Genomic DNA, 288,358 nt, shown 5'->3' with positions numbered 1-288,358 from the left:
CTGTGTGACATCACTGGACCATGAGGGGTTAATACTGTGTGACATCAGTGGACAACGAGGGGTTAATACTGTGTGACATCAGTGGACAATGAGGGGTTAATATTGTGTACTTTTACAGGGACATGCGGGGGTAACGTGTGACAGAGACTTGCGAGGTCCCTGAGATGTCTCAGGGACAGGAAGGGTTAATATTTGTGATACAACACCTGGGAAGGAAAGGGTTAAAATCCTGAGTATTGGTTTATGACCTTACTGAGGTGCTGGGAGGTAATATTGTTTGTCATCACTGTGACAGCAAGGGTTAATTATTATTTTTTTTCAATTGTTTGCACACGAGACATTGATACCTTTTTGTTACTTTACTGGGACATGAGGGGTTAATATTCTGTGTTACATTGCCGGAGTCCAAGTGATTATTATTGTGTGATATCACTGGGGCACAAAGGGTTAATTTTTTTTTGGTTATGAGGAGATAAAATATTTGAGTGAGATCACTGGGGGACGAGGGGTTAACATTGTGTGACATCACTGGAGGACGAGGGATTAACATTGTGTGACATCACTGGAGGACGAGGGGTTAACATTGTGTGACATCACTGGAGGAAGAGGGGTTAACATTGTGACATCACTGGAGGACGAGGGGTTAACATTGTGACATCACTGGAGGACGAGGGGTTAAAATTGTGTGACATCACTGGGGAATGAGGGGTTAACATTGTGTGACATCACTGGGGAACGAGGGGTTAAAATTGTGTGACATCACTGGAGGACGAGGGGTTAACATTGTGTGACATCACTGGGGAATGAGGGGTTAAAATTGTGTGACATTACTGGGGGATGTGGGGTTAACATAGTGTGAAATCACTGGAGGAGGAGGGGTTACGATTGTGTGACATCACTGGAGGAGGAGGGGTTAACATTGTGACATCACTGGAGCAGGAGGGGTTAACATAGTGAGACATCACTGGGGGATGAGGGGTTAACATTGTGTGACCTCACTGGAGCACGAGTGGTTAACATTGTGTTTAGAAAGTTTAGAAAGTTTGAAAAGTTTGAAAATGTGAAAAGTTTAAAAAGTTTAAAAAGATTTAAAATTTTAAGAAGTTTAAAACATATTGCTAGCATTACAAGCAAGTGACTACCATCATTAGTATGATTAGCAAAGTTGCTAGCATGTTGCTAGCATGATTAGCAAGTGACTAGCATGTACTTAGCATGATTAGCAAGGTATCTAGCATGTCACTAGCATAATTAGCAAGTGACTAGCCATGTCGCTAGCATGATTAGCAAGTTACTAGCATTTCTCTAGCATGTTTCTAACATGATTATCATGCGGCTAACATGTTGCTAGCATGATTAGCATGTGACTAGCATGTTTCTAGCATGATTAGTATGTTGCTAGCATGTCGCTAGCATAATTAGCAAGTGACTAGCCATGTCGCTAGCATGATTATCAAAGTTACTAGCATGTTGATTGAGTCTAATGGGATTTGGAGCTTGGGTCATCTGAACATCCTATCAATGAAAGTCTATGGGCATTTTTATGATTTTTAATATTAATTTTTAAGAAAACCGTAACTCAAACCAGTCTGAAAAGATATAGCACACCGAGTCAGAACAGTATGAAGGTCTGTGCCGAGTTTGGAGTATGTAGCTTGAACGGTCTAGGAGGAGTTAGTGTCCAAAAATTTTGCGGCCAGAAAAATAAGAAGAAGAAGAAGAAGAAGAAGAAGTTTAAATAGGATTTCAGTAAGTTGGCTTTCTCAAGCCAACTTAATTAAAAAAGCTTATAATCAAGCTCTTCACTGTCCCCAGAATTCATTGTTGTTTAAGACCAAAATTAAGGAACAATCTACAACTGTCAAATTGTGTACTAAATATTCTACACAGCATTCAGATGTGTGTACTATATTAGATAGACATTGGCATTTATTAGTATTAAAGATTCACCTGAAATATATTCCAGTGGGCAACATCATTACATGAGAAAAAAACACAACTGGGTAGGAGTTAGGAGACTCAAAGTATCAACAATTATTAAAACATAGCCCACTTACATGTTAAAAACCACTTAGTCCAGTCAAGGATGGATCATCAAACAGCATGAATGCATAAGAACAGGGCCGATCATGCAACAGCCAGGGATGAATCATCACATAACATTGGTGTATGAGAACTGGGCCAGTCATGCAGCAATAATATATACAGCAGTGCCGATAGAAGAGCAGAAGTGCAGGCAGACCGGCACCATCTATACCTGCAAGTAGGAGCGGCTAGCTATCAGAATAGCAAGGTGATGTTGGATGTGAGTTGAAACCCATGGTATGTATGTGAGCCTGCTCAAGCTGCTAGGATGTATAGTCCTGTGCCTGCTGCTGTGAGTGCTGGCTTGGAAGAAGCCTGCCCATGCTCCAGACAATAACTGATAAGAGCTGAAGATCCCAGAAGCTGCACATCAGAACAAGACCTGCTGTGTGTAGACAAGTGGCAGTCTCAGCCTGGACCCCCACCAGGCCACGCTCCCAACGCATTTCACTCTGCCCAGTGGAGCTTTTTCATGGGGATGGACAGTGTGAACCTGGCCTAGACATAATTGTGAGATGGAAAATGGATAAAAGATGTAGAGATGAAAACAAAGAGCCATAAGTATTGAGACAGGATAGTATATTTGTAATCAAATTTAAAATCGGAAAATTCTGAGGAGGAACACAGGATGAGGCTTGAGTGAATCCAGGGAGATTGAGTAGAAGAAGAAGGATACACAATAAAAGGTAAGTGGCATGGAAATGCAAATGGCCTATGTCGGGGTGATATCAATGTTGCAAAAAAGGCTCTCTTCACAAGAAGAAAGAAGGGAGGAGTTTAAGGCTACAAAGAATTGGCTCATAATGAAGAAGATGGAAACTATTCATAATAATGTGTGAGATCTCATTCATAATTTAGGCCTCTGGAAATGCAAGTGTTATGTTTAAATATCCAGTATACCTCCCTCCTACATAGGAGGGAGAAAAGGTCACCCCCACGGGGAAGGCAATCAAAACTTTCTACAATCTGTACCTTGAAGGACTGTGTATTTTGATAGTGAATTTGATAGAAACATCTGGCTACGTTGGTGTTTTTATTAGTTATGATATCTGAAAAATGATAGTTTATTCTATTGCTCAATCTTTTAGTTGTCTTTCCCACATACTGGATATTGCACTTTGTGCAAGTAATCAAATATATGACAAATCTGGTGTGGCAATTCACTAATTGTGCAATGGTTAACATGAACATCTTGGTGCTCCACATCTATACATGCCTCTGGTAGTGTGCGTGATGGTGGGTTGGAAACATAAATGCTAGGGGACACCATGTTGCCTATTGTACGTGCTCTTCTGGCCAAATACATTACTGTATATTGAATGTGGATGGGCCGCTACGGGTTTCAGGGGTTCTTTTGTCAAGCCTTTTTTTTTAACAGAAACGTTTTTATTAATTTCAAAAGCAAGTTACAAACATTTTGTCAAGCCTTTTTAAACATTTTTTGAATGAGGGATTGTTTATTTTTATGGCTGTGTACATGATTTGACTTTCTCTTGTAGACTGGATCCTTTTTTGAAGATAGACTATCTGCATTCTGGTTCTGAAATTGTTTGCATCAGTAGTTACTAATTGCCGCTTGTAGTATAACCTCACGGCTAACATCTTTACTATAATCTCTGGGTGAGAAAATAATTTGGAAGATCTATGTGTATGGCTGGACCTATGCAACTTGTAGTTCCAATTATCCGTGGCATTTTTGTCATTTTAGGATTGTTCTTTCTTTTCCCCCCTTCTTTGCACTGCCACCCTCACCCTGGGAATGGTGTTATACCAATGACAACGCACTTGTAACTGCTATAGATGCTCTTAGTAAGTTGTAAAATTCTGTTTGAAATTGTTTCATATTTCTGTAAACATATGTATTCTTTAACCATCTGTATTTATATTTAGATAATTTTTTTCTCATCAATTCCTCCTCAAGAAGCGGGTTGCCACCAAACATGTAGGCAAAAGCAAGGATGGTGAAGCTCCCTAACTAAGTTTACATTGGTATCTGTGATTTAGGGTCAGCTGTGTGCATAATTTATACAAAGAGTCCTCCCCTCCAACTAATGTTAGGACAGTATGCTTATTGTTTAATGTTGTTTTTTTATAACTGGAATTTAGTAAAGATATTATATTTTTAATTTGTTGTGATCCTTGGGGCACCTACAAAGTCCATATTCAGATTCAAATTATTTCTGTTGTTCAGTTGGATTTGGTGCCCCGTATGTTATACATTTGGGCCTTTAGGTTCCCCTTTAGAGACTCTGTACTTTTATATTGTTCCCTAATATTTGTACACAAATGTCCTTATACCTGGACATACAGTTACACAACTATTTATACAATTCTTCAATATGCATATGTTACTTATGCATAAAAAAATATTTGGATAAAGAACCTTTTTAAAATGGCTTATTAGGATTTGAAGTTGTAAGGGTCTACCCTCACTGCACTTCACTTCTTTTCCTTCTCTTTGCTTTGGGATGTTCATTACTCAGGTGATGACAGCATTTAGATAAACATTTCTGCAATAGGCAAGCATATCTGAGACATTCCCTGTGTGTATTTGCTTCCTGCTTGCATGGTCTACTAATCGACTCCCTCTCTCTCTGACCAATTCCCTTCTTTCCTGTCCTCAGCTTTACTTCCAGTGAATAATTAAGGAGAAATGTGTCACACTACTAATAAGGAACAGCAAAAAAAAAAAAAAAACTATTTATAGCCCATTGTTAGGGAGTTTAATGTGTTCTATTTTTTTCCAGCCCTTCTAGACTAAATAGAAAATGAAAACTTCCTAGGTAAACTTTTATAGCATCTCATTTCACTTTTACTTACTATAAAGAAATAAAAGAAAATATAAATATAAAAAAAAAAAAAAATGCTCTGAACCAGTGACCTACAAACAGTTAATATTTAAAACCAATGCCCATCTGAAACTTTTTTGCTGTTGCTGGAGTGGGAAAGGAATCCACTGTCATTTTTTTTAAAAATTGTATTCAGGAGAGAGCAGAGACACAAACAGCTATTAACCACTTCTGGACTGGAAGTTTTTAATCCCTTAATGACCAGGCCATTTTTTGCGATACGGCACTATGTTATTTTAACTGACAAATGCATGTTCTTGCGATGCTGTACCCAAATAAAATGAATGTCCTTTTTTGTCCTTAATAGAGCTTTCTTTTGGTGGTCAAGCAGAAGGACAGCCAGCAGCTCTGTATAACTTCAATTTCTTTATTTTCACATCCCAGTGAGTAAACAATAGTGGCTTTCTTTTGTGGTATTTGTTTACCTCTGCGGTTTTTATTTTTTGCGCTATAAACAACAAAAGAGCAACCATTTTGAAATAAAAAAAAAAATATATATATATATATATATTTTTTTTTTTTTTTTTTTTTACTTTCTGCTATATAACACGGGTAATAAAAAAATCAAAAAGAAAATCAATTTTTGGTAAAAAAAAAAATCTCAATAAGCATATATTGATTGGTTTGCATATACGTTATAGCATCTAAAAACTATGAAATATTTTTATGGAATTTTTCATTTTATTTATTTTTTACTAGTAATGGTGGTGATTAGAGTTGAGCGGACACCTGGATGTCCGTGTTCGGCGGGTTCGGCCGAACTTGAAAAAAATGTCCGGGTCCGTGTCCCGGACTTTTTCCGAACTTTACCCGGACACCGAACCCCATAGAAGTCAATGGGGACCCGAACTTTCAGGCACTAAAATGGCTCTAAAAAACCAATGGAAAGGACTAGAGTGCTGCAAATGGCAGCAAAATGTAGTTAAGAGCATGGCAAGTGCTCTGCAAACAAATGTGGATAGGGAAATAACTTAAAACAACAAAAAAAAAACAGAAAAATAAAACAATTTTCTTCATCTGTGAAGGACGAGGCTCTTATGGAGTAGGAGGGAGGTTGAGGTGGCGGTGGATGTGGCGGTGGAGGGGGACGAGGTAGCCAACACTGCTTTTTTTTCAGTCATTTTAAATTAGGGTACACCCCAAAAGAGTGAGAAAGATCACAAATATAACAATGGCTGGGTAAGGTCGGTATCCATCTCTATTCTGCACAAGGTACAGAAAAGTCCTGTGGGATCCATGCCTGGTTCATTTTAACGAACGTGAGCTTGTCCACATTGTCTCTGGACAGGCGGCTGCGCTTGTCTGTGATAACGCCCCCAGCCGTGCTAAATACACGTTCAGATAATACACTGGCTGCAGGGCACGCCAGCACCACCAAGGTGTAAAGGGCAAGCTCAGGCCATGTGCCCAATTTGGAGACCCAGAAGTTGAAGGGGGCAGACCCGTCATTCACTACATGTAGGTGTGTGCACACATACTGCTCCACCATGTTGGTGAAATGCTGCCTCCTGCTAAGATGTTCCATATGAGCTGCTGGTGCTGCTGTTTGTTGTGGCATGCTGACAAAGCTTTTCCACATTTCGGCCATGCTAACCCTGCCTTCTGAGGTGCTTGCGGTGCCCTGGTTGCGTTGGCGACCTCTTCCTCCTCCTCCTCTGCCTTGGCCTTGTGCTTCCACTGTGGCCCCGCTGTCAGGTGGGAATGCCAGCAGCATTGCGTCTACCAGCGTGCGCTTGTACTCGCGCATCTTGCGATCATGCTCCAGTGAGTGAATTAAGGACGGTACGTTGTCCTTGTAATGGGGATCCAGCAGCGTGGCCACCCAGTAATCAGCACAAGTTAGAATGTGGGCAAATCAGAGGTAGTTGTGGAGACACTGCAGCATGTAATCGCTCATGTGTGCCAGGCTGCCCAGAGGCAACGAAAGGCTGTCCTCTGTGGGAGGTGTATCGTCTGTGTCCTCTGTATCCCCCCAGCCACGCACCAGTGATGGCCATGAGCTGGCCTGGGTGCCACCCTGCTGTGAACATGGTTCCATCTCCTCCTCCATCTCCTCATCCTCCAGAACTGTGCCCCTGCTGGACAATTGTGTCCCTGGTGTTTGTGTGTGCAGGAACCCACCCTCGGAGCCACTTGCGAATGACTGCCCTGAAAGCCTTGGAAATGTTACCTCTTCATCCTCCTCCTCCTCCTCCTCATCCTGTGCCACATCCTCTTCCATCATCGCCCAAATCGTTTTTTGAAGGAGGCATAGAAGTGGGATAGTTAAGCTGACAACGGTGTCATCGGCACTGGCCATGTTGGTGGAGTACTCAAAACAGCGCAACAAGGCACACAGGTCTCGCATGGAGGCCCAGTTATTGGTGGTGAAGTGGTGCTGTTCCGCAGAGCGACTCACGCGTGCGTGCTGCAGCTGAAACTCCACTATGGCCTGCTGCTGCTCGCACAGTCTTTCCAGCATGTGCAAGGTGGAGTTCCACCTTGTGGGCACGTCACATATGAGGCGGTGAGCGGGAAGGCCGAAGTTACGCTGCAGGGCTGACAGGCGAGCAGCAGCAGGGTGAGAACGCCGAAAGTGCGCACAGACGGCCCGCACTTTCTGCAGCAGCTCTGACATATCGGGGTAATTTTTAAGGAACCTCTGCACCACCAAATTCAGCACATGTGCCAGGCAAGGGATGTGCGTCAAACCGCTAGGCCCAGAGCTGCTATGAGATTTCGCCCGTTATCGCACACCACCAGGCCGGGCTTGAGGCTCACTGGCAGCAACCACTCATTTGTCTGCTGTGTGTGGTTTTTCCCCCAAACAGGCAAGGTTTAAAACTGCCTGCTGTCGTTTACCCCTGGCTGTGCTGAAGTTGGTGGTGAAGGTGTTACGCTGACCGGATGAGGAGGCGGTAGAGGATGAGGAAGCGGAGTAGGAGGAGTTAGGAACAGGAGGCAAACTGAAGCGCCCTGCAATCCTCGGTGGTGGAAGGACATGCGCCAAATTGCTATCCGCCTCAGGCCCATCCGCCACTGCATTTACCCAGTGTGCCGTTAGGGAGATATAATGCCCCTGACCGTGCTTACTGGTCCACGTATCGGTAGTTAGGTGGACCTTGCCACAGATGGCATTGCGCAGTGCACACTTGATTTTTTCCCCCACTTGGTTGTGCAGGGAAGGGATGGCTTGCCTGGAAAAGTAGTGGCAGCTGGGCATGATGTACTGTGGGACAGCCACTGACATAAGGCTTTTAAAACTGTGCGTCTCCACCAGACGGAATGACAGCATTTCAAAGGCCAAGAATTTTGAAATGCTGGCATTCAGGGCCAGGGATTGCGGGTGGGTAGGGGGGTACTTCCTCTTCCTCTGAAGTGTTTGGGAGATGGAAATCTGAACGCTTCCACGGGACATTGTGGAGATGGTTGGTGACCCAGGTGGTGGTGTTGCTGATAGATCGTCTGTTTGCGGGGTGGCAGGTGCCGGTATCACTACAGAGGTGGATGAAGAGGCCGGGACTGCAGCAGAAGAGGAAGCAGGAGGAGCCAGAGACCTTTCTTGGTTTTGAAGGTGTCTACTCCACTGCAGCTCGTGCTTTGCACTTAGATGCCTGATCATGCAGGTTGTGCTCAGGTTGAGAAGGTTTATGCCTCGCTTCAGGCTCTGTTTGCACAGGGTGCAAACCACTCGTGTCCTGTCATCAGCACATTGTCTGAAGAACTTCCACGCTAGAGAACTCCTTTGAGCTGGCTTTGGTGCGCTCGGTCCCTTGCTGCGTTGGGCAGTAGCAGGCGTAGTGTCTAGGGCACGGCCGCTCCGCTTCTGCACCCTGCTCCCACTTCTGCTGCGCTGGTGGCTCTGTGCGACCACCGCCTCTTCCTCCAAACTACTCAGGTAACCTGCATGACCTTCATTCCATGTGGGGTCGAGGACCTCATTGTCCTCCACATCATCTTCCACCCAGTCTTCACCCCTGCCCTCCTTGTCGGTCTCCACAATTCTGAGTGCCGCAGCAGTTGGCACCTGCGTTTCGTCATCATCGGAGACGTGCTGCGATGGTCCTTCCATGTACTCATCTTGAGAAATAAGTGGTTGGGCATCGCTGCACTCAATCTCTTCCACTTCTGGGGCAGGGCTAGGTGGATGGCCCTGGGAAACCCTGCTGACATAGTCATCAAAAAGAAGAAGAGACTGCTGCATGACTTGGGGCTCAGACTGCTTGCCTGATTTGCAAGGGGGTGAGGTGAAAGACGGTTGGACATAGGCTGCAGGTGCCAACTCTGACCTTTCTGCAGTAGACTGGGTGAGAGACAATGTGAAGGAACTGGAGGCACTGTCAGCAACCCAATCTACTATCGCCTCTACTTGTTCTTGCCTCAACACTTGTAGAGGCGCATGATGCCCTACCAAATACTGCTGCAGGTTCTGTCGCCTACTCACACTTGAGGAAGGTGTTTCACTTGTGCGTGTAGCTGGCACAGATCGACCACGTCCTCTCCTTGCAACAGGAGCTCTACCAGCAGCACCACGACCCAGGCCACGGCCCCTATTTGACGTTCTCCTCATATTTTTGTAATTTATGATCTTGCCCTAGAAAGGTGCTTATTGAATAGCGGAACAAAACAACAACAGTATCGCATGGGTGTATCTCACAGTCAAATATGCAAAGTATGCCGCAATTAAATTTTTGTTCACCCCAAAAGGGTGTATATTGAATAGCGGAATAGAAAAAAGTATATAAAACGGTGTATCTCACACGTACAAACACAGACTAGGCCCCGATTACAATTTTTTGTACCCTAAAGGGAGGATGAGGATGAGGAAGAGGAGTAGGAGGAGTTCGGAACAGGAGGCAAACTGAAGTGCCCTGCAATCCTCGGCGGTGGAAGACATGCGCCAAACAAATTTAAAAGGTGTATCTCACACGTACCGATATAGACTATGCCGTAATTTAATTTTTTTCACCCCAAAAGGGTGTATATTGAATAGCGGAATAGAAAAAAGTATATAAAACGCTGTATCTCACACGCACAAACACAGACTATGCCCCGATTACAATTTTTTGTACCCTAAAGGCAGGATGAGGAAGAGGTGTAGGATGAGTTCGGAACAGGAGGCAAACTGAAGCGCCCTGCAATCCTCGGCGGTGGAAGGAGATGCGCCAAACAAATTTAAAAGGTGTATCTCACACGTACCGATACAGACTATGCCGTAATTTAATTTTTTTCACCCCAAAAGGGTGTATATTGAATAGCGGAATAGAAAAAAGTATATAAAACGGTGTATCTCACACGTACAAACACAGACTAGGCCCCGATTACAATTTTTTGTACCCTAAAGGGAGGATGAGGAAGAGGAGTAGGAGGAGTTCGGAACAGGAGGCAAACTGAAGCACCCTGCAATCCTCGGCGGTGGAAGATGCGTCCCAAAAATTTGAAAGGTGTATCTCACACGAACCGATACAGACTATGCCGCAATTTAATTTTTTTTACCCCAAAAGGGTGTAGATTGAATAGCGGAATAGAAAATATGATATAAAAAGGTGTATCTCACACGTACAAACCCAGACTAGGCCCCGATTACAATTTTTTGTAAACTAAAGGCAGGATGAGGATGAGGAGTAGGAGGAGTTCGGAACAGGAGGCAAACTGAAGCGCCCTGCAATCCTCGGCGGTGGAAGATGCGTCCCAAAAATTTGAAAGGTGTATCTCACACGAACCGATACAGACTATGCCGCAATTTAATTTTTTTTACCCCAAAAGGGTGTAGATTGAATAGCGGAATAGAAAATATGATATAAAAAGGTGTATCTCAGACGTACAAACAGACTATGCCGCAATTTAATTTTTTTACCCCAAAAAGGGTGTAGATTGAATAGCGGAATAGAAAATATGATATAAAAAGGTGTATCTCACACGTACAAACCCAGACTAGGCCCTAATTACAATTTTTTGTACCCTAAAGGCAGGATGAGGATGAGGAGTAGGAGGAGTTCGGAACAGGAGGCAAACTGAAGCACCCTGCAATCCTCGGCGGTGGAAGATGCGCCCCAAAAATTTGGAAGGTGTATCTCACACGTACCGATACAGACTATGCCGCAATTTAATTTTTTATACCCCAAAAGGGTGTAGATTGAGTAGCGGAATAGAAAATATGATATAAAAAGGTGTATCTCACACGTACAAACCCAGACTAGGCCCCGATTACAATTTTTTGTACCCTAAAGACAGGATGTGGAGTAGGAGGAGTTCGGAACAGGAGAGTTCCATCGAAAAAAAATGCCCGAAAAAAACGCCTGCTGCAAAAACACACCTGGGCGTTTTTGTAGCTGCCGTTTTTTTGGGCATTTTTTTGGGGTCTTTGGAGGCAGGCAAAACATATAAACTTCTGTATAGGGGTATATATACACACACACGCTTATATGTATTTATACACATACACACATATAGGTGTTATAGCAGAGAAGCCATATGGGTGTTAATTATTTCATTAGCAAAAGCATAGGTTTCTGCTACTTTCACACCTATATATGTGTATGTGTATATATACATATATATGTGTGTGTGTGTATATACCCCTACACAGAAGTTCTGATGTTATGCCTGCCTCCAAAGCCCCCCAAAAAATGCCCAAATAAAGCTTCCTACAAAACCGGCAAGGTGTGAAAATAGCGGAGCCATATCCCTGTTCTATATTAATTATAATGCAAACAAACTTTTTTTTCTGGTTCTGGACATGCTACAGAGCTGAAACTTCACAGGTACACTTTTTAGACCCCCCAGACACGAAATCCAAAGAAATCTCAATTTTTTTTTTTCAATAATTTTTTTCAATAATTAGCTCTCTATCAAAAATGACAACAGAACTTTTTTTTGTGTGATTAATAGTCCCTGAGGCATGACCCAGAACCCTAGGCACTTTTTAGGGGCATTTATTGGGTTTTAGGGCTTCAAAATTGTGTTTTTTGATTGCCGAAGTTCGGGTCCCATTGATTTCAATGGGGTTCTGAAATCCAGGTCGAACTTTCGGGAAGTTCGGGTGTTCTGGTCGAATCGAACTTTTGAAAAGTTCGATCATCCCTAATCATCAGTTTCCTATGCATATACACAGTTGTGAAGCACTTTTATCCACTTTTGGACTGGAAGGTTTTTACCTCCTTAACCACTTTAGAACCGCTCACAGTAATACTACTGCGGCAGAGTGGTTCGTTATCGTCCAGCGACGTAGTATTAACGTCGTTGGACACTCCCCCTTCTGGGCGGCGCTTGTGCGCCGCCGGAGGCTCGCTCCCGCTGTTTTCATTCACAGCGGGAGTCGGGCCAGGGGAGGAGCAGCGGCGATCGCCGCTGCTCTTACCCGATCGTCAGGGATCGAGTCTGGAGATCCGCCCGCTGTGTGTAAACACAGCAGGCGGATCTCCATAGTGACAGGGAGTGACAGATCGGACTGTTCAGCATAGCTGGACATCCGATCTGTCCATGACTCACACAGTCACCTCCCCCCCCTACACGTCAGTAAGCACCAGGCATACATTAACCCCTCCCTCTCCAATAAAATTAACCCCTTCCCTGCCAGTGTCATTTTTACAGTAACAGTGCATATATATAGCACTGATTACTGCAGTAATGTCACTGGTACCCCCAAAAGTGTCAAAAATGTCAGTCAAGGGTCCGATCTGTCCGCCGCAATGTCGCAGTCCCGCAAAAAAAATCGCAGATCGCCGCCATTACGCGTTAAAAAAAAAAACACCAAAAATGACAGAAATCTTTCCCTTTGTTAGTAAACGCAATAACTTTTGCGCAAACCAATCAAAATACGCTTATTGCGATTTTTTTTACCAAGCATAAAACAAATTGGCCAAAAATTTTTTAAAAAATTGGTTTTTACATCTTTTTTGGGGGGAATTTCATATAAAAAAATGTTAAAAATATTGTTATTTTTTCAAAATAAACGCTCTTTTTTTGTTTATAGCGCAAAAAGTAAAAATCGCACAGGTGATCAAATACCACCAAAAGAAAGCTCTGTTTGTGGGAAAAAAAGGACGTAAATTTCGTTTGGGTACGGCGTCGCACGACCGCGCAATTGTCAGTTGAAGTCGCACAGCGCCGAATCGCAAAAAGTGGCCTGGACGGAAGATAGCAAAATCCTCCGGTGGTAAAGTGGTTAAAGACCAGGCCATTTTTTGAAATTTGGCACTGCGTGACTTTAACTGGTAATTGCACAGTCATGCAATGCTGTACCCAAACAAAATTAATGTCCTTTTTTCCCCCCACAAATAGAGATTTCTTTTGGTGGTATTTGATCGCCTCTATGGTTTTTATTTTTTGCGATATAAACAAAATAAACTGAACATTTTGAGAAAGAAATAAAATTTCCTACTTTTCTAATAAACTAAATTTTTGTCATAACACCCCCCCCCCCCCTAAATGACCCCTTTTCGGAAAGTAGACACCCTAAGCTATTTGCTGAGAGGCATTTTGAGTGTTTTACATATCTCGATTTTTGTCACAATGTTTTTCTTTTTCTTTCTTCATTTTCCAAAACAAATGAGAGCTGCAAAATGCAGCTGGTTCACTGCATCTGGATTGTGAATGGGGCCAATGCACCTTCTGGATACACAAAGGCTGTGATGATCTCTTCCTGGAATTTTAGGAAGGATCCCTTTCTTCCTGACGCTTTGTATAGCACATAGGCGTTCAGCAGAGCCAATTGGAAAAAGTTTACCGACACTTTTTTGTACCAGCGTCTGGCCTTACGGGCAATTAGGTACAGCGCCTTTATCTGGTAGTTGAAGTCCACCCCTCCCATGTTAAGATTGTATTCGAGGACACAGAGGGGCCTCTCAACAACACCAGTCGCCGTTGCAATTTGGACTGTCGTATCTGCGTGAATGGAGGACAGAATGAAAACATTCCGTATGTCCCTGCACTTCACTGCAAGCAATTTATTACACTTCAAGCAGGCTCTCTCCCCCCGCCCAAGTCGGGAATCTACAAGCCGTTGGGGAAAGCCCCGGGGATTAGGTCGCATGGGGCCACATGCGCCAATTACAAAATTAAAAAGGTGACTAAAAAGTGTCAAATATTTGTCCAGGTATAAATGGTACCCCTTTCCGAAAAGGGTGACACCAAGTCCCAAACAATCTTGCTACTGCTCCCCATGTAGTCTGGGCAGTTGGGGGGCTCCACATTGCTAGCTTTTCCCTCATAATTCCAGAAACTACATGTATAGCCTATTGCCCTGTCACAGAGCTTATACATCCTGACCCCATATCTGGCACGCTTGCTGGGGAGAAACTGTTTGAAAGCAAAGCGGACAGAAAATGTAATCAGGGACTCATCAATGCAGACAGCTTGTTGGGCGTATACAAGGCTGCAAACTTAAGGTTGAAGTGATTTACGAGGGGCCAAATTTTGTGGAGTCGATCATATCCAGGATCACCCCGAGGATGACAGAGTTCATTGTACCTGAAGTGCATGAATCGCAAGATTTGCTTGTATCTAGTCCTGGCCATGGCAGCAGAGAACACGGGCATATGATAAATCGGGTCAGTGGACCAATATAACCGCAACTCACTATTTTTAGTAATGCCCATGAGGAGGGATAGGCCCAGAAAGGTTTTAAATTCGGAAACAATGATACGTTTCCATGAAAATTCTCTGGCAAGGGTCATATTTGTATTTGCGGCGATGAATTGATCGGCATATAAATTGCTGCGGTCCACAATAAATCTGTAAAGATTTTCTGTGAAAAACAGCTCATAAAAAACCAAGGTTAGTAAAATCATCTGTTTCCACCTGAATTCTGGGTTGGTCAGTGACTGGGGGAAGTACGGATGCTGCAGAAGTGGTGGGCTCCCAATCAGGATTTGCAAGCACATCAAGAAAGACTCTATGGGTTCTACGGGCCTGTGTTGGAATTACTGGTGGCTGCGGAACACTACTTATGCTAGCCAATGCACCAGCTTGAACTGCACTTATGGGACTTGCCATGTCACCAAGTGTTACTGCAGTGCTGGTTTGACTATGACCAGGATGCACTAGGCCGCTGGTGCTTGCCAGTTCACCAAAAGGTTGAGCGGCACTAGTACCGACACTCTGCTGCAAACGAAAACCCTGCAATTGTTGTGCCTCAGCAACAGAAGAACAGGGTCGGGTATGCCTGACCTGAACACTGCTCCATTGTCAGAGCTATCTGTCAGGGTGTCACTGCTCTCTACAGGTTTGAATACTGAGCCTGATTCTGACAGTGAGGCTTCCCCATCTCTCTCATCTGTCATGCTCAGCATCGTGTAGGCCTTTCCACTAGTGTACCTCTGTTTTGACATTTTGGCCAAAACAATTATAGGTACCTAGCGTGACTCACAGGTAAAAAAGCTGTGCTAGATCAGGCCTGACCCTGCTAACACTGTGGTTTAGTGTGCTGTGTATTGGGAGTGACAGTAATCTGCTGATTCTGCACTTCTTTGGGGGGGGGGGGGCAGAGGGGCTAAACGCAGGTGCTGGCAGGTGTCCTGGCCTGCATTTTGGGAACACTATATTAAACTATTGGGGAAGCTAGTATAGTTCTGATCAGATCAAAGATATTTATCTGTTCAGACACTATACTAGTAACGCTGACGCTATCTAAAGTTATCTAAAGCTATCTAAAGTTAATGCTAAGTGATGTCGCCTGTGACACTAATTCAGTGATCAGAAATAAGATCTGTACACTATAATAGTGACACTGTGACAGGGCAATAAAGGGGTTAACTGGGGGTGATCAGGGGGTTAAATCTTTATTAGAGGATATATGGTGGGTACCCTAAACCTATCTGGGACTACCTCTAACTATCACTAACTGTCTCTCAAACTAACTGAAGTCACAAGTGACACTAATACAGTGATCAGTAATTTATCTGTATACTGTATATAATGTAAACTGTGACAGGGAGTGATAGGGTTAACTGGGGGTGATCAGTGGGGTTAAAGGGGTGCCTATGTGTACTGGTGCCAGTGTAGTGCTTGTGTACTCAGAGTTGATGTTCTCTCTTCTCACGCTGGAACAGAAAAGGGCTCCAGGAGAGAAGATTGCATAATTTCCTGTGCCTGTGTTTACATTACACAGGCATAGGACATTCTGTAATTGGTCAGAACCGATCACCAGATCCAGGCCAAAAATCATTGGCCTGGACCTGATGACTGATTGGTTCTAAACCGAATCAGAACATTGTGGGGACAGTGAGGGCTCGCGCCCCCTAGGCCCGTCGACGTACAATTATGTCAGTTCACACAGTCGAGCCACCTTGCCGCAATAAAACTGCGGTGGGCGGTCGAAAACTGGTTAAAGAGCACCAGTCACTTTTTTGTCATGGAAGTAATTTTTACAAGCACCATTCACCTGTTATGTATTTTCAGTGAATTCCTTATCACTAGCACACACATATATTTGAGCACTTCGAACTTTATGGTACAGTATACAGTGGGTACGGAAAGTATTCAGACCCCTTAAATTTTTCACTCTTTGTTATATTGCAGCCATTTGCTAAAATCATTTAAGTTCATTCTTCTTCCTCATGAATGTACACATAGCACCCCATACTGACAGAAAAACACAGAATTGTTGACATTGTTGCAGATTTATTAAAAAAGAAAAACTGAAATATCACATGGTCCTAAGTATTCAGACCCTTTGCTCAGTATTTAGTAGAAGCCCCCTTTTGATCTAATACAGCCAGGAGTCTTTTTGGGAAAGATGCAACAAGTCTTTCACACCTGGATTTGGGGATCCTCTGCCATTCCTCCTTGCAGATCCTCTCCAGTTCTGTCAGGTTGGATGGTAAACGTTGGTGGACAGCCATATTTAGGTCTCTCCAGAGATGCTCAATTGGGTTTAAGTCAGGGCTCTGGCTGGGCCATTCAAGAACAGTCACGGAGTTGTTGTGAAGCCACTCCTTCGTTATTTTAGCTGTGTGCTTAGGGTCATTGTCTTGTTGGAAGGTAAACCTTCGGCCCAGTCTGAGGTCCAGAGCACTCTGGAGAAGGTTTTTGTCCAGGATATCCCTGTACTTGGCCGCATTCATCTTTCCCTCGATTGCAACCAGTCGTCCTGTCCCTGCAGCTGAAAAACACCCCCACAGCATGATGCTGCCACCACCATGCTTCACTGTTGGGACTGTATTGGACAGGTGATGAGCAGTGCCTGGTTTTCTCCACACATACCGCTTAGAATTAAGGCCAAAAAGTTCTATTTTGGTCTCATCAGACCAGAGAATCTTATTTCTCACCATCTTGGAGTCCTTCAGGTGTTTTTTAGCAAACTTAATGCGGACTTTCATGTGTCTTACACTGAGGAGAGGCTTCCGTCGGGCCACTCTGCCATAAAGCCCCGACTGGTGGAGGGCTGCAGTGATGGTTGACTTTCTACAACTTTCTCCCATCTCCTGACTGCATCTCTGGAGCTCAGCCACAGTGATCTTTGGGTTCTTCTTTACCTCTCTCACCAAGGCTCTTCTCCCCCGATAGCTCAGTTTGGCCGGACGGCCAGCTCTAGGAAGGGTTCTGGTCGTCCCAAATGTCTTCCATTTGAGGATTATGGAGGCCACTGTGCTCTTAGGAACCTTAAGTGCAGCAGAAATCTTTTTGTAACCTTGGCCAGATCTGTGCCTTGCCACAATTCTGTCTCTGAGCTCTTCAGGCAGTTCCTTTGACCTCATGATTCTCATTTGCTCTGACATGCATTGTGATCTGGAAGGTCTTATATAGACAGGTGTGTGGCTTTCCTAATCAAGTCCAATCAGTATAATCAAACACAGCTGGACTCAAATGAAGGTGTAGAAACATCTCAAGGATGATCAGAAGAAACGGAAAGCACCTGAGTTAAATATATGAGTGTCACAGCAAAGAGTCTGAATACTTAGGACCATGTGATATTTCAGTTTTTCTTTTTTAATAAATCTGCAACAATGTCAACAATTCTGTGTTTTTCTGTCAGTATGGGGAGCTGTGTGTACATTCATGAGGAAGAAGAATGAACTTAAATGATTTTAGCAAATGGCTGCAATATAACAAAGAGTGAAAAATTTAAGGGGGTCTGAATACTTTCCGTACCCACTGTATGTACATCCTCTTCATAAGAATAGTTCATATGTAGATTAGGCTTTCCCTAATTTATCCATAATAATTTATAGTATGACTACTATATAATTAGTACAACGTGACATATCTATCTGAAAGGATACATATGTACACATTATGCACAGTTTAATTATATTAGGTGTGATTGATATAAATGTAGCAGGTTTTCCAGGCATTGGGCCTGATGTGGGTCTGCCATTGTTACTGGTGACACCTTCTGCCCATTTAAGCTGAATACTCAAGTGTGAGAATTGAGACAATGACCATTCTGGCATCTTTTGTTTGTTTTGTTTATTTGAAAATGGGGATGGGAGAAGGGAATGAGTGGGACACTCCTCTGGCTCAACTAGGTACAACTGGGACACTTTGCAGAAAAATGCAGAAAAATGCCTGTTAGTGCTGTCTTGATGCCAGCTGGATGCCGACCAACGCTTACTGATGCTTGAAAAATGCTTTATTACTGAACTTGACTTGTAACCCTCTGGTTAACTCAAAAGATCCTGGACTGTAATGAGACTTGACTCTTGACCAGTGGCGGCTGGTCAATAGGGGGCGCAGGGGCACCCCCCCCCCCCCAAGGCTAGTCACTGTGTAAAATCAGCATAAAAAAGGACCATGAAATGCTGCATCCAAGTAGTGTGTAGCCTGCAGGTAGGTTCACAATCAGCAGATAGTGAGGCTTACCAGAGCCGCTCAATGTGTGTGACACTGTCATGTAATGTAACTGCTTGCAGGTAGAAGGACCAGCTGTCAAAACTCAGCGGTGATGTCGGAGGTGGGCGGGACCGAACAGCTATCAAACACCAGCCAAAGGGATGGGGTCTGGGCGGCCGCTTCGTTTATGTGGCTCTGCCCCTTTCTTAAGCAGCCCAATCATTGGCTGGTGTTTAACAGCTGCTCGATCCCGCCCACCCCCAACATCACCGCTGAGTTTTGACAGCTGGTCTTTCTCCCTGCAAGCAGTTACAGTACATGACAGTGTCACAAACACTGAGCGGCTCTTGCAAGCCTCACTATCTTCTGAATGTGAAACTCCCCCTCTCCCCTGTTAGTGTCCATAAGTGGTGCCTATCAGTCCCGCCTATCAGTGCCCACCAGTGCCACCTCATCAGTGCCCATCAGTACCACCTATCAGTGCCCACCAGTGCCGCCGCATCAGTGGCCATCAGTACCACCTATCAGTGCCCACCAGTGCCACCTCATCAGGGCCCATCAGTACCACCTATCAGTGCCCACCAGTGCCGCCTCATCAATGCCCATCAGTACAAACCTATCAGTGCCCACCAGTGCCACCTCATCAGTGCCCATCAGTACCACCTATCAGTGCCCACCTGTGCTGCCTATCAGTGCCCACCAGTGCTGTCTCATCAGTGCTCATCAGTGACACCTATTAGTGCCAATCAGTGCTGCCTATCGGTGCCGCCTATCAGTACTCATCAGTGCTGCCAATCAGTGCTGCCAACCAGTGCCCATCAGTGCTGCCTATCAGTCCCTATCAGTGCTGCCTATCTGTCCCTATCAGTGCTACCACTCAGTGCCCAACAGTGCTGCCAGTGCCTATCAATGCCCATGAGTGTAGGGATGAGGAGATGAACTCAGTAACCAGGCACATTGTCCATGGGGGGGCTGGCCTGGTTGGGCACAACTGAAATCTGTTAATGTTTATTAATGCCACATGCCAATCTTTAGTATAATAGGTAATCACCACACTACTACTTACAATAAACTACTCGTAAAATAAAAAGTGTCAGTAAAAAGCTTTATGCTAAGCACTGTTAGGTGTTCCCACACCACAAAAAAAATGTGCAGCGCTAACTCACTAATGGTGGAACCCTCTAATGCAGGGGGCCTCAATAGGCGGACTCTGGGCCGCGTCCGGACCCACACGCACTTAAATCTGGACCGCCGAAGCGGTCTCCTTCCTTCTGTCATCAGCAGGGGCCAGAATGGAGAGGATCGGAGTGGCTGCGTCTTACACTGGCAGCGCCGCATGATTACAAAAAGTCAAGTTCTTCTGCTTACCCTTCGGAGAGGCTGTCATACAAAGTCCCGCTTCCTGGACCGGCTCCTACATAAGATAGAACACTGGTGACGTCTATCATAGGAGCTGGTCCAGGAGGCGGGACTTTGTATGACAGCCTCTCCGCCGGGTAAGCAGAAGAACTTGACTTTTTGTAATCATGCAGCGCTGCCAGTGTAAGACACAGCCACTCCGATCCTCTCCATTCTGCCCCCACTGCTGACTTTACTTTTTGTAATCATGCGGCGCTCTTATCCGCACTGGTCACTCTGCATTAATGGGGGCACACACACTGGTCACTCTGCATTAATGGAGGCACACACACTGGTCACTCTGCATTAATGGGGGCACACTGGTCACTCTGCATTGGATGGGGGCAAGTTTTGGGGAATGCCTTTTTTTTTGTTGTTGGCGTTCTGTATTTGGAATTTGTCGGTCACTTTTCCGGACCTCGGACCAAATGGAAAATTGGTAAGTGAACCTTTCAAGTTTACATTTCAGTACCCCTGCTCTAATGTATGGAAATCTTAATAAAGTTAAATATTACCGCAATATCTGTCTCTGTAATATGTAACTGCACATAAAACACACATCAAACTGAAAACAAGACATAAACATGAAAGTAGAAACTCCTCTTACAGATATTTGCCATACAGATTAACTTCAAGTGCAATAATTCCAGAGGGATGCGATTTCACATGTAATACACATCAAAAGGAAAATAAGGCATATATCTTTTTCAAAACTTAGCAGAGATGGTGGAACCCCTCTACAGATATTTGTCATACAATTTAAGTGCAAAAACTTTTTAGTTGGAAGGTTCACACCAGTAGAGAACTTTAGAATTTTAATTTTTTAGATTGTTACACTTATTTTTATATGTTTTAGTTACTATTATAATGTAAATTATTGCACTTGAAGTTAATTTTCCACCACCCATGCTAAGTCCATGTCTTTATGGACCTTGCTTTATGCACTGGTGCGCAGCCATGTTAGAACAGGAAGGGGCCATCCCCAAACTTTTCCCACAAAGTTGGGAGCATGAAATTGTCGAAAATATCTTGGTATGCTGACGCCCTTAGGCTAGGTTTCCACTAGTGCGGCTACGAAGTCGTGCTACTTCTAGCACGACTTCGTAGCGAAAGTAAACTGCGGCTTCAGTGAGACTTGTCCCTCATATATAGAGGGAAGTCGCACTGAAGACGGCTCAAAAGTAGTGCATGAACTACTTCTGAAGTCGCCGCAACTGAAGCCGCGGCAGTGGAAACGGGCCCCATTGAAAACAATGGCTTTTGATTTGCTGTGCAACTTGACATGTGTCAAGTCGCACCGCAAGTCGCACTAGTGGAAACCGAGCCTAAGAGTTCCCTTCACTGGAACTAAGGGGCCAAGCCCAACCCCTGAAAAACAACCCCACACCATAATCCCCCCTCCACCAAATGATTTGGACCAGTGCCCAAAGCAAGGACCATAAAGACATGAATGAGCGAGTTTGGGGTGGAGCAACTTGACTGGCCTGCACAGAGTCCTGACCTCAATCTAATAGAACCCCTTTGGGATGAATTAGAGCGAAGACTGCGAGCCAGGCCTTCTCGTCCAACATCAGTGCCTGACCTCACTAATACGCTTCTGGAAGAATGGTCAAACATTCCCATAGACACACTCCTAAACCTTGTGAACAGCCTTCCCAGAAGAGTTGAAGCTGTTATAGCTGCAAAGGGTGGGCCACTCAATATTGAACCCTACGAACTAAGGGTCCTTTCACACGGGCTATGTCTGTTTTTCATCCCATTTTTTTGCGGATGAAAAACGGACATAATGCATGTCAATGGGATTACAGATGTCAGCGGATGAACATCCGCTGACATCCGATTTGCGTCCTTTCCTATCAGTTTCGTTTTTTGGCACGGAAGAGAACCCTATTTTTCTTCTGTTGAAAATGGAACGGACGCAAAAACGGATGTCAGAGGTTTCATCCGCTGACATCCGCAATCCCATTGACATATATTATCTCCGTTTATCACCCGCAAACGGATAGGATGATAAACAGATATACGGACTGGATGACACAAGTGTCCGTAAAAAAAAAAAAAAAAAAGTGCCGGAGCGGATCAAAAAACGGTCCGCCCCATGTGAAAGGACCCTAAGACTGGGATGCCATTAAAGTTCATGTGCGTGTAAAGGCAGGCGTCCCAATACTTTTGACAATATTGTGTGTGTGTGTATATACAGTACAAGTATGTGTGTTTGAGCTTTGGGGTGTACACCCTAATGCAATAGGCTGCGCACGCCTATGATGTTAACCCAATACTGCACCCCCCCCCCTCTATGCATTAACCCATTACTCACACCCCATATCCATGAATTACCACATATTGCACCGCCTCCATCTGTGTACAACATTAACCCTTTGCTGCACCTCTCTATACATTAACCCCTTACTCGCCTCCATCTCCATGAATTACCACATATTGCACCACCCCCCATCTGTGTACACCATTAATATCTTTGCTGCACCTCTCTATACATTAACCCCTTACTCACCTCCATCTCCATGAATTACCACTTATTGCACCACCCCCTTATGTGTACATCATTAACCTCCAATCTCCATACTTCCCTTACTGCACTCCCTTACAGTGGCGGTTCTACATTAAATTGCTCCCCGGGCAAGACTCCCTCCCGGCGCCCCCCCCCCCCCAAAAAAAAAAAAAAACAACATGACAACATAATAATAAATGCAGAGTGCCACAGCATTGCCCCCAATAAATGCAGAGTGTCACAGCAATGCCCCCAATAAAAGCAGAGTGCCACAGCAATGCCCCCAATAAATGCAGAGTGCCACAGCATTGTTGCCCCCAATAAATGCAGAGTGCCACAACAATGCCCCCAATAAAAGCAGAGTGCCACAGCAATGCCCCCAATAAATGCTGAGTGCCACAGCAATGCCCCCAATAAAAGCAGAGTGCCAAGCATTGCCCCCAATAAATGCAGAGTGCCACAGCATTGTTGCCCCCAATAAATGCAGAGTGCCACAGCAATGCCCCCAATAAAAGCAGAGTGCCACAGCAATGCCCCCAATAAATGCAGAGTGCCACAGCAATGCCCCCAATAAATGCAGAGTGCCACAGCATTGCCCCCAAAAAATGCAGAGTGCCACAGCATTGTTGCCCCCAATAAATGCAGAGTGCCACAGCATTGCCCCCAATAAATGCAGAGTGCCACAGCAATGCCCCCAATAAATGCAGAGTGCCACAGCATTGCCCCCAATAAATGCAGAGTGCCACAGCATTGCCCCCAATAAATGCAGAGTGGCACAGCAATGCCCCCAATAAATGCAGAGTGCCACAGCATTGCCCCCAATAAATGCAGAGTGCCACAGCAATGCCCCCAATAAAAGCAGAGTGCCACAGCATTGTTGCCCTCAATAAATGCAGAGTGCCACAGCATTGTTGCCCCCAATAAATGCAGAGTGCCACAGCATTGTTGCCCCCAATAAATGCATTGCCCCTTTTCAATGCAGAGCGCCACAGCACTGCCCCCTTTAATGCAGAGTGCCACAGCAATGCCCCTTTTAATGCAGAGCGCCACAGAAATGCCCCTTTTCAACGCAGAGCGCCACAGCACTGCCCCCTTTAATGCAGAGCGCCACAGCAATGCCCCTTTAATGCAGAGCGCCACAGCAATGCCCCCTTTAATGCAGAGCGCCACAGCAATGCCCCCTTTAATGCAGAGCGCCACAGCAATGCCCCCTTTAATGCAGAGTGCCACAGCAATGCCCCCTTTCAATGTAGAGGTGTCACAGCATTGCCCCCTTAAATGCAGAGCGCCACAGCATTGCCCCCTTTCAATGTGGAGATGCCACAGCATTGCCCCCTTTCAATGTGGAGATGCCACAGCATTGCCCCCTTTCAATGTTAGGATGCCACAGCATTGCCCCCTTACAATGTGGAGATGCCATGCCAGAGTGCCAATTTTCAATGCAGAGCGCCAGCGTCCGTGCACAGCACTTACCTCCCTTCTCTTCACGTCTCTTCAGTCCTCCCGCGGCGCCTCCTCCTCGACCAATGGCGTGGGGTTTGCCTTTCGGCCAATCAGGAAGTGGGAGGACCCGCTCCCCGATTGGCCAGGAGGAGGATCAGTGAGACAATAGCGAATTTTCATTCGCTATTGTCACACAATGGGCGGGCTCGGGGGGGGGAGCAATGCTCTGCTCCTCGGCTCGGAGTCGGCTGCAGCGGTTTTAGGCATGGGCGAACGGGGCTCGGGCGGTCCGGTACCATTTGATCCACGGACCGGTACCGGTCCGCGGCCCGGGCATGCCGCCCCCCACGTGTTATGTAAAAATGCCGCCCCGGGCGGCTTCCCCTTTCGCCCGTGCCTAAAACCACCACTGCTCCCTTATCTTTATATAAATCACAACCCCCCCCCCCCCATATCTATACATCCCTCATCTCCATATGTATTATCTCCCTTACTACTGTACCCTCAATGGGGGGGGTACACTGGGAACTGACCAGGATCAGTATGGGGGGGGGGGGGGGCACTGGCCAGAATCAGCCAATTATCATTTTCCTTCCACTTCACAATTATGTGCCGGTCTATCACATAAAATACATTTACGTTTTTGGTTGTAAGTTAACATGACGAAATGTGGATTATTTCAAGGGGTGACTAGGAATACTTTTTAAATCACTGTACCTTGATTACTTAAGGCCCCTTTCACACTTGTGTGACCTCAAAGTCACGCAATTTTTTACAGCGTTTTTTGCCGCGAAGCAATGCCTATTACATTTTTCTATTTGCGCCCCCCAAAAATTTTGAGCAGCAGCCGCCACTGCTCTTGACACTCTGTTAAGCTCAAAAGTCCTGTGAACAGCTCCCTCCAGCCCTTCACTGACTGAAGTAGCTCCTTGTAACTGCTTGTGCTGCTGCAACTTTCAACACTGTACACTGCACACTGCATGCTGTACACATTAACTCTTCAGGGCCCAACCGCTGGCACCCCTTTTTACACTTTCAGGGTCCTCTTCTAGGCACCCCCTCTGACACTTCAGGGTCCTCTCACTAGGCACTCCCTCTGACACTTCAGGGTCCTCTCACTAGGCACTCCCTCTGACACTTCAGGGTCCTCTCACTAGGCATCCCCTCTGATACTTCAGGGTCCTCTCACTAGGTACCCCCTCTGAAACTTCAGGATCCTCTGGCACCCCCCTTACCGCTAGCTAGCTCCTGGATCCCTTGGACCTTCACCAGAGTGGTCCCCTCTCAGCTAGGCAGATACCCAGGGGCAGTTACCAGTACTCACGAACTTGGAATGCTTTCCTGAAACTGTGCTCCCTCAACTCTGCTGGTCCTCGGCACACCGGATCCTCTCTGCAGCTCAGCTCAGCTCTCTCTGTACCCTCAGGCAAGCCGCCCTGGGACACCTGATCCTGCTGACAGGAGGAGAGACAGCCACACTCTCCCTCCAGGGACTCTGCTTCCCTCCAAAGACGCTGCATCATGTGCTCCCCTTAAACTTATACCCATTCTCAGAACGCTGTGCGGCAGAATCCGTCTTCCTGGGGTAGATACAAGCCTGAATGTGCCCCTGATTGGGTTTCCTCCACTGCCCAATGAGAACCCTCTCATGGAGCCAGTGGGGAGAATCCCTTTTCAATGGCAACACCTGGGAGACATGACAGCCCAGCTGAAAATCAGGGCCCTGCTGTTAGGCAGCAAAAGCCCTATATACTTTTGCCTAGCACATACCTTGTAGGGTGCTACATAAATATATGGAAACACACTACATATGTAATGATTCCTTCGTTTATACTGTGGGGTATTACCCTGGTTTCAAGTTTTGGATTTAGTTTTGGAAGAAGATATCTTATTTGTATTGTAATTAAAAAAGGTAATTTCAGAGCAGTGCACTGATTATATCTGTTTCAAGAGGGAAGTGCCTAAGAAATTGGCATGGGTATTGCCCACTCCTTTATTTAAATATAAATACATAGTGGGCATTTCCTGTTTTTTTTAGTAGCTATTGTGGTTGTCACCCCTGTTCTGCAGAAGTGTTATTGGGGTAGTCTTGTGCTGAGTGTAACAGTGGTCATGCCTTAGCAGTAAAATGTGTTAGACATTGGTTGGCAGTGTTGGTAGTAACATTTTGGCTATAATGATGGTTATACTTTTGTTGCAGTCACGTCTGAATGGGCGACTTACTGCCTCACTTCCTGGCTTGAATAGTGGTTGTTTGTAGTCAGTTTGTATGTCTAGGAGCCAGCTGATGCACTGACCACAGTTTGTGTTTATTGGTGGTTACTTCATCTGTCTAAAAGTGTCACTTCCAGTGTTTAGTGCTGGATTGGTGTGTTCCTGTGACCAGTGGTGGTCTCTTCCTTTGGCCTGTGTAGTAATCACTCCCTTTTTCCAATGCTGTGATCACTATCTACATGTGTGAAGTGTTGGTAATTCTCTGCGTTCAGTGTGATAATCTATTCCTGTCCTGTGTGGTAATCTATGTCCAAGGTGGTGGCCACACTTTGTGTTTTGTGTGGTGGATCTACTAACCAAAGGTTTGCCCCATGTCCACTGTGTCAAGTGATGATCACTACATCTGAGACCAGTGGAGTAACCTGTCCTCTGTTTACGGTGGTCCAATGGTGATCATTCCCATTGTCTAATGGCCCCCTAACTGGTCATGTACTCAACCACATGCCATTTCCTTCCTTTTCCTCTTTTGCTTTGCTGAACGTAGTTCATGGTCCACATGCCTCCACCATTGATTGGGTTGGCTAGGACTGTCAATCCTTAAAATTCCAGAGCATAATTATGTAATCTGAGCTCCACAGCAAGCAGCCATGAAATAATATAGTACTCAAATTTCCCGAAAAGCCAGTGTTTCCTCTCTATGCTGCCCACATTTAAGGATTTTTAAGTCATTTGCAAATAGTTATCATGTCCATTCTGTTTTTCAGACATTTTCTTGGAGACTATATGAGCACTCCACCAGCTACAGACACTAACCCTAAGTCTGCACTAAAAGCAGAGTATAAACTTTTCTGCAATCTTCTTCACAGGCACTATATTGTTCAGTTTTTTTTATTTCCAATGTATTTCCAAATACTCCTACAGAACAGTCACAAATGTATGCCAGATAAACACTTTCTTATATGTATAGGGTTCCCCTTTGGAGCACAAATTAGTATTACTGATTTCAAAGCTATTGCTTGGTTATGCAAAATGATTAGTGTGTGATTCTCTGCATAAAGAGTGGCATACATATATACAGTGGTGTTGATCTACCAGACATCCCGACCTGCAAAAATTCATTTCAGGGAGGTGGCAAACTCATTTCAGGAAAGTGGCAATACGCTCCCCCCCCCCCCCCCCCAATTTAACACAACTAGAGGATGATCAAATGAAATGCAATCAGTATATAGAGGTTTTCTTCTTCTGAGAGATATTAAAGGAACACTCTAACCACCATGACCACTTCAGTGATTTGAAGTGGTCATGGTGGTAGGAGTCAGAAACACTGCACATGCTGGGATATTTACAATGATGTGCTTGGGGCTAGTTGCACCTCTAGCACATGTGACTTACTGCTGGCGGCTACTGCTGGTGGGTACTGCTGGCTGGTACTGCTGGTGGTTACTGCTGGCTGGTACTGTGTGGTGGTAACTGCTGGCTGGTACTGCTGGTGGTTACTGCTGGTTGTTACTGCTGGCTGTTACTGCTGGGGGTTACTGCTGATGGGTACTGCTAGTGGTTACTGCTGGCTGGTACTGCTGGTGGTTACAGCTGGCTAGTACTGTTGGTGGATGCTGCTAGTGGGTACTGCTGGTGGGTACTGCTGGTGGTTACTGCTGGCTGGTACTGCTGGTGGGTACTGCTGGCGGTACTGCTGGTGGTTACTGCTGGCTGGTACTGCTGGTGGTTACTGCTAAAATTATAGAGAGAAAAATCTAGTGCTGCTCTGCATAGAAACCAATCAGCTTCCACTTTTTTTGGCAAAGCATAATTTAAACAAGCTAAAGTTAAAAGCTGATTAGCTACCATGCAGAGCTGCACCAGATTTTGCACTCTCCGGTTTTATTAAACTAACTCCTGTATGTCAACTGAAGTAGTTACACTGCCAAAATAAATACTACGGTCCTGCTGTAACCAGAAAATACCTCTACAGTGTGACTTGTATTAATCATTTCACTTCTATATCTTTCGAGTTTTACAGATTCATTATAATTCAGCCAACAAAAGATTTATATACCCCCTTCAGCTGGCATTGTATAGAAAATGTTTGTTAAAATTTTTCATCTCTCTAAATATCTATGTGAGGAAAAATTAAATTATGAAGAATGTAACAGTGTGTTGAAACAATATATTTTATGGGTTCATAATGAAACAAAAAAAAAACGCTTTTTTGGCAGAAAAACTCTCAAAACGCAATCCAGAAGAGTTTCTTTCTGCCTCTAAACGCTAAGCTTAAAATATGCCCCTAAACGCCCTAATGTGTATGGACACATAGGATAACATTGAGTTGCTTCTACAGTCAAACCACAAAACTCCTGTAGAAGCAGCATTTTTTAAAGGCCAGTGTGCATATACCCTAATGCTTGGTACATATGGTAATTTTTTTTTTTTTATTCAACTCAGTGGGCTGAATCTGGTAATGATTGGCAGCTGATTTTCCATCATGCCCCTTTGACAGAAGCAGGGCGTTTGGCCAGCTTCTGTCAGACAGGCTGCTGTACACACAGTGTCTGTTGAAGCTGCCGGTACTGGCTGATATTCGCTATTCGGCCCATGTGTACCAGGCTTTTAAGCAGCCATTTTGAGGACAAAAAAAAATTTAATTTTTATTTGTTTTTCAAATATGATGCCATCCCATGTAATATGCAGAGCAAATATTTGATCCTGGCACACAAAAATGTTTTAGTCAGCCCAGTGCAAGGATGGCATTAGAGGTCCTCACCATCAGGGATTTATAACATTAGCATTTTAGCATTTTCATTTTGAGTGGGACCTAATGGTAGGACAGTGCATACATTGGTCACACCATCCTTGCATCTTTAGACTGCTGTTTTCCCTTTTATGTAACTTTATTAAAGCAACCTACCATCCAAGACTCCATCTGTCTTTTATTTTCTATGTAGGTTGATTTGCTAAATTTCCTTTTTATAACATATTACATTATCAATTAAGATTCACCATATTTTTTGTGGAGTGCTACGTGGAGCAGCATTGTGATACTGAGAGGAAAAGGGGTGGAGCAGTAAGCATACAGTATAGGATGCCACTTTGTTTAATCTCCGTGGTGGTCAAGCACAAAGAACTATGTTTGCTTGCCTAATATTTTGATTCAGAAGCACATGGCTGAAGAATTACACTCTGTTAGTACAGTATTAAATATCTTTATATAGTAAAATCTTCCTAAAGGCTATATTCACATGAAATCTCTTTACAAGAAGAAGCTGTGCTTAGGCATCTCCTAGAAAATGTGGAGTTTTATAATCCCATAATTTCAATGACTGGATCATTAATGGCAGCCTTCCAAAGAACTCTGGCAAGCCCCAAACGAGTGCCTGTTTATTTTCTGCAACAAACTACAATCACTGTATTTGTTTTCAGTTGCAAACCCTCCAGTTTCTCTTCATTCCGTATTTTATATTCCTTAGCTTTATGCAATTTAGCAATTTGTCACAGGAAGTCCACTGTCATGGGTTATGATAGCTAAGTGCCTTTAACCGCACAATCCACAGCATTATTAACCATGACATATGCTTCCAAATGCCTAATTGTGATCGTAACATCTCCCTAAGCTAAATATCAAGAAGTTACAGGCCAAATGTTTTCCCATTCTCAACGTATTCATAAACTTTTCACCAACAAGGGCTGAGCACAGTGAATAAGCCAAGCCAGTCATGACATGTTTGATGGCTTCACAAACAAGGAGTGATGTGTGTTTAGCTATATTAACTTAGACATATATCATTCCTGGTATATGGAATTTAGGAGCCCGCATGGACATTTCTGTTCTGGAAACCGAAAATGCTCTAAAGAGAGCAGTAGCTGTGTTTTTGAGTTTGTTGAAGCCAGGGGAAGTTTTCAATATTTGCATGTAATAGACTTTTTTCGTTTATGTTTTATGCATTTAACCATGTAATTACCAATGTTTTGTGTGCTCCTTATATTAATGGTGACCTTACGAAAGATAAATTGTTGTCTATTTTGTATAAGATAACCTTAAGGACCTGTTCACACTAGAGCAGTGACTGACATGTTTCCGCACTGGAGGAATGACAGTCACTGCTTGGGTACATAGTAAACAGTTGTTTTCTGTGTGCCTCATTCTCACTACAATGCAGCGCAGAAGTGCTGGTGAGGTGCAATAAAATGAAGACATGCTGCAAAATATCACATGACCAATGTAGAATAGATGTCACCCCCAAACTCTTAGGCTGCTTAAAGCCAAAGGCTCCACCCCCATGCCATAAACCTTTCCCTTTACCTAAATAATTGAGACCACACCGTGCTTGGAGTTAATTGGCCACAGCAGCCATTTTATTAACCCTTTTACCTTAAAATTAACATAAGGAGAAAAAACATTCCTTACAAACATAAAACAATCAGTCATTAGGCCTGTTGGTCTTTGAGGCTCCTCCAAATAATTCCAAATCCTGCACTGCGGGACCTGTGCCCTGATAGGCCTCCAGCCGCGTCACCGGCTCGGAGACAAACCACTCCCCGCAGTGCCACCATTTTGAATTCCATTTAAACTGACATTAAATGGAATGCACCATAGGGACCCATACCAACGATGAGTCCCAACCATACCCTTATCCTAAACTGTTCACCTCCCCCGCCAGCAAAGACCAACAAAACGCCCAGCTGCCATGACAATATAAAATTCCCCCAGAAAGGACAGAAAGCACAAAAGACATGAATCAAAATCAACCATAACAGTCCCAGAAATTAGGGAGGGCGGGTGGGAAGCTTCTTCTTCCTTCGTCCGTTGAACTTCCACTGACCTCCAATCTGAGGGGCCACCCCTCCTAACTGTACCTCAACCCCTCCCAAACCTGATACACCAATCCCTGAATACCCCCCAACTCAAAACAATTTAATTTAACTCACACCTGCCCTGTCTCCCCTCTTCACATGGTCATGTCTGCCCTGCGCTATTTTTTTTTTTTTTTTTTTTTTTTCGCTTCGGGCCTTGCTTGACCAATGTAGAATAGATGTCACCCCCAAACTCTTAGGCTGCTTAAAGCCAAAGGCTCCACCCCCATGCCATAAACCTTTCCCTTTACCTAAATAATTGAGACCACACCGTGCTTGGAGTTAATTGGCCACAGCAGCCATTTTATTAACCCTTTTACCTTAAAATTAACATAAGGAGAAAAAACATTCCTTACAAACATAAAACAATCAGTCATTAGGCCTGTTGGTCTTTGAGGCTCCTCCAAATAATTCCAAATCCTGCACTGCGGGACCTGTGCCCTGATAGGCCTCCAGCCGCGTCACCGGCTCGGAGACAAACCACTCCCCGCAGTGCCACCATTTTGAATTCCATTTAAACTGACATTAAATGGAATGCACCATAGGGACCCATACCAACGATGAGTCCCAACCATACCCTTATCCTAAACTGTTCACCTCCCCCGCCAGCAAAGACCAACAAAACGCCACCAGCACCCAAGGGTGACACCTTACCCTTGCGTGCCCCTCCAAACCCTCAAGGCTCGCTGGATCCCATCCTGTAATCCCAGGGCCCATAAATCTATACCCACCGCATTGAGGTGGACTCCATCATCCCGCAGATACCGCCATGTGTCCACTTCCAACTCCAGGTGGCGAACCACCAACCCCCCATTCCGACACACAAAGCGCCCCACTTCCTTGTTCAACTTAATCCGAGCCTTATTAAGGCGCGCGACCGACCTGGCCATGCGCCAGGACGTGCGGGCCACCATATCCGACCAAACTACAAGCAGCGCCGGAAAAGCCGTGCGCAGCCGAAGGAAATCCAACTTGATGTCCCTGATCAAGGCCCGCGCGGACCTGGCCCCCAAATCGTTGCCCCCGGCATGCAGCACCAAAACATCTGGCTGCCTGTCCAACCGGGCGAAACGATGCACTTCGGGAAGGACCCTGCCCCAAGTAAGCCCCGGCACCCCCAGCCACCTGACACAAGCCTCGTGCCGAGAAAAACCAAGTTGTCTACCATTAGGACGCACATCAGCTCTCCGGGCCCCCCAGAAAACATACGAGTGTCCCACGATCCAAACAAGGCAGGGTTCCAAACCTACAAGAAAAGGGGACAAAAGGAAAAGAAAACCAACCAATAATCAGATAACCAGCCGGGCCCACACCCCCCCAGCGACAAAACCACCCCCCGCACATACCCTACACCAACAGCTGTGGACGAACGTACAACAAGAACCTCCTAGACTCCCAGCGCCCAATGCGTTTGACCGCATCGTCGTTCAATCCCCAGCGTGCAGCCTCAGTGGCCGCCCCGATCCGAAAGGAATGAGATGCAAACCTACTGGCATCCAAACCCAAAGAGCCCACACACCTTCTGAACACCGATACAAATTGAAAACGAGATAACGACGACCCGTCCGCATGCATCAAAAATGAACCGGGCCGCGAAGGGCGGATTGCCCAGTAATCCCGAACCGCCCCTACCGGGCACAGCGGCGAAGACGGCACCGCGAACAACCGGACACGGACCCCCTTGCCACTCTGGTCTGTTTTGGACCGTCGAAGGAGGATAGTAACCCCCTCCCGACCGACAGAGACATCCTGACCCAATAGGCCCCCCGGCACCGTCCGGGAGGAGCTGACCAATTCCCCAATCCGGAAAGCCCCGAAAAAAGCGAGAGAAAAGGCCGCCTTAAACAACACCACCTCGTAACTCGAGGCGCAGTGCTCCCCCAATTGCCGGCAGACGTCCTGCAAAAGAGCGAAGGACACCGGGCGCCTAGTGTCCCTCCTCCGATAAGCCCTGGAATAGCCCCGTAACGCTTGTCTCACCACAAAGTCCTTTGTGTAATCCTGACAACCCAGAAATTTAAACAGAAAGGCCAAGCCGGACAACTTGCGAGCCACAGCGGAAGCCGACGCGCCCCTCTCAAAATGATCAGAGACAAAAGAAAGTAACACCCACCTGACCTCCGGACCCAGAGGATCCACCGATGCCACCCGCAACACCTCCAGCCACTCCAACCATACCTTGCAATAAGCCGACCACGTGGACTCGCTCACCGACTTCCTGATCCATCCAGCGAGGACCCCAAGGCAATCCCCCATAGCCACTCCGGACACGTGACTCCGCGTTGCTCCGCTGCCGGTGCCAACTCCCGGAACCTGTCCCACTGAAAACGAGACAGCGCGTCAGCAATATCATTCTTAACCCCCGGAATGTGCACAGCGTACAGGAAAACATTCAACCGTAGACACCGCAAAACCAAATACCTGAGGAGGCGCACCACCGGCTGAGACGAAGCCGACGCGCGGTTGATCACCTGAACCACCCCGAGATTGTCGCAATGGAGGCGAACCTTCAGGTTCCTGAACTCCGCCCCCCAAATCTCCAGGGCCACCACCACCGGGAACAGTTCTAGCAACACCAAGTTGCTGACCAGCCCCGCTACCTGCCATGCCCCCGGCCAAGGGGCGGCGCTCCACGCCCCCCGGTGAAAAGCCCCGTACCCCGCCGAACCAGCAGCATCGGTAAACAGTTCCAAATCAAAGTTGCTGATCGGCCCGGCCATCCACAAGGATCTACCATTGTACGTGGCCAAAAAACCGTGCCACAGACGCAAGTCATCCCTGTGTTCCCTGTTGAGCCTGACGAAGTGAGTGGGCAACTTCACCCCCGAAGTCGCCGCCGACAGCCGTCTGCAGAAAACCCGGCCCATGGGCATAATGCGGCAGGCAAAATTCAATTTACCCAGCAACGACTGCAAGCTGCGCAACTGAATCTTGCGCAAACCCAGCACCCCTTCAATTTCAGCTCTCAAAGCCCCCAATTTATCCTCCGGTAGGCGACACTCCATGGCCTCCGAATCCACGACAATGCCCAGGAAGCTGAGCACCGTGGTCGGGCCTTCCGTCTTGTCTGGGGCCAACGGAATGCCGAAGCTCCCGGCCACATGCTGCAACGTGGCAAGCAGGATCGCGCACCCGTTGGAAGAGGGCGGGCCCACACACAGAAAGTCGTCCAAATAGTGGATCACCGAATTCACACCGGAAACCTCCCGAACCACCCACTCCACAAAGGAACTGAAGGTCTCAAACAGCGCGCACGATATGGAGCAGCCCATAGGAAGGCAGCGATCCACATAATACGCCCCTTGCCACCGGCAGCCCAGCAATCGAAAACTGTCCGGGTGAACCGGGAGCAACCTGAACGCCGCCTCAATGTCCGATTTGGCCATCAAGGCCCCCCGCCCATAATGTCGCACCCAGGCCACCGCGGCGTCAAAGGAAATGTAAGACACCGTACAGGCATCCGGGTCGATGGCGTCATTCACAGACCCACCCCTTGGGAAGGAGAGGTGGTGAATGAGGCGAAACTTGTTGGGTTCCTTCTTGGGAACCACCCCCAACGGCGAAACCACCAAGTCACGCACCGGCACCTCCGAGAACGGGCCCGCCATGCGACCGAGAGCCACTTCCTTGTGCAACTTATCCGACACCACCAAAGGGTGGCGCAATGCCGAACGCAAATTCCTCGCCACCGGCGGCACCGAGGCCAAAGAGCAAGGGATACGAAAACCCACCGCAAAACCCTCCCCCAGAAGTCGGGCAGCCGCCCTATCGGGGTACCTATCTAGAAAAGGCCGCAGCCTTTCCACCCTCACCGGCGTCGTCCCCTTTGCGCGAAGGCTCTCCGGACCGCCCTTTTCCGGACTTAAAACACCGAGCCAAGGAATGGGAACCTCCGCAACCGGAGCATTCATGTTTGAAGCGACATGTGCCACCGAACTTACAGGAACCCTCATTAAATTGCCAGCAGAAACCCCTCCTCTTTGCGGCCGGCTGTCCCGGGGTCGCAGAACCACCGGCCCCCCCTGGAAAAAACTGATTCGGAGCCTTCGCAGACGACATGAGCCGCATCCACAGGCTGATGTCCTTGTGGTCCCACCGCAAGGACGGCCTAACCGCCTTCCGCTGCCGGAACTGTTCGTCGTACCGCAGCCAGGCCGACCCCCCGCAAACCCGATAGGCTTCCCCTACAGCGTCCATGTAGCAGAACAGGGCCGAGCAGTTTTCCGGCGCCTTTTCCCCTATGACGCCCGCCAGAATTCCCATAAAAAAAAGGAAGCCATGTGATGTGGTAAAATATGCATCACGCAGGGCGGGATCTAGGGGGGCTATGCGCAGCATGTAGCATGGCTAACGCAGTATATTTCTGTGCTTTACTACATGTTTAATGCAATATATGTATCTGTGTGTTACTGCACGTTTAGCGCAGTATATTTCTGTGCATTATGTGCCGTTTCAGGCAGTAAATTTCAGTGCGTTAGTTCACGTTTAACGCAGTATATATCTGTGCATTACGTGCCATTTACCACAGTACATTTTAATGTGTTAGTGCATGTTTACCATAGTATATTTCAGTGTGTTAGTGCAAGTTTAACACCGTATATCTTAGTGGGTTACTGAACGTTTGATGTAGTATATTTCTGTGCATTACTGCCTGTTTAAAGCAGTATATTTCAGTGTGGTATGTGCCGTTTAACACAGTATATTTCAGTGTGTCACTGCACATTTAACGCAGCATATTTTAGTGCATTAGTGCACGTCTAATGCAGTATATTCCAGTGCGTTACTGCACGTTTAACACAGTATATTTCAGTGTGTAAAGTGCCGTTTAATGCAGTACATTTCAGTGTGTTAGTGCACATTTAACGCAGTATATTTTAGTGCTTTACTATACACTTTATTGCAGGTTTACTAGAGTATATTGAAGTGTGAAAGTGCACGTTTAGCGCAAGTGCGTTAGTTCACATGTAATGCAGCATATTTTGGTGCATTACTGCACGTTTAATGCAGTAGGTTTCTTTGCGTTACTGCATGTTTAACACAGTGTATGTCAGTGTGTTACGTGTCGTTTAATGCAATATATTTCAGTACCTTACTAAACGTTTAATGCAGTAGTTTTAGTGCGCTAGTGCACGTTTACTGCAGTATTTTTCAGAGTGTTACTGAACTTTAATGCAGTATATTTTTGTGTGCTAGTGCACATTTAAAGCAGTATTTTTCAGTGCATTACTGGACATATATTGCAGTATATTTCAGTGCTTTAGTGCACAATTAACACAGTACATTTTAGTGCGTTAGTGCATGTTTAACACAGTATATTTCAGTGCGTTACTGCACCTTTAACACAGTATATTTCAGTGTGTTACTGCACGTTTAACACAGTATATTTCTTTGCCTTACGTGCTGTTTACCACAGTATATTTCCATGCATTAGTGTGCGTTTAACGCAGTATATTTCTGTGCTTTACTGCATGTTTAATGCAATATACAGTCAGGTCCATAAATATTGGGACATCGACACAATTCTAATCTTTTTGGCTCTATAATGAATTTGAAATAAAACAAACTAGATGTGTTTTAACTGTAGATTTTCAGCTTTAATTTGAGGATATTTACATCCAAATCAGGTGAAAGGTGTAGGAATTACAAAAGTTTGTATACAGTCAGGTCCATAAATATTGGGACATAGACGCATTTCTAATCTTTTTGGCTCTATACACCACCGCAATGGATTTGAAATGAAACAAACAAGATGTGCTTTAGCTGCAGACTTTCAGCTTTAATTTGAGGGTATTTACATCAAAATCAAGTGAAAGGTGTAGGAATTACAACAGTTTGTATATGAGCTTCCCACTTTTTAAGGGACCAAAAGTAATGGGATAATTGGCTGCTCAGCTGTTCCATGGCCAGGTGTGTGTTATTCCCTCATTATCCCATTTACAAGGAGCAGATAAAAGGTCAAGTGTGCTATTTGCATTTGGAATCTGTTGCTGTCAACTCTCAATATGAGATCCAAAGAGCTGTCACTATCAGTGAAGCAAGCCATCATTAGGCTGAAAAAACAAAACAAACCCATCAGAGAGATAGCAAAAACATTAGGTGTGGCCAAATCAACTGTTTGGAACATCCTTAAAAAGAAAGAACGCACTGGTGAGCTCAGCAACATCAAAAGCCCCGGAAGACCATGGAAAACAAGTGTGGTAAATGACCAAAGAATTCTTTCCCTGGTGAAGAAAACACCCTTCACAACAGTTGGCCAGATCAAGAACACTCTCCAGGAGGAATGTGTATGTGTGAAAGTCAACAATCAAGAGAAGACTTCACCAGAGTGAATACAGAGGGTTCAACACAAGATGTAAACCATTGGTGAGCCTCAAAAACAGGAAGGCCAGATTAGAGTTTGCCAAACAACATCTAAAAAAGCCTTCACAGTTCTGGAACAACATCCTATGGACAGATGAGACCAAGATCAACTTGTACCAGAGTGATGGGAAGAGAAGAGTATGGAGAAGGAAAGGAACTGCCAGGGCCGGTGCTTCCACGAGGCAAACTAGGCAGCTGCCTAGGGCGCATTGCCACCTAGGGGCACAGCCACGAGTCGGCACTCTCCTTTATTAATGATCCCTGTGAGCTGAGGGGAGAGGCAGCAGTGGGGGAGGAAGAAGGGACAGAGGAAGATTCTAGGTGTCTGGGGCAGTGGCGAAACTACCAAGCCTTGGCTTTCCACCAATGTTGGGGGGGCCCCAAGACGCGGGAAGGGAGCCCACCAGAGTGCTGCCTGCATGATCATCCTCTTCGGCTGGAGCTGTGGTGAGCACTGTGGTCCAGGAGAGGAATGTCCTAGGAAAAGGAATCACAGTGAAGGAGGACAGAGTGCGGGCCACTCTTTTCATACCGCTCAGTGAGCGTCCCCAGAACAGGGGATCAGGGTCCCTGGGTGTGACATGGAGGATCCCTGGTGTGAAAGGGAATCGGGGTCACCAGGTGTGTCATGGGGAATCGGAGTCAGCAGGTGTGACATGGGGGATAGGGGTCACCGGGTGTAACAGGGATTCGGGGTCACCAGGTGTGCCATGAGGAATTGGGGTTCCTGGGTGTGACATGGGGGATTGAGGTCCCCAGGTGTGACATGGAAGAACATCAGGGTCCCCAGGTGTGACATGGAGGAACATCAGGGTCCCCAGGTGTGACATGAAAAAACATCAGGGTCTCTCTGGGTATGACATGGAGGAACATCAGGGACCCCTGGTGTGACATATAGGAACATTGGGGTAACTGAGTATGACAGCATGACATGGAGGAACACGGGGTTCCCTGGTTGTGACATGGAGGAACATCGGGGTCAGTGGGTACGACAGCAAGACATGAAGGAATATTGGGGTCCCAGAATGTGACATGGAAAAACATCAGGGTCCCTGGGTGTGACATTAGGGTCCCCAGGTGTGACATGGAGGAATATGGGGGTCACTGGGTACGACAGCATAACATGGAGGAACCATCAGATCAGGGTCACTGGGTATGACATAGAGAAGTTTTTAACCCCTACCCTTTTTATTTTTTTTTGGGAGGGGGCGCAAGTAGCTGGTCTTGCCTAGGGCGTAAAATAGTCTAGAACCGGCCCTGGGAACTGCTCATGATCAAAAGCATACCGCCTCATCAGTTAAGCATGGTTGTGGTAGTGTCATGGCGTGGGCATGTATGGCTGCCAATGGAACTGGTTCTCTTGTATTTATTGATGATGTGACTGCTGACAAAAGCAGCAGGATGAATTCTGAAGTGTTTCGGGCAATATTATCTGCTCATATTCAGCCAAATGCTTCAGAACTCATTGGACGGCGCTTCACGGTGCAGATGGACAATGACCCGAAGCATACTGCGAAAGCAACCAAAGAGTTTTTTAAGAGAAAGAAGTGGAATGTTATGCAATGGCCAAGTCGATCACCTGACCTGAATCCGATTGAGCATGCATTTCACTTGCTGAAGACAAAACTGAAGGGAAAATGCCCCAAGAACAAGCAGGAACTGAAGACAGTTGCAGTAGAGGCCTGGCAGAGCATCACCAGGGATGAAACCCAGTGTCTGGTGATGTCTATGTGTTCCAGACTTCAGGCTGTAATTGACTGCAAAGGATTTGCAAACAAGTATTAAAAAGTGAACGTTTGATTTATGATTGTTAATCTGTCCCATTACTGTTGGTCCCTTAAAAAGTGGGAGGCACATATACACTGTTATATAACTGTTGTAATTCCTACACTGTTCGCCTGATTTGGATGTAAATACCCTCAAATTAAAGCTGAAAGTCTTCAGTTAAAGCACATCTTCTTTGTTTCTTTTCAAATCCATTGTGGTGGTGTATAGAGCCAAAAAGATTAGAATTGTGTTGATGTCCCAATATTTATGGACCGGACTGTATTTCTGTGTGTTACTGCAGGTTTAACTCAGTATATTTCTGTGGGTTACGTGCTGTTTCACGCAGTACATTTCAGTACATTAGTGCGCTTTTAGCGCAGTACATTTCCATGCATTATGTGTCGTTTAACGCAGTACAATTTAGTGTATTAGTGCACGTTTAATGCAGCATATTTTAGTGAGTTACTGCACGTTTCATGCAGTATATTTCTGTACATTACTGCATGTTTAAAGCAGTACATATCAGTGCATTACGTGCCATTTAACGCAGAATATTTCAGTGCATTAGTGCACATTTAACGCAGTATATTTTAGTGCATTACTGCACATTTAACGCAGTATATTGCAGTGCGTTAGTGCACGTTTACCACAGTATATTGCAGTGCATTACTGCACTTTAAAGCAGTATATTTCAGTGCGGTATTACAGGTTTACTAGAGTATATTGAAGCATGATAGTGCACATTTAATGCAGTATATTTCAGTGCGTTAGTGGACGTGTAATGCAGTATATTTCAGTGCGGTCCTACGTTTAACGCAGTAGATTTCAGTGCGTTAGTGCACGGTTAATGCAGTAGATTTCTGTGTGTTACTGAACATTTAACACAGTATATTTCCATGCTTTACTGCATGCTTAATGTAATATATTTTAGTGCATTACTGCACATTTAATGCAGTATATTTCTGTGCATTATGTGCCGTTTCACGCAGTATTTCAGTGTGTTAGTGCACATTTAACACAATACATTGCAGTGCATTTCTGCACGTTTAACACCGTATATTTTAGTGCGTTACTGAACGTTTTATGCAGTATATTTCTGTGTGTTACTGCACGTTATAAGGCAGTATATTTTAGTGTGTTACTGCACGTTTAACGCAGTATATTTCAGTGTGTGTTACTGCATGTTTAATGCAGAAGATTTCTGTGTGTTTCTGCACATTTAACACAGTGCATTTCAGTGTGGTATGTGCCGTTTAATGCAGGACTGTTAGGTTGCTGGTGGTAACCTGATGGCAGAGGTAAGCCCTGATGTTCCCTAGAGGGCGGAGCTTGGAAGGGAACCCCCAAGGTAAGTGACACAGGCTAGCCTGAGGTGCCGAATCTAAGTATCCACCAGTTTTCGCCAGAGCCTCTGGTGGTGAGGATGGACTTCGCTGCGTGTGGATACCAGGTCACAGTCCTCAGGGTCGCCCCACCAAGGGAGAACCGGTCAAGGTCCGAAGGCAGATAAACAGATAAGGAAGATCCGAGAGAATGGTCAAACAAGCCAGGGTCAGGACGGGCAGCAGACAAGCGGAGTCAGGGACGAGCCAAAAGGTCAACAGGAAATCAGCAGGAAACAGGTCACAGGTTCAGGAACAAGGCAAGAGTTGTAGACAAGACAGCATAGTGCAAATGCACCAGCTGCCTTTAAATAGGCCTTCTTTGGCGCCAAAACGTCTGGGTCAATGCGTGCAAATGCGAGAATGCATAACGTGCGTATTGGCTAATTCGCACATGCGCGTTAGCCAATTAGCGTTTCCTAACAGGAGCTAATTCGCACATGCGTATTAGCCAATTAGCGGTTTCTAACAAGCAGTTTCTAACAAGCGGTTTCAGTGCGTTAGTGCAAGTTTAACGCAGTATATTTTAGTGCGTTACTGCACACTTAACGCAGTATATTTCTGTGCGTTAGTGCATTTTAAACCAGTATATTTCAATGCATTGTTGCAGGTTTACCAGAGTATATTGAAGTGTGAATGTGCACGTTTAATGCAGTATATGTCAGTGCATTAGTGCACGTGTAATGCAGTATATTTCAATGCAGTACTGCACGTTTAATGCAGTAGATTTCAGTGCGTTAGTGCACATTTAACGCAGTACATTTCAGTGCATTACTGTACGTTTAATGCAGTATATTTTAGTGCGTTACTGCACACTTAACGAAGTATATTTCTGTACATTACTGAACATTTAACGCAGTATATTTCTGTGCATTACTGCACCTTAACGCAGTGTATGTACATGCGTTATTGCACGTTTAACGCAGTATTTTTCTGTGCCTTATGTGCCATTTCACGCAGTATATTTCAGTGCGTTAGTGCACGTTTAACACAGTATATTTCTATGCATTACGTGTCATTTAACGCAGTGGGTTAGTGCACGTCTAACGCAGTATATTTCAGTGCGTTACTGCATGTTTAACGCAGTACATTTTAGTGTGTTAGTGCATAGTTAACACCGTATATTTTAGTGTGTTACTGAACGTTTCATGCAGTATATTTCAGTGTGTTACGTGCCATTTAATGCAGTACATTTCAGTGTGTTACTTCATGTTTAATGCAGTAGATTTCAGTACGTTAGTGCACGTTTAACGCAATATTTTCAGTACGTTACTGCACGTTTATTGCAGTATATTTCTGTGCATTAGTGCACATGTAACGCAGTACATTTCTTTGCCTTATGTGCCATTTAACGCAGTATATTTTCGTGTGTTAGCGCACATTTAATGCAGGATACTTCTGTGCTTTACTGCATGTTTACCACAATATATTTCAGTGCGTTAGAGCACGTTTACCGCAGTATATTTCTGTTCATTACGTGCCATTTAACGCAGTACATTTTAGTGGGTTAGTGCACATCTAACGCAGTATATTTCAGTGCGTTAGTGCACGATTATTGCAGTACATTTTAATGCATTAGTGCACGTTTAACACAGTATATTTCAGTGCATTAGTGCACTTGTAATGCAGTATATTTCTTTGCCATACATGCCATTTAACACAGTATATTTTCCTGCGTTAGCACACGTTTAATGCAGGATACTTCTATTCTTTACTGCATGTGTGTTACTGCACATTTAACGCAGTGTATTTACGTGCGTTAGTGCATGTTTAACGCAGTATTTTTCTGTGCCTTAGGTGTCGTTTCACGCAGTATATTGCAATGCGTTAGTGCATGTTTAACGCAGTATATTTCTGTGCATTACGTGCCGTTTGACGCAGTACATTTTAGTGTGTTAGTGCACATTTAACGCAGTATGAAAATGGGGTGGGGGGATAAGTGAGACCTCAAACTCCCCAATAGTAGAGGTATTCACTGGGAAAAGGGAAATGGAAAAACAGGGTTGTTTGGATTTTTGGGTACCGATATCTTTGCAATTAATATAACTAGAGTAGCATTTATTTAAAAATAATTCTATTAAATATAAAGCAATAACAAATACTGTATTTTCCGGCGTATAAGAAGACTGGGTGTATAAGACGACCCCTAATTTTCATCTACAGGTAATACTTATACTTAGGTTACCTTGGAGATATTATACTCGGCGTATAAGACGACCCCCCATTTTTGGGCGATTTTTTTGAGGTTCAAAAGTAGTCTTATATGCCAGAAAATACAGTATTGAATTTACATCAATTGATATAAATAACACACAGTTGACATCCTAAGTGTCTGCTTAAATTGACTTGGAGTGTGAAGAGTAGTCGGAATATCTCCACAGTTTACATGTTTCGCGGGCTAAGCCGATTCTTCAGGAAATGTAATATACGAGTTGCTACTAGAGTCTACAAGTGAAATGAAAAATAAATCAAAAACAAGAAACATATATGACCAAAACATGGACGGTTTTTATACTGTGTATGGGGAGAGGTATCTACCTTACCTGTGGTCACTATAGGGCATAAACACACCAGAAGGAGGAGCCGAATCACCAATACTCTCACCGGCGGGTATGGGAGACCTTAATCACAATGTGTTATAAGATATATATGTTAAAAATAACAAGTGGGTATGTCAAAGTATGTATATATATGTGGAGAAACCTCCTAAAGAAAAAATGATAGGAAAAAGGGGGGAAAACGCAGTATATTTCAGTGTGTTAGTGCACGTTTAACACCATATATTTCAGTGCGTTACTGCATGTTTAATGCAATAGATTTCTGTGCATTGCTGCACATTTAACACAGTGTATTTCAGTGTGTTACATGCCGTTTAATGCAGTATATTTCAGTGCGTTAGTGCACGTTTAATTCAGTATGTTTTAGTGCGTTACTGCACACTTAACGCAGTATATTTCTGTGCGTTAGTGCATTTTAAACCACATTTAACGCAGTTTATTTATATTTCATTGCATTATTGCATGTTTAACGCAGTATATTTCAGTGCGTTAGTGCACATTTAATACTGTATATTTCAGTGCGTTACTGCATGTTTAATGCAGTAGATTTCAGTACCTTAGTGCACGTTTAACGCAGTATTTTTCAGTGAGTTACTGCACGTATAATGCAGTATATTTCTGTGTGTTAGTGCACATTTAACGCAGTATATTTGAAAGCATTACTGCATGTTTAACACAGTATATTTGAGTGCGTTAATACACGATTAATGCAGTACATTTTAGTGCGTTAGTGCATGTTTAACGCAGTATATTTCAGTGTATTACTGCACATTTAAGGCAGTATATTTCAGTGTAGTGATGGATGAACATCGGCCGGGGGCGGAATTTTCTCAAAAGTCCACGATCCGCAAGTTCGCGGAAGGCCCCATTGACTTTGATAGGAGGCGAACTTTAAAAACCTTTCGGTCATATTTGCAGCCACAATAGACTTACTAGCTGTGCACAAATAGTCCCACCACACGGACAATGTCATAACAGAAGTAGTGCAATTGGAAAAGTTGCCCTTTTTTTTCATAAATCAGCCAGAACTGACAGCAGCCGGTAAATACATGTCAAATACATATTGGGTCCATTCACACATCTGTAAAATGGGTCCGCATCCATTCCACAATTTGGCGGATCCTTTACAGACCCATTGATTTTCAATTCCAGTCTGAAAAATTAGGCATTCACAGGATAACGAAGTAAGTGTCGGCCAGTATTGGCCCCAAAAATTAGCCCTCATGTGTTTACCTGACAGCTAAGAACATTGTATTCTGTGGCTGAAGGTACATTAGGCATTCACAGGATACAGAAGTAAGTGTTGGCCATGAAAAGCCCCAAAAATTAGCTCACATGGGTTTACCTGACTGCTAAGAATGTAGTATTTGGTGGCTGGAGGTACATTAGGCATTCACAAGATACAGAAGTAAGTGTCTGTAACGGATCAGGGCACCCCAGACCGGGTACCTCTGTTGACAGATGCTCCTAGTGCTTTCCAAGGGCTCCAAGCACTCCACCAGACACTGTAACCACTTCAGACCCCACGAACCGCCGCAGCTTGGTTAGGGTCTCGCAATCTCCTACCCACCCTGGACCTACGACAAGGCTCCAGGTTCCTGTGGGTGAACCTCTCTTTCCCCAGAGAGTGCAGCAGAACAAACTCTTACACAAGCTCTTACAAGAGCTTAGTGATTCTCTAAGGGAGTATGGAAGACCATAGCAACCCCTTGGAGCAGATTCCCCCAATAAGATACAAGACTCTAGATTGAGGGTGAACTAGCTCTAGAACAACTTTATTGAACAGACTTATATACAGTTTTCACCCACAAGGTACCACCCAGGTGGACCTTGTTGAAGACTGTACTCAACATTCACCATCCAATCGGAACAGAGTTTTACACTCTCATACAGTGTACACAAAAATATACAATGTGGGACAATCCCCCCTTAGCATCCAATCCACATATCTTTATACATCCCATAATACGTTTCTCTTAAGGCAGACAGACAGAACAATGGGAGGTCATTAGCACTTAACAATGAGACAGGGCAATCCACATTCCCTCCCAATACACAACAAAAGGAACCTGTCTGACATTGAAAGATATGTAATATACACAGCATTTAGTAATTACAGATTTCATGGCAAATGGGAATAAATCTTTATATTCCTATATGGATATATGGCTGGCAAATATGACCGTCCCATCTGAAGCAAGTTAAACCATTAATTATCTGTTTTTACTCATAGTGACGGTGAATACCGTCACATATCTTCCCCCCAAAGGTAGACGAACCAGGTACCAGACCCCCAACTGGCCTGTGCCTGAGTTCGTCGGGTAACAAGTCCCAAAGAGTCAATCCATCATGGCAGCTTCTTTGACAAAGTTCCACCTAGTTTGTAAGTTTGTCTTGGCAAGGCGCATGGAGTTCTCATAGCCGATCAGTCTGTGGAAGTCTGGGTTGGGCAGGCCAGACTGGGCTTCTTGGGCACCCTGTGTCCCTAAGAGACACAGGGTGAGTTAGACATAAGAGGAGCCTAGTAGGCTGAGAGAAGAACTTTCCAACCTCTCTAAGGTAGGCTGTGTTCCACAGGCCCTCCCAATGTCTGCACCCACCCAGTACCCCAAACAAATTGTCAGGAAAAAAGTGTTACTCACCCAGCCAACCTCTGCCTCTCTCGCAGAACATACCCGCTGCTGGGGATAAGTGTGGACTGGCCCTTCTCCTGGGAGTCCTTTCAGCCGCTGGAGAGAAGACAGGGTGGTGGGGCTTACTTCGTCAGGCTGTTGGGGATCTGGGCTGACTGTCCAGCATCCCTGGGGTGTACAAATGAAGACTGTAGCTTTTGCGGGTGCTGGGCAGGGATCGGTAACACTCTGCCCTGTTGCCAGCTCTTCTGCTTGGTTGGGGTTGACGAATACTACCCCCAGGACCGGGTTGGGGGTCTGCTGTAGAGAGGAGGGATCGCCTACCTCCTCCTCCTGGTATTCCTGCGGGGCACGTTGGGGATCTGGACCGGCCGTCCAGCATCCCTGTAGGTCTGGTGCAGAGACCGCGGTCCCATCTGTACCATTGGGGTCAGGGCTGTTGTCTCCCTGTGGTTGGGGAGAAGGATTAGTTGTCTCCTCTCCCTGCAAGTTACACTGCTGCTTGGAAGGAAGGACGACACCATCGGCTCCCTGTAACTCCTGCTGTAGCTGGGGACCTGGGCCGGCTGCCCAGCCTCCCTGTAGGGCCAGTAGAGAGACCTCGGTCCCATCTCCACCTGCCATCGGTGGGTCTTCACAGTACACCCAGTCTGTACTGTCTCTCCAACTGAAGGATTGTGGGTCTGGATCTGCCACCCAGGACCCTGCTTGCAGGGTAGATTGGGGTGGAACGGAGCAGAGCAGGTGTAGGTAGTCCTGCTCCAGTTCTCACTCCATTGTGACCAGATAAATCAGGTCTGACCCCAGGTCATCTGCTTTGGGGCGACCCAGTAGCGCTTCCCTGGTGTCCTGGATTTCCCAGCGCCGAAACTCTGCTGGAAATCCAAAGTCGCTCTCCTCAAAGGCCTCCCACAGCAAGCCCGGGCCACTATAGTCCTCACCTTCCGGCATATTGTAATCAGCCATCCAGTGCCGGGTGGCATACCACTTTAGTGCCCGGTAAGCTTTATCCAGCCACAACTCCTTCCAAATCAGGTTCCACAGCTCCGTCACCCACTCATCCAGGGGTTGCTCTCCTAGGAAAGGTAACCGAAGGGCAACGTATACTTGGAACCGCTGTTCTTCGCTGGGAAGGTTCTCTCTCCACCTCCACTGCACATCCTCTAAGGCCTCATGCCACATTTCCTTTTGAGTGGCATCTTTCCAGTCCAGTATGGCTTCCTCTGATACAGGCCCATCCTGTTGGACCAAGTGTTGCTGCAACCTCCAGAGAAACTCCTCCTCATATGGGGACGCTGCACGGGTGTTATCTCGCTCCATAACGTTACCGAAGTCTCTGAGCTGCTTCTCCTCACACTAGGACACCATCCCACCGCTTGCCACCAATGTAACGGATCAGGGCACCCCAGACCGGGTACCTCCATTGACAGATGCTCCTAGTGCTTTCCAAGGGCTCCAAGCACTCCACCAGACCCCGTAACCACTTCAGACCCCACGAACCGCCGCAGCTTGGTTAGGGTCTCGCAATCTCCTACCCACCCTGGACCTACGACAAGGCTCCAGGTTCCTGTGGGTGAACCTCTCTTTCCCCAGAGAGTGCAGCAGAACAAGCTCTTACACAAGCTCTTACAAGAGCTCAGTGATTCTCTAAGGGAGTATGGAAGACCATAGCAATCCCTTGCAGCAGATTCCCCCAATAAGATTCAAGACTCTAGATTGAGGGTGAACTAACTCTAGAACAACTTTATTGAACAGACTTATATACAGTTTTCACCCACAAGGTACCACCCAGGTGGACCTTGTTGAAGACTGTACTCAACATTCACCATCCAATCGGAACAGAGTTTTACACTCTCCTACAATGTACACAAAAATATACAATGTGGGACAATCCCCCCTCCCCCTTAGCATCCAATCCACATATCTTTTACATCCCATAATACGTTTCTCTTAAGGCAGACAGACAGAACAATGGGAGGTCATTAGCACTTAACAATGAGACAGGGGCAATCCACATTCCCTCCCAATACACAACAAAAGGAACCTGTCTGACATTGAAAGATATGTAATATACACAGCATTTAGTAATTACAAATTTCATGGCAAATGGGAATAAATCTTTATATTCCTATAAGGAGATATGGCTGGCAAATATGACCGTCCCATCTGAACCAAGTTAAACCATTAATTATCTTTTTTTACTCATAGTGACGGTGAATACTGTCACAGTGTCGGCCAGTATAGGCCCCAAAAATTAGACCACATGAGTTTACCTGACAGCTAAGAACATAGTATTTGGTGGCTGGAGGTACATTAGGCATTCACAGGATACAGAAGTGTCGGCCAGTATAGGCCCCAAAAATTAGACCACATGGGTTTACCTAACAGCTAAGAATGTAGTATTTGGTGGCTGAAGGTACATTAGGCATTCACAGGATACAGAAGTAAGTGTCGGCCAGTATTAGCCCCAAAAATTAGCCCACATGGGTTTACCTGACAGCTAAGAACGTAGTATTTGGGGGCTTGAGGTACATTAGGCATTCACAGGATAAAGAAGTAAGTGTCAGTCAGTATTGACCCCAAAAATTAGCCCACATGGGTTTACCTGACAGCTAAGAACGTAGTATTCTGTGGCTGAAGGTACATTAGGCATTCACAGTTTACAGAAGTAAGTGTCGGCCAGTACTGGCCCCAAAAATTAGCCCACATGCGTTTACCTGACAGCTAAGAACGTAGTATTTGGTGGCTGGAGGTACATTAGGCATTCACAGGATAAAGAAGTAAGTGTCGGCCAGTATTGGCCCCAGAAATTAGCCCACATGGGTTTACCTGACAGCTAAGAACGTAGTATTCTGTGGCTGAAGGTACATTAGGCATTCAAGGATACAGAAGTAAGTGTCGGCCAGTATAGGCACCAAAAATTAGCCCACATGGGTTTAACTGACAGCTAAGAACGTAGTGTTTGGTGGCTGGAGGTACATTAGGCATTCACAGGATACAGAAGTAAGTGTCGGCCAGTATTGGCCCCAAAAATTAGCCCACATGGGTTTACCTGACAGCTAAGAACGTAGTGTTTGGTGGCTGGAGGTTCATTAGGCATTCACAGGATAAAGAAGTAAGTGTCGGCCAGTAAAGGCCCCAAAAATTAGCCATTCAATGGACATGAAATGCTTTTTATGCCGCTGTATTTAAAGAAGCCAAGGACCAGGATTTGTTTTGGGTGGATGGCGGTCTGGCGGATATTTGTGGCCTGGCAAGATGAATTTCAATGAAACATGGTCTACTGGTCACATGTGTTGAATTCCTCAGAGATCCATGCCTCATTCATTTTTATAAATGTGAGGTAGTCTACACTGTCATGAGCTAGGCGAGTGTGCTTATCGGTCACGATCCCCCCTGCTGCGCTGAACGTCCTTTCGGACAGGAAACTGGACGGGGGCAAGCCAACATTTCCATTGCAAATTGTGCAAGCTCTGGCAAGAGGTCAAGCCTGCCCACCCAGTAGTCCAGGGGTTCATCCCTCCTCTAACTCCTGCTCAGACTCCTGCTGTTGACTTGTCTCAGATGGAGTAGCACCTACTGGGAATTCATCCAACATTGCAACTTCCTCATTTTCCTGCTCCAGCTCCTCGATGGCTTGATCAATGACACGATGCAATGCATGCTCCAGAAAGAAGGCGTAAGGTACGATGTCACTGATGGCGCCCTGGCCGTGACTGACCAGTTTGGTGATCTCATCGAATGGCCGCAGAAGTCTGCATGCATCCCGCATGAGCAGCCACTGGCGAGGTGATTAAAACCCAAGCTCCCCAGAACCTGTCCTGCCGCAGAGTTCGTACAGGTAGTCGTTAACTGCACGTTTCTGCTGGAGCAGCCTATCAAGCATATGCAACATTGAGTTCCATTGCGATGGGCAGGTTGTGTCGCCGCTGAATGTCAGCAAGGCGAGCCATGGTTGTGTAAGATCTTCTGAAATGGCCCGAGATTTTCCTGGCCTGCCGCAAGACGTCCTGGACCCCAGGGTATTTGGCAATGAATCGCTGCACCACCAAGCTCAGGACGTGTGCCATGCATGGCACGTGTGTTATGTTGCCCTGTTTCAGCGCGCTCAGCAGATTGGCACCGTTGTCGCACACCACTTTACCAACTGTCAAATTCAGCGGTGTCAACCACACCAGGAGTGCAGGACCAGTGTGGCTCTTGGCTTCCAGGCACAACAGACGCAGCACAGCATGACAATGTCTCACCTGGCATGTGGAATAGGTTCTGGGGATCTTGGGCGGCGCAGCGGAAGAGACGGTAGCAGCGGAAAAGGAGGCGTCACCTGAGGAGGAGAGGGATAATGGAGGAAGAGGAGGAGAAGAAGAGGCAGGCCTGCATGCAATCCGTGGCGGTACAACCAAATCGACATAAGTGCCACGGGTTACATGCTTAACGGCCATCAGAAGGTTCAGCCAGTGGGCAGTAAAAGTGGTATACCTTCCCTGCCCGTGTTTGCTAGACCATATGTCTGTGGTCAGATGTATCTTGGCACCAAGACTGTGTGCCAGAGATATATTCACTTCCGCTGAACATGGCCATACAGCTCTGGAATGCCCTTCTGCAAGAAATATTTCCTGCCAGGGACCTTCCATTGGTGTTCCAATGGCCACAAATTTACGAAAGGCCTCCGAGTCCACCAGTTGACATGGTAGTAGTTGGCGGGCTATCAGTTCCGACAAGCCAGCAGTCAAACGTTGGGCAAGAGGGTTATCTGGCATCATCATTTTTTTACGCTCCAACATTTGGGCCACAGAAGCCTGCCTTTTTCTAGAACAACGTGATGATGGCATCATGGAAGGTGGAGTGGAGGACAAATGTGAGGAGAGAGGAGAAGGAGAAGAGGCTGGACGGTGAGAGCCTGGAATGAGACTTTGTGGGTTCTGACAGTGTTGCTTCCACTGGGCTCGGTGATGGAAGTTCAAGTGCCTTCATAAGGCGGTTGTCCCTAGGTGAGCGTTGGGCTTACCGCGACTTATGCGTTGACTGCAAAGGCTGCAGATGGCAACACTGTTGTCAGCAATGGACACATTAAAAAAAGCCCACACTGCGGAGCCATGTGCCGGCGTCCTGGTAGCACCAGATGTGACTGTACATGGTTGATGGCTCGCTCCTGATACATTTGCAGTCTGCTTTGTACCTCTTGTGCAATGCAAGTTCTGCCTGCCTCTCCTCCCTATCTGCTGGTCCGTCTCTCCCTCTGAACTCCCCTCCTCTTCCTCTCTTGTGGGCACCCACGTGACGTCCATAGACACGTCATCATCCACGTCCCCTTCCCCACCACTAACAATCGAGATCTCAGAGTAGGCAGCAACAGCGGGGACCAACCTCCTTGGGCTGATCTGGGTACTGTCGTCAGACTGCTGAGTGGAGGCTGTTGCTACCTCCTCTTCCTGATCCGATGCCAACAATGGCTGCGCATCGCAAATGTCTTGTGATGGATCGGAAAATACTTCTAGTGACTCAAGAGGAGGGTATGTGGTGGTGGTGAAGGTGGTTGTGGTGGTGTTTGTGGTGGTGTCTTTCGGGGTGCACACAGCAGAGATTGAAGAGGGTGCAGATAGAGAGGATGAGGAGGGTGCAGAAGAGGAAGGCTGAGTGAGCCACTCAACCAAGTCTGATGCGTCCTTTCACGTAATTGAACGCGCCTTCTGAAACTTCACACTTTGGCTCCGGCCGACTGCTCCTGCCCTACCACCCCTGCATAAGTGTCTGCCTCTTCCTCTGCCTGTCATGTTTTTAAATTACCCTGTGACAAAAGTCTCTAGAGAATCACAATATATCTGGAAAAAGGTATATAACACCCCGCTTCAATCTGTGGTATTGGGGGGCCACAGGTTTATCACACCAGTTCTACAAATAATTGGCCAGTAACTGTTGTCACTGTGTGTAGCACAGTTAACACAGCAAAAGAGGTCACATTTTTGCAGGACTAAAATACAAGCTTGGAAAAGTATACTGTTAAATAACACCCCACTTCAATATGTGATATTGGGGGGCCACAGTTTTATCACACCAGTTCTACAAATAATTGGCTAGTAACTGTTATCACTGTGTGTAGCACAGTTAACACACCAAAAGAGGCCAAATTTTTGCAGGACTAAAATCCACTCTTATAAAAGTAAAATGTTAAATAACACCCCACTTCAATATGTGGTATTGGGGGGCAACTGGTCTATCACACCAGTTGTTCAAAAAACTGGCCAGGGAGTTTGGCACTGTGTGTATCAGAGATAATGCAGCAAAAGAGGCAATATTGTTGCAGGACACAAATACACTTATGAAAGTATACTCAGATAACACCCCACTTCGATATGTGGTAGTGGGCGGCCACTGGTTTATCACACCAGTTGTTCAAAAAATTGGCCAGGGAGTTTGGCACTGTGTGTATCAGAGTTAACCCAGCAAAAGAGGCAATATTGTTGCAGGACACAAATACACTTATGAAAGCATACTCAGATAACACCCCATTTCAATATGTGGTATTGGGGGCCACTGGTTTATCACACCAGTTGTTCAAAAAATTGGCCAGTGAGTTTTGCACTGTGTGTATCAGAATTAACACAGCAAAAGAGGCAATATTGTTGCAGGACACAAATACACTCATAAAAGTATACTCAGATAAAACCTCACTTCAATATGTGGTATTGGGCGGCCACTGGTTTATCACACCAGTTGTTCAAAAAATTGGCCAATGAGTTTGGCACTGTGTGTATCAGAATTAACACAGCAAAAGAGGCAATATTGTTGCAGGACACAAATACACTTATGAAAGCATACTCAGATAACACCCCACTTCAATATGTGGTATTGGGGGGCCACTGGTTTATCACACCTGTTGTTCAAAAAATTGGCCAGTGAGTTTGGCGCTGTGTGTATCAGAATTAACACAGCAAAAGAGGCAATATTGTTGCAGGACACAAATCCACTTATGAAAGTATATTCAGATAACACCCCACTTCAATATGTGGCATTGGGGGGCCACTGGTTTATCACACCAGTTGTTCAAAAAATTGTCCAGTGAGTTTGACACTTTGTGTATCAGAATTAACACAGCAAAAGAGGCAATATAGTTGCAGGACACAAATACACTCATGAAAGTATACTCAGATAAAACCCCACTTCAATATGTGGTATTGGGGGGCCACTGGTTTATCACACCAGTTGTTCAAAAATTGGCCAGTGAGTTTGGCACTGTGTGTATCAGAATTAACACAGCAAAAGAGGCAATATTGTTGCAGGATACAAATACACTTATAAAAGCATACTCAGATAACACCCCACTTCAATATGTGGTATTGGGGGCCACTGGTTTATCACACCAGTTGTTCAAAAAATTGGCCAGTGAGTTTTGCACTGTGTGTATCAGAATTAACACAGCAAAAGAGGCAATATTGTTGCAGGACACAAATACACTTATGAAAGCATAATCAGATTACACCCCACTTCAATATGTGGTATTGGGGGGCCACTGGTTTATCACACCAGTTGTTCAAAAAATTGGCCAGTGAGATTGGCACTGTGTGTATCAGAATTAACACAGCAAAAGAAGCAATGTTGTTGCAGGACACAAATACACTTATGAAACCATACTCAGATAACACCCCACTTCGATATGTGCTATTGGGGGCCACTGGTTTATCACACCAGTTGTTCAAAAAATTGGCCAGTGAGTTTGGCACTGTGTGTATCAGAGTTAACACAGCAAAAGAGGCAATATTGTTTCAGGACACAAATACACTTATGAAAGCATACTCAAAAAACACCCCACTTCAGTATGTGGTATTGGGGGGCCACTGGTTTATCACACCAGTTGTTCAAAAATTGGCCAGTGAGTTTGGCACTGTGTGTATCAGAGATAACGCATCAAAAGAGGCAATATTGTTGCAGGACACAAATACACTTATGAAAGTATACTCAGATAACAGCCCACTTCAATATGTGGTATTGGGGGGCCACTGGTTTATCACACCTGTTGTTCAAAAAATTGGCCAGTGAGTTTGGCACTGTGTGTATCAGAATTAACACAGCAAAAGAGGCAATATTGTTGCAGGACACAAATACACTCATGAAAGTATACTCAGATAAAACCCCACTTCAATATGTGGTATTGGGGGGCCACTGGTTTATCACACCAGTTGTTCAAAAAATTGGCCAATGAGTTTGGCACTGTGTGTATCAGAGTTAACACAGCAAAAGAGGCAATATTGTTGCAGGACACAAATACACTTATTAAAGCTTACTCAGATAACACCCCACTTCAATATGTGGTATTGGGAGCCACTGGTTTATCACACCAGTTGTTCAAAAAATTGGCCAGTGAGTTTGGCACTGTGTGTATCAGAGTTAACACAGCAAAAGAGGCAATATTGTTTCAGGACACAAATACACTTATGAAAGTATACTCAGATAACACCCCACTTCAATATGTGGTATTGGGAGCCACTGGTTTATCACACCAGTTGTTCAAAAAATTGACCAAGGAGTTTGGCACTGTGTGTATCAGAGTTAACGCAGCAAAAGAGGCAATATTGTTGCAGGACATAAATACACTTAGGAAAGTATACTCAGATAACACCCCACTTCAATCTGTTGTACTGGATGGCCACAGGTTTATTACACCAGTTTTACAAATAATTGGCTAGTAACTGTTGTCACTGTTTGTAGCAGAGTTAACACAGCAAAAGAGGCCACATTTTTGCAGGACTAAAATACACTCTCAGAAAAGTATACTGTTAAATAACACCCCACTTCAATATGTGGTATTGGGGGGGGCACTGATCTATCACACCAGTTGTTCAAAAGATTGTCCAATGAGTTTGGCACTGTGTGTATCAGACTTAACACAGCAAAAGAGGCAATATTGTTGCAGGACACAAATACACTCTTAAAAGTATACTCAGATAACACCCCACTTCAATATGTGGTATTGGGGGGCCACTGGTCTTTCACACCAGTTGTTCAAAAAATTGGCCAGTGAGTTTGGCACTGTGTGTAGCAGACTTAACACAGAAAAAGAGGCAATATTGTTGCAGGACACAAATACACTTGTAAAAGTATACTCAGATTACACCCCACTTCAATATGTGGTATTGGGGGGGGGGGGGCACTGGTCTATCACACCAGTTATAATACATTAAAAGTGCTTTTGTCACTGTTTGTAGTATTGCTGCAGCAACGCTCAGTCACCACACCAGTCACAATGTTGCACAGTGCACAATACAAATCCACTATAATTGGCTTTCTACAAAGTATATTATACTTTGTATTATATACACCCCTATATAGTGCACTGCACACCAATACAAAAAAAATTGCAGCCCTTTAAATGACTTTTGTGGATATTAACAGAGCGACTTGTGTCACTGCCGATCTCTAACTGCCCCTAAAGCACAGACTGGATACCTGTCCCTAAACTGAAAAGAGACTGTAGTAGACCTATACCGAAATACCAGCCCTTTAAATGACTTCTCTGGACATTAACAGAGCAATTTGTGTCACTGCAGTGCCGATCTCTAACTGCCCCTAAAGCACAGACTGGATACCTGTCCCTAAACTGAAAGAGACTTTAGTAGACCTATACCGAAATACCAACCCTCAAAAGGACTTTTGTGGATCTTAACAGAGCTATTTGTGTCTGGCAATCTCTCCCTCATGAACACAGCAGAGCTTTCCCTATGCTGACAAAAAGCAGAATGTGAAATGGCTGCCTGCTCTGGTCTATTTATAGGGTAGGGGGCATGTCCATGTGCTGAAATGTTTCAATTGGCTGTCCCGTGCCACCTGATGGCTGTGTCATGGGTCAAAGTTCTCCCCAATGTAAACTAATATGGCCGCCATGAACAACGCCATGTGTTCGCAAAATTGGTGGGCAGGGAACAAGCAAAATTTGCCGCGAACTGACCGCCGGGCGAACCGCAAGGCTATCCCTATTTCAGTGCATTAGTGCACGTGTAACGCAGTATATTTCTTTGCTTTACTTGCCGTTTAACGCAGTATATTTCCGTGCGTTTGTGCTCATTTAATACAGGATACTTCTGTGCTTGACTGCATGTTTAACGTAATATATTTCTGTGTGTTAGTGCACGATTAACGCAGTATATCTCTGTGTATTACGTGCCTTTTAAAGCAGTACATTTTAGTGTGTTAGTACTCATTTAACGCAGTATATTTTAGTTCTTTACTGCTCGCTCGTTTAACACAGTATATTTCAGTGCGCTAGTGCATGTTTAACACCGTATATTTTAGTGTGTTACTGCACGTTTAATGCTGTATATTTCAGTGCGTTACTGCATGTTTAACCCAGTATATTGCAGTGCGTTAGTGCACATTTAGCGCAGTATATTTCAGTGCATTAGTGTACCTTTTAATGCAGTATATTTGAGTGTGTTACTGCACGTTTAACGCAGTATATTTCAGTGCATTACTGCACGTTTAATGCGGTATATTTCAGGGTGTTACGTGCCATTTAACACAATATATTTCAGTGCGTTAGTGCAGGTTTAACGCAGTATATTTCTGTGCGTTACTGCACATTTAACACAATATATTGCAGTGCGGTAGTGCACATTTAACACAGCATATTTCAGTGCATTCGTGCATGTTTACCACAGTATATTGCAGTGCGTTAGTGCACTTTAAAGCAGCATAATTCAGTGCGTTATTGCAGGTTTAGGACAGTATATTGCAGTGTGTTAGTGCACGTTTAATGCAGTACTGTATATTTCAGTGCATTGGTGCACGCTTACTGCAGTATATCGCAGTGTGTTAATGCGCATTTAACGCAGTATTTCTCAGTGTGTTATTGCACGTTTACAACAGTATATTGCAGTGCATTATTGCACGTTTACTGCAGAGTATTGCAGTGCATTTGTGCTTGTTTAACGCAGTATATTTCAGTGCATTGTTGCATGTTTACCGCAGTATATGCAGTGAAATAGTGCATGTTTAATGCAGTATATTTCAGTGCACTATATTTTAGTGCAGTATATTTCAGTAAGTTAATGCACATTTAATGCAGTACATTGAGGTGCGTCAGTGCAGTTTTACTGCAGTATATTGTTTATATTGTAGTGTGTCTGTGTAGTAAAGTACACCAAACACCTCTTTTTATTGATTAACCAATTCCCGTGGTTGTACCAGGGTGATGCCTGCAGCTAGAGGCATCTCCCCGATACCATTTTTTAGAGCCAGCGGTTGTCTTTCACGTGATAATGACGGATGCGGCTAGGGAGCCACTCGGACATTACCCCAGCAAGCGGTAGAGGATGCCCCCCCTCCCGCCGCCTTCCGCAGCTCTGTGCGGGTGTCCCAGCGGGAGACCCAAACAAGCAACCAACCAAAATGTCCGCTGGCTGGTTGGAGTCCCGATCAAAGTCAAATTTGGCTCTGATTGGGTCTCTGATGTAGTAACCCGGAAGCGGCGTGAGGCTGTCGCGTCCGGGTGACTCGGCAGCTAAAGGCGCCAAATTTAAAAAACTGTCAGTATTCAAAAATGCAGAATTCATAATTTTGAATACATTGAAGTGCAGTGGAGGGGTCTGGGGTCTTTTAGACCGCTGATCCCTCCATAAAGAATACCTGTCACTGCCTATTACTGTCACAAGGGATGTTTATATTGCTTGTGACAGCAATAAAAGTGATCATTTTTTTGATCATGTTTTTTGTTTTTTTTAACTGCGCTAAAATAAAAAATTAAATAAAATAAATAGGAATAAAAATGTTAAAGCGCCCCCGTCACCGTGAGCTCGCGGACGAAAGAAAATGCATTTGGAAGTCACGCCCACAAATTAAAGCGCTGTCCAAACCATACATGTGAGGTATCACCGAGATCGCCAGAGCGAGAGCAATAATTTAAAAAAAAGAGCTACTCTGTAACTCTAAGCTGGTACAGTTACAAAATTTTAAAGCATCGCCTATAGAGATTTTTATGTACCGTAGTTTTTGTTGCCATTTCGCATGTGTGCGCAATTATAAACCGTAACATGTAAAGTATGTATTTACTCAACGTGACATCATCTTTCACAACATACAAAAAAATAGGTTAATTTTACTGTTTAGTTTTTTTTAAATGCAGTAAAATGTATTTTTTCCAACAAAATGGCGTTTGAAAGACCACTGCGCAAATACCGCTGACAAAAAATATTGCAACGAGCGCCATTTTATTCTCCAGAGTCTTTACTAAAAAATATATATAATGTTTGGGGGTTCTAAGTAATTTTCTAGCTAAAAATATAGATTTTAATTTGTAGACATGTTTCAGAAATGGGCTCGGTCCAGAAGTGGTTAAAGTGCATCCACGTACACATTTCCCCATCTTTGTTACATTTTGTTAATAAGCCCCCCCATCATGTCTGGAAGGCCAACAAGGAGAGATAAACGCTCAATTCTCACAGTATATTGATCAATTCCTCCAACCCCTAGCGCAAAACCTCCCCTCATACATCAGAGATGGTGTCTACCTGCTTGATCTTCTGAGCCATTACTCCTGGGTACCCACATGTGGGCTTCCCTGGATGTCAATATATATATATGCACACACACACACACATATATATATATATATATATATATATATATATATATATATACATATACCTATATACACACGTATATATATATATATATATATATATAAAATTATATTATTGATTCGATTTTAATTATATATTTTATATATTTATATATATATATATATATGTGTGTGTGTATATATATATATATATATATATATATATACACACACACACACATATATATATATATATAATATATAAAGCATGAATTATAATCTAATCAATAATATAATTTTATTATATATATTATATATTATATATTAAAATTATATTATTGATTCGATTATAATTCATGCGTTTGTGTTTCAAATTTATCACATCTGGGATGTCTACTAGAGTCTTGTTTTGGTCAGGTTTAAGTCAGTAATTACTAAGAATTGTAGGCCTATAATACATAACGCCAAATTTCCATGAAAAAAATTGTACCGCTTTTGGTATATAATTCCTGACATAATCATACCACCAGGGAGGTTAACCCTTAAACAAGCCCAATTTATCCTAGAAGCAGCCAAATTTTGCCACACCAGGAACTATTTCGAGTTTAATGGAGACTTCTATCTCCAGATCACTGGCACAGCTATGGGAGCAAATTTTGCCCCCAGCTATGCGAATCTCACTATGGGCCTGTGGAAAGCTAATCACATCTGGCGTAACAATCCCTTCACTCCCAACATCATAATTTATGCTCGCTACATAGATGACATTATTGTCATCTGGGACGGCCCCGAATCTACCTTTACCCAGTTCGTTCAGTATTGCAACCAGAATTCCTTGAATTTGTCATTTACTTCCGTGTGCCACTCTGCAGGCTTGGCGTTCCTGGACCTCACATTGTACCATCAGGACAGTCAAATTTTTGCCTAAAACTAGACGAAACCCACCGCTGGCAATTCCTTTTTGCATTACCAGAGCTGTCATCACCCTAGATGGATATCCAATATCCCCAAAAGCCAGTTTTGCCGCTTAAGATGCAACTGCACCAAACAGCAAGATTACCTGGAACAATATGCCCTCCTGATCCAACAGTACCATTCTGACATACCCCATGCCTCCCACCACTCACCCAGGCCACCATCCCAACCCCTACGGTTCACCACGCAATTTCATACAAAACATAGAAAAATGGAACAAATTCTGAACAAACATTGGTCTATCTTGTTAGAAGACCCACACCTCAAATCCACAATCCCCCCTAAAACCAAGGTCTCCTATAGAAGATCCACCAACATCAAAAATTTGGTTGCTCCAAACAAACTTAAAACCATCCCTACCACTCTTACCAAACTTCCATGCCTTATTCCGCTCATAGGGATGTTCCAATGCCGGAAAACATTGTGTCTCACCTGCTCCCACATTCAACATGGCCAAAAGGAATTCACCATCAAAGGTAAAACCTATACGATCAAGCAATTTTACAATTGCTCATCTGAGTATGTCATCTACTGCCTCACGTGCCCCTGCGGCCTGTTCTATGTGGGCCGTACCATCAGGACTCTCAGAAAGCACTTTGGGGAACACCGCCGCCTTGTGGAGAGCTGCAAAGATAAACACAGTGTCCCCAGACACTTTGTTGAATCCCACAACAAATCCTCCTTGGGCCTCAGGGTATGGGTGATCGAGTCCACTCCTTGTTACCCAAAGCCCAAATCTTCCACCATATAATTTCAATTTTTGACAGCAAGGCCAATTCTTGCTTTCATCAAGAGTACCTCTTTAGGCTTACAGTGTGAAGGCACCACAAACACCCAAAGCCCAATTTTTCCACACCTGTTACTTCTATCCAAAGTCTGTGAAAGAGACACCAGAATTTATCCAAAAAATCTCAAATCTTGTTCCGAGTGCACTAAATTGTGGCCTGTTCATACAGACTGGCTCTCCAAACTGTTATAAAAAAAAAAAAAGAAATGTTGGCTTTTTTTGGCTTTGTCATTATTGTTGCAGCAGGTTCTATACACAGTACAGATGTGCCACTTTACGGCAGACTAAGGGGACCCCCCAGGCACTATATTTAAATAATTTTTCATTTTTGTTGTTATTTCTCATTTTTATGGTTTCACTTTAAGCATCAGTAAATCACTGCTCATTTATGAATTATGTTTTTTACAAACTTTTTTTAAATTGATATATATCCCCTAGGGCAAGACCGGGACCCCATAACCATTGTATGCCCAATTACTTGCATATAAGCCTTCAAAATGGGCACTTTTGATTTTTCCAGTTCGGGTCCTATAGACTTTAATAGGGTTCGTTGTTCTGTTACGAACTTTTGGGATGTTTAAAAGTTCTACCGCAATCCAAACCGGGGGGTTGTTCAGCCCATGTCTCTTTGCCACAGTGTTTTGACTTCTTCATTGTAAAGCCAAGCAGATTACTTGTTCTGGTCATTGTTAATCATTGCATATTTATATTTTTTAAATACAAATCCCTTTAGTTTATAATAGAAGTTTCTGTCATATTTCAGATTGTCAGTAAAAAAACACAAAAAACACAAAAAAATGTGGGGGGGTTGGAATCCCTGTCTGAAAGGAGCTGAGTGGGAGCCAAAGGGATGCACAAGGCAAGTAACCACTGAGCATCTTTACTTTACTATATAACCAACGGGAGCTACCTAAAGCTACAGAGAACCACATTACCTCTAGCAGGAGGGCCAAGTTATGATCTTGCACAAAGGTCCACTGCTTTCGAAAACACCGCCGGCCAAGGTGGCATGGGCAAAGTGCCATTGTCCTATCCACCGCACCACATCATTTGTTTCCATGGTGCACAGGGTGGAACAGGATCCATAGCATCATTTGTTGCTATTTGTGAAGGGGGACTATGTTGTGAAGAGGGGGGACACTGTTGTGTTGATAGGGGCTCCAATGGGAAGGGATGATTCTGATAGGATGGGGATGACTCTGATTTGAAGAAGCAATGTAATTGAGGGACTGTGATGTCAAGGTGGCTGATTCTGAAAAGATGTGTAGAATCTGCTGTGAATGGGAAACTGCAGCCACATGGAGATGTAGGGAGCTAAGAGAGGAGAGGATAAAATAATAGCGTGTTGACATTATGCCCCCTGACTTTTTACCCCCAGATTACCCCACCAACTGCCCAGTTTAGTGTGTAGGCAAGTGTGAATAGGCCCTTAAAAGGCTTCTAAACACAAAGTAATGTTTTGCTTCTGTATAATAGTTTTAATAATTATCTTGACATTTCATGGTCATTTGGTTACTTTTAAAAAATGTTTCATGGTAACCCTAACCTGTAACCAAATGTCTTCAACAAATCCTGCAATTTTGAGGGTGCTGAGCATAATGTTACTGGCAATACATTTGTTGGTGTATGGACACCACTGAAAGTGGTTCTAAAGTCAAAACATTTTTTACCTTATGGACCCCCTGCATTAACCTCTTGCGGACCGCCCACCTTACATTTACTGTGGCAGGGCGGCCGCTCTGCGCCAGATCACGTGATCTGACACTTACGGGTCGTCGGAATGTACCACGGACTCAATGTCCGCAGACGCCCGCTGATTATACAGTAAAGAGGCAGAACGACAATCTGCCTATGTTAACAAGGCAGGCTGTTGTTTTGTCAGAGGGAAAGGTACTGATACTGTGTTTCTGCTAAGGAAGAACATGGGTCTTTGCCTCCCCCTAGTGAAAGCACCTCCCCCACAGTGAGTAAGCACAACTGGATGTTAACTCCTTCCCTGTGTCATTAGTACATTAGTGTCATTAGTACAGTGACAGTGCATATTTTTTAGCACCGATCACTGCATTAGTGTCAAAATTGTCAGTTAGGTGTCCAAATTTTCAGCCGCAATATTGCAGTCCCACTATAAGTCGCTGATCGGCACCATTACTATTAGAAAAAAAAATATCCCATAGTTTGTAGATGCTATAACTTGACGCAAGCCAATCAATATACACTTGGGATTTTGTTACCAAAAACTTGTAGCAGAATACATATTGGCCTAAATTGATGAAGAAATTAGATTTTTTACATCTTTTATTGGGTATATTTTATAGCAGAAAGTTAAAAATGTTGTTTTATTTATTTTTTTTTCAAAATGGTCTGATTTTTTTTGTTTATATCGAAAAAAAAAAACCCACAGAGGTGATCAAATACAGCCTAAAGAGCTCTATTTTATGGGGAAATTTTTTTATTTGGGTACAGTGTCGCACGACCACGCATAAAATAAAAATAATGCAGTGCCGTATCGCAAATAATGGTTTAAGTGGTTAAAGTTAAAAATAAAAGTACCACTACTTGTTGTGCCTTCAAGCCCTAAGCACTAATAACCAGACTCCTCCACTGATGCAGTGCTGTCTCGACTCCAGCGCCACTCCTCTCTTCCAGATCTCACAAGAGACAGTGAGCAGCCTGAGTCATAGGTTCCTCCTGCTGTCAGTCAAATCTGTGAGGAGGAAACCAGGGAATGGCCAAGCCATGCTGTGTGTCCAAAGGCAGGTGTCTGCTGAGGGGTACTTGTAGGAAAAAGGTGTGGAGAGCCCCCCGGTGGGGGCTCCAGAACAGAGGGTAAGGGACTGCTCTGTGCAACACTACTGCACAGAGCAGATAAGTATAATGTCTTTTTTATTTTAAACAGAAAAAAAATTAACCTTTAGACAAGGTTCACACTAGTTCTGCTGTAATTTCATCCGATTTTCAGTGCAATTAGGTAGAGCGACCTTGTGGAGTTTTGACAAGTTTATGATGCATTTTTGAAACTACTGCATTTTTGGTAGGGGGGGGACTGGATGCTGGTTGTTATGTTGCTGGATCCCGTCGGTGTTCTAAAAACCAGTGACTCATCACTGCTGTGAGCCAGGAATTCCCAGATTGTAAACAAAGGAGACTGTCAGAGGAAATACAAAAAAATAAAAAAAACAGTGTGGGGGTCTTTCTATAATCTATACAGGGCCCTTCAGGTCTGGTATGGATTTTAATGGGGAACCCGCACCAAACAGAAAAAATGGCATTGGCCCCCCCAAAATATGTTCCAGGCCCTTATACAAGCATGCAGTCTGGCAGGCAGTGCCAGGACAAGGTCATCCAGCGCCCAGGGCAAGGATGCCAAACTGCGCCCCCCCCCTTCCCTTAGGGTTAGGGTCAAAGCGCCCCCCCCATCCCTACAATAAACTATTGCGCTCAGGGCAACCGTCCCTCCTGCCCACCCCTTGTCCCAGCCCTGCTGTCAGGCTATGATGTAATTCTAAACACAGAACTGCATTCATTTGTATTTTTTTCTATCTACCTTAACCTTAATTTAATAAAAATGTAGTGCTGTAGACGTCAGCACTTTCCATATTTTTATTCCTTTTTTTCTTTTAAGCCTGTGCTTGCTTTCAATTTCTCCTCTGAAGTTTCTCTCTTCCCTGGTTGCTGTTTAAGGGTGGCTCAATCATCTTACATGATCCTATGGAGCCAACCCTGCATGCGCGCTCCTGGCTTGCACTACACTGGAGTCACCTTACATTCACAGAAACAGATAGCAGTAAGTCACTCCCCCCTCTTCCAAGTGAGTGACTGACACCAGCTGGAGCCTGCGCTGTCCCTTTGCACTGTGCATGTGAAGTACTCAGGACACCCCAAAAATGTACTGGGGAATGTTTACCAGCTTGCTTGGAATGCATCCAGGTAACAAAGATTCAGTATGTTTTCATACTACACTAAAATTATTGCTCAATTATTAATTGTGAAGTTGTCTTTTCTCTTCTCTTGGTGTGTCTCTCCTTTGTTGTTTCAGTGCCTGGCCAAGAATCCTAATAGCAAGATTAACAAAAAGCATTTAAAATAAACTTTCAGATTTAAAAAGCTTGAGAACAAGTGTTGAAATTACATTACCATGCTCATATGAGACTTTGGTGATTGGGTTTAGGTCGACTTTAAAGGGCCATGTTGCTATCCCATCTGACACTACCTGTGCAAAGGTTGGCTGCTCTAGGCTCCTAATGGCTCTCTTTCCTCTTTGAGAGCTCTCTAGCATTTTGTAGCTGGGAAAACTCAGAATAAAACTTGATCTATGTCTGATGTCAACGTCATGACATTGTTCTTTTTTTTTCTGATTTGCTAGATTGTTTTTGTTCTAGGCCAAGGGAAGCCAATCGAAAAAATAATTATTCAACCCAAAGTAGAAAAATAGGATCAAGGAAGGTAAGGTGAAACTGAAACAAAGGAAAGACTATTTTTACATAGCTGCTATCTTGGGATTGCTTGGGAGTAATACAAGCTTACAGCAGCCCTTATGCACAGGCACTGTTAGATGGGATAGCAAAAGACATTGCATAAGTCGCTTTGGCACTCTTGCCTGCCATGTCATTTTCCTGTCTCCCTAATTTTGCTGCCACTTACCATGAGTAATCATGGTAAGAAATAAAACTGGTAAACTGTATAAGTCGTACAATTTGTATTAAATGGTTCTAAAAGTTGTATTTTTCTTTGTTTACCTTAATGCAGGGATTCCCAAACTATAGCCCTCCAGTTGTTCAGAAACTACAATTCCCATCATGCCTAGTCATGTATGTGAATGTCAGAGTTTTACAATGGCTCATGGGATGTGTAGTCCTGCAACAGCTGCAGGGCCGTAGTTTGGGAATCCCTGCCTTAATGCATTCCCTATATTAAGTTTAAAAAAGGTTTTACACTTTGCTGTGATCCCCCATCGCCCTAAATACTTACCTCAATCGATCCAGCGCTGTGCACGGCTGTATCTCTTCTCTCCCCTCTCCCTCTACTCACCGCTGCTGTCAATCATAATCCTGTGAGGTGGGAGGAGGATGGTGGAAGTGGGGGGTGAGTCCATATATATGCCCTGATAGCAAGTGGTTTGCTATGGTGGCAAACATAGAAGAGGAGGAGCCCAGAGCAGCATCAAGGGACTCCAGAAAATGACATTAAGGGCAGCTCCTGGCAATACCATTGTACAGAGGAGGTAAGTATAGCATGTTCATTATTTACATTTTTTTTCAAATGTGCTTTTGGAATGCTTTAATATTTAGTGGCCCTTTAAAGGAGTGTTTTATTTTACTCCTGTGTTTGCCCTACTGTAGTTTCATATAGTTACCTAAACTACAACATGGTAGCTTTGGAACTTTTTTATCAGCTGTAAATATCACAATATAATAAAAATTCAGTTTTATTACAATATACCAAAGCAGCGAAAAGTTATAGCTGCCACGGAATTTGTTTGAACCCTTTAAATTGATGGGAATTGAAACGAATATCCCCCTGGCACCTTATATTTGTCTCCTGGCCTGAATTGACTAAATTGACTGAATGGATTGAATTATAGTGATTTGGCCATCCTTACATATTAGAGACTCATCATATATACAATAAATGGATCAAAAAGTATCCGATACTTTCTTAGCTTAACTAAAATAAATAGACAACAATCAGCTGGGGGTCACTACCAAAACTGCAAATGTGTTATCTTTTTTTAGTGTTTAAAAAATATTGTTTTCCACCATTATAATTTGATTACAGTAATTGAGGTATGGCGTATTATTCTTTAATAGGCATTTTAACTTCAATGAATTACTTTTCTGTCACAGTTACAGGAACAAGACCATGTGTAGTGAATTTGGTCAGTAATCCTTACTGTGGCTGCATCTTATCAGATTGGGAGCTTTTAGTATAAATTTACAAATAAATAGCACCTAGGCCAATTGTGTGTGGATTTGGATGGTGTCTGAGCATATTTTCAAAGCATTATAAATGCTGGCTTCAAGTAACTTTGAAAATTGTATAATGAGCAAAAATCCTCTCTAAAAAAAAATGAAAAATGTCACTACCTATGCGCTTCTTGCAACCCACGGGACCCCTCACTAGAAGTACATGCTCTGGCTGGTGTCTCTCCTGATGATTTTCCCTTGAGCATGCTCAATTCTTTGCTCTATTCATTCAGAATGGAGAATGGGATTTAGGGTAGCTGAGCAGAGGAGATTAGTAAACTTCCATTCTCCAGTCTCCTTTGCAGTGATTACCCCATTCACAAATCAGATTTCTGAAACCAAAATCCAGGTGCAGATGATACTGGGGACCATGTGTGCCAAATATCCATCTGCAAAAAAAGAAAGGAGACATAAAGAGTCGTCATGCACCTTCTGATGCCTCCGTAAAGTGGACCTATACCAAACACCCAGCAGATTAAGGGAAACCACGTTGCTGTACAAGGGGGGGGAGGGGTGAGGGGGGGGTAATTTACCCTCTTAGATGTGAATTAATGATCTGGAAGCCATCAGACCACTTTAGGTTAAAAAAGTAAAGTGTAAAAGATTCAAAGGCAATAACAATTTTAAAGATGCCAACAAAACACTCAAATAGAAGTAAAAACAACAACCTAGAGAATAAAAAAATAGTACACCCCTACACAGCTATTCATTCACCTGGCTGTGTATGAATGAATGTACATAAATCTCCTGTTAAACTGTACAACTTAGTTGCCCTCACTCACATAGGATTTAGGTGTTTAGTAAAATAATTTCAATTTAACAACAAACAGGTGAGGAAGTAAAAATTTATTGCAAGTCATTCATTTACAGTTTGGTTTATCATCATTTTTGTATTGTTTTTGAAATGTGTATGATTTTAGGTCTAAGGGGGATAATCATAAAGCAGTGAATGTTACATTTACTAAACATTCACTGCAAGAGTGCACTACACATGTGCACTAGTAGAATACACCTGTAGTCAATGTTTGGTGAATGTCACAATTACTGCCTTATAAATATATTTACTAACTCAGCAGATTTACATGTTACATTTAATAGTAAGTTAGAGAATAATACTGTGCTTGTGCGTATTACTAGAAATTTAGCAGTATTTTTTGTTAAAAATATAGGTTTAGTAAACCTATAAGCCAGTATGATAGAACATACTAATTCAAGAATACTATGATAGTTTTCTGTTTTAAGAAAATACAAGCAGGGGATACTCTTTAGAATTCCCATGTGGCAGATTCTTAGCCAATAGAAAGGCTGCTATTGGCTTTACAATCTACCTACTGTCAAATACAAGGAGAAAGTGACCCTGATGGGGAACTGTTTTTTTAGCCTCCCCACCAGGCTCTGTCACTGCAGCATCACTGGTTGCTATGAAGTCGACAGCTTCCTTAAGAATCAGTGACAGAGAGGGAATTAGGGCAGCAAACATGCCTCTCTGTTAAACTGCATATAGTGACAGACACTCTGCCTGTCTCTCTATGTCAACTTAAGCCTGGTACACACCACTAATTTTTTTTGTTCAACACAGCTCAGATCGGAGCCGCTGCACTAACAATCCAATGGGCGCTGATCAGAAGCCTGCTTCTGTTGGACTGGCTGCCATACACATGGGTGGAATGTTCACTAAAAACCAACCAACATTCGGCCCGTGTGTACTAGACTTGAGAGTAGGTCTTGATTAGGCCCAGTCATGTTAGCTACAAACTGGAGGTAAGTTTTTTTTTTTATTTTGGTGTATTAATAGCACCACTTTGTAAAAGTAGCACTGTTAAAGCGGGTTGTAACCCTAACAAAAAAAAAAAGATCCTCTTCCTTTAAAGCAAAATATACTACACAGTGCTTCAGCAATGTAAGTTGTCCAATTCTGTGCTTTAAAATACCTGGTTGATCCTGCTTGTTCCTGTGTCCCCTAAGTGTGCTGACCACAGTAATCATGGCTACTGATCCATGATACCGTGGTCAGTTTACATGCCTCCATTATCCCGCAGTCTCTCCCTCTCCCCCTCCCCCTCACTCTCTGCCTGTCAGATCACTAATCGGTACTCATTGATGTGAGAGCCTATCTCAAGAGTTCCCAAACTGTGGGTCGGGACCCACTGGTGGGTCGCGAGCTGTGTTTGAGTGGGTCCCACTGAGCTGGAAATCACTGAGAGCGGGCCCCCTTAAATTGTGCCATGTGAGCCCGCGCAAATTACAGAGAGCCAAAGCAGTCAAATCGTGATGGATTCAGGACCCTGCCCACGCAGATTACAGAGGCTGGTCTGCATATCGCACGAGGAGGATACTTGCATCAGTGAGTAAATATGTGGGTTGTTATGTAGGATATGTTCATAGGGTGCAGAGCCAGCTCCTTGGTCCTGCTGGTGGCAGCGATGGTGGCTAGACTGGCGGCAGGATTCTCTCAGCTATAGCGGGCAGAGATGGCAGCCTCTGTGTCATAGGAGGACCAGGTGGTCTGGCGGTGTCAGGAGTTCATGGGAGCTTCTGTGACCCCAGTAGAGGATCTGAAGGAGAAGAGCCAGGACACCAAGACCAGCAGAGAGCTCCGCATTATGGAGACTCTGGGTGAGGTGTGCTGGGCCCTGGAGAGGGCAAACAGGGGCTTCACCTTTACTGTGGACCGCTGGGAGAGGAAGGAGGGTGAGTGCCATATAGCCTGCCAACAAATTCTGTAGCGCTTTACAATATTCAATTACAAGCAAGTGGGTCCTGAAAAATAACTGTATTCAGAAGTGGGTCTTGGCCTAATAAAGTTTGGGAAGCCCTGGCCTATCTGCTTCCCGCCCCTCCTGCTGCTATATCGTGTGGCTGTAAAGTCACTGTGCCTAATTACTGGAATCCCCTCTGCTATAGCAAGCTATGTTGCACAGTGTATGTGTTTAAAATTATGCAGCTAATTACCTTATTTCAGAGCGCTGCTGTGCAGTCACATGATCTCCTGCTCCTCTCCTCCTCTCCTCCAGGCTGACATCAGAGTGGGATCTCAACCCCTTCTGCTGTAGTCATCAGATCAGGGAAGGAGATAGGCAAGAGGTCACGTGACTGCACAGCAGCACTCTGAAATAAGGTATTTAGCTGCATAATTGTAAATAAACACATATACTGTGCAACATAGCTTGCTATAACAGAGGGGGTTCCAGTAATTATACACAGTGACTTTACAACCAAAAGAGCAAGAGTATGTGTGGAGGGGACACTGCATCTAATAAATATCGACCGTTACATCTTAGAACTGAGGGATCCACAACCCGATAATTGATGTATAAGGAATGAAGTGAAGAGAAATGAGTGTTCAAGGATGACCCTTTAGTACATTCATATCCACAGACAACATATATATTATGAAAGTGTCAAAGCTTTTTACATAACATGGAATATTAAAAATTATACAAATAGTAAAAATAGGTTTCAATTGAATAATAGCACAAGAGAAACAATCAGACAATTATCAGAGACTAATAAGATCTTCCCTACGCGTTTTTGCGGTCGCAGCTGCTTTTTCAAAGTTAGAAAATTATTCGTCTGATATAATGCCTGGTATCACAAATCGAAATCTACAAATACAATGTACAAATACATATAAGATGCATAAAAATGAACATAGTAGTTACACCTCCTCTCCCACAGGCCATAGAGGAAGTCATGTGAAAAAAAAAAAAACACCACATACTGTAAATCTCTAATTCATTCCCCTCTGGGTGATCTATGTGTGCCTCTGTGCTGAGTGGGTCTTTTAAAGAAATCAACTATCAAGACTTAAGTAAATAGTGAGAAAACTTAGAAAAACATAGTAAAATAAACGTCACTGTAAAAATATAAGCTTAGCCTACCATAAAAGTGAACAGTCAGTAGAGCAGTGGATAGTGTAAGTAGGGCAGTGGACGGTGACAATTCTCCATTGCAGCTGGCAGGAGAGGAGAGGAAGCCATCAGCACTGTGGGGTTGGGGGGGGGGGTGGACCATCAGTAGAGCACACGGGGGGGTTGAATAACAGAAGGATGCAGAACCTGCAAGGAGGGGTGACAGGGTGGCATTTAGTGGCTCAGATCCCCTGTAGTTCCCCCCTGCAACAAGTGAAAGACAGTAGGATGGAGAGATGGAGAGAAGAAGCTGGCTTTCGGCTGCGGCAATAGGGAACTGCAGAGGATCACTCAAAGTAAATGCTGAGCCTCTGCCAGGCCTCCTGTCCAGGTTCCCCTTTATTCTGATTATCAACAAAGCAGCCTAATGTTGTTCCTTCCCTGTGCCTCTCTGCTTATGTGGAAGGTGCAGTCTGGGGTTAGCAAGCAAGGGAGGCTATCTACCCATCACCTGCCTGTGATTGACGGATAGATCGTGATCAACGAGTTGCTGCCCCCCTTATTAGGCCAAAACTTGCACATGATGAGACATGTGATGGAAAGTGCTCTGTTCATCACATTGCCCAAAACATTTAGAAGATGCTTCCCTCATAAATTTGGCTATGCAAGATAAAATGAGATACAATCTTGAAAGTAACATATAGTTTGTCTGTAACATGCCGAAATTACTAGAACATGAGTTAGTAGTTTGCCAAATTTTGTTCCAATTCTCTGTTCACAAGGTTACTCCCGCTAATACTGTCCATTTTGTGACATAAGTGGGTGGCAGGAAAGAGGCTGTATTGAGAAATATGGAAGTGTTGTCAGGCCACAGGAATGTGGGTCTTTTAGACATTTGGATTCAAAATATTTTAGAAGTATTTTAAGAATAAGAGTGTCCCTGAATCTCCCGGTCAGAGAGATACAGGGAAATGGGGAATTTTTTGCATGCCTGACAATGTAAATGATCATACTAGATTTTAATATTCATAATATTTTTAACTTGGAGTGTTAGGTGGGAGAGCTTGTGCAAGAAGGAAGAGGCACAATCCCTAAAAACCAATAAGTTTAGAAAAAGAGTGTCTCCGACTCTCCCTGTGAGAGAAATATGGGGATTTTTTTGCGTGCCTAACAATATAATCACAAAAAAAAAAAACAATGTAAATAAAACCAATAATATTTATTTTACACAATTAAATTCTAGTGGCACAATATAAAATCATATAGTGAACACTACCAGGCTTGTCATGTAAACAACGGAGCACTAGGAGTTAACGAAGAAGGGTGGGATTGACGCGTTTCACCCAAAACTGGCATCCTGAGGATCCACTTCGTATTTACAGCTTCTTGACTGGAAAGTAATACAAACAATACATTATTCTAACACATTATTACTACAAATTATACATTCCAAAAGCAAAACTGTAAACAAAATATAATACAACACTAACAAAAGAACACCCACAAGGCGAAGAAAGAAAAAAGGAAAAAAAACACCACACATGTAACCGACTCTCAAGAGAGCATACAGGATCAGCAGACTGGGGGGACAGTGACAAAAGAAAACAGAGCTCACACCCTCCTGGGATACTTACCCCAAAGTAAGAGATAACAAAGGAAACTGATGAGAAGACTGCCCAGCAAGTGACAGTATCTATTTAAATATAAATGAAAACAGCAAATGTATGATAGATCAGCCCTCTAAAAGGACGATCTAAAAGGTACGAGTAAACCAACTTACCAAGAATGGTAGTGGTCCTCCTTACAAGGTAGGGTAGCCCAATTTAGGCCCAATAACCTGGGTAAAGGGAATGGAGAAGTTGATGGCCAATCAAAAATCCTCCCACTGTATTAAAAAAGCAACATATAACCCAAAATAAGAAAATATGGTAAGTAGTTCGATTTTTTTAACTACTCAGTATCGATCCCACCATTCTTCCTTACCTCCTAATGCTCTGTTGTTTGTATGAGAAGCCTGGTAGCGTTCACTATATGATGATAGATTGTATCCCTAGATTTCAATTGTGTAAAATAAATATCTACATTATTTTTTTGTGATTAAATTGTCAGGCACGCAAAAAAAAAAAAAAACATTTTCCTGTATCTCTCTGACAGGGAGATACTGGGACATTCTTTTTGTAAAATTATTGATTTTTTGAGAATTGTGCCTCTTCCTTCTTGCACAAGCTCTCCCACCTAACACTGTTAAAAGTATTATTAATATTCAAATCTGGTATATATATATATATATATAATATAATATAATATCATATAATATAATATATATATAATATTTATTGATGGGGCAGTGCATATTATAGATTGTAAGCTCTAATAAGCAGGAGCCTCTAATTCCTCCTCTATTAAATTGTATTGTAACTGTGTTGTCTTCCCTCATATTGTAAAGCGCTGCGCAAACTCTTGGGCGCTATATAAATCCTGTATAAAAATAATAATAATATTCTTCCCAAAAAGTATACCAAAGGATTTCAACACCCATATTACTGTATCATTTCTAGATACAATATATTTATAGATGAGACCAATTGTGGAAAGCACGCAGGACCATAAAACCTGGGATGAAAGAAGTATTATGTAGGAAAGTTTGATGAGACAACATTGTCGGAGTACAATACTTTACCACAGGTGTAATAAATGAGCAGTAACTCAGTTACATAAATTAGAAAAAGCATGTGGTAGAAGCCACAGTAAATGATTCATTCTAAATGGGTCGATATCAAAGTTTTCAAGGCCAACCCAAAGTAGTGTGTGAGATTTAGTTGTGCCAATTGGAAGGCCAAGTAGTATTTAAGTATGTTTGGGCTCCTAAAGCTTCTGAGAGCTTATAAAGGCAGTCTAGGTTTTCGGTTATCCGAAAAACAAAATTTTCCTGTACTTTGCAAGATTAGGGAGGGGACATGGACCAGGAAGACCCGTAAAAGGTATACTAACTTGGAGAGTAACGTGATCTTTACAGCTTCAACAATTCCAAACCAGGAGAAATGAAAAGTATTGCAAGTTGAGAGCAGTATTTTCAATTTCTGAAGATGAGAAAAAGTATAATAGGGATTAGTGAGATGTACATCCACATTGGGAAGATTTGAGTTTTCTAACGGAAAATCAAAAAATTGTTTTAGGAGAGGTGGTATATAATTGTATAATTATCCCCTTTATGACAGCATAATACATATACAGTATCCAGGAAGTGGGCTTTAAACCTGGGTGCATACATATACTGTATGTGTTCTTGTGTTTGTGCTGGGAGAATCCTCGACCCCGCGCTCCCAGCAGTGAGACAGGGCTGTCAGTGACAGTCCTGAATCTCTATTAATGATCAGGACCCAGGGGAACCAGATCCAAATCACATGATTGCAGTGATAGCCTCTGATTGTCTATCACAGTGATCATTCAATCTGCAGCCAGTGCCTGTGTTTTCCTTTTTTTGTGAAGAGGAGAGACAACAGACTTTTCTGCTATCCAGGAGGAAAAGATACAATTTATCTATTCCTTCTTGCTGGAGAAGTCTGTACAAAAAAAAGTTCTGTGGAAGAAAAGATAATTACATAAACATATATTAACTAATTCAATTCTTTATGAAGCTTAGTGAGTGTAGGTGTTAGTGGCAGTGTAATTGTCAGTAAGTTGCAGTTAGCGTCCGTTTCAGTTAGTGGCAGTGCAAAGGTGAATTAGTGGCAGTGCAAGTGACAGTTAGTGGAAGTGTAAATGTCAGTTAGTGGAAATGAATGTCCATTCAGTTAATGGCAATGCAAGTGGCAGTTAGTGGCAGGGTTAGTGTCAGTGTGTTTTAGATAAGTTTTATATTTAGTGTCTTTGCGAGTGTTAGCGTTAATATCAGTGTGTTCAGATAGGTCAATAAAAAGTGAAAAAGTCCAAATTGGGCCCAAAGTGTCAATATTTTGTGTGGCCACCATTATTTTCCGGCACTGCCTTAACCCTCTTGGGCATGGAGTTCACCAGAGCTTCACAGGTTGCCACTGGTGTCCTCTTCCACTCCTCCATGACGAGATCAAGGAGCTGATGGATGTAAGAGACCTTGCTCTCCTCCACCTTCCATTTGAGGATGCCGCACAGATGCTCAATAGGATTTAGGTCTGGAGACATGCTTGGCCAGTCGATCACCTTTACCCTCTGCTTCTTTAGCAAGACAGTGGTCGTCTTAGAGGTGTGTTTGGGGGTCCTTATCATAATGGGATACTGCCTTGCGGCCCAGTCTCTGAAGGGAGGGGATCATGCTCTGCTTCAGTATGTCACAGTACATGTTGGAATTCATGGTTCCCTCAATGAACTGTAGCTCCCCAGTGCCGGCAGCACTCATGCAGCCCCAAACCATGACACTCCCACCACCATGCTTGACTGTAGGCAAGACACACTTGTCTTTGTACTCCTCACCTGGTTGCCGCCACACACGCTTGACACCATCTGATATCCATCATATGATTTTTTTTTTTAATATTTCCCTTAATTCGTAAAGATGATGTCAAATGATTTTCTGTTTAAGAAGAGGGTTCCCCTAGAGGTGGGACTTTATAGGCACTAATATATCGACAAGTTTATAAATACAAAAGCATTTTTAGAAAACAATTGTGTTTTATTGAAATAACAAATTACATATATATAGTTTAAAATATAATGGCAAGTTGTGTACAATGTATTGGATCACATAGCAAGTGGCTGCCGCTCTAATATAAGGTGTAAACCCAACGCGTTTCAGAGGCATAGGTAAAAAGCTCCTTCTTCAGGGGGCAACCTTTTAAAGGCGGTCTGTAAGTGATCAATTGCAAGTAAGTGATCAATTGCAGCCACTTGCCATTATATTTTAAACTATATATATGTAATTTGTTATTTCAATAAAACACAATTGTTTTCTAAAAATGCTTTTGTATTTATAAACTTGTCGATATATTAGTGCCTATAAAGTCCCACCTCTAGGGGAACCCTCTTCTTAGATTCTATTTTTTGGGATGTGGCACACTATTGTGGGTTCCACATGAGCATACTATATGAATGATTTTCTGTTGTGCAATCCTTCCCCTCATACTTGGGGTGTGAGCAAGAAAGGGCAGTGCTAGAAACATTGTTCTAATTGCCCTGAATCATTACAGGTCAACTGTGGTCCACTGCAGAAGATGAGTGCTGGGACAAAAAAGGGTATACTCAGCACCTGGGCCTTGTCCCCTTATTAAGTTTTAATACATTTAGGCTCGGTTCACACTGCCGCAACTTGTCATGCAACTCAAGAGATAAAAGTCACATGACAAGTTACACCCTATAAACTGCAATGGAGCTGTTCTAATCGGTGCAATTCAAGTGGCAGCAAATTAGAAAAAGGTTCCTGCTCTTCTTTGGGGTGACTTCATCACAATTTGCATTGACTTCTGTTAAACAAGTCTCAAGCACGCCCCAATGAAGTTGCGTGGCAAAGTTGCCCCTTGAGTCACGCAACTTTCCTGTCACAGCAGTGTGAACCAAGCCTTATGTTTGAATATTGTGAGGGGGATTTACTAAAACTGGAGCACTCAGAATCTGGTGCAGCTGTGCATAGTAACCAATTAGCTTCTAACCTTAGCTTGTTCAGTTACGCTCTGACAATAAAACCTGGAAGCTGATTGGTTTCTAGTCAGAGCTGCACCAGATTTTGCACTCTCCAGTTTTAGTAAATCCCATACAGTGTACAGTATGTGTAACACAACAGAACACAGGGGTCAGAAATGCTTCCTATTCTACTGACTTACTTTTTCTACCAATTTTAAATTGACCCTTGAAAATTATAGATTGTAATTTCCCCCAATCTTTTGACAGGTGCGTTATTTCTGGGTATATTTTACCTTGTCGTAAGGAACTGGTTAATGAGATGTGCTGCTGCCATGGATTTTTTTCAGATCACAGCCAAGATCTCCTTTTATAATTCCCTGTTAACACACTGTTCTGCTTTATAATTTATGATAAAAATGGTTTGAGCCTATGGGACATTTTATCCAACTAATGTGCCTACGTGAAGGTTCTGTAGGAGAAATATGCATCATTAGGTTCAATCAATACTTAACAGAAAGAGAAGGAGTGAAGTTTTGTGGAAGAAAACTACATCTGCACCAGGATTGTGTTGTTTAGAATTTACTGCCGATCCATGTTTTCTGGAGTACTGGATAGAACCACAGATGATGACTTCAGTAAATGGAACCCTTTTCAGATGTTTGTACTTTGCTTTATGGTTGTGTATAGAACAGGGGTGTCAAACTCAACTTCATCAAGGACCACATCAGCATTATGATTGCCCCCAAAGGGCCAGTTGTATCTGTAATACTATATGTCCAGAGTATCCCAACATCAGATGTCAAGAGTCCCCCCCTACCCTCCCTAAAATCAAAGTGCACCCCCTTACCTTGTGTTGCTGCTGGGAAAAAGCTAGGGTCGGAGCTGGGAAGCAGAAAGTTCAGGGTCTGGAGGAGGCCCAAAGGAGAGCTGTAGCTCTACTGCAGCTCTAGGAAAAATGTGAGGGCCACATAAAATGGCCTGGAAGGCCAGATTTGGCCCGCGGGCCTTGTGTTTGACACATGTGGTATAGAACATGAACTGTTACTTAGGTTTAAGGACCAGTTGCATCTAGTTTTCCTAGGTGGCCAAAGAAGGCCATGATCAGAGAGGTTATTAAAGTGGAACTTCACTCTCTCAATCAACATTGATTTTTTTTTTTTAATTCATATGTTGCTAGCATTAGTAAATAGATAGGAAGGTATATTGTATTTACTTTTTTCAAACTTTTTTTTTAATTAATTCTTCCGTTACTTCCTGCTTTTTATGCCTAGGTAAATGATGTCATACATCCCATGAGTCTTCAGGAGGGGCATTCCCAGCTAAGTACACCCTCCTGTGTGCATGAATGAGATAAGGGCAGATGGATTCCAGGAAGTAAATGATACATGAATCAGCTGCCCCTACTCAAGATGACCATGGCCTGAAATGATGGGGAATGTTTTTCAAAGTGATTTCTCTGCAAAATAAAGCACGGAGACATGGATGGGTGTAGAGTGTACCAGAACACCAGTTTGATACATTCAAATTGTACTGATGGGAAAGCCAAACACTGCTGGATATATGTATCCATACCTATGACATACAGTAACCAACTACATTGTTGCTTCAACAGCTTTGATTGTGCAGATTATTATTAGCTGCTAGAGGTGCTGAGCTCCCTCTAAAAATACTACTACAAGCTTGCAGTTCAAGGAAGTCAGTGTGAAGGTTTCAGGCCAAAAACCTATTACGTATTGAAAATATGGGATCGGCCTGACAGCCAGGGAACTTTTATTTTTGAAAGATAGCTTCTATATAATGGCAGCCTCCATACCGCCTGCTACACATTTCCTTTAATACTAATCTGAGTGGCTACCATGAGTTTTTGTATACTATTGCTCTTTTACTTATTAGCCTAGTATGCAATAAATGCATTCATAAATTCTATAAACATGGACAGCAAGAGAAAATAAAATGTTGGCAAGCTGGAAGTAGTAGACCAGCAATAGCCTGACTGCTACAGGTGACCTTGTTTTTTTAACCCCTAACCCTAAGGCTGCTGAAGAAGAAGCGGAGCTGCTGCTCACAACAATCAGGTTTCACTTTTTTAAAATGAAACAAGGAGTCTTGTTGCTATGGTCAACAGTCTTGTTTTTGTAGTTTCACAGTTTTGTACAAATAGCATAAATCAGTCCCATTTCCATTTAAGCTAGCGTCCAAGCCATCCTACCTTTCTGTGCTCCATTCCAGCTGGGACTTTATTTTTGTGGACCTCCTGATGTGAGTTAAACATTTTCATGAATGTGTCTAGGACAAGATAGATTGCGTTGGCTGTGCACGTTTAACAGCCTACAAGGTCAGCTATAGATCAGACCAGCTGTAGTAATCCAGCCAGGACTGCAGGAGCTAAGCCCAGTCTTTCATTATTACAGCATGCTTTAAAACAGCAGTGTTTGAAATTTTAGGAAATATGTCTGGTCTTGGCTATGAATTGATTACCATTTATTTAAAGGGGGGAATGCTTACTGCAGCAATAGAAAGGTTAAAGGGGTTTGTGACTTTTTATCCCGGTGACATAAAGTCATTAGGTAAATGACAAACCTTACACAGGAAATCCTGTGGGGTCAGCCTCATTGGATGCAGCAAGGATGAGACACATACCAATCCCTGGAGCCCCAAATCATGTAGATTCATTACACGACAGCTTACATCCCCTGAGCTGCTGCATGCACACCATGCAATAATATGTAACCTTAGAGGTGGTTCTTCCACTGGGTTTAAAGGAATATAGTACTGAGATTCATACAGGGGCTGCCATTACTGACCTTCTGATGAAAATTCTACTTTGTGAGATGCTGATTAGATGCTGACTCTGTAGCTAAAATAAAAAAGTAAAAAGAGATAATAATTACCTCTCCTACTGTCAGTTTCAGCTATGTTGGAGAGAAATTGTCACATAAAGACTCTTCAGAATCCAACACTTCTGGGTGTGCCTAATTCCTGGTCCCCTGCTGGGCTCAATAATTTCTATCATCAACTCTACTCCATTACATGAAATTCAAAAGTCCATGCTGCACACATCTCCAAGGCCATATATAACTGGTAGTAGGTGCATGGTGATGGTGACATTGCAGGCGCAATAACTAGATGCCAGCACAACACAGATCAGTGGCAGGTGGTTTAAACTTTATTTACACTGTGTAACACCAATGGCATTTTGGGCTAATGGGGTACTGCAAGGCTATGGAGCACCATTGGCCTTATGCTGTACAAGTAAAGTTTCCATCACTTATCACTGATCTTTGGTGTGCTGGCATCTAATTACTTCCTCAATACAGGATATAGTAGTGCTATAAGGATTGGTGGATTAAACTATCGAGTACAGCAAGGGACTTGCAAATCAACAGTCTCAGAAGTGTCACAGAGTGACTCTAATGAATCTTTAGGTGATTTCTTTTTAACCACTTGCTTACTGGGCACTTAAACCCCCTTCATGCCCAGGCCAATTCTCAGCTTTCAGAGCTGTCGCACTTTGAATGACAATTGCGCGGTCATGCAACACTGTACCCAAATTAAATTTTTTATCATTTTTTTTCCAAACAAATAGAGCTTTCTTTTGGTGGTATTTAATCACTACTGTGGTTTTTATTTTTTGCTGAACAAACAAAAAAAAAAGAAAATTTTGAAAAAAAAAAAACAGTTTTTAGAGTTTGTTATAAAATTTTGCAAACAGGTAATTTTTCTCCTTCATTCATGTGCGCTGATGAGGCAGCACTGATGGGCCCTGATAGGCACTGATAGGCTGCACTAATGTGCACTGATAGGCAACACTGATGGGCACTGATAAGGCGGCACTGATGGGCACTGATAGGTGGCACTGATGTGTGGCACCGATGGGCACTGATGGATGGCACTGAAGGGCACTGGTAGGTGGCACTGATAGATGGCATTCGTGGGCACTGATGGGAACTAATAGGTGGCACTGATGGGCACTGATGGGTGGCACTGATGGGCAATGATAGGCACTGGTAGGTGACACCGATAGGCAGCACTGATAATGGGGCTCTGATTGACATTGATAGGTGGCACTGGTGGGCATTGATAGGTGTCACTGGTGGGCACTGATAGGTGGCATTGGTGGACACTGGTAGGTGTCACTGGTGTGCACTGGTAGATGGCTCTGGCGGGCACTGGTAGGTGGCACTGGTGGGCACTGGTAGGTGGCACTGGTGGTCACAGATACTCCTCTCCTCTTCGGGACCGATGTCCCTCTGACAGCAGCGGCGATCAGCTTTTTTTTCTCCAAAAATAGCTGATCGCCGGCTGCTGTTTACATCAAATGATCAGCTGTCATTGGCTGACAGCTGATAGCATGGTAAGGGGCCGGGACCGGCCCCTTACTCCAATCTGTCCTGGCAATTTGGGTCTGTGCTTTAGCCATCTTTGGCTATAGCTCGGACGGGAAGAGGTTAATACAACAGAGCTTAGATTGTAAGCTCTAACGAGCAGGGCCCTCTCATTCCTACTGTATTAAAGTGTATTGTATTTGTACTGTCTACCCTCAAGTTGTAAAGCGCTGTGTAAACTGTCGACGCTATATAAATCATATATGATAATAATGTTAATTTTCAGGGTAGCAGGGAAAATGTATTAAAGAGGAGCTCCAGGTTCCCCCCAAAAAATTTAAGCCAACAGCTACAAATACTGTAGATGCTGACTTTTAATATTAGGACACTTACCTGTCCAGAAATACAGCAGTGTCCACATTGGAGCCAATTTTTCAATTGGCTGTTGGGTGCTGGCGCCGCCATCTTGCGGGGGAAGAAGAGGCGGGGTGGCGAATATCCGGCTCCGTTTGTCGTGGCAAACTTAGCTGGAAGTAGGAGCAGTTTCCTGTCAAACCAGGAACCCCCTCCCCCCCAAAATGTGCCAAATGTGGCAGAGGAGGGGGGGGGGCAGACAAGTGGGTTGGGTGGAGCTCCCGTTTAACTACCTTCTTTGCAGAGGACACGTTTTTTTTCTTTTCCTGTTTTAGCTACAGAATGGCTTTTTATACTTTGACCCATTGACACCAATAAGTGTGCAAACCAGAAAAGTCAGAGGGAAGTCTGATATTTGTGCTTATTCTGGGTCAGTGACTTAGAAATGTTTAACACCATGAATTCGGCATTACAGCCAGGCAAATATCAGAGGGATTGGCAATGGCAGCCTCCGTACTCCCACAATATAGAGTTCACTTTCTGGTACCACAATGGCTTAAAACACCACCTAAAAAAGTAATAAAATGTGTTACAAACACAAATTAGACAGGTAAGAGCTGCCACTTTATGGGAAACCTATGAAGACATAAATATGAAGGCTGAAATTGCTGGGTTGATTCTTAAAACATACATTAAACATAAAAAGTGAGAATACAGAGAGAGATTTACTAAAACTGGAGAATGCAAAATCTGGTGCAGCTGTGAATACAAACCAATCAGCTTCTAACTTCAGCTTATTCTATTAAGCTTTGACAATAAAACCTGGAGGCTGATTGGTTTCCATGCAGAGCTGCGCCAGATTTTGCACTCTCCAGTTGTATGCCTCGTACACACGATCAGATAATCGGACAACCTATTGTTCGCATTTTGTTGCATGATACTAGTATCGAATTCAACAATGCGTACTAAACTTATGATTTTTTATGTACAATTCTGGAAAAGCTTCCAGGTTGCATAGCTACATATCAGATAGTGCAAAACAAAAACAATGGCAGCCAGGCTTTTTCAGGGTTATTTTAGTGTTTCCGATCATGCGTGGTGTCTTTGTCTATCGATTCTAAGCGGACGCATACTGTACTGATTAAACGATTGTCGTTCGCTAGGCTATCGTACGACAAAAGTTTTCGTGATCAGCTGTCCAAAGCTGTGTACTAACGATCAGATTATCGTACGATCAATTCAAAAGCAATTTTTTTCATACGATTATCTGATCGTGTGTACGAGGCATTAGTATGTCAATCCCACAGACTTTTGATTGTCCCAAGTCAGCCATGATCAGGATGGGTAGAGCCTCCTTCCAAACCAAGCCTTCACTGGCAGCTTCTATTCATCCACCTTCACAGATTCAATGGAAAGGTGAAGCTGGAGTCTTGTTCCTATAGGCAGAAGATCCATTTTTCTTTTTCTCCATTTGTTACAAATCTGGATACAAACAGACTTCTTAACTGAAGTAGAGAGAAAGGTGAACATTGCAAAAACTTTTAGGGAGAGATCAGAAGTCGTTTTCACTGAAGTGGTTTATATATACTCACATCTATGCTTTACACACCTCAATCCTATTTCCATCATTTCATTAAACGAACCTAAATTTGGATTGTGTGTGTGTGGGGGGGGGGGGGGGGTGAATATAACAAGAAATCAGCAAACATCTTACTTGGAGGAGTACAGGTTCCAGGATATCCTTCAGATCATAGCTGTAGCATCTAGCCCACCTACCTGTAGCATAGCACCATATTTTTATGGCATAGTAGAGTGCCTTATTACCCTGGAAGGGTAGCTGTCAGTTGTAGTCCCTCACCAGCTGCTTCTACTTTATTAGGGGAATCCATCTTCTTTTCATCGCCCTTAGAATAGCTGTACAGGTTATTTGTATTCAGGGCTGTGAAACAGTACATAGAAGCAGGGGAATTGTACTTTTCGTTAATTATGTATACAGAGAATTAAGTGTTTGGCTTGTTAAGTGTAAAATGAATTACAAACGGTAAATGTATGGCACAAATAAATGTCTGCGGGCTGATTTACTTATTTAAGGCATTGGACCGATCAGATCCTTATAGAACATCCATAGTGCTGTATGAGCAATGCGTTCCTGTTTATTAATAGATCACACCTTTACCTACAATGCTCCGCCTTAACTCTTACCGTGCCGGTGCGCTGCACATCTGCTCCCTATCTGCTGTACTTAATAATGTGACTGATTAATGGCAGTGTAATCTCGTGCCTGGAGTAATTAATTATATAATTATCGAGATAGGCAGAAATTGGGGCTGAGATATATCAGTTTTATTCACTAAAGATGCTTAACTATGGCAGTGATGAATGCATACTGGGGGTGATTTACTAAAGAAATTATTTTCCTTCTGGGTAAAGCGAGCCTGTGTTCCTTTCATACAGCCAGGGGAATGAAATAATGAAAACGATTGGATGTTAGAAACAAGCACAGGTTCGCTTTACCTTGGAGGTTATATCTGGAAATACAACACGTATGTCCGGCTCTGCAAAGTCACAGGGCAGGTATAATGACTTGGCTGAGATCTAGCTTTTCCGCCTTATTTAGCACACTTTCTGTATCTGTAATGTGTACAAATAATCTGTGTGTCCATGTGTGTCATTGCGATAAATAAACACATTACAGGGAACCGGAGAGCCAGGTAGACACTATTTACTTACCCGGGAGGAATGAATGCACGGCAATCTGATAACAGGAACATGTGTAGACAAACACTTACGGTGCTGGGGACACTCTGTGGGGATGTCATCGGTGCTGGGCTCTCCAATAAGACAGTATATATAGGTGTGTGTGTGTGAGTGTATATATACATATAAACAGACAGTATATATAAGTAGACACTGCTGGGGACACTTTATGGAAATGTTTGTTGAGATGTCATCGGTGCTGGGCTCTCCAATAAGACAGTATATATAATGCTGGGAACACTTTATGGAGATGTCATCGTCCTGGGCTCTCCAATAAGACATGTGTATATATATATATATATATATATATATATATATATATATATATATATATATATATATATGTGGTGTGTGTGTGTGTGTGTGTGTGTGTGTGAGTATATATATATATATATATATATATATAGACAGACAGTATATATAGGCAGAGACAATGCTGGGGATACTTTATGGAAAAGTCTGTGGAGCTGTCATCGGTGCTGGGCTCGATAGGTAGATAGATAGATAGATAGATAGATAGATAGATAGATAGATAGATAGATAGATAGATAGATAGATAGATAGATAGATAGATAGATAGATAGATAGATAGATAGATAGATAGATAGACAGACAGACAGACAGACAGACAGACAGACAGACAGACAGACAGACAGACAGACAGTAACGGTGCTGTGGACACTCTGTTTAGATCTGTGCAGGACTCTCTAATAAGGGACACGCTGATGTCATTTCTCTAATAGAGCCAGATAATAATAATAATAAAATTGATATTACTAATAATAATACCCATAATATTAATGATAATAATATTGATGATAATATTAATGATGATGATAATAATACCAATAATGATAATAATAATAACAATAATGATAACAATAATATTGATGATGATGATGATGATGATAATAATGATATTAATGATGATGATAATATTAATACCAATAATGATGATGATGATAATAATACCAATAAGGATGATGATAATATTGATGAAGATGATGATAATAATAATTATATTAATATTAATGATGATGATAATTATAATACCAATAATGATGATGATAATAATAATACCAATAAGGATGATGATAATATTGATGAAGACGATGATAATAATAATTATATTAATATTAATGATGATGATATTAATAATACCAATAATGATAATGTGATAATACTAATCCCCTGACTTGTAGAGGGTCGCCTCGGTACAGAGGTGTCGTCTCTCTGGACACACTAGAAGACAATATACGGCTCTTTATTGTGGGAATCGATCTTATTATATTGATACAACATGTGTACATTTAATACAATTACATTTCATACACAACAGGCTCATGTACAGGGCTAACGCACCAGGACAAGGACCCTCATTTACAACAAAAAAAAAGCTGATATTTATTTCAGGTGAGTTGAATAAGATTTGAAGTTATATTCACATGGGTGAAAATGGAGATCTTTCTCCTTTATGAGCCTACTGAATACACAGAATGGAATATAGAATATGTCCACGAAGTTTTTGCTGACTTCCTGATAAGACACAATTGTAACAGATGAAATGAGTTTATTTATTTCCCATTGATTTCAGCAGCAGACTTATTGCTGGGTAATAATCTGGGTGTATAATATATAATACACTACTCCTGATCTGATTCCTGTTCTAAGCAGTTCAGTGATAGAGGGAAGAGAGGAAACTATTGTACTGCTGGACAGACTTTAGGACTGGTCAGTGTTCATCCTTCTCTGTTCCATCCATCTATCCATCCATCCATCCATCCTTGTACCCTGGCATTCCCTCTCCAATACTCTCTGTACTGTAGCAGAGAAGCTGTCCTGAGATTCAGTAATTCGATCGACCAGGTAGAGTCCTATAATCTTAATTAAACGTGTCCTTTGCACTTTTCTTCAGATCCAGAATATTGTAGCCGGGATTAGCTGCGTCCAATAATAAAATCCAGAACACGAATGCTCTTCATTAGCGATCTGTTCGGTGGAAATGCAGAGCGATTGAGAAGACAGCCACCAGGGGGCGAAAGAGCGCTGCGGATAGGCTGGAAGCAGCACTGTGTGGCTAGGCTGGAGAAGGAAGGACACCAGGGCACAGAAAATGGGTCTGAATGAAATGTGCAGACCCACACACCCCAAATCTACCAAGGTCACACAGAGGTCACACTGACTTTGGAGTGGGAGAGGGAAATAAAACACTCGGAAAAAAAAATAAACCAAACTGACACTGTTTGGAGAGGTTCAGAGTGAGGAGGGGGCAGGGAACTGGGTCTGATCCCCATACTGAGCTACGAATATACATACACACTGACCAGCCCACCTAATGTATACATTTTACATGTCATCTGATGACCAGGCCAAATAAACATTTCTATGGAGCAGGGGAAAAAAAGGAAAGAAATCTTAATTATGTTCCCTGATCACTGATATTTACTTCTAAAGAAAAAAAAAAAAAGATAAAAGCACAGTGAAATAATAAAGGAGGATTGTGAGTCGTGCATGTCTAGTACAGGACACAGGGATAGATCTATGCAGAAAAAAACAAATTTGTCCTATTGCTAGAGCTGATCTTATATCACATGAAAAATAATAAAATAAAAACTTCTGCAAAGTGACAAACACGATTACTATTGGAATTATCAGTCTCTGCACACCAAGGACAATTGTTCCCCAAGAGAATTCATATATATATATTTTTTTATATATATATATATATATATTTCTTGACCTCTGCCAATAATCCAGCATGACAATGGCCAATGCAATGAGGGGAGAGGCTCTGGCTATTTGTTTTACCTGCCCATCGCCACAGGGTAAGGGAAGCCCGGATCAGATCCATTTTCTTCTCTTTTTCTTAGTTTAATGGAAAGTGTCCTGTTAAAGTCTGAGTGGCTCTTTCATTTGTCCCTGTGTTAGAGACCTAATGCCCAGCTGCTGTTGTCACAAGGTGCTTTTAAGTGGCCCGCTGCAATTGTCCCCGGCTCTTGTGAAGAAGATCTAAGCTCCGGGGCTGTTTGCATTGTTTTAGTGTTCTGCTAATGAATCCACACACAGCTGGAGCTCTCACTCCGGGGCAATGAGAGCTGTCACCCCACCACTGACCCCCATCTAACCCCCAGAGCTGACACTTCACCGGCTGTTAAAGCCATTTGCAGCCAGACCAACTGAGCACCGCTCTTGCTTTTATTTTACATAATAAAAATAAACATATATATATATTTGTGCTTTATATTTTAACACTTTGCAGATCATCCCCTTTTTATAAAATGGAAACACATTTATTCGATTTTACAGGCTACATCAGATTAATAAAAATCATTTTCTTATAAGAAAAACAGCATTCACATTTCTCGTCTATTGTTATTTGAGTTTAATTCGCAGCACCTGACCTGCCAGTCCGAGACTTTATTACTAAAAATGATGGTAAAATAGTTTAATTTAAAAGAAAAACTCTTTATTAACATCTTTACCGGCGATAGCACTAAACCCTAGACAGTAACAGTACATCCGATTTTCTGTGAATTCAGGACTACATAAAAGTGCCGACATTATTCTTACTATTTACAAAAATCCTCTATTTATTCTTTTTTTTTTTTTTTTTTTTTTTTTGGGCACTGGAAATATATTTTAATATCCAGAACAAGTTGCAAAGCTTTTTAGTAGCGCTAATTTGCAATGTGCAATTAAAGTGAGTATGGGACAATGGTACAAACCCTCATTGCTGCTATTACAATTGTTTGCTTACACACCGGTTTGGGAAAAAAAATATATACATTCACTTATTTACAGATATACATTTTAAGCGTGTCCATTGGCCTCTATTCAGGTGATACAATCATTAAAAAAGCAACACTGTTGCTTATCACGAGATAAATGTGGTTGTCAGATATTTATTTAAATTAGTACTAAAATGAACATCCAGTATGTACGGTAGCATCTATATATATATATATATGTATATATATATATATGTGTGTGTATATATATATGTATTTTTTTCAGGCTCTTTTTATCTTCTATAAAACCCAACAATTAATTACAAAGGCTATATATATATATATATATATATATATATATATATATATATATATATATATATATATATAATCTGTGTTATATTCCTGTATTATATAGCTACATATATATTCATATATATTAGTTTATAAACATATATGTTGTGTTTTTGTATATCTAGGTGTTTTTGTTCACTGATGTGGGTATATAGGTAACTAGTGTGTATATTTCTATATTTGATGGTGTATTACAAACATGTGAATTGTGAAGATTATTCTATGAATGTTAGAAATGTGAATATGTGTATATGGACAGTCAGTGTCGGTATTAGTAATGCACTCACCTTGCATTAGAAACCCACTCTTCAAGTTATTGTTTCCACTTTTTTTTTGTTTGTAAGCCTGCTGTAGAATAAGTGTCCATTCCCCCAGCCTTGTGTTGAGCCCAGCGATGCTATAGCAATGCTTGCCTGACTCACCCCCAGCGCCTGCAGTAGCCGTGGCGTCCCTGTCCCAGGCGCCCGGTGCTCTCCCTCTCCATCCCTGGCATTGCTTGTCACACATCTATGTTTAGGGTGGATTCAGCCCGAGCAGTCTAACCCTTTCCCTGCTGGAAGCAGCAGCCAGGTCACTTTAAATCACGTCTGCACCTAATGAGAGGCCGGTGTCAGTGGTGTCGGAGGATCCCCACCCTGGACTGTGCAGGAGGAAAGTGACCCCCATCAGCTGGAAGAATGCTGCCATTTTCCTGCCACCCCCATGGCATCCAACATGTTAAACTCACTCATTAACTAAGATTCCTAATTCTTTTGTACTTTAGAAAATAGCAACTGCTGTGATGATTACTGAGATGGGGCATTAGAGGGGCCATCAGTGTACAATGTGAAGGCAGAGCCAGCCCCCCGCCCCCTGCAAACTTCAGGCCCCGGCCATGATTGATGGGCTCCAGGACTTGTGGTAATTGACTGTTCTGAGGTCTAAAGCAGGTTTCACTTCCAGCAAACGGATTGGGCAACAAGACAAAACCGAGAGAGGCATCCCCCCCCCCTCCCCCTCCCCCTGAGAACCTCTGGGTGTTTCTGCTTCTCCTGGAAACGATGGCTGGCTGCTCGGGGTGCAGCATTTTACTTCATTTAGTAAATAGCCCGGCTGTCATTAGCACTGCCATTAGCAAGTATTACTTCACTAATACCTGTGCACACATCACACTACAAAGGATCACACTCACCTCTGGGCTCATGGAATGTCAGTAAATAGGGGGAAGTTCAACACCCAATCATGTGCTAGAACAAAATCCTGTTTGTGTTTTATTCCCCCTGCACATGGCCAATGCAGACTCCTCTTATTTACTAATATATACTTTGCACTGTAAACATGCACTTTATTACACTTTGCTGGGTGCATATCCTCTACACCAGCCTCTCTAAACCTTTTCAACACAGAGGAACCCTTGAAATACATTTCTGGTCTGGGGAACCCTTTCTAAAATTTAAAAATCTACAACTCATGACACATTAGTGTGACAGTTTTTTGGAAGAATGCTTCTTACTCTTGTCATCATTGGGAAGAATTACCCCCTTACAGATAGCTAAAATAAACAATGGTGTCATTGGGAACTTATGTGAGAGGCAGGCATTGCCCATTGCTCAAGGAACCCCTAGCAACATCAGGGGGAACCCCTAGCAACCTCAAGAAGAACCCCTAGCAACCTCAGAAGTAACCCCTAGCAGCCTCAGGAGGAACCCCTAGCAACCTCAGGAGGAAACCCTAGCAACCTCAGGAGTAACCCCTAACAACCTCAGGAGGAACCCCTAGCAACCTCAGGAGGAACCCCTAGCAACCTCAGGAGGAACCCCTAACAACCTCAGGAGGAACTCCTAGCAACCTCAGGAGTAACCCCTAGCAACCTCAGGAGGAACCCCTAGCAACCTCAGGAGTAACCCCTAACAACCTCAGGAGGAACCCCTAGCAACCTCAGGAGGAACCCCTAGCAACCTCAGGAGGAACCCCTAACAACCTCAGGAGAAACCCCTAGTAACCTCAGGAGGAACCCCTAACAACCTCAGGAGGAACCCCTAGCAACCTCAGGAGGAACCCCTAGTAACCTCAGGAGGAACCCCTAACAACCTCAGGAGGAACCCCTAGTAACCTCAGGAGGAACCCCTAACAACCTCAGGAGGAACCCCTAGCACCCTCAGGAGGAACCCCTAGCAACCTTAGGAGGAACCCCTAGCAACCTCAGGAGGAACCCTTAGCAACCTCAGGAGGAACCACTAGTAGCCTCAGGAGGAACCCCTAACAACCTCAGGAGGAACCCCTAGTAACCTCAGGAGGAACCCTTAGCAACCTCAGGAGGAACCCCTAGCAACCTCAGGAGTAACCCCTAACAACCTCAGGAGGAACCCCTAGCAACCTCAGGAGGAACCCCTAGCAACCTCAGGAGGAACCCCTAACAACCTCAGGAGAAACCCCTAGTAACCTCAGGAGGAACCCCTAACAACCTCAGGAGGAACCCCTAGCAACCTCAGGAGGAACCCCTAGTAACCTCAGGAGGAACCCCTAACAACCTCAGGAGGAACCCCTAGTAACCTCAGGAGGAACCCCTAACAACCTCAGGAGGAACCCCTAGCACCCTCAGGAGGAACCCCTAGCAACCTTAGGAGGAACCCCTAGCAACCTCAGGAGGAACCCTTAGCAACCTCAGGAGGAACCACTAGTAGCCTCAGGAGGAACCCCTAACAACCTCAGGAGGAACCCCTAGTAACCTCAGGAGGAACCCTTAGCAACCTCAGGAGGAACCCCTAACAACCTCAGGAGGAACCCCTAGTAACCTCAGGAGGAACCCCTAACAACCTCAGGAGGAACCCCTAACAACCTCAGGAGGAACCCTAACCTCAGGAGGAACCCCTAGCAACCTCAGGAGGAACCCCTGGGGCTCCACAGAACCCTGGTTGAGATATTCAGATCTACACCTTAATATAATAACTCAGCCTCACTGCTGTCTTCTAGAGATCTGACTCAGCACTGATAGATCTTGGCTAAACATTGATTATTGATAGATACACATAGGGATGGATTTACTAAAGGCAAATAGGCTGGGGGAGATTTGCTAAAACTAGTACACACAGAATGTGATTAGGCTGTGCATAGTAACCAATCAGCTGCCATGTTTCATTCCCATTGTCCATGGACATTTTCACTAGAGTTTAGTGCATGAGGTGCAAGTACCTAATAACATGCAATAAAAAAAATTGCTTCCATTTGATTGGATGATGGTGGTGAGAGCCTCATCACACCTCATTTACTAAGCTCTTCAAAATTCCCTCACAAAGTGCAACTTCCCATATAAAGTTAAGATTCTATTTAGGGTTGATTTGCTCAAGGCAGTCTGGGAGAAATGTACTAAAACTAGTGCACACAGAATTTGGTGAGGCTGTGCATAGTAACCAGTCAGCTTCCATGTTTTTTTTGTTTTTGCCAAAGCTTAATTGAACAAGCTGAAGTTAGAAGCTGATTAGTTACCATGCACAGCTGCACTAGATTCAGTTCTAGTAAATCTTCCCCTCTGTTCACTTTGCCAGGACATTTTCCCTAGAGCTTAGTGAATGCAGTGCAATTTCACCTTGATAAAAAAAACACCCAATCACTAAGCTCTGGGAGTAATTGCATTGCAAAGTGCATCTTCACTTATAAAATTATACATTGCAATCAAATTGACGCAAAAGGTCTTTTTATTTTCCTTGCCTGTGATTGGTAATTTTCTAGCAAAGTGAAATTGCACCTCATTCACTAAGCTCTGGGGGTAATTCCCTTGCAAAGTGCATTTTCCCTTATAAAGTTCTATATTACAATCAAATATAAGCACAATGCTGTCTTTCCATTTTCCTTGCCCGTTACTGAAGTTTTTGTTTTGTTTTTTTTGCAAAGGGAAATTGCACCTCATTCACTAAGTTTTAGTCAAATTATATTAAAAAGTGAATCTTCCCTTATAAAGTTCTATATTCCAACCAAATGGAAGCACAATGCTGTTTTTTTTTTTCATTTTCCTTGCCTGTGACTGAGTTTTATGTTATTAGCAAAGTGAAATTGCACCTCATTCACTAAGCTCTGGCAATTATTCCCTTGCAAAGTGCATCTTTCCTTACTAAGTACTTTATTCCAATCAAATAGAAGCACAATGCTGTCTTTTCATTTCCCTTGCCTGTAACTGAGTTTTTATTTTTACTTTTTTTAATTAGCAAAGTGAAATTTCACCTCATTCACTAAGCTCTGGGGATTATTCCCCTTGCAAAGTGCATCTTCCCTTATAAAGTTCTTTATTCAAATCAAATGGTAGCACAATGCTGTCTTTTCATTTTCCTTGTCTGTGACTGAGTTTTTTTTTTTTTTTTTTTTGGAGGGGGTGGGGGGGGGGTTCACATCATCCACTAAGCTCTGGCATGTTTCCCCTTGCAAAGTGCATCTTTCATTACTAAGTTCTTTATTCCAATCATATGGAAGTACAATGCTGTCTTTTCATTTTCTTTGTCTGTGACTGAGTTTTTTTTTTTTTTTGGGGGGGGGTGCACCTCATTCACTAAGCTCTGGAGATGTTTCCCCTTGCAAAGTGCATCTTTCCTTACAAAATCCTTTAGTCCAATCAAATGGAAGCACAATGCTGTCTTTTCATTTTCCTTGACTGTGGCTGAGTTTTTTTTTTGTTTTTTGTTTTTTTTTTGGGGGGGGGTGGGGTTGCAGCTCATTCACTAAGCTCTGGGGATGTTTCCCTTTGCAAAGTGCATCTTTCCTTACTAAGTTCTTTCAATCAAATGGAAGCACAATGCTATCTTTTCATTTTCCTTGACTGTGACTGAGTTTTTTTTGTTTGTTTGTTTTTGGGGGGGTTGCACCTCATTCACTAAGCTTTGGGGATGTTTCCCCTTGCAAAGTGCATCTTTCCTTACTAAGTTCTTCCAATCAAATGGAAGCACAATGCTGTCTTTTAATTTTCCTTGCCTGTGACTGAGTTTTTTTTTTTTTTGGATGTTGGAGGGGGTGGGGGGTTCACCCCATCCACTAAGCTCTGGCATGTTTCCCCTTGCAAAGTGCATCTTTCCTTACTAAGTTATTTATTCCAATCAAATGGAAGTACAATGCTGTCTTTTCATTTTCTTTGTCTGTGACTGTTTTGTTTTTGTTTTTTTTTTTTGGGGGGGGGGGGTTGCACCTCATTCACAAAGCTCTGGGGATGTTTCCCCTTGCAAAGTGCATCTTTTCTTACTAAGTTCTTTCAATTACTAAGCACAATGCTGTCTTTTCATTTTCCTTGTCTGAGACTTTTTTTGTGTGTTTTTTTGCACCTCGTTTACTAAGCTCTGGGGATAATTCCCTTACAAAGTGTAACTTCCCTTAAGTCTACTTGACTTTAGTAAATCCACCCCATGGTGTGTCATCCATTCCACATGGTGTCACCTTCACTTCCTCCACCTTCCTGTGACCTCCCCAGGCCAGTAGGGCACTGTGCAGAGGAAGATCGCAGACGATGCGATGATGAGAGTTTCCTCGGTTTTGTGTTGTCTGGTGGCACTGATCGGGTTAATGGGTCAGCAGTGTGCAGTGGCATGCAATGCAGGGGATGGATGTGGAGTGGAATAAGCCTGGCTGTGACTGGGATAATGAGGGTTCAGGCTTGGCTGCTGGAAGGATGGCCTGTAGATGTGGCCTCCCTCCCCCTTCCCTGCCTCCTTCCACTCCTGATTGCACGGCGCCCATCCTAGTCTCTGCCTCCTCCATGTGTCTGTGCGGTAGGACTGGCTCTGGCTCCCTCTACTTCCGGGTTCCGTCATTTTCATTCTCCCGCCGATCAGCTCCACAAACTGAGCCTCTTGTATAAGCCAGCAGCAGCCAACCTGCCAGCAGTCACTCATCTGCCAGAGACAGGCTGCAAAATCCCCTCCACCCAGCTCCTCACTCCCTGCACACCCAAGCACTTTGGACTTTTTTTATTGCTTTTACTTTGTTACTAAAAGAGATTTTTGTATTTATTTGATTTTTTTTTCTTGGTGTTTTTTTTTTAGTCATTTTGGATCCTGATTTTTTTTTTCACGTGTCATTGGGGGAAAAAAAAATAAAAGAGACAGAGATCTGTAGGGAGCTGTCAAGAGGAGTTACAGAAAGATAGAAGCATCAGAGAGAGAGAGAGAAGGGGCTGGAAGATTCGCTGCTCATCTTCATCACGATCACCACCATCATCTTCCTCCTCCTCTCTCTCCTGCCACCATCCCTCATTCAGCACCTTGACATGCTCTGCCTCTGATTGACATCTGAAGTGGCGGAGCGCCATGAGAGTCCCCAGCCTGGGTACATGTGGCTCTGCCCTGAACTCCTAAACTTGGGACACTTCGCCACTCATCGCTGCGGACCACAAAGAAGACCTTTGTAGCCGATCTCATTAGACAAGGAGAGTTTGGCCTTCCCGTGCAGCATGCTTGTATGATTGTCGGGCTCTCGTGTTGCCGGAGCCGGGGAGAGGAAGAAGAAGAAGAAGGAGATTTTCTGGATCGCAGAAAGAAACAAGAGAAACAATTTGTCCGTTTTCCCCCCTCACCCCCCCACCCCTGGCCCCCTTTTCCCTTCCCAGCAGCCCGGGACACGGAGACAGCACTATAGGGCGCACACACAGGCGTTTATTGATGGCGCAAAGGGTAGGTTTAAATGCCCTGACATACAGCAGCGCAAGGCTTGCATGGGGGGTACGCTGAGCCAGGGGTGGGGGTGACATTTAGGATTCAGGATGTATATATGTGTGTGTTAATAAAGGATGGATATGAGTGATCAGTGCTTTGTGTGTCTCCTGCACGCCTCTCTCCTCTCTGTCTCTGACACATACACACCTCTCTCTCTCTCTCTCTCTCTCTCTCTCTCTCTCTCCCTCTCTCTCTCTCTCCCTCTCTCTTCTCTCTCTCTTCTTTCTCTCTCAGTAGTCAGTGTTTTCTCTTCCTGCTGCCCTGCTTCCTCATGTCAGTCCTATCCTCCAGCTTGATTTTTGCAGCTTTTCCTCGCAGTCACCGTCCTTCCATCTGCCCATGTTCTAGTTCCTCGGCGAAGAGCTTGCACTTCTTTTTTGTTCTTTTGTATATTTTTGGATGAGCAGTAAAGAGCACGCACACGCCTCAATGTTCCTGGTAACTCTTCAGCCTCTTCCAGTCTGGACACCTATTTATTTATTTATTTATTTATTGCCCTGGACTTTTCCCAATCAACACTTTTTCTTTTTTTGTGCTCACCTTTTTATCTCTTCATCGCATTGTTATTTTTTTTTTCTATTTTTTATTTATTTATTTATTGCCCTGGACTTTTCCCAGTCAACACTTTTTTTCTTGTGCTCACCTTTTTATCTCTTTATCGCATTGTTATTTTTTTTTCTATTTTTTATTTATTTATTTTTTATTTTTTTTTATGCTTATTTCTCTTCATTGACAGGCCTCTCACAATCAATGCTTTTAGTTTGTCTCTTTATCTCACACTATTTTTTTTTTTTTTTTATTATTATTATTATTAATATTATTCCTGGCCAGGCCTCTCACGCTCGTAGCTTTTAGATTGCCTTTCACAATTTTCTTCCTTTTTTTTTTTTTTTGTTTCTGTTTTTGTATTTTCTGTCTTTTCTTTCTAATTCTTTGTCTTTCTTTTCTCTGGCAGTACGATGAGTTACCGCACTATGCCATGGACGGAGTGGGGGTGCCAACCTCCATGTATGGTGACCCACATGCCCCCCGACCTATCCCACCGGTACACCACTTAAACCACGGACCCCCTTTACATGCCAGCCAGCACTATGGGACTCATGCCCCCCACCCCAATGTTATGCCCACCAGCATGGGGTCTGCTGTCAACGATGCCCTTAAACGGGACAAAGATGCCATTTATGGGTAGGTACTTGCTGAAATCGGGCGGCATGTTGGCAAGAGCATAGTCAGATCGATGCTTCTATATACACATATCAGATAAGTGCATACAGATCAGATCGGTGCCCACTATACATACACATAGCAGATAGGTATAGCCATCACAGGTCGGTGTCCTTTATACACACAAATGACCGATAAATATAGTCATCCCGGTGCCCCCTAAACACATGTCAGATAAGTATAGTCAGATCAGATCGGTGCCCCCCATATACATATATGTCAGATATGTATAATCAGATTAATGCCCACTATATACACACATGTCAGATAAGTATAATCAGATCGGTGCCCCCCATATACACATATATCAGATAGGTATAATCAGATTGGTGCCCACTATATACACACATGTCAGATAAATATAATCAGATCGATGCCCCCCATATACACATGTGTCAGATAGGTATAATCAGATTGGTGCCCACTATAGACACACATGTCAGATAAGTTTAGTCAGATCAGTTCAGTGCCCCAAATATACACACATGTCAGATAAGTAGTCAGATCAGATCGGTGCCCCTTATATGCACACATGTCGGATAAATATAGACACCCAAGTGCCCCTAAACACGTCAGATAAGTATAGTCAGATAAGTGCCTCCTATATATACACATGTCAGTTAAGTATACTCAGATTAGATCGGTGTCTCTATATACACATACATGCCAGATTAGATCGGTGCCCCCTATATACAAACTTGTCAAAATGGTATAATCAGATCGGTGCCCCTATATACAAACTTGTCAAAATGATATATAATCAGATCGGTGCCCCCTATATACACACATGTCAGATAGGTATAATCAAATCGGTGCCCCCTATATACACACATGTCAGATAGGTATAATCAGATCGGTGCCCCCTATATACACACATGTCAGATAAACATCTCCCCCATGGAATGATCAGGACTGATAAGGGACAGGGAAGGCAGCAATTCAGCTTCCCAGCCATGAGCCGGGCCTGATAATTCCCTGCAAAACATTGCAACTTCATTAGAGCCACTCAGGATTCCTAATACCGACCAATTAAGGATTAAAGGAGCAAATAAAGAGAGGATTAAAAATCAGCTTGTTGCTATGCACAGCAAAACTGCAAATCCTTTATTCAGCAGACACAAATTGTCATATGATCATTAAGATTTCACATGTGCCGTTCTGCTGGAGCGGGGATTATGTCCAGGACCCCTATTTATTTCTACATTCTGATAATTCCCGGATTCTCACACTCTCTCCCTAAACTTACAATGACAGTAAAAATAATCAACGCCAATTTACCAAAATGTATTGTGATTTTTTTTAGTTTTTTACATAATGTAGTTGTATCATAAAATGTCTGTTGTGATGTTGGTTTATTGATGGTGGTTTGTTATGGGGTCCGCACAGACACCCCCTCTTCCCTCTTCTAGCTCTGGTCTTTGAGAAATGTGAACTGGCGACGTGTACCCCGCGGGAGCCGGGAGTAGCAGGAGGGGATGTGTGCTCGTCCGATTCCTTTAATGAAGACATCGCTGTATTCGCCAAACAGGTCAATCACCTAGCCAACTATTCACCCCGGCCCGCTGGATGCTTGTCTTATATCCCCTTTATTTATGGATGCTTGTATTTTATCCCTTGTATTACATGGTGATTCTATTATATACCCCTACATTACTGGGTGCTTGTAAAATATTCCCATATTACTGGGTGCTTGTATTATATTCCCCCCTATTACTAGGTGCTTATATTATATACCCCCATTACCGGGTGCTTGTATTATATTCCCCCTATTACTAGGTGCTTGTATTATATACCCCCATTATTAGGTGCTTGTATTATATACCCCCCTATTACTAGGTGCTTGTATTATATACCCCCATTATTAGGTGCTTGTATTATATACCCCCCTATTACTAGGTGCTTGTATTATATACCCCCATTATTAGGTGCTTGTATTATATACCCCCCTATTACTAGGTGCTTGTATTATATTCCCCCTATTACTAGGTGCTTGTATTATATACCCCCATTATTAGGTGCTTGTATTATATACCCCCATTATTAGGTGCTTGTATTATATTCACCCATTACTGGGTGATTGCAATTATATTCCCCCATTACTGGGTGCTTGTATTATATTCCTCCCCTATTACTAGGTGCTTGTATTATATTCCCCCCTATTACTAGGTGCTTGTATTATATACCCCCATTACTGGGTGCTTGTATTATATACCCCCATTATTAGGTGCTTGTATTATATTCACCCATTACTGGGTGCTTGCAATTATATTCCCCCATTACTGGGTGCTTGTATTATATTCCTCCCCTATTAGGTGCTTTTATTATATCCCCCCATATTACTAGGTCCTTGTATTATATTCCCCCCTATTACTAGGTCCTTGTATTATATACCCCCATTACTGGGTGCTTGTATTATACTCCCCCATTACTGGGTACTTGTATTATATTCCCCTATTGCTGGGTGCTTGCAGTGTGTCCCTTCTATTACTGTATGATTGTATGATATCCCCTTTATTGCTGGATGCTCCTAATATAATCCCTTCTATTAATGAATGCTTGTATTATATCCCTCCTAATACTGGGTGCTTGTATTATATCTCCCCTATTACTGGGAATGGGTGCCTGTATTAAATCCCTTCTATTAAAGGATGCTTGTATTATATCCCCCCTATTACTTGGTGGCTGTATTAAATCCCTCCTTTTAACTTATGCTTGTATTTTATTCCATCGTTTATTGGGTGCTTTCACTGTATCCCCTTTATTACTGGGTGATTGTATTATATCCCCTTTATTATTGGGGTCTTGTATTATAGCCCCTTTATTACTGGGTTCTTGTATTATATTTCTTCTAATAATGGATAATTGTATCATATCCCCTTTTAACTGCTTGCTTGTATTATAACCCTATCTATTAATGCATGCCTGTATTAGATCCCCATTATTACCAGATTCTTGCATTATATTATTTATATTCATGGATGCTTATTTTACTTTTCTTAATGCACGCTTTTCTCATATTCCCAGTATTCCTGATGTATTATACCCTTTTTATTATCGGTTGTTTTTACTACAGTATATTCTCTATATTACGGGATACTTGTATTATACCCCCTTTATTGCATTGTTGAAATATCCCTTTTTTTCGGTGGATTCTTAAATGTTATCCCTTCTAATACTGGATGCGTGTGTTATATCTTTTCTAGAAGTATTATACCCCTTCTATCACTGGATATTTGCATTATATCCATTATTACTGATTGCTTTATTATATCCCTTTATTGCTGAATGCTTGTATTATCCCTTCTATAGTATCGCCACTAACTGGATACAAGTAATATATGCCAATAATTACTCCATCACTCGGTCTTTCCATCATATAAGCCGCGCATATTTACTACAAATGTAAGCGTTACATTATTTCAAATGTAACTGTAATTCGTGTCTAAAGAATTAAAAATAAATGAAGAATATATAGCGCCATAGGAAGATAAGGAAAGAATGGTGGTGTAATTAGTGTTTTGGAGTAAGATATATAAAGTGCGATATATAGTATATGTGTGGAGAAATATATAGCCACGCATTTCTTCCTCAATATTCATATACAAATTTATTTTAGAAAAAAAATATATAATGCATAAATCTATAAATACTGCTAAATGATGTAGGAATGTAACTGTACATCTGTAAATGTGTTCAGTAATTTCATATTTATCTACATTCAGTTTGGCGATGTGTCCACAGACGGCTGGGTAGTAACCTGTGATTATGTTGTCCCCAGGTCAGGGCAGAGAAGCCCCTTTTCTCCTCCAACCCAGAGCTGGATAACTTGGTGAGTACTCTATATTAGTGTGCAGGACTGTAATGTGTAGCAGTATGTCTACAGTACTGTGTAGTGGTGTTGTATTATTGAGTAGTAGTGTGCAGTGCTTTGTAGTGGTGTTGTAGTAGTTAGTAATGTGCACTACTCTGTAGTGGTGTTGCAGTACTGAGTAGTACTGTGTAGTACTGTGTAGTGGTGTTGTAATAGTTAGTATTTTGCAGTACTGTGTAGTGATGTTATAATACTGAGTTATAGTGTGTAGTACTGTATAGCGGCCTTTTAGTACTATTGTGCAGTACTGTATAGTGGTGTTATAATACTGAGTTGTATTGTGTAGTACTCTGTAGTGGTGTTTCAGTACTAAGTACTAGTGCGCAGCACTGTGTAGTGGTGTAGTAGTTAGTAGTGTTCAGTACTGTGTTATAGTACTGTTATGTTATAGTACTGAGTAGCAGTGTGCAGAATTGTGTAGTGGTGTTGTAGTACTGAGTAGCACTGTGTACTATTGTGGAGTGGTGTTATAGTACTGAGTAGCACTGTGTAGTACTGTGTAGTGGTGTTGTGGTACTGTGTAACAGTGTGTAGTACTGTGTAGTGGTGTTGCAGTACTAAGTAGCAGTGTGCAGTACTGTGTAGTGGTGTTGTAGTACTGAGTAGCACTGTGTAGTACTGTGTAGTGGTGTTGTGGTACTGTGTAGCAGTGTGTAGTGGTTTAGTGGTTAGTAGTGTGTATTGTGTAATGATGTTGCAGTACTGAGTAGCAGTGTGCAGTACTGTGTAGCAGTGTGTAGTACTGTGTAATGATGCTGTATTACTGAGTAGCACTGTTTAGTACTGTGTAGTGGTGTTGTGGTACTGTGTAGCAGTGTGTAGTGGTTTAGTAGTTAGTAGTGTGTGTACTGTGTAATGATGTAGTACTGAGTAGCAGTGTGCAGCACTGTGTAGTGGTGTTGTAATACCATGTAACGTGTGTAGTACTGTGTAGGGGTGTAGTAGTACTGAGTAGTAGTGTGCAGTACTGTGTAGTGGTGTTGTAATACCATGTAACGTGTTTAGTACTGTGTAGGGGTGTAGTAGTACTGAGTAGTAGTGTGCAGTACTGTGTAGTGGTGTTGTAATAGTAAGCATTTTGCAGTACTGTATGGTGATGTTATAATACTGAGTTGTACTGTGTAGTACTGTGTAGTGGTGTTGTAATAGTAAGCATTGTGCAGTACTGTATGGTGATGTTATAATACTGAGTTGTACTGTGTAGTACTGTGTAGTGGTGTTGTAGCACTGAGTAGCAGTTTTTGGGACTGTGAAGTGGTGTTGTAGTAGTGTGTAGTTGTGTTTTAGTAGTGTGTAGTGGTGTTGTAGTAGTTAGTATTGTGCAGTACTGTGTAGTGATGTTATAATACTGAGTTGTATTGTGTAGTACTATGTAGTGGCATTTTAGTACTAGTATTGTGCAGTACTGTGCAGTGGTGTTGTAGTACTGAGTAGCAGTTTTTGGGGGACTGTGAAGTGGTGTTTTAGTAGTGTGTAGTGGTGTTGTAGTAGGAGATTTACTAAAACTTGTGCACACAGAATCTGATGCTGCAGTGCATGGTAGACAATAATTTTCTAGGTTTTATTGTTAAGGCTTAACTGAACAAGCTGAAGTTAGAAACTGATTGGTTACTATGCAGAGCCTCACCAGAGTCTGTGTGCACCACTTTTAGTAAATCTCCCCCAGTATGTAGGGGTATTTTTCCAGCACGGATTGTGTTGTGGGAATGGCAGAAAACAATGGTGCAGGGAGGGAGGCGGTCGGCTCTCTAGAAGTGGACAGGCGGGATTGTCTGTGATTTGGAAATGTGAAAGTGTCACTTGTGTGTCGCTGTCACCTGTGGAGCAGCTTGTTCCTCATGGCAGTGAATTAGCAGGTAGGACATTCATCAGAAATCTCAGGGAGGGGGGAGATCAGAGAGACTGAGCCATGACCGAGGAGTAAACCAAAAGTCTTGATAATTAGTACCCCCCCCCCCCCCTGTCAGGGGCACCGGGGCCTGTCCGAGCTGGGGACCGACTTGGGGCCCCTATGATCTGCCTCACCTCCCATAGACCACACATCATAATCCATCCACAGGGAGACTTTCCTCCCCACAATAACGGCTCTGCTTTCATTGCAGATGATCCAAGCCATCCAAGTCTTGCGGTTTCATCTCTTGGAATTAGAAAAGGTAAATAGATTGTTTTCATTACGGAACACTTGCTTCTGACATTCCGTTTAACGTATGGGGCTTTACAAGGCATGTGCCCTAATGTCATTATATTGTATTTACCGAGAGATCCATCCAAACACCCAGCATGGCCTGATACACAACTGTCTGCTGTCATCCACACACTTCACACCCCGACCAATTCTTCTATTTACTATTCACCTACACATAGATTATACATTGCACCGACAATGCAGCCAGCACACATTAAATATATATATACAGTATATAATGGAGATGAATACTAATCAATACTTTTTGCCTAAGTTGTGGGTGATTTATGTGTATAATATATATATATATATATATATATATATATATATATATATATATATATATATAATTACTGTATATATTTGTGTATATATTTGTGTATATATATATATATATATATATATATATATATATATATATATATATATATATATATATACACACATATACACACACCGTCTTCTGGGTACAATGTATATATTTATTTATAAATATATTTATTTATTTATTTTTAAAGAGTGCTTGTTTTATTTTTCAGTGTACGATATTCATCTCATATACTTTATTATTCCACATAATAAGAATATTAATGCATGGGGTACAGCGGAGATATGACACCACCGTTATCTCTGCCGTCGGGTTCAATTATGCGAATTTCTTGTGGACACTTAATTGAGCGAAACTAATTCGCAGCGCTAAAGCTAATTTGTAATGCAGTTATCTATGAGCGGAATGTGGCACCCAGATGCCCCCAGAGGAGTGTTCCCTTGCCGGGCACTGGAGCCCACTTGCCCCTGGCACATGGATGTGAACCCGGACTGAGGGAATAGATGTGTCCCCTCTTGTGAATACAGAGACATTGGATACAACAAGGCTGTAATGCTGGCACCCATGGGCACGGATGACAATTAGTGGCCCCGGGTATTGGGGAGGGTGGACTGGCAGCTCCAGCCTCTGCTGCCCACACTAGTGTGTTACCATTAATCATGGCCTGCTCCCTGGTCGTTATCCCCAACCCAACTATTCCCTTCAGTTCTGCCCCATCCCAAGTCTTATCACCAATTTTGTCCCTTATGCCAATTTCTGATTGCTTTCTTCTCCCTTTTTACTTATTCATTTTTTTTTCTCTGCCCATAATTTCCTCCATCTCTTATTCTTGCAATTCCCAATTGTATGTATCTTTATTTTCTATTTTTTGTTGTGGCCTCATCTTTTCTTCGATCCTTGTCCCCTTGCTTCTCTTCCCTCATTTCTTCTCTCCTCCTCACTTTCCAAACTGCCTTATCCTTATCTCTCCCCTATCTTCCCTTATCCTTTTTTCTCCTCTGCCCTTACATCTCTTCTATCCCCTCTTACCTCCCCTCCATCTTCCCTTACCCCTACTCTTGCCTTTCCTCACCTTTGTTTATTCTTTATGTCTCCCCTGTCTTCCTTTACCTTTCCTCTGTCTTGCCTTGTCTCTCCTCTGTCTGTCTTTCTTTACGTTTCCTCTGTATCTCTCTTCTGTCTTCCTTTACATTTCCTCTGTCTTGCCTTGTCTCTCCTCTGTCTGTCTTTCGTTACCTTTCCTCTGTATCTCTCCTCTGTCTTCCTTTACCTTTGCTCTCTCTTTACTTTCCTCTGTCTTGCTTTGTCTCTCCTGTTTTCCCTTACCTCTCCTCTGTCTTGTTCTCCCCTCACCTCTTCTGTCTTCCTTTATGTCTCCTCTGTTTCCTCTCCTCTTCTAGCCCCCTTCCCTTACCTCTGTTCTGCCTTTCCTCAGCTCTCCTTCTCCCCTCAGTCCTTTCCTTCTCTCCTCTCCTCCTCTCTACTTGTTGCTGCCCCGGGTCTCCAGAGAATAATATCTGCTGCTACAATTTCTTTATTGTTTCCTTGCCTGCAACTATTACAGTCCTTAATGATAGTTACTCTTGGAGGACACTCTGGCTTGTTACTCTTTCCACCAAAACATCATTGCTTCCCTCTTCCCCCCACCTCCCCAGGTCCACGAATTGTGCGATAATTTCTGCCATCGATACATCAGCTGTTTGAAAGGAAAAATGCCCATAGATTTAGTGATTGATGAGAGGGACGGCAGCTCAAAGTCTGACCACGAAGAACTGTCGGGATCCTCCACAAACCTCGCAGACCACGTGAGTCCCCTCTTCTTTATTACTTCTGGTGGTGGCCTGATGATGATGATGATGATGATGATGATGGTGTGTGCCTGGTGCTATGTACTCCCTGTGCTGATTATATTGTGGTCGGTGATGGTTGGTGGATGTATTCAGGGTTGTTTGTCCTCTCCATGTGTTCTCAGGCTGTGTGTGTACACATCGCAGTGTGTATTGCTGGACACAGTCATGTCTTGTATGTTGGTGCTCAGGGTCTCAGCCCAGCCTGGGCTCTCTACTTTCATTTCTCGCCCTGTTATCCTGTGTTCTGCTGCGGCACATCCCTCAACTATTTGGCTGTAGTGCATATTTCATTTTTGTGTTTTCCCCCTTTGGCGATTTTTTTTATTGGGTACAAGGTACACACCAGGCAGGCGCCCCGAGCCCCTTCTTGTAAAGGATCGTAACATTTAATGAACCAATAATTGACTTTCTATTAGGGAGAGCTGGAGAGAATTATTAACAGCGGTATTAAGGTTAAGCATTGATTTCTAACACTTTAATAATTCGGCACATTAAAAATCAGCCTTTTTATTGAAGGTTTGACAGTAGTCAGCTAGGGACTGGAGTGCTGTGTTCCTCGATCCTTGTTATTCTGGTGTTTCTATGACTGTTTATGGTGCTGTAGTTTATTATTGTTGTCTGTGTTATCACTGCTGTTGTGTTTTGCCATGTGACCTGCACTGTGTAATCCTCCTCACTATAAATAGAAAGTAGACGCTTTTTACTTCCCAGTCTTCTGTCAGTATTAAGTGATTATTTGAAATCAGGCTTGTCTTTGTAATTAACTGTTGGGGTCTCAAGAAGATAAAAAGCCAGAAATATTCATTACACTATTGTATGTTCATCATAATTATCTATTTATATATGTGTGTGTGTGTGTGTGTATATGTGTATATATAATATATATATATATATTTACATAATATATATATATATATATATATATATATACATATATATATATACATATATATATATATATGTATATATATATATACATATATGTGTGTGTAAATCATATATATACATAATATACATATAGATATATATATGTGTGTGTGTGTGTATATATATATATATATATATATAGCCTTTGTAATTAATTGTTGGGTTTTATAGAAGATAAAAAGAGCCTGAAAAAAAATACATAAATATATACATATATATATATATATATATATATATATATATATATATATATATATATATATATATATATATATAATATTATTTCTTTTATTACATTTTATTCTTTTTGTTCCCCATTTGTAAAATAAAAAGTGAACAGAGTTCCAGGACATGTTCCTGCTGTGGTCTGTTTCAGGCCGCTGATTCAGCTCCAAGTTTTTTTTGTTGCCAAAGGTTTTGAGGATTTAGGAAGGGATGAACAATAGACAGGATCTGTATATATACTGCAGTACATGTATACATTCCTCCCCCTCTGTAAAGTACAGCTTCCTTTCCCAGTACAGTCTAAAAGCTCATGTCCCGCTTAGTAGATTACACACCCGGCCTGTTTAGGGTCTGACAGATGGCAACAGCTAAAGCCAATTTACTCTGCTCCTTGGTAATAAGGAACCTTTTTATAGTCCTAGTGAACTGTATGGCTTAGGTGACCGGGTCAGTTTTACATTTTTAAGTTTTAGCAGTATTTTTTTTTTTTTTTTTTTTAATGTGTCAAAATCAATTATAGCAAATACATTTTGTAATTTTTTTTATAAATATATAAATTAGCATAAAAAATAATTTTTAACACTATATATTTGTGTGCATGATTGCAAAGTATTTATTTATATATTTTTTTCAGATATAAGCAATAACACTTTAGCTACTAACAAGTTACTGCTTTCTTTTTTTTTTTTTTTAAAAAAGCAGTTGCCTGAGTAAATGCACGTTCTGTTTTGTCAAGTTCAGAAATGTAAACCATGGAATACATTAAAAGTAAAAATAAACCTTTTTTTATGTAGCTGTTAGCATAAATCCCACCAGTAAATTGTGTAAAAATAAATAGTTTACACAGGTTTCATTACTTTATTTCTCCTATATCTTTTTACTTTCATAATAAGTTTGGCTGCAATGATTGTTTTTTTTATAGATATTTGTTCTGTAAAAAATATAATATATTTAATATTTATTGTGTATATATTTGATGGTAGATAATGATGCATGAAAAAAAAAGGAAAAAAAAAAAAAACTTAAAAGACAATTGCTAGAGATGACATTCATTTTCTTATTTTTTTTTTTTTTTCCCAGTTAAATAACTCAATATATTACAGAAGTACAGTTCTGTGTATGCATAGTTAGTGAGGTTGAAAAAAGACATCAGTCCATCCAGTTAAACCTATGATGTGTGTGTTGCATGTGCATGTGTATACAGCTTCACTGGAATTAGTAATCTGCAGCTACCTGTTACTTTTTCAAGTGATTATATTTGGCTTTCACTTTTTATTTTAATTTTTAGCTTTTTTTTTTCATGTTTTCCTTTTTTTTTGGGGGGGGGGGGGGCAGTAATGAATGAGTATTGCTATACATGGGAATTGAGTATCTCCTGGTTGCTAATTCCTACCACATTTAATTCCACATGAAATCCTGTCAGAGAGGAAAATATGAGAGGTCTTTGGGCACAGTGGATGACTATGATAGATTGGGCTTTGATGCTGGTGTTCTGGTTCTGATATAGTCCTTAGGTACATAGTGTGGCGTAGTGCATAAGCCTTTACAACCTAAGACAAGACTGCTAAATATTATATTTGTGTTATAACTTGAAGCTCAAGGTGATTAATTTTTTATCTACTGTATCATCTTTGCACAGTGACTTCTTATATTGAAGATGTAGTGTGCAAATGTAAAACCAATGTTGTATAAAATCTAAAAAAAAAAAAAATTATAAGTTAAAAAATTAGGTACTGACTGAGAGACAATTACATCCTGTAAATAACAATTTTTCTTATTGAACCAGCCAAAGAATTGACAAATAATTCATTCACTGCTCTGCTAATGCACATTTAACCCCCTATCGGCATAGTCACACATTGCAGTCTCCTCCAATGTAAGGATTCCCATCCTACCTCCCTCTTTATAGTCATGTAAACTCTGATGACATGCTCTTGGTAAATACTGATTGTTCTAAAAGCAAACAATATAATGAAGTTATAAGTGATGCCAGCTTACTTAATCCCACTAACAAACAACTCATAACTATAGTTATCAAAGGATCTGCAGTTGCTGTCATTCATTGTCACAGTTTTACCTAACTGCTTAAAACTGCACTCAGCAAGCAACTATACTGACTTATCTTCACATTCATTCACATGCTCAGCCCAAATATTCCTAAGGCCTGGCTCCAGAATTAACCCTTTATACCACTCTTGGCCACTTGTGCAATTCTCTCATCTTCATCAGGCATACAACATATAAAAGCTGTATCAGTATAGGGTGTTACATCAATGTATTTTTAGGGTATTGGATAACTTACACCTGATCACCAAGTATCAAATATTTAGGAAAGGGATTAACATGCAATATTGATTGTTCAAATAAATGAGGGTTTATTTACCTGCATGTGAAACATATAATTCTTGCTCAGCAAAAACAGTGGCATTTATTGTATTTATATTACATGCTTATTTTAAGCTGTGTATCACTTACAACTCCTTTTCATATGCTGCTTACATTTTAAGATATAGGCATTTAGGTATAGAACCGGTGTATTCCAGGACTATACTAGTACCCCTTTACATTAGACCCGTCTCAGAACTGCCAGATACCCAGTATAGAAGTTCAGTGCAGCCAGATAAACAAAAGCTGATTTCTGATTGGTTGTTCAGGGTAAGAACGTATTGTTAAAATTTGAAATATTGTGTTAAATGACAGTAGATATAGCAAGCCAGTGACAGAATGTCAGTTCTCAGATTATCAGGTATCTGTAGTATGCTGGGACTTGTGGTTTAATACCAGTTTGCAAGTCACAGGTTGTTACTGATATATTGTAAGCATGTAAACACATACTAAGTGTACATACTTTATATTTTCACTAGATTAGAGTTACCCACACAAGGCCACGCAGCAATATTTATATCTGCCTCTCCAACCCTCTTCTATGTTTTGCTGCTTGCTATGTGTTTCATTAAACATGGTCGTGTTCACCGTGGTAGGAGAAGCATTACATGACTTAGTAAGCAAGGGAGTAATCTGATTCATGTTTGAAAATATTTTGAGTCGATTGCACCTGTGTTTTGGGTTTGTGTGGATGTAGTGAACTCTGCATTTTCTAATTCTCCTGAAATAAAGATTTGTGATGTCTTTTATACAATATGACAGCATTATCATTATGGAAGGCTCAATTGATTGCTTATTGTGGGAGCACAGCAACAACGCCACAAGAGGTGCAACTATGAGAGGCCTCTCCACTCATGATAACAATTGTTCCTTCCACTTGGGAGGTTACCTGAGGTCAGCAAGAGCTTGTTTATATGGCTTATATGTGATGAACATTACTACTTTAAACACATTTAGTAGATAAGGGAGCAGAAAATAGAGAGGGGGTGTCTACGTTTCTCTATACCTTCTAGTATGGTGCTGTAAAAAGATGATAATTTCTTTAATTGCTTGTTATTCAAGTAACAAACAGTACTATGGATCAACCACTGCTATGGGATATCCATTAGAATGTTTTGTGAAAAAATTAAAAGTTCACAATCCATTTCTCATGCTTTTCTGATTTGAATATATAGAAGTATTCGGATATATAGAAGTAGATTTGAATATATGTAAAGATTTTGGCTTCCTAAAATAGTTATTGGTCAACAAGAAAAAATAAAAACATAAATACATGACATGCATGTTAATAAATAACAAAACATACATATATGTTGAGTGTGTTGGGATATAGGCAAACTGTGGGTGCTATATATTCATGTATAATGATAATAATAATGATAATAATATTCCACCAAATTACGCAGTTTCACTTTCATTTATTTATTTATTTGTAATTATATGCCACTTTGCCAGCCTGCTATAGCATAGCATGTTTGGGCTGTTGGCTTTCAGGAATCTTATCAGGGCCCAGGAATAGTAAGGGACCGAGGAGCATTTCATTCTTACAGTGCTATGTGTTCACTACTAATATTCAGGCTTAGAGGAGTTAAATTCCCTGACCGTGGCCATATCTGATCACAAGGCTGTGTAAAAATGACTTTTATTAAGTTAAGCCATTCATTCGTTAGTGAAATTGATAATGCCCACCAATTATTTTAATGTTTTTACAAAATGTTTAGCATTTTTTTTTTTGGGGGGGGGGGGGCATTTTACACTAGCTCGGTTAATTTGTGGTCACTTCAAAAACCCAGTGCTTTTTTTCATTCTACTATATCGTTTTAAATTTACGCAACCCCAATTCCGTCTTTCAGATGGCCATTACTTTGCAAATACAGTATGAGGTGTTATTACCTTTTGTAAATCACCTTCCCATTTACAACCATGAGGAATCGATATAAAGGAAGTGCATTGAAATGGTAGACTAACATTGCCAAATTTAATGTTCATTATTTTCACAACAGTCAAATATATAGTTCCTCTTGCTAGTGTGAAACTTGTATTGTGGGAATTAAAATAGGATAGGGGGTTTATAGTGTTAAACAGTGTTTTTGATAGATGGAGGATTGCCCTCAGTGTTCTGTTGTTGGGTTATTTTTGGGGATCTCGGCCTCCTTTCCACTGGACTGTATGTGCAGTTGCTGTAGAATGTGTGCCCTCCCTCCATAGTACGGGCGCTGTGTGTGTCTACTGGCACTGTCAGACACAAGTTGTTTCAGGTGCAGAGCCCACACCATGAAAAATTGAGCTTTACCATCCAAACACACTCACATCATTTTAAATACCATTAGATCATATTTTTTGTCATTCTCAGGGTGTTATTTTTTTTTTCTTATTTTTCACTTTCTTTTTTTTAAATTAATGGATTTCCAATTTGTGAGATTATATCAGAACATTATTGTAATAAACAGCATAGTTTAATAAAATTCGGTGTGAAATGGATCCATACATGTGTTATGTTTGTTACCTTACAATTCTCCTGTTTGTATATGTATATATGTATATAATACTCTATCAGGCTGTAGTGACTTTTCTTAAACAAAGTGCTGTAATCTTTATACTAGGCAATAGATTGTGCTTACTTTTTAAGCAATACCCATCATACATAAATTTATAACACAAGGCCATTTATTAAACCCTATTAAGGTAACACTTCATTACAGTAGATATAAAATATATTAACCTCTCATAACAATGATGAATTGGTGGACATATGACTCGCGGGATGAATCCAGATAGAAGAGTTTTATTTCCATATGTAAAACTTCAACACCTTTTTAAACTGAAAAAAAGCCAAAATAAGGGTTTGTTGGAGTGATGGGGGATAAAGCTGGGCTTTCATTGGTTGGTGTTTCTCAGATGTATTTTTAATTGTGTGTCTGTGTGTTGGCTAACTACACAGGTATACATTTTCTATACCTAATGTGTTTAATTTGTTTAATATTTGTCTTGTTTTTATTGCTTTTATTTTTTCATTGTTTATATGTTCTTTTATTTGCACAAAAGCACATACACACTTTCTCTATGAAGGTACAGCCTACTGCCAGTGTTGATCAGCAACTTGTGTAGTTCAGCAACAGTTGTCTGGTGTGCTTCTTAACAGTGCATAATTGTCATGCTCCCCTGATTATGTTACTAAAGATTAAAGTTTTGCAGCAATTTACCATGCATTATGGTTCAAGGTTCGCTTAATCAAAAAGAAATATTTTTATGATGGCCTTATTTACTTTACTGGCTTTGTTTACTTTGGTAATTCAATCAACATAATGAGAACAGTAAAATAAAATGTTTCCCGGGGTTCCGTTAACCAATGCAATAATTAATTTGAATTGGGTTCCTCAAAAAAATAATTCATTTTTTAGCAATACATATCTACTCTGGCTGGTAAAGGCACAGTCCACCCAAAATTGATATTTTATCTTTTGGTAGATTTTGGCGAGTTTCAGCTTCTCAGTGATTTCATTTGCAAGGTCACTGGGCTTGATTTCCCAGTCCCACTTACACAAGGGTACCCCACTCTTCCTGTCAAAAGGTTTTACTTTACATATGTAGAGAGTGCATTGGGTGGAGGAGGAGTAAAAGACTATACAGGATTGAAAGGAGGATTTAGGGTCTCTGATGGGAAGACCCTCACTTCTGGAAACCCTGACAGGTAAACAAAGCCAGTGGGTGATATTGGTTGTGGTGGATTCACTCTCGTTGATTGCTGTACCAACTTTTTTTTTTTTAAATGTCAGTAATTTAGTAAGTGAGCTACAGTGCCAAAAAAAGTTACCAGTGCACTAACTTTGTATGAGTAATTTATCCCAAATTACCTTTTTAATAGCTGGTAAATGGAATCATACCTAGAAATTAAATATTATTAGTCAATTTTTTACAGACACTGTTGGATTTTTTTTGGAAGTCTTTAATAAACGTTATTAAAACGACATAGTCCTATACTTTGGACAACATTGTCTTTATAACTTGTCCTCGTTTTTTATGCTTTGTCTGGAGGAAAGTTTCAAGTTCAAAGGTCAGTTTGTGATGTAAATGTGGTTTAGCTCATTTCTGAATGGTTTGTTGTCCCAATGGCTGATAGGTATTTGTCATGAACGTAAAGTAGGGCGTCTTTAGTGCTTTCAGGGTTTGTAAATCTGTTAGTCAAAGAATTTCAATCATTTCAGGAGTATGTCAGGTTATGATGCCAAGTTGGAGTGCGTTTCTTTATGAAGATGGTATATTTAGGTGCTTTCTAAAGCTCAGAATTGGACTTGTCAAGAATTCCCTGGCATTTGCTCCAGGCCAGTTTATGTTAGCTGTGCATCAGACAAATCTGTTACCCAGGACCTGATCTAGAAGGCCTTTTATATTATCAATACAGACCAATGAGGAGAATAGATACTGCAGAGTCGTTTTTTTTTTTTTTTAATTCTTTGTTAAGTTATATAGACTTTAGATAAAGTAAAAGCGCAGATTATAATAAAATAGAAACATTTGCCTTTTAGTTTTGTAAACTGTAAAATAAGGTTACTGTGGGCAACATTACATTTTGTTTTTTCGGTTTTCTAAATAGATCAACTTAACTGCAAGCCATTAAAGCTACATATAGACTATTTTGGTAAATCCATTATCATTTTTTCTTCTTGAAAGCAGTGTCCATTTGTGTATTACCCTATTATTTCTTCTCTAATCTCAGGGATGTGTTGATGCAGGCTGTAGTTAGTCGCCCCTCATTAAGTATCATATATAGTAAATAAGAGTCTCAGCTGTAATGAGTATAATTTCATATTTCTGTGTCACCAGGAGGTTAACAATGACACTTAGTAAATAAAAACAAATGTATTTTTAAACGTGGAAATACGTTGAATGGCGAATAGGGGTGATTTGCCAAAGACGTAAACCTATCCCCAGGTTGGTAGATCTTTGTTCACTTCCTAAACAGGATATAAGAATTTATATATAAAAGAAAAAAAAATCTGAATTCTCAATCTATCTTGAATAGGACCTGCCAGAAATAACAGCAGCTGCAGAAAGTCTGCTCACATGTGAATCTGTTGAAATGATGCAATGTATATGGTAGGCATTACTTTGTGTTATCTAATGGGAGTCATACTGTGAGTATCAGGAATTACACTGCATGTGAGGTGGAAATGATACTAGGAGCATATGATGGCAATTACTCTCTGCATATGAGGAATAGGAACATTGTGTGATCTCTTTCATTATAACACACTGCACTGAAATATCCCAGTGCTAAATCCTATATCACTTGAATCTGGAGTCATTGCACCTATTTGTTGAAATTTGTGTCAGATATGTCATTGGATTCTGTGTATAATAGTGCATTGATGTTGGCTATATGATCAGTAGGACGTCTTGGGCAGCATGGCGGCTATGTGCTTAACGTTCTAGGCTTACAGCTCTGAAATCTTGCTTTCATTTTCCACCAGGGAGACTAACTACAGAACATATACACTATGTTTTCTCTGTGTTTATGTGGGTCCACTCCGTGTTCTCCAGTTTTCTCCTACATAAAGAGAAAACCTACCGGTAGAGTTATCGGCTTCCAACCATATCTGGTCCTAGGCTGTGTATGATAGGGACATTAGATTGCACGCTTCTAAAGAGGCATGGATTGATGTGAATGATTCCCTATACTCTGTGAAGCAATAGGACTAATTTACAAAGGGAGTAGAGAATGTGCACTAAGTAAAGTAAATAAAGTGAAGTGTAATCACTTTCAATAAGCAGTCATGTGCCGCAGAAAGTAGAAAGAAAACATACATTTTTTCTTACACATGATTGGCTTATTAAAGTGAACACGGCTATATTTTATTTACTAAGCTCAGTAAACACGCACTTCACAAACTGAACATTCACTTTGCTGAGTGAGCAGTCTTTATTCCTTTAATACTTTAATAAATCAACCCCAAAGATTAAAAGTTTGGTGCCATAAAAATACAAGAATAAAATAGCCATTCAAAGCCATATGTAAGAAGTTTTTTCATGAAGCAAACTAACTCTGCTACATCAAGATACGGTATATAAAAGTAAAATAATTGGAGTGGTGTGGCTTTTGAGCCTTATTGGGGTATTTTAATATTTTGTGCTTTATTCAACATTGTTGTGTCACATAGATGTAAAATACAAAAAATATTTTAGAAACAATAAAATACACCAATTCTGATTCTGGGAAAGTTTTATATCCATTTGGAGCTCAGATACACATGAGATGTTTCAGGGCCTGGTAGCAGGAGGTTAGCATGCTATTAACAACTGCTTTGCAATTTCTTAGAAGTCAGCAGTGGTGGTTCAAGAAAGTATTTCCGCTGTCAGAGATAGAAGTGAGCACAGATTCTCTGGGCAAAGTTAGAAAATAATTACTAAGTCTCAGTTTAGTGCTCATGAGGAAAAGCTCAGCGAGGGAGTATGCTACTAAGAGATTAAAAATTCACTTTTAGAGTAGTTGTGGTCTCTATTTCTATCAACAAAGCAGCCCCGTTGCCTCTATAGCTGGTAATTTCGCAAGACCTTTGCATGTTAACATAAAAATGTGTTTCAATGACATCAGATGATATCAATGCTATGTTTTATTTTACTTGTATGTAAAATGCAGATAAAATGAAATGTGAGGAAACATGATGTCTGAGTAGTGTACTAGTATATCTTTAGAAATAGTTAAATCAGGCACTAAAAGAGTAGGTAAAACAGAAAATGAAAACCATGCATCTTATAGATATCACTGACTTCAAAGGCCTCTTCAGTCTTAAAATATAGTTTGTACAGAATTACAAGAAGTCATAGTCTGTGCTCAATGCCAGGCTCCTCCAGTACTCTTATCTAGTGAGCACTGGACCTTGCTGTGCTGTGCTGGGAAAAATGTGCCCATTGGATTCTCTGCTAGGATGATAAAAGGGGTACAAGGGTGGAAGTGACATGGCATACAAGACTATTGTGACCTCTCAACGTATAGTTCCTGTTAGAACACATACAACATACAATTGCACTGTATAGGATGCGGACAGAGATATATGTCTCTTGGGAAACAATAAATCTGCAGTATTCCCCAGTGTTCTTGTACTTAAAATTAATAGTAGAATGAAAACCTTTTGTTATGTCTCAGCAGAAGAGTTGGCAACAACTTACAAAGTAAACATACTAACAGTATGTACCTGCATGCTGCACATAAACAGAAACTATATTATATATATATATATTTTTTTTTTTTCCCTATAGATTTACAGAATAATCATAAAAGGAGTAATTTATTAAACTTATTAAATAAAAACAAAGTGCAGCTGTATATGCTGTTTTATAGTTTTAGCAATATCCAGAGATGTTAGTAAATCAATGTTTTAACCTTCCCAGGGAGAGAGTTTTCTGATAAAGTCGGGTTTTGCAGGGCAGACTATTGTGTAAATGAGAAACACATTCTAGGCGCAGAGATCTCTTGTGGCAGTGCAAGTACAAGCTCTTCCCATATTGTCTCCTGCTTTTATATTAATTACAACTTGCATTATCAGCTGCGGGGCTGCGGCCCGGCAAATAGAAAATGCCTTCCCAGGGGACCCTGCTTCTTGGATGTCTTTTTCATCCGCTTTGTATTGGGCTGCTCAATATTCCCAGCTTTTCACCTGGAAACTCTGCTCTTTAATACAATTAGATGGGTGCAGGAAAAGCACATTTGTAGCCTGAATTATTAAGGTTTCTGTTGAATGTCTGCCTATGTACCCACAAGCATGCTGCATAGTCACTTTTGTGGGTATTATATTTATGTTTAATTTATTGCTGTTATACTTGTGTTCACAGGAAAAGAAGAGGTAGAATCCATCTGCCTGTCTGCCTATTTCTGTTTACTTATACTGTATCATCTGTGATTTATAAATGCATTTTCCTGGATTTTTATTGTCATAAAATATATGCCATTATCACCCTTTTCTTTCTGTAGGGGGGAAGAGTCACAGCTCAGTGCTGTTGTCACTGCACAGAATAATTAACCTTATATTGTTGTCTCTGTATGTATATGGGATTATTCTGTGTTCACCCATCCCCCACACCTTTTGCACTGGGAGATAACCCACATTGTCCTCCCTGTATGTTAAAGGGTCTCATTGTGCCTTATGTTATTTTGTTATTGTTTTGATGATCATGTATCTCCCAGGCTTTTTCCAGTACAGTTTTTAATGTTGAGTTTCCAGTTTTCTAGCCCAGTATCGAGCCATGCTAGTCAAGAACTCTGTACCCCCAACAGCTATTTCATAACAAAAGCAACTCTTATTAGAGTATTTTATAACAAAGTACGAAAGCAGCAGGAGCCCAAACAACCAATCAGATATTAGCTGTCAATAATCTACCCCTTCTAAGATGATGATAGACTATCAATGATTATAAGGCTCTAGCACAGACTGCTCATAGACATACGGTATACCGTTTGGCCATTGCCCAATACTCTTCTATGGGGACAAGAATTGATTAAAATGGATTTTCCAGAAAATTGCTATGGTTTAATGGAGGTAAGGCTTGCCTCATAAATATCTGCTCAGTGCATAAAAATGGACACAAAACATACTTAGTGGTTTGTGTTGTGGGACTTCTACAAATCTATAGAGTGCCAGCAATCACTTGATGTGTCTGGGTACAGTCTTACTGCACAGCACTGTTCTTTGTGCTATGTGCCTGAAATTTCCCCTATGATTTTTCAACTCTTGCTTTGCAATAAGCTTCCAATAAAATTTTGAAACAGCATCATCACATATCCAAGGACCCGACTGGGTCATTTCAGCAGGGAAAACTTGTTATTACTGTACTTTTAGGCGCTTTGTTGCCTTTAACTTTATTACCCAGTCTTGCTGTATGCTACATTCCTCTGTCCAGTAGTTGATAGTACACAAGTTCTTAAAAAAGTCTTTCAAGCAGCTAATATTAATCTGCACACTGCCAGTGGTGTAATCATTTACCTTCATTTTTCAGGAGCAGATGTCATACTTATCATGGAGTTTTGTGGCCTATTTGCTGGCATTATTAGGGGAGTGTAGGATTGCATTCACACTGGGTGGGAGCTGGGACTCTGGTTGTTACAGTGTATTAATTAGCCTGGGTTATTAGCGCATGCAGGTGACAAGTAAGGCAGCTGTTTCAAGTGTTTAAGGAATGCGTCCACCTTGCTTTTCAGCTACACAATTCATTATCTAGAATGGGACCTCCTTGTGTCCTCCAAAAAAAAAAAAAAAGATACATTTGAATTGAATGATTTACAGTTTAATTGCATTTCCTTTCACTTGAATGTTGTATAAATGTAAGTTATGGGATATAGTTAGTTCTTCCTCAGAGGCTGAAACATTAGCAGTACTTAATACAAAGTAGAAGGTATTAATACATTGTTGGTAAGGACAAACATGAAGGCAGTTCAAATATGTGAGCGTTTGTATTTGCGTGTCCTAATGAAAATATGAATGCTAATGAATTACATTTTTGCACTAAACACTGATTTATGAAATGCACCCAAAATTGTTCAAGTTGAAGGATTTGATCAAGACAGTGTGACTATTGTGCCAAATGTTTAAAAAAAATCCCACAAAAGTCTGCGCCAAATAAATATTTTTTTATAGAAAACAAGCTTGTCAATATTTGGCAACAAGATATTTGTACTGCAACATATTAGTTTATGTGAAATGCAATTCACCACATTTAGATGTGCCGTGTGACACCTTCCATTCCTCCACATCCACCAACCATTGTTTATCTGGCTGTATTTACCATGGAGATTTACAGGCCTTCATAGGGAAGCATCATTTTTAATTGTAACATTAGTATTTATCAAGCTCCCTATCTTCATTTAAGCTCATTTTTTTTTATTAGCTGCAAAACTTTGCGAAGTGTTAAACACAACAGAGAATAGATGGAAGGGAACAAGCATGTAGTGAACCTCATTAAGGATTGGCTTCCAATGTACTGCCCCCAGTGATTCCACATTGTCATCTTTATTCAGTTTGCCTTGTATAATATAAATAAGTGTACTGTTAGTTCATCTTAAGATTAATTACTTATTGTTTAATCTTGATAGTTTTACAATACAGTGAAATGTGATAGGATAGGAAGTTAAAAAGGGTTGACAATCCCCCCAAAATGTAGGATGCTTTAGGTGGCTCTGCTGGCACCATCCGTCTCAAAAAGCTTTGACTGAAAAGTTGAAGGAGATAAATAGGTGGGAAGTCATAGGCTGATCAGTGAATGCATCCTATCAGATGCAGCTGCTGTTTGAGTATGCATTGCAGCCATAGGTGGCTTACTGAATACAATAGATTGCTCCATTAATGCTGTTTGGTTTGGGTGGAGCAATCTGTTTGTTTTCTCTAATAGATAAATCTATACATGTATGGCTAGACTTGAGTCCTTCCACAGTGCCAGGTCTGTGGTATGTCTGTCTCAGAATATGTTGGCTCACATTGCACAGTAACTTCAATTTAGATTACAGGAATACAGTAAACCATTGCGGGGGTTACGTTCCGGACCCAGCCGCGAAAAGTGAAAATCCGCGAAATAGAAAAACCCTATTAAAATGCATTGTAGGCATGTTTTTTTACTGTCACTGTACATGTAAAAGCATTTTAAGGTCTTTAAACACACTTTTAAAACAATAGAAACTCATTTAAACACATAAAAGATACTGAGAGACATAGCAAGAGCTATGGAAAACACAAAAATATTTCATTTTTAATGATTTATATAGTAAAATAACATTACAAAAAAAAACGCAATATACCGGGGCCGCAAAAACTGAACTGCGATGGAGCGGGGGTTTACTGTATTAATATCATATAAAATTCGCCATGGCATTAAATAGTCTATTTTATTTTTTTAGCATTGCCTTACACACACACCATACAATCTTAATTCAAGTTTTCTTTGATTGATTCTCATTAATTGCTTGTTTTTTTAAGATTGTATTTCCTTTACCAACATTTCTCTGATAGGTGTGTTCTGTCTTGCAGTCCTAGTTCCAGTCTCTCCAGTAGATATTCATTTGGCAGTGTATATGAACAGCAGGGGATGTTGGCCCTCACACTGTGAAGTCAGACAATTTATGTTTGAAACTTCCTCTAGGCTTGTCTTATCAGTCATTTCTGCAGTGCATAGTCATTTTAGATTGAAAGTTTCATAGTGTATGCTCAGTAGCGCTTTGCAACAAGAAATGTTAAATCTGAGAGATGAGCAGTTACTGTAAATCTGAAATTCCTTCTGTCAGCCCGAGTACAGCATCTGCCTTACTTTTTCATCCCCGTGACGTCATATGTTGAACAGCAGGAGTGACTGCCATCTGGCTAGCCCATTGCCAAATGGCCCTTGAGAGGCACTGCAAGGTCTATGTTGTAGCTAATGAGTTGTCTTAATATAAGCGCAAGACTTTTTAAAGCTGCCTGAGCATGTGCAAATCAGGCTGAGTAGAACATCTCCCTCTTGGTGGTGGACAGCCCAGTCTGGAACAGATTTGACCATTCACGGCCATGGATAAATTTGACAGATATGGGAGGTCCATACAGATGCCAAATGGCGATATTGTGTAACAGACAATAAATGTGATAATTTAGGAGCTGCTCATACACCAATGCCACCCGTTTAACAATTGAATCTTTCATCCCACCCAAACAATATTCTGAGCAGAAGGGAAGATTGGTGGCTGCCCAGCGATAGTGGGCAGAGAAGTCTAAAATGAGACTTCTTTAAAAATGAGCAAACAATACCTAAATCTACCTTTATAAAAATATATTCTGTAGATGTATTGCACATTTTAGGCTGCAGTCTTTATTTTTTGCAGTTTCATTACAAAGTCCTCTCTGATGTATATCATTCGTATTGTGGCTTACGCACATATGTCCCACTTTCTACTTCATGCAGCCACTTCTGGTTTTCCCAGTTACTGCACATGCACGTTCCCATCAGGCTTATTGAAGCTGAATCCCAGGCAAACAGTTTAAAACAAAGATGGGAACTGTGTTACCCACTAAACAGATATTTCGGTCTATCCAGTCTTGAATTTTTCACAGGTCTATCACAGCACAGCCCTGCCAGGGCAAGAGTCTGGATTTTCTTTGAAGCAGTTAAAGTGGAACTTCAGTCCCTTTGATAGTTAAAATACCCCCCATCCCTATCGGCACCACCATTTTTGATTGTCCGGCACATGCATAGATGTGCCAAAGGGCTCTCTGCTACTTTAAGGGCCTGGCAGAGCTCTGCGGTGCATCTGCAGACACTCTAGCTGTGCTCATGCATGCTCAGAAAAAGTGGTTCCAGCCCCCTTTCATTGTGCTGTTCTCACGCACTTTCCCATAGGAAACCTGCACATGCATAGTGCTCAGGGTCTCTGCTGGGCCCCAAAGCCCAGCAGAGAACTTCAGCACATCTGTGCACATGTGTGCTATGCCATTATTGCCTAGGAGAGAAGGAGGAAGTGCTGCCCTGCAGCACAAGAAAAAAAAAAAATATCCAACTGTGATAGAGGCAGATTGTTGGAGTCTGGTACACCCACATTGACTTTTGGGAAGAAAGCCCATTTTAGGTAACACTTAACAGGCCTTGTTCTGTCCACAGCTTGTGATTGGACAGTGAAAGGAGAAGCAGCTTACCGATGAACCCATCTCTCTGTCACTCTGCTTTCTCTTTCTATCAGCATGTCCCATGGTATCACATGAGCACTGTAGCACCTCTGATTGCCTGCTTCTGACACTACCCCCTCTCCAAGTCTGAGTCATTTTGTACAGGGTACTGCAAGAGGCTGTAAAGGCCCGTACACACTTGACGAAAATCAGACGAAATATCCTCCGATTTTTCTTTGTCTTCTCAGCGTTCATTACCGTTTTTAGTCGACAGTGCATAAATGTTCATGAAATTTCTCGTCCGATTTTTCTTTTTTTTGGCACATTTGTTCCTAGACTTCCAGGTTGTCAGCAACTTCAGATCATGCGCGGTCTTTCGTATCCTATTTTTCACGGACGTACTGCATACACATCAAACGAAAATCGGTCGTCTGGGGACGGACGAAAAAAAATTTTGGTGTTTGTCCCTCCCTCCGTTTTTTTTCGTTGAAAATGTCGGCATCGGCTGCTGAAAGCTCTGTACACACTAGGCGAAAATTGGATGATTTCACATCGGGCGGGAATTTTCAGCAGATTTTCTACTAGTGTGTACCCTGCTTTACCCAGATAAATTCAGGAACTTACAATGCTTGCATTAAAAAGCTACATTTAATAATATATTAATGAATGTAGATCATCATTTACTTCTGTCCTTTATGTCTGCCAAGTATCCAGCTTAAAAAAAAGTGGGATCACACTTTAACTTGGCAGGACAGAATAATATAAAGATTATACCCTTTAGGAAAACAAAACTGCCCCACAAGATTCTTTTGTTCATAGTAGCAGGGAGCAGCATATAATACAATGTAGGAAAGAGACTTGTATCTGCTTTAATCTACACTTTGTCTATAAATATAAAATTGTAGAACTTTTAGCCTGATACAAAGAATTGTGTTAGTGATAGTTTTGCTAAAATATATCACATCCTGAAGCTGACATTCATTGTGCACTATCTGAGTCAGAAATTCTAATCATATTGACATTCACGGATTTACCAAAACTCTGACGCAGTTCATTAATGGTATTTTGGTGGGGCTTTTTGTGTATTCTTTTTTTACATATCAAATTCTCACTTTTCATTTTGGGAATCTCTAGTATGCAGATGAGTCAAGGTGATGTGCAAAGTGTGTGCAGCTAATTAGCATATTCCCAAATAGAGCATATTAGCGGCACACATTTGAGAAAAGAGCAGAATAATGATCTGCAAAGTGTTAGAGCATTTGTGCAGATGTCCATATAAATGTCTTGATGAAGTCAACAATGTAACTTTGACTGAGAAAAAGAAAAAAATGATACCCGCCACTGGTTAGTACAACATACAAATGTAGCTACTCTTCATAAATACAAATAGCATTGGATGGAATGGGAAGAACATGTATGTATATGTTGGTGTTTCCATGTGCTGAAGCAGGACTTTCTTGCTGATGGGTCATCTTCATTACCTAACTTTCCTTTTCAATTTTTTTATGCTGTCCTCTTCTCTGACCGGGGCTAACATCAGAATCCTGCCTCATGGCGAGATCACGATGATGCAGTATCCACGCATTCTGCTGGAACGCCGGGACCCTCCAGTGGTGGCCATGCTTCACAAAGTGGGGACAACAGCAGTGAACAAGGTAGGACTCACTTTAAATATAATGACTAGTGTTCATAATGCTTTCATTCCTATACCAGGAAAGTCATCTTACCTTCATAAGCAATTCAGCAACATACCTGAATAACACCTGACAGCTTGATTGTTGCTTCAAATACGTTTGTAGTGCTTGAAGCAAGCAAGGAAAGTTTAGCCATAGTTAAAACATTTTTTTTTTTTTTTTGGTAAAATGTGTTCATGAAATGTATATATATATATATATAGAGAGCAAGATACTGTATAGCAGTCTGACTTGGTCATAAAGTTTTCTCTAACACCACAATGTGTCAGAAGTTTTATCTCTACAAGACCACATATACCAAAAACCAAAATTTGGTTCATAAGTGTAACATCCTTGTCTTTGCTGTATTAGATACATTTAAGATGGCCGCCCTTTAGATGCATGGCTGTTCAATCATGTAAATCCATTGATAAAGGATTTGGGGTATGGGGTTTAAACCCTTGTATAACACATGAATATTGCTCTAGTTGACATGCCTTGACTTTCAGAGTCGGATGGCATATGAAGCACACTGCTAACAATCCCATTTGTTGGGTCTGTCAGTTAATGGTATTATGAAATGTTTATGTTCCTCCCTGGAGTCTTATGGTAAAGTTGCTTTGCCAGTTCTTGGTGCTGTAAATAACTTTACCTTCGTTGTATTGCATTACCTTTAATTTCTAGCAGTATAGTTGGTTGTTTAATCAAATAGATAGTCGGTAAGCTGCAATAGCTGAAATACACACAAGTCTTTATATAATTAATACTGAATTTCAGGTTGGTTTTTCTGAGCTGACTAAGAGGCTGCATTCAGATGTCTCTGGCCTTTGTTTCATAGAGTCTTGTGAAAGACAGCCATGTGCAGCCTTTATCAATCAGCTAGATATAGAAGGCAATTCAATAAGGCATTTGCAACATATTTCTGGCAGCGTGGATGTAGTCATGTTCCAAGTCCATGAAACCCCATTCATTGTTAATACTGATGTGTTTGGCAAATTAATGCAATTCTTATTTGTGACGCTTTTACTGTCTGCCGCAATTGTTGCGACACATTTATAAAGAAATACCATCATATTGGTAATAAGGAAAGTGGAGGTAAATAAGACCTCTTCCATGTTGGAGTACATTGTGTTGCACGTACAATTATTGGGGGAGATTTACTAAAACTGGTGCACAGAGAATCTGGTGCAGTCGTGCATAGTAACCAATCAGCTTCTAATTTCAGTTTGCTCAGTTAAGCTTTGACAATAAAACCTGGAAGCTGATTGGTTACTATGCGCAACTGCCCCAGATTCTGTGTGCACCGGCTTTAGTAAATCTCCCCCATTGTGTTGCATCTTTGAGACAATTCTGCAAAGTAGTTTTTCTGCCATTTGTTGCACCACCGTGAGACAGATCTGTAATGAGTATCTACAATGCTCTTTATAGTTTTCACAGATTGTCTTTTGGAATTTTTGCAGACTGTAGAAGGATAGTTTCTGATGGGTTGCTAGGCGTTACTTCATAACATGACTCTTTGCTTTGTGTTATTACATAAAGGCCGGTGTGTTCTATGGGGCTGCATGGATTGTGTGGAATGTGTTTGCTGGGTTGCTATATAGCTCTGTGTACATTGTGAACTTCTCAGTGATATATGGAAGCCGTCCACTCGGTCAGACTATACCATTGGCTGTGTTGTGTGTGTGGAACTTCCCATCAGTGTGTTGTCTGCCATCTCTCAAGCCCTGAATGCTACACAAGCTTTTTGTACACAGGATGAAGCTGTGGGCCTCCTGCCTTTCACATCATACATAGAGAATTTTACTTGCAAACTGTGAGGAGATACAGGTTAAAAAATGTATGTCTGTGACCCCTTCACTAGGAATATTGTCCATTGCATTCATTCTTTGCTGCCATTGGATGGTTTACTTTTTATTTTGCTGATACCTATTGGCAGGGCTGCTGTTAGAAATCGTGGGGCCCCGTACAGACTACCTGGCAGCCCCCCCCCCCCCCAAGAAAATATTAAAGATATTTTTAGCTAAAATTACAACAGAATCACTATTAGCAGACACAAATATAACATAACTCACATAATTCCTGCTAAATCTAGAAAAAAAAACGTGTTAAATAAAAATGAAGATGAGATGAGAAAAATATACAGGCTGGCCAATTGGAGCTAAGTGATCAGAGAGACAGAGGAAGAGAAACAAAGTTACAAATAAACTCCTGAGCAGAGATAACATTAGAGCAAGTGCTGGGAGGGGGCCCACACAAGGGAGGGGATTAGTGAGGGACAACTGTCTCTTTCTCAGCAGATAAAAGCTGATAGCAGGGAGAGGGACAGATCAGATTCAGGTGCTGGAGGAAGATTTCTGTATTTGTTGTCCATCACTAATCCCCCTCTTTGTGTGGGCCCCCCTGTATGCTCTGGCCCCCTACAAGAGGGCTGGTGCCCCCCCCCCCCCTATCAGCGGCCCTGCCTATTGGACTTCTCTATCATAAAAGATAGAGTTTTATATCATCATTTTATCAGAGGCATATTTATTTATATTGCAGAAAGCAGCTCAAGCTTCAATACCTATGTTTTAACAATTGTATTTGACCTAAACAACATGTAGGTAAATGTGTTATACACAATATAGCACATTTTATTTCCAGCCTTTGCAGTCCCTGCTTTACTGCACTCTTATCTATATAGTGCAAAGTAAGTCATTACATCCTATTTGATTTCTTCGGTACTGGTATGTCTCCAGTAGTCTGGAATATAAATAGTTATTACACATTAGCGCATTTTGCACATTATTTCTGTTCTCTGCTTAAATATGCTATATAGAATTAGTAGGGTCATCTTTAATAATAGGCCGTTTCCCATAACAATCAGGTGTTTATTTTTATTTTAATCTTTGCAAATGACTGGTGGAAATAGGTTGGTTGTTCTGAACATCACTTGCAGTGATTAAGTTTAGGAAAGTTACAGAAAAGGTTGGGCAATTTTGTACTAATCTGTACCAAAAGCAAGCTTTCAAGCTATGAAATGCTGTCAGCCTGTAGCTCATGTAGTGCTGCTTAGACTAGCAGTGAAGTATAAGAATTCCGTATGATGGACATGTGGATGGTGGGAAGGGGAGGTGGTGGCGATGGAATTCTTTACCCTCAGGAACAGGTTTTGCTAAACTGCCCAGAGGGTTCACACACAGATCACACACCGGATTCCAGCACATTATTCACACGCCAGTGCTGCAAGCTCTTTATTTGTGTTATTATTCCGTTAAATATTTGTTGTAACCATGTACAAACTCCACTTACAGTCACTTGTCTGTGAGAGGCTCCAGATCGTCATCTATTATAAGCACAAGTCAGCTGTGCAGCTCTTGCCTTTAGGCAGTGATTACACTCTCGCCATATTTATGTTATTCTACATAAAAATAAATGTTCAGGCAAATCAGTGGAATTGGTGACTATTCAATAATCTTTGTTCCTAGACACATAAATGTTTAGAGAATGTGATAGCAGACAAGACAACTTGGGGTTGATTTACTAAAACTGGAAAGCGCAAAATCTGGTACAGCTCTGCATCTAAACTAATCAGTTTCCAGGTTTTGTTTGTCAAAGCTCAATTGAACAAGCTGAAGTTAAAAGCTGATTGGCTACCATGCACACTTGCACAGCTGCACCAGATTTTTCACTCTTCAGTTTTAGTAAATCAACCCCAAACCCCCACCCCCCCCCCCCCTCCAATTTGAAGTTTACTAGTTGGAATTAGTTGCTGGTAGATAGGCTGAACTTTTGCCATTTGTGATATTAACCCAAAATATTCTGGTGCTTGGAGTTTTCTGTGGGCATCAGCAGTTTATCTTGCAATGCTGACCAAATACTTGTTTGTTTCTGTAGAGTGATGCACATATCAGGTCTTTATTCCATCTAATTTGCATGTTAAATGTTTAGTGCTTATCATGTGATTTTCTCATTACTGGAGTGCCAGTTCTTGTTTCTTTGTGCATTGTCATTAAATTTAGGTGCCTAGGTTGACTGATAGGATTGTTCAAGCCACATTGGTGCCACCGGGCACAGAAGTAGTTGCTTGGCTTTAAGGCCCCTTTCACACAGGCGGACCGTTCAGATCCACCTGTCAGTTTTTTTGGCGGATCTGAACGGTCACCCTATGCATCTCTATGGGGCATTGGATGTCAGCGGAGACATGTCCGCTGACATCCGATCCGACCCATCAAATCTGGACAGATGGAAACCCTATTTGCCATCCGTCCAGCGGATCGGATTGGATCGGATGAGAACGGACAGACGGTCCGTTCCCATCCAATTCCCCCATAAAGATGCATGGGGACCTGACAGCTCTGTCTCCGCACTCAGCGCAGAGACACAGCTGTCATCCTCCTGTTCAGTGGGTGATCGGCAGAGAAAAACGGAGTCCGCCTGACGCAAGTGCAAGTTTGAAGCTGATTGCATGTTGTGGGGTAATTCAGACAGATGGTAAACACAAAACACATTGAGGTTGATTTACTAAAACTGGAGAGCGCAAAATCTGGTGCAGCTGTGCATGGTAGCCAATCAGCTTCTAACTTCAACTTGGTCTATTAAGCTTTGACAAAAAAAAAAAAAACCTGGAAACTGATTGGTTTCTATGCACAGCTGAACCAGATTTTGAACTCTCCAGTTTTAGTAAATCAACCCCATTGATAAATACCACCTATGTGGCCAGCAGAACATGACTGGGAAAGTTGATGAGCTATACTTGTGTTGTAAGAAGTAATAGGCACCTTTCACACGGGCAAACCGATCCGATCCGATCCGCCTGTCAGTTTTTCAGGTGGACCTGATCGGATGCTGCATGCATCCCTATGGGGCAGCGGATGTCAGCGGTGACATGTCTGCTGACACCCGCTGCTCTCCGGTCCGATCCTGTCCGTGAAATACGGACGGATGGAAACCCTATTTTCCATCCGTCTGGAAGATCGAATCGGATGGGATCGGATGAGAATGGACAGGCGGTCCGTTCTCATCCGATCTCCCCATAGAGGACAGCGGGGATCTGACAGCTCCTATTTCCACCAGTCATTTGCAAAGATTAAAATAAAAAAAACACCTGATTGTTATGGGAAACGGTCTATTATTAAAGATGACCCTACTAATTCTTAATAGCCACAAAGAATATAAATCCACTTTGTATGCACCAAAATCCTTCGTAAACCCAGATATTACCTCGTTAAAGTAGAAGTGACTTTATCACTGTACTGTTGATAGCCTCATGTGAGGCACCTACCTCGCCCCACACATTACAGGCTGCCTGCAGAAAACTACAAAAACAAGGCAGATGCAGGACCATTCCCCCTGCACAAGGACAGAGAGCAGCAGCAACAGGTCTTTATTGCAGGAAATAATAAATGTCCGGTGCTACAATCCACATCAAATATTTAAATAACAGGATAACCTGTTGTTGTCCATCTCAGGACAATTGCTGCACATACCATTCAAGATTGATGTAAAAGTAAAAGTCCGCCAGCTTTAAACAACTTGAATAAAATACGTAGCAATGTTATTAATGATCCAATAAGACACAAGGAGAATCCATAATAACAGCAAGGTTGACGTGTTTCGGCCCTTCTTTGACTAAGGCCCTGAGTAGGGCTATAACCCGTCAACCCTGCTGTTATTATATATTCTCCTTGTGTCTTATTGGATCATTAAAAAAAGTTTCTATGGATTTTATTTAAGTTGTTTCAAGCTGCTGGATATTACTTCTCCATTTATTGCAGGAAGTTCCTGTTTTACACCGAATTACTGTACAGATCTGCAAAATTGCACAAAAAACGCCAAGATTCAAGTAAGAATTTACATACCTTTTGTACCTAGAAAAAATGAGGTTATCCCCGAGTTCAGCTTTAAGCATTGCTTACAATAGCCCTCAATGTTTAGTTTTTGTGTGAATTGTGCATAATGCGGATTCTCTAGAGCAGTTCTTTTTTAACCAGAGTTCTGTGGAACCCTAGAGGACCCCCAAGGGTTGTTAGAGGTTCCTTAAGCAATCTTTTTAGCTATCTGTAAGGTTTATTGTGTAATGACCACAAGTGTAAGGATCATTCTTCCCACTGATCCTCACACAAATGTACTATGAGCTGTAGATATAGTAATTATTAGAAGGTTTCATTGAAAGTAGAAAGTTTTTTCAAGGGTTCTTCTGTGTTTAAAAGTTTGGGAAAGTTTGCTCTAGAGAGACCATGGGGATGATTTACTAAAACTGAAGAGTGCTAAATCATGTGCCGCTCTGCAGAGAACCCAATCAGCTTCCAGTTTTTTGTCCAAGCTTAATTGAACAAAGTGAAGTTAGAAGCTGATTTGCTACCATGTACAGCAGCACCAGATTTTGCACTCTCCACTTTTAGTAAATCAACCCCTATGTCTTCTAATGGCACTTATTGGAGTAATGAAAGCTTCTACATCAAGCAAAGTGAAGGGTTAACCCATGTCAAAGCAGTAGGAGAAGCCCCCATTTGGGCATAGACTGAATTCCAAGACAGGCTGGGACAGCAACTGTAGAGTGCTGGAATCACAGGCACCCCTTCATTGCTGGACCCAGCACTATTACTTAAGTGCAAACAGCTGTCTCTTTGTATAAGTTCCATCTCACACTGTGAGCAAAATCTATGTTGCTCTGTTGAGAAAACCAGACTTCAGTTTTCATTGTTACATAATATTCTGCCTCATAGGAGATGTATTAAATAGTGCATTCATTTTTTTTGGAAGGCCAAAACAATATTATTTTATCATAGAAACGAAAATGATTGCTGTAGTTTCACATGGAGTAGAAAAGAAGAAATCAAACCAGTCTGGAGACAAGCAAGCTGGTATATTCAGTTTCTGTAGCTATTGATTCTATTTGTAAGGTCCATTTATTTATTTACATCTGGAAAGCTGATGATATGATCAGTGCCTGTTCCCCCCAAGGCGACATGCATCTTACTTTGACAGATGTTTGACACTTCTAGCACGTGGTAAGATCAGTGTTTGCAGTAACTCTTCCAAATGGACATGTGTGAATTAAACTATTTAAGCTTCATATGTTTTACAGTTACTTATATTTTGCTCATGATTTTGTTTTTTTCAGTTGTTGAACTTATTTTTGTAGCTTTTTTAACCATTACAAATGGTTGGGCTACAGTGTTGGGCTACAGTGTATTTTGGATTGTAGAACTTCTGCACTCATGTGCTAATGTTTATTAGTCGCGAAAGCATATGTGAAAAGTACCGCTTTATTCTAAGGCGTGTTCCCTTCAGCCCATATAGAAAAAACACAGATAAGCCTTGCAGAAGTGGGACTTGGAAGGTTAGTAAGTAGGTGGATTATTTACAGAGCCAAAGGCATGATGGGCCAGTAACTTGTTTTTATGCAGCCAACCATTGTAAAAAGAATTTAAAATTATTTATATATAAACCTGAATGAATACTGGAACAGTATAAAATTACTTCTTTAGTAAACCAACCAAAAGAATTGCATTTCCTGGAATAGAGCATCACCTTTCCCTCCAAGTCTATGTGCCCAATGAGCTTGCACTCTAGTTTTAAATCTATGTATTATCATCCAAAATGTAACTTGTATATGTGAGGTAGATTCACTTGGATGGATGAGGTTGTGTCTCATGATAATTGTCTTCTAAAAAGGTTTAGTTTATAAGCAGGAACTTTATATTGGTACAAGCAGTTGGCATTTTACTACTGAATGTCTTAGATTCCTGTAAATGATGAATTTATGCCATGAGTTCTTATTTTAATACCACTTGTTGTGCTTTTTAGAAAAACTGAAAAAAACATTATTTGTCTTATACCTTTCTTTATATTAAAAAATATGTGTTTTTCATTCTTAGCCCTTTGCATTGTAGAGGGTTTGCAAAGCATTTGTTTATTTTTTTCCCAAGGCATGCACATGTCTAGAACTGGCTTCATGCAAATGTCTGGCCAAATATTAAGCTGGCACTCAGTTTTGGTTTTAATAAACAGTTAACTACATTATTTACTACTGCTCAGGTTACAGATTGGCATCTGGAATATTGTGATGATCAAAAACTGATGTTGTATAGTTAGATCTCATCATCGGGGAATAAAACACACTATAAAATAAACACAGGAAAGCTGTTTCCACCATATATATATTTGATGCTTCTGTCTGTGGGACAATAACAGTTACAATATTGTAGCTTGACTTCTAGTTATCATACCTGACAACTAAGTTAATTTGATTTATGTATGCATATTGTAGATGACCTCTTGACAGAATACTGCAGAGGCATTAAAGACAGCTGACCCTCTCTTCTGGTGTAGGTGCAAATTCTATTCTGACTCCATGGTTGGAAAATAATAAGCTTACTTTCTGTGTAGGCAATGTGAAACACTATATATAAAATTATTGCTGTGCCAAGTGAGCATAAAAAATGAAGATAAATCAAAATCAATCAGTGATGATGATAATATGCATGTGAATACATATAAATAAATATAAAGAATTAAATACATATAAATCCAGTGCAAAAAAGTCCAAATCAGGTAATATATCAAAAATAGTATAGTCCCAGAATCATAATTTGTGCCAAAAAGTGATACATTTCTTAATCCAAATTATAAGTGATTAAGGGTGCTTGCATGCTCCACTCAAAAAGTGCTCCACGTGACTGGTGACACACTAGCAGCTCACCTCAAGGATAGGCTCTACAGAGCCCAAACACGCATATATGTGATATATTCCAGCAGCCTGGTCTTCCTAACACGACCTCCTGTTCATCTCTCCAGATATACCAGCATCGATATAGGAAATAAAAAACAGGGGATCTAGTGCTCTCTGCTTGGAAAGGGTTTATTTAAGCAAATACATAGGAAGTGCACTTACATTTGTTGGCACTCACAGCAGTGCAAGCTATCAACACATCAAATCACTCTCTGCCAGTATTCTTCCGGGTATCGGCGTGATGACGCATAGGCTCCTCCCCCGTACGTGTTACATAATGAACTTCGTCAGCGGGGTGGACATGTTTATTTCAGGGGCACGATTACAATGTTAAGACATTATTGCTACGTAATGTATCATTATTCAAGATGGATCATATAAACATGCTTACAATACACACACACACATACAGTATAGGCTTATTATAAATACTTCTGCAGTTAAAATAGTTGACATGAAGTTCTTAACATAAGGGAATTTTAATGGTCTGAAATGCCTGATAACGTAAAACAATAGGTTTCAGTTATGCAGCAAGTGTTGCACCATGTTAAGTCTATGAGGTTATATGCCAAGATACTACTAGCCTCATGGTTAGTAGATTAGTCTATACATGTGTAAACCAAATTGGTATGGTCGAGAAGTCACGTATATAAGCCAAGTCTCCACATCCTGTAAAAGACAATAGATACCGTATGGGATGGGTAGACCAGCTATATGGACAGATGCAGTCTTCATACAGTTTCTGTCCATCATTCTCTACATAGAGAGAATTTATTGTTCCTCATACACTTGCCAACTATCAGCCAATTAGAGTTAAACCATTCTATTCTGCCTTACAGACAACATCCATGTGCTATTGTCAGCATTTTTTAGGAACATCTCTAGGCAACAAATAAAATCAATCAATGCTTGGGAAAGGGTATGCAAGAAACATTGTACTCATACTCATACTCATACTCAAACTCATAGAGTTTTTTCAGTGGGAACGTGGGGGAACACAGATCCAGCACCTTTAGCACTGAATGTGTGCAATGGCAGGGAATGGTGGGGTATGTTGGATGGTATATTGATGCTGGCTGCTAGGGAATTTGTTGTGGGGGGGGGGCAGGGTCTACTGTTGTTAGTGGGGAATCTATTGTTGCTTTGGAAGGTGAATTGTTGCTGGTAGAGATAAACTTTTGAGAGAGGGAGGGGTCTTTTGTTGCTGGCTGCTACATGGTCTGTTGATGCTGGCTGCTGGGAGATCTAATGTTGGGGGTTATTTTGTTGCTGGGTGCATCTATTGTTGCTGAGGAGGATCCACTTTCCTGCATTTCTTGTTCTCATTAACTAAATTCTATACAAATGATTTAGCACCACAAAATGCTATTTGATTCTCTATTCTCTAAATGGGCAGAACTGGGAAGTGGGTAGGGGGTGGAACCAAGAGGCAGTTCTTGGAGGTGGATAGGGGGTGGAGACAAGGAGTGACTCGGAAGGAGAGAGTACCCCCTGCTCAAAAAAAGCCCTGCTCATACCACAATATAAAAATTCTCTCAAGTGCCCTTTATTGTAAGCTTTATACAGTCTAAGACAATCAGCAGGCTTTTCCCAGAGTTTTGGTGGGAACTGCATCCTCTTACCACATGACCTTCCAAACAAGGCAATGCTGAGAACATGGGGACATTTACTCAGATTTGGATTCAGTGCAACTAAAAATAAGGCTAGCCCAACCACACTGATTCAGCTAGTAGAGTAGAGAGATATGCAACATATAATCACATGATTATTAAAAGCAAATCTGACATACCTAGCTGGAGAGTGCTTTTTTGAGCTTGTTAAAGTACATGTAAAAAAATCTTGCTTTAGATACAGTAGGAAAGAATTAGAACTCCTGTTTGGTTGGTACTGCTCTCTGTGTTTTTCAGACAGAAAGTGACAGAAAATTCAGATGAGGAATGAGCTTAAGTTTGGTCTGAGCCAAACCCAAAAGGAAACTTTCACTGCCACTTACTGCTGCCCAATCAGCTCCGGCCAGGGGCGGGTAATGTCCTGGCTGAAGTTGTTTGGAGATGGGATTGACAGCTTCCTTTAGGGTTTTAGTCTGAACCTAAGTTCTCACCAAACGGGGATGTTGGAGCCTTTGAGGAGGAACAATGGGAAGAAGCTTTACAATCTTTTACCCAATGCTCTCAAAATGTATCTCAACGTCTTTCACAGTTATATATAATCTCGTGGGTTCACTATACACCGGCCAGATTAGCCCGCATGGGGGTGCAATCGGATCCCACCTGCACTAGATTTTGGAGGGAACATGGGGATTTAATACACCTCCTATGGAGGTGCATTCATTTTGGAAGAAGGTTATAGAAACTCTTAACCAGGTCTTCCAGGTTCAGATTCCAGAGGACCCTAAACAATGCCTATTGGGTATTTTAGATAACTTTCCAGTTGAGGATCCCTCTAGACAGGCTATTGCCAAAGTCCTCTTTCAGGCCCGCAAATTAATTCGGAGGCACTGGAAGTCTACAGAACCTCCCATAGTGAAGGAATGGATTACTCAAATAAAAAAAAAGTTCTCACCAAACCCAAGCTTGTCCCTTGTTGTCACCAGAAGAAAAGGTAAGTGTAAATGTTTGAATGGAGACACTGGTTCCAGTGACAACTGTCTAAGAGGAGAATAAATCTCATTTTATAAAGATTTTCTCTTACTTTATGTTGAATCCCTAGGACAGAAAGTGAGGGGAGATCTCCCATGTGAGACAAAGCAAAAATAAACAGATACTAGTTTAACCATTCCATGCTCTATCCATAGGTAAAAATATGTTGACTATGCATACACTATCACTGATTACATATGGTTGTGTTACAGAACTCTATGCATACAGTTGTTCAGTGGAATGATACATTCTTGCATATATACATAAACACCTTCTCTTTTCCATAGTCAGTGTTATTCCTGACTGTCCTATAACATTATAAACCCGCAGTAACCTTTTTCTTTTTTTTTTAACGTTTTGTTTAAATGTGTCTTTAAACTATAAAATGCAAATGCTGCTAGCGGAATGAAACATTCTCTAATTCTATATGTTAAGTTACTTGGAAACCCCGGTGTTGTGAAAACACATCCTTTTCACTCTGCCTTTTTTTCCCTCTTTGTGGAAGAAGAATTCTCTTGACGCCTGTTAGACCTTAATTTAAAGGTATAATTAAACTTGAATGTAGCCTCATAAACAAAAGATAAACAATAAAGCAGCCACATTCCCTGCTGCTTCATAGCTTTGTCAGCCAGCTGTTTTTGGCCTAGTGATTTTTGCTCTGTGCGCTGTGGAGTGCTCAGTTCCATGGACACAGGTCAGGGGAGCTGCGTTCCTGCACACAGCACTTTCACAAGCGGTTTTCATCACTTGAGATTATTAAATTCCTGTGAATGTAAAGGATGCGGCCTGGCAGGGAATCGTCATCAGCCTAACACTAGATTTCAACATGATATTTCTGGCTTAATTGGTCATTTTCTTTTGTTTTGTTTGTAAAAGTTGTGTGTTGGGCGGAGGGGAGAAGACTAATGGTATTAAAAATAAAGTGTTCCTTGACCCTGAAAATGACTAGTAGATAACAACATAATAGGCGGTTCAGTACAATCCTAGTCCTGTACAGGTTTGCGTTCTCCTCTAGGGCTTGTACAAGCTGGCCTAATATTTAACTACTTCAGTATTTCAGTTTTTAAATAACTTTTTATTAAGGATTTCCAAGGACCCTTTTCAGCTGAGCTGAGCTCAATTCAACATACTGTCAGAGGACCGCAAGATTCAGGATGTGTTTAATACCTTAAACTTTGTGTGTTTTTTTTTTTTTTTTTCGTTTTAAATTGTTTTATTTTCAGAGATGATAAGAGTTGTCTGTCTTGTTCAGAGAAGAAGGAATTGCCTCGCATAGTTAGTTTGTACAGAAAACCAGGAGCATTTTAGGAGTAAAATATCTAAAGCCAATCTACAGGCAGATATAACAAGTCCTTAATTTGTTATGTCTTCATCAAAATAATGAGGCATTTTTTTAAATATATTGCTAGTATAAAAGCTGTTTTTTAGTGGTTTCCCCATATTCTTGCACACATCAGAGGGGTAAGGGAGGCCTCTTTTTTATTGTATAAGGCTTTGAAGGACAATGTACAAAACTGCTCAGCACCTCCTAATAGAGTGGTTCTAGTAGCTTTAGAAAATCATTTGAATTACATTCCCTGTGCCTGCCCATTATGGTTATTTAACAATACAAACAGACTGGAAAAACTGAATGGCAAATGTTTATTCTCTTTTGCAAGACTTTGGCCTCCTTTAGAATACATGGCCATGATACATGCTTACCTATTGCAGTATACAATATAGGAAATTAGAGAAACTCCCTTGTACTCTGACCTACTGCAGTACTGACATGTGTTTTCATAGTATACTGTACATACTGTATGCCATTTTTATATACATGTTTGGAAAAGTACCATTGTGTATTTTTGTACTTTATATGAAAATAATATTCAGGCCTCATTCAGATGGCTTGTTATCCTGAACATGCTTTCTGACCTGTTATCTTTAGGTGAATTTCCAGTAGTAGTAAGTACATTAAATATTTTTAGAGCTTAGAGTTTAGAGCTAATTCTAGGTAACACAAAAAAAAAATTGCAACTTGGAGTTAAACAGTCAAAAAATGTATATTGTTTTTGTTCCATGATGACTCCTTTATTTAACAAATTTAATGGGAAGGTTTTAGTGAGGTCTGCTTTTGTCTTTGTTATGTTTGAAATGTAACTCATTTTTAAAATAATGAATAAAAAAGTTTATTGGAACAAGAAAGCAGACCCTAATATTTTGATAACAGTAGCATGCACTAAGTTTATTTTCGGATGCTTGCTGTCTTTTACTATACAATATATTAGGCCCAATGATTGTATCCTTGTGCAGCAGTAAAAAGTGTTCCTGTGTATCTGGACTTATAAGAAAGGAATAGCTGTTTCAGAATTCTCCTGCCTCCTTTCACATCAGGGATTACACAAAGACAAAGTGACTTCCCAGATCCAGCTATGTACAGAAAAGATATGATTATGGAACCCTTCATTGAATGCTCACTCTCTCTCTCTTTTTTTCCTCTGCTGAGAGGCTGCTTCAGGCACCCACTACCATACAGCTTGTTTTCATGTGGTACCGTGTACATAATCATTGATACTCCCCCGGTGCTGATCTTTCTGGAAGAGCGGACGTTCTTATAGTTTCCCCGGGTGGGGTCTGTTACTAAAAGCTGAGAATAGATGCATTAAAGACGGAGGGAGACTTTCATGATCCCATTAGCATAAGAGAGGGTAAATTATTCATGACGAGTGAGAGTTCATGGTTTGGGGGTGGGAGTATGGTTAATGCACAATGTTTTCAGATCTATCACTCTCTGCTTGGGCTCCTAGATTTACGGGATGGCTCCTATGGCTGCACCAAACTGGTCCCTGTACCTCAGTTATCAAACCTTCCAACAGACATGCCTGGCCTGGATCCAGCAGGTGATAAAACCATCATCAGCTGATAAATCAGTTTATCTGCATGTCCATTTATATGATGCTTTGCTCTGCCTTCAGCATACCTATGGTAGTTATAATTTAATAACACAAGCATACAGGCTTCTGAAGTCAGCAGTATGGAACTATAATGTTGCATCTAGGACATTGGTTCTCCACCTTTTCCATGTCATGGAGCGCTTGGCAACCTTCTGATTCTGTAGTTGAAAAGTTATTCTGAAGTATATCTATCACATACTCTATAGTTATGTTTCCTATAGAATCTTCAGAGACTGGTAGCAGGTCACATGGTGTAAGAGGAATAGGAACCAAAATATCATGAACCCAGAAGGAGACCATGAAATGGACATTAGTCAAATGCAAGTTTAGGCAAACTGATATGACTGTCTTTTATTTGTAACATGATATGAATATATTATATACTGTACATATACTATATGTATATATATATATATATATATATATATATATATATATATATATTACTGTTAAAAATTTCAATTTTGGGAAAAGAAAACATTATTTTAGTTTAGCACAGCACATCTATGTCTTTGAAGTAAAAACATTGATGAAGCCTATCACAGGTCGACTTGTATAACTGTCTGAAATTGTATGGTTGTCTGGTTGTCCATATCTCTGCAGGCACCAAGAATTTCATACATTAAAGCAGATATGGATACTAGAGCAGCTATCAGTAGGGAACGGCCTATGTTTGTGAGGGATATGGGTGGCTGGATAGGAAGGATATGGGTGGCAGACGTTAGTCATTGCACATTCTTGAAGTCAGATGGCACTTGGTCAGTGGAAAAGTGGGAAGTGAGAAGTAAATAGGAAGAGGGATTGGCCCAGACACCATGCTTATCACTTCCAGCATGTAAGGGATAATGGTTTACTGAGGAGAAGATTAGAAACACATACAGAAATAAACTAGAAAAATCTCCATCACTAAATTAAGTATGCAGAACTTGGTCTTCACCCACTTCTTCCCATTATCATATGATGCAGCAAAACAAAACAAACAAATGTTTTATGGTGACATAAGCCACCAAAATGGCCAAGGGTAACTTTTGCCTTTTTAAAGTGGAAGGTATTTAAATTCCGACATAATTAAAAGATAGGCACTGGCAGGCAGCATTAAACGTATCAAGCAGAAGGTTTAGGCAGGTGACAGAAGACTCAACCATAGGAACAAAAAAGCAGGGTTTTAACCATAGCAGGAATCAGGATTTGCAATAAAATCACTGAAACTCATGAAGAACAACAAGAATGCCTTGCTTGGGCACTGACACAGTGCACTGAAAAAAATTGTTGTCCCAGGCAAGCTCAGATAAGGCTGTGCTGCAGAACTTACAACCAGATGGCAAAGGTGTATACCAAAATGTTTGCCTGGTCTGAAGAGAAAGGCAATGGCACAAGATCTTACCAAACGGAACAAAGGGATCTGAGAATTGAGTCAGAGCCTCAGGTTCCTAATATGATCGTGTCCCCGGCTATGTATTAAAATCTACTAGTTTGAAGCAGAAAAAGAGACTAACATATAAAATAATTTATCTAACTTGCATACAGCGGTTTTGAATTTGTTGACCCTTATAGTACAGGATATGGACAAAGAAAATATTGTTCCATAACTTAAAGCAAAGTGTGCCCTTATTTGCTTCTCCACCCTTGTTGGTGGTGCTTGCTTCTTCTTTTCTCACATAGGTGAGGATGAAGTAGCATTTGGCGCCTACAGCCTCCTGGGATTTCACATCACATATCCCAGGAGGCTTCAGGACAGTCTTTCCATAGTTGAGGTCTTCACGCATGTGCAGGAAGATGCTGGCTGTGAGTCATTAGGAAGTGACAGCCAGCTCCTGAATTCAGCATGCTGGCATTGAAGAACAGAAACCTTGTAAAAAATCAGATGCAAGGAAGAAATAGCTGGACTTCAAAATCTGGTAATTTGTTTTTCAGTCAGCAGCTACAGTACTAGTAGCTGACAACTTTTAGTTTGTAAAGGTAAAGTTCCCGTTTCAAGGTTATGTAAACTCTAATGATGAACTTCTCTTTTTTGGTCTGTTATGTATATTGCTGAATATATTTTATTATATTCATTTTAAAAGTGCAAAGAAAAAAAACCTGTTGCTCCAATCATAAATCTTTCCATCTGAAAACTTTTTGTACCCTCTGTCTGTGTTATGCACTTTGCATTTATATGTTCCCAGCTAACTCTGAAGACTACAAAAGCCCTCCCCTGTATTGGGAAGTACTTATAGTCCAGATCACAACAGCAGCCTCCATGCTGTAGATACATTATTGTGTCACCCTTAGGACAAGAAGTGTGTTACTGGAAAGAAAAAAAGCTAAAGCACATCTAATGACTGGTGAAATGTAATATATTCATTTTTTTTTCTTGGGATAAGATACGCTTTAAACAGAATTCCAATAGCAGCTTAGAACAGGTATGCTAAGAAACCTCCTTGATGTATTTGGGTGTCTCACATACAAATGTTTAGTTGCTGCAGACAATTGCTATCATATGGAAATATATTGCACCTTGTGAACTCAGGTTAGAGACATTGCTTAACACAGTTTGCATTAATATGATTCAGCAAAGGACAAACCCCGTGACCTTGTATGAGTCTATGTGATATCAAAGCATGCTGTTTCCTTGCCCATGGTCTAGCAGCCCCACGTCTAATTATTTTGGTGAATTAACAGCAAGAACAGCGCACATTAGCAATGATCAGCACATGACCCTCTACAACCCCTTGATCCCATTACACAGCTGTACCCCTGTGTGAATCTGCTTTAGCATCAGGTCAGTGGGTCCCATGGAAAGACATTACTGCCCCCGGGATAACATTTTATTACAGCCCATGTATTGGCTCTCTTGCTGGGCTGGTGAGCTATTGATTTGTATGATGTCCTCAGCACTTATTGGCTGGTCCCAGAGGGATGCTTCATGTTGTAATACCATACTGCTTTCTGTGTTACAGGGCAGGGTATTCTTTCAGGCTCTGTCTATTCCAGGGGGATCCCTGCACTTCCATAAATTCATATCTGCTTCCACTCTTTACATGCACTTTCCTATTCATAAAGACTGATTACTAAAATCTGCTTTCCTTAGCATTGCTGAACTTGGCAAAACCGATAAGTGTGCGAAGCTGATGTGCTATTTTATGCAATATAGGTGAAAAACATTTCAGTATGATGCTTTAATTATATTCTTTGACAATCCAGAGGGGCTATAAGGATAATATAATTATACTTCTAGTTAGGATGGGGTTAACCCACTTTGGGATTTCAGGAACAGCCCTATTGTGCTTGCTTGTCATCACCCCTCTTCTTGCAGGCACCATTCATGTGGCAACCAGTTCCCTTCCTGTTACCTGATATAGAGCCTGACGTGACTTTTTCACAGACTGGGTTCCATCATCTGTCCTCTTTTACTTGTATCTCAGAATGACATTCCAGACAATTTGTTAGCAAGTAATAATATGCTGTCCTAAATAACTTTCTGTGCAATGGAACCCCCAACAATAATTTTATAATATCTCTGACATATTCAAGCTGGCAGCATCGCACAGCATAAAGTATTGCAATGTGAAATGGTTATTTAACTGGTACGAGGCGTCTAACCAGGTGACTATGGTTGGTTGGGTCATATCTCATTCAGTTCTATGTATTAGTATGAAAGGAAATGGTAGAAAGGAACAGTATGTGAAAGAAAACACTCCCATGAGCAAAAAAAAAAAAATATATATATATATTCTAAATAAAAAATGAGTAATTTTCTTTAGAGACCTGTAATAACAGGGTTAAATTAATAACCCAGAATTTCCTTATTGTGTGTGGCACCACTAACCACTGAAGCTGGGGAAGCTCTGCAGTCTTTTTTGGTGTCACTCCAGGGTGATCTAAAACCATCAATGGTGGGGGTGGAAGATGTAGGGGGATTAGCTGACACCTTAAAATGTTTCTTTGAAAGATAATCACTGTTAGGTTTGCTAAGCTACAATAACTAATATCATTAGTTGTTTTTTTACCTTTCAGGATTCTACACTAAAGTACAAAGCCAACACTTTGTTTTTATTTTGGATAGATTAGGAAAGGGTTAAACCCCCCTCAGTTTTTTTTCACCATTTGATTCCCATTGGGGAGATTTCTCTTCACTTCCTGTCCCTTAGACACCAGAGGAAGCAAGAGGAAATCTCTATAAAGAGAAGAAAGTTTCCTCTTAGACAGTTGTCACTGCAGCGAGTGTCTGTCCCCAGTGGAAGATTTCCTGTCAATAACTATTTTGGTGACAACTCAGAACTTTTGGATTTCCTATAACTTTCAACTCCAGTGACAATGGTTACTTTAACAAAAATAAAGAGGGTGACACTTTCCAGAAGGAAACAAACAGCAATAAAAACCTGAATGTCTGCCCTCTCACCACTTCACCCAAAACTAAAAAGCATTTGGATATATTTTTAACGTGCAATAGAAAAATTACACTTTTCTGGTGGCAACCCAAAATTTGAGATTTTCTTTACTATCACTTTTAATGATAATGGCAAACAGGACACATAGAGAGGGACACAAACAGCAATAAAAACTGACGGATTCTCATCCCTCTTCACTCTATCCAAAACTAAAAAAAAAAAGTTGTGTCTTTAGTTATACTTTAATTTCAGTATGTGTATGAATGTCCATGTCCATTCTTGGCACATAAATAACAACGTATGACATTTGTTCATCAACGTTTAATGGTAAAGTTGTGTGTGAAAATTCAAGTCCATCTGTGCATCCAGTGGCAGGTTCAAGATTCTATACAATATGCTATATACATTTGATAACATTATCCAAGTAACACCCTTCATTATCATCTACTTTTAAGTATTTGTGTGTAGACAGCAGTGGGTTTCAGTAAATACATAACTCTCTTAACTGCCCCCACTTGCAGCATAATGTGTGCTTTTAGCAGCAAACTACTTGTAGTACTGTGATGGAATTATCATACCACTGGAAGCATAAAATGCCTGCTATAGGAAACAACAGAAGCATCTGTCTAGTTGCTATAGAAAAATCTACTTTTTTTTTACTTTCTTACAGTTTTTATGCCTTAAATTAACCTGTTGTTATATTAAGGTTACTAAAATGACAACAGGACTGAAAAGTAGGCCCCAAAAAGGAGGCTGCAGGTACAGAGCGATTATCGAAATCTCATTTTTATTTATTACAGGTAGTTATATAGCACTGTCAGTTTACACAGTGCTTTATACACATATATTGCACATTCATATCAGTCCCTGTCCTCAAGGAGCTTACAATCTAAGGTCCCTAACTCACATTCATACATACACATGCTAGGGCCAATTTAGACAGGAGTCAATTAGCCTACCAGCATGTCTTTGGAGTGTGGGAGGAAACGGGAGTAAACCAACGCAGCCACAGGGAGAACATGCAAACTCCAGGCAGGTAGTGCTATGGTTGGGAATCGAACCTATGACCCTAGTGCTGTTAGGCAGAAGTGCTAATCACTTAGGCTCTATTTATACCTGTGCGTATTGTTTTCAGGTGTTTTTAGGGGCTTTTTTCAGGCATTTTTTGGGGCTTTTTGCAGGTGTTTGGAGACAGGCATTGACATCTAACAAAAATGCCTGTATTCTGCCAAAAAAGAAGCTCATGTGCTTTTTTGAGCTTCAGGCATTTTGCTTTAGGCGAGAAAACGCTCATATGTGAACAGGGGACCATTGAAATGAATGGGGTTTTGCTTGTTGGGCGTTTTGAGACTTTAGAGATGAGCGTTTTACGAGCTGAAAAATGCTCAGGTGTGAACAGGGCCTTAGACACTGTGCTGCCAAGTCTTGTTCTAAAAACCCTCCTTTTAATTTTCCCAACGCACTGTTGATCCTCAGTGTGATGTGCAGTCTTAGGCTTCATTCACACCTGTGCGACTTGTCATGCAACTTTGGACACTTAAGTCGCATCCCATGTTTTTTAATGACCGCTGTTCAAATTCTTTGAAAAAAGGGCCTGCATTACTGTGGTCTGACTTTCATGTGACTTGAGTACCATAAATTTCAATGTAAATCTTTAAAAGTTGCATGAAAGTCGCACCTAAATTTTATACATGCGATAGTTGTGAAACAGTTGTCCATGATCATTGGTCAAAACCTAAGTCGTATTCCAGTCGCACCTATCCAAAGTTGCATCAAAGCTACACTGAAGTTGCAGGACTATGGAGTCATACAAGTCTGAATGGAGCTTTACAGACCTTCAGCAAGGTGCAGTAGGGAAAATGCGTGACTTTCATAGTTACAGTTGTTGTTTTTTACAACTGAATGCCCCAAGTTTTAAGCCACATGCAGTAGCCTGAAAGTTTACTGGACAAGAACATGTCTGAATTTCAGTTTTGTTTGCAGAAATGTTTACATAGTTACACAGTTAGTCAGGTTGAAAAAAAGACACAAGTCCATCTGGTTCAACCAATTAAAAAAAAAAAAACCCAACCATACAATCCCATATACACAATCCTATACCCGCAATTGATCCAGAGGAAGAGAAAAAAACCATGATCCAATTTGCTACAGCAGGGGGTTTAGCATACCAACAGCCTACTTGAAGGCCCATAGCCTAATTATTATAACAGGTCACCTTTTTAAAGAGATGTTTTGGCAGGATTATATATATGTATATTTCTATGCTTGTGTCATTGCTACTTTTCTGCATCAAAATGAGGTATCTGTGCACCCTTTTTATAGCATTTCATATAACCTTAAAGCTGGCCATCCATTATTATTATTATACAGGATTTATATAGCACCAACAGTTTGCGCAGCGCTTTACAACATGAAAGCAGGCAGTACAGTTACAATACAATTGAATACAGGAGGAATCAGAGGGTGCTGCTCATTATACAATTTTAATTTTCAATTTCCTTTAAATTTACCTTCAATTATGTAGTGCAAGAGCCTGCCTGACTGCATGCAAATTGAAAGTGTGACTTCATATCATATGGTTTTGGTAAATCTAATGGAAAATTGTAAAAGAAAATTGTATAATGTATGGTAAGTCTAACTATCTGAGCCATTCAAATATCTGAGCTTTATTTTCTTGCTTCATGCATGTTCCAGGTATTTGACTGAAAGCTTCGAAGCCAGAGATAGCCAGACAGCTAGCGTTAGCAGAAGTTTAGCAATACGTTAGCAATAGCTACCACATATTTCAGTACGTTTCCATTAAAAAATATATTTACCGTAAATATGGACAGTTTAATCAATCTAGGCATTACAGTGGTATACATGATCTCTGGCTCCATTTGAATTGATTCTTCTAAATTAGGTAACCCCTCTGAGATTTTGTTACAAGATGTCTTATATTCCTCAGTACATAATTGAAATAATAACTAGTATGTTAGATGTACTTTCAGGCACATGATGTCCAGTCCAGGCAACTGAATGATTTAAGGAGGGCCATCTGAGCTTGTGAAATGTCATCATGTAGCCTGTATGTGGATTTTGCCAGTGCCAGTGTCCCCTGAAACATCTCTCTGTTCTATTGCACTTGGTCACAAGAGACTTCTTTGACTTCCTGTCTCCTTTTAAATGTTATACCAACTTGTCTGCCTTATTTTCCAAAGTCCCTGCTGACTTAACCTTTCACCTCACTCCTGCCCACACCCTCCTCCTTACTAGACATTTTTATATAATAATCCCTGACCAGCCTTTCTTCTGGTCAGCACTGGGGGGCTATTGAATAAAGTTAGAGCATGTACAAAATCTAGGAAGCAGTCCAGAAAATACAGCTGAAAAGCGATCAACGTTTCTGGAAAATAATCCAGACATTAAAGCTATTATCTGTAGTCTGGACAACTTTTAGTTATGAATACTTGTTATTGTTCTCTGAATGGTCTGTCTCTTTCCTTACTTTGTGAAATCCACAGTCATATATGGGCATTGCCTAGAGACTTTGTCTGATGATAATATATACCTTTATGGATACAATGTTATGGCAACTAATAAACTGTTATGCTAGCCATATTCTTGGCAGCTTTGATGCTTTCAATCAACATTCTACCACAGCAATCTGCCACCTAAATTTTCATTTTTTTCTCAGGCATAGGAGATCAGATGAGCAAACCTGGCATGAAATCCTGCCCCTTAGCTGGCACTACAGTGGTTTCATTAAGTATCTGTTTCAGTTTACATTGAAACTGGGAAGCAAATGGAATTTTGGGATGGCAGATTTCTATGGTTGGGAATTCTTGGATAGCTCAAGAATTGCCAAAAAAATTGTCAAGTATGTGGTCAGAATAATAGCATGGTCATTCATGACCCAGTATTTATAAACAATAATCCTGATCTGCTCATTCAACAAGATTTAACATTGGGGGTCCATCAGGCAATGCAGAGTTTTGAAGGACTGTAATAAATGCTTATTATCAATGGAAACATTTTTGTGTGCCAGTCAATGCCTGCACAATAGAGAATAGCTGAAAAGTTTCAGATAGTATGTGCAGTGTATTCAACCATTGGCCAAGTTAGGAAGAAGATCGCAGTAAACCCTAGTTGTATAGCACTACACTTAAGGGCTGCCAGAGATTTCACCACCTATTTCTTTTGGTGAGGTGCCCATCCATCTATTGACAGCCATACTCTAAGTGTACTGAAATTTACAATTGCAGTTTGTTATGAACTGTAAATTTTTATTGTTTCGAATAGCTACTGGTTCTTCCATTTTGGTACTTTAATTGTTTAGGTTCTTATTTTTTTTTCAATATACCTGTACATAGTTTTTAAAACTTCAGTTATCCCTAAAATTAAGCTTTTGCTAGTAAACATGTCTGTCAACAGCTGAAAATTGTACATAAATTTAAGATTGCATGTGCATATAGTTCCCATAAGCATACTTTCACACTATGGGGCTGATTTTCCAAAGGAATTGAAAGTCTTCACTCAATAAATTGGAGCTGTGTTTAAATACCCAATCATGTGCGGATGAATAAATAAACAGGAATTTGCTTTTCACTTAAATAGATAATTGAAGTGAATCTTTACTCAATGTACTGACTGAGGTTTCTCCCCTTCACTAAATCAGCCTGCATATGTTATACATAGTTTTGAGCTGGTCATATCTAAGGATTTGCAGCAAAGATAGCTAGCTTCAAACCAACCATTTTCTGTCACCTGATTGTGCCATAATAGCATTAGTTGGTGCACATTTTCTGCATTGACCCTGGCCATAGATGCTAAACCTTAATCAAATATTAATTAATAAGGTCGTTTTACCACCTGTCCCGTGATGCCATGTATCTGCTCCTTTCAAAAATCCAATGAAATTTACAACACTACAGAGACATACTTTGCAGTCACTTTAGAAATGACATGGTCCTACTGCCTCAGTTAATGTTCAAAGCATCTCCCCAAACCACTAAATCACTACCTAACTGAGCTCTGTCTAATGCATGTAGATTGTGTTACAATCAATTACCAAGATCTTAAATGTGCTTTGCCTCTATAGCATGTCTGACCGTCTTAAGAACTTCCAAAGAAAGAATGTTGCTATTCCAATTGCCCATGTAAAAAAATATATAAAGTGTCCTTTCCAACAAGTCATGACATGGACACAGTCTGTTTGTGTCATAGGAAAATATTGCCTCCGATTTGCCTAGTATATTATGAGTATTTATTTTTTCATTATTAATGCCATTACATTACTGGAAGGGAGGAAGGAACATAGGTTGTACTGTTCCAAGACACTTTAAAGATCTCCAAATAACAGAAATTGTGTATAATATAAAGCTGTTTGTACTTAATGTTCCTTTTAGCTCAGATTGTTGCCCTATCAGACCGAAGGCCGGTATATCAGGAGTATGCAAGCTATTTCCTCTGGCCACCTTAAAGGATAACTGTACTTTTTGTACAGTTGTCCTGTAAGTGACCCCTTTCTATCACCTCCCTAAAATACTCACCTACCCTCGTTGCTTGTAAATCTCTGCTGCTGCAAAGTCTCCTAGCCAAACAGCTTCTCGGAGGCTGCCTGTCATTCCAATGGTAGGACAGAAATGAGATCATAGTTACATAGTAAGTCAGGTTGGAAAAAGACACAAGTCCATCTAGTTCAACCAATAAAAAAAAAAAAAACATACAATCCTATAAACACAATCCATTACCCACAGTTGATCCAAAGGAAGGTGAAAAACAATAGGATCATAAAAAATGTAACAATGCTTCAAAATACAATCGCTATGCAATAATTTAGTAAAAGGAGAGACAAGAAGAGCACCTCTAAGTACAGTAATATTTATTGGACATTTAAATTTGACAGATGCACACTCACATAGATCAGTAAAAACAAGGCTCATCAGATGGGAAAAGACCCGATGGTGGGCGTAGCGCGGTGTATCCAGGATCCAAGATGTTGAGGCCCGAGATGATGGCTGGAGACGAGGAAAGTGTCGGCACTCAACGTCTTCTAGATCAGCTAACTGTAGGACCAGCTTGGACCACAGCGTCACCAAAGGGGGCACACAACACGTTTCAAAACATGCGTGATGGCCCCACTGGGCACGCACACTCCTTTTTCAAGTGTAATCTTGGCTTCCCCATTACCCTGTATACTTGAAAAAGGAGCGTGCATGTCCAGTGGGGCCGTTTTTCAACGCCTTTCAGAGCATGCGCGACGGCCCCCCGGGCATGCGCGCTCCTTTTTCAAGTGTACAGGGCAATAGGGAAGCCAAGATTAAATCTACTTCACTCTACTGAAGAGCCTGCCCTTGTTGCATACTACCTACCAGTCCATTTGAGGTATACTCATCCCCCCCTCCATGGACTCTTTTATGGACTAAGTTTACCTACTGATGTTTTTTATTGCTGCCTTCCCCTGTCTTCTACCTTGAGCGCCAATATTAACCCTGTATATACAATAACTTAGTGATACTCCATGCAATTGTTTGTCATTTCAATCATATGTGCTAATGTTATAGCAGATTTTATTTGACATGGCACTGAGACTTCTTTGTCCAGCATGTTCATTCACACCTTTAACATCTCTTGCTAATGATCATCTGCCAGAATTTTTTTTTAGCCCTTTTGAAAAATCAGTTTGCACATTATTTTTCAGTTTATCAGCTGTTTTGTGAAAATTTTTGTACTTGAAATGAATGAATTTATATCTGAGTTTACTTAAACGGTTTCTGTCAATTTCTACACTTTTAAGATAATTGCCATACCCAAGTCCAATCTCTATTCCAGAAGAGCAGGATGATGAGGTTTCTTCTTTAGACTGCAGGTGGACGTTTGATATGCCAGTGACATTGCAAAGCCTTGCTTTTCAAAGAGTACCCAACTGCTTATTGGCAAGGCCATTAGATGATCATTCTGAGTGTCCAGATCAGAGTGTACAGTATATGTGGGCACCATTAATCACAAAAATAGCCAGTGATCATGTGTCCTTTAACATCTCTTGCTAATGATCATCTGCCAGAAATTTTTTTTAGCCCTTATCAGTTTGCACATTATTTTTCAGTTTATCAGCTGTTTTGTGAACATTTTTGTACTTGAAATGAATGAATTATATCTGAGTTTACTTAAACGGTTTCTGTCAATTTCTACACTTTTAAGATAATTGCCATACCCAAGTCCAATCTCTATTCCAGAAGTGCAGGATGATGAGGTTTCTTCTTTAGACTGCAGGTGGACTTTTGATGTGCCAGTGACATTGCAAAGCCTTGCTTTTCAAAGAGCACCCAAATGCTTATTGGCAAGGCCATTAGATGATCATTCTGAGTGTCCAGATCACAGTGTACAGTATATGTGGGCACCATTAATCACAAAAATAGCCAGTGATCATGTGTCCAGTTTAGAGGGGAAGGGCTGCCTAGGGCTTAGCATTGTAACAACCAATGCACCTCTTTTTTCAGTGACTCACAAATTTGAGTGTGATCCAATTTGCATTTGATTACTGAAAGAATTAAGTACAGCGAGGGGGCTGAGGATTTATAACCTACATGTTTATTTTAGACGCTGACTCGCGGCTGCAATTGTGGCATATCTGTCAGGCTGGAATAAAACAGGACCTTGAAGTATACACTTAACATTGTGTTCCTGATCTCCAAGAGAGAGAGAGAGTTTGTGATTGCAAGTAGGAGTTAATGCGTTCCATTTTTCTTTCTTTACATAACAGGCAGCATTTATATTTGTTGATCATTTTGATGTCTTCTGAATAGTTTATTCTGCAAGTCAGATTTGATAAAAGGAATGGAAAATGAACACAGTTTGCATTTAAACTACTGTGTCACCCAAGTAAGCAAACTTATAACAAACTAGTGTTTAGAAGGAATATTCAGGCTTTGCTCATACTGGCAATGTTCTCATTTTTTTCCTCTGTATCAGTTCCTCTGTGTGGAATTCATCAGCTTTGTTCTGTCTCACACGAAAATGGAAAACCAGTTAAAATAAAATCAAACTAAGCTCTTCCGTTATCTGGCCTCTAAGCGGAACCAGACACCAGCACTTTTCACAGTCCACTTCAGGTCAACAACACAGGACATAATCCTAACTTCTCCCAGGGGCCTCCCAGGTATTGTACATGAAAGGGACGAGAGAAAAGCTAGGTTGCTAAGAAATGTTGCATTCTAACATCACTTCTGAGAACTGAGGAGCGAAGGAACTGCATTCTACCAAAACAAAATCTGTACATCAGACTAGGGAAGCAATGATTTGGAGTGGGTGTTTGAACGCATAGATTCGTTTGTTTTAAAATGAACAGAAAAAACCATCGCCGGCTAAGGCACTTATGAGGCATATTGAGAAGCTAACAAGTTAACATTGAACTGTCATCTATGCATATGAACAAACACAGCATATAAATAAACATGCATTAATACTTTAAAAAGTGCAAAAAATTAGATCCCTAAGCCTGACACATCTGATGAAATGATGCCACCAACTCTCAACCTAACGTAATGAAAAGTTAGATCAGTGTATGGCGCCTCTGGATAATTAAATAATAAACATCAAATAGATGTGGCTTCTCCTTTAAGTGGGACTAATCCACCCTTAGTGATGAGAAGAAAGTGATAAAGGTGTGGAGGTCACATATACATTTAAACAAACCATATACAATAACAGAGTATCAAATAATTAAGTGAATGAATCAAAAAGTCAAATGTGACCTAATCGCAACACCAATGTTTCTTCAATGCAACTCTCCTGTGTCTTCACTTCTTGTGCTTAAGGTATAGAAGTACGCTAACCAGAGATGTTTGACTCCTTTTCACAGGTAGGTCAAAAAGTGCTTTTGCCTTCAAAGGTTAAGATTCCCCTGATATTAGGCTCTAGAATAGTCCTCTGGTATTTATGGTGATCATACCTAAAATGACCAGACAGGAGACATGATGAAAAACATCATTGTGTAGTATTTAAATAAACAGGTTAAGAATACAAAGAATAATATTGCACTCACATTTATTAGTGCCTATATACTGGTACCAGTGTGTACAGTGTGTGCAGAGACAGCTTCATCAGGCCTGCCAGAAGCCAGGGTGCGTGCTTAAAGTGTGGGTCCGTCACTTTCAGTTCCCGTGTGACATCACTTCCAGGCTGGAATCCAAGGTGAGGCATGGAACCCATACTGGCTTCTGGCAGGCCCAGTGAAGCCAGCCATCTCCACACAAGCTGCACACACTGGTTTCCGGTATATAGGCACTAATACATGTAAGTGCAATATTATTCTTTGTATTCTTAATCATTTTAATTAAATACTACACAATTCATTTTTTCATCATGTCTCCTGTCTGGCCATTTTACTTATTATGACTACCATAAATATCGGAGGACTATTCTGGAGCCTAATACTAGGGGAATCTAAGCCTTTGAGGGCAAAACCTACCTGTAAAAAGCGGACATCTTTGATGAGTGTACTTCTATACCTTAAGCACAAGTGGTGAAGACACAGGAACTCTGCATTGAAGAAACATTGGTGTTGGGATTATGTCACATTGGACTTTTTGATTCATTCACTTTATTATTTGATACTCTGTTATTGTATATGTTTTTTTTTTTTTTAGATATATATGTGAGCGTCAAACGTTTATCACTTTATTCTAATCTCAACCTAAAGTGTCTAAAGTGTCCAAAAGTCATGTACCTCCCTGAAAAGCCATGATAGTTTGGGTTACCATTTCTGTATATGGCAGCTCTATAGTTTATTTAACATCCTCCATTGCATATTTACATTTCTCTGATTTTGGTTGGTTCTCAATTGTCAGTTTAAGATTAGTGTTGTTATGTTGCCAGAGAGTCAGAGTTTTACAAGTGATATTTATTATTAAAGTGTGTGTATATTAATCTGTAAATGAAAATATATTGTATTTTCACTTCACTTATTTTTTTATATATAATAGAAATAAAATATATTAGTTTAGTATGATTGTTCCTCCTCAAAGGATGTTCTAACCATACTGGAAATATAACAATAAAGAAAAGGGAGAGTTTTTAATTAGTGGCAGCTTTCACCATCTTCAGCCATTACCTGTGCAATTACAGTCATGGTCCTTTGGGAATAATTCCATGGCCTATCTTATGATTTCCTCTTCCCAGGTGATAAATTGCTGACCCAAGTCAAGGTCAATTCTGTTCCTCAAGGGGGTCGATATTAATAAACGAACATGCTTGAAATGATCCATGAAAATGTGCTATACTGTACATTATCAATGGTATTGGCCCTCATATACAAGAAAGAATTGGCTTTGAAATATGCAGTATTCAATTCTGGTAAGTATGGGGTTAAAAACCTTAATGCAGAGTACAATTACTCTGCCTCCCACATCTTCATATTCACCAGGAATAGAGTAATATATTGATGACTGGTCTTCAGCAATGACTCCAATAACCTGGAATGACCTTTTTACTTCCCTTTTTCCTTTTATTTGTACTTTTCAGAATAAACTAAGGCCCACAAATCATAGTGGTTTTGTGTGGTTCTGGGTACTGCAGGCCAGTCCCAGTTCATCATAAACAGTATGGAAAGCTCAGGGACAAAGGTGAGGTCATAGGTCAAGTCTGCAGGGGATCCAGAAACATGGCAGACATGTATAGGAGACAGGAAGCTAGGAAAAGCCTCCTGAGAATTGGTTTCTATTCCGTCTGCTTCATCTACATGACATTTGTAAAAGTCCTGGCTTCCAGACACAGGAGAGGTAAGATGCAGCCATAACTAGAGGCCTTTTTCTTTGGAACAAAACTGCTGATCCTGCTTACAAAATCATCTCTCGCTGTCATTTTAAATTCCCATTATTCTGAAGGAATCACCAATCCTTAAGTCTGTAACGTTACCAGTGCCGAAATCGTTCTTCAAAATAAATTCACAAGTTATCACCATAGACATTCTGCACTTCCATCATTTTTTTCCTTTCACAGAAAAGGATTTTTATGGGTTATTGCAGAAAATGTAGGGCAGTATTATGTCCCGTAAGGACATTTTCATGAAGAGGTCTTTAAGGATCGCTCTTTTTTCATTTTTTTCATAGCACAAACTGCCTGTACACCCAAGCACTGATTTCTCTGTTAGTTAGGTCCCAGGGGCATCCCGTAGATTTCTGCTTTTCTGGAAGTTGCAGCTGTACATTACAAGGATAAAAAAAGAAAAAGAATGGAATGTAGTTTGTAGGAACGGTTGTGTACCTTTAGTGCAAGTTCAGAGCAGCTCCAGCTGCATTACTGACTTTGTGTGTGACAGTACAAAAGCGAGCAAGCTGAAAAGCGAGTCAGCAAGCGTCAGGACAAAAGCAAGGATCGGCTAACACAGCAGCACCACCGCACATGGCCTGACTAATTTATGAGCGAAAAACTGCTCTTCCCTGGACAGACCTGTACTGCAGTTCTAGGAAGTTTTCATTGACTCCTCCAGCATCACTGCAGCCACCAGAGATCATTTTCAGTTTGAACTATATCAGGGTCTACGCTTAATCAATACGCTATCGGAAAAAGAATTAATTACTAAAGCAGCATAAAACAGCTGCATTTTAAACGAAGGATCCATCACTTGTCTAATCTTCCAGTTCCAGAAGCTGCTGCAAGGTTCATTTTGGCTCTCATAATGAGGAGCACTGAGAATTTCCCTTACCCCGCTCCTGGGATTATGCATTAAGTTTATTCTCTCCCAGCTGTTTTGTCATGAGTACAACTTATTTCATGTAGCTAAATGAGGAGTGGGAAAACAGGGAAACTAGCAGAGACTGACATGAGATGTTTAGGGTGCGCGGTCCAGGGTCCTAACAATGTGACATTCAGGGGTTGATTTACTAAACGCAAATAGTCTGTGCATTTTGCAAAGTGCAGTTGCAGAATCATATGGTCAACAGGCCTGGACTGGTAGCCTGAAAACACTGTCATGCGCTAAAATGGTTCCTGTGTCATAAAGTCTTTGCAGAATTTTGTGAATGCCTGTAATGTGTTTTATTTTACTTACCAGTACTTAAGTAAAATTGCAAAAGACACAAATATATATAAATACTTGTGACCTATGATACCGTACAAGGTCAATGATGCTCCTGGATTATAAATGTTGTAAATTGTAATAAACAATGTTTGAATAGCTGAAATATTGTTGAAGGAAAACAGCAATATGACCCATTAAAAAGCTTTTATACAGAGGGGGTTTTCTGCCTATTATGAACTAGTTCTGAATATTATGTATGAATATTGACCTGGGAAGAATTGCAACTTCAACAAACTAAATATAGATTAAATGTTGATCAAGTAGGTTGGCAATGCTCTGACTCCTCACTGTCCTCACTGACAGGGCAGAGATAAGCTCATTGTTAAAGTTTAAAACCTAAGGGCAATAGGGTTGGTTTAAGGCAAGTAGACTGTGCACTTAGCAAACTGCAGTTGCTCTCTGCAATAGCAGTTGCTTCAGAACTTAGTAAATGAGCAGAAGCTCTGCTCGCTTCCATCATCCAATCACATGCAAGCAAAAATGCTGTTTTTTTTTTTTATTTATTTATTTATTTTTTTCATTTTCCTTGCATATGATTGGGTATTCTTTGTAAAGTGAAGCTTTACCTCATTTACTAAGCTTTGGAGCAACAGCACTTACAGAGAGCAATTGCTCTTTGCAAAGTGCACAGTCTATTTGCCTTTAGTAAATCAACCCCAATGTGTGTGCAATATGAAGTATGCAGAGGATGTCTATGCGTACTAATACAAAAGTTGCTAGATTGGTGAATCATTTATAAACAACCAAATATTGCCATGAGTAGTTAACAGTGTCCTTAGCCAGATATGCTAGCATCTGCATTTATTTATATGCAGTGGATTAGGATGAGGACAGGAGGAGAGACAAGCTCACCTGTGGCACTATATACACAACTATGAACATTATCAGCCTTGACAGCCACAAAAGCGACATTGTATTTAGGGAGCATGCTGCGGCAGGGTGCTGCATCCTGCTCCAGGCTGTACAAGTAGAAAGGTTGTTCTCAAATCTTGTATACGGGTCTTTCAACAACAAGCTAGTACCTCCTGTGCAATAATAACCTTTTAGCTCTCTTGATAAGATCTTACTGTTTTATCGCTTCACACTGTATTTTACCAGCACTGCATGGCACATTAGGATCATATAATCCAGCCTTTCTCTTTATGTATCCTGATTATTTAAGATCACAAAGAAACAAAGGCATATCACATGGTTAAAGATGGGCATTTTACCAACTGGTCCTCTTGGACACTAATATATCACTAATGAGTTCCACTTTTCTATTCCAGGAATATCGTGGAATACTTAGAAATAAATGAAAATCTGCATGCGTTGGCACCTTGCCCCTCAAGGTACGCCCTCTTTGCCACTGTACACTTACAGTCTCCGATCAAATGCTCTCATTAACATCCAAGAAAAACCTGTGAGTGGTATTTGTAGGTTGCTGTGACTCCAGGTTGGCAGGCACTTGAAAAGGTTTTAGTTAATTCATGGTGATATCCATTTTTGCTCTCCGCGTGAAAGGGAGACCGTCTATTGAAAATTGATGCAGTTTGCTCTGCTAATTTTCATGCTCATTCCAATTAATTTAACACAACCCAGATTCCTTCCTCAGGCTCATCCTAATTAGTGAGGCAACACCTAGAACAAGTTCTGTTTAATAACATAGAAGAAGCCCTGTTTGCGAGAGATTTTGATGCTAATAAAGATATTCACTGATGTGGTTTGATATCAGATGTCAATTATAGTATGTAATTTAGAGGTCTCCCTTGTGCGCAGTGTGATGTAGAATGCGAGCAGCGGGACACTGTCCTATATTTGATTTCACTGACGGAACCAAATTCACCTTTGGGACCAATTAGTGTTATTTTTCTGGTGCGGATTCTGGGATTGTTCATTTATTCCACTGTAATGAACTGGGAGTATCTGATAAAGAGTCGCAAACTGTGAATCCTTCTGAGAGCCGCTGAACCTTATCACATAAAGAGGAGCATCCATGAGTATCACATAGAGGCATTTAACGCTCTTCTCCACCTCTCTCGTTGTGTTTCTCCCTCCCATACACTTCCCCCAAGTCCATTTTTGTCATGAAGAAGAATAGGAGAATTGTAAGCTTAAAAAGTATCAATTAGCATGGGCATTGTACTGAAAATCACTCCGTGGTACTGATGCAAATCTGCTTTGTGTCTCCAGGCCTAGTCAGTGCATACTGTGTAATCTCTGCCTCTCTGACAATGTGAACTTCTATTAAATTTCATTTCATTAAGGAATCCAGGGATGGTGTAATGATCCATAGTAGTTATACACCCTAAGGAAAGTTGTGAGAAGCAGCGTGACCCATGGCGAGCGGTGTCTGGTTTCCCAAGGGCAGATGTGCATCATATACAGTGCATACCCCAAGTTAAATTTGCTTTAGGATCCAACCTCAAATAACACTATCTTTGGAACTATTACCACAATTAGTTTGCCTCATACATTGTTCACCTTGAGAAGAATAACTTATATTTAGAAGTTCATGTATAGGTTAGTAAATAATACACAGTAACTCAAAGAATCAATTCATTCCTACGATGATGGAAATTATTTTCTTGCGTAAAATATCGCTTCATAAATTGCATAATGTGAGTGAATGATTGACGGCCATCCTAAAGGTTGCAATCTTATCTGTAAAAAGAACAGAAAAAGAGATGATGGTATTCCCTGTTCTTGTGTCAGCAAATAACTAGTACCTAATGCTAAGGTCACATGGCATGGCTGTAAATGTGAATTACTTGTAGTGATGGGCTGCTGCTGATATTAATTATTGAATTTATATTGGCAAAGCAATAATCAAAATAAAATATGTGCTTCCTGTCCTGTTTTGCTAGTGGCATGGAAATTATATTACAGTGCTTAGTACTAATGAACATTTAGATGGTTGTAGAGACATGCATCAAGTGCAAGACTTTGGAGATTATATGTATGAAGACTGATGGTAGATATATAAAGGTGAATCTCTCCATTCTTCAGCAAATAACAAAACACTGAATACATGCAGCTATATGTTCTTCCCAAAACAAATTAATTGCATGGATTTGGATTTTCTGGAAGACATTTTTTAGTTCTTAACTGCATGTCAAAGACACAAGGCTCAATTCACTAGGATAATAAACTTTTTTTCAGCCATTTGACTATAACCTACAAATCTCATAAGACTCATGAAAATAATTGTCATTTTTTTCTGAGAATAAGGATCCTTATCTTGGTGTGCTAACTTTGTGAGTTAGCTTTTGCTTGCTTTGCAAATTCAGCCTATAACATCGTAAGAACTCTCCAAAATTTCCCTTCTCAGGGACAATTGATGACTCAGGTTCTTGTACAACTATTTTTAAAGATTGATGGAAATGTATATTTTATATTGATAACTATATAGTAGTTAAAGTGTTACTAAACCCACAACTGTAAAATCAGTCTGTATATGCATTAAAGCATGCTTGTTATACTTACTATGGAACCTAAGGGATTAATCCTCTGCATTGTGTAAAAAGGATATTAGTTCCTTTATGCAGATCCTCCTTTTCTTGCATTGTCCCCTTAACATGTCTGGATAAGACAGAGTTACTGGAGTCAGGCTGCACATGCTCAGTTTGCGGTGTATTACTAGAGAGTTTCATTTTTTTCTTGGGAGAGTGTATGTGTTTAGCACAGGGCCAATCAGCACTGTCCAGACAGAGGGTCAGGGGTCCTGCAAACTGATAGGACAGCCAGTGCAGTATGAAACCCCTCCTACAAGCTTTAACCAGGCACTGATAAAAGTTACAAGACTGCTATATACTGCTGATGAGAAAAGGTATTTAGCAGTTTATATTTACTAAAATAATTGCATTTCTATGTTCTGTGGGAGACCAGATATAGTGAATGCAGGGTCCTGGGTCTACTAACACTTTAAAGGCAAAACGTATTTTAGTTTTGGATAGATTGGAGAGAGATTAGAACACCTGTTGGGTTTTTTATTGCTGTCTGTGCGCCATTAGGGAGACTCACCCTCTCTTTTTGTCCTGTTTACTATTATCACCAAGAGAGAAAGTGAAAGAAAATCCCATATTTTTAGTTGTCACCAGAACAAGAATAGAGGGGAAATCTTCAAATAGGGATGCTAATTCTAGTAACCTTGGTGACAACCAGGAATTCCCTCACTTTGGAGAGATATCCTCTCACTTCCGGCTTTGGCTATGGGGCAGGAAATAAAGGGGAACTCTCCCCAATAGGGCAAAAAAAAAGACAGGGTTTTGCCTTTAGCTCTACATTACACCTATACATATATAAATATTATTTTGTGGGTATAAAAGGAATAATGCATGGATATTTGCTGAACTGGCCAAACACTGCAATATTAGTTTGCATAGTGAACATAAGGTAGGAGAACTTTAGTGCAATTTTTGAAACTGTGGGACAGTTTAGATTGAGATGCATATAGTTATTTTTCACTCACCTCTACAGTCTACATATTATTTTTCACTCGCCTCTACATACAGGCAATACATACTATGTTAGTATATAATATCCTTGCTTTGGATTTAGAGTTAGTGCAAATAGTTTGTTCTTTGTTGTAAAAGACAGAAACTTCCCAGGAAATGTCTGTTTGCTGTAAAAGAGGTGTAAAATTATACTGTTTATATCATGGCAGCCAAACATTCCCTATATGGTGTATAATCAAAGCTATCCAAGACTGTTCTACAAAGTGAACAATGGAAGGGTTTCCTGAGTAGCATTTCCCAAGAAAAAAAAACTTTATGTTTAGTGGAGACATTAAGACCTAGGTCAGTTTTGGTGTAGGCCTGTAGAGGATAGTTAGTAGCAGGAAGCTAGATAACTTTGTCTGAGACATCCTATACCAACAGTAGACACGTGGGTCAGAGTCGGCCTCATGTCATCTAGAGAAACTGACTGAGGCAAATGTACACATGCATTATAAGCTTGCTTATGAGATGCTGTTGTGTTAATTCTGTGTTGGTTCTGAGTTGCTTTAAGTTGCTTATGCAGTGACTTTGACTTGTACAGGGAAGAAAAGAAAAAAAAGTGCCCATATACACAAGCCTTCATGGAACAACCCTTAGGCCTTGTTGCGACCCCCTATAAAATCTGTGTGGCACTAGAAAGCGAAGCACACAACAATAAAAATAAATAGACCTACAGCATAAGATGTGGTTCCAAAGCTGCAGGCTGTCCTGAGCAAAGAGGACGCCAGTTGGCTTGGTACACTCTGTGACATCAGAACCATGCCCTTTATAAATCCTAAATCCAGAGGGATTTTTTTGTATAGAGCAATAGAAAGTTAGAGCCACTGTCAGATTATTATTGCCATCTCTGTATACATTGGGGAGATTTTCCATAACTGCCAGTTAGGTAATTTCTTTAAAGAATTAGTTGTTCTGACATGGTTTCTTTTGTTGTCTGTTCTGTCTTGTCCTGGTGACGATGATCCCTCGAATTCTTGCACAAGCATCACAGGGACAGGTAGTAAGGGAAAATCTCTCTGCTAGGCCCAGCGGAGAATCTGTCCACTGATCCTTGTTGATCACCGTTGAGCAGGCAGATGGCTGGCTCTTCTCTATGGGCAATCAGTTTTTAAGGCAGACCTGATTGGACCCTCCAGTCTCGTCTATGGAGCGTCGGGTGTCAACGGACAGATATGTGTCGGTTGACACCCAACTGCCATCGGAACGGATTCCTATCCATCTATTTTTAACGGATAGGATGGGATCGAATGTCGGTGGGTGTCAACAGCAATCCTACTTGTTGTAAAACAGATAACATTATATGAAATGTATTGTTGGAATCTAACTCCAGTACCCTCTTGGCTGCCTCAGTACAAGTATGAACTGGCTTAAAGTGAAACTTCTTAACAGAAACATGGAGCCTGCCATTGCTGACCCCTTCTGAAAATGCGACCTTCCCCTGGCTATTATGCTAACCTGCATTCTCTTTAATGTGAAATCAGCAATTGAGCCTTCATGCTTCTTTTAGGACGGGTTTTTCTTTTAGTGAGAGTAAAGTCCTATTTCCTGATCTGCTCACCCATTCTTGATGAGTGATTCAGAAAGTGCTGAAGCCAGTGGATTAGAATGGCAGCCAGCCAATTAGCATTTGTTTAAATGAAGATTATTAAAAGCGGTGCAAATGTTTCTCTCAGTTTAGGTTTCTGGCAAAAAATTCCCTACAATAAAAACGTGAGAATGGGCAGTATAATAAATGCGCATATTTATGCACACATGTACAAAAATACTTCCAGCTTTTGTTAGAATGTGTTATAAGTTTATATGTGTGCGTAAAATACTATCCAGCAAGGAAGTTTTTTTTTAAAAAAATTTTTAACTGATCTATATGCAGGGCATGTTTACGTGCCTGGGTGTACAGTCACATTAAAAACAATGGGCTGCATTTACATCAGTAAAAAAAAGGCCCTAAGGTTTATTTAGGATTATGTTGGACTTATTAAATAATGTATATCTTAGGTTAACTTGTTGCACTTAAAATCCTCAAAAAGCTTTCCAACAGATTATAAATGTGAAAATCTGTGAATGGAGCTAGAAAAGAGTGATCCGATATCAGCTTTGAGTAGTTTACAGTGGACCTACATTGTGAGATAATTTTTTGGTAGTTATGGGATCCTGCAGTATGCAATTTGCCCCAACAAATAGGGCCTGTGTGAACGATTGTAAGTGATTTAAGAGATGAACTGCACATTCCTGTACTAACCAGTGCCAGTGCACCCAGAAGAATCTATCATGTAGCTGCCAGAAGCACTCCTTAGAACTTTAGAACATTGCTAGGCTCCATATCTCAGGTGGGAAAGGGTTAAGAAAGCTTTCTGACCTCTGGAAAAAGCATACTAAAAACCAGAAACCAGTCATTTGTCAAAAATCCCTTTAAATAGCAATGTAATGAGGTAACTGTAGCCAGCGATGCTGCGCTGATTGCACTGCCAGTTGTTCTAGCCGCATTCTTTGATAATGCTGATAACAAAATGCTCTATTCAGGACATTTTGAGTACTTTTGCCGCAGGCTGTGTCCCAAACAGGCCCGTCGTCTTTAAGAAAGGATCAAGCATAAAAGCCATCAGCAAAAAAGAAAAGTTATTTTAGAGAGTAAAAATCTGACTATTAGGCTAAAGTATTAGTGCCTCATTGTGAAGGAGCATGTTTGGACCTGAAAATGGTGGGAAGAGGGATGCATTAGTGTAATATAATATTGGTGGCCAGTGGTACCGGAGAAATTACCTGCTACTTGCCATAAGCCCAGTGGATGTAAAGTGGAGGCGTTTCCCAAAAACAACCAATCATATAACATAAGTAGTGATTACTTTTCTTAATTTTTTTTTATATGGACCTACATTTTCTGTAAGCAGAGACTACTAATTTTTCACACTAGTCCCTGCCTGGAGACGGGTTTCAGTCTAATAACCAAAACACAGTCATACAGACATCTACATATACTAGGACCCGTTTGTGTGGATGTAAGTTAGCCTATCAGTATGTTTTTAAAATGAGAAAGTATCTGAACTAAAACCCATGTAGGCACAGTATATGCACTCCAAGGAGATATTGTTTATGAGTACTATGCGCTAAGCCGTTTTGTTAGAAATGTAACGCTTCATACTATTTACCATGGACAAGACTTTGACTTTGCTTTTCACTAGTTTTTACATACATGAGATCAATACCAAGTAGCACAAAACTTTCCTAGAGGTCATAATGAGCCAGATTTAGTCTTTTGCACAATGGAGTGCACAGATGTGGTCCTAATAGTGTTCTTCTTTAAATATTATGTCAGATTATGTATGCAGATGACTATTTCTTGTAAAGACAATGACCCTTAACAAGAAAAAGGCAAACAAGAGTCCACAGAATCCAATCAAATGTAAGCTTTGATAAAAAAAATAATGTCATCACCCTCAGTTTCCGCCCCCTCTTCCCCCCGTATGCTTTAATCCCATAATACTTTCTGAGAGTAAAAGAAAATGACAAACTCTGGCCTGCCGCACAGAATAGGGTAGCTACAGTTGATATAAAAAGTCACATCAAGTTGAACATCATTTATTTTAGCATCTTGTTTACATGTATTCAATAGCCATATTTTAGTCATGACTACATTTACTCCACAGCTGAATGCAACACGGGATGACAGTGAATGGATTCCCAGATTTTTAATGCTTGGAGCTGCGGCCTCTTTAAGGAAGCCGTCGTGTGTGTGTGTGTATGTGAGGTTGAATGGTCATGAGCCGGCGTTAGCAGCAATGCCTCACAGGGGACCAGTGCAGAACATTATCAGAAGCTGGGGATTGTGCATTGTGCAGAGCAAGCAGAGTTGAATCTGAGAGCTGGGACCTAGATGGACATTAGTCTCTGCTTAATAGAATCTGAGTGATAACTGTGCATAATGCTGCACTGAGAGGTCACTAAAAATGAAAAATTAGCGTCCCATTAAAGGGTTTTATTGCCGAGACCTGCAGAGATGTCTCAAAGATAAGTTGTCACTGGCATTATATGGAGCAATCTACAGGGAGGGGAACCAAAGCAAATATCCTCACCCCTGTATTGTACAGGTGTAGTCCTTAAATTTTCTGTGTTCCTTTCGTAATTCTTTATAGCTGTAGCTGGCATAGTAAAAATTATAACAACCAATCAGATCACAGCTGTTTGCAGCTTTAGTGCAAATTATGCAAAAATGGAAGCTGAAGTCTGATTAGTTGCTATAGGCATCGCCTGTTTTCCCTATACTAAAGCTCTAACATGCAGCACACTTTATTTTCACCATGACTACTGTCAAAGAATACCCTAAATCTCCAGACAGAAAACTTTGCATTCAACTGTATTCCTCAGTAGCCAAAAATATTTTGAGCACCACACATCTATGCAAATCCCAATATTGCCTTGTAAATGTAGTGGTGACATCATCACTGTGCTTCACACAACCTTTGTAGAAAATAGAACTTATGAAGGAACTCAGAAGGTCCACCCACTACAGACTGCCTGCAAAAAACTACAGGAGGGGCAGACACAAGACCAGTCACCCTGCACAAGGAGAGAGGGCAGCAGTAACTGGTCTTTATTACAGGAAACTTCTGCACAGAGGCAAAGTTTCACAATGGATTACTACATAGATGTTGAAAAAGATTAGTGGGATCCCATGAGGGATTTTTAAGTATGGGGGTGACTAGTGCATATTTTAGAGAATTGGGGAATATGTCAGAAGAAAGGAAATATCGAGCTAGAGAGTGTAGGATACAGCCAGAGGGTGACCGTACTATTTTGTAAGAAACCAGGGGACAGGTGGGCAATAGAAACATTTTTAGCAATCTGCTCTATATTTGCAGGGTTGAATGAGGGAAGTATTGAGTGTACCTGTGGATATGGAGTGTTGAGCGGGGGAGATATCTGTACAGTGGAAATCTCATCATGAATTTAATCAATCATGTTTCTGAAGTGATTGGCGATTTCCTGGGCTGTGAGTGAGTTAATGGGTGGAGGCAGTGGAGGATCAAGTAGAGCGTTAAAGGTAGAGAAGTGTTGACAAGGACTGGATGAGAGGGTGTTAATGAGCATGATAAAATAGGTCTGCTTGGCAATGTGGAGGATGGAATCGTATCTTTGGAGAGCGGGTATATATTGGTTGAAGTCTTTTGAGACTTAGGCCTCATGTACACTGCTGCTGATAAACAGATGTTTAGCAGCAGTTGGGCATTTTTTTCAGCAGCCCCTGAACTCTCCTCTATGTTATCTTATCTGTCCTTTTACTCTGAGGCGTTTAAAGTCGTTTAGAGGCAGTTATGTTTAGGGGCATTTTTTTAAAGCAAAAAAATGCGTTCATTCAAAAAATGCGTTTATAGGTGTTTTTAGTTTAGAGGGGTATTCAATAGGAATTAATTTCTGACCATTTTACAATGTAAAAAGGCTTCTAAACGCAAACGCCACTAAACACGCATAAACACGGCATGTAAGCGTGGCAAAACTGATGTTTTTAGCTGTTGGTTACTAGCTGTAAAGTTCCAACGTTCAGGAGAGGTTTTCAAACGTCCCGTGTACATAAAGCCTAAGTCTTACACCATAGATGCTGAAGAGCAAGTTTTTTGAGACTTCTGGTGCCATCTGTTTGTCAAGGCTGTAGGGGTCAGGGCCTGATTCTGTGTATGGTGAGGGGGCCAGTGTGTCCAAGGAAGATTACAGTTAACTGTTGTAGATAGAAGTGGCTTGGTGGCTAGGTAGGAGAAGGATAAGGGTGAGATTTTATCAAAGAGGTGGTTAGTGGCAGAATAGAGAAGAGAAGGGTTAAAGTAGTGACGGTTTCTACAGGTAACTGTTAGGTGGCTGTAGGGAGAGGAGGTGGAAGACAGGGAGGGAGTGAAACTAATAGAATTTGATCAGAGAGAGGAAAATAATTGCTGGACAGGTTGCATAGAGTGCATAGGTAGGAGAAAACAAGGTTGAGGGTGTTGCCATCAGAGTGAATAGAAGCATGTATCCATTGTAGAAGTAGCAGGAGTGTTAGGATTAACAGAGATGTTGAAATCATGGAGAAAGATTGTTGGAATTTCAGAAAAGAGAAAGTAGGGTAGCTGGGCAGAGAAGTCATAAAGGAAGGTTGATATTGGTCCAGGAGGCCAGTAGATCACAGCAATGCTCAAAGAAAATGGAGAAAATAGGCAAATAAATTGTGCCTCAAATGAGGACACGGACAGAGAGGGAGGAGAGTGAACAAACTGAAAGGTGCTTAGTGGAGCTAGAAGGATTTCAACTCCCTTCTGTCCACTGGGTCTGGAAGAGTGCGTCCAGAGAAGGCCACCATGGGAAAGGGAAGCAGCAGAAGCAGAGTTGGATTTATGAAGCCAGGTTTCAGTAACAGCAAGTAGATTGAAGGAGTTAGTGATAAAAAAAGGCCATAAACAGAGGTAAGTTTTCCAAAGTGTGCAAGAGAAGGGGAGGCTGGATACACATGCATACAATGTTTGTGTATTCTGACAGTTTACAGCTATCAGAATACAATAATCTGGCAGGTTAAATTAGTCTGCTCAGGCAATTTAATGGTTCAGAATCTTCCCTGGCGTTGCTGCTTTGAAGCCCACATAGTATGTTTTACAAATATTCTTGGCCTCAAAGTCAATTCATGGTTTATTGGTTTTTTTTTTTTACCTTCCTCTGGATAAACTGTGTATATAGGATTATGTATTTGGAGATTCTCTATTTGGGTGTGTGTATATATATTTTTTAAACTCTGGGTTGAACCTGATGGACTTGTTTTTTTTTTGTTTTTTTTAGCCAGACTAAATGTGTAACTATGAAAGAAATCGTGTAAAATATGAATGTAATAAATGTAAATGAATGAAAAGTTTTACTTGGGGCTTTTTTTGTAATCAGCATTATATGATTCTGAACAACTAAGTAAGAACATTAGTAAAACTAAGCAAATAAATTCCAAATAAACTTGAGCCCTTACATCATGGTCCCCATCAGAATCCCCATCAAAGTCTACCCTTAATCAGAGTCCCCCATACATCAGAGTCATCCATCAGACTCTCCCCTTAATTCCAGATCCCCATCAGAGTGTTCCCTTACATTAGAAGTTCCCCATCAGATCCCCCTCTTACATCAAAGTCCTCCTGTTCATCAGGGTCCCTATCAGAGTCCTCCCTTACATGAGAGTCCCCATCAGAGCCCCCCTTATATAAGGACCCCCATTAAAGAACACCATTACCTCATACACTTACAGCATGGCTGGGAGCCTGGAAATGTGACTATAGCAGCAGGTGGAGGCAGAGCAGGTCTGGACAGAGTGCCATCCTCCTGTAAATGCTGTGGCAAGTACACAATTGGTTGTTAAGATGCAGGCAGTCCTAGCAAATGATGACACAACAGCGCACCTGGGGCACCTGTGTAAAAGAACCGGGGGTGGGGGAGAGGGGAGTTTGTGGATGACGGATAGAAACAGAGAACATAGTCTGACCTAAAGACCTGTGTGAAAAGCCACTGAACCTAGCTGCTGGCCAGAAAAAAACCTTGCAGCAGACCGGATTTCCTGCTGGTCATAGTTTGATGGCCCCGGCTTTAAAGCATTTGTCAGGTATTAATTACTGTCTGTGATCTCATTTGAAGATTTCCTTTCAATTTCTGTTGTTGGGACCAGAGCAAAAAAGTGAGTTAAGTTCTCGTAAGCAGGGACACAGACAGCAATACAAATCTGACAGAGGTTCTAAACCCCCACCACTCTATCCAAAACTAAAATAAAGTTTTGGCTGGATTTCCACTTCAACAAAACAGATCATAAATTAAAAGAAACACACGTATAGCAAAATCTGATCAATTCTGTTGTTGGACAACCCTGAAAAGAAATTGTCACACATTGGGTATATAATCGAATCGAGCAGTTGCAATATTGAGTGGATATAGATTGGCTGAGGAAGTAATTTTCTGCCTATACACATGCAGATTCTAGGCATATGGAACTAAAAATGACCTAGCTTGGCCTATAATTGGACAGTGGATGGGTATCTATTTGCTGTGTCCTGATTTTCTGAACATGCAGTGGTATAGATGGGTGAACAAAGCTGGCATCCTACAATCATTTTTTTATGGATTTTGATGGTGTGGACAGGTCTGCAATGTGTGGCTTTCAAATTAGCACTGCGCAAGATGGTGTCATGTTAAATTCACATATCTGGTCCTCTTGTGCATCAACTTTGCCAGCCAAAGAGAAAAAACATGCGCAGCTCCTTCATTCCTCCCCATCTGTCTTCCAAACACATGATATTTATAATCCACACAGTAACCCTTTCTGATTAACAGTTTTTTTACATTTTATTTTTGCTAATTTGTATTACATATGTGAGCTGGCTACACCCATAATATCATGACCATCTTTCTTGCTTTAATATTATTATTGTTTATATTCCATAACAAGTGGTATTACTGAAGTGTATGTATTACTTGAGATATGGCATTGGTTAATTGCATCAGAGTGTAAATATATTTTAGTGTAACAAAAAAAGAGCAGCCATGCTTAAAATTGTGGAAAAGTTAATTAGAAAATATTTCTCTGTATGGTGCAAGCTTAAAGTGTATTTCCACCTTTGCAGGCAAATTAGGATAACACCTACTTTATATTTGTTAAATGTTTCCATTTACATAATATAACTTAAAAATATGTTTACAAATTAATGTTTTCATTTTCACTTGTTTCTTACTTAAAATGCTACCTAGCTATCCCTTTCTATGAAACATGAAAGGGGGGGGGGGGGGGATAGGGGATTTACCAACTATGATTACCACAGTTAACCCTGTGTGTGATATGCTGGTAAACCTAGTTATCAGTTGTAAATTAGATTTAACAGGCACCGTCTGTCCTAACAAAGGGTTAAAGATTTCCAGGCTTGGGTGGCATATTGCATGATAATGCAGTTTATGCTGAAAGTGTTAAAGTATAACTAGAGGCAATTTTTTTTTCTACATTTTGGATAGACTGAAGAGGGATATGAACACCTGTCAGATTTTTCTTGCTGTCTTTGCCTCCATTAGGGTGATTCACCCTCTCTATTGGTCCTGTTTACCATTATCATTGAAAGTAAAAGTAAAAGAAAATCACACATTTTTTGGGTTGACACCAGGACAGAGGGTAGATCTTCCAATGGGTACACTAGTTCTTGACACCCTGGGATTCCCTTACTTTGGAGTGATTTCCTCTCACTTTCCTAACGGGATACAGATGGCAAAATGAAAAAAAGAAAGGTTGTGTCTTTAGTTCTACTTAAAAGTGATTGTAAAGTCTTATTTTTTTTTTTTGTTTAAAAATACCAAACATGTCATACTTACCTGCTCTGTGCAGTTGGTTTTGCACAGAGCAGCCCAGATGCTCCACATCTTGGGTCCCTCTTCGCTGCTCCTGGTCCCTCCCTCCTGTGCCCCCACAGCAAGCAACTTGCTATGGGGGCACTCAGCCAATTAGAAGTGCAGGAATGCAGCGATTCCTGCAACATTGTTGGATAGAGATGGGGCTCAGGTCAGTATTAGGAGGGCTGAGGGGGGCTGCTGCACACAGAAGGCATTTTATCTTAATGCATAGAATGCATTAGGAAAAAAAAAACTTTCTGGCTTTACAAACACTTTAGGAATAGCTTGTAGTCCTATGTATGAACATGCCCCCCCAAAAAAAAAAAAAAAAAATAGAAATGTAGGATATATTGAACGTAACAGTTATCCTAGTAATCTACAGTTAAGTTGAGTACACACTATAAGAAAATCGGGCGAACGATCTTTCGGATTTCCTCCATGTTTCACAACAAGTCAGAATCTCGGATAGAAATAATGTACTAAAATTCTTGTCTGATAAAGACTTTATTTTGTTGTTTATTGTTTCTGATCATGCGCAGTCTTTCGTATCTGATCTTTCTCGCATGAAAACCGTATAACAACAGTACATATTATGTACGAGAAAAATACTGGAGTTTGTCCCTTCGGAAATTTTTTGTTTTGAAAGTCTGAATCAGATGTCAAAAGTTGTGTACAGGCTAAACGAACATCGAACAATCGTGCCTCGATCGGAATTTTCCTTCCAATTTTCTCATAGTGTGTACCCAGCTTTCCATAGTTAGTCACGGTTAAAAAAGACAATTGTCCATCGCATTCAAGCAAAGAGGCAAAAATAAATACAGTAAAAGACTTGCATCCTCGGAACCCTAAAGTAGGAGTTGATCCAGAGGAAAGCAGAAAGCCCTTGTACAGTGGGAATACTGAATATTGTTTATAAAAAGTGCACTGTAGTCTAACCTTTGGGTAGGGGATCCTAGGGACCCCTAACCAATGGAACATTATCTGCATCTGCTTACATTTTGTAAATTGTCTCCTTGTTAGAATGTTTTTTCTTCTGATACATGGGTTCCTGCATCCAAAAATAAAATCATTTTTAGATTAATCAACTCTTACTAAATTGATTTTAGTATGTGTTAGATTGTACATCCCTTTAGGTGAATGGTTCAGTGTTATTCATAAAGCTTGGCAGAATATTTTGGCATCATATGATTTCATAAAATATAATCTTCACAACCCATCTATGATTGCAGATGTAGTCTCAGTGCCCAAATTAATTGAATCCCAAAAATGTTGTGCTTTATCACCTTCATTGCCCAAAGTTGGTCAATTGATTCTATTCCATTTTCCTCTAAAACTACATACGATTAATTCTGCAGAAATCAGTTATCTTTGTCACAAATAAGCTTGTATTTTGAAAAAGAAAGAAAAAAAAGAAAAAGTTAAAAGATTCAAACTTTTTATGACATTGTCACTCTGAAGTAGGGATCTTTTGCTTGTACTAAGGGTCAAGTGCAGTAACATAGTTAATTAATTGAGTATTTCCACTAATCTTGTTAACCCATATACACCAGTAATCTGATTTGTAGAAAAATAAACATGAATGTTTTTGTTTTTGATTTGCAAAGACCGAGATTGTCATGGGAAAACAAGCACTCCGGAGAGTTTCATGACATCTTAATTTGTACAATATGGGCATAGAGAGACGGCTTGGATGGGTAGTGTTCATGAGTAACACCTATCTTCATTATTTAGCAATTATAACCTAGATTTTACTTCCCTGATCATTATCCATGTGGGTTGTGTGAGCTAGTGTCTGTTACTACAGAATCCATTTTTTTTTTAATACCATAAAAAATCAAAATGGCTAATAGCTTATTTACCTGTGTCAAAGACAGGTAAGAATGGGACATTGGGAATATCAAATTATTCATCATTTTGTCTTTGTAGTAAAATATTTCAGTGATATAATAAATCTATAATGCATGTTAATGAGGTTGGTTAGACAACAAACGAATGAAAGAAAAGTCACTTTTAGAGAATAACAAGTTTGTACATTAAAAAAAAAAAAAAATATTAAACTTTAACCTGAATTCTCAGTTGAATACTTTTTTTTAATAGCATGATAACTCAAAGTAGGTTTATAAAATAGCCCTTGTGACGTACTGACAGTGGATAGTAAATATTGGTACCCTATTCTTATATTTAATCATGCTCTTATATAGTTAATAGTAGATCCATTCCTTTTCTGTAAGCTATATCAGTTTTTGTTTTTTTTTCAGCAAAATGCTCTATTATTTTTAGAGTCTTTGTTGATGAGGGTAGGAGCACTTGTTTTATAGGCAATATTTTTATATAATATCGGTAAAGGAATATACTCATGACTTCCATTACAAAAGGCAGGACTAATATTAAGCCAGCCAGGATAAGTCAGAAATATTTTGGTAGGCTCCTAAAGAGGTATGATTTATCCAGGAATCATTTTGATTTTGGGGTGGTATTGGGGGTGTGTTAGGTTTTGTTCAGTGTGAGGCTCTAATATTGTTAGGTCAGTGTGTGCCAATGATAATTTTAGGTTGGTGTGGGGCCTTTCTACCTCTACTGCTGTTCCCTCTACACACAGTTTGAATGGAGACCTTTTCAGTGCAAAACATGGGGTCCCTTCACTAGATAGTCTGTGTAAATAGCTGTGAGTTAACAAAGGAGCAGCCTCCTGCAGCTTCCAGCTCCCGACCCATTTGGGGAATGAATGTGCTAAATGCTTCTTATGCCGCCTGAAAAGTCTGGGACAAAAAGCGGAATAAAACCCTTTTCTTCTCTCTTCTCTCCCCCAATCCTCTTTTTCGTTTTGTCCCCCTGGGGGGTTGGGTGTTTGAAACCGGTGTAAGCTTTGGAAAATCTGTTTTTTTTCTACTTGCAGTGGTCACCCCTTCCTCTCCAGTGTCACAAAACCCACACAGTTAGTAAATGTTGCATGTAAACGTCTGTGGGTCATGTGTTCACTGCTGTCCTGGTCAGCGGCATATCACAGGCACATTTCACTTGAACATGTCCTGCCTGTTTAGCACAGCAGGGTCTGCATACTGAGTGAGTAAATACTAGCCTGCTCTTCCTCTCTATTGTTTAATTTATCTTTACTTTCTGGTTATCAGGTCAAATGCTGATCAGTGTCAGGGCACTTTTTTTGGCCTATCCCACAAAGACTCAAGTAAAGCACCACAGGCATAGTAGTGCATCGTTAAAAATGTTTTCTAAAGCCCTTGACATTATCACACATTTCTGCTCACATCCTGAGATCAACTCCATAACAACTGGGAGAATGAGAATTTTTCTCCCAACATTGGATGTGGGCAGTTTAAATATAGAAAGGTATATCAGATGAAAGAAGAGCTGTCCAATGGTCAGTTCCCTCCATGGATGGCGCTAGAGAGACTTACGTTTTTTTTTTGTTTTTTTTTATACTTTAGTGCATTCTCTGCATTAAAGTAAAAAACCTTTTAAGTGCACCCACCCCCCCCCCCCCCTTATATACTTACTTAAGCCTGATCAAGATTTACTGCTTTTCATGAGAGCAGCGGCTCTCTCTGCTCTCCCCCTCCTCATAGGCTCGGAGACAGCAGCAGAAATCATTGGCTTCTGCTAATGTCAATCACAGCCAATGAAGCAGGGGTGAGATCAAACTGTGCTCTGTGTGTCACCACAGAGCAAGGCTTGGGAGCAGGCCCACACAAGTGCCCCCCTAGCAAACGGTTTACTATGGTGGGCACTCAGCATGGGGTATGCTGCTATATCTGTATAGTATATTTAACCTATTATTTTTGGACTTAGGTAGAAATATTTGGTCATGGTCAGCAAAAAATGCCAGGCATTCCTGGATGTGTGTTCTTTATAAGATTACCAGAATGTAAAATGTGACAAACACAGAACAAGAAAATGTGCACAAAAAATGTATGGTTTATAGTGTAGTTTGCTTAATAAACCCTCATTATTGCAACACAGAAAGATGAAAGTGCATTAGGTATTCTAAAGAAGAAAATGAATCATGGGTAAAATTAAGAATGGAAGATATCCAAGATGGGGAAATGCATATTCTGAGACATAAGCAGTTGACAATCAGTTCAGAGCTGAATGGGAATGTTACAGTTGCTGGGAATGTGCATGTTAAAGATCATGGTTCAGTAAATATGAGCTTTTAAATCCCCTTCACCCACCTTGAAGAATCACACCTAACATGCGGTTTTCCTACTTACTAAAGTCTCACTGTGAGCACTACTTTTTCTTTTATTGTTGTTGGAACGTTTGGTAATGTAAAGGAAGACACAGAATGTATGCCATAGTCCAATAATTCAGAGGTAGCTGCAAATCATAAAATCTCATAATGACTCTGTAGAACAGAGCACACTGTAAAAACTTAATGATTGCCCAATGTCTGATAAGCTACAAGTACAAAATATTTAAAAGTTCCAATAATTCTGTAGCATGGACAGTGCTGCAATGCAACAGAGCATAAATAAAATGATGTCACACTGGGCATGTCATCATTTCTACTCAGAATTAAGTGCTTTTTAATAAGAAGGGCCTGCACAGAGAAATATGTCACTGGATCCTTATATCACAATACTTTGTTTACAGAGCTTTTCTTAGAAGGTGCTACACCCCGATCTCCTTTCAGGAGTTGTGGCAGGATTAGTAGAGTCTGCCCCTCCCCTCCTGTGTGTCAATAAATGCACGCAACAACATGTTCACCCAGCCCTGGACTGCATGTATCACACACATGTACAGTATATGGAGTGCATTGCATACAGTCCAACAGGGAGATATTTTACATTTTTTGTTAATCTAACGCAGACTGTTTCCAATTAGGGAAAGGGGGCTTGTAAACACACTCATTTTTCTATAAATTAGTGAACAGCTTGACCTGAAATGGTTTATACATTTCCAGGTTTATGTTTGATCCACCTGTGAATCAAGGCAACTCATCACCAAGTACCTAGCACTTATAGGTATCATCACAGGATGACCTCTGAAAATGTTATATTTTTCTGATCTGGATAGTTCATATTGGAGAAGCTCACCAGAGGAATACAGCAATATTACATTGGGAAACAGGGTATTCTTACAGTTTTCCAGGCCATTAGATCAATATCTTTTTAGTTTTATCAAATTATTTTGTACCTATACACAGTCATATTGTTGTATGATTGCAAACAAAGAATTCATATCATACCCATGTAGCGCCCTGTCTCTAATACGCTAAATTTCGTTCTTAGGCTTCACTGTATTCAGTAGAGCTAGAATCAGTTTTTTTTTTTTTGGTCAGGGTTTCCTAGGCTGAGTGATTGATTGGTTCTGCCTGTTTCTGGAGGGAGCTTCCAGAAAATAGAGCAGGGATAGTCAATCGCTCAGTTATGAATATTTATCAGACATTGGCCAATCCTTGTGGGGGGGTAGAAGGTGGCTGAGGAATGTGATAAATATATGGGAGGCCCTTAAGAGTGTTCTTTCCTCTGCTAGAAGGGTTCCAGTTCTCCTGGGGCTTCTGTCCATGGGAGGAAGCTAGTGTGAGAGAAGATTTGCAGTTTGGGTCTCAGCAGTTGCTGGACTAAGCACCTAAAGAAGATTTGCACTGGAGGGTTAAGGAAGGATATTTTGTCTCTCTCACTGAAGAGTGTCATGTGAAAGCTGGGTGGCAGACCTGGTAATTTGTGAGTAAGACCTATTGTGCTAGAATTTTGATTTCCTGTTGATCCTTATTTTCAATTGTTCTGCAATAAACTCTTAAAAAGACAACTCCAAGACTGAGCCTGTACTGTTTGTGTGCATGGAACTGTTTCTGTGGCAGGCAGCTGCTTTTCTAGCAACCAAAACCTGGGTATATTCTCACCAGCCCCTCCGGGGGTGAGTGCTACACTCATAGAGGAGTACTATAACTCTTAGGGCTTGTTCACACCAGCCCTGTTGAGCAGGGTTGCCCAGTTCTTAGCCAATGTGCCTTTTTATCCTATTGCTTTAGGTACTCTGAATAACATAGGACATGGCTCGGCAACTGGGTCTGAGCATCTCCAAAACTGTAGCTCTTGTGGGATGTTCCCCGTCCCAGCAGTGGTCAGGACTTACCAAAAGTGATCCAAGGAAAAAAACATCAAACTGGCAACAGGGTCATGGGCAGCCAAGGCCCATTGATGTGCATGGGGAGTGATGGTTTGTCCATCTGTAGGTTGATCCAATAAAGAGCTACTGTAGCCCAAAGCGCCTACAATGGGTACATTAGCATCAGAATTGGACCACAGAACAATGAAAAAGGTGGCCTGGTTTGGTGAATTCAAGAATGGTTCCTCGAACACAACAAGCTTGAGGTGTTAAATTGGTCTCCAAATTCTCCAAATCTCAATCCAACTGAGCATCTGTGGGATGTGCTGGAAGTCTAACCATGGAGGCCCTACCTCCCAACTTACAGGACGTAAGAAATCTGCTAATGGCGCCTTGGTGGCAGTGAAGTCCATCCAGAGGCAGACTGGCAATGTTCAGCCCAGGGGGCAAGTACAAACCAGAGGGCCATGGTGCAGCGACTCAACCCCCCTCCCACTTTCTCGCACCCCTGTCCCACTCTCCCAATCCTCCTTCTGACCCCCAATCCAAGATTGAAGCCCTGCTCCAGATACTCTCTACTTACCGACTGAATCCGGGTTCCTGACTTGGCCAGCAGTGGGAGGTTGGGGGGAGCTAAGACAGCTCGGTTGTGGCTGGCCGGGCAGAAGAGTCTCCAGGAATTTAGCTCAGACACAGTTTACACCATCCATGCTGGAGGCGGGCCTGCGCTTTGTCCTTGTCTTCAACCCGCACTCAGTAGGTCAGTGGCAGGGAGTTTTTACTTCTCTTCACCAGGAATCCTTTAGGCATGTCTGTGGCAGAAATGGTGCAGCCTTTCTACGGGGCATCGGAGCTGCCTGGGGGGCAACTGCCCCCTTGCCCAGTCCTTCCCTGAGTCCATTCCTCGATGGGTTTTTAGTAGGTGGTCATAATGTTATGGCTTATATATATATCTATTCTGCACTTTGGTCCTGGAGTGCAATGAAAGTGTAGAGTAGAATATTAAGGTCATGGCTAGCAGTATTCACACTAAACTGGACTTGTCTATAATGCCAAAGTCCTTTTTTTCCATTCATCTAAATAGCTTACTCAAGGGTTATGATTGTGTTTGATTTTATGTGTTACAGAATAAACAAAATACTGTATATATTTCTTTTCAATAAAAAAGCAATGGAAAATTGCTACTTAATAGCAATACATAATATATTTTTTATGGACTAAACCAGAAGGTAAAGCAAGACATTTGTGTACAGCAGTCAGACAGACTGCAGCTTCCATTTAGTGCTGATTTACACTGGTGCCCGTTCACATCAATGTGACTCTGTGCAGTGCAATTTTGGAAAAGGTGTGATTTCAATGGGATTTGGCTCCATAGAATATGCTAACCACATCCATAGTTGCACTACTTATTCACACTGAAAGTCGCTCCAAAATCACATTGCAGTAGTGTGAACCAAGCCTATAAGGAAACAAAACACAATACCTGATTTGGTTGCTATGGGCAACAACTCCCATGATTTTTTGCTCCTCCTCTAACAAAGAAGTCATAAAGATTCCTTATATCACAGCACCATTACCTTCAGTGGTTCATTGATGTGCACTCACACTCACATACACGTTTTTAGTCCTCCAAGATGTGCCAGAGGCTGCAGCTCTACACCTCAGATCCCAGAGCTCTTTCGGCTTGGTTCTGTAATAGCCTCTCTCCATCTGTGTCACACAAACAGCTGAGAAAGCAGCAGCCTGCTCTTCAGCCTCACACAATCACATCCACCCAGGTTACAGCAGCCCGAGGTTGCCAGGGAGCAGTCAAAAACCATTAATGTTTAGGAGATTTTGCCCTTAGGCTGTTCTTTGGCACAGTAGAGAAGTGTGCACATTAAGGGAGCTGGGATATATATAATGTATACATGGGTGTGCATATACACATTTACATAGGAACTAAAAGTCAGAGGGCTCTATCAGGACGTACCCACAATTCCCAGCACTCCAGGCCTGTGCGTGACCATAAGACTTAATCCTGATTCAGCTGCTGAGAAGGAATGTGCTTTGTTAACCTTTTCTTTAAAAATTGACACAGTAAGTAAGCATTCGTTAAAATGAACATATTATCTCACAACACATACTCATTTCTTCATGTTTTTTATTTTTAGCTTTTAACAAATTTAGAAGAAATTCATCAAGAAGCTGAATGAGTTTGGATTCTGTGCAATCTGTAAATCCATATTTTAACAGATTCTGTATGTAAAGTGTTACTTGCTTATAGTTTTTAGCCCACAGTATCTCAGTGTCTAACAGCCCTTGTTTTCCATCATTCATTGAATGACATTCTACTGTAGTCAGCTTACTTCCACTGGAAACCTGTAGTTAAACCATATAGCAATAAATCAGTTCTGTATGGAGGCTAAGGATTTTAGATGATAATAGATGTTTTTCATGGCTGTTGGGGTTGTCGTATAATTAGCTATGGTTAATGAGATAGTGAAAAGCAATACATATTGTATGGTTACTGGTGCGGTGGTAGATGAATTTGGGGCCTTTTTGTGCCTATGGATCTTTGCCCAATGTGGTTAATGACTCGGAATAACAGACAATAGTTTTCCGTCACCTTAACTTAAATTTACTTTTTTGTAAAGCTCCACTAAAATTCTCACTCCAGCCATTCCATACCATAGTTTGCACTGATGGGTGGTAATAGATCCAAAGCAATGGTGTGGAGTTGGATGGCTATCAATACTTACCAGGCTGTATCTCTCCTAAAAAAACGGTTTATTTATGCACAATTACTACAGAAGGAATGACATAGGTAAACAGATATTTAAAGAACATGACAGGTAGTAAAACACCACATGTCCTTGAACAAGTCACTTTGCCACTGGAACCCACCACACAGCCTTTTGCAATCAAGAAGTGTACACACCTGAAGCTCACATTCGTTTTTTCTCCATAGAGAAAGGAAAGAGTGGTCTCTACTAACATAAAAATGTTCTTCTGATATGATCCTCATTTAAAATGTCACCAGTCATGCCCAAAATGGGTATAGTTCTTGTAGGGATCATATGGGGCCACCTAAGCCAACAGAGATATTTGAGAACTGTATGCACACAGCTATTGCAATATATTTTTGGTTGTTGTTTTGGCTCATAGGTTACCTCAATAATAAGTGTTAGTATCACACATGAGTATTTGACAGGGACACATAGACTCCTTTGTAATATGTACTTGCAAAAAAAAAAAAAGCAGCAAAGGTCACATGGCACTGAATGTAATTATGGGTCATTTCAAATTTCGCTTTTTACATGTGCTCATTTTGGGAATCTTTGCAGATCTTTGCAAAAGCTATGTTTTTTTTGGTACAAGCCTCTCACTTCATCTGAGATTTATAGGTGGCTAAGTAATGCCTGTTCCGATTTTGTATCAATCTGGTTTCCCAGTAGGTTTGCATATGTCACACTCCTGGACTTGTTTGTTTGGGCCAGCAGAGAGCGTTGATTACCCCCTCCAGTTTATCTCTTTCATGTGGCTTTGGACTACTGTGTAAGATGAATAAACATTAGCTATCCATTGCGCGCTGGTAGCAGATCCATATATCCCTAGAGTATCTACTAGCTGACAAACACAGTGCAACCAAAACCTTCCTGACATTCTGTCACTTCGGATGACTTTTCTTAACCTAGGTTGTAATCACTGGTTAACAACTGAATACTGTGTTTATTTATCAAAATCAATATATCTAGTTAACACTCAGACTTAGCAATACCTTAAAATTGGGAATTTACATGAGCCAAAAAAAAATTAGCAATAAATCATCCTTTTCTTTGACACCAATCAAAACAAACAGTCTTCTGACCACTGGAAAACATCCTAAGTCATATTTTGGACCTTCCCAGTTGTGCAACCATTTTGGACACAGGTTTTGAAATTTTGTTTACAAACTGACCAATGTATGACTAGGTGACCTCCCAGAAACCTAGCTGCTACATATGGCTCCTGTGTCCTCCAAACATTACAAACACTCTCTCACTATCCATCTATCTTCTCAATGCAACTAAGGCCTGCATCCCCCTATTCTGGCAGCAGATGATCTCACCTCCCATGGCAGTCTGGTTATGCAAAATCCATTGAATTTGCACAGTGAAAGACATTCTGTCTTCTTACAATCACAAAGAAAAATATTGCAAAACCTGGTTCTACTGGTTTGGCCTCACCTTTTCCCTGGACTACGCAGCTGATCTCACTAGTGAATCTTACTCCTAGATCCTGAATTCCTTTGGGTCAACAGCGGGATCATGTTAATAGGCTCTCTACTGCCTCTGATCTATGATAGGTCAGGGCCCGGAAGGTCACCCAGCAAACCACCACACTCCGAACCTCAGCATATAACAGCTCCCCCCCAGTTCACTTTTCAACTTGTCCCCCTCTCCTTTCTCCGCCCCCCCCCCATTTCTATAAATAGATGGTCCCGTTTCATATGTGTAATGGGTTAACCCTGCTTATATTGAGATTTTCTTATGCAGCTCCTTTCCAGATATCTGTAAACAAATGTCGGGGAGATCCCCTCAACATACTAGTCTTCTCACACTTCAAATGATGTGCCTGGATACCATTCCCAGTTCTTATTGAACCGTTCTTTTTTCATAGGCTTATATATGTTTGTGCTACATACGCCAACTATATTGACTAATTGTTGATTTTGTATCCTGGTTTTTTTTTTTGTATTCTGAAAACCTTAAATAAAGTATTAAAAAAATCTTTAGTATCCACAAATATTATAATACTTTTAGTAAAATGTTTCAATGCCAACTTCATTAACATAAGATATAAAAGCTACACATTTACAAGCAAAAAACATTTTTGGGCAGTTCAAAACCTTGTCAAATTCTCTGTTTGTAAAACAGATTATTATCAACAAATGTCACCATATTTTATTGCTAAAATGTATGCAAAACATGCAGTAAACATACTAGGGGTATTGACAGTTGTGTTAATTAGAAATATTTTCACTCATTAGCTTTATACTGCTTCAAATATTTCAAACCGTACCATAATTCTGGTAAAAATAAAGGCGAGAAACATTGATCTGCCTTGCAGAAGAGAGAATATGTTTTTGGCAAGTAATGAGGAGGTAAAAAGGCCTCTTCTTTTCTGAATTCTATAACGAACAAGATGGCTGCTTAGAACATGGAGACTCAGTGACAGAGTGTCCTCCTAATCTTCATTTATTTTGCATTTGATTATCCCACAAGTAACTCACATCCATGTCTAGCCCTAGCTGCCCTGTTCCCCCTCCACCCCCCGAAAGTTATTAGTTCAAATATTAATGCATGCGAGCGATATATCCGGCCTACATTGATTGATGCCTTCCCAAAAAAGGGGAGACATGGCAGTATAAATTTTCGGAAGGTGGGGGCCAGTATTGCCCCGGCAGCAGGGTTTTTTTAGATACATAATTCACATGCCCTGCAGGCATTGCTTTCAAGGCATCGGAGCCGCAGGGCGAAAAAAATAAGCAAGGCTCTTAAAAGTGAATGATTTTTGCTAATGCACAATTAATGCCATGGAAAAGCACAAAAGAGCAAGACTGGGTGATGGAAACTTCTGATTAAGTTGGCACACAGGCGTTGACGAGCGTATCTCTTTTTTCTTTTAATTTTAACTGTTTCAGTGCTGTTTTGTGGTACTATACTTAGATGTTACTTATTCACAAAATACTGTCATTGGCTTTGTTACTAAAGGTTAGCTTGATAATGGGACTGAAATGGTTTGTTGGTGCAGGTAGTTGCCTTGTTCTGATGCTGGTGCTCTCCTGGGATTGGTAGGACTAAACAAAAACAGCAAAGAGTGCATAGCCAGTGTTAGTAGATGCAATTTCAGTAGATGACAAACTCAGACTGCTAGCATTTGCCCCATTCATTAGGGCATCTATTCTAGGTGTTCTGTTGCATAGTGGGTAAATTGTCCCTTCCAGCCTTCACCTCCTTGTGTGATGCTAAAGCTGGCCATACACCAGTAGAATTTAGTTTAAAAAAATGTTTTTCAGAATGTTTACAAGACATTCTAACTGTGAATGTGGTTTTCTGTGAATGTGGTTTTCTTTCAGGAAAAACCTTACATATTTTAGGGCCAGTTCACACCTGAATCACACAGGCCACTAGGCTACAGGGCTTTCACAAAAAAGTTGTTGATGGCAAAAAAAAAATGTTCTGACAAATAATTTTTCAGAATTTATGTATGAACATTTGAATGAAAATCGAACTGTTAATGGCCAGCTCTAGGCTAGTAAGACAATTGAGTACGAGCAGGAGTACAAGATAATTCGCTCCGTGTGCATGAAGTACACATGATCAGAAAATTTAGATAAAAATACTGCTTTAATAGCGATCACACCATAATCTGATCATTAGTACTCAGCTTTCGAGAGCCAATCACGATAGTTCATCCAAAATTTTTTGAAGGGTCAAACAAGAAAATTTATCTCACACGATACCAGTACTGTATTCGTCTGCATAAAATTGTAAAAGCAAGACCACACATGTTTAGAAACAAAAGAGAACATTACAATACAACACATTACATCACTTCCGAAGTTGTACTCTGTCGTATGTGGATTTTCGGAAGTTTAGTAACCTATTAATTTTCGATATGAGACTATCATGAAAAAAAAAAAAAAAAACCAGATGATCATTCGTCTTTTATTCTAATAGTGTATATGAGGCTTTAGTGTGATTTGGTCCTTTACAATAAATACAAGCTTCTACAGCCCTTTATGGTTACAAATTGGTAAAGTTGTGGTGCTTGTAAACATATTCTATCAATCTGAGACTACATGAAAACCTACACACTAATGTGGTTAGCTGTGTTACCTGCATCTGTTTATCCTTGGAGTAGTGTTGGTGAATAAGTACACCTCCTATACCCACAGTTTATAGGGTATGGTTATGAACCTTACAAGTTGGAATCACCATGTAGGGAATCCATTGCATAATAACTGCATTAATCATATGAGAATTTGACCTCAATCTATGATCCATAAACCTAGGTGAATTTGGATTTATCCAGATTGGTCTTAATTTCTCTTGCCAATAAGGGATAACTCCAGTTATGATTAAATGTATGCTTGTAATGTCAGGTTCTTTGAATTTGGCCTGCCTTTTTCTGATTGTGTACTATAGCAATACATGCAAGAAATATTGTAAATCCACTCATACTAATTGACAGCAAGTTCTGTATCAAAGAGTGCAAATTGGTAGGGTTCATTGCTGGTTGACTCCGCAGTAGGTTAAATGGTAGCTATGTTGTCTGAGACCCACAGAAGCAGAAAGTTGCTTTGGATGGGTTTAAAACTTGCTAGATGCTAAAAATCTGACTACGATGTACTTTATATCCTTATTACTCTTGCTTTGTTCTCCTTTAAATCATCTTTAATTTGTACTTAGATACAACCATATTAATGTTGGTCAAATCAATACTTATAAGATTGTTCAGTAACCACTACTATGTACAGTCCACTATTTGCTCATTTACACCGACACATTTCGTTCTATGACTAGTTAGGACATTTGTGAAACCCTGGCTAGATGGTCCTAGACATACTTTGCTAAGACCATGGAAGGCTAACATACTGTAATTTAGTTACTGCACAAATAGATCAGCCAATATCATCAGTGTTTGGACAGTGAGCTGGTATGGAACGGTGTGATAATAAACAGCCACCTAGATCTAGTAAAGGCCTTGCGGGCAGTTGAGAGGTTGCTGAGCTGCTTTGCTCATAATGACTGCTTTCATTTGTCTGTACCTTTCGTAGTTGTATACACAGACCGTAGTAGTGCTTCAATAGTTAGGAAGATGTGACAAATAATAGACAGTTGATCGTAGTACTAACACATGGTAAAGATACTACTGATGACGGAGAGCTTACACCTTCACAGCATTGGGATTGGTACAGAGAATGTACAGGAACACTGGGCATTAATTAAGTGTCATATTACTATAGAGAAGTAAGATGAACTTTATTCTAAGTTACAGAAGACCGGTTGTTTTCTTCAGCTTAGAATTACTCATGAATGAGTGTTTAGGCTGTTGCTGATAAATTTTGTAGGCTAATTTATTGGTACCCAATCAGGATCCAGTGGATTAAATACATTTTTTTATGAATCTGATTGGGTTATTTAAGTTGAACAATAACCAGGGGTGGGCATTTAGGCCCTAATAGTTACTTTTAAGCTGCCTAAAACTTAATCTGAGGGCTTAAAACATGCCATCCAAATATCAGAAGGATTTCTTATCTTATTTTGGGATCTCTGTGTAACCAGCTGTTAACTTAATTAGAAGAAGAAACAAATTTCTCAATGTCTCCATGTTGCCACAGTTGGGAAGAGGGCTACAATTGGTTTCAACACTGTCAATGTGAGGGAGAATAGGCATGTGCCTGCCGTAAGACAGTTGTCTATGTATGGCCAGACTTAGGTGAAATGGACAACTTCCATCAACTCCAAATTTTGCAAAGTTTCTATTGATTTCTTGATGACACTTGTCTGATGTTGAGCCTTTGTGTTTCTCTTCCTGCAGGGGATGTGTTAGATAACAGCGTGGCCTCTCCAGGCACAGGGGATGATGACGACCCAGACAAAGACAAAAAAAGGCAAAAGAAAAGAGGCATATTCCCCAAAGTAGCAACAAATATAATGAGGGCGTGGCTCTTCCAGCATCTCACAGTAAGTTCCCATTTGCCCTCGTTGCCCTTAATGTTCTATACATTTCTTCTGGAGACTAAAGAGTTAAAAGAAGCCTATAAAAAATCCATACTGCTGTCATGCTTTGGGAATGCACAGTTCAATGCTGTAATGCTGAATGAATTTTTTATGAAGAGTCCATTTCCAGGGTGCACCAGGAAAATTGTGAACCATGTGCATCTCCTGAACTGTGTGTAACATTCAAGTGCTGGAGATAACATGAGAAGGGATGGTGTTGTTTTGTATACTCCAAAAATCTCCAAATATTATCAGTATTGCTCACACACACCAATCCCAGCACTGGTTGTATGTGCTGGAGCTGTACTCTACCTTACTGTTGGTCTTCATAAAATCCTAATAGGAGGCATGCTAAGTTTTACCAGACTCCAAACACCTTTGGTTTGGTTTTTCTTGCAGCACATAGCCTTCTCAATATCACAGATTTTTCAAAATACATTGGAAACCTTTATTAGTAAATATATGTTATTTTCAGGGTGCCGTCATACTGCTCGCCAGTGTTAAATTGGACTTATTAATGAGCATGTTGGAAGTCTCTACTCTGCAGTGTATGTGTAACAGGTGGTACTACTTGTTTCTGTGTACAAAGTGCTTCTAAGCTTAGGGTACATGTGCCATTGGTTTACAATCTAGACAGACTAATACGATAACAGAATAGGCTTATGACCAGATTTCATTAGCTTGTTATTGTCATTCATTATTAGTTTATTGCTAGGTTTCCAGGGCTCCTATGTAGCTGAGTTGTCTAGTGTGGTATTGTGGAACTAGAATAGTCAAGATAAATGTTTAGTTTGGAGTGTAACATTTCCGCTGTCTCTCCACTTATTCTGTGAGTTATAGAGATACCAAAATACAGATTGCTGTACTCTTGCATCAAAATGTTATAGTGTATTGGCTGCTGACTGCAGGACGCTGATGTAACTAAAATATAGGGAACATGCTTAGAGTGGAAACACATGGAAGACTTCATCAGTGTACTTCATTGTCCAATCTTAGATTGGGGCCTGGACCAGGCTATATTGCTTAACTGCAATGTAATCTGCAGAGAGGTCCAGGGCCTGGTCGTGCTGTCTGGCAGGAGTGCCTTTATCACAAGCCTGGATAAACAGAATTACACATCCTTGTGCAAGAAAAAACAGATTACATATAGGCATTTAAATTGTGAATTAAAGTGACACTAAACAATATCCTGATTCAGAAAAAAAATTCTGTGTTTCATTAAATCTTTTCTTGCTGTTTGTCTGCCTCCTTGTAACATTTTCTGCATGCTCCCGATCCTCCCCTCTTTCCTCTCAGTTCCTTTGCTAGTTATGCTAGATATGGCCACGTGCACTGCTCTATGCACACTACAAATCTCATAGTCCAGAGTTTATAGCCCCTAGTCCAGGGGTCTTCAAACTATGGCCCTCCAGTTGTTCAGGAACTACAATTCCCATCATGCCTAGCCATGTCTGTAAATGTCAGAGTTTTACAATGCCTCATGGGAGGTGTAGTTCCGCAACAGCTGGAGGGCCGTAGTTTGAGGATCCCTGCCCTAGTCCATGTCGGAAGCGTTCAAGAGAGGGTGACTATGCTCCTACATACAGTGGCACCCTGGAGAACGAACATAGCCACCCTCTAACAGGGAGTCACATCACAGCAGCAAAAAAGGAAGGCATTTGAGGTTTTGGAGGAGGCTGAGAGCAATAGAAAGGACTTTTCTGAGTTAAGAATACTTACTTGAATAGCAATTGTTTCTTTTAAACCTGAGTTTAGCTTGGTGAACAGCTTTACCTGTATTTATAATCTGCATATGTAAATATATACGGTATATACAGTATATTGTAATCTGCACTTCTAATTCGTACTAGCTGAATGTATTATCAGTTCATTATGTAATATTCCAATGCACCAGCTTTCATAACTTGACATCAGTATAATTAACTATAGAGCAGCAGGGACTCTCAGTACAAACTGTCCCAGGTATTCATACTTCTGGGGGCCAGTAGTTAGTAAATATGAAACCAATGTGCCCTCTGAGGAGGAGGAACAGAGCATACTAAGCTCACAGTTGACAAATATAGCTCTACGGATCTTCATTTTCAGGTCAGAAGAGGGAAAGGTGAAATGAGTAGCCTGCTTCTTCCTTTCATACCGGTCGGTGTATGAACAGGACTTACTTTTGCCTCTGAGATCCTACTTTTCTAAAGGTCACTGGCCTCTGCCCACTTAGCTGAGCGGAAATTCCACTGAACAGTGAACCGCTGGACTTCTTACTTTAGAAAAGGCAAAATAATGAGTCCTAGGCAAATACTGACTAATTGAAAGGGCTGTAAACCCATTACATATTGGTCAGAGATAATCAAGGGTATTTAATGACTTCTATCTATTCAGGAGCAGTGAAGCTTCAGCAGCCAGCCCTGAACCCTGCCATGTGCTTATTATCCTCATCATTAGTAGAATTACTTCACAGCTGTTCTTTGCTACATCACTTCAGTTGGGGGCCGTACCATCCATATAATGCTTTAACCCCTGACATACCATCACTGCTTCTTATAAGACCCTTACTGAAGACTGCAGTGCTGAGGAAAGTCCACTTCTGTAGAGACTCTTGCTTGCCCCTCCACTATGTGACAAATTGGTGCTAATTTACAGAAAAACATTGAAGACAAATGGAAGCCCTGCCCTTTTTAGCCAATCAGGTTCCAGATGTTATTATTACAGTGCAGATCGCAAAATGAGAGCAGACTTGTGATGGCAGCACCTCCGTTGTGCCTTATTTCCAGGCTGTATAAGAGACATTTTGTTTATAAACCCTCTTAGTACATCAACTGATATTTATGAATTGTGTCTAAGTGCCGGTTCACACTACTCCGACTTGTCTGGCGACTTGGTCGCCTGACAAGTAGCTCCCCATGCTGTGCAATGGAACCGTTCTAATCAGAGCGACTCAAGTCGCTCCGACTTAGAAAAAGGTTCCTGCACTATTTTTGGCAAAGTCGGAGCGACTTGCATTGACTTCTATTATGAGAAGTCGTTTACAAGCCGCAATGAAGTCGCTCTGCATGGGCGACTTCAAAGTCGCCCAAAGTCGGGGGGGACTTTGAGTCGGATTAGTGTGAACCAGCTCTAAGTGCATGAATAATGTCCGGTCTACAAAAAGGAGGACGCTTTGCTACAAATGTGAAAAAGGCATGGTAAATTCATATAATTTTACTGGACATATGCTTTGCTTCAGGCTTTAGGCTCTGGATTCTATTTGTTTAAGAATAGTTTACCCACTTTTAGCACAATAAATAATGATCATTCTGTGAGTCTGAAAACAAAGGGCCCTCATAAGAGTCAGGTAGACTGAAGTGACAGTATTGGGCTGAGCTGGTCGGACTACATTCTTAAAGCTGAACTCTACGATAAGCAAATATTATCTAAATAGAAAATGCATGTATATTCTATCATGAATCTTTAGTGGAATTCTTCTAGGTCTGTCAAATTTTGCCTCTGTGCAGAAGCTTCCTGTAAAAAAGACCGGTCACTGCTGCTCTCTCTCCTTGCGCAGGATGACTGGTCTTGTCTCCTCTTCTAATTGTTTTGCATGTGCCTGCTGTGGGTAGAGCTGCTTGGCCTCTCCCTTCCTGGTTTTAAGCCTGGAGTTCAACTTTAATAGGGAACTGTTGTGAGTTCATTTAATCGATAGAAGTCCTGGAAATCATTTATGATTAATAGCTGGCATAAATAAGAGGATCTCTTTGGTGTTTAAATACTGTATATCCCAGAGGAAAGATAAACAAAGACAGTGGTGTACTCTAATGTATGGTTTGCAGAACATGCTGCCATTTTTGGTTGTTTCATAGACAAATCCTGAAAACCTTGAATGTGCAACTGCTATAACAATAGATGACATGATCATCAGACAGTGCTGTACTGAGTATGTTCAGAATCTATACTGTATATCACAATTTTATATTATATACATACCTGTATATATCATTTCGGAAGCCACATATTGGCCAGTATGGTCCACTAGACATCAGTCAAATGTTAAAAGATATTTAAAAAAGGGACTTATTTCAATTTATCACTACTAAATTTATGTTATATGCGAATGCTGCCCATATCTAGCCCTTGATGATCACATTTAGGAAGGAATTTTGGGGTAAACACAATACTTGTGCTAGTGAACTACAGATTACTGAACCCATTATTGTCTGCTAATCCTGAAAGTCATAGAGAGACTGAAGAGAGGTTGTTTGGAGTGTCCTACAATTAAAATACTTTAAGGGTCAGTCCACACAAATCTGATATTTTAGCTGACACAGCCTGGTGGACTGAATCAGCTGCTGGATTCTTATGTCTTTTATATTCCAAAAGAGTGATCCTCTTGCCATAGTTCCAAGCTCTACTTTCTGTTTACTCTGGAGATTTGAATTTTCAACCAGCCCTGGTTCACACCAGCACGATTAGCCTTGCGATTTGACAGTTCCAAATCACATGACAAGTCACACCCTATAGCCGGCAACAGAACCAGTCAAATGCTTACGACTCAAGTCGCAGCGACTTTGAAAAAGGTTCCTGTACTACTTTTTTTGCGATTTCATTGCGACATGCAAAAAAAAAAATCCCACATGCTTGCACACCTCAGCATTTATCAAATACTGAAATGTCCACTTTGGATAAACTGACCCTTTAAAAGAAAGTGTATTGTGTGTATCTAACTACTGCTTTGTTCATAGCTGGGTTATCTTAAATATCATAGCTATTATTTTATGAAACCTTTACAACTATGTATGTAAATGCTACTAACTGATCTTTGAAATAGCATAATTTGTGTTTTAGAGGTACTGGTCCTTTAACTTTAGGAATGTGTTGAAACAGTCAGTTTTTTTTCTCTCCAGCATCGATGTGTTGTGCTAAGCCATTAGTCTTTTGTAGCTGGTATCCGAATGTGTATAAACTGCAGAGGCCGGGATCTGCTGCCATAGACAGGTGCAGCTGGCCAGGCCTCACAGCATTGTATTTGTGAGACAACAGTGAGTGAGGAGACACTCCAGTCTTGACAAGTGGATGATGCTCATTTTGTACTGGGTGAAAAGGCCTCCCTAGGAAGTGTGACGCAAATTAGACTATGCATTACTAGATAATATGGATGGCATGGTTTTATTCCTTTAGGTTATGCTTATGAACAATATAGAACCTTTACAAAATACCCTGACCATTCTGTTCCCATACAGCAGGATTAGCTATAGAACGGGTAAGGAAAGGTATTTTCGGTACACAATGTGCTGACCTACACTCCAAATACTCGTTGTGCCCATGTAAAGGGAGGGGGCCAGGCTTTCTTCTCTAATTCCAATGAGCCTTCCATTCACTCAATTAGCCTCTCAAGCGTCCCCACTTTTTCCCCGTCAAGTGCTCTTCTATTTTCCCCACAGAACACATATTTAATCATGGACAGAAGCAGGAAGTCTTCAGTCACAAAGACACCACTTACTTAGGATTTAAGCTAAATGTTCCCTCATCAGGCAAAGCATTGTACATTGCTTTCTCAAGTGAGCCTACAAGAGCTGTTTATATCAGCTTCAGCCCCTTTTGGTGGGATCCTAACATATTCCGCTTGTCCTCCTTAACTTCTCATTACAGCGAAGGTAATGTACATCTGTGACGGAATTGGTTATGTGGCGCTATCCCTTAAAGGACAAACCAAGTTATGTCAGATGTGTATAGATATCTGGTAGGGAGGGGGGGGGGGGTCCATATGCTGCCATATAAAAGTAACCAGTACCACCAAATTGAGAATTGCTGTCGACAGGCCATGTAGTTGTGGTATTAGGAGTTTATTGTAGACATTTTATAAGGTACTGGAAAATCTCTGAATCAAAATATGTGTATTTCATTGACTATCTTTAAAAGGAAACTAACTTTTGTACGTACAAATCTAAAAAACAAGTTAAAAATTAAAACTCTGTATAGGAGATAATATACTATATGCATAAGATCCAGGTTCTATTAGGCAATCCATCAGATTGAGAAATAAAATGATGTTTCACTTGAGCTGCAGAGAGTCCTGTATTTCCTATTTTTAGTCCCAAATCAAGACATATCCACCATGATAAAAATAGTCGAATAAACAAATGGTGGTTCCAAAGTGGAGGTTGCAAAGTGGACATTGGGAATTCTGGAGTTGCCCTTCCTTCCTACCGGCTCATGACATCATTAGGCTTAGTACAGCCTTGTAGTTTTATGTAGTTTTATGGAAGGTACTGCAGTTTTGTTTTGTTTTTTTTCTCTGTGACGTGGCCTTCCTTGTGCTTGGTGCATCAGTAGAAACATACAGATTTTTATTTGGCATCTACAACTGGCAGTAATTGTCAGCATTTATATTGTTTGCACTTGTTTTTATGACTGTATGAATATTTGAGGCTGCAGCAATGAAAGGGCTGAGATCCATTCACCAGTTGACATATTCTTATATAGTACAACTGTCTGCACAGTCAGCCTGGCGAGTATAGTTGGCTTGTGCCATTCACACCTGATATTATGCAGCACTTTTTGCTGCAATTATCTAGATAGTTTAAAGGGAGACTCCAGTCTAATAAAAAGGCAGAATATTATATTATAATCACTAAATGCAACCTACAAATGTGGTTACCTATTTTCCCTGCAATGGGGAACAGCTTAGTAGCTCTTAACTCCAGCCTTACTCCAACCACAAATATTTACAGTATTTTGGTTTTGAACAGAGTATGGAAGAGCTAAAAATTCTGTCAGCTAACAACAATCCCATTCCGCACTGACTCCTAAAACACCAAAAACCAAGTTGGGTGTGTGGCTTTATGTTGGTGCCATAGGGGAAAACCTTTTTTCAAGGTAACTACAACTTTGAAAAAAGGACCTAAAGCATGTACAAATATCACCAGTGTCAGGTCAATGGTAAGGAGACTCCATACGTGCTTTATTGTTCACAAAATGATCATAAAACAGCATTATTCCAGTAAAATGGCTACAACAAACCTTGTTGCAGACAAATTACTGGCATCATTCTGCCCATCTGATTTCATGTTGCACAGAGAATTATCTGGCATCTGCCTCCCAATGTCTATTTAAACATTTGCAAGTATCATTGAGCCTTGCTGAAGGGGGAGAGTGTTTTTCCCTGAAACATGTTGGCTGTTGTGTGATCATTTTAAGAACAATTAAAGCTTTTTGGACTCTTCTAACCATTGGTTTGGCACTTGTATTTATACATGTCTTAAGTCACTTTCTGGATTCTCACAAGGAACAAGGCCCCCATGGTGGGAATCCAGCCTAACAAGAGCAAGCTTGATCATCAAATGATTCATCCTTTTATGCTCCAGAACGAATTAGCTTTGAAGCCCTGGTGCTTCTTCAATATAATTTCTTGGAACTTGAGAAAGGGAATCTTCCATGTCCCCAAAGGAACTTCAGTAAAGCTTGGATTGCATATCTGAAGCTCTGTCTATCCTCCATTTTTTAGGTTTTTACTTTTGTTTGCGAGCCCACTAGGGAAATTTTCCTTCACATCTTGTCCCTGTGACGCTTGTACAAAAAATGCCTGGTGATCTTGATACCTGGACAGGAAAGCATAGACAGTAATAACAACACTGGCAGAAGCTCTAATCCTTCTTCAGCCTACATAAAATGTGTTTTGCATCCCCATTGAAAGCCTTCCCATCACTTCCTGTCCCAACAGGAAGTGCAGAGAAATCTCACCAACAGAGACACAAATGGCAATGATGGGGGTTCCAATCCCTATCCAAAAAAATAAATAAAAAAGTTATACCTATAGTTCAGCTTTAAGTACTCTACACTCTCACAAATTATGGGACTGTCCATTCCTTGTCCCTTGCCTTACTAGGGTTGACAATGCAGTTCATTCAGGATCAGAGTAGGAAACGTTTCCATTGTTTGGAGCTGAATTTTAAGAAGCCAAGAAAGAATACAGGGCAGCACATAGAGTAGAGTACATAAAGTTCAAATCAGTGCACCTATATCTGGCAGCGGGGGCAAAATCAAAAAGTGTTGGTTACATAGAAAGAGGCATTATGTTTTCTGAAGATCACCACCATTTTAGATGCATATGGTGCTTATTGAAGATTAGATTTGTGTGACAAGATCTCTGGCTGTGTTCTTTTATTTTATGTATTTATTGCTGTGTTTGTTTGTTTGGTACCATTGATTTTGCTTTTGTGCAGGCCAGCAACACAACCACAATTGCTGCTTCCCCCTGGGAGCTCACACTCTAATGTTCAGTACAAGAACAGCCATTATAAGTCTGTGTAGCAGAGATTGGAAAGCCCCATCAGAGTAAGATTCAGCAATGAAAGGATGATTGTGAGGGGAACACAGCGGGTTTGAAGTGTAAAGCTCTACAGAAATCTCTGATAGTGGAACCTGTGAGATCTGACAGGTTTCCTCTAGCGATCTCTGGGACTTCCTACTTCAAAGACCAGCATGCGGCACAGCACTCCTCCTTTTCCCCTGTTCACATGTTTGAGGCACTTGCAGTTAATTATAGCATCCATCCCTCTGCTCTCCCCTCTCTCCATTCCTCCATCATTCTCTGCTCCCTTCCTTCACGTCTCTTGCCTCTGCTGGGAGACAGGCTCACCATTCCACCATTCCCCACTCTGTGCCATCTGTCATGTTTTTTTTTCTCATTCTATATTTAAAGGAACAGTCCTTATTTACAAAGTACAAGACACTCTTTCTTTACTCTTTCTCTGTGTATATTGCACGCTGCTTGTACCTTCCATATTAAAGTGTCTGACCGTACGCTCCAGTGCATCAGATGGTAGGTTATTTAATAATAGAAATGGGTCGGTGACATCTGATTATATTCATGCTCTAATTTGACCACCTGATTGAAAACTCACATACAGACTATAGGTATATTGATCACAGCGATGCAAAGATTGAGAGGAGCAAATTACAGTGTCTCATAGATAACTTAAAGACACATTTGGGCTTATTGAAACAAGACGATGACCATTGAACATGTATCTATACCAATTATATTCCCATTTCTACATTTTTTAATTGGTTGCAATGGGTATTTTTTTTCATTGCTGTTTGCCTAATTAAAGGTTGGAGGTTTATAAAGAGTAGGGACTAGTGTTACCTTCTCTTTAATATGCTCACTGGAGCCAGGATCAGATTGGATGCTATAGGCAACGCATCTACCTTCTTTTCTCCATTTTTTAAAATGAGACCCATAAAGCTTCTAAGACTGCAGGCCTAAGAAAACAAGTCTGGTGCTTTAACTGAACAGCAGCCAAACATTAGTTGTGAATATATTTAACATAGCAGTGCAGGCTGTGGCACAATATGCTGTGTAAAAACCAGCTGGACAGCCTAAAATATAGCCGGCCCCTGTGAACACGGACACCTTTATCACTGTAATTTATTAGAAAAACCTCCCTGGCTCGTGTTCCTAAAGGGCTCAGTAACCCCATACAAACATGAAACCTCCTAATTTCTGATTTAGTTACAATAAAGCGCACACATTCTGAAGCGTTGCAGATTTGATAGTAATAGGCCTCTGCAGTCATATTTGCAGATTTGTTAGAAGTGAGAAGCTGAGCATCTTTCACAGTTACCATTACTCTCTACATTCTCACAGTGATTGGCAGGCTTGCTCAGCTGCTCAACAGCTATCCCTGGCACATTTAAAGGTTTATTATCAGCTTAGAATATAATAGCATATCCTGATTCATTCCTTCCATTAGATATTTTATTTACATGTTTTTGCTTTTTTTTTTTTTGCACGAGACTTTGAAATCTGCCAGTACTAATTTCAGCTGCTGTGCTAAATGATGTCTGTGCAATTGGCTGTCTGTTCAGCATGTCTAAGAGTAGTGAAATCCAGGTTTTCATTCATCTTTTAAGTGACTGCGATGCTAAGATAAAGCAACACTGCCATCCCATTCAGCACTGGCAGATCCTGCACAAGGCATAGATTAAAGTTATTCTCTTGGCCAAAAAACAGCTCTGCGATGCTGTCTTAAAGTGGTCATAGAAAGCATTTGGAGGAGTAGAGGGTGCAACTTTTTACTGGCTCAGGAGGGCATAGGGCCCACACATTCCTTCTATTACTACTTTGTTTACTAGCAATGTGCCCGCATTGCATTCTGCATAGAATAATACAGCAAAAATGGTTATCTATCCTTTCTTTAGCCTATGTTTCTTCTGTCTGAGCTAAATACATAAAAGAAATATGTAACACCCTATTTCACTAAAATATTAACAGGCACGTTGAAGTCTGTATGAGGTAAAAAAAGGTCCTTTTTCATATTTTGCACCAATGTGGTGGAGTCTTTCAGTGCTCATCCACAGAGGTGCTGGATGTAGAATCTATTGCAGTGTGTGTGGCTTCAGACAACTTCTTTCCTTGACCCGATGCTTTCCGGGAAGGTCCCCTTGTCAATTAAATGAATAAGTCTATGGCTTAAGCTGTGACCAGATGCTGTTGTCTGTGCTTGATCTGACATGGTGCCACAACACAAGATAAATGCTTTGCCATGATCCTGTGTGTAATAAACTGTTGGGCTCAATAAACCATTTCTGACTCTTGGCAGGTGTGATAAGCACTTATCAAGTGCACCATCCGGCATAGGATGGTATCTGGTACTGCATCAAGCTTCTGATAGAGAGATAGTTAAGGTGGAAAATTCAGTGTTTGCCAGTTATCCAAATGATTGCCAAGAACCAATATGCTCACCAACAACTTTGTATGACCGAAAATTAGTTTACTTGCTGCAAAATTGAAGTTTATAATGTTCTGCCATGCACTGGAGAGTGGGTGAAGTTCGAATCTTTGCACATCGTTAGCTACATCTGTATCTCTGATCATTCTTAGCTTAGTAAGATTTCTGCTGCAGCCAACAATCATCCTACAAGATTTGAGGTCACAAAATTGTAACAACGAACACATTTGCACCATATTGACGAGTATCTATACTCTTTGTCCCTGATAATATGACAGGTTAAAAATCCTCCATAGAATGGACCGAAAATTCCCATGTCGGTAAGTGACCTTTTTGTCAAGGGCACATGGTAGTGTGGAGGAAACACAAAACAAAATGAAGCCCTTTGCTTGTGTTTTGGCTGGTGGCAGACGCTGCTGTAATTAATCATCCCTGTCCAAGCTCCTCTGTAACCTGAACCTTCCTCCCCTGTGTGTCTGCATGGCAGCAGTCTTCAAAGGACATCTAGCAGGCCTGTTCAGTTAGTGACAGGTAGGCCTGCCAGAAAATGCTGGGTTGTCCTAAATTAACCGTGTCTTCACCAAAAGGGATATTATTGTAGATTGTATTTAAAATATTATACACTTTCACATATTTACCCAACAAACTTTTCTTAACCTTTTTCACATTTCAGAATAAAAAGGAACCTATTTTAAGATCCCAAAACACACTAGCATCCTACAGGACTGGAAGTGTTAACTTTAAACTCCTAGTTTCCCTAGAATGGCCTCTGCAGTACACTCCTGGAAGAAGAAAAAAAAGTTATGTCCTTAAACAACAGCATTTCATCAATAGAAAATGTCCCATTTTGATTGTTAGAGCAGATTTTTTTTGTGGTTCACTTTCCCACGGACCCCAATAAACTCATGAGCTGACTGATTGAAAAGCAGGAGAAGCAATGCTCAAAGAATTCAGATAATGGGCAGAAAATGATCATTGTTAGGATTACTAATGACAGACATACACACCTCAGCTGGGTATATGTGGTATAGTATTGACCAGACACCGCTGGTGACAACCTTTTTCTCAGAAGAGTAACAAAAAGTAGGAAAAACCCATCTGGGAGAGATTTTTCTCTCTTGAGAATGTCATGGGATGTCTTGAGAATGTCATGGGGTGTTTGCAGAGGTCACAGAACATGCAAACTTTTCTCAATCTGTTGGTGATTGGGTGACAACTATCCTATGTCTGTGGTCAGCTTTGTAGCAGAGCTAGATGAGCTGAGATGTAGAAGACTATTGGGCAAGAGTATTTGGTAAAACAGACATATATACCATTGGTAACAGTATGGGATGGGTAAATAAAGAATAACAGGTCTACTTTTATTGCTGATCACATGGCCAACATCCAAGGCATGTGACTTTGGTTAAATAGCCTGATGAGAGTTTAAACTTTACGTAAAAGTTTTATAACTTTCCAAGTCTAGATTTTTTTGGAATAGTAGATGCTATGCATGTCTGAAAGGATGCAGGGATACTCTTTTGTATCCTTCTCACATAGAGAAGCAGATGCTTTTCCTGATATCCAATCACAATGGGGTGCATGGCTTTCTTCTCAGGTGCTTTGTTTCTAGCCCCCTGTGATCTCTTTTTTTAATAATAAGGGAAGGCCTTTTCAGTTTAGTTATCCTGGGAAAATTGTTTTTCTTTCATTTCCCAAACCATGTATGTATAATCCTTTATTAGTTGCCTGACTATACTTAATCTTAATCTGGCCATACACAGTTTAAAATTCAAGATGTGGGTGGCCCAGTTGGCATCACCCAGCTCAAATTCTTTTTTAAAAAAATCGAAGGAGCTGGGTGGGAAATTATTGGCCAAACAGTGGCTGCATCATATGACTCACTTTTTGGATATTCAAGCAGCTGTTGGTGCTGTGGCTGCTTCAAAATAATTGCCAAAAGTGCAGATTCTTCCATCCATGCACGGTGGATGAAGAAAAATAACAATTTTGTCTTATACAGCCTCCATCTGTAGCAAACTATTGAATTCAAGGGCATTCTTTATTAATCCCTTCTTGTGTGGCAAAACCATAGTTATCAGGACAGTAAGGCTAGGTCTACATGCAAAGACTTCTTAAAGATTCCTCAATCCATGAAAAAATTGACGTTTATAAAGCCAGGTGGAGCCTACCTTTAGCTGAAACTCAGATGATGTATGGCCAGTTTAAGTGATGGAAAATCTTGCATAGGGGTTAGTACTTCAGCCTGGCAGCATTAGGATCGCCAGTTTAAATCCCAACATGACACTACCTGCCTTGACCTTGCATCATTTAATTTACAGAACATGCCCACAACTTTGAAGATGTTTTTTTTCTTTTTTTTTTTATTGTGAAGCAAACATCAAATAGGACAAAATAAGAGAAAAAATCAATGTACATAACTATTCACCCCCCTAAAGTCAATACTTTGTAGAGCCACCTATTGCCGCAAGCACAGCTCCAAGTCACTTTGGATAAGTCTCTATGAGCTTGCCACATCATTACCACTGGGATTTTTGCCAATTCCTCCTGGCAAAACTGCTCCAGCTCCTTCAAGTTGGATGGTTTGCGCTTGTGAATAGCAATCTTTAAGTCTGACGACAGATTTTCTATTGGATTGAGGTCTGGGCTTTGACTAGGCCATTCCAACACATTTACATGTTTCCCTTTAAACTACTCAAGTGTTGCTTTGGCAGTGTGTTTGGGGTCATTGTCCTGCTGGATGGTGAACCTCCGTCCTAGCCTCAAATCACACACAGCGTGGTACAGGTTTTGCTCAAGAATATCCCTGTATTTTGCACCAGCCATCTTTCTCTCAACTCTGACTAGTTTCCCAGTCCCGCCTGCTGAAAAACATCCCCACAGCATGATGCTGCCACCACCATGTTTCACTGTGGGGATGGTGTTCTTTGGGTGATGTGATGTGATGTGTTTGGTTTGTGCCAGACAAACCGGTTTCTTTGATAGCCGAAAGTTAAATTTTAGTCTCATCAGACCAGAGTACCTTCCTCCATAATACATTTTGGGAGTCTCCCACATGCCTTTTCGCTAATTCAAAACGTGCCATTTTGTGTTTTGCTGAAAGTAATGGCTTTCTTCTGGCCACTCTGCCATAAAGCCCAACTCTATGGAGCGTACAGCTTATTGTCATCCTATGTACTGATAGTCCAGTCTCTGCTGTGGCACACTGCAGCTCCTCCAGGGTACCTTAGGTCTCTGTGCTGCCTCTCTGATTAATGCCCTTCTTGCCCCGTCCGTGAGTTTTGGTGGGAGGCCGTCTCTTGGTAGTTCTGCTGTTGTGCCATGTTGTTTCTATTTGATTATGATAGATTTGATGGCGCTCCTGGGGATCATCAAATATTTGGATATTTTTTTATAACCTAACCCTGACTTATACTTCTCAACAACATTGTCCCTTACTTATTTGGAGAGTTCCTTGGTCTTCATGGCAGTTTTTGGTTAGTGGTGCCTCTTGCTTAGGTGTTGCAGCCTCTGGGGCATTTCAAAAAAGGTGTGTATATGTAATGACAGATCATGTGACACTTAGATTGCACACAGGTGGACATCATTTCACTAATTATGTGACTGAAGGTTATTGGTTGCATCAGAGCTTTTTATGGGCTTCATAACAAAAGGGGTGAATACATACGCACATGCAAATTTTCTGTTTTCCATTTCTAAAAAAATAGTTTTATGTATATATTTTGCTAATTTCACTTCACCATTTTAGACTATTATGTTCTGATCCATGACATGAAATTCAGATTAAAAAAACACTGAACTTAAGGCTGTAATGTAACAAAATAGGTAAAAAGTCAAGGGGGTGAATACTTTTGCAAGGCACTGTACTTTTTAAAGGCTGATCTGACGGGGCTAGCAAATGGTACCTTTTTTTGCTGTCATTTCCAAGTATAGATGTGGTGCTACAACTAACACCCCTATTACATTGCTGTCTGACTGGATTTTCAGACCCTGCATTATCTCTGAAATGTTCTCTATCCTGCTACACTGCTTACTTTACAAATTTCATATCTTGCCTTTCAAAATGAGTGATGACAAATGCAAACTTTGCTCCTCACAGCAGCTAACAATCCAGAGTTTAATGGCATGCTGAATCAATGTAAAGAAGTAATAAACTTGCAGTGAAGCTTGCAATATTCCGTGACCCTGGCCTTCTGATGAGTATCAGAGTCTGGCCATTTGACCATGAAAATATCAGGAAATGGTCTATTTGCATAGAACTGGCATAGCAACCAGTGGGACTACGCCTTTTTCTAATAAAATGGGGACACCTCCATTTTTCCTCACTTTCGATAGCATGTCCTGCAGTTGATAAAACATAGCAGACACACATTCTATTTTATCGGATATGCTGAAGCATCTACATATGGATGGATATAGAGTTTGAGAGGACTTTGAAGGTTGCTCTTGGAATATCTGACAAATAAAAATAAAAATCCTAGCTATTTGTACAGGCTGTTGACACAGTACGGGATGCGAACTTGTGCACATTGCTTTCATTCGTTCTGTCAGAATCACAGCTGTTTATATTGATGGGAAGTCTTTACTGTTAAACCACAGTTCCTTAAACAAACGCTTCTCGCAGCACTTTAACGCCACTGTTTGTTCACTGTGGTTTGGAAGCTGTCGGTTCACACTTGTGGATTCAGATAAAGACAGAATAAGCTGCACTTCACCTCATAAAGCAAGTATTTCAGCACCACACCTGAAGGATTAGCTTTTTTTTTTTTTAGGTAACGCAGATTTGCATTCAATGAGCGGCAAAACATGTTCAGTGGCTGATGACTGGGTTACAGAGAAAGTCATTACACATAGAGAGGATTGAGAGACCTGCATCTCCCCACAATGTAATGACTGACTGACAGAAATCCATACAGAGTTACAATAATGGTTAACAGAAAAATTATGAAACTCACCCAACCATGTAACCCTGTGTTTATGTTAAGGTGTGTTTAAGCGCTTCATAGGTGCTGGTATAAACACCTCCGAGAAGAATGCTGTGAAGCTGCTCCGGTTTTGTTTCCTTTATCTTTTTAACTTTAGTGTTGACATGGGGATTCAAGTACGGCAATGATCACATCTAAAATAATACACCAGCTATTTCTAGATTCCTCACACTCCTTTCATATTAACAATATATCTTAAATATGATTATTTATTGACAATTAGAAAGGTGGGATTAATAAAAGTGTCATGGATTTGAATTGATTTGCTCTTATTTGGGGTTAGGACAGATGAGTTTAAAGGAAACGTGCGGAAAGAACTATGGAGGCTACCATCCCTGGTCTCCTTCTGAAAGGGGATCTGGTTGCCTAGCTGTCTGCGGGTTCAGTATTTTGTGACAAATGAAGTCCGAGTAAAGTAAGAACTCCTGATCTACATGCTTGTTCTGGGTCAGTGAGAGTGAGAGTAGAGTACTAAACCAAATCCATTACCAAGACAGCCTTCATTTTACTCTCATTATAATTTTTTTTTAAAGCGAATCTCCACAAGTCAAATAATAAACACCCTATGCCAAAATCGCTGCTGTTTACTGTACAGATATTAAAGGGGTTGTAAAGTCAGAAGGTTTTTTATCTTATTGCATTCTATGCATTATAACATGTTTGTTCTTTTTATTGAAAAAAATAAAACGAGACATTACAATAACTTTAAGCTGCCCATACACGGGTCAGTTTTTTCAATCAGCCAGATGGTTGAAGAAATAAAAAACTCCCTGGCGTCCCCGCTGTCAGAACACATTGATCAACCCTGCAGCCTGTTGGCTGTGGCACTGATCCAACTGAAATTTTCAAGCAATCCCATTCATGAGAACTTGATAAACAGATCAACTTCTCATAAACAAAAACAGCTATACTTGGATCAAAATTTGGCAGGTCCATACTGACCCTGCCAAATTTTGAACCATGTTTGGACAGCTTTAGTTTCATTCAATCCGATACGACACACAGAACTCTTCTTCCAGTGCTGTGACTAATTGCGCTTTTCCACTGCATGGTACGGCTCGGTTTGGCGCTTTTCCACTGCATGGTACCGCATGGTACGTGTTAGAATGGTTCGGTACGGTTTGGTTCAGCGGCGCTTTTCCACTACATGGTACATGGTACGGCTCGGTACCATGTACCATGTACGGCTCGGTACGGCTCGCTTAAACAGTACCAACTCCATTGGGGTTCCAAGCGGGCCGTGCCTATACCATATCCCACAATCCTTTGCATGCAGCCTTGATTGTTTGTCACTACTAGCCACTGATTGGTCATAGAATCGTTGTAATCCCACCCACTTACCAATTTAGTGGAAAAGCAAACCGAGCCGAGTAGAGCCTGCACAGTGCTGAAACGTGCCCACCCACTTACTAATTTAGTGGAAAAGCAAACTGAGCCGAGCTGGGCCAAGCAGTGCCGAGTGGAGCGGAGCCGGTACTTGCAGTGGAAAAGTGCCATAAGAGTTCCAGCTCCCATACAGTTAAGAGTGCAATTGTATTACTGCCCCTTCCTATTCCCTTGTCCATTCTCAAGAAGCTGTGTGTTCTTATCTCAGAATGCAAGGCATTCTTTGAATAGACAAGGGAGGATTCTGTCATTTACCCACCCCTCTTTTCCCCTTCCCCTCATTTATTGACAGAAGACCTTGCATTTTGGGAAAGGAAAACAATGAAAGGAGGGGTAGTATGGCGGCATCCCTTCACTGTATAAGAGCCAAAACTCTCCATTGCAGCACTGGAAGGAGAGTGCTATATGTACTATTCAGGGGTAATGAAACTAGTCATGGATAGTCATCTTTACAGGTAACCTGAATCTGAATGGTGACTATTCTAATAAAAAAAGAAAAATAAATTATATTAAATTCCTGCACTTCTGCTTTAAATGCCTTTTTTGTGAATAACATGCTAAACACATTTAATGTCCCTGCAGATAGATAACTACTTTGGTTTACAACAAAAGATCTAGTGCAGTGAATTGGATGTTTAGATAAAAAAAGTTTCATAAAAAATATATTTGTTTTCCTTTTTTGAGACAGGCAGATAAATACACAGTCTCTATTTTTTGTAGATTTCTTTTAACAAAATACATTTACTTCATTGAAGCTTCTCCCCAGACTGCAAAAAATGGAATATATATATATATATATATATATATATATATATATATATATATATATATATATATACAGTATGTATGTATATATATATATGTGTATATATATATATATATATATATATATATATATATATATATATATATATATTCAGAGACAGTGATGCAGTGCTGTTTATATACAGTATATTTATGAAATGCATGTATGTTTACTGTTTTCCTGCCAAAGAGTTTGTAATCCTGGTCACCCAGTCCAGTGATTCATGCACCTTTTGACGCTTCCTAGGCAGGAAAATGACTTATATTTCCTGTTGTCATTTGGACACAGGTGGTGATGTAGATATAATTTTGAACAGGCTGAAGGAAGAGATGACAAAGAAGCTGCAAATCTCACTGTGTGGCTCCAGTGTGTGCATTGTAAGACTGGCTGAACAGATTTATAAATCCTTTGACGTGCAAAACAGTTTCCATATATACACTTAACTATGTATTTAAATACTTGCCTGCAGTTCAGCTATAATCTTTAAAGTTAATACTCCGGGAGATAATTTTGTGCCTGACAGATAATCAGGTAATGTAGGTGAGGGAAATTCAGCACCATGACAAACCCCCCTCCCTTGATGAATATTTCACATATGTTTACAGAAAACCCAAAATATGACAACCATTCCAGAAATGCAGTTACTCAGATTACTTGTGTTGGAAGAATGGAGCTCCCAGCATCACAGTTCCATAATGCTGTGCTCTTCAACAAGGACAATCTATATAGCTAGAGCATAACATGACACACACACTTATTCTTATCTTTACATACACATAGTGGGCTGCATATCATATGATCTTACAGTAGGGGGTTCAACATATCAAGACTGTGATATGAATTAAAAAAGGGCCTTAGTACTTCACTGCCTCTTATGTTCATATGTTACAGGGGGTTTGATTTATTAAAACCAGGGAATGCAATATGGTGCAGATGTACATGGTAGCCAACCAGCTTCTAACTTCAGCTTGTTCATTTAAGCTTTTACAAAAAAAAAACTGAAAGCTGATCAGCTGAACCAGATTTTGCACTCTCCAGTTTTAGTAAATCAACCCCACTGTTTCTATGTGAAACATTTTAGGAGGTTTTTATGAAAATAAAATTGGGATAAATGAAGTATATGAGAGTGGTCACCTATAGGAATTAGTCATCTTTTTAAAACTACATTTTTGGTACCTTATTTTAAATTCAATGGGGTTGATTTACTAAAACTAGAGAGTACAAAATCCGCTGCAGCTCTGCATAGAAACCAACCAGCTGATTGGCTACTATGCACAGCTGCATCATATTTTGCACTCTCCAGTTTTAGTAAATCTCCCCACTGTGTCTTGTTGTTTGGCACACAATTGCGTTGGACAACTTGTACCAATTACATTGTGGGTCATCAGCAAATCTGCTTCACATGTTATCAGCATTATCCAGAAACAAAGTTGATGGTTTGTTTGACTTACCATACCAACATGTTAAAAACATGCAAAGTTTCTTGTGTCTAAAATGCTATTTTGAATTATTACAGGGCTCAAAGTAGAATGGGTGTGGAACCTTATAACTTTGTTCTTGCTTGTCTGTTGGACTATATTATGGGGGAGATTTACTAAAACTGGTGGAAACAGAATCTAGTTCAGCTGTGCATAGTAACCAATCTGCTTTACACTTTAGCTTGTACAAATATGCCTTGACAATAACACCTGGAAGCTGATGGGTTACTATGCACAGTTGCACCAGACTCCGTGTGCACCAGTTTTAGTAAAATTGCCCATCTGTTTTTTCTTGCATGATTCGTCAATGTCACACATTTTTGCACATGATAGAGCTCCAATGGGGACACACAACTATATTTGGAGTTTTTCACAGCAGATTTCAAACGATTCCTTTTTTCAGTTACAAAAGAGACCAATATGTGTTATAAATTTTAAGCTAAAGCAATATCCCCCCAGCACTTGGAAGCAATAAATTCAAAAGGATGTTTGCAGCCAGTTTCTTCCCAGATCATCATACACCTAGTCAAATCATATCTACATTAAAAAGCCTTGTGTATACAAACTGATAAGCCCTGTTTGGGCTCTAAAAAGGAATATGTTAAGGATAAAGCCAATGAGGCTTTAGAAAGCAAGGTAGGGAAGGGCCCTTGGCTGCTTCTTATTTCTTTGACTTCTTTCTGTAGTGTGTAATATTCTACATTGGTCATGGGGCTCACATTTTCTCACATTTCAAATGTAGATTTGGACTGTTGGGTTTACAAAACAGCCAGTCACACCTAAAAACAAGACTATGTACAATTAAAACACTAGGAGACCAAACAAAATGCTTCCAAAGACGAGATGTACTATGTGCCATCCTTCTACTAACTACCCTTGGCAAAACCAGACATGCAAAGTTGTTAACGGCAATCTCAACTTATAAGAGGTTCCTGCTGAGCATGTATGCTCGAATCATCTTTTGTCTTTGCCAGTGAAGAAGCCTGCTCTTATGAAACGTTCTTCCAGGAGGCAGCCATATTGAAAATGCAACAGAACACTAAGGACTATGAACAAAATTGAACGCCAACACATTGTTCAAATATGTGTTACAGATATGCTGTATTATCTATGCAAGTATTCCTCTCACAATGGTAATGTGTATCTTAAATACTGTAAAGCTAAATTGAATAACAATTTCCTGTATGCCTCTGTGTTCAATTTTCAAGAAATGTTGGGTTTTTGCGTTTATCAGGCTGCCAAGTACAGGCCAGGCCAAGATGTTTTTTAATGATGTTGTTACCTCTTTCTCTGGGCCATTGCAGATGAAGCCTTTCAACTGTATTGCACTAAAGTGACTGTCAATGCTCTTTTTATTGGATATGCTTCATATGATATGATGAGATTATGGGCACCCATTGAGGTTGTTAGGAAAAATTTAACATGCTGCTGATGTGCAATGAAGGAATGTTAATTGTGTAGATGCCAAAAGAAGAGATCATTGACTTGAGCTATCTTCAGGAGTCAGCCCTGGCTAGATATATGTGTGAGGCATTATTCACGCCAGGGATTAGGTGAACTTTTAAAAATGATTACATCAGATCAAATCAGTGCTAGCAGATTTATGGTGCTTCTCATGAGCAATTTTCCTCTCAGAGCAAAAAGTTCACTTTCTGAAATGGCAAAGGGTGAGTGAGTCCAAAAACTAATGTTGCCCCAATTAATCAGGCTATGGATAGTATCTCCTGGGGGTTTCCGGTATGATCCAGAGACCTTTACACTGCTAATGTTAAAGAAACATTACTCTCTTTCTTTTTAAATATGCAATAGGTGAAACGCTTGTGCTGCAGCTGCAGTAATCATAATCAGTAAAGGCAGTTGTTTGTTGCTTACTAGGCGTTATGCAACATTGCCACTCTAATATACAGTATTTCCTTATGTGACCTATATTATACAAATATAGACAGGTTGTATTTGCCTTGTGTTTGCTATAACTATAGTGAAAGTTGTGTCTTTTTCTAAGTGGTTTCCCTTACAATTATATTATATCCCAGCCATACCTCCCAATATGTACTAGAAAATCGGGACAAGTCTTGTCCCTTTGTCGTGCCCATGCTCCTCCGGATTCTGATCACATTTCTCCAGCACTGGTATACAGTAGCTAGGATCTGTGTCTGCTTCCATGTCCTTATCTTGGCTCTGCTATGCAGGCATACTGTGATATTTTTGTTGCAACAAATACCACCATGTGCTTTATTACCTCGTCTATTGTATTGCGGATGTTACAGAACAAGTTGGCAGATAATAGTTTTTTTTTGTCTTTTTCAAGTACATTTCCAAAGGGCATATGTGGACATTAAGGGCCTACCCGAATGCAGTTGTGTGTACCAACATGCATGCACCTCAATGCACTGTCTATGTGCATTGAGATGATGCCACTCATTTTCATTGCACCCCAATCCCTATGCACAAATAAATACAGAAAAAAAATGAGGCATGTGTGTTTTTTGGCCCACAGACAGACACTGAGTGCCTATTAAAAATGAGTAGTCAACACATGAATATGCCAAAAGTGTATCAGGTGTGAAGGAGCGTTGTGTTGCTATCCTTAAGGAATATTTAGAAAGAATGGTCAAGTTATACTTTGTAGAGCTGGGATGTCTTATTATGCAATACTCTCTTTTATTCTGCCCCATGATGCAAACCTCTTTTTTCTTATGCGTTTTTATTGACTTAGCTGCAGTAATGGCTAATAACTGGGTCCCAGTTCAGGGCTGATATTATTATTATTATTATAATACAGGATTTATATAGCACCAACTGTTTAAGCAGCACTTTTCAACATAAGGGCAGTAAGTACAATTTTAATACAATTTAATACAGTAGGAATCAGGGAGCCTGAGGAAGAAAATAAATGTACAATTGTTAGGTGGGGGCCAGATAGGATTCTCTGAAGAGATGTTTTTTCAGGGATCGTCTGAAAGTGGACAAAGTAGGAGATAGTTGGACAGGTTGGGGTAGGGAGTTTCAGAGTACTGGAGAAGCTCTAGAGAAGTTCTAAAGGTGAGCATGGGATAAGGTGACAAGAGAGCTAGAGAGCAGGACATCTTGGGAGAAATTAAGAGAAGGATAGAAGCTTTGTGGTGTCATTGGTTAGGAAGGAGCGTATCTTAGAGATGTTGCAGAGGTTGAGGCAGCAAGCTTTGGACAGTGATTAGATGTGGGGCCGAAAGGATAATTCAGAATCCAGGATTACACCTAGGACCTTGGCATAGGGGGATGGATTGAGAGATGAGCCATTAATTTTGACAGAGAAATCAGAGGAAGAGGCACGTGGGGGAGGCAATAATATAAATACAGTTTTGGATAGATTGAGTTTGAGGAAGTGGTGTGACATCCAGGCTGATATAAAGAATCTGGTGATCATAGAATTACCCCAAAATGAAGTTAAATGGGTTGAGCTTGTAGGACTATTTCCAAGATAATACAAAGTATAGTTGTTCAGTCATAGCGGTATGTTTCCGATGGTTATGAATGTAGAATATTGATGTTGTTCAGCTTGCCGGATCAATCACAGCAGTAGCTTTAATAATTTTATTGTAACATCCTGCAATGATCTTATATTGCCAGGATTTATAAATAAATACCTATGTCTCTTTTCCTCTTCAAGTCTGAAAAGTGTTAGTTGGAGAACATGTGTTTTTATATCAATTTGGGAGTTTTTGTGTAGCTTTTTACAATCCATCCTAGGCGTTTCTTTAAGTGGACCTGTTTACCATCAAAATAGTAAACTGATACCTGTACAGTCATAGCCTATTTCTTTCCTCTCTTTTTACTTTTTGTATGTATGAAGTCAGCAGTTTCCTAGTTTGTTACTTTGGAAATGCCAACTGTTACACAGTTTAGTGTAACAGCTGTAGCCTTGGTAGTTCATACGTGATAAAGAAGGAGAATATGTCAACTATTTTATTATTATTAGTGATGTTAATGATATTAGCTTTTTCATTTTTTCATAATAGTTCTACTTTAAACCATGTGATATTTTAGAACAGACATTGGCAACCTGTGTCTCTCCTGTAGAACTGCAAGTTGCAGCATGCTTTGCTTATATGAAGCTGGTAGTGCATGTTGGGACTTGCAGGTTATCATTAGCTGGAACGCTGCAGTTTGCCCAGTCTTGCTCTAAAGGAATGTGTTGGATGATTCAGGTAGAACATGAGTTGGGAATAGATTTAGAGATAAAATGGGACACTCTCTTTTTTTCTACTTCTTCTTGGTGTATGTGCAGCTTTCTGATCAGCCTAGAGATGACGACTAATGGTTGCTTGAGGTGGTGACAGAATAGGTCATGAAAGGAACCTTGTAATATCATATTACCTTGGCTAATGGCCAGAGGGTCAACAGAAGAATCCAACAGACGGGGACAAAAGACAACAGGCAGGTTTATCTCTTCCAGCGTGTCACTCGGCATTGTATAGGCAGGAATTCTTCAAAGCTCAGTGCTTAAGAAAAAAGGTCCCCTTATCCTGCCTTTGTGATCCCCAACTCCCCCTGCATTACTAGGTGAAGCTCAAAGCACTTTTTGACTTAATCTGAGAATTTTCAAATTTTAGATACCGAAATGAGCTAAACATTGTGTGAGAATCGGTGATCACCTGGAATAAAAGTAAGATAAACACAGTTACCTGTGACCAGAAAATAAAAAGAACATTGTAAGGAAAATAACGCAATGATTTATGCAAATTACTGGGATAACTGTTTTATGTTGTTCCAATCATGTCTGTATCACGACCTGGAATTTGTTTTCTATGCTATAGGCTATATATCTATATATACACAGTACATAAATACTACTGTGCAGAAGTTATAGGCGGGTGTAAATGCTTTCAGAAATGTAACTGTTAATAGTTTGTTTTTTATCAATTAATAAAATGAAAAGTAAATGAACAGAAGAGAAATCCGAATCAAATCAATATTTGGTGTGATCACCCTTTGCCTTCAAAACAGCATCAATTCTTCTATGTATATATGCACACAGTTTTTGAAGGAAGTCAGCATTAGGTTGTTCCAAACAACCAACCATAGATCTACTGTGGATGTATGCTGCCTCAAAGACTTCTGTGTCTTCATGTAATCCCATACAGACTCAGTAATGTTGAAATCAGGGCTCTGTGGGGGCCAAATCATCACTTCCAGGGCCCCTTGTTCTTCTTCATGCTGAAGATAGTTAATAATGACATTGGCTGTATGTATGTGGTTGTTGTCCTGCTGCAGAATAGATTTGAGAATAGATTTGGGACTGATCACACTCCCCCCACTAATGGTGTAGCATGATGAATAAGTATCTTTTAAGTATCTTTTTGTATTTCTCAGCATTGAGGACACCATTGATCCTGACCAGATCTCCAGCTCCATTTGCAGAAATGCAGCCCCAAACTTGCAAGGAATCTCCACCAGGTTCTGCAGGCTTTACTGTTGCCTGCAGATACTCGTTATTGTACTGCTATCCAGTCCGTTAGTGAACAAACTACCTCCTACTACAGCCGAAGTTTTCACATTTTGATTCATTAGTCCAGAGCACCTGCTGCCATTTTTCTGCATCTCAGTTCCTGTTTTTGGGCATAGTTGAGCCGCTTAGCCTTGTTTTCACGTTGGAGGTAAGGCTACAATTCTTCCAATAAGGTCACTTCTGGCCAGATTTCTCTGGACAGTAGATTGGTGCACTTGGGTCCCACTGGTTTTACCAATCCTGTGCTGATGGCACTGCTGGACATTTTCTGATGTCCTAGGAAAGTAAGCACGGTGTACCTTTTATCTGCAGCGTTACGTTTCCTTGGCTTACCACTGCGTCTACAGTCCTCGATTTTGCCCGTTTCTTTGTGTTTCTTCAAAAGAGCTTCAACAGCACGTCTTGAAACCCAAGTCTGCTTTGAAATCTTTGCTGGGGGGAGGCCTTGTTGATGCATTATAACTATCTTGTGTCTTGTTACTCTGCTCAGTCTTGCCATGGTGTATGACCTGTGACATTAAACTGTCTTCCACAACCTCACTTTAGCAGCAGTTTGTCTGTTCCTCACCCAGTTTTAAGCCTCCTACACAGCTGTTTCTGTTTCAGTTAATGAGTGTGTTTTACTCTACATATGAAATATGTACTGTACATATGATCATTAGCACCTACTTGGTATAATTGGCTATTCATACACCTGACTCTAATCCTACAAAATCCCTGACTGTGTGCAAGTGTAAGAATTGATGCCGGTTTGAAGCCAAAGGGAAGTCATACCAAAGATTGATTTGATTTAGATTTTTCTTCTGTTCGCTTACTTTGCATTTTGTAAATTGATAAAAATAAACAATTAAAATATATATTTTTTAAGGCATTCCAACATTACAGAATTTCTTCACACCTGCCCAAAACTTTCACACAGTATTGTACTAACTTTATAAACAGCCAATAGGTGGCTTTAATAGTTAAGCTTGTACACATACACAATGCTCCAAATTAAATAATTTGTTTAATGTTCTAATCATAACTGGGAAGGGTTAGAACCTCTATTATTTTTTTGTTGTCTGTGCCCCCAGTGCAGAGGTTTCCTTCACTTCCTGTCCCAGTGACAGGTTGTCATAGTGACAATAATAAACATTTTTTTTAGTGCAGTGAGGAAAGGTTTGCGAAGTTTATATTGCTCTCTATGTAGTCCAGACACTTGTCCAGTGGTTCCCCTTTCATTTATGTTGTGGCATGGCATTGACAGGAATTGATGGGAAATATACAGCAATAAAACCTGTTTTACCTCTTTCCAGAACCAAGTGGTAAACAGGCCGGAGTTTGACTTTACCAGTGTGCTTGTACAGATTTCAAAAGCAATCAATACCCACAGCATTGGTCTCACAACATCATTTTTTTTATCTTATTTTGGGTAATTTATGGTACATGATAACTTTTTCACAATGTTATTAGGCATAGATCTGTTTGTATGATAAAATACATCATTGATAATAAAAGATGATTTTGGAATTTGTAAGGCAGTCATTGTTTAGGATTATGAGACTTGAACAACACGGCATGTAGGTCTTATCTTTGAGTAGACCCGTATTTTCCTTCCTCCTCCGCTTTGTGAACATATGTTACAATGATCACACTGCTTAGTAGGTTTAGCCTCTCACCGTAAGCAGATTAACCATTTATGTCTTCAAAATATCTTCAGTTTAAATGAATGATGTCCTCTTTGTGGTTATCAAGTATGTTTATATTTTTCTACAACCTTCTATTTTAATAGAAAGCTGGTTTCTTTGAACAACACAAGACAACTTAAAGGGGAACTTACCTTTATGAAATGTCCTATTGTTCAGTCTACCTTGCAACAAGTTAAGAGCGCTTCTATATCATGCTAGCTACATTAGCTATCCTCAGGCCTACTGCTTTGGATATTCCGCCTGCTTCTCCTTGAGCCAGTACAGGGAACTAATTCATTGACTCCAGAAAGAACATGAAGAGAGTCTTGGGCTGATCAGAATTTTAAAGTGAGCCCGTTAGAATAGAAAGATGTGAGATGTGACTACTGAATTGTTTTTAAAGGGACAGGATCCAAAGCTGCCCTCCTGCCTGACCCTGACTTCATTACTTAGTTAGTCACAAAACAAGAAAAATCATGTAACCAGACCAAAAAAATTTGAAGTCAGCAATAATATTTCCCATATCTGCATTCTCAGAGATTCTCATATTTATATTCTCAAAGGTTAAAGCTTGTTGAAGGCAGGAAGTGGCTTTGCTAGGAGCATGAGGGAAGGTTAAAGAAAAACTGATGTACAACAGCTGTGTATTTATGTCCTAAAGTTGACACCAAATGCCCAACTTTGAGAGTTATATCAAGGGTTTATTAGGGTCATAGATACCTGAGAAATTAGTACATTTTGGTAAATATATAACCAATATTAAAATGGATAGACCCCTATAAAGGATACATTAGGTCTATATATTTATAAGGTCCATATTTGTTCTGTGTGTTATATAGATAAGGTTTAAAGTAGAACAAAAGGCGTTTTTTGCCATCTGTATCTCATTGAGGAGATTTCCCATCACTTTCTGTCCCACAGCCAAAACTGGATGTGAAAGGAAATCCCTACAAAGTGAGAGAATCCCTGGTTGTCACCTGGGTCACCAGAACTAGTGCCCCCTTTTGGAAGATTTTCCTTCTATTCCTGTGCTAATGACAACCCAATTTCAAATAGTAAACAGGACAAATAGAGAGGGTGAATCTGCCTAACAGGGGCACAGACAGCAGTAAAGTATGATGTTCTAGTTTCTCTTTACTCAATCCAATGCTAAAAAAGTTTTGCCTTTAATACTTTAATCTGTCATTCATATTTTTGTTGGGCAGACATTGCTGACTACTGTTAATGAATAATCTGGATCTACTTATTTATAGATTATTATGACACAAGGATAAAAAATGATACAAACTTCTAAGTTCTGTTCTTTAAAAACAGCCTTGGCCTTATGTGTACTTTAGAAACCTGCTTTAGTTTTTAATTGGTTTGGCTTGAAAAATCTTTATATGCGTACCATCATTCATATTACTGAATGCTGACATCTGACCTTCAACTGGCTATTAGCAAGTGTCCAAAAAGAAATAAGAGGTCAAAGGTCACAGAAACTTCTCCATGTCTGGGCCTGAATTTTGGAGATGAACTAATCCTGGAAATCAGCCATCTTCTCACTGTAATCAAAAGTAAAAAGTTAAGGTGTGTTCTCTCCTAATAACACCCCAAGCAGTGGTTATATTTCTAACCTTTCGATTTGGTGCATGCCGGGACAAGGAACTAGAATTCTAGAGAATAATCAGTTTCCTGCAAAACAAAGATTGATCAGTGGTGCGTAAATGGTCCTATCTAGTCAAGGTGCATTGTATTTTTAACCCTGGTGACCCTAAAATAAACTGCATTATACAAAAAAGAGGTCATTGCTGATTAGCAAAATAAAATTTGCATGATTGTTGTGGCACTATAGTTTAGATGCCAACTAATTTATCACACATGTACAACTAAACTTAACCCTTGATCCAACCCCTAAAACCAGCCTGAACCTGACACTAAAATCTAACTCTTAAACTCTTCCTATCCCAAGGAGGGCAAGGTTCACAAGCCCAGTTGTACAAATGGAAGGAGTATTGTATGCCTCCTGTGATGTGGCCACTATGGTGATCAATTATCTTTGCACCACCTTGATAAATCGTTATATTTTCATGCATTCTAGCAGCATTGCCCTTGAAACAGAATCTTATTTATGGAAAAAAAATATTTTTACCAACTATTATGTTTCTTGAGATGTATAAAAAATAAAGGAGCTTACAAACATGTACGATATGTTGCAAGAAGTATCAACAACAAAACTAATGCTGGCCATATACGTATAGATATTTATTCGGAAATTTTCATTTTAAGAAAATTCTTTTGATTTTCTAATCGTTAGTGGGGCCAAATCGATGTCCCTTTTCGACTGCAGTGACTGGAAAATTCAAAGGGGCAGGAAGGAACACTTTTCTCGATCTAATGAATTTTCTGGCAGTGTATGTGGTTATCGCTCAGAAATTACATTCATTTTAAAATTTAATGGTAAAAGCAAAAGACAATTTTCAATTGACATTTGTCCATTCATCGAATGTTCAAAGAATTTAAATCTATACGTGTTTGACCAGCATAACTCCAAAGTTATGCTGGCAGGTTAATTGGTTCCTGTTTAAATTGGCCCTAGAATGTGTATGTATTAATGTGAGTTAGGGATCTTAGATTGCCTTGATGGCAGCGACTGATGTGAACATAAATGTATTAGTACCTGTAATAAATAATAATACATTTGATTCATGCAGGTTGAAAATTTTAATATTAGTAAATAAACCCACATTCTCAATTAAGGCCCCGTTCACACTGGGGCGACGCTACTTCCCTGGGCAACCTCACAGGTCACGGCGCGCTGCTCGCACCGCGACCTCGGAGCAGCCGGCACGGACTTCATAACATTGAAGTCTAAGCAGGTTGCTACGGGTCGCCCCAAAGAAGCTCCGGACCCTTTTTCTAAGTCGGAGCGACTTGTGTCGCTCCTATTACAACGGGTCCACAGCTTCTCTATGCGAGGCGACCTGTCAGGCGACCAGGTCGCCTGACAGGTCGCCCCAGTGTGAACGGGGGCTTAATGATAAAAAGTATAAATATTTTAGTTTTGTGCCCTCTATACCACCTTTTTGTTACCAAAATGTATAGCTGGACAGGAAATTTGTTTTGTTTGTTCATGTTAATAGAAAGGAGGCTGCTTTTAGCACCCCCAAAAAGTTCTTACCCTATTCATGCCCACAGAGTGTTTTAAAAAAATATTAAATGGTACATCTATGCCTGTCTGTAAGTAAAAAAAGTTTAATGTGGCAATCTTTACCAAGATATACAAAGGAATGTAGAACAAGGTAAAAGCAGTATTAAACCTAAAACTAAAAATGTAATATATTGCAGCTTACCAATCATTAGATGTGGTAGTGCCTCCACTCTGGAAGAAGAAGCAAAGGGGCACCTTTGAACAGCAGAATTGACAGCCTGGAGAGAAGGGAGTGTTAGATGTCATTGCAGATTTAAATACACTAACAAATTAAAACCAAACTCTAGCTTGCACTAGTTTTAGCAGGTACCCGCTCCCACTTCTACTTCAAACAGTTACTTTTATTGAAAATTGTACAGGAATACAGAAAATGTACTTTGAACGAATCGACAATAAAATAAGAGAACTTTTCGGGACTCTTTCATCCCTTATAGGTAGAGAGCTTTACAAGCCATAGTACAACATAGAGTAGGAGATAGTTATTTAGTGTTTGCTTAACTGAGCAGACTAGCATGTACTCAGAATCAGATAACACTAATGGCAGTGCAAGAAAGTCAGAAGATTTTTATACAGGTATCAAAATCTTATATTTAAACGCAAGTTTCAGGAGCCGAAGCCATCTATCCCATATCTTGTTGAATTTAGATGGGCAACTTCTATGTATATACATAAACTTTTTTTATGGCAAGGTATTATTAATCTCCAATAACCAAGCATTAAACTCAGGTGTTAGATTCCACATTCATTGTCTAGCAATAAGTTTTCACTGCGAATAAAGTTTAATGTAGAAAGATCTTAGTAAATTTGTCTATATCAGGTTCGGGAATATCCCCAGAAGACACGGTTTAGGGGGTAGTGTTAGAGGAGAACCATGTTATCGTGTAAGAATTATACAACTTGTTTCCAGTAGCCTTGTATTGTTGGGCTTTTCTACAACAAGTGGTAGAACATTCCAAGCTCACGGGAGCACATAAAGCCAAGAGTGTTTTGGTCTCTTATATACTTAACTAATCTGAGAGGAGTGAGGTAGGAGCGATGAAGTATGTATAGCTGCGTAAGGCAATCTGACAATTTAGGTGACACTATCTTGCAAGTGTCCAAAGCTTCACTCCATTCCTCATCCTTCAGTGCACCAACATCTCTCTCCCACCTAGGTTTGAGCTTGTAAGCTAATTTGGACGATGAGGGAAGATGTAACATGCTATAGAACTCTGAAATCAATTATTTGGGATCTGATTTTTTTGATTACCTCTATGACAGAAATGGAATCGAGCTGGGGAGTTGTGGAGGGGAATTGAGTTGGAAGGACATGTCGGACTTGTAAGTATCTGAAAAACATATAATTTGGCAGCGTATATTCAGCTTTCAAACTATTAAATGGTTTGAGGTGCCAAAAGGTGAGATAGATAGTACACACCCCTGATACTCCATATGGAACATAATTCCTGGAAGTATGGTATTATGCCATAGATGTGTGAATTTGTGAAATGGGGGAAAGTTTAGCCTGTCGGATACAACATCCTATATATGTCTTTACTGATATAAGAGGGATTGACGATCTCCCAAAGCTTCTGCTTCCCTGATCCCGCTTGTTATAGCACATGGAGGGTCTGCTGAAGAATGTGACCATTTGGGGCATAAGAAAGTGACCCACTCCCACTTCTACTCTGACCGCCTAGTTGATCAGAGCAGAAGTTCTTCCCCTCCTCTCCCTGCCCACAAGGCTGCGGGTCCATTCACAAAGTGCAGCATAACTCAGGAAGCTGTGAAGCTGCAAGAAGTCACAGCCGGCATCCCTTAGTAAACATGCTGGCACTGGGGACCCAAAGATTAGTGAAGAACCAGCCCACAAGAGGAGGGCGCTGCATCCTTGGACAGGTGAGTGTTCTTTTTTTTTTAAGTCAGAAGCTACAGTATACTATATGTAGCTGTTGACTTCTTTTTTTTTTTTTCTAAGACTAAAGAACAGCTTTAGGTTAGCGCCTTCTGTATGAATTATAATATGGAAGTAACCAGGACTGTATGAAAAGACTGTGCTGCCCTAGGTACATATGAATGCCCTTTCATACATTTCCCATCCCTTTTGTTAAACAAACAGAGCTATAGGGTTTGAAAAAACAGAAATTATTGTAGGGCTGCAAACGTTCATTGGCCTGCACAGCTTATTAGTCAGAGAGACAAATGCATATTACTTGAAGCACTGACAGTCTTGCTGCTCTGCTCAGTCCCCTCCATTGGTTTTCCTGCTGAATTTACAAAAAACATATCAAGTAAAAGGGCAAAAAAGGAAAAAAAAAAAAAACAGAAACTGTAGTTGGTGAAGCTTTATGCTACCCTACCTAACCCTGCTACCCCAGGCTAGGGCCCCTGAGTGCCCTATATTAAACAGGTGGCTAATTATCACAGATGAGAATGCTGTAGAGCCATAAGAAGTTCAGGACTTGGTGTTGTGGGGTGTCTGCCTAAGTGACCTGCTGCTATACGTTATCGTTGGAGGGATCTGCATTATTACATGGTTTGACCTGCTGATGATACAGGGGGCTTTTCTTGTGTCTCTGCCCCAGTGACCTGGCGATCTCTGATATCATCGGAACACTCTGCAATATTGCGTTGTTTGACCTGCTGGTGAAACAGGGGTCAAACCTTGAGGTGAGCGCATTGGTGTGCTTCTTGGGGAAGGGATATCCCAGATTGGATTTTCTATGACCTACGTTTTCCAGCACCTTATACGGATCTATGGGCCTCTGATAATTTTCTGGGACTTTTTGTTATATATACATTTTAAATATTTTATGGACAGTTCTTATCTTATATGATTTGCGCTACACCATTTTCTACTATACATATGGTAAACAATCACCTAGAAGTAAATCTCCTCAGTTACAGCAGAATATCCCTGCCATTGTGTCTCTGGGGTTTGACTTTTTACCATTGGCCTATTTCTATTTGTTCAATTAGCAGTGTGTAGCTTGACCAGGGAGGGTTAATAGACAGATCCACCCAGAGGAAACTCCAATAAATAATACACTGGCCTTGTGCAGAATGAGATTTAGACACAGCACTGGATGTCAAAGAAAACAGAGGGCAAAATAGGTTTATCAACAAAAGGAGAGAATTCAAGTCAGCAGCAGCCTGGGGACACCTGGAGCCTGTGCATTGCACAACCTCAGCACTTCTCACTCTGCTGCCTCTCCGCTCAGGCACACCATTAACCCTTTCCACCAAAAAGTCCTACACACCCTCCACTGCTGTGTAAGCTTTCCTCAAGCCGTATCCACCTAACTTCTTCTATAACGAGTCTTGTGTTCCTAGACAAAGAATACGATAATATAAGCGTGGTGCAAAGAGTTTGCTTGAGTTGCCAGGTTAACCTGAGAGTTGCCAGGGTTTCCACAGTGCTGACAGACATCCCCATTCCTTTCAGCACCTCTGGGTGCTGGCTTCTTTCAGTATTCATCAGCTGAAGGGAAGCTGCAGCTTATCTGGGGGATGGCAGAGCCTCAGGCTCAGATTATTGCTGATCTCTGGCAGGACCTTGTTCTTCTCTGCACCCCAGATAAGGTGACAGAGCTCTACTCACTGAAATCAAGAGACAGATCTGTATGAAACCGATTCATACAAAGTAAAAAAAAAAAAACTTTAAGAAATAAAAAAATATATATTTTTTCATGTTGCAAGCAATGAAATATCTGGTTTGTGATGGTAAGCCCCCTTTTCTTTTATCCTGTCCTTATACACAGGTCCTTGGGTATTTCAGTTTGTAGAGCATGTGAGTTTTTGCAAAGCAGACTTGGTGGAATAGTTCACAAGATAGCACGTGCTAATCAGAGAGCAGGATTTGATTCTTCTGTGCAGCTCTTGATTGTGCAGAGCATGCTTACTTCTTTAGTGTGCTAGTGGTAGCGCACGGATCTGCCTGGTCCCTGCTGTTCTAGTGAGTCCTCCTTGGGGACTCCCCAGTTTCCTGCTCACATTTCCATCATCCATATCTCTCAGCCTAATGAACTCCCAAACTTGATTAGCTGCAAAGAGCAGTTCAAAGATCAAGTGACATTTAATGCAACCTGGTGCCATTTAATTCACAAATACAAACAAGCATAATGTTTGCATTCAGTCCAGACCTCTCAGATATTGTGCAGCAGAGGGACACTCCTCTTACCAACAGAACATGTTCTTCCACTTAAGACACTTCTAACCTACAAACGCTGGCAGCAGAGTAACAGGAGACTGCAACATTGTGGCCCAACTATTCTTCTAAAGCCAAAGCATGTGGATCCATGTGCATTACATAAACTAATATGACTAGATATATCCAATATTTAGTAGATTCTAACATGTATAGTGTATCTATGGCCAAAAATGAAAATCATATTTTTATTTCCACATTGAATTTTGGTTATTTTTTGGTCTACTCCTACTAATATGAGCAATTTTAAAATTTGTAAACTTACATTGTTAAGATCTCCACACATTTACCCCCTTGACGTCTGTGATATGTAATCACTATGCCTTGTGAGTAGGCACTGCTGGGTCACACATTTCACAGAGCCTGCCTTCTGAGGGGAGGAGTTTCAGGAGGTGGAGTCAGTACAGCAAACACTGCTTGCAGGCAGCAAAGTACCATGAGATATGTAGTCTTTAGAATTAAAAAAAAAACACAGTAGAAGAGGAGGAGAAGCTGCAAAGCATGCAGGAAAACCAAGAAGTTGTGGATAGAGATGGCCAGCAGACAGGCAGAACTCACAACATGAAAGAAAATATTTCAAGTAGTCTTATATTGGACTCTCAAATATAAATATTTTTTATTGATATTACAATGCTGATGTTAAAAAAGGACAACAATATATATTTAAAAAGTATAACTTATTTTTTCACTTAAAAGATAAAGCTATAAAAAACAATTACAATGAAATTCATTGTATATGAAGAGGCCAATGACAGCATAACATTGAACACAAGAGATATTGAAATTGCATGGATAGTGGTATTCCCCAGCTACTTGCTGCTTGGTTTGATCATTGTTTGAAAGCAACCAGAGATGGTTCCTAGTAGGTGGGGTTATCCAACGCGTTTCGAATAATTACAAACAACATCTTCTTCAGGGATATTATAACCTCTTTCTGTAACATAGAGTAAACAGATTTTAGAGACAAACAATCCAAAAATAGTATAAATTTACATTCACTTTGAATTGCTTTTACAGTGTATGCTGACCTTAGCTATAGTGCTTCCAAGGGCTCAAACAATTATCATGTTCTCACTGCATTATCATATCACATGTTATCCATGTCTCATACACTGGAGACTCTCTGTGTCTGCGGTTTTTAGTCTCCAACATGGCGCCCACTGGTCTCCGGATATTTTCATCCAGGGGACTGGAAGTGATGCGACCATGTCTCTTAGCCGCGGTAACGCATGACATCATTAGGACATGCGTGCGCTATATGTCTGGGATGCGGAGGGCCGCATTTGATGCCATTTTTCTCCATTTTCTCCATTCATGTTGCTGGGAGAAGACAGCTCTTTCGAGAGCTCCATTATCTATGGGGGAATTACACCAAGCAATGGACTTCTTTTCTCTTCACTAACAGGCTAGCAATACGCAGGCATTTTGATGTAAGTTTATTTATTCCCTGTTTTCAGATACCTTTTCATAAGGGAAACATTGACCCAAAAATTCACATTCTTCCAAAGTAGTTACTCTCTATTTTTTCCTCTAGATAGGGTGTCAAAACTTTTTTGGACTAGTATCCAGCAGTCCTGTATGGCGTGAATATTATAATGCAGTGAGAACATGCTAATTGTTTGGGGCCTTGGGAGCACTATAGCTAAGGTCAGCATACACTGTAAAAGCAATTCCAAGTGAATGTAAATGTATACTTGTTTTGGATTGTCTCTAAAATCAGTTTACTCTATATTTCATGAAGAGGTTATAATATCTCTGAAGAAGATGTTGTTTGTAATTATTTGAAACGCATTGGATAACCCCACCTACTAGGAATCATTTCTTGTTGCTTTCAAACAATGATGAAACCAAGCAGCAAGTAGCTGTTGAATGCCACTATCCATGCAATTTCAATATATCTTGTGTTCTATGTTATCCTGTCATTGACCTCTTCATATAAAATGAATGTCATTAATTGATTTTTATAGCTTTATCTTTTAAGTGAAAAAATAAATGATACTTTATAAATATATATTGTTGTCCAATTGCCTAAAAAAATTCTACTCAAAGAGGAGACAATCTGTAAAATATTAGGAAGGGATGATGGCAATTACACCCACAGCCATTTGAGTTTTTTTTTTTCAAATTTCTATAAAAGGAAGGTGTATGCCGAAACTATAGAGCTCCTTAATAATTTACCAGCACACTGCTGCTAATTAACTGCAAAATGGTAGAATTCATGGTAAAATATATTTTTGTAATACATTTAATTTTTTAATTTTAAATCCAATACATGTTAAAGGATAGCTTTCTCCATCAAACCATCATGCATGCATCAGGCATAAAGAGTACCTGAGATTTCCTTCAACCCTGGCAGACAGGATAGTAAGATACTGAATATTCCTCCATCTGAAGTCTATACGTCTGTTGTCCAAATTGATAAGGAGACCATGAAAGGGTAGATACTATATTCTATATAAAAGTACACATACCCTTTCATTTAAAAAGTCCAGATTATTATGTATATATTAAAACACAGAACTGCTCAACAATAAGGATAATCTGAGTATGGTTCATCAGCAAATAAAACAAAGGAGATTTCCACAAACAATTATTTCAAAAACCAAAACCTGGGACTGTCTGTGGATATCAAGTATGACACAGGCATGCAAGCTTCTGCCTTTAGAAGTGTTAGTACATGCCAGACTGATAAATCATGCATGATCTTAGCTGTGTGTCCGTCACACACTTGATATACAGAATAATCAATTAATGACAACGATGAACGTATCACTGTACTTCACAATCTCTTCATAGGCTGCTGGAAATCATCTAAATGGGGCATAAATGAAATAATATTGGCACTAGAAAAGGCACAGGTAACGAAGCAGTTTCTCCAATAATCTGACATTGAATGTTTGAGATGCTTAAAGTGAGGCCTGCTGGACACATAATGCTCTAGAGGGAAGGCAGGTTTCTAGTAATGAGCTTTTAAAAGAGCATGTTCCCGCAAAGGTACTGAGGCATTACAGCACTGCTGTGTGATAACGCAACTCCTGGGATCTGATAATGGCTTAACCTCCATGCTCTTGTTGCATCTTTCAGTTATGGCGGTTACCATTTCCGGGCTAGTAAAGAATTATACAAACCAAGTATGAAGAAAAAGAACAAAAATAACTCCGTTATTAATGAAGACTTACACGCAGCATTTATTTTTTATATTCCGTTTATTTTCCATTAGAATAATGCCTTCCTTCCATTCTTCTTTTGGTAGCACACTTGTATATAGTTACATAGTTACATAGTTGGTACATAGTTGGTAAGGTTGAATAAAGACACTAGTCCATCCAGTTTAGTGTGTGTGTGTGTGTGTGTCTACAAAATTGAAAATATGGCCAACTTGAAGGATGGTTGACAAATGGTATAAGCTTGATATAAGTTTGATTTATGAGAATAGATATATTTATTTTTAAAATGCATGGAAGGGGTGATTTTCCTTAAGACAGTTGACTTCCTGCATAGTAATTACAGTCAGAGTCAGAAACAGATGGTAACAAAAATAATGAGGGGAAGTTATCAAAACTGGAGCAGTTGTGCATGACAACCAATCATCTTCTATGTTTCATTTTCAAAGCTTAACTGAACAAGTTGAAGATAGAAGCTGATTGGTTGCAATGCACAGCTGCTTCAAATTCTGGCTGCTCCAGTTTTGATAAACTCCCCTCAGTGTGTATAGAGTAATTCTTTATTGTGAGATGGAGCAATGTTTTCGAACCAGCAACATAAGTCTAAGAATTTTGTGTATAAAGGGAGAAGAAGTTGTAATTGTTTTCTACAGCAATCAGTCAAATCAAAACAGTTATTACAAAATCTAAAATCGGTGAAAGCACATGATTGGTTAGTATTGGTAGAACTTTCGCTCTTCCAAAATTACAGTTTTCTATTTTAAGAAGTTTTCTAACATACAGCGGGAACATTGTTTTTGAACATATAGTATTCCAGGTGCATTAACAGAAAAGTGAATAATACAGAACAATATAGCTGTAAGACCCAACGTACAAAAAACATCTTGCTACCTTCTTGGGATGTACGCAACAGAACGTGACCCACATTCAGAGGATATAAAGTCTTGTAGCGGAGGGTGGTTAGATGTGAGTCACGTGGAATGCTGAGTAATTGAGACTGAACGGAAGTCAATAAGGAGGAGAGAGTATGGTTCAAGCATGTGCTCAATCCATAAGGGTCTAGGTGGGAAAAGGGGGTAACAAGGGGTCATTTCAGGTTTCTGGCTGTCAAGTGGGTTTGGAATACCACATGAGTAGATATGTCAAAGAGTCAGCATTGAGTGGTCAAAAATCTTAAGGTAGATAATATTTGATCAATGAGGTCCAAATCTATTCAGATGTGTGCATTATATCAATAAAGATTGAAAAAAACATTTTATTCAGTATAAACCAAAATATTTTTTGCTTCTACAATTTTCATATATAGAACCCAATGGTCAGGAAAATAAAACGTGTCTTCTGATTAGGGTGGCCATAAAAGTCTCTTGACATAGAGCCAAGGTATTTGCAAAAATACACCATGCAGAGAGATTGATGTAACTAACTCAAGGACATTGGACCTGCACTGAGGTTTATACATACAACTATTTATTTATATTTCTGAAGAACAAACCAGAATACAGCAGATGGTTTCCTGCTAAATATTTAAAACCTGTTTAATCCATATACCTCTGCGTGGAGACACTTTCCTCAGAGTGCATTATATTGTTAATTAATTTAATTACGCCCACGCTGATCGTGTGTTGCCATATTTCATATCATAGTCTCTAACACACCGTGTGGCCTCCCATAGCAGCACTTTTCATGAATCCCTCATGCAGGTGTATGTATGATTAACCCTGTCATTGCCAACAACGTTTAAAAACTTTATTAGTACATTTTCTGTTTTGGGTTGTTTGCCTTTGGTTTACCACATTGTATCATATAGAGTCTTGACATGTCGTAACTAAGTGCTTATGATACAAATGATGATGCAACTAGTTAATATTTTCAGCTTAGCTAGCTGAATCAGGTTTTTTCACCTTCAGTAGTAATTCACCTGTTGTGGGAGAAAAATATAGGCTTCTACTGCTGACCTCTCCTACTGACAATGCTAGTTGTCTGGCTGCAATGTTGATCCAGGGCCTTAAGTACATTCTGAATTACTAACACAGAAGGAATATGCAGGTCCAGTTTCTAACTTTACTGCTGGTAGCTTGTTCCAGGTCAGTGATTCAGAGAAACAAGGCAGACAGGCAACTAATATTTTTGGCAGGACGACACATATTGCAGCCAATATATTTCTCTCAGTATTCGTATTCTTAAAAACTAAAAAAAATTACCAGTAGGATATTTGAGTTTGGTACATAGAAAAAAAGTTTCTATTTAAACTATAATTTGTTTGCTAGTTATTAGCATACAGTAGGTTTGCCAAGAGAGTGTACTGGGAAGTCATCAAAACTGATTTGGCAATCAGCATTTTTAATCCCCGACCTACAGGTTAAAGCCCCTGGGCTAAGCACACTATGTATGTAATGATAGCTATCTGTTCTCAGAATCAAGCTGCTGGTTTCAAACTTGCTTTTATTGGTGTTGAATGATTTAGCGTTTTATTGGTATTTATATTCAAAAAGTATAAACATTTTCTAAAAAAGAAACCGGTTGGGTCTATCTGTCATTTATCTTTTTGTAGTTTAGTAAGAGGATCTGATTAGTTATCAAGGTAACATCCACTTTCTTTTATATATGTTCTGTTTATTAGACTCAATGTCATTTATTGGAGATGGCTTTATGTCCATCATAGAGTGACAGTGGGTTTATAGATAACAAAAGAAAAGGGTGCACAGCCAAATTTATGTTTGCTTCTACTCTTTTTAGGGCTTGTTTACACCATGCCAGCTGCATCAATCTGCATAAATCAATGCAGACTCAATGCAAGGGCACATAAAAAACAATTTGTTTTCAATGCGCTCTATTCACACTACAAGGCTACGTTGAGGTGTGCTACAAAAATTAGGGCCATGTCTACATTTATGCATGGCGCAACTTACCTTTGCTGTGTGGCGCAACTTACCATTGCTATATGTTGCAACATGCTGCCGTGCATAGACTTGAATAAAGTGTCATTATGTGACACTTCCATAAAGTTGAAAAACAAACAGTAAACTGTTCAATGTATTATAACAAAGCATCACACTACCCGTACACTACATACACTAGCATGTACAAAATTTAGCATGCAGGCCAGTTTAAATGAGCCCTAAATATCTATGCAGCAGTAAAGGTTGAGTGGGATTTTTATTTTACTGTGTGGCAGATTCTGGTATAGAAGGAATGAAAAGTGTCAGTAAAGCCCAGATAGAATATCAAATTCAGTAGAGGTTGCTTAGATTATCCTGTAGGCTAGGTGTAAAACATGCAGAAAATGTTACAGGTTTCCTTCAGAAAGTAACATAAAAATATGTTTACAGTTATGTGCAAATCAACGTCTTCCCATTATCTAGGAGGTAAATAAAATACTATTTTTATATTAAGCATTTTAAACATCAGTGTCTGTCGTCCTCGTCTTTTGAAAGAACAAGAATGTGAGTGTGAACAAGCAGGCCGGTATGTTCCCTGATTTCTTCTCCAGCCTCTGTCTATAGTTACAGTGTATCTACAGTAGTGATCGACCGATATCGTTTTTTTAAATTGCCGATACCGATATTTTGGTCATCGAATATCGGTATTGGCCGATATTGGTCGATATTTTCGTACATTAAAAAAAAAAAATTTATTTTAATTTTTTTTTTACAGGTACTCTTGTGGAGGGATCTGGGGGTCTAGAAGATCCCAACCCCCTCCTCTGCATTTAAAAGCATAAAAAGGCCAAGTTTGGCTGTTTTAAATGCTGTGATTGTTTTGAATTTGGCGCCGAGTACCCGGAAGTGATGTCATGACATCACTTTGAGGTTTTTACATGGAGACCCGATCAGAGCCGAATGCGGCTTTGATCAGCTCTTCTCTTCAGTCATTACAACACAGCCGACCGTCGGCTATGGATGCCGGTACCGGGGTGATGCCTCGAGCTGCAGGCATCACTCCGGTACAAGCACTTTCCCTAAATATAGGCAATATCGGTAACCTCAGGGGCCGTTTCCGATATATCGGGGAAAGTGCAGATCGGCCCTCGATATATCGGCTTTGCCTATAATCGGTCGATCTCTAGTCTACAGTGTGCTAAACCTGACCATGGGGTAAAAATATATATATATGGACCAAACTGAGTGGACTTTAACTTAGTGGCAATATTTCTTGGACTTCAATTGTCTCCTTGATTTTTCATAGTGACTATATGATTCCAGCATGCGGGGCAATTGTGAAAGAGGATTTCTGGTTGCTTGTTTTGGCCTATAGCACTTTGCTTATTATCCTTTCCCTTCCTATGAGAGAAACATGGTGGGAGCCATTGCAGAGTCTGCAGACTGACTTATGAAAATGTAATTTGCCTGGCTGTCATGCTAATTCAATGACTTTTGTACTTAATGAATGACTGACTCAGGAAGGACTATGCTGATCTAGACTTCATTTGCTGCATGTTCATTCCAGGAGACAAATGATTGCAGCCAGAAGATGTTCTAGTATTTTTCAAAGCAGGTCAGCAATGGAAAACTCTTGGCAGGTTTTCGTTTAATAAAGGCCTTGGCTATGGTGTTGATATCTACTTATAAATTCAGCATGCTAGGAAATTAAATCCTTTTCCTAAATGGTTTCAGTAGTTTTTATAGAAATTGTTCTTCTTTTACAACAGCAGGATCGTTATCAGTGACTCTACACCTAAAATATGTGGAGTCACTAAATTAATGTCATTTGGAGTGCTCAAGAACAGCGGACACAGAAAAAGATGATTTGAAGGAGAATGCCTTTCAAAATGGCCTCTTTTTTGGGTATTAAATCTTATTTATTTTACTGAAATTATAGAGGTTTGGAAAATAAGAGGTGGCATATACGGTATAAGGGTGGAATGTCAGCAGAGGAAGTCTAAAGCTGGGTATACACTAGAAGAATTAAATTCTTACTAAAATTCTCAGAGCATTCCATTGTTGTTTGAAAGATTTTATTTGCTTTTAACGTTTGATTTAGGAATGAATGAACTTGACTGAAAGAAATTTACATACACTATTAGAAATGTATACAAAAACTAATTAAAAAACAATATCCATTCTACTCCTTCAAATTTTCTTTTCGCTGCGGTCAAAAATGAACATCGATTTGACCCAAATAATGATTAGAAAATGAATGAATATTCTTACAACAATCCAACGCCAAAAAAATGTTTAAAGAAATTCTACCAGTGCATACCCAGCTTATTGTGATAAGTTTACCAGTTTTTAGGGTGGAACACTGGAACATGTAGCATGTTCCTCTCTTGCAGCCTCTCCCTGATCCCTCTTTTCATTGTGACAGCGGGCCAGGGATCTTCTTCCCGCACCCACTGTTAAAATTTTTTCATAGAGTACTGTGAATGAGGGAACTACAACTACCCTCCTCCATTGTGGCTGACTGCTTGTAGTTCTCAATGAACTACTAGGGAGCTGATGAGCACTCAGGGAAGTTAATTGATGTTTCCTGCTACACTGGCAGTCTTCAGGAGCTTGAGATTGCACCTGAGATCTGCTAATCATGGGTGCCATGCTTTATAGGCCCCTAATAAAATATTAAATGCACATTTTTATACCTGCAAAAGATGTGCATTTATTTTATTTTATTTAGAAAGGTGAATTTATCCTTTACGATAGCTACACGTATTTTGGTGCACCTACAGCTTTACTTGGGAATTACATGGGCTGAAACAGTCAGGGCTTTAACCATCAGGCTAACATAGCCTGGTTGAATCAAACCTGCATTCACACCAGAATGAAGATCACTTTAGACCTATCTTCTTCTTTTCTAGTGGATCAAATAAGGGTAGTCATGAGTACACAGGCTTTGTAAAATTGCTTTATATTTTTGTGAAATTACAGTATTAAAGGTATATAAGAATGCAAAGATATGTTATTTTCATTAACTAATTAGTGTCTAAAGTGAAGCTGCAGTCACATCTAGTAGAATAAATCTTGTATCTATCCAGTAAGTATGGTCTGATCTGTTTACTAACCTGTAACGTATTTTATTTTGTGTGTGTGTGTGTGTGTGTGTGTGTGCGGTGCAAGGTAAATCCTGGTGCTCGCCATAATCAGGATGTCATGGAGCACCAGTAGGGGCAGCGCCTGTAATCAATTTGCCATCGATTCCTCCTCCGTGTCACTGTTCATTCTGCGTAGGGCACAAAGTACAGGCCAAATAAGTCTCTAAAGCTGCTACTAAGGAGCGAGCTGCATCAAAGGGATTAAAAAGAGAATCAAGCAGAGGGCCACATTGTGGAGCGCAGAACTAGTTAACAGCTTTGCACAGTGTCAGTGGGTGAAATTAACATACTGCCCCCCTTTCCTAAATGATGTTTTCAGCCAATTAAGGATCCTTTTTTTCCATGCAGTTGGAGGCTCTCTGTTCCCAGCCACCCTGGGATGGTGATGAGCTGAGCTTCTCGTCAGAGCTCATTCATTATCTCCATTACTGCCAGGAGAATAGGTGGCAGTGCCATTGTTGGGAGAAGGATGTGGGTTAGAGGTAGCATTTATCACACAGGCTGTTCACAGCCCCTGACAGTCAGGCACTGATGGGGAGCAGAGAGTGTGAGCATACTTTATATACCCCATGCAAATTACTCAGAGCTTCCCAGTAAACCCCACTCTTGCTCTTGCCTGAGCCCAAGACTATTAGTGGTTTTGATAACCATGAGGAGGTCATTAGCAGCATGGGCAGGCGGAGAGGAGGAGCAGAGAGGGGGCAGACAAGGGAAAAGCCTGGGTGTAATTACTTGGATTCAATAGACAGGCTGCTGAGGAAGCCAAAAAATTGTCAGCACCCAGCAATCAGAAAAATGTATTTTCATTTTATCCTTAACCCATATTAACTCGGCATTATCATCTTTCTGTGTTAACATTTGCAGAATATTACAAGCCGGTAGTATATACACAAACAGAATTAACCCTGTCTGGTGCCAGTGTGAGGTGCCCAAAGAGCCTGGCATAGAGTGAAAACTGCCAGTTATAGCAGGCAGGGACTCTTCTGTATCATTAGCCACAATTATATACTATTACATTCAGCTCTGCATCACAAATTGCATCCTAGCGTCTTTTTCTTTTCTCAAAGCCCCAATATCTATGCATTTGGCACAAAAACAATAAGCTGTTGGTTTAGTTCCTATCCGGCTATGTTGAAGAGAGGGGGGGCTGTATTACCCATTGCATTGCTGCTCTCCAAGCCCATCTTTGCTAATTCCTTCATAGAAGCGGAAAAAGTTTGCTCGGTGCTGAATGGATGATATTTATTGTTCGACTTGGGCTAATGTATTGGCAATGGAGCATTCCAGCCTGTGTAAACAGTGCAGTTCAAACACAAGGGATGGGACTCCAGTGCCCTTTCACAGAACCATGTCATAGGAGCAGTAAGAAGACTGACTGCCCCACTTTCTGAACGCTGATTTATGGCTTGTCTTTGTGCTGCCTGTGTTTCTTTCCACACAGGGCAATGAGCATATAGCAATGTGCAGAACAAGCAAAAGTACAATCATTTTTCATGCAACAAAACTTTAAGCCCTCTATACAATCAGCTTACTACGTGAACTTTGGAGAAAATTTGCTTGGGTTGGGGAGAGTGTGCAGGATTTTCAGGAAATGAGGAAACAGTTCTAAATACGCTGATAAATGTAGGAACAAACTACCAGTTTGGATATGCAAATATTTGTTAATGCGTTTTGTTTCTGCCTCATTATAAGTAAAAGGTGTAGAAAGGAATATTGCTATGCATTGCATTCATCAACTAAACTCCAAAAAACATATTCCAATGCAGATAATAAAATGAAAGTAATATGTACTGAAAGAATGTTAGACTGCAGCTTACCAGTCTTTGGATATGATGACTGCATTTGTTTTCTCTTTTCACGTTTTTTTCTTTTATTTTCATCTGGTGATCCTGCCAGCAAATTACTTCCTGTTCTAGGGTGACAAGGCTTACACACTGTACTCTATCTATGGATAGAAGCAGCTTTGTCACCCTAGGACAGGACTACAATACCCTTCTCTCCTTCTCCATAACACAGAATAGAAGGGTTCTGTAGTTCTCAAGGATAGCTGAAAATAATGTAAATGATAAGAGCCCAACTCAGGCAGAGAGCACAGATAGTAGTAAACCACTTGGGCTGTAAAAAATGTCACCCCCTTCATGACCAGGGCATTTTTTGCTATTCAGCACTGTGCTACATTAACTGGCAATTTCACAGTAAAGCAAAACTGTACCCACGTGAAATTTATAGAATTTTATTCACACAAATAGAGATTTCTTTTGGTGGTATTCTATCACCACTGGGTTTAAAAATTTAAAAAATAAAAACAAAAATATTTTCTGCTATAAAACATATCAGATAAAAAAAATGTTATTTTTAAAGTATTCTGCTACATATCTTTGGTTAAAATATAAATCATAAAAAGTGTATATTAATTGGTTTGTGGAAACATTATAGCGTCTTAAAATGGTGGTATATATGCTTCAATTTTTTTTATACTAGTAATGGTGGCGATCATTTTGTAAGAACTGGCTAACTGACAGTGACATCACCAGTGACACTAATACATTGATCAGTGATAATAAGACACATTGTCACTGTACTGACACTGGCTGGGAAGGGGTTAACATTGCAGGAAATCAAGGGGTTAAAAATGTGTGCCTAACAATATATGTTGCGTGCAGTTTATGTTGCTTTTTACTAAATATCTCTTTGTTTCTTATCCCTGCTTTGCAGGGATAAGAAACAGAGAGATCATTCCCACTGTACAGAGCCCTGTGTTGATTACATACAGCTGATCAACAGGTCCCCGGCCATGAATCATTGGCTGGGACATGCTGACTAAGCTCTGATGTGTTTACTTACAGCAGAAGTGGCTGACGCACATGTGCATGCCCTGAGCCCATAAGTAAGTCTCGATTTACAGGTATGTTAAAGTGCTTGTACGAGCCGCCCAACTACAGTATATGCACTGCAGTGGGTCGGCAAGCATTTAACTCACAAAATTTATAAGGGCTCATTCACACAAGCTTTGGTCTCTGAAGAGCAATCAGCGTTGGGATCGCTCACAGAGAGCATTTGACAAGCAGTAAGGACGCGTTGTATCTGTCTGCTTTAACCCCTCAATCACCCCACTACGCCTGCCGAAAACGACAAGGAGTATAATTCCTGCAATGGCGAAGCAAAGCATCGTCGCCATGGCATGTGTACAGCCCTGGCCACTGTCTCTGCAACTAAAAGGGGTTGTGGTTGGGGGGGGGGGGGGCAATAAAAGTACTCAACCTGACAGTTTTACTGCCCCCCCCCCCCCCCAACCACTAGTGTGAACAAGCCCTTAAAGGACTAACAGGTACTTTTTGGATTCATTGAATTCGACAAAATGCTTTCAATAGTACATTTAACATACCAAAAGGGAACAAAAACGTTACGGTTTGCATGCATTTAATAACTGATGCACATGCATACACTCACTTTCTAATTAACTATGTGTTGATACGCTCCTAAAGACTTGTGTTTCTTTCATTGCAGCATCCATACCCATCAGAAGAACAGAAGAAACAGTTAGCACAAGATACAGGACTGACTATATTGCAAGTAAATAATTGGTAAGTTGAGCAAAATAGTTTTCACTGTATGATGTAAGCTGTACTTTATAATGCACCTAATATAGAAGAATGCTGAGAAAATATGTAACAGTTAATGCTTTCTTGTTTACAACCAGTAACTATTGTACACTGTATGAAAATCAAGCAACAGGAGCCAATTGATATATAATAAAGAAAATATGTCACATATAAAGCAAGATCCCTGTGCTAAGCAGACTGAAACACTGTAATCACATTGTACATGTTGAATTCTTGTTTGCATTGCAGACTAATCAACAGTGAATGATCAGCGATTAGGGTCTTTTTAATTCTCCAATTCTGTAGCAGGAACTCGAATATACCTGTGTATGTGTATACAATACTGTACATATGAATATATAATATATATATATATATATATATATATATATACACATACATACATATATACATATATGAATATACTATATATATATATATATCAGTCTACATACAATCTAGGATCCCGAACTCACATTCTTAAATATGCTAGGGCCAATTTAAATAGGAGCCAATTAACCTTCCAGCATGTCTTTGGAGTGTGAGAGGAAACCTGAATACCCACACACAGGTACAGGGAGAACATGCAAACTCTATGCAGATAGTGCCATGGTTGGGATTTGAACAAATGACCCTAGTGCTGCCAGGTAGAAGTGCTAACCACTTAGTCACTGTGCTGCCCGGTTTTGATAATTAACATCAACATGGCTGTGCCATTGTCAATCTTGTTTAGATTGTAACAATATTCCAAAAACTGACAGAAGTGGCAGTAGAATGTGATATGATCTAAAAATGTGAACTTCTGCATGTTAAAATGTCCTCTTTTCCTGGTGACATCTTTCCTTTCATGTTGGGGTTGATAAAGACTTATAATAAAATGAACTCTAATGGGCTAATCATATAGATACGGTTTAGATGAGTAGCTAAGCAACAAACTAGTGTCTACCTTTTGGTGTCGTCATTTCTTGGTCAAGTCTGTAAAAAAAAAAAAAAGTTCTGTCTGAGCTGATGATTCAGCACCAACACCTCTTATATTGAACTTTGCATTCTGGCTGCTTGCACCCAAATTAACTAACCAATACAACTGTTTAATATGATCTGTAAACATTATAAATTGTGCAGAATAAAGGTCACTGCTGGCCTTCTGAAAGTGCTAGCTGCCTTGGAGTCATGCTGATCCTCTGACTGCCAAATCGGGGACACGTCAGAATTGTTGATGTGCATTTTGTTGTGGGTCTGTCACTCTGAAAGTATTGAAACTATTATATCAGCATGACAGGTGGATTTTTTAGAAGAAAGGATCAGCAATTGCCAACTCCATGTTTCACTAAGCATAGGTTTGCTTTAATGTCTAATGTTGAGAGGACGCTTTAATTATGGCATTGGAAAACAGCAGCTCTCGTGTTATATGTAATAAGTGAGGCTAGTGATTTATGCACTCTCTGCAATGGTTCTATACCTCCCTTGTAGACACATCAGTGGGGCTGCAATGGGGTTCAGTCTCAGTGCTTGTAGTGATCCCACCTGTTTATACATGAATTTGTGGAGGGACTGATGAGGTCTGTTCTGTAGTGATCCCCTGCCTTGGTCCGACATAGATAAGTGAGACTGGACCGCTGTTAAATCTTTGTACTATTTATCTGCCTCTCTTATGCTCAGATCACCAAATCCAGTGTGCTGTGCAGTCTTTGTTGTCATCCTCTGCTTGGTTACATTGATTAGTGAAGCTGGTTGGTTAAGCCAGCCATGCACGGCTCCAGTTTTGACCTGTTCTGGTTAAAATGCTGTGGGTGGCCCTACAAGTAAAAAATTAACACCTAAACAGTGACGGCATCCTATTAGATACCCGCTGCTGCTTAAATACAATAGCTGGCAGTGGAGATTCCTCCATCCATGCTGTTTAGTGTGAATGGGGAATTGAGTAATTTTCTCTCATTCAGCCCGTGGGCTGAATGAGAAAAATCTAGCCGTGTATGGCTAGCCTTAAGCTAAATTTAAGGTATAGATTTTTTACAAAGTTACATTGGTCCAGTGTGGACAAATGTAAGTATACAAATTCCATATCTGGCTGCATTGCCAGATTATGAAATAGGCAGAGTAGGCATCGGCCTCTGGGCCCCATGCCATTTAAAATGCAAAATAGATCAAAATAATATTTATTGGATCTTGAAAGAAAATTGCAGTGAAGCTTTCTTAAATTGTTTGCAAAAAATACAACAAATTATTCAAATCAAAGGAATGAAAACTTTACATTAAAAACTCTAGAGAAAATACAGAATTGGATTCTCTGCATTAAGGTAAAAAAACCTTTTGGTTGCAGCTCCCCCCCGCCAACCCCTCCTTATACTTACCTGAGCCTGATATGGATCCAGAGATATGCACGAAAGCAAGATCCCTCCCAGATCTTTCCCTCATCATAGGCTCAGAGATAGCCGGGGAGCCCTTGGCTCCCGCTGCTGTCAATTACAGCCAGTGAAGAGGGAAAGTGGATGGGGCTTTAGACACACAGAGCGGAGCTCGGGAGTGAGCCTGTACGAATGTCCCCATAGCAAGCGGCTTGCTATGGTGGGCACTCAGTGGGGGTGAGATGCCAGGAGTGCCTTTGTGGGACCCAAGAAGAGGAGGATTGTGGCTGCTCTGTGCAAAATCACTGCACGAAGCAGGTAAGTATAACATGTTTGTTATTTTAAAAAAAGAACAATTTACAACCACATTAAAATACGTAAGCCATAGACATCAAGTTCACATTACTGTCTCTTTAAAGCTCATCTTCTTTCAGCTGTCAGTTTGTAAAAAATGTTGGTGCAACCTACGTATGTGTAATCTACAGTAGTGATGGTCATCTCCATCTGGCAGCCTATGTGCACACTACTTAGTTCAATGTTATCCCAGTAGAGCATATGCATGAAAAACCTCCAGAAACCTTCAAGGGGGCCTCAATATTTCAGCTTCCTAGAGGCCTTTATAAAATGTATTTCGGCACTGCCTGGATATTATCTGTGGAAGCGCAGAATCCCTTAGCTGCTGCTACTACAGTAATCCTGGCTATCTTGCAGGTCACGTGCCATTCAAAGAATGCCTTGGATTTTCCTTAATGAATGCAAAGCATTTCCTGATTGGTTGAGCTGGAGAGGTGGAAGGTGACATCTCAATCTCTACCCTGTTAAGTCAGAGAATGCCTTGTATTAATTGAGAAAAATACAAGGATGTTTTCTGAATGGCGCCCAGTCCGAGCGAGTGATCCCTTGTGTTCACAATGAAGCAAGGCAGCTCCATTGGAGATACAGAGGATCACTGTTGCAGTGGGGGGTACTAAGTATTTCTCTGCTTACACAGGGATCAGCCAGGTATGGAATATGCATACTTTCATTGGTCCATGCTGGAATAATGAACTATAGATAAGTAACATATCTAGAATTCAGCTTTAAGACTAGTAGTGAGCTAGTAGTATTAGTCAACTTGTTTGTAGCTTGGATATAATACAAAATGTTCTCAAGATTACAGGACATCTGCAGTATTACAGAGCACATCCAGGCAGGGCCAGAGGGGTAGTTGCCCTGGGCGCAATGGTTTATTGCAGGGATGGGGGGGCGCCTTGACCCTAACCTTAAGGGAAGGAGGGGTGCAGTTTGGCATCCTTGCCCTGGGCGCTGGATGACCTTGTCCCATCACTGAATCCAGGTGAATGTTTTTACATACCACTACTACTAGTTATATTATGACCTGGATAAATGAGAACTTTCACAGACATAGGACTAGTCAGGTGTGCAGCCTCTGCAGAGAGCCCCTGCCTGCCTTTTACACATATTGGTGAGACAGGTGAGATTTACAGTCTGTGTAGTGATCCTCCACCTCCTTGCACAGGGATGACTGAGGCTGCTGAAGTGTGCAGTTTTAGGCATTGATTCCTTGCCTGCTTTGTACACAAATGAGCAGGGATGGTGAGGTGTGCAGTAGAGGACAGCAAATGCAATTCTTCCAATGCTCCAATAATGGTTTCAGAGGCTGTGTTTTTTAATGAGAGAGGAAAAGCATAATGCTGCAGTCTCTGACATTTGATTAAAAGCTGCTTGGTGTTGCTTTTTAACAAGCTTATTTATGCTTTCTACAGCAGGGGCTCTTGGCTTCCATATTTCAGTGCACCTCCATGTTCATAATCATCTGGAATCGTTTCATACTCCCACTTAGCCTTGACCAGCAATTTATGTATTAAAAAACATGCTACAAATACACTACTGCAAATAGATGGAAAGGGCAGGAGACAGAATGCAGCCACTTAGCATATGACATCCTTTTCCTGTACTAAACTCCAAAATGGAGGAATGAGAAGCCTACATCCTTGGAAGTACAGTAATACCACATGTATTATGTACCAGTATTAACAGAAATTCCAAGCTACCATGGGGGTTAGTATTGTCCAAATTGTATTCACTCTCTGTTGTATTACTGCCTTTTTGGGATTTTGAGGTAGGTTTCCTAGCCCCAGGTCAAGACACTATTCACAGATCACTACACAGATCCAAACACTAGGGGAAAATACAATGCATTTATTTAAAAATATTTAATCAAGGGGCAGCCTTTATGAATGAAAAAAACCCCAAAATAGTTGGGATTATTATAGCACTTGCTGTTGGGGACCGGGGTACACAATAACCTAAATAAATTATGTGAAGTCAATATACATATATAAATATATAAAAAAAATATATAGAAAACGTTGATAAATAGCATAAACTAGATAATGGTGTATCACGCAATATTGCAATGTAAAATCAATAAATATTCATACAATGTCAGATTATAATTAAATCAAATCACATACCATTAAAGTGCAAGTACCATTAAAGTGCAAAACAACTGACAAATTAAGTCCAATCAAAGGGGCAGCCTTTTTTTTAAAGTAAACCTGTCACAAACCTGGGCAGTTCAACTGGCAAAAACATTGTATGTGAGTATTACCCTTAGTGAAAACGATCAATGGATCCAGACTCCTGACATTTTATGCCAAGTTTGACATTTCTTTCTACCTATCATGGTAAAGAATCAATGTCGATGTTGGAGGGGTGGTTCCAAGCTCAGTTTTTACAGAAAAATCAGGATTTGGATATAACTTCAGCTGCTTTCATTAGATGCAAATGTTTGTAGCCAGTTTACTATACACTTTGCTCCCTCCCTCCCGCCACAGTCCGAGAGTTTTTTCTCCCACAAATCCAAGCCTGGTTTTATTTAATATCATTGTGAAAAAAGCAATGATTCCACAGATACCCATAAAAACTAGATTTTAGATTTCAGTAGTCTATGTAGTAAGAATATTATTATTATTATAATACAGGATTTATATAGCGCCAACAGTTTGCGCAGCGCTTTACAATATGAGGGAAGACAATAAAGTTACAATACAGTTCAATACAGGAGGAATTAGAGGGCCCTGCTCACAATCTAGAAGGGAGGGTCAAGTGAAACAAAAGGCAATACCTATGGTGGATGAGCTATTGGAGAAAATGGAAGTATAGTTGTTAGGTGTGGGTAGGATAGACTTCTCTGAAGGGGAGGGTTTTCAGGGATCGTCTAAAAGCTAATAGAGTAGGAAATAACCGGAGAGATTGAGGTAAGGTGTTCCATAGGATTGGAGAGGCTCTGGAAAAGTCCTGGAGGCGAGTATGGGAGGAGCAGACGAGGGAGCTATAGAGCAGGAGGGTTTGAGAGGAACGAAGAGAGCGATTAGGTTGGTATTTCAAGACTAGGCTAGTGATGTAGCTGGAGGCTAAATTGTGGATAGCTTTGAAAGTTGTTTTTAGTATTTTGAATTTATTTTGTTGGGTGAGCGGAAGCCAGTGGAGGGACTGACAGAGAGGAGTAGCGGACACTGAGCGATTGGTAAGGTGGATGAGTCTGGAAGCAGCATTCATGATGGATTGAAGGGGGGATAGCCTATGTAGAGGTAAGCCAATGAGCTTAAACTTATTTGTAATTGGATATTGTGACATATTGTTTCCATAAGTCGCTAGTAGTAAAGCTCATTATTCAGCTGACTTAAAACGGAGTTCCAGCCATTACTGTGTTTATTAAAAGTCAGCAGCTACAAAAAGTGTAGCTGCTGATTTAGTTTTAAACACACACTCACCTGTCCCACGATCCAGCTATGCGGCCACCCGAAGCCTCGGTTCTGTCCCTCGGCTCTTCCTGGGGCTGGCATTACCAGTGTGGGCGTCCGGCTTTGACAGCTTGCGGCTTCACAGCCAGGTGCGAATTGAGCATGCGTGAGTCGCACTGCGTGTCCTGAGTGCCCGACAATCTTCTGGAACCTGTGACCTGTCCCAAAAGATTGCAGGGAGGGAGGGGGAGAGGAGAACTTCTGCTTTAGCCACCTAGGTCAAAACTAGGTACCCCCCCCCCCCCCCGAAAAAAAAGACATGCCAAATGTGGCATGTCAGGGGGTCAGGAGTCCTTAAAATGGGAAATTCCACTTTTGGGTGGAACTCCGCTTTAAATCCATTCCAGAGGCATCAAACCAAAAGGTCTTCAATGTGTTACCTTTTTTTTTTCCTTTCTAAAACAGTCTAAGGAGCATTACCTATTGCCTGTCAGCCTACTGTAGAGTGGGAGCATTACTCCCTGTAGGAAGCAGTGGTCTCATTGCAGAGGTGCAACATGCCCCCAACTGAGTCAGAGCTATAGTTCTGCAATCAGAATAGCTAATGCTCCTTGCTGATTGGAGCGCTCTGGCTCTGACATCAACATAGCTCAACCTCCCTCCTGTTTGGAGATCTCTGGTTGTCACTTAGCAGGGTGGTGTGTCAGACCTCTGCACAGAGAATGAGGGTTCCACAAACAAACCATAAAACGTTGCACACTTTTTATTTTGATGGAGCTGAAGTGTATTTAAATGGGCCTTAAAATATTTCCTATTTGTGTAAGTTAGTAGGACTGTTTATGGTGGTCTTGGTGCAGCCAGTTAGCACAGTATAAAGGGCAAGTGGTCCTCCTATTGGTCACTATCCAGATTCTCTATAGTTCTATATCCTGCTGTAGTTGCAGCCTTCATGAGATCTGTGGTGTAGTGCCACCACGATGGGGGCCTCCAGTGGAGAGAGCAGGCTCTGAAGATGCTGAGCAGGTTGCTGTGATTTCTTAGTCCATCTTGACAACACGCGACCTGCTTTGATATTTCCTAACCAGTATTAGCCTGATACCTTTCTGTGTGGATTAGCCCTGACTGTAGGGCTGAAGGAGAGACACACGGGGAGGGGGAGCAGAGAAGCTGCTGGATTTCCAGACAACGATCAGAGCCTCAGAGAAATGATATTGGATTTACTTATCAAAATACAGGCCCGGTTTTTATCACAGGCTTAATTTTGTTCCCGACATTCTGGGGTGATGTTCAGATTAATTGAAACGACAGTTCTCTTTCAGAATTCGGAGAGAGTATTTGCACGGATTTCAGTACTAATACAAACTTAATTACATGGGACTCTATTTTATCATTCTAATTCCATGTAGCTGGCTCTGTATTTACAAATGAGAAGCCTTTGCCTTTTATTCACAGCTTCCCTTAATATATTTATCAAAGCAGGTTCATTTACAAAGTGCTCTATCTGTGGTGTGCAGGCAGTCAGACACCAACAAAGCCGTTAGCTTTATCAGCCTGAGCTCCTGATGAGCCACCCGCGGGTCAATTGATTTTCGTGGTTCTCTGATTCATTTTTTTCCCCCATTTTTTATGGATCACAATGAGAGACACGCTCTGAGAATTAGCTGGTTTGTCTGACTTATCAGTTGGCCAATTTTTATTTTTTTTTTCCTGCCTCCGCTTTTTTTTTTTTTTATCAAGCTACTTAAGTTGGCCACAGGAACTGCTGTTATCAGAGTTTAATGCACCCTATAGTGTGGATAGCATTTCAATTAAAGCAGTAACCACAGCTTAGATGCAGCCATTTCCATGCTGAGTGCAGTACAGAAAGTGATGCGCCTAGCTAGGGAGGCAGAAAATTGAGTTGCCTTGGTTCTGTCAACGTGATTAATGCAGAAATAAACTGCTAACCTAGAGAAGAGACTGATACACAGTAGAAAGCAAAGCCGAGATTTCCAGCTTGTAGATCCATCTTTCTTTGGACATGGGAATGTTCTATTAGGAGTTTATGTTTTATGGCTTTTTGCTCTTTTTCTCTTGAAAAATTCAAGATAAATAGAAATTCTTACTGATAGAGCTGGATAAGAACACTGGGACTGTGGAGGGGTAATATGTATTTTTACTACCTCATGCAGGATTCAGAACGGTTCACCCATGTTTCCTGTTTATAAAGTAGGCAAATGAAAGTGCACCTGTCATGCAGGTTTCAGCTGTCTCTATGTCAAGTACACAGATTTTTTAAATTCATCTGTTATCTTCTAGGATAAGAAATCTGCCCTCTCTGAAAATGCTAATTGTCTGGTTTAATATGTTGAGTCGTAGAGATTGATTTACTAAAGAAAAATAGATCATTCACTTTGCAAGGGAAGTTGCACCTTGCAAGGCAAATTGCACCCAGAGCTTAGTAAATGAGGGGAAGCTCTGCTGACTTTCATCATCCAATCATGTGCAAGTAAACATTGCAGTTTTTCTATTTTCCTTGCACCTGATTGGGTATCCTTTTCAAAGGAAAAAATTGTTCCACATTCACTAAGCTCTGGGGGGCATTCCTTGCAAAGTACATCTTTCCTTGCAAAGTGAACAGCCTATTTGCCTTTGCTAAATCAACCCCATAGACTCAGCACAGTACACAGATAAGGACATTTGACTTTTCTGATCCTTAGAAAAGCATTAGAACCAAAAGGTAAGCATAACAGACAATCAGAGGAAGGTCAGCAAATGGCAGGCCTTGTATTACCTACTGATGAAGGGTTTACTGTACCTTTGATGCACTTATATAGTAGCTAGCTGTGCCCTCACCAGTCTGAAGGAGGGTTCACACCTTTGCGTTTTTTAGTGCTTTTTACAGTCCATGTAACATGGTTTTCATATAGGACACTGTCACATCTATGCTTTTTCAGCCACTTCATTTTTTAGAAAGGGTCAGGGACTTTTTAAATGCAAAATGTTGCATTTTTGGTTCAATAGACTTCAATGGAGAAGCTACAGAAAGATACAGTATGTAGTGCATTTTTGTTGCGATTTTGCGTTTTGTTTTTTTAATCTGCCCAAAAAGAAATTGGCCAAAAATAAAATAAGCATAAAAAATGCAAAACACAGAACCCATAACAAAAAAAGTGTCAAAAGCGTGTACACAAAATGCACCTCAAAAAGCACTGCAGAAATGAATCCAAAGCAAACTGCATAGGTGTGAACCAGGCCTACTCATTTATCTCTGATCCAGAAGGATTTAGGTGATGATGGTGCAGAGTTGCTTTTCAAAATCTACTCTGAACTCTCCATTCATTCATACACAGAGATCAAACTCTTAGTTTTATAGGAACTATTAAAAGTGCACAGTGCAAGCACAGTCCCAGCTCTGAAAATTTTGATGAGCAGCTCTGTGGAATTGTTGGCTAAATCCTGTTGGGTCAGGAACAGGTGAGTGGAAAACTGGCACTAGGGACACTGGAGGCACAGCAAGCTTCTAAAAAACTTTAATTGGACCAGAGGTCCAGGTATAATTTATGTAAAAGTTGGATGGTCAGTATGGGGAACAGCTCCACTTTATTCCCCCATTCTTTATGGGCTCATTAGTTCCACTGTCACAATCTTACTGGTTGTAATAATTTTGGTTTCCAATATTGAGCAGAGATGTCAGTAAGAAAAGAAGTGTTGGTGTACAGCACTGACTGCAGTGAAGCCATATTTGTTTCCTTTAAAAACCAGTCCAGCTAGCAGTGATACCTTATGGTACTATTGGATCATCCCTGAAGTGCTTTTTATGTTTTTTTCTTTTCATAGATATCTTTAGTAAAGGTTAAAAACATGCAAAATATTGTTATGCAAATAGATTTGAGGTTGCTAAGACAATGGGGTGATATTTGTATCTTGCTGCTTATTAAATTAATAAGAATGCACTAAAAAAATTGCAGCTCATATGTGCATGTATACAGTGTATGTGCACACACAAACGCTCATTGTGGTTATAGGCATTGGTAACATGAGTTTGTCAATTTTACTCCGTCACCTTTAAAGGTAAACAAGAGACTTGAAACTCTCCCCAAGTTGTGGTGATAAGCTATCAGGCTCATTAGCCAGGAGCAAACTGAGGTTTGATTCTGGTTAAAGGTGACAGTTCCAGGAACTAAAACTGTGCAGCAGATTGGCAGGTAATCATCATGCAGAGATAATGAGCGATTAGAGGCCGGAAAAGAGTGTGAAAGGGTTACAGGTGAGTGCAAACTCAGATAAAGTCCTCACCCTCTTTGTCATTGCCAGTGCATGTTGGTTTTAGAAGGAAGCACATGAACATGTTGTTTGCTTTATGCTTGTAGCATTTATTTGGTTCTAAATTGGGAATGAAATGCATATTTCAGCGAATATGTGATACCTCATTAAATACATAGCATTTGTTGTAAAAGATGTAGGAATTACAGCTGTAAAAACTAGGCCTCTGCTCTGGCACTGACAGGCCGACTGAGACAAGGTGGCCCTGAATATATTACAGACTTTTTTAATAATAAAGGCCCATTGGTGTAGAGAGCCTTAATATATGGCAGCCCATAGCAGCCAAGCAGCTTTCAACTGTATAGTCAGCATAATTAAACTGGCCATAGGATTGGCAGTGAGCAGTGGCTGTTGCAACATGTAATATGAATGCATTGATCTTCATAGTGTTATTATAATGATGTGAAAGTCATTTTATAGGCCTGATTATTAGAAAGATTAGATTGTTTTAGAACTTGACTAAGTACAGACCTCAGACAACACGAGGCTGGAAAATATCCTTTTGGAGAACATCTTGGGTTGTTGGTCCACTTATACAAAGACAGAGACCACACAGACCATATCACACGACCAGTTATGGGTTCCTAGGTACATTCCAGAAGCTTGTCTTTAGTGGTGATATTGTAGTACTCATTGGGGGTTATTTACTAAAGCTGGACAGTGCAAAATATGGTGCAACTATGTATAAAAACCAATGCATTTTCAGGTTTTATTGTCAAAGCTGAGTAAAGCTGACTACACATTATACTTTTTTTTTGTTTTTTTTTCAATTTCCTTTATATTTACCTCCAACTATGTAGTGCAAGGGCCTGACTGATTGCATACAATTTGAAAGTGTTTAGGTTTGACCTCATATTATATAGTTTTGGTAAATCTAAAGGAAAGTTGTACAAGAAAGTTGTATAATGTATAGCCAGCTTGCTGATTAACTACCATGCACAGCTGCACCAGATTTTGCACGCTCCAGTTTTAGTAAATCAACCCCTGTGTATTGTGCTTAGCCAAATCCCATTACAAATCCTTTCCTAGGTATTCTAAATGAAGAACGCAGCTAAGGTCAGCTTGCATCTAAGTAGACTGCAAACCCCTAATGCTGTCTGAGGAACTTTTTCTGTGAAAACTGTTTTTGGTGTTCCTACGCCTCTAAAGCCTAGTACACCCGCAACGATTATCGGCTGACCGATCGTCCGTCTTTTGTCCAGAGTTGTGTTTTGTTGGTTGGAATGTGCCTAGACTGCACACGAATTTTCTCGCCCGACAAAATTCTACTTCAGAAGTGATGTCATGTGTTGGTTTGCTTTCTTTGTGTTCTTTCTTCTCTGAGCATGCCCATACTTGCTCATCAGATTTTTCCCTGTCGAAATCTGTACTGACTGCATGAAAATCGGCCGTGTTTTGACGGCGGACAAAAATTTTATAGCCTGCACACCAGATTTTTTTCGGCCGAAAAGTCGGAGTCAGTTGTCGGAAGCATCATACTAACAAGCCAAAAATCGGCAGATCGGTCATCGGACGAAAATTCCCTGCCGATTTTCGACGCGTGTGTACGAGGCTTAACAGTCAAAATGCTTTGCTCATATGATCCAATAGGAGCTTTCCTGGGTCCCATGAGTCATTTGTGGTGGGTAAGGGTGGACACACACAAAAAACTATTCTGGATGTCAGGTTAAGTAGTAGATCAGCTCATCTGTTAGCAGTCCCAGCTTCAGAAACCAAAGTGTCAATAGATTATATTTAGAGGTTTTTGAATTTTAGAAGTCTTTGTTTAGACTTGGTTCTTTAAGATTTTCTATGACATTTGTCTATTCACTATGCAAGGTGGAGGTTTCATTATTTTTAGGATAGCACGAAAGCCTCACATATACTTAGCTGTTAGCCAGTAAGGGCCCTCTCAAAATGTAAATAGCTTTTTCTTGCTTTATGCTGTACTCCACAGGTTCGTTAAAATGTGACTGGTTCTCTTGAACCTCTGCTTATGGTCCTTTGCAGTGTTATAATTAGCCTTCCTGCATATCTACCTTATTATATGTCTATTCATCTTATATATAACTGCTTCCATATTAAATATTTATATTGCTGTATTGCATTGTTTACTGAAATTTGTATTAATCTCTTTTAGAAACTTCAATTTGTATTTGCACTTATAACCTTCAGTTTCTCGTGTTCTCTATGCAGGGCTTTTCTTGTAGTCAGAAACAGTTCACTATAGTCAAGAACAATCCTTTCCTGATGGTGGATTTTAGCTATGTAAAGACTAGTATAAAGTATTTTGTTACAAATGAATCCACCAAATCCATGAATTCACCACACTAGCAGTATCGTAACTGAAGGATAAGTGACACTAAAGCAGCTTTCTGTCACAAATGTTACTTTATTCTTACTTAAATATAAATAATAGTTGCTTGAAACATCTGTGAATGTATGTTCAAACGTCTAAATTGCTAATTTTGGCAATAATTCACAGATTTCTTGTTCTAGTGCATTATGAAATCCTACAAAGTGGGCTCCATAACAAAATACTGAGCCAAAGTTACATCAGGTTGTGAACAGCAAGGGTTTATAAAGGACCAATAAAATAGACTATATAAAGGAGTAGATAACATTTGTTTATGTCCATGTAAACATTTAAGTAGCCGATTAGGGCTAAATATACTAGTATTAAACCAAAAAGGAAACCTTTATTATATTACAGCTTACCAATTCTTAGATGTAATGGCTGCATTAGTTTCCTTTTTTAGGCTTTATTTTTTTTCTTTTTATCTGGTGATCCAGCCAGTAAGTCTGTCGTTTTTTAAACAGAAAAGCTTTCTTGCATTTACAGGCATGAGACAGACCATTAAACATGAGCAGACTTTTTCCTATACAATCCTATGTAGGGATTGTGGATGATATTATGGCGCTAAGATACAAGCTACTCCATTTTTAATTCTCCCTGTCTGAAATTTTAACAACCGGGAAAGTTTGTGCTCAGCAAATGCTGTTACATTGTTAAGTATTTTGAAATATCTTTAAAATGTGTGTTCCTATATGTATATTTTATAATTCATAGTCTCTAACATTTTTAAATACTGGTTGATCCTGCCAGTTATTCTAAACTGACCACACAAAGCACAGAAGCTGATTTGTCATTGCGTGGTCAGTTCTCATCTTTTGGCTATTCAGAGGTAGAGGACACTGTGCAGACACACAGCATGTCCGCATTGGGTAGTTTTTTTCAGCCATCACACCCCCAACCAATCAGAGTCTGCCTCTTGAACATGCCCCTTGCTCAAACACAGCTGCATCTTGACTTGACTCTTGACTCATAAATGAGCTGTTAACTCTTACAGTGTCGGCAAAGCCCCACTGAAAGGGACAATTTCCAGGTTTCCTGGAGTTCAGCTTTAAATCTCAGCTTAACTGCCATTTAAAGGAGTGCTTGGGATCCATAGCTGCTTACACAGTCAAACTTACTGTTGTGCTACTGACTATTAGAGCACAAGGATTTAATACAATTTTTGAATCCCAACTCCACCCCCCATCCCCTCTCTGCTTCTGAAGCCCCCCACCTAACACAGACACACCTTGTAAGGGCTTGTATTGGTTCTAGTGGAAATTTGGGAGAAGATGGCATCTGTTGATGGTGCTAGAGTTGGTAAAACTGCAAAGGTTGTAAGGGTGTGCAGAACACTGCCATGATAAATATGGTACATGTGATCATTCATAACAATTGGATTAATAGGTTTACATGCATATTTAGATCTTAGATCATTGTTTCTCAACTGCTGCACCCTGGGGTGCCTTTGAGCTTGTCAGGGGTGTTGCAGTGCATCCCATGTTTTTGCACAGTCATGTGTTTCCATGGTGCAGGGGGGGGGGGGCTTGCAAGGACTCTGATGGGAAAGTGGGGAACTGATGACTATATTGGGGGGGGGGGGGGGTGAGGACTCTGATATGAAGGGGGGGAGGGCTGAGGACTCTAATGTGAAACAAGGGGGAACTGGAGACTCTGATGTGCAAGGGAGGGAAAACTAAGGACTCTGATACAAATGGGAGAATCTGATGTAAAGGGGGGGCTTCTGATGTGACAGGGAGACCCCATTTTTGAGTGGGGTGCCTTGTGATTTTGCATACTTTTAAAGGGTGCCATGACTAAAGAAAGGTTAAAGTTGGATACACAATACACAACGTTTGTTGGTAGATTTCCTTTAGATTTACCTTCAACTTTGCAGTGCAAGGACCTGCCTGATTACATACAAATTGACAGTGTTTAAGGGCTCTTTCACACGGTCTGCCTCCCTCAGCGGACTCCGTACTGCTCAGGGGGGGATCGATCCGCCGATCCCCAATGAGCAGGCAGGTGACAGCTCCCTCTCCGCTCTGTGTGTGGAGAGGGAGGTGTCAGAGCCCCGCTGCACTCTATGGGGGAATCGGATGAGATCGGACCGCCTGTCCACTCTCATCCGATCCCCTGGACGGATGGAAAATAGAGTTTCCATCCGGATTTCATGGACAGGATCGGATGCGGATGGCAGCGGGTGTCAGCAGACATGTCTCCGCTGACATCTGCTGCCCCATAGGGATGCATGGAGGATCCGATCAGGTCGGTCTAAAAAACCTGACAGGTAGATCTGATCGGATTGTTTGTTTGAAAGGGGCCTAGGTCTGACCTCATATTATATGGTTTTTGTAAGTCTAAAGGAAAAAATCTAAAGAAAATTGGATAGTGTGTATCCAGCTTAAGAAACACAGTCCTAGATTATACAGGTGGTCACATTAAAGTGTTTAGTGTTTTTCTGATTTCTTCTTTGCCCAATGCAGCTAAAATTTGCTGTTTGAACTTGGTGGAACTTTCTTGTTTTCTGGTGTTGCTTTGAAAACTCACATATCAAAGTGTAAATGACACATCTCCAGCACTCACATACTGCTAATTGGCAATCATCCTAATATGACACACCTTTGCCTCTGTTGTAATCATGATTTAGCTACTTGCAGTTGAAGATGGGTCCTCAGGGTGGGATCACTCCACATGTATGGGTTGGGATTTGAAGAGTGGGAACTAGCTGGGGGATTGATAAATGTGTATGAGTCCATTGCTTTATACTGTGGAATGTGCAGGCAGTGCATCCTCTATGGGGGTAACAATATCATATGCGGACTCAGAGAAACCCCTCTGAAAATACATCTTTTTTTATCAGGCAATGAAAGGAAGAATGTATACAGGGAGGGGAGGTTAGAGCCAGATGATTCCCTGTTTTACGAATAAGCAGCTTAATGCATTTTGGCACCCAGGGCCTGCCTCAGAATGCCTCGGGCTCTCTGTGAGCAGAATAGCAATTTTATTACTTTGTCATTAAACCAATTTCACAGCAGTATTGTTTGTTAATGAGCAGCGGCAAACGAGCGGAGATGTCACACACTGCAATAGCAGCGAGATTTGTGTCCCAGGCTTGGAGCAGAAAAAATGGAAAAGGCCATAGTAATAAAACTGGGAGAGAGAGGGAGAGAAGGGAAAATGCAGTTTGAGGTGGAAGGCAAAGTGTATAGGAAGCGGCGGATCTTGTGTTTATGAGGTAACTGTTCCTGTAAGGAATAAAGGTCTGTAAGGCAAGCAGTTAAAACGAGGCTCATAAAATTAAAACCAAATTAAAGTACAGCGCAGGATTACTCAGCCTAGTTATGAGTGAAAAAAATTGGAACCCTTTCATTGCCATCGCCTTTAATCTAGTGTGCAGTAGGTAAGGGTTAATGCTATCTTTGACCTTTAAGTCATTCAAATGTTATGGTTCTTTTATATTTCATTGCTGAGCTGTGCTTTTTGCAAATTGGTGAACTTTCTGAGGCAGGTCACTCTGAAGCAAGGAGTTCTTTTCATTATTCATAACACAGATACATGTATAGCCACACCTTAGCAAGCAATTAAAGCCTAACTTCAGCCAAATGTATAGAGGAGGGAAGGGTTCAGATTTCCATCTCTAACCCCATTGGGAATAATTTCCCTCACTTCCTCTACCTTTTGGCATCCATACAAGAAATGGAGGGAACAGTTGTTACCTGGATAGGAGGAAGGCACAGATGACAATGAAAAAAATTGCAAAGCTGGGCTGGCCATCCACCTTGCAGTCTGGGGGTGCAATCGCTGTTCAGACTCCTTTCTATCAAACGTATGGAGTAGAAACCCAACCTAAACAATCCACTCCATTTTGTATCTAGCAAGCTGACCTATGTACTACATAAGGCCCTGTTCACACCTGAGCGTTTTTCAGCTCGTAAAACGCTCATCTCAAAACGCCCAACAAGCAAAATCCCATTCATTTCAACGGCCCCCTGTTCACATCTGAGTGTTTTGTTTCAAGAAGAAAAATGCCTGAAGCTCAAAAAAGTGCATGAGCTTCTTTTTTGGCTAATTACAAGTGTTTTGTTAAATATCAATGCCTTCCTCCAAACACCTGCAAAAAACGCCTGAAAAAAAGCCAGAAAAAAACGCCTGTAAAAAGCAAAAAAATGCCTGAAAATGATATGCTCAGGTGTGAATGGAGCCTAATTGTTGTTAGATCTAATGCCTGATACACACAATGAGATTTTCGGACCAATGATTTTTTTTTTTTTTTTTTGCGTGCTAGTCTAATATCAAAAATGAAGAGATTATTAAAGTTACAAAAAATTCTCCTACGACAGAATAAACATTTGGAAGTGATGTAATGTGTTGTAGTGTATTTGTATTGTATTAGCGACAACTGTACTGATTAAACAAAAATCGTACGATCTGGTATCGTACGAGAAACATTTTTGTCCTTGTCTAATCAGATATTATCGGATTGAACTGTCGTGATCGGCTCTCGAAAACTGTGTACTAACAATCCGATTAGCATAGGATTGCTTCGAAAGCGGCAGTTTTTGTACAATTTTCTGATTGCGTGTACGGGCCATTAAGAAGATTGTTCAATCAGACCTGGTACAGACAGCAATAAAAATCTGCCAGAGGCTCTCATACTTGGAGTTAAGCTTTAAAGTTTACCAATTAGATGTGGTGGCTGCATTAGTTTTCTTTTTTTCTTGTGTTCTGATGATCCTGCCAGTAAGCTCTCTTGCAGTTACAGGGGTGAGACATACAATTTACCACTGGCAGTGCTGCTTACAATGGTCAGCTTTTAATTATTGTAAAATAATGTAAAAACTTTATCTCAAAAGGAAAAAAATAGTTTGCTGTAACTGATTATAAAGTATTAGCTGGAGTTTGGCTTTGATTTGTGTATTTAAATCTGCTAGTCCATTTAACACTCCCCTCCCCCCCAGACTAACAATGCAGCTTTCTATAGCTGCCTCTGTGCTCATTCGTCCAGGGTGAAGGCACTGTTAAGCCTCGTACACACACGTCGAAATTCGGCAGGGAATTTTCGTCCGACGACCGATCTGACGATTTTCGGCTTGTTAGTACGATGCTTCCGACAACCGACTCCGACTTTTCGGGCCGAAAAAAATCTGGTGTGCAGGCTATAAAATTTTTGTCCTCCATCAAAACACGTCCGATTTTCGTGCTGTCAGTACAGGGGAAAATCTTATGAGCAAGACTGGGCATGCTCAGAGAAGAAAGAACACAAAGAAAGCAAACCAACACATGACATCATTTCTGAAGTAGAATTTTGTTGGTCGACAAAAGTCCAGTGCAGTCTAGGCACATTCCAACCAACAAAACACCACTCTGGACAAAAGACGGACGACCGGTCGGCGGAAAATCGTTGCGTGTGTACTAGGCTTAAGGCTCAGTTCACACTAATGTGCGATTCCCACACCTGCAACCACGTCACACTGCTTTTGCAAGACACACGAGGCTGCTGTTTAATCTGAATGGCATCTGAGCCCACAGTCGCTGGTGCGAGAACCACAGGGAAACCGCATTGTCAAAAGGACCATGCAGTTTCCCTGCAGCCGCATGTTTAAAAAGGTGAATGGGCTGCCGTGCCTGAGAAAATGTAGGATGCACGGCCTGCACTAGTGTGAACCGAGCCTACTACAGGAGGTGTGTTACTGGCCAGGTCACCAGGTGAAAATAGAGGGGGAAAAAGTCTAAGGAAAAGAAAACTAATGTAGTCACCACATCTAATGATTGGTAAGATGCAATATCTTACATTTTTGGTTTTGGGTTTAATACCACTTAAATGGCTGAAGTAGCTCTAAAATTGAGTAGGGGGTGCAATCTGCACATTAGGGCCACAAACAAGGTCACACAATCATCATTAGATGTGAGCTAGGTTAGCCTGTTTTCTTGTAATAAAAAAACCCTTTTTTTAGGGCGACCTCAGAATATCAGCTAAAGTCCTCAATAAACAAAATATTCATATCTGGAGCTCCAGCATCATTTAATGTATAAAGCAGCCTGAAGTGGTTGGCTCCACATAAAACTGAAGGTTTATATAGTTGAGACCAGGCCTGGTTTTATCTTTCAGTTTAAGTACCGGTCAGTTTACCGAAGCTTATGGAAGCTGCCCGCACTGTTTATGGGCCTCTGATAAGGCTGATCTCTTTGCAGCTAACACATTTTCTTTAATTCGAGGTTAAGACCCTGAATAGAAACTATGGCCCTTGGGGCCTGGCACCATTGTGTAGCTGGTACTGAGCCAGACTAATCAATACACTTGAACACTTCCACCATCCTTTAATAGCCTTTATGTATCTGCCCCTTCCAGCTGATGATGTGAGAGCTCAGGAAGTGCTGACCACCGCACTGCCCCTTAACCCTTTGTGACACATACCACTTACAGGTCATGCCAATATCCTCCTTTTATACTGAGGTTTATGTAATGGGTTCAGCTACAAAAACTTTCTGCCTACACATTAGGAAATAAGCAAACAGCTACTTTGTAGAGCCCTTCAGAACATCTTTTGTTTGCTGTGTTATATTTGGATATTTAATTTCTTGCCTTACCACATAATATTATAAAATATTCGTCACTGTTGTTATGAAGTTGAGGTATAAGGCAGATAAAGCGGCCTATAGAGAAGAATGTATAAGTGGAAAAGGTAAATAATGTCTATTAAGGCCCCTTTCACACAGGGAGTCTGTTCAGATCCGCCTGTCCGTTTTTCCGGCGGATCTGAACCGATGCCCCATGCATCTCTATGGGGCATCGGATGTCAGCGGAGACATGTCCGCTGACATGCGATCTGATCAGTCAAATCCGGACGGATGGAAACTCTATTTTCCATCCGTCTAGCAAGTCGGATGAGAACGGACAGACGGTCCGTTCTCATCCGATTCCCCCATAGAGAAGAATGGGGACCTGACAGCTCTGTCTCCGCACACAGCGCGGAGAAAGAGCTGCCATCCTCCTGCTCAGCGAGAAAAAGAGTCCGCCTGACGGACTCCCTGTGTGAAAGGGGCATAAGGCTCGGTTCACACTAGTGTGAGCCACGCGGCCTGCGTTTGCTTGGGCACGGCATCCAATTCATTTGAATGGGCTGATGTGCTGTGTAAACTACAGAAAAAAAGGTGCATGCACCTTTTTAAAAATGCAGCTGTAGGGAAACCACATTGTCTTTTTGACCATGAAGTTTCCCTGCGGTTCCCACACCCACGATTGCTCTGCAGGCTGTGATGCATGGGGGTGCCGCTCAGAATGAATGGCAGCCCTGCGTGGCTTGCAAGACGAGGTACGAACAAGCAGATACACTGACAGTGTGCAGGAGACCTGCATGACATTAGCGATCTGCTGATCGCTGGTTCAATGCTTTACAGGCTCCTGCAACAAAAAATAATACATCATACATGCACATTCTTTTACCAGCAAAAATGTTAATTTATTATTTTTGTCAGAAGGTATACTTATCCTTAATATATACTTACCCACACTATACTCTATACAGTATAGATAGTATAATATTATGTTCTTTGTAAAGCCTCCATTCTTAGGACCATATCTTACCTGGTAGCCAGACCTTGTTATGTACCTCTCTGCTGTGGTAGTCTGCTGCTGGGTGAAAAGGTTGACTGTTGACAGAAGACTAAAAGGTACAAGTGCTGCCAGTTTGTTTTAAAACATCCATTAATGGGCACCCTGTTTGTCAAGAACTGATCTGAGTTAGTAGCTCAATCAAGCAGATGTTTTGTTTGTTTTATGCTATAAACCTGCTGTACAAATCCCTCCCCATGGAGTGAAACCATGTCTGTTTGCTGCCCTATTGAATAAAAGTTCAGGACAAACCCGCTACATCAGAATATTTTCTGTGCTTGATGGTCCATTCTAAGGCGTTCAAGTTCTTAAAGTTTTAAACCAATGTTTTTTTCAGGTCACAGCATATGGAATAGGAAGTGGAGGAGAGACGGCGGAAGGGGGGAATGAGGGACTAGGTAGTAGAGCCCGGCAGCTTTAATACCTTACATACTTCAATTTGTGATATGGCCTCCTCTCCCAATGTTCCTTTTAAAGGGGAATGAACAGGGATGTTGGGGAAATAGAATAAGAATTTAGAATATACACCTTCTTGTATGTTTGTAATTGCCCTTCCTTTTATGTCGTGTATGAGTTTTAATGTTTTCTTTTCTTCTGTATGTAGCTTTTTTGATATGTACTTGCTAACTATTTAAAATGAATAAAAATTGAGTTAAATTTAAACCACTCCATTATACAGTAGCTTTCCCTCTGAGTTTAAGGTCTTAGCCACTGCCCTAGTGTAATGACTTGTTTGGACTGAAACAGGTTTTCATCTGGAACTGGAACTTTGCTTGATCCATCTAATGTTCAATAGCATTGCCACCGTGTTTTACTGTGAAAATTGTATTTTCAGGGGGATAGGCAGTGTTGGTTTTCCATCATGCATAACGTTTTCACATGACTTACTACTATAGGTAGAAAATCTGAGATTAGAATGACAGCCCCAGAGTCTGCAGTTTTGAAAAAGTCACCAGTGTCCGCTCCCATATTATTATACTCACCGATTCACTTTGCTTGCACATAGGTAGACTCCCTTCAACTAAATGTTTAGAAAGCTGGCCATACAAAAATTAAAATTCGGCCGGTGGAGTGGGGACCAGATGATTTTTTATCAGTGTGTGGGCTCCCTGATCAAGAGAAGTTGATCGACTTGTAGAAGGGACATGGGGGAAATTTTCCAACAATCAACTGCTGCAGCCAAAAAGCGGATTCACTCAAGGTGAAGGTAAAAGAAAATCCAAAATGTTGGGTTGTCCCTTAGAACAGGAATAAAGGGGTCATCTTCCAATGGGGATAATAGTTCTGGTGACAACCAGGGATTCTCTTGTTAGGAAGCATTTCTCTCTCTTCCTGTTTTGGGCCTAGAAGAGGAGGTTGGGGAAAACTTCCACAATGGGACATAGATGGCAACAAAAAAATTGACTGGGGTTATAACCCTTCCTTATGCCATCCAAAATGTAAAAAAAAAAAAAAGTTTTGTTTTTAGTTCTACTTCAAGTTAGGAAGTCGTATCACACACGCCAAACTTCATATAGTATGCAATCAGACTTCTGGTTGGAAAACTATGTTGGATTTTTCCACTTCACTGTTATAGACTATTTTGTATAAGAGGTGAGTCAAATAAAATCCCAATTAAATCAGTTTTAGCTCAATATTGTAATACTACAAAATGTGTAAAATGGACTAGGCTTTAAAAAAAAAAGTATATGGGTACTACCACATCCATAGAGTTCCATTGTAAATACCAGAAGGTCAGTAGCACTTAACACAGGTAAAGCAGATATTCCAGCCACCAAAGATACAGAAACTAGCCCAGCTTTTCATTCACAAAAATTCACTGTAAATGCTTCACCCTTCTTCACACATCACATGCATCCAAAGTAGGTTGAAAATGCCCAGTCTGTCTATGTTGACTGTCCTCTGTACATAGTACATCTCCATCAGTTATCCAGCCCTTACAGATATCAAGTGTGAAAGGAAGATGTCAGTATTGGACACCAGCATACAGTGAAGAAGCTCTTTAGAAATGGGTCTTATTGACTGCAAGCAGGGAGAGCCATCCTCTCTATAATTACAGCAATGCACATTGCTCCCAGGGAAAATTACTATTTGCTGTATAAGATTGGCACAGCAATTGTAAATGTAATGGAGGTTACTGGTAAAAGGGGCTACTTTTCTAAAGCTGCCTCTATTGTGTGTACTGGAGAAGTGAGCTGGCCGGATCTGCTATTAGGGTCAGTATGGGTGTTGGGTTCAGACCTTCATAATTTGTGTTGTTTTTGTCAACTTTGTAAGTTTGTATCTTTAATTGTTCATCCACCCAGTGATTTGCATCAAATAGTGCATCTTGTGTAAAATAAAAAAACACAGGGGAAAAATTGGTAGTATTGAGTATTTGCCATACCTGTGTAAGATTGTTGTGAGAATTGACATAAATTAAATAGGGTAAAATGTTAGCTTTTACAATGAAAATAGAGATCCATGGGAAGTACCTCTGAACAACCAGTTACAAATCATCTTTCATTAGCCTGATTGCTCTAAATTGCTGATAACCCAGCTCTGGTTGTTAAGTATCATTATGGATCATTGCTTTTTATTAACTACAAATCAAAGGTATATATTCTAAAACATTGCATTGTGCACTGCAGAGATAGTGTAAAGAAACACCAAAAGAGAACTAAGGCTTACTGCAGAGTTTTTAACTTAAGTGGGTAACACATATAACTTATCAAGTCACATTTTAAATCACGAAAAGTTGGAGGTTGCCTGTGAAGTATATAGAATGAATTGGGTTTTATTAGTACAGGTGGTCCTCAGACCCTGCAGGTCATGTTGGTGACACAGGAATGATGATGCTATGGCAAAACTGGCCGTACAGATGATTTAACAATGAATTGCTACTTTATTGTAATTATGTTTATATTAGTATTAATGGTTTAAATATTGCTGTCTACCTACAGGGTGCTTTCTAAAGTTATAGATGCAAAGGGTGGCAGTACATGCAATATGGTGCAAAAACTTTTTTTAGTTTGTGACATTCCATTGGTCACCACACAGCTGCTTTTTATTTTATGTAGCATTGTCCCCGTAGGGCTTGCTGTATGAAGACTTGTTGGGCCTCCTCTGATTGCCAGCACACAGTCACTTAGGGAACAGTTCACATATCCCTCCTTACTCCCGATGGCTCGTCACACAATAAACAGTCCAGGGGTATTGGTTTTTAGTGTTTATTTTGGAACTTGGATAGGAGAAGGGAATAGTAGGATACTCCAACTGTAACTATTCACAATGGATAAGGACAACTCTCACTTGGCCTTGCCAGGATGCTTGTGAAAGCAGCTGCACTGCTTAATCCATACTGCCACGTGTATGGAAAGAGTTAACTCTCCTTGCTCTTTTCTCTCACTAAATAAACTTGGTGAACTACATTCTCTTCAGGACACTCTCTAGCATCCCCTTTACTGACACCCATCCACTGACTCTTCTAGCAGCAGGGGCGGCCCCCCTCAGGTCATGCCCCTTGACACAGATCTGTACTCACTGTACTGCAGAATCAGCTCCTCCAGTGTCTTTCCTCTCAGTCAGGTTCACAGGACCTCTGGGTTCAGTTCCCCACTAGCACTCTCCAGACCCTCAGGTCTACTACCTGAGGCCACATGGCACCTCTACAGAGGAGACAGCCACCCCCTCCCTCCCGGACTCCGCTACCAAGCCGAAAGTCCCTGAGCACAGGTGCTTCTGCTTTTATACAGTATCCCAGCATGCACGAGGCACTTTTCCTCTACCAAATCACCAGGGCTGTATCAAACGCATGTGCACTCATTTGTCAGGTTTCCTCCCACTATCCAATATGCCTCCCTATTGGACCAGCGTGAAAGACTCTGCAGATAGAACGAGTTGCCCTGAACACAATGAGCAGACCTCACTAACAGATCCTGCTCTCTGGTAGGCAGAGAACAATATAGATTTACCTGCAGTCCTTCTGGTAAGCAGACAGGACTCAAAACTATACTTTCTCTCTAGCACCTACCTAGAAGGGTGCTACATTTATTTCCAGTTTTTCTATTGAGAGAAGTAATATTGATAAGTGAATAGTTGAAAGACAGCTGAATTGACAGGTTGGCCAATTGAAACGTTTTTTGCATGCATATAAGCTGATATGTCAGTTCTGTAGAGAATCATATAATGCAGGAATCATTGCCAGGATTCCTAGATTTGGGTGATTTTTTCACATATTTGACAGATCTATGGGTAAATGTACAGACCCCCAACATAGTCAAACTGTAAAACTGTGATCAAATGTTTTTTTAATCTGCTCACACTCACCTAAACTGCAATGGCTGTTCTCACACTTACTTAGACATCCATGGTTATTTCATACTTGACAACATATTCATCCCAGTCCCCAGGATGCTGCCATCCCTGACCATGGACCATACTTAACACACCCACCTTCTGGGTGGTTCCACCAAGACCATGCCCACATCTCAGGTACTCCTGCTTTAGTCATGCACATTTTCTGGAGGTCCCACCCCAATTATGCGAGGACTGCCCACTTGTAGCCACAGTCCTCCTAATACCCTTTTTCTGAGTTACTGCAAATGCTTTGTAACTGAAATAAGGGTGAATTTGAGATCTCCGCACACAACATTATGGGGAAAGAGCACCTAGAGGTGGGACTGCCCTGGCAAATCCAGAACAGTTGGAATCTATGCTATTCTTACATTCTGTTAGACATCCAAGGCTATTTTTCACACCATGGGCATTGCTAGTGTCATGCACTGGAGGCACGTGCCTTGGGTCAGCAGTATCCTCTACTTTCCTGCAAAGGATTCCCTGCACAGCCCTAGATCATCTCTCTCGCCTCCATGCAGAGACTCCCACATAGCTGCAAAGACCTCCGATCACCTCCTAGGCTCCTTTTCTGCTCTGATGTGTCATTTGAAATTTCCAATGAGAAATTTCCCTCACTTGCAATGGGCAGTGCTTGGTGCTTGCAATAGTGAGTGCTTGGCAGGGGAATGCTGAAAAGATAGGCATCTTTGTGCTAGGGAGTAATTCAAGTTATGGGGAGTTGATATTTTAGTTTGGATGAGTGGGGAATTATGTACTAAGAAGTGGGGATTTCAGTGGGAGGTAAGCAGGGTTTACCCTCCACTGAAGCAGGGAGTAAGGGATTTGTTGCTGATGGGGAGTGAGTGTGTGTTTTTTTGCTGAGGAACCTGAGGAGACATTTTCTTGATGAGGAGGGATTTGCTTGGGAGGGGTAAGATGAGGATAGACTTTTTCCTGAGGGAGATGAGGGGGGAGGATTTGTTGGGGGTTAGGGGATTTGTATTGGGGGGGAAGGGATACATAGTGCTGATCCCTGTACTATGAAGGCTGAGTTTACATTGCATACTCCTGTCCCCTGCACTCTGTGCAATGTTATACATTATACTGTATACTCCATGTACAAGGACTGTGACATATTCATAAGTAGAATTTGGTTTTATTTAACTATGTCTCTTTAAGCACCTCCCACTCTGCAATGTGACCACACCACATCTTTGCTTCTATTAGGGTGCCCATGGGTGTGCCAGCTATTTCACAATCCTAGCAACCCTCTGTCTCACTCCCTTAGACCTGCATGACTATTCTTGCACTCACAGCAAGCTATGATGTGTGGCACTGTATTTTTGTCTGAACTAATAAAGAATAACAACAGTGCCCTGGCTGAAAGATTCCCACTCACTGGCTGATATCCTAGGCGGTTGTAAGGGTACTCCTTCCTGCACGCTTTTCACCTGTGATCCAAATCTGCCAATATTGCAGGTAATCTGCAATGGGCATCTGATAAACATGGATGCCTTTAGAGTACAGGGAAACTGCTTTCCTGTAGATTGTTCAGTTTAACTTATAAAACTGAAAGAAAAGAATCTGTAGGTGGAGGCAGTGACTTCCCAGCTGGAGATGGTGCTCCTGTGTGAAGGCCTCCTGTCCAGGTAGCGCTAGCAGTGAACTGACTCTCACACTCCCATGTGCACTGACATCCTGAACACACAGGTGTATTGATGCCCCAGGCATACTGGCCACAGTCCATTCCATTTACTGGAGCTGAATTAAACAGCAAGTAGTATGTTGAACAGAGAGAGAGAGCAAGCACAAGGGGGAAAACAGGAGCATCAAAGGATATGCCTGGGAGCTTTGTTAAGGCCAAGAAAAACCCTGTTTCAGTTGTCAGAGCTTGTTGATGTTGTAAAGAACGGTGCATTTTTTCCCTACCTCGCTCTTCCCTTCTCTCTGCAATATGTGGTTCTGCCTTAGGACAGAAAGTAAAACAGAACGGATGAACAGAGTTCCACTCCATAAATCAGCCATTCCTCTATCCCAGATCAAAGCGCTGACATGCTCCCTTCCAGCCTACTTGTCCACTTCAGCTACTTGATGGACAGGTAACATCTGGCCTTGAGATTTCTCCCAGAGACCTAGAAAATATCTTCCTCAGAGCTAATCAGAGCTAGAAAGGCTAAGGACATGCACACTCACCTTCATCTCTTCAAAGCGTGAACTCTGTAATTGCTCCGTTTCCGTGGGCATTTTTTTATTTTGTTTTTTGTGTCCGATAAAAAAGAAACACGCTCTCCTTTGGTTCGCTCTAAGTTCCCTGTTGCATGAGTTCCTTGATCCCCATGGTTTGGGTTTTTTTTTTTTTTTTCAAATGAATACAATTTACAAACATTTTATTTTACAACAGTTTCATGTATATATGTCAGATTTCATGTAAATTCATAAATTGATGACTTCATATAGCTTAGAAGTAAAAATTGGGATAAAATCAGTGTTTTGTAAAAAAGAGAGGATACAGTCATATAGAACAACACCAGAAAAGTACCAGTAAAAGTAAAACAATTAATGAAGTATTTGGAGTTGAGTTTGATAGTAATTTAAAATATTTGATCACTAAACAGGATATTTATGTCTCATTATGTTGAAAATACCCCATTATAGAATTCATGACTGTCAGTAAAACTAAAGCACATAAAAAATAAGCCTACATTCATGCTTTTGCGTTAACGTTGTCATGCACATTTAACACAAAGTACAACAACGAGCTGTTTATGCACATTGTATTGGTTCTCATTTTCAAAAGTACCTCGATGTGCATACACAGATAAAACAAATGTACCTGCCTTTTAGAACACCACCATATATGTTATAAGAACACATATATTGCTTTGTGGTGCCCCTTAGGCAGGCATGAGGCAGATATGAGTATGGATGGGTATGCTCAACAAAATGCAAGTCAAAAATGCATGTGCAAAAAACATGGTTGTAAATGTGATTGGGCTTTTAAGGTACAGGACAAGGCAAACTAAAAAATACACATATGCAGCTCATCTCAACAATACATGAAGATTTGCCCTTTTTTTTTCTATTTAAAAACCTTACAAGTACAGAAAAATATCTTCTGATCAGAAATGTTCTCAGACCTAATGTTCTATTTTGGGCTGAAAGCACACAGCACTATAGTGGACTTAGAGGTGTCAGCCCCACCCATTGTCTTTTGCTAAACTACTCCAACTGTATTCTTAATTACAGAAAAGGGACTAATAATTTGTAATCTTATGGCACTTTTCCACTGCGAGTACCGGCTCGGCTCCACTTGGCACTGCTTGGCCCTGCTCAGCTCGGTTTGCTTTTCCATTGCATGGTACGAGTCGGCACCTTTCGGCACTGTATAGGCTCTACTTGGCCCGGTTTGCTTTTCCACTAAAGTAGTAAGTGGGTGGGATTACAACGATTCTCTGACCAATCAGTGGCTAGTAGTGACAAACAATCAAGGCTGCATGCGAAGGATTGTGGGATATGGTATAGGTACGGAATGCTTGGAACCACAACTGAGGTGGTACTCTTTAAGCGAGCCGTACCGAGCCGTACCATGTAGTGGAAAAGCGCTGCCGTACCAAACCGTACTGAACCGTTCTAACATGTACCATGCGGTACCATGCAGTGGAAAAGCGCCAAAAGCGAGCAAAACCAATCCGTTCCATGCAGTGGAAAAGCGCCATTAGATAAGAACTGGGAGGGCTACATAGCCTCTTTGAGATTAAACAGGCAGAAACATAGGACATCTCTGCATTTTTAACAAGATCAATATGTAATATCTTGTCAAACAGATGTCACTAAACACCTGTAATAGTATATTCACCAGAGCAACAAAGTAGCAAATAAGAGAAGTTGATTGTTAGGTTTATCATACACTTTAGGGTAATATATACTCTATACCAGCCTTTTTCAACCAGGGTGCCTTGGCAAAATGCCTAAAAATTGCCCAACATTTTTATACCAGCCGGCAAATGGATGAAGCCTGCCTTTTAGTTACGCAAAGCCACAGGTTTTTATTGTGCACCATTACAGCCTTCTAGCTGCCAGCATCCTAACAACCAAATGGCATCATCGGTTGATATGGAAGATGTCAGTTGTCTGCACAGCATCCTTGTTTGCCCCTCTCCATTAGTGGTGGGGTCGCGTTAGGGGAGTGATGGAGAAAAACTCAACTGAGGGAGAAGAGAAACATTGGAATACTAGTCAGTATCAGTTTTCAAAAGTGTATTTGCTTTGAAAGAAGAAATCACCTCCAACATTGGGTGTCCTACATGTGTGGATGTTGCTGCATTATGTAAAACTATTAGAACAATTTTTACATTTTAGAATGGGGTGCCTCGAGATTGTCCATCATTTTTAAAGGGTGCCTTGACTGAAAAAAGGTTGAGAAAAGCTGCTCTATACAATATTCTATCAGTGTTATTGATGTTCAGCTTATTTGTGCTCTTGACTGCAGCCGGATCATTGTGACTTGGATTCTTTTAGTATTATGACAAAGGCATGATCCGCTGATATTAATGCTGCTCTGAATGATGATTGCTGCTAAAACAGGTAGGCAATCAGAAATCATGTACAGAACATGTGCCATCCCATAGGAGGCAATAGGCCACATTACACAGAATTTCCTCATGCAGTCCATGTGCATCAGTCACACTACACAGCAATGAAAAGACCAGCATGTACTTACCCTAAAGTAAAACTTGTGTAAGGAAAGCAAGGATTGCTGTAAATTAAAGAATATATTACATTTCACTTCAGAACTTGTCTTGTAGAACAGATTTATGTTCATGGGACTCCTCTGTGATCAATAGCTTTATATTTTACAGTGGGTGGTGTATGATATTCTTAGAATTACAACTATACTGGTGAGCATTTTTATTTTTATGTTTGTATGAAGAATATGTGAGATCATACCGATTGTGCAATGACTGTTTCACTGCACATATATCTGTGCCAATAATATAACATTTATTAGAGAGTTCTTAGCCAGTCCAGAAAAACTGCAAATGAAAAAGGCCAGTTGTATGCAAATCATGTTGATATGCAAAGCATTGAGGGTGATGAGGCTTGGACCTGCTGCCGCCTTGTCAGCAGGCATACTTCTTATGCAAAACCCACAGCAAGCTTAGGCTCTGGTCCATCCGCCTTTTCTGATGCCACCTGGGCAACGTAGCAGTTACATAAGTTGAAGATGCATTCATGCAGGTGTATTTATTACTGACTCAGTTTGCCAGCTGTCTCTTCATGTTCTTCGTACCTTTATCAAAAACAAAAATCTTTACTCTTTCGTTATTATGATTATCATATATCTGGGTGTTTGGCTGCTCTTTACCTTTTGTTCAGGATATCTTAAATTGATATTAACTACTTTACCACCGGAGGATTTTGCTGTCTTACGTCTGGGCCACTTTTTGTGTTTGGCACTGTGCGACTTTAACTGACAATTGCGCGGTCATGCAACGCCGTACCCAGACTAAATTTACGTCCTTTTTTCCCACAAACAGAGCTTTCTTTTGGTGGTATTTGATCACCTGTGCAATTTTTACTTTTTGCGCTATAAACAAAAAAAGAGCGACAATTTTGAAAAAATAACAATATTTTTCACATTTTTTTTATATGAAATCCCCCCCCCCCCCCCCCCAAAAAAAATGTAAAAATCAAAATTTTTTATCATTTTAGGCCAATTTGTTTTCTGCTACATATTTTTGGTAAAAAAAATCGCAATAAGCGTATTTTGATTGGTTTGCGCAAAAGTCATTGCGTTTACTAACTACGGGAAAGATTTCTGTCGTTTTTGGTGTTTTTTTTTTTAACTAGTAATGGCGGCGATCTGCGATTTTTTTTTTTTGCGGGACTGCGACATTGCAGTAATCAGTGCTATACATATGCACTGTTACTGTAAAAATGACACTGGCAGGGAAGGGGTTAACTTTATTGGTAAACAGTGGGTTAAATGTATCCCTAGGGGCGTGATTCTAACTGTGGGGGGGCGTGGCTTGTGATGTAACCACAGACACATACGATCCTACATAGCAGGATCGTGCAGTTTCACCAGGGAAAATGACAGACGGCTGTGTTTACATTAGCCGCCTGCCTTTCTCCCTCTCCAGCGGGAGATCGTGAGTGACCAGTGGACATCGGAGCCGCTGGTCACTCGTGCAGGGATGTTAGTGAACGAGCGGGGGTGGGAGCGCGCCTCCGGCGGCGCGCGCTCACCCCCTAGAGGCTCGTGGGTGAGTGACGTACCCCTACGTCACTTTGCCCAGTAGGGGCTGATCGCCACAGTACATATACTGGCGGTGGTCGGCAAGTGGTTAAGTTATGCTTTGTCAATATTTTGAAATTGATGAATTTGCAGCTCTCAGTATTGTGATGCAGTATTTCTCCTTTACTCCCAGTCGGGGAGTGTGCACCCAATCTTTCTTCCCATGCCCAACATTGATTTGGGTTTGATAACACTAGTCCTGACATCTAACAGCTAGTGATAGAACAAATTAAACATCTTGTTGAAAAAAAATATTTTGTACATCTCTGGAATACACGCACATTTCCAGTGTTTTATTCCATTAAACATGCTGCAAATGTAGAAAAATAACTGTTGATGTGCCAGAAATATAGTGTGCTCCTAATTTCCTTTTTGACATGACAACGCAGTGTATTTTCGGCTCCGAATTCCCAATCACGTGTTTGCAGCCCTGCCTACTTCATTTCTGATGGATTACAAAGAGCACAGACCTCTCCTCGTCTCCTTTCCTCCTTGTGAACAGACAGAGAGCACAGGAAGTTTACAGCTCACAAGATTTCTGGCAAAATCAAAAGGTATTTTTTGCACTTATAAAGCAAATATAACAAAACACAAGATCTCTGATTTTTCGTAAATCAACCTTTACCCCTTACTTAAATAAATTACTTCATGGTGCAATGCATGAAGATCAATTCTAACATTTCTATATTACTTTAGGAATATCCCCAGACCTTTTTTTGTCAAGATTGATAGCATTATCTGTTCTTTTCTTTGGGTGGGGAGAGTCACTCGCCTGGCAAAATTGACACTCCAATTGCTGCTTTTCCATGGTGGACTTGCTCTTCCTAATTTCCAACTTTATTATTGGACGACGTATTGGTGGCAGTCAGGTGTTGGTTCTCCCGTCCCAAAGATAATCCTACAGTTACTCTTGAGGCAGTTGTGTTGGGTTCCTATGCCACTCTCAGTAATTTGGCTTTTTGGGGCCTTAGCTGTCGTACTAAGATCACATATTTGAGGAGTACTACGATCTGAGTTTGGAACCATGCCAGAGCAAAATATCATACTTAGTCTACCTATTCTTTGCATACTCTACTATGGGGCAACCCTCTCTTCTTCACCCTTAAAATTTACCAGTTCCCCGCCTGTGGGCTGTTGGGGGGGGGGGGGGTCACCACCCTAAAACATATTATGGCCAATGAAGGGTTGATGCAATTTGACAAACTGAAATCCAAATGTTATTTCCCTAAGTTGATGTTTTTCTGCTTCCTGCAGCTGAGACATGGAGTGATGTCTCAATTTCCGTTGCCCTTGACTGTGGAATCGTACTCATTGGAGAGATTACTCACCTCTAAAGCAATGGGAAAACCATTGTCTCTTATATATCTGTGTCGATCTCTTTCTTATGCCATCAGATTAGAGCAGTGGTTCTCAAATCCGGTCCTCGGGACCCACTAACAGGCCAGATTTTAAGTATTACCTTGGGGGATGCAGACTAGAATACTGCAATCACTGAGAAGCAAATGAGATCACCTGTGATGTAATTTAGTTATCTTGCAAACCTGGCCTGTTGGTGGGTCCCGAGGACCGGATTTGAGAACCACTGGATTAGAGCATACCTATTGGAAATAAACAGGCGTTATACCTAACCTGACTGAAGACGAATGGAAAGACTGTGTATAAAGCTACGTGACCAATATGATCTTGGCTAGAGACAGATTTATCCAGCCTAAATGTCTTCATAGAGCTTATTACACTCCACAGAGACTGGGGCAGTATCTACCTGATCTCTGACCCCTTGTTTGCTTAATGGGTTGTCTCTTTCACGTGGTATTGACCTGTCCCTTTCTACAATCCTTCTGCCAGTTAGTATCAGAGGCCCTTAGTGACATATGTAAACTGCAGTTAATGTTTGACCCCCAAGTGTTTCTGTTGGGAAAGGTTGATTATCTGGAGGTGAGTTGCTATTATTCCGGGGTTCTGTGCAAGACGGGAAGTCTTTTTACATTGGTTGTCAATTGCCCCCACCCTGTTTACCTGAAAAGCCACCATTAATTGAGTCCTTCCTTTGTACAAATTGACTTATGAAAGTAGAAACTGTTCAATAAAATTTTCTAAAATCTGGTCTGCCTGGATTGATGCCCAGGGTACTTTGATAAACGAGGTAGGCTCTGAGTTTGTTCTTGGCCTGCCAAATCCTTCACTTGGGCAGGTTCCCCCTTCCCCTTCTTAGTTCACTTGTAACTTTGCAACCTGTTCCCCAATGGCAATGGTAACTCTACCATGTATTTGTTACCTAAGATATTGGAGTTTACTATCTTTGAGTGTTTTCAGTCCTATTTACCTTCATGATGTGATCACTCTTTTAGAATATTTTTTAAAAACTTTGTTTTTTATATGTTGAATGTCTCTTAACCTTCTTTGCAAGATACCATTTAAGTGCAAGGTTTTATTATCTCATTCTTTTTTATATGAATTGCGTTTTACCAGACTACACATGCAATAATGTTTGTGTATTTTACAAAGTATGCAAATATATAGCACAAAAGCAAACTAACACTTACGTGGCTGAGATATATGTGTGTGTGCATTCTTGCAAAGTTGCTTATAGGGTTATCATGACATGCTCTAAGAGTTACTTTATATTCCCAAGGGGCTGCTTGCTACAGGAAAATACTACATTCAAAAGCCAAATCTCAATTAGGTATCATTTGTGTAAGGAGAGTCTTTAAAAACAAAAAACATGACATAGGTCCTGTTATTCGTTCCTTGGAGTACAGTAGGTTTTACATTCATAAGGATGAACCCGAATTGCACACCATGGTAACTGGAGAGCTTCGTCATGTTCTCTGCGTTGGCCCCTTCCTTGTGCACATATGGTGGAGGGCAATCAGTGGAGAGCTCCCAGTTTACTAAACATTTCTGTGTAGTATCCAAAGAAATGACCCTTGTTTGAACCTTCAACCCTCCATTTAATGACTTGTTTGAAGACAGGCCTGAGTGCCGAGCTGGAGGTGTGTTGGGGGTGGGGATCCCTAATGGTTTGCAGGCCTCAGAGGGTCTTTGTTGGTGGATAGATGGAAGCTTGCTACATATCTACATGTTAGATAGTGCTGAAATATTAATTTCAATGTATAGTTTCTGTACTGTCAGTACAGATGTTTTAGAATTTCTCATGGCTTGGATAAGGATGTAAAATGAGGGATCATTTAGCTGGGGTAAAAATAATACATTTTCCTTTGCTTAAATGGAGAACCCGATATCAAACAAATGATCTTTGCCTGATCTCACTAAAGAATACTGATATCTGTTTGGTCAGGATGGGTTATTGCACATCATCCTTTTAAACAGGCCAACTTGTCTTACATTTCTGTCTCCTCAGAAAGGGGTAGTTTGTCCTAGCAGTGATAAACAGCTTGTCAGTCATTGGAAGTACAAATAATTCTCATTTGCAGAGAGAGACCCCAATTTCCTAAGTGTGTGCACCCTTGAAGGGCGGCCATGTTTTTAATCCATAGGAGGTGTAGAGCGGGGTCTAAGGGGGTCTGCTTTATACTAGTACCTTTTATTTGTTTAACTCAAAACACAGAGGATTAATGGCAACAATTACCAGTTAAGGTAACATGAAAAATTGCAGGCACTCATTCTGGGATTACCATCTAAATTAAATCCAGCCTTAACGGCCCTGTGACTTATGGCTCTGCATGTCCTTGTCAAATAGGGGACCGTTACTACCTACTTTAAGGGAGGAGGTGGAGGGAAAGTCCCCCATGCGCTTAATACCAAACACATGTCAATATAAAGGATACACACCCAGTTCTCCTCACACCCGTCTTGGTAAACAGAAATGGTGCATGCCAGCCCCCTGGGTCCAGATTTAAGCACTGCTCTTGGCGCCTTTAACCCTTCACTGTCTAACAGCTGATAAATCTGTCATTGTCTTCCCCCACACATTCCTAATAGACCCCTTTGTTCAGCAGTAGAGCGTTAGACCCCCTAATTCAACGTCAGCCACTGACTAAATAACCAGCAGCTACAGTGTTACATTACTTCAACTTAAGTGATGTATATGGAAAAAGTCCATTCATGTGACTGCCTTACTCTATAGGCAATTAATAATAAACTGCACTTTAGTGGGGTTTTGTAAACTAGATCACTGATGCTAAACTCTGATACCCCTGGACAACTAACAGTGCACATTTCCCAATGTCTGGAAGTGCCACCACTACATTAACAGTAAGCATATTAATTAATAGCCTGTGTAAGGTTCTGTGTACATGTATGCAGTACATTACAGTGGATTAATCATGGCCCACCAAGATGAAAGGTGTCCCCTAAAGACACTGTTCAAAAAAACCAAAAGGAACCGTGGTATGTTTTTTTTTTTTTTTTTTTTTCAATACATGTCCCTCAGACTAACCCTGCAGTGTAGGTAGCACTGCTAACACCATTGTGTTTGATTTTTAATTCATTTTTCTGTGTGATAAAACACATGGGAAAACTCAGCAGTGAGAATAGGCTATAAGAGCACAACACAAATTATCTCATCTGTGAGTCTCTGAAGAGAACTGAAAATCAGGAACTATCAGGAAAACCTAGGGGACTGAGTAGCCTTGGCTCAGATCTAGAACATCTGATAGAAATAGTTTCAGAGCCTCCTACACCACCCAGGAATGTAACAATACAGTATGTAGTACTGTCTTTGGATTGTAAGCTCCATGAGCAGGGCCCTCCTATTCCTACTGTATTGAACTGTATTGCAATTGTACCCCCCCCCCCCCCCAACATTGTAAAGAGCTGCGCAAACTGTTGCTGCTATATAAATCCTGCATAATATAATAATAGTACAGAAATGAGTCCAAATTTGTGCTTCTATTTTATTCGTTACCATTTTAACTCTGATACCCTACCCCAAGGGTCTTCAAACTACGGCCCTCCAGCATTCAGGAACTACATTTCCCATCATGCCTAGTCATGTCTGTAAATGTCAGAGTTTTACAATGCCTCATGGGATGTGTAGTTCCTTAACAGCTGGAGGGCCATAGGAGGATCCCTGTCCTACCCTGTATAACAACTGGCTATACGTATCCACTATGTGATGTATATCTTCATGTCAAGTGATTAGTCACCACTTATTATTATTATTAATATTAATATTAAATAATAACAGGTCTATTGTATAAAAACTGAATAAAAAGGGAACGTATGTCCATATTTTCCATCATCTGGTTGCACACGTCAAATAAATTCTCAACGGCTTTTCTTTTTTTAATGCTTAATACATCTGAATATATAGCTTCACTTATTGGTAGGAGGCAAACACTGGTTACAGAAGCAATCTTACTTTGAATACGGTGTTTGTAAAACATCCATTGAACTCCATAGGTTATAAGAGGTCCTTTAGATGCTGTGTGTTAATAAAGCACTGTAAGTAAAAGCAGTGCCCCTTACCATGTAACACCAGAATCAAGCTTGGGTAAAAAGTTATACCAGTAGAGCTGTCTTAGTTTCTTATAAATGCTATAATATTTAGTGTCTGCAAATGCGTCAAGGTTTTAATACATTGTGTTGCTCAGGGCTACCAGTCAACACCAGAAGTCAACCCAAGTTGGCACTAACCTCTGTATGACCCCTGGCTTAAAACGTTTGGGTCAGCAGGAGGTGGTGGGTATTGGGCAGAAGGGGAGGAGGTCTTACAGCCTCTGTAAGGCTGGCAATAAAACATGAGACAGTTTAATGGATGTCTCTGCTGACCCTGCTGAAGCCATGTGAAAACAAAAAGCCTGGACCTCATTTAGGGTGGACTGGGTGGGGAGTGGGCTTATGCTGCAAGATCAGAAAAGGATGGGCTTCTGGGCCTGCTGCAAAATCAGAAACATCTTTTCTGGAATCTCATACTTTGTTAGAAAACACAACTTTAGAGATTGTTAGTGTGTTGCAGCAGTGAAAGAGTAAAGGCAGACAAATGCTGACTATTGTAAAGTTTGAAAAGTACTGATACCTTTTTTGTACAGAAGGGTTCTTTTATAAGCAGCGGAGGAAAGAAAGGTCTTTGTTCATATCAGATTTAAGTTCTAGGATCAAACAAGCAGTGATTCTTTTGGTTGTTATGGGCAACCACCATTACCCTTTCTTTCATATTTATTATTAGCATTATTTGCTTAGAAGCGGTCATATGCAAATCACAGATATTTGTTGTCCTGTTAACAATAACATTTTAAATTGCTCTAAGATTGTTTTCTTTGTTTCAGTGACATCCTAAGTTTCCCTATAACTCTAACATTTATAATAACAACAACATATGTATGAGTACCTCTAAAAATCAAATACACAAACTTGGCTTGGTTTTCTTCCTTTTAATGGTAAACCCTAATGACAAATGAAAGTAAATTTCCCATATCACAGGATTATTTTATTATGTTGCACAAAAAAATTACAAATATCTCTCCCTGTGAATTCAGGTGAGAACAATAAAAAGTCTGGCAGTTTTTTGAACCAGGTTAAAAATTTGACCAGTGAATGATGTGAGGATTCAGCAAAGTTCACCTTTCTGCAGTTATACGTAACTTCCAATGTTTCAGCAAAGAAATCTGAAGCAAAATTGTCTTTAAAGTGAAAACTTTGGTAACATTTATTTTGACACTATCTGTGAGACTTTTTGGATACTTTGTGTCTAATAGTAGGAATTTCCTCTTGTGTGTTACAGGTTTATTAATGCCAGAAGACGGATAGTCCAGCCTATGATTGACCAGTCGAATCGAGCAGGTAAGCAGCCTAGTTCTTATATCCCTAGCTCTGACATTGAATCAGTTAAATTTCAGGAACGTCAGGAAGCAGCCAAAAGGTTTGTGAAATAGAAGGGGTTCAATGTGCATTAAATAAAATGCCACAGCAAGACATTCTGGGAGACAGTAAGGACAAGAAGAGGGGGTAATCTCACCCCCTTTAAGTTCCAGCATCCCACCATAGGGAGCAGCTAATTGGTGCTAATTGGAGATTTCCAGCATGCTCTCAGTACAATTGCATCCCCTCCTCCTCACAAACCGCTAATTGGCGCAAAGTACCAGGCCACTGGGAGACACTTTAACCCTTAAATGGCTGGAGCAGGTGCTTTCAACATGAAAGGGTTAAATGACTCATTTCTTCTGCCTGGTGCCATCTAACAGTTCTTGGCAGTATAAGGAAGTCTTTCCCATATGCAGCCTATTGTGCGTATTCATTCAGTGCCTATTCACACACAACTTGCTGGGATTGCATTATAACACAGGCTTTTTCTTAGGTGTGAGGAGTGAGAATGTATGTGGGGCAATTGTGAGGGTGAGGAGTGGGAGGCAGACTTCTTTTGGAAGAGTTTCTCCCATTATAAATTGCAGCAAACTAATGACTGGAATTGCAGTGGAGGGTATAATGAACATAGAGCCACACACATCATTTTAAATAGCTGCTGGTAGATAGTTGGATTTTACCATTTAACTACCAAGGCCTCTGGTGCCATAAACCTAACAAATGAAAGGGTCAGTCAATGCAATACTGATGCCATTGGTTTCTGAAAGATTCTGGTGGGTTGAATTTACCCATTGGTTTCTCCTATCTTTTGCGGATTGCAGTGGTGAGACACCAAAGAAGCTCTGCCTCCTCCAGCCATGCAAGCTCACTCCCTTTGTTGCAGCAAGAAATCTCAGTTCTCTGTAATGTCACATTAATTGATAATCCAATAGGATTGTATGAGAACCCTTTTATGGGATGTGGCAACTGTGTTCTGCTGGTAACTCAGGAGCAAATATGACTGCAGACGAGACCCTAATTTACAGTATCTCACAAAAGTGAGTACACCCCTCACATTTTTGTAAAAATGTTATTATATCTTTTCATGTAACAACACTGAAGAGATCACACTTTGCTACAATCTAAAGTAGTGAGTGAACAGCTTGTATAACAGTGTATATTTGCTGTCCCCTCAAAATAACTCAACACACAGCCATTAATGTCTAAGCTGCTGGTAACAAAAGTGAGTACACCCCTAAGTGAAAATGTCCAATTTGGGCCTAATTAGCCATTTTTCCTCCCCGGGGGCCTGTGAATTGTTAGTGTTACAAGGTCTCAGGTGTGAATGGGGAGCAAGTGTGTTAAATTTGGTGTTATCGCTCTCACTCTCTCATACTGGTCAGCAGAAGTTCAACATGGCACCTCATAGCAAAGAACTCTCTGAGGATCTGAAAAAATAATTTTTGCTCTACAGAAAGATGGCATAGGCTATAAGAAGATTGCCAAGCTCTAGAAACTGAGCTGCAGCACGGTGGCCAAGACCATACAGTGGTTTAACAGACAGGTTCCACTCAGAACAGACCTCGCCATGGTTGACCAAAGAAGTTGAGTGCACGTGCTCAGCGTCATATCCAGAGGTTGTCTTTGGAACATAGATGTATGAGTGCTGCCAGCATTGCTGCAGAGGTTGAAGGGGTGGGGGGGGTCAGCCTGCCAGTGCTCAGACCATACGCCGCACACTGCATCAAATTGGTCTGCATGGCTGTTGTTCCAGAAGCAAGCCTCTTCTAAAGATGATGCACAAGAAAGCCTGCAAACAGTTTGCTGAAGACAAGCAGACTAAAGACATGGATTACTGGAACCATGTCCTGTGGTCTGATGAGACCAAGATAAACTTTTTTGTTTCAGATGGTGTCAAGTGTGTCTTGCCTACAGTCAAGCATGGTGGTGGGAGTGTCATGGGCTGGGGCTGCATGAGTGCTGTCGGCACTGGGGAGCTACAGTTCATTGAGGGAACCATGAAAGCCAACATGTACTGTGACATACTGAAGCAGAGCATGATCCCCTCCCCTTGGAGACTGGGTCACAGGGCAGTATTCCAACATGATAACAACGCCAAACACACCTCCAAGACGACCGCTGCTTTCCTAAAGAAGATTAGGGTAACGTTGTTGGACTGGCCAAGCATGTCTCCAGACCTAAACCCTATTGAGCATCTGTAGGGCATCCTCAAATGGAAGGTGGAGGAGCACAAAGTCTCTAACATCCACCAGCTCTGTGATGTCGTCATGGAGGAGTGGAAGAGGACTCCAGTGGCAACCTGTGAAGCTCTGGTGAACTACATGCCCAAGAGGGTTAAGGCTTTGCTGGAAAATATTGGTGGCCACACAAAATATTGACAATTTGGGCCCAATTCGGACATTGTTGTGGTGTACTCACTTTTGTTGCCAGCGGTTTAGACATTAATGGCTGTGTGTTCAGTTATATTAAGGGGATAGCAAATTTACACTGTTATACAAGCTGTGCACTCACTACTTCACATTGTAGCAAAATGTCATTTCTTCAGTGTTGTCACATGAAAAGATATAATTAATTATTTACAAAAATGTGAGGGGTGTATTCACTTTTGTGAGATACTGTATGAGGGTGGTGGATGATTCCACCCATTGTTATCAATCCTATCTGAAAAATCAAGTCTTTGGTGAAGTACCTCATTACGTTGTAGTAATACACAAACCAGAAAAATGGAGCCTTAATGTGGACATAAGTATTTAAGGATGTATAGAACCATCATAATAAATGGGATTTTAGAAAGTGACATAGGACAGGGTAGCACTAAACAGTGGGTATCTCTTGTATATAGGCAGATGTGAAGATGGGATAGCTTATTCCGTGATGTTTTCTGCCCTGAACAATCATACTGATCATCACTATCAGTCACATCCTACTGGAATGTCCTATACTTCCAGTATGCTAAAAAAGAAAAAAAAAATAATTAATTTAATCATTTGTGGAGGGACAGTTTATGTTTTGTATATAGCTTACATAAAGATATGCATAGCCACAATATAGTATATACTGGCTGCAACTACTTTCTGCTTGTCATTTTTCTATTGCTTTGTAGTTTGTGTTTCAGTCCTGAAACTGGAACCTTTGCTGATATTTTGGTATGTCTTCTCTTCTTTTTTTCTTCTCTGTGTCCACGTTTGACCACAATCAGGTTTTCTTCTTGATCCTTCAGTGAGCCAAGGAGCAGCATATAGTCCGGAAGGACAGCCAATGGGAAGTTTTGTGCTGGATGGTCAGCAACACATGGGGATCCGACCTGCAGGTAAGATATTGGAATTGCATATTAACTGGTTTCTATGATTTTAAAGGAGTTGTAAAGTCAGGAAGGTTTTTTTATCCTAATGCATTCTATGCATTAAGATAAAAAGCCTTCCGTGTGCAGCAGTCCCCCCAGCACCTCCTAATACTTACCTGAGCCCCATCTCTATCCAGCGATGTCCACGAGTCCCTCAGCTGTCCTGGGACTCTCTCCTGATTGGCCGAGATACAGCTGCGGCGCCATTGGCTCCCAATCGAAGTCAGCGAGCCAATCAGGAGAGAGAGGGGCGGGGCAGAACGGCAGCTCCGTGTCTGAATGGACACAGGGAGCTGCAGTTCGGCTCAGGTGCCCTCATAGCTACCCGCTTGCTGTGGGGGCACTCGATAGGAGGGAGGGGACAGGAGCAGGAACGAGGGATGCGAGAAGAGTAGGATCCAGGCTGCTCTGTGCAAAACCAACTGCATAGAGGAGGTAAGTATAACATGTTTTTACTTTATTTTTTTTTAAAAAGAGACTTTACAATCACTTTAAGCCTATGATTATTAGTATATACCCAGCAGCCATAGACATTTTATGAAATGAGTTGTGGTTCACAAGCCACGTGATACAAAATATTACTGCACGGATCTAGGTCCCTCAGCTCCTCTCTCCTTCATTATGAAGTGTACACAGCTGAGTGCCAGTCTCAGCTTAGCAGCTTCATATGAAATAATTTTACTGATTCATGACCTGAAACAGATGTGCTGGTTGGGTATGGTGCATTTCTTTGTATAGAAAGCACACTGCACTCCTCTGCTTTGACAGGCGTTTGGTATTTGATGCCATATTTTCACCACTACAAACCCATAATTACAATTAGGGCGGATTAATATGAGGTCAATTATGCTTGCCTCTTGAGCCCCACTGTTTTTTCCAAGCAATCTTTCCCCGGTCAACTGCCTGTGGCACTGCCTGTCATATCTATGTATCAACCACAGGGATTTCACAGGGCAATCCTCAGGCAGTCTGACAGGTGCAGGCTGTTGGAATTTGAAGGGGAGGAGGACACAGAACGTTCTTCCCATCAGTAGGTCATTACATCAGTATGCCATTAAATAAACAATCCTACAGAGGTGTTTTCCAAACAAATCCCAGGAAACACTAGCATGTCATGTTTTCCACATCTCTGTACAGTATCACTGATGGAATTATGAGTATGCTTCATTGGCTATGCAAACACCCGCCATTCTGGAAAACATGCCCTGTCATTGGTTCCTGAAGTCAAGAGAGGTGTTCAACAACAATGCAAGTCTTTCAGAAGCCTGGGTAGAAGCACAGTTAGTAACAGCTTTGATAAAGTGTACTGATTATTTAAACTAATAATTCTATAGGAAGATCCAGAAAACATGGTCACAGAGTCTAGAGGTGGGAAATCCTAATATATGTAAAATGACACACATCAGGCCTCATAATCACTCTTTCCAGTACCATACAGTACAACGTTGTCAAAATTCTCCCTTTATTCAGATGTATGGAATCATGCTCTATGGCAGTGGTCTCCAAATTGCGACCCTTTGCTTGCCTTTATTTAACCCTCAGGACACTATACCTCCCACTGACACCAATAAGGGGGCACCATGTCAAGGTCTTACCTTGCCCTCCTGTTGTCAGCCATCTTGGACATGTGCTGACTGCTGACTCTTATAAACTCTGATTGCATTATCACTTGCCTGCTGCCTGGGTGTTACACAGTGATTATGCTGCACACCTGACTATATCACCTGATGGGTTGCAGTTCTTTCCCTTGTGTTTGTGCTCCAAGGTGCATCTCTGCTTGCATTGTTCTGTTCTCCGTGTTCCTCCATGTATGACCTGGCTTGGCTGACGACTCTCCTGGCTCTCGACCCTGCATCGGCAGATGACCTGGCATTGGCAGACTACCCACTTCTGGAGTCTGGACTCGACCTTGGCTTGGATGAATACCCGCTTCTGGACTTAACCCGGCTTGTTCCTGCTCTCACTTCCTTACTCTTGCTGTGCATTTATTGTTGTTTGCTTCAATAAACTGCTTTATTTTACCTGCATCCCCGTGGGGTCTGGTTTCCTGGCACCCTGACACACCAAGCTGCTCCTGTCCATTAAAACAGGGTATACAAACTGTTGCTGAGTATGCCATCGAATTTCGTACCCTGGCAGCAGAAATGGGCTGGAATAATGGTCTCTCATGGTCTCTCTGATGCATTTAAGGGCAAGATTGCAGCCAAGGATCTCCCTGACGAGCTCAAGGCTCTCATTTCCTTCCTGATTTTGATTGATACCAGGCTCAGGGAGAGACCATCATTTAAGGAGCACCTGTGGAGACCTCCTACCAGATTGGCTCCTACGTTTTCTTTCCCACCCATTCCTCCCTCACCTCCTAGGGATGGTGCGTCTGACTGTGAACCCATGCAGCTGGGGTTTCACTCACCTTTCCGAGGCTCAGCGGGCATTTAGAAGGAGGGAGGGGTGTTGCAGTCTTGGTGGGCATTTCCTGAAATCTTGTCCGACCCGTCCGGGAAACGCTCACACCTAAGGTCCTGTCAGGGGCAGATCTTAGCTGGAATTTCCTCGTCCCCAGTTTCCCGTAAAGATAAACCACTAAACAGAGTTGACCTCTCCTGGTCAATGGGTTCAGCGGTTACTCAGGCATTGGTAGACTCCGGTGTTGGTGGTTATTTTATTGACAGCACGTTTGCTACTGCAAATTCCATACTCTTGCAGCCTCGTGTTTCTCTACTAGTTATCGAGGCGATTGATGGTAGAGCCCAACCGGCACAGGTTACCCACAAGACTGTTCCAGTTGATATGGCGATAGGGGCTTTTCACATGGAGTCGACCTGTTTCCAGGTTATTTCGTCCCCACACTACTCCGTTGTTTTGGGGTACCCTTGGCTTCAGAAACAAAATTCGACCTTTGATTGGTAGTCGGTCGAGATCCTCTCTTGGTCTCCACAGTGTGGCGCTGTTTGTATGGGCCTGTTAAGGTACTTTGTATCTCCTCAGATTCAGTGTTGCCTACTGAATATCGTGAGTATCAAGATGTATTTAACAAGGTGCGTGCTGGTCCTCTTCCTCCTCATCGATTGTGCCATAGACTTGCAACCTGGTGCCATTCCCCCTCATTGCAGGGTTTATCCTCTCTCGGTTGCCGGGAATAAGGCCATGGAGGAGTACGTTACGGATGCGCTTGTCCGGGGGCACATTTGCAAGTCCACTTCTCCAGCGGGTACTGTTTTTTTTCTTTGTAAAGAAAAAGGGGGGTGAGTTGAGACCTTGCATTGATTATAGGGGCCTCAATCGCATCACGGTCAAGAATGCATACCAGATTCCGTTGATTACTGAATTGTTTGACCACCTCAAGGGAGCAATGGTCTTGACCAAGCTTGACCTAAGGGCCGCGTACAACCTCATAAGGATCAAGGAGAGCGGCGGTTGGAAGACCGCATTTAATGCCAGAACCAGTCATTACGAATCTCTGGTGATGCCCTTTGGCTTTTGCAATGTGCCCGCTGTCTTCCAGGAGTTCATCAATGATGTCTTTCTTAATATATTACAGCAATGCATGGTAGTCTATTTGGATGACATCTTGATTTACTCGAACTCTGTTGAATCACACTACCTGGATGTGAGACGGGTGCTGCAATGGTTATGTGAGAATGAGCTTTTCTGTAAGCTTGAGAAATGTGAATTCCACCTGTCTCAGGTTGCCTTCTTGGGCTACATCATTTCTGCTGAGGGGTTCTCCATGGACCCTCAGAAGGATTCAGATGTTCTTTGATGGCCTCACCCCAGTGGTCTCCGTTCCATTCAGCGCTACCTTGGGTTTGTCGACTTCTATCTTCTTTGGCCAAACCTATTTCATATCTGACAAAGAAGGGCAGCAATTCCCACAATTGTACACCTGCTGCCACCCAAGCTTTCGAGGCCCTCAAGTCTGCTTTTGCTTCGGCTCCCATTCTGTCTCATCTCAATCCTGGTTTGCCCTTTGTCCTAGAGGTGTATGCGTCTGAGACGGGAGTAGGTGCCCTCTTGTCTCAGCATCAGACACCTGGTGGACCCTTATTTCCTTGTGGATTTTACTCCAAGAAGCGGTCTCCAGCCGAATGCAATTACGAGATTTGAGACAGAAAGCTCTTGGCCATTATCCTGGCTCTCAAAGAGTGGAGACACTTGCTTGAAGGTTCTGTGGTTCCAGTTCTCATTCTCACCGATCATAAGAATCTGACGTATCTCTTAGAGGCCAAGAGGCTCACACCCCATCAGGCCAAATGGGCCTTATTCTTGTCTCATTTTAACTATGTGGTCTCCTATTTGCCCAGCCCCAAGAATGTTAAGGCTAAAGCCTTGTCTCGCCAGTATTCTGAGTTTCCCAGGAAGAACACCGGTCATACCTTCAGATCATATCCTGGCTGCCATCCGCGCCAACTTAATCTCTCCTCTTGGGGAACAGATCTTGGCTGCCCAACCTGATGCTCCCACTAAGAGACCTGCAGGCAAATATTTTGTACCTAAGGGGTGGCACATCAGACTAATGCGCACGTACCCCAATTCCAAGACTGCCGGTCATCCTGGTAATGTCCTGGGCTATTTCCCTTTCAGTTCTGGTGGCCATCTCTCTGCACTGATGTTGCTAGGTATGTGGCTGCTTTTTTGGTCTGTGCCCAGAACAAATCTAGGCACCTTTCCCTTGGCCTACTGCATACTATTCTGAATGGGGAGCGTCCCTGGTCTCACCTGGCCATGGATTTTATTGTGGAACTTCCTGCGTCTCGAGGTTACATGGTTATCCTCATGGTTGTTGACCAGTTCTCCAAAATGTGCCACTGTGTTCAGTTTAAACGACTGCCTACAGCTCATGCCCTTGCCTCGGTTTTTGCCAGAGAAGTCTTCTGTTTACACGGGTTGCCTAAGGAGATAGTCTCAGACCACGGGAGCCAGTTTGTCTCCAGATTCTGGCGTGCCTTTTGCTCCCAGTTGGGTATTCGACTCTCCTTCTCCTCTGCCTACGATCTGCAGTCCAATGGTGCCGCTGAGCATTTCAACCAAGCTCTGCAGCAATTTCTCTGTTGCTATATCTCTGACCATCAGGACAATTGGGTTAATCTGCTACCCTGGGCGCAGTTTGCCAGGAACTCTACCATCAACTCGTCTTCCAGATTGTCTCCTTTCATGGCCAATTATGGGTTGCAACCCACTGTGTTGCCTGAGTCGTTCTCGCCACAGGACATCCTGGCTGTGGAGGTTCATCTTTGTGCCCTCTGTTCCTCTTAGGTTCAGATTCAAGATTCTTTACGGGTCTCTACACAGTGTCGGAAAGCTCCAGGCAGCCCGGAGACCTTTTATCTGCTCCTTTGTACCAGGTTGGGGAGTGGGTGTGGTTGTCGACCCATAATCTCAACCTCAGAGTACCCACTCCAAAACTGGCACCCCGTTTTGTTGTGCCTTTTCGCATCCTCTATAAGGTGAGCCCGTTGGCCTATGTCCTTGGTCTTCCCCCTGGCATACGTATCTCCATTGTCTTTCATGTGTCACATTTGAAGCCACTGGTTTGCAATCGCTTTACTTCTTCACTTCCTTGCCCTCATCCCGTTCCTGTGGCAATCGTGAGGAGTATAAGGTTAGCAGCATCTTGGATTCTCATCTGTTCTGAGGTCAGGTTCAATACCTGGTGCACTGGAAGGGTTATGGTGCTGAGGAGCGCTCCTGGGTTCCCTCCACTGTTGTTCATGCTCCCGCCCTCCTCTACGCTTTCCATGCTCGTTTTCCTCAGAAACCGTTTTTTGCTCCATGGAGCAAGGGCCCTCCTGTTGGCAGCCATCTTGGACATGTGCAGACTGGTGCCTATTATAAATTCTGATTGCATCATCACTTTCCCGCTGCCTAGGTGTTGCACAGTGATGATGCTGCACACCTGATTATATCTATCACATGATGGGTTGCAGTCCTTGCCCTTGTGCTCCAAGGTGCATCTCTGCTACCAGTCATCTGTTCCTCCATGTATGACCTGGCTTGGCTGACGACTCTCCTGGCTCTCGATCCGGCATTGGCAGACGACTCGGCTGTGGCAGACTACCCACTTCTGGACTCGACCCCAGCTTGGATGACTACCCGTATCTGGACTTGACGCCAGCTTGTTCCTGCTCTCACTTCCTCACTCTTGCTGTGCGTTTATTGTTGTTTGCTCCAATAAACTGCTTTATTTTAGCTGCATCTCTGTGTGGTCTGGTTTCCTGGCACTCTGACTATTCCTTCCACTGACGCCAACAGTGGGGATCCATTCCTCCTACTGACACTAGCAATGGGGCATTTGTCCTTCTATTGACACCAATGATGGGACACCATTCCTCCCACTGAAATCAGCAATAGGATATAATTCCTCCCACTGATATAAACAACGAGGGACCATTCCTCCCTCTAATACTAATGATGGAGCACTATACCTCCTCATTCTACTGACTACAGGCGCTATGTAATTATTTTACTACCACTGACACTGGGGCATTTTCTACTTCCTCTGGCCACTCCAGCCCCCCTATAGTCTGAAGGACAGTCCACTGGCCCTTTGTTTTACAAATTTTGGAGACCCCTGTTCTATGGTGTTCAGAATTTACACAAGAGACGCCACCAAGTAAGATACTACCCACGTTTGCCATTTGTAAAAAGCACAGTTGGTTGGTCAGTTAAATTTTGTCAAGATTTCCCAACATCTGTTCTCCAATGATTAAATGTGCTTAAAGCAGAGCTCCACCCATTAGGGGAAGCTCTGCTTGTTTGCTTCCTCCCCTCCCCCTCTGCTGCCACATTTGGTACCCTTTCAGGGGGGGAAGGGGGAGCGGGCTGCATGAGTTTTGACGGGTACCTGTCCCCATTTCCAGGTGACCTCGCTGTGGGGAAGTGCCCTGGAAGTTCGGCCACGCTCCTCCTTTCCTCACCGCCGGGCCATTCACAAAGTGCAGAGTGCTTTGCGCATGCACAGTAGGGAACCACCTACCAGGTTCCCTTACAAGAAATGGTGGCTACACCCAATCACCGATTGAAAAATCGGCTGGGGTGCTAACATTGTGAGATCTCTGGACAGGTAATTGTCCTAATATTAAAAGTCAGCAGCTACAGTATTTGTAGCTGCTGACATTACATTTTTTGGTGGGGAAGGGGGGGGGCTGGATCTCCACTTTAAAGCTGTCTCTCTATGCCTATTTCTGCACAGATTACACAAATGTGCTTGTTGGTGTGGGAGGCTCTTTGTCAGGTTTAATGTACCTTTTTATGTGGTCAGGGCTGATGATCTCTTGGTTTACCTTTTAGCTGCAGGTGAGAAGGTGTAGTTGAGAGGCAGAGGTCATTTAACTTTATCCCTATTAGGTTTATAAAACATAATCGCTTGTGCTTTTGGTTTTGCTAAGGTTTCTGAAGATGAGCTAGTGCAGAAATAAGGACTCTCTCAGTCTGCACCTCGGACCTTGTCAGGGAGGTTCTGGAGCCATAGATAAGGGAGATTTGTGCATTGGGTGTGTTGTTGATATTTTCTGAAACAGGTGTTCTAGCTTCTCACAACTCTGGTGAATGGCAAAGTTAAAAAAGGGCTTTTATCTGCTGGAGGGGAGATGCCTAACTACTGGGGTGCCATTCACTGTATATTGTGCTCGCACCACTGGAAGTAAGGGGTGCAATTATGTATTGTATGCATGTATGAAAATCCACAATAACCATAGCCTTCTACCACTATTTATAATTATAATATTCATAAAGATGAATTTGTGTTTTCAGCAAACATGTGGAGAAAGTGACAACACCACTAACTTTGGCAAATGTCTTATAAATATACCCCACAGGGCCACAACGGGCATGTAAAATAAAAAGCTGTTACCAATGAAAAAGCACTCAAAGCAATGTTTGAGATCGCAAAGTGATGAGAAATAGACATTATATTAATGTGTCAGTTCCATTGTTGTACTTAACATGTGCTTTTCTTTTTATAGGTCCTATGGGTGGAATGGGCATGAACATGGGCATGGATGGGCAGTGGCACTATATGTAAACTTCATTCTGCAGAGCAATCACAAGCAGGGGGAAGTAAGTATCACACACATATCTGCACAGTTACTACATGTGGGATTTACAAAACATATAGCAATTATATGAAGAAAACTGTTATATGATATCCCAATTCCTCATATCTGTAGTACTCTGCAATGTTCCTCACCTCCATTATATGTATAAATCAGTCTCTTTGTGTAATGAAGCACTACTCCTCCTGGGCCTGTTGGAGGTCCATCCTTGACCCAGAGTTAATGCACTTGAACTCAGAATGGTTTAAATTCATATGTAACAGAATAATGAAAGATCAGAATGTTTAATCAGCCTTTGGTGTATTTCCATATAAGCTCACATTCTGTAATACTGTGCACCTGTAGGGGCTAGGCTGTCTTTGTCATAACGTCCTCTCTAAACCTACATCCTGAAGGTGACACCTCTTCCAGGGCATTAAATTCCTTCTGCAAAATTAAACTTGTTTCAGATTAAAACTGGGAGATGTTGGGGCCAGTGAAATTGTCCTTTGAGTGACATGAATCTGTCAGTCTTGGATGGATGCCCAAATTATGCCGTATGTGCAGATTAAGAGTCTCTCCATTACAGAGTGACTGTGTATGACAGAAGTGGCACCAGTGATTCTTCGCTGGGGACATCCTGCCTGGTTATTTGTTGTCATTATTTATTTTTCATGCATCTCTCCTGTATTCAGTCTAATACACAGAATAGGAAGACAGTCAATAGATTTAAAGAGAGAGACGTTTAGGAGTAACTGAATATGAAGCAATGGATTTTTCACTGAGGGCTGAATGACTGCACTTGGATTAAGAAATCCATTAGACTTTAAAGCTTCAAGTGTTTTTGACGTATTAAAAAAAAAAAAAAAAAAAAGATGTGTAACGCTGCCAGTTTCATCCCCTTGGCTGAAGGCAGCAGAGCAGACAGAATTGCATATAACATTGAAACTTCTTTGTTTAATGAGGCCGAATATAGGAAGACGTACCTTGATTAAATCATTCTGTATATGTAAATAGAGGCCAACATTTCATAGGCGATCTCAGGGGGCTGCCGTGACATCCAGCGATGAAACCAATTTCCTTCTTTCTTCCTTCTTTTTACAAATGCAGTCTGGAAACAGAGAGCAATGTACCCTATAACGGCCATAGAGAAAACATTTTCTCAGCTTGGATAATTCTTAATATAGGCCATATAATTTCTAGCCTATTTAATTACATAACATATTTTATGCTTCATGACCAATTACATTAATAGCTTAATACAGAGGAATATTATCCTCTCTTGATTTGATTATGCAGCCACACAATATGGTATATTTGGTACTTAATTATCATCATCCATTGAGTAGGCTGCCGAGCTAGAACAAACACAGGGCAAGGAATGCAGCCTGGGATATTGTGTTTAGATGGCACCAGCACTTGTGGTAATAAAATTAACAAGTATAGATGACAAAAAAACAATGTCTTCCCCATATAATGGAACAGAGTTGAGGTGACTACACCCAGCACCCTTAGGTGACTATTCTATTAGTATGATAAGCCTAGAAGGTTGTACTCTTATTGCTGCCCTCAAATCAACATTTTGCCCATATTCATACAGGCATAGTGAGTTTTACAACATAAACACAAGCGGAATCCTGTGTTATGTAATCTTTGCGTAGCTTTTATAGGCGTACTGTGTTAATGCAGCCAATTGGTTGCTAGGACTTCAGGGCTGCCATGTAGACATAAAGGGATTGATTTACTAAAGGCAAAGAGACTGTGTACTTTGCAAATTGTAGTTGCACTATGCAAGAGCAGTTGCTCCAGATCTTAGTACACGAGTAGAAGCTCTGCTGACTTCCATTATCCAATCACATGCAAGCAAAAAATGCTGTGTTTTTATTTTCCTTGCTAGTGATTGGGAATTCTTTGCAAAGAGAACCTTTACTTTATTTACTAAGCTCTGGAGCAACTGCATTAGCAGAGTGCAACTGCACTTTGAAAAATGCACAGTCTATTTGCCTTTAGTGAATCAACCCCTAGGTGTGTAATCATTGACTATACATTGTTGGTATTCTCATGCCAGCTGGTGGTGGCCAATAGGCTGCATTGTCACTGTACTCTGGGATGCAGATAAACATTAGCACACATGTTTACATGTGTCCAGCATTAAATGCAGCCTAAAATACGGCCTCAGAAACACCCTGTGTCAATTTTTTTTTCGCACTGTTGAGCGCAGCACTACATTACGCTGCCTGCCACAGCTGTGTGAATGGTGTTTACATGCATACTGTATACACACTGCTACAAAAAGATACTTACAAAACTAGACACTGTAGGGGGAAACTCACTAAAACTGGTGCACACAGAATCTGGTGCAGCTGTGCCTAGTATCCAATCCGTTTCTAACTTCAGCTTGTTCAATTAAGCTTTGACAATAAAACCTAGAAGCTGATTGGTTACTATGCAGAGCTGCGCCAGATACTGTGTGCACAAGTTTTAGTACATCTCCCTCTGTGTGTATCTGTGTGCAGCATTTTTACACTCCTGTGAATGAGGCCTTTAGTTCATATTGATTGAAAAGCATTCTCTGGCAATTCTTCATCGAGCTTGGATATTTTTTTACGCACCTGTGGCCAGAAAGTTCTTTCTTTAGAGATTCATACATTAAACTGAGGAAGGAGCACAAGCAGACTTACATCCCCAGAGCCTATCCCAGGCTTAAAATTTACAACACATTCTATCACTATTTCCTTGTTGTTTGTAGTGGTCTGATGGTGCCCATATACATGGGGATTGCTATCTAGACTGGTAGTGATCATATTAGAGTTATTTAGTATTATATGGTCATATCTAAATTGGCCTATACATACGCTTATGAGCATATCCAAAATATCTAGGCAGATAAACCTAAATTGCACAAGAGACAATGGAGGTGCTTGTACAATGATGCCACATAAAGTTATTCTAGGGCCAATCTTTCCAAAAGCCTGTTTATCTGGGTGGATGCTTATCTGATGTAGAAGTCGTCTTGGTTGCATACATGGTCAATTTTCAGGAGATTGATCCTAATCTAACTAAAACAATGAAGAACTTGATACAAACAGACTATAGAAAATAGAGAAAATTGCCCAACAATATTGTCCCTTTATTTATGTCTATTGAGGTCATTTGTAATAGTAAAGTCCCTTAGTGTGACTGCACCACAGCAATATGCAGCTGCCCAAATCCAACCCTGCAAGGCCAAAGATCTCATAAACAACTGAAACTCACCTCATTCAGATACAGCATTGGTCTCGATTTGAAAGTGAACAAGGGTAAATAAATACGCACATTACTATAAGTACGTTCAGGGAATTGTTGCTTCTAATGAATACAATTATCACACTGATATCATTGAAAAGGAACTATTTCAAATGAGATAACTTGGCTTGATGTTGTAAATATGACATTATATACACTACATATAAATTCAGAAAAGGTCAACTAGACTATAGTAACTGTATATGAACCCTAATGTCATGGCAAGGATACACGTAAATCTGATACCACCTTTGGGGAAATACAGACAGTATTAGCATTAAGCATTTAATAACAAAGGCACTGGAGAACTGTGATCAGGGCAAGAGCAAACAAACCTAACATGTATCATTAAATAACTTGGTACAACGGGCAGTAATAGCAGCCATAGACAATGGACAATTGACAGACCTATTAGCACAACTCAACCATCTCAAACATCCCTTGGCAAGACCCTTCCTGGGGCAATAATTGATCAGCTGTGTTGGAGTCTCCTGACCAATCATTATGGGCTTCCTCCTGGGTCTGGCTGGTTCCAGGGGTATCTAATCAGTGCTCCCCCTACTGTCCCCACCAACTTGAATCTTCATGTTTATGGAAAGATCTTATAGTGCAAAACATCTTTGGGTAGTCAGATTGTGTGGGCATGTCCAACCGCTATCTGATGTTTGTGAGAATGGATAATTGTTCTCAATTTGGCAGACACTGAAATTAGCTCAGCATGCGTGTATGTATGTTATAGGTGTTACTGCTTAACAACACATTAGATTTTCTATCACTTAGGAGTATGAGATTGACCAGTTGTTTACCAGCACCTCATTTACAACACATAGTGGTTGATTCACTAAAAGCAAATAGATTGTGCACTTTGCAGGAGCAGTGCCAATCTGCAATGGCATTTGCTTCAGAGTTTAGTAAATGAGGGGATGCTCTACAGACTTCCATCATCCAATCATGTGCAAGCAAAATTTAATTTTTTTTTTTACATTTCCTTTGCATGTGATTGGGTATTCTTTTAAAAAGAGCAGCTTTACCTCACTTACTAAGCTCTGGAGCAAATGCCCTTGCAGAATACACTGTTTATTTGCCTTTAGTAAATCAACCTTTTCGATTACAATAATTTAGAATTGTGTAGCTCAATACTAACATACTGCACTGCCATACTTAAAGTAAAAGATGACCCAATTTCATAGAAAAATGTCTCTTATCAGTGGTAACTGTAGCTTCTTATATAGGAGGAATTTCACTTTAAAAATGATCCATGGAAATAGCTGTATATGTATCTTCCTATTCAGAGAATAGATATGTGTTAGGGTTAATTTAAAACATACGGGTATGAGATCTATAATGGGCAAATGCTCAGAAGCTGTGCTTTTCCACCTAATGGATTTTTCCATTATATAATAATTATGCACTAAGCATAAAATGTATTGATTTACATAAAAAAAATCACTGCACAATCAATCCTATCATCTGGACACTCCCCCCAGTGCTCCCCCCAGGGACTGAAGACTGTCTCCCTTTTTAGAATAAACCAGTAGCTTTTTGTGTGAGTTTGGATGGCAGGAGTTAACCATACTTGTACATGTGAGAACTAACCTAAAAGCTGCTTGTACCTGCTTTTCTGTGTGTCATGGGTCCTCATCAAGTCTCTCTTTCTTTCAGGTCTGCAGGACATGCCAGGGGACTGTCTTTCTCAGGGTGGTCCTATGAGTATCAGTTTGGTACAACCAGCTCACACTTCTCCACAGTTGACATTATGCCCTCCCTCAAGACATGGACCTGTGACGGTCCCATCAGCATGAGCCATGTCCATACATCACATGGAGGATTCACCTTACCAGGGACAGCCACGTCTGCGCCATCACCCCATTCTTCTGAAGCCCAGCTCATGGAGTTTCATCCTGCTCAAGAACCCATCATTTCTATGGAACCTCAAGGGAAAACAAAAAAGATAATCTTTTAAGACTTTTGAACTTTGATCGGTTTTAAAATTCCAGACAGCTGTGACTTTTTTTTTTTTTAAACTTTTGTCATTTTTTTCATCAATAACAAAGGACCAACGAAACAAGTACACAAATGTGAAGTCATGGGTTCACTTTAATGCCCATTAAAAAAAAAAAAACAAGTCCCCTCTGGAAAGCAGAAAGACTCAGAGATATAACTACTGTAGGATAAAACATAGGAACTAAGTTAACTTGTACATTTCTGTTGATTTAAATAGTTTTAGAAGAGAAAAGAAAAGATATCCTTGTTTTTTCCACACTATGTGTGTTGTTTCCAAATGAATGACTTGGCTCAGCCAGAACCCCCCTTCCCCTCCCGTGGAAAGCTACAGAATATTTTTACCTGTGACCAGCGCGGAACTAGACCAAGGCCTGGATGACATCTATTGTCTGTCAGTCTGTCCCTCAGCACTACAGGACAATTTTGATTGGGGCAGCTGCACAGACAGGAGAAGGACAAGCCGGGGCACCTATGCTGTGCCTCCAGAATTTGGACATCCCCTTATATGGACAAGGGGGGCTTCCTGCAATCTGGTCTTTGCACCAAATGACAGACTGAACTTAATTGTAAACTCAAAGATTGGAGAGTGAGTGATTGCGAGCGAGCGCCTGTGGACGCGAGTGTGAGCGTGTCAGAGAATGCGTGAGCGTGTGAGGATGAACACGTAAGGAAGACAATACTGTAACAAAATTTGTTCAGAGTTTGTTCTATTAATGTTTCATGTTAGATATTCTATGTGTTACCTCAAATGAAAAAAAAAGAATGTTCTCCTAGTAAAACCTGCTGTGGGATTGGTATTGTATGTCCATGGATAATTTCTTTCTCAGCACGTGTTCCTCATTAGAGAAAAATGCTGTTACCTTTAAGCTTTGTCAAATTTACATTAAATACTTGTATGAGGACTGTGAGTTTATGTTTAAAGAAAAAAAAGTGTTACAAAATGCGGTAATAAATATTTCATTTTGGATTTTTTGTGGGGTTCTGTGTGTGTTTAGTTTTGTGTTACGGCATGATGTCACACAAGTATGATCAGGGCTGCACAAAATACCCACTGTATGTATCAGCTGAACGAGCCTGCACCCACCTACATGGAAAATCCACAGAATTATTGACGCTGCAGGCCAGGCAAACACCTTTTTATACCAGCCCAATGAAAATACCCCAAAAAGAAAAATGGAGGCATACTTCAATGTGTGCTTTTTATATGTCTAGTGAACTAAAGTGGATCCTAATGCATATCTAAACCCTAAGGCTCCGTTCACATCTTAGCGTATGGATCACGGGCAGAACCGCCGCGGTTCCGCCCGCGATCCGGAGATTATTGCAAATCGCGGGACGCCCGTGCGTTGCCCGTTGATTTGCAATAGACCCCCAAACGCTGAGCGATGTTGCCGCGATTTCTGCCTGCCGAATCGCGGTAACATCGCGCAAAAAAAAACGCGGGACGCATTACGACCAAAAAAGTACAAGAGCTTCTTTGGATCGTATTGCGTCCCGCGATTTTTTTTGCGCGATGTTACCGCGATTCGGCAGGCGGAAATCGCGGCAACATCGCTCAGCGTTTGGGGGTCTATTGCAAATCAACGGGCAACGCACGGGCGTCCCGCGATTTGCAATAATCTCCGGATCGCGGGCGGAACCGCGGCGGTTCTGTCCGTGATCCATACGCTAAGATGTTAACGGAGCCTAAAACAAACAGTATATTCATGCCAGCTTACCAGTACATAGATGTGCTGGCTGCATCCATTTTCATTTTTCAGGATAGGAACATTTTCAGCACCTACGGAAAATACCTGTTGACCTTACCAGAAATGCACTGCACTTGCCACTAACTGGGCTGAAAAAAAGGCACAAATATCCATCTTTTTCATGTAAACTACTGATCATATCAATCCATCATGGAACAGAGATGAACAAAATCAGACATGATTGAATTCCAGGCTGTGTGACAACCATGGCTGCCCCTCATAGATACTATGAAGAAATGAGGGTAGCCAGAAAGGGGCATGAAGTGTATTAGTGGCAAGAATGCCCAGTTAAAATGGAAGAAAAACCCTGAAAACAGAAGAGGAAGGCGGCCACTACATCTTTGGACTGGTAAGATGTAAAATAGTGGGGCTTATTTACTAAAACTGGAGAGTACAAAATATGGTGCAGCTGTGCATAGAAACCAATCAACTTCCGTGTTTTGTTTTGTTTTTTTTTTCAAAGCTTAATTGAACAAGCTGAAGTTAAAGCGGTGTTCCGGCCTCCCCCTCCAAAAATTAAAAGTCAGCAGCTACACATACTGTAGCTGCTGACTTTTAATATTAGGACACTTACCTGTCCTGGAATCCAGCGATGTCAGCACCGCAGCTGATGTTTCCACCGGCTGTCGGATGCTGTTGTTGGCTGTAAGGGAATCTGGCAGTGAAAGCCTTGCGGCTTCTTGGCCGGGTCCCTACTGTGCATGCACAAAGCGCTCTGTGCTCGATTACTGGCCTTGAAGCAGAGGGAGGAGAAGGGGGCTGAACTTCTGACGCGGTGGCGAGGTCCCATGGAAGCGGGGACAGGGTAACTGTCAAAAATCATCCCTGAAAGGTGTCAAATGTGACACCGGAAGGGGGGGAGGAGACAGATAAGCGGAAGTTCCACTTTAAAAGCTGATTGGCTACCATGCACAGCTGCACCGTTTTTTTTTCACTCTCCAGTTTTAGTAAATTAACCTCCTTTTTATTTTTGTTTTAGGGTTTAGATACCCAAATACATTTAGGTGTGTAGTTTATGGAAAACTAGTATCCTTAAAAAAAAAATCAACAGTTCCAAAAGCAATTTACTAAACCCCCAAGCTTTAAAACATTCTCTGCTTGGTAGCTTTGGATAGGACACCATTATTTTGACTACTATTATAATTACTTGTATTATTCATAAATATATAGAGCCCACTGTTTGCCTGTACCTTTACCTGCACACTCATAGACTATGAAAAAAGATGTATTCATTTGTTCTTTGCTAACATACATGGGGCAGCACTGTGCTGCAGTGGTTGGGCACTTCTGCCTGGTAGCATTTGGGTTGCTGGTTAGAATTCCAACTATGACAATACCTGCCTGGAGTTTGCATTTTCTGCCTAGGTTAAGGTTTCCTCCCACACTCCAAAGATATACTGGTAGGGTAATTAGATGGATCCTTTCTAAATTGTCCCTTGTATGTATGAATGTGAGCTAAGATCCCTACATTGCAAGCTATTTAATATTACTTTTCTTTTTATTCCTTAAGTTTTGGAAGAGTACGTTCTATTTTTACATTTCCAATACAAAATTTTAATTAAATAAAACAAAAAAAAACTTTTCTAGTCTAAAGCAAACAAAAGTACTTGCCGGTCTGATCTGCCTCTTTTTTCCTGGAAGGAAACAAATGAGTCTCCTGATTTCCGAATGATAAACGTCTCTGATGTCACTTTTATCATCTGACTTGGTGACGTCTGTGGAAGATCAGAAAAATATATACATACAAACCTAACCTGTGAATACAGAAAATAATGCAATGAAAACAAACAGTATTGCCGTGTATATAAATGTCTGAAACGAAAGAAGAAGTTTGGATGTGTCTCAGGGTGACACTTGTCTGCTGGTGCGGCTGTCATCTATCACAGAGGTCACTGCTAATGTGCAGATAACGAATAATTCCTCCACAATTACCCTAACCAGCTGAGAAACAGAAATTAGAAGGACAGGGAGAAAATGAAACGAATAATGAGAAGAGCCGGCCCCTCTCCAAGGCCACATGCTGGGAGGGGGGCCACACACTGTCCGATCGCCCTGTGCCCGGCACTGAAAGGGTTAGAGAGGGGTGGCAGGCCGGCACAGCAGCTGTTCTGGGGGTGGAGGGGGGAGAGGGGGACATTCATTCCCTGTGAACAAGATCACCAAATACCATCCTGGGGACACAGAGATCATCTAGTCGGAGATGTGCCTAACCCTGCTGTGTATTGGTTATATGTATGGGTTCATCGGGTACAACCAGCACTGCCACTCATCAATCTTCTGTGTATTCTAGAAAACACTCCCCAACATCGGCCTATATACAGCTGATTCAGCAACAATTTAAAAAAAAAAAGAAAAAAAATGATATATATTTACTTATTTATTTACAGCTATACGCAAAATATGACAAATACAGAACAGTTTAATAGACCGAATTTATACAAATACGAATTTATACAAAGAGGGAGAGTGTGTATATACTAATATATATATATATACATATGCACACTAATTATATGATAAATACTAAACCATTCCGTAGAATATATATATATATATATATATATATATATATATATATATATATATATATATATATATATATATATATATATATATATATATTTAAACTAGTTTACAAAATCCTGTGTATATGTATATATACATACATATATATATATATATACACACATACAGAGAGAGAGAGAGATTTGTGAATTGTGTGTATACATACTGTATAATTAGATCACTAATCAGTTTTTATATAACCACTAGACCGCATGTATGTGTGTATACATATATATATATATATATATACACACATACATACAGTATATGTATGCAGTATGTATACACACAAATCTCTCTCTCTTTACATACACAATTTAGTAGATCAGCTTTATGTATAAATAAATACACACACACACACACACATATATATATATATATATATATATATATATATATATATATACAAACACACATAAATGTATATATACATATATATTAGACCTATACACTAAAGTACGACAAATACTAAATAATTTCATATATATATATATATATATATATATATATATATATATATATATATATATACATACACACTATTTTATATATATATATATACATATATATATATATATATATATATATATATTAAACCTACTAAAGTATGACAATTATTAAACAATTTCGTATATTAAAAAAATTAATAAATAAATATATATATATATATATATATATATATATATATATATATATATATATATATAAACACCCACCGCATGTTATGTGTGCTATGAGGGTTTGGTAGCCCTTAACCCCTGGCAGTAGCGCCAGCAGGGCTGTGGCGGTGTTGGCTACATTGTGTGTGAATGGCTGGATGGGATGGCCGGGAAAGTGCGATTTTAATATTAATAGTTTTGGTGTAGAACAGAAGGGAGTCTGCATGCTGCTCCCCCAGCCAGCTCCCCTGACAGGGATGATGGATGAGGCTGCTTGCTTCTCATTTCCCAGCCTCCATCCCACAGCCCCAACCTCACTGGATCTGCAGCTTCAGAATAAGAAAGCAAAATAAACAAACACCCTTTGGCCTCAACGCATCGATTTTTAAATCATTATGAATCAATTACTGCTCTCAATATTTCTTATTTTGCTTAAATAAAATATTCAGATGATGGAGATGAGCCTCTTCTTACTGGAAATTCCTTCCCAGCAAAAGCTTTTTTTTTTTTTTTTTTTTCTTTTCTGCTCAGCCTAGTAACCTTGAGTCCATTCCTGGATATGTAGGTAGCATTACATACCAGAAATAATTCCATCTCTGTCTGTCTTTGTAATGCTCTGTACATTCCAGGCTGTGGGAGCTCAGACAGAGGTGTCACAGCATCCTTCTCTATAGAGTGGGGGGAGCTCCAGGCTGGGGACCCCCATCCTCCTGTCTGCTGGTTTCTATGGTCACCCTGGATGTGTGGGAGGGTCAGTGTTGGGTGCCCCAGAGAAAAGCGCTCAGCCAAGATCATTTATCAACGTCACCCACATAATGATCCTCTCTGCAGCTTTCTATTGATGGGGATAATTACATTAGCTAAGACTGACTGATCAGTGAGAAAAACACACTCAACAAAACTTCCTCACTGGGCCATGAAGAAGCCGGGCCCCTCTGCCCCCCAAATGTGCCCACAGAAAGAGAATAGACAGAGCATCCCATTATCTATAAAATCTATACTCCATCTATAATAATCTATACTCTGTATACAGTGTGCAATGGGGACTACTGGGGAGGACACATAGCTGGACAACAGGACAAGATATATACATATATATATATACACATACTTATGAACCCAAAAACTAATACCAAAGGACCCAAAACCAAAACCATACAAGAAGATGATTTATTTAGTTGGGTGAAATAAAGCCCTGATTTTCATCACAATAAAAGAAAAGTATGACAGATACATGGGAAGTGTATGCTATAATGTGAAAACAATGAGGGGACCTGGCAGAATGTGGCCACATACATCTATTGGAAGGACTGATCCGGCTCTGTATTATTGGTCATTAGGTTTGATTTCTTACATTGTAAAAAAAATTAAACAAGATTATTGATTAGAAATTTTTCGAAATCGTAATAAAAGTCTATCAACAAAAGTAACATTCTGTCAAATAGGTCAGAATGGTTTTGCTAAAATGCAGGCACATGGAAGACAGATACATAGATAGGAAATAATTATTATTATTATTACTGTTTTTCATATTATTATATTTTGAGCTCAGTAATATTTCCCATTTTATTAAGTGTACGGCTCAGGTATAGGAATATATTCTCCCTATTGTAATAACTGTACAGTTGTAGGGCCCATTGTAATAAGTTGTGATTTTGGAATGTGTTCTGCTTCCATTTTAATAACTGTACAGATGTGATAGAAATATAATTATTGTACAGTGTAATGCAGAAATATAGTTAGAATTGTACGGCTGTAGTTCAGCATTTTCTAGTAATTGTACAGTTATAACACCATCATTGTTGCAGATGATTCAGTAATATTGTAACAGTACAGATTAATAAAAGACTATATTAATATGTGATCCAAGCATATTGTATAATAGGTGTAGAGCTGTGTTACAAGAATACTGCAGTAATTATACAGCCTTAAAATGGAAATATTGTATTCATTGTACAGTTGTGATGCTGGAATATTGTAGGTATT

The 288,358-nt window shown here is 40.9% G+C and overlaps 1 protein-coding gene across 3 annotated transcripts; it reads left to right on the top strand.

The window, feature by feature from the left end:
• Positions 1 to 92,785: 92,785 nt before the first annotated feature.
• MEIS2 (Meis homeobox 2) lies at positions 92,786 to 282,372 on the top strand. Of its 3 annotated transcripts, none has more exons than XM_082275577.1 (13): positions 92,786 to 93,660; positions 94,658 to 94,887; positions 96,313 to 96,454; positions 98,705 to 98,755; positions 100,900 to 100,950; positions 102,966 to 103,115; positions 120,852 to 120,966; positions 180,173 to 180,318; positions 226,936 to 227,012; positions 264,659 to 264,717; positions 267,938 to 268,048; positions 276,043 to 276,136; positions 281,059 to 282,372. In XM_082275577.1, the coding sequence occupies exons 1-12, from the start codon at positions 93,649 to 93,651 to the stop codon at positions 276,099 to 276,101; spliced, it is 1,203 nt and encodes a 400-aa protein (XP_082131703.1). In that variant the 5' UTR covers positions 92,786 to 93,648; the 3' UTR covers positions 276,102 to 276,136; positions 281,059 to 282,372. The 3 variants fall into 3 exon arrangements, with proteins under 3 accessions (XP_082131703.1, XP_082131702.1, XP_082131701.1); XM_082275576.1 differs by lacking the exon at positions 92,786 to 93,660 and adding an exon at positions 93,911 to 94,140 and having other exon boundaries at positions 267,959 to 268,048; XM_082275575.1 differs by lacking the exon at positions 92,786 to 93,660 and adding an exon at positions 93,912 to 94,140.
• Positions 282,373 to 288,358: the final 5,986 nt, after the last annotated feature.

This window comes from Pelophylax lessonae, assembly GCF_965119305.1.
Source record: "Pelophylax lessonae genome assembly, chromosome: 13".
NCBI classification, from domain to species: domain Eukaryota; kingdom Metazoa; phylum Chordata; class Amphibia; order Anura; family Ranidae; genus Pelophylax; species Pelophylax lessonae.
Note: the sequence above shows the minus strand (reverse complement) of the source record. Positions and strands in the feature narration are given on the sequence as shown.

Bases quoted from the DNA above. Each gene is read 5' to 3' on its own strand.
- MEIS2 (XM_082275575.1), top strand. From the start codon at position 94,102: ATGAGCAGTAAAGAGCACGCACACGCCTCAATGTTCCTG. The intron at 100,951-102,965 runs GTAAATAGATTG...CCACCTCCCCAG, and splicing joins ATCTCTTGGAATTAGAAAAG to GTCCACGAATTGTGCGATAA. The intron at 268,049-276,042 runs GTAAGATATTGG...TTCTTTTTATAG, and splicing joins CATGGGGATCCGACCTGCAG to GTCCTATGGGTGGAATGGGC.